Below are 208,693 nucleotides of genomic sequence, written 5' to 3'. Positions count from 1 at the left end.
TGCAATTGGTTTAAATCTAGTCTAGTAAAGAAATACAGAAATGTTCGATAGCATTATGATATTATGTAATTCCTCTTCTTGAACAATACAGTGTATGTTGTGTGCAATACAGTTTTATGAGTTTTGATATTTTATTGCTTACATTTTGACATTATTGCAAAATTTGCCGATTTCCCAAACTTACAGTGTGAAAAGAGTATTCTATTAATTTATTTATTATACAGTATGTCAAAAGACCGATTATTTCACGATTTTGATGTGGTTTTTTTATTCTGCTTAAATGGCAAATGTAGATTGGGAAAATTTCAGGTTTTTTTTTTTATCAATTTCACTGTGTGAACAGTCATTATATTTATTATCACATTAAGACTCTATGATCTCCCATCAAAATTATACCATTTTACAGTGCATTTTCTTTTGATGACAACAAAATTTTCAATGTATAAATGTAATGTTCAATTCGTGTGCATGTATGTGTGATTTGATTATTCATTGTACAGTTTTTCAAGTTAAACTTGCATTATTAACCTTGTGAATTTGCCAATAAATTATTTTCATACTTTCTAGAACAATCAGGCTATTTTTCTGAAAATTTCATTCTTTTTTTTCATATAACTGTCTTCTGTGGAACCAATGAACACATAGATAGGATCGACGAATCTGTTCCAACAAGCACATGAATACCTATACTAAAGTATTGCTTTTTTAAAATGAAAATTGTCTTTCAGAACATTCTTTGCCCCAAATTTATTTCATGGCATTTAATCGTCTATTGACTAAACCACTTTAGGGGAAATTATCTATCCACAAAATCACATGGAGAACATTGAGCATAAATGGTGAAGGACGTACAATGCCCGAGGAATACCTCACACTAGGATATTTAAACGACTTGTGAACATCTCTTATATATAAAGAAACCTTGAAGGTGTGCATCAGTACTTTATGTATTATATGGAATTGCATTACCTGACCATTAACAAACATTCTTACTTTATATGTTTCTCCTTTTCTACGTTTATTTTCTTAACATTACGTCATCTCAAACAACAACCTCCGATTGTGGTAGTGCAATTGTTTTTTTTGTTTTTGTTTTTTTTTACATTATTTGGACTGGACAAGAACAATTTGCATTTTTTGCAGTTATGTAAAGGGTTTTATATAATTTCCCAAATATATTCTTTTGCATAAAAGATTTGAAAAAAAAAGTTTTACCTAAAAGGAAGCAAAAGCGCAGAAATATAAAAGAATACGTCCACTACGATTCGAACACCCTGTCAGCCGAGTCACCCCTGCGAATGTGTTTGGAATGTTTTCTTTATCCTTACTAAGTATATAATAAACCCAGAGGTGCTCGAATGAAGTTCACGAGACTTCACCAAGATTTGTCTAGTTCCTGTCAAATTTCGAGCGGAAGTATACATGTAAGTGTTCGGATAATATTCTCAAAATACGTAAGCGTAAGTATTGGTCGTGTTTCATATCATTTCCTATTCTGATTTATGTTAAAACAACGTGAAAATCTTTTAAGATATATGTTTATCCACCATCTAGCAGTTATTTAAATTAAACGATGATATTCAGAACAGAGTTATCGTTCGTGTTCAACCACGCGTAGAGTGGTTGAACATTGGGTTGCTTAATAAAACCATAACCATGGTTGATACTTGTTGTGTGCAATATCATGTTTTTAAAAAAAATAATGGGTTCCTGTACATGTTTTGCATAAAAACTTAGGATATCGAGCCATTTTCGAGGAACACTCTGCATAAAATAATGTAGTGTGTTTCACTATTGATACTATTACTAGGTCAGGCGCGGATCGAAAATAAACCCTTAGGAGGGTCTCTACCAAGCATGTTAATTATTGCAACAGCAGGAGAGAAATTTTTTTGTATTGTCACACATTAATTTTTGGAACACATTTTATCTACCAATTGATGAAGATAAAGTTTAAAACCAATAAACCTCTAGATTTTATATTTCACTACAAGTACCTATAGATTCTATGAAACAGACTATTAATACGAGGCAAAATTTTTACTGCGAAAGTGAAAAGGTCAAATTAAACCACGTGGTTTAAAATTTAAGTGTGCGAGAGGTACCGTCTACAATCCTCCGACTATCATACTGTGCTACTATGACACATATATCACAATAAAAAGCTTTTATAGTTTGACAGTTAAAATAACGTATAAATAAAGTTTTAAGTCATCTGTGAAAACCACGAATTTTGACCCATAATGGTTCAAGACTACACTTTAATAAATCAATAATAAAAAAGAACGCAAACTTATCCTTTAATCAAAAACACGTTTAGGATGGAGTCTATACCAATTCATACAAAACATTCGCAATTTAGCACAGAAAATGGTTAAGACTTTTTTCTGGCTTGAAAAACGTGCGTAAAATTGATAATTGCATCGCGACCGATAAACCAGCGAGGCAATATGTAGGTCCACACAGGTGGGACTCTTCAGCGAAGTATTTTAACTTTTTAGAGGTCAGCGCCTGGTGGACATTCCCTATTTACGAGCGGTGTTTAGCCTTAACTTATAAACCTATCCCTCTTGCGTTTACCGAGGAAAAGCAGGTTATTGACATGCATTGCGAAATTTTTCATATAAATAATGAATACAAGCCAAAAATAAAATTTTTCGCAACATCTGATCAAGTTCTTTTATATTCCTCCAACTGGGGGGAATTCACGTCTTGTTCATCCCTGTCCTTTATTTGATGGCAGTTCATTGTCTAGTGACTAAATCACTTGGGGGAAATTATCTATCCAAAAACTTACATGAAGGCTTTAACTTGAGAATTTAATAACGCCCTCTTGGGAAAATAAAGTCCTGTTCATTGCTTCCATTAAAAAAATAAAAGAAAGAATAATTTAAAATCTTAGTTCTTTATTTGAGTATGAAGAACTAATGCTATAACAAGAAAAAATATTTTGGTAAATAGCAATATCATAATATACAAATATCTGATGTATATGTATATACATACATGTATATAAAGGGAAAAATATAAGTCTAGACAGAATGATATGTTTATTAGACTAAGGAATGGTTATAAAGGTCACAACCTTTGTTGGTATGGAAAACAGGACGTATTCTTATCTGTGTTGAAGCCTCTTCCTTGTGTTTTTTCTCAAGGCGAGAGTCCTTGAGACTGATATGTGATCGCAACACATTACATGAGAAAAGGAAAAATTCACAACTACCTTATTAAAAAAGGAAACAATACAAAGAAAGGCTGAATAAGCATAATAATGGCTTTGATTTTTTTCTCTCCAGTATACTTATACACAACTTACAATAGCTTGCATCAGTATGATTCAGTCAGTTCAACTGTTGTATAAAGAATCCACTTATTAAACAAAAAGTCTAAATAATATTCATCACATACATGATTTTAATAGTTACTAAACTTAGGTTCTACTCACAGCCTATCAATTCATCTATTCAATATCTCTTGTAATCTCAACATCTCAATATTATGCTGCGTGAAGTAAAGTTATTGCGGTCAATTTATTAAAGTCAACATTTGATTTTATTTCATTTCATCCTCTCTCCTCGAGATCCACTTTTTATTCCACCTTCCAAGTTCCACAAAATTCGGTCTAGATATCCTCTCTCCACTGACTGAACGATCTGTGGGTGACGGAGCTTTGAGCAAACGATGCATCATGCAACACCTGCTCTAGCTCTTGTTGTGTGTCTACGATGTTGATCTGGAACGGAGATCCGGGTACATCCACCCCCGACCATCTGACGCTGACCACGTACAGACCCGTCTCTGTCGGGTCGTAGCGACACAGGATGGTGCGGTCACGCTGACTGTCCCTGTACATCTCCACTTGGAATCCACCTGATTTTTTAGAGGGGGTGGAAAAAAAAGGAAGTTGATTATCTTGTTACTAGACAAAACTACCGCAATGCCAGATATATGCTTTTATATTTCTTCTTACATAATACAAATGTATGCATATTTCTTTCATCTTTACTACCTGGTTTTTCAATGACACCTATATTGAATTTCAATGCTTTACAAATCTATTCTATCTTCAAAGTTAACTGATTTAATATTTCCTATTTAATGTCATAAGTATCTCTGAATACTTCCTAAATTAACAGTGACACATCTTGTAAACCATCTATTAACATTTGGCTGTGTCACTAATCTCCTCAGAATGTTCCAGTGGTGCCTACCTTTGGGTCCTCTGATCCTGACCGTTAGCTGACCTGCCCCAGCCCCACGGGTCTCCACGATGAATCTACTCTGGTAGGTTGCTAAGATACCATGCTCAACACCAGGACCTGTCACACGGACTTTACTGGCGTCAGGCTGAGCGCCAACTTTCAGCTGGAAGGGACTTCCTGCGAAAGAGAATTGATTGGTTCTTTAGAGGAAGTATTGGAATATTATGTAATGATTAAAGGTCGTGGTAATGGTCATCATATTTGAATAACATGACAATTTTATGGCTTATTTATGGTTGTCAAATACTAAGGAAAAAGATCCAAGGTGAAAAGGGAGAAAACAAAAAAAAACATTGATAAAATCTCGTAGAATTTAGAAAGTTTTGAAAAAGGACTCCCACATTGGATTGGTGTTTTAGATAATTAAATAAACTATTCATACAAGCTGAATCTGACATTTTGAATAGAAAAGCTCTTTTTGACATTATGTATACTTGTATATCCATTAATTATTTTTGCTCTTTAAAATATAATTTTTTCATTTATGTAGAAAATAGTGTAGAATCTGTGAAACTTTAAGCAAGTTGCTAAGACTTTACTGGACCGAAAGCTGGAGCCTTTAACACTCACCATTAACATGTTCTCCTCCATATTTGATTTGTAGGACATGTCTCCCAGGCTCCTGAGCTTTGACCTTTAACACAAAGGTTCCATCATGGTTGTCCTTAAGCTCACAATAGGAGGCTTTGGATGGACCCATGCAGAATGCTGTTAACTCACCTACAAAAACATAGGAACATACTTGAGCAAATTTAAATCTTGTTATACATGTAAATTGTTCTTTAAATCGTATCTTAATTTGAAGATACTTGACACCTTATTCCTTAATCTAAGAAAATTTCCACCTACCTGGACCAGCTCTTCTTGTGTCAATGGCCACATCCATGGGTCGACCCAGGATTCCTCCTCGGAGACCCTCCCCAGAAACACTGACCTTCTGGGGGTAGAAAGTTCCTATGACATTGACCTTGTAGGGTGACCCCCGAAGCTGGCGTCCATTCCAAGTGATGTTAAGGAGATAGGCTCCTGGCACCACTGGTATGTACGTACATCTGTGTTTGCCACCTCCTAGGGAAACGACCTTCACATTGATTTCAGCTCGTACTCCTGTCAAGGACACTTCAGGTGCACCTAAAAACACCAAAGAGGTCATGAGCACTATACTGCATTAAAATATACATGTGTATTCAGATATATATATTTTTAACTGTATGATCACATTCTTATATAAATATACCTGTATTTGCAAAGGCATAGTTAATGGAAAGCAATTTTCAAATTATGTGTATCAGCAATCTTCACTAATTCTCCATGTCAACAACAATGTAATTTAATGTATATTCTATATTGCATAAGTACAGAAATAAAAAGTCGATTTCTCTCGATACTTCATTTAAGAATATATGGTACATGGGTTTGGATTTTCTGGTTGTTTTCATTTTTTTAAGTGCAAAGCTCCTATAGTTAGTGGGCATGTACTTAAGCAGACAGTATATACACTATATTGTGTTCAAAGTTACAGATAAATAAAACACAGAAAGTCTCTTTTTAATATACAAAGTTCTATGCAAACTGCTATTGGATAATCAAACACCAATTTCAGTTTATTCTTTACTTGCATTGGACACATACTTTAGTCAAGCTACAAATTATTTCTTTTCATGCAATCATGGTCAGATGGAAATGGATTAAAACTATGGGCCATGGTTTGCAATATGATGATTTTTGACTTCATGGTAATAAAACTACAACAAAAGCTTGATCAAAAAACAAATAATTAATCTACATTAAAAAAAATTCTACAAGTGCTTGTGTCATAACTAAATAACCCATAATATTGTTAAATCTACAAGTTTATAATGTTGTTTCATATTACACTTATTTTCAACGATCAATTTATCACCCGCAGTTATCTTTCATGGGTGGGTTTTTTTCCATGCAAATGTCAATAGCAAAATGGTGTAAAAAAAGGAAATTTACAACACAAAATACACCTTCTGATAAAGTAATACAGTGAAAGGAAAGGGTGTTGTGACATATTGAGACTTTTCCTAGCTTGCATTTGGAAAGGTTTGCATACTACACACCAAAAAAGCAATGGAGAAAAATAGCCATCATCTACAACTTGATGAAAAAACCCAGCAGTTCTTGCTATTACTTACTGTTTTGATGATATTCTACATAATGGACAACATTTATAGTACAGTCACTAACCACATGCAGGGATATATATCGGCTAGGATATAATGCCAAAAACCTAAATATTATTTGAATCTCTCTCTCTCTCTCTCTCCCATACATCAGCCACTGATAAGAAACAGAATTCTATGACAAATCTTTGGACCATGATACCAAGTGTAACATGCATATGGGTTAAAAGAATAAAAGTGTAACTAATATGGTTAACATGAATTGAAGTCGTACAAATCTACCAGGATTTCAATATTTGACATGCTCAGAGTTTAATTAAGTTTACATAGTCTACTTCACAGAATCATATGGAGAGATGATTAATGAAGATGCTTTTTTGTGTGTGTAAACTGCAATAACAAAAGATTCCTTACCAGGTCCAGCCTGCGATCCATCAATGATAAACTCCGCCTCCTCGCGAACTATTGCCTCTTTCAGGCCCCGCCCAGTCAGGATCACTTTGTTTGCGTCAGAGAATGTTGGGACTGCGTAGCCCAGGAATGGGGAATTTGGAAGAGCTACTTCCGACCAGTACAAATGGATATAATGGTTGCCTGAAAACAGTTAAAACTTTTTAATTTTATTCTTTTAGTTTTGATTTTCTACTCTGTAAGGGTCATATTGATTGCTTTTCACAATCCTTTTTTAAATTCTCCTTTACAGGGGGGGGGGGGGGGGTAAAGTGATTAAAAATTGTGATATTTTTTTTTTATAAAGAGAGGGAAATGTCCTTTAAACTCCCACAAAGGGAGATTTTGTAATTAACACAATTTTGTTATTTATGAAAAAGTGGAAGACTTTACACCACACTTGACTTGCAGGGAATGAGTCAAGTATAAAAACAAAAACTACCGCTTATTTTTTATGTACCTTCCTCCCTGGGGATAAATCCAACCATCATCTGTCCATAATTGTCTGAGAGGGACACAGGTAGGGATGATCCTGGTCCAACAACTTCAGCCTTCAGCGTACCTATTACAAGTGAGGAAGAGGACATTTTATTTTTAAAGATGGAATTTTGGCAACTATGTTCAAATGCAAAAAACACATGTGCATTTAAGCAGAACTGTTTCAAAAATAAAAGATAAGGATATGTTATTCGTTTTCTAAATTAAAATGTTTGGAAATAAACTTAAAATTTCTCAAAATGGTACATTAAAAAACTCCTCACAATAATAAATTTTTCACAAAAAATATAAGTATTTCAATATTGTTTTTAACTAAAGCAATAAAATATTCCAGAAAAAGTGATATGAACATTAATTGCATGAGAGAGCGAGAGAGAGAGATGGATGGTAAATATCAACAGGTAAAAGCGTTGTCTTACCTGGACCTGCCTGGGAGACATCAAAGACCAGTCGTTTCTCCTCCCCAACAACCAGCCCCACCCGTTCATTGCCGTCCATGTACTGGGCCCAGCCCCCAGAGATCCTCACCTTCCTGGGGTCAATCACCTTGGGGTGGAAAGGACTGCCTGAAAAATAATCCCCCATAGTCAATATCAAAAAGTGTGCTGTCCAAAGATAGGATAAAGAATTCCTCTTCTATTATCCAATGTAAAATCTGTGTCTGATAAAAATGGTATCAGATCAGATCAGATATAACATCTCTTATAATTTCAAATTTTACTGTTGTCAAGAAAATGCAGTTTAAAAATGTTTGTTATGCAATACTAATCTCCAAGGTAAACATATCATGTAGTTTTAAGATGTTTACATATTTTTCTGAGTACCAGATCCTGAAATGGCTTTTATCCATTGTTTCCTATAAATCACTTGCAATAGTATTGCAGAAATTCCTTCTTCTAACTTGTATAACTCAAATACATGTAACTTGAATAATCTGACAGAACAAATGATACTGTAAATCCAAAGAACATAAAACAAAGCATTTAAAGCCTTTAGCCGGTACCTGGTATGTGCTGTCCGTTCCACATAATGCTGATGTTGAAAATCCCCACCTCCACGGGTATATACTGGACCACTGACTTGTCTCCAGCCCGCTCCACTGTGGTCTTCGCTATCGAATTTGGTCCTGAAAATATCAAAAGCATTGTGTTAATTTGCTATTTCTATTTTTACATGTCATTTTTGGGTTATTATATATCTACCTAATACTTTTTTCTATCAAAACTCTCATTTTCTCTCTTTCTAACCTTACAATCCTCTTTCACATAAAACATTAAATACCTCTCTCCATCTATTGTATATGTAACAGAGACAAATGTTGCCTTTGCTGGAGTTTGAACTGGGGTCCTCTGGCATCCAACACTCTACCGATCAAGTGAAAGGGTTAACCTACGAGCCAGAGCTAGTAGGAATGCCATATACCTGACTCTACCACATACACATAAAGACTACATAGTGTTTCTTTTTCTCTCTCTCTTAAAATTCAAGAAAATCTTTCTCTCTTATCTTTCTTTTCCTCTCTCAATTTTTAATAAACATTTTGCTTCCTCTTATATACTCTCTCTCTCTCTCTCTCTCCCTCTCTCTCTCTCTCTTACCTTCCACTTTGATGTCCAGTCCCCCACTCCTCTTGCCCATCTCCACATAGAACACCGTCTCCTTGTCCTCCAGCCCCTTGTACAGACCGGGTCCTGAGGCTGAGGGCATACCCCCCTCATCAATGGTGTGGATGACAGGGCAGCCTAAAAAACAGATGCATAACAGTAAAAACACATTGGAGAAGATACTCTACTGGCAAGATAAAACCATAATCTCAAACAACAGAGAACTCTGCAAAAACCATCTGTAGTGTTACTTTAAAGAAATAATTATAACAATTACATGTAAATACAATGAACTTGATTGACCAATAGCCTACAGCAAGAATGGCGAGAATTACAAGACATTGCTTAATAGGGAAAATAAATATATTTGTAAAATATCTAATAACATAAATAACATAAATTCTAATAAATATGAAATATTTGTTCTAGTTGCTAAAGAGAGCTGAGTGATACATCAATATCTGAGCATCACCTTAATAAAGGCCTACAACACATGTTATAAATTGGTATTCTGAATTTGTGAAATTACAATGGGAGAGTTGAGATGATGCAGATGTGTTTAAGTTTGAACAATAGAATGAAATCTGTTCCAGTCCTTATACATGTACCACAATCTAACAAAGTTAATACAACTGATTGAAGTTTATTAAGAATTTCTTGCTGTATTGAACATTTTCTGCCAAAAAGCAATACATTCTTTTAAAAAGCTTTAAGATTCTTTTTATATCTTCTCACCAACTATATAATTACACAGAGTCAATAGCTTGATGAAAGTGGATAGAAACATAAATGGATAAGTACACAGACAGCCCATGTCAAAGTCAAAACTAATGTTTTAAAAAACATCTTTAAAACTTTTCCTAAAATCTACAAAATTCAGAGCACACATACGTAATACCTCTATGTTCAAAATGGTTAAATATCCGTTGTTGATTACCTCTGTACCCATAGTCAAACATTCGGCTCATGGTGAAATGATCAAGAACAAATCCAACAATGTACAACCAAAAAGACCAAACTGGAGAATGAAGCAAACTTAAAGACCACTGAAAACTACTCACTAGGGGCCCCTCCCCCCTTCACTGTGGCCTACCATAATTGATTCAATGACATCTCTTAAACTCAGAATATTTTCAAACAATACAGTAAGTGGACCATGATTGGAACCTTAAAACAACTCACTTGGTCAAATTCATTTTTCATTTCTAAACTTTATCAGCTTTAAAATTTTATTACTGCAGTGAGTGTATTATTTTTGAAAAAGGATTGAACAGAAAAATGTACATTATGAATATCCTTGCAGTGGAAATAGATATCTTTAACTAAAAGTGAGTGAAAGGAAGAAGGAGATTAAAAATGATTAAAACATCTGTAATCCCCAGCAAATAATACATACTGACTGCACCAGAGATGTTTATTTGAGTCAGGTGCCGTCCTTCTTTCTTCAGAGTTGATACATGGAAGACATTGTCATCTGTCTTAACACAGGTGTGTTTAGAGACCTTGTTGTCATGAAGTTTTAACAGTTCTACACTGGGTGCTTTAGTGGTATTATTAATGGTAACATTCCTTTCCCTGTACAAGGATACAGTAGGAACAATAGTATTTTTGTCTGTTTTGACAGTCAAAGATTTTGATGGTTGCTGCACCTTGGTTCCACTAAGGGATGCTTTGGCTTGGAGCAAAATGTCTGACTGACTAGATTCTTGATGTAATTGAGGGGATGAAGTTGAAGATCCTGCACTGATGACTGGGTTTTCTGCTTTTTGGACTCTTTTTTGCGTGGGCCTTAATTTGACCCCAAACTGAGCAGCACCAGAGATGGAAGATTCCATAATGTCTGGAAGATCATTAGGCTTGTTTTCAAAGCTTGAGTCATTTACACTACTCCTTGGTTTCCCAGCAACTGTTGTCTTGTGCAAAGATTTCTGCAGATGATTCTCCAAATGTGCCAGAAGCGCTTTGTTTGCAAACACACTATTAGCTTTCAGTGGTCCAGGTTTTTTGTTATTGCTATCATCCTTGACCTTTTTCTCTTCTTCCTTCACAGGGTCAAGGTCACCATTTTGTTGACTCCTCTTCTTCAACACTGAGCCAAGCTCCTTCACTAGCTGGTCATGCAGTTTGGAGCCTGGGTCTTTTTTGATAGAACTCTTGAAAAATATTGGTCTTTCCACATAGCTACTAGGGCTTACTGGTGATCCAGAAGAATTCTCCACTATTTTTTCCTCATCTGTTTTATTGCCTTGCTCTTGAGCATCTTCTGTGGAGAGACCATTCTTGATGGGATCCTCCTCCTCATCTGAATCACTTGAGGAGTCAGATTCAGTGATTTTTCCTTTGAGGACACTCTGAAGCTCCCCAAGTACACTGTCCACACTAATTTCCACCACCTCCTTGTCCTCAGCTTCCACTTCCATCCTCAAGATTCCTCACTTCTCAACTATTGAAATCTTCCTTATATGCATGCATAAAGAATCACAAAAGAGAAATCCTTTTAACAAATGCCAGCAACAAATATAACAAAGAGGGGGAGAGAAGTTTTGAAATTATCCAGTTTGACCTATAAATCCATATAATCTAAGGCTTATCTTGTCATATCCCTTGTTACTTGATAAGGCCCTTTTGATACCATATCTCAGCAATGTCCTTGGTTAAACGTTTCTCTGATCACCAATTGTGATTTGTGCATGGATGATTGCACAAGGTTAAAAACAATCTCTGGGCTTTATTTGCCCTTTTTGAATCTAATAATCCATTGATCAGTGCTATACATGTAGTAGCTATTTTATTTCACTTCATATAACAACAAAGTCCTGCTAGACCTTAGGTTTAAATATCCACAAGTAATTGATCCAATTGCTTAGTTGTTTTAACACAGATTACAATTTCTCCCTCCATTTTGCTTTAACTCTTCCCCTTTTTTCTTCTCCAATCTAATCATGCTTCCTATTTTTATTTCAGAAAAATCCAAAAATTTCTGAATTATGCAATTTTGCCGGCATACACATGCAGACATGCATTCATTTCACGATATTATGTTTCTAAATCAACAAAGATCCAAGTCTCTTCAAATTCAAATCCAATCTGTCCAAGAATCTCTGATCCGTCAGCCAGATTTTTGCTAAGGTCTGAGGTTATATTAGTTGCACAAACTTGGAGCACTTTTCTCACTTAATCCTTTGCTGTCTAAATCATATTCATGCATGCAATGAAGTCAAGCCGATTATCCAAATCTCTAACTAGACTTTCACATAGAGAGCTTTCATTCAATGCAAGGTCCTCAGGGGGTTAAGTCAAATAGCAAAATCATCCCAACTCACAAAAGCAGATCTACAGCTTTTGAAGTTTTCTTCCTCTGATGAAATTGAAATAAGAAAAGGTGTATAGAAGTTGTCCATTGTCCGAATTTAACCCGTGAACAACTGTATTGTGTGCTTCGCCTTGTATATTCTCGGAGAATCAATATTTTGCTCAAACATTTAACAAGCTACTGTTAATGCAGTCAGCAACTGAAGGTATAAACTCTAATCCACAAGGTATAACAGATATGATGCCTGCAAACTTTGATTTGCAGTGAGCTGTTTAAAAAACGTCACTTCAAATAATCACTGATTAAAATCAAGTGCTGCATACAATATTGGAAGGCTAAGGCTTGATCCAGAAAACCTTATGATACCTGTACGGCTATTTCCATTGAGACTCAAATTGCATGTAATCCAGAGTCCGACACTGACAAGATGTCCTAAAGGTCCTGTAGACTTAAAGTTCAGAGATTAATATTCTCTTCGTCATTCCTATTGAGAATGTCAGACTATCCCTCTGTGGAGTCAAATTAATTTGGAGAGTGAAGTAAATGGTTCCCAGCTATACAATCATATCCTGTACACAATGTGTCTCCGATGGAGAAGATCAATTAATATTCAACATAAACAAACGTCAACGATTTCAGTATAATTCCAAACACTATTTCCAATCAATTATTGATTCCAATCAATTATTGATGGTTTTAGTCAACTTAAATCTCAATTATTGATGGTTTTAGCCAACTTAAATTTGTATCAAACCATGCATGCACAATTCAAAAGTTCATACTCCAGCACTTGCTTGATCAAGGTCACTCATTGAGCACTTCTGGAAATACTCTTGCAATAGGTACTAGTAAACACTGCTTATATTCAGATGTTTGGAGATCATAAAACTAATTGACTTTCAAACAGAATACAAACGGTTCCAGTGTAGTGACATTGATTTCATCTGCATTCTTATGCATTAGGAGTTAATAATTCATATGAAAATAAATAAATCTATTGAAAAAGTCCAGAAGAATTCCTGAGTGTGTAGGTGAGGGGTTCATTTCTCCTCCACCTACATTCAATATTTGTCAATGAGCTCAGAGACTGTTTGATATTCAAGGGAAAAGAAAACCAGTTTGTGTGGGCTCCGTAATGTTTAAACTTTAGAAATGCAAACATGTACATAAAAGGCTTGATCACTATTGAGCAGCAGAAATCTGAAAGGAAATACTAGGTTGAAGAATTTCTTGTGGCCATGAAAAAAAAGACAAGATTACCGATGTGTAATTTGAACATCTATCATTTTGTGAATAAGAAATAAAATCACACTTGCTTATTAAAATCTAATGCACTGCATTTTGAATGCAATTAAATCATGGGTGACTGGAAATCAGTTTTAAATATATGTCAATTTCTTGTCTTGATTGGTTGCCAGCAATTCATTGGAATGTATCATCATGCACCACTACTTTCTTGCAATGACCTAGCTATCATGTTCTAATGAAAATATCACTGCAGTGACAAAACTCTCATAGTTACTGGAAACGTAAAGTATGATGAATCATTGAACTTAATACACTCCTCTTTCATATTTGGATCTAAAGAGGAATTCCTTTTTAATTTTTAGATTGTACAGCCCCAACCCACTTGATTTCTAATTAGTGATCTCTCTAAATGCTCTTTCTGCATTTATTAAGTACACCAAAGAAATTTTACTATGTATAACATATTATTGCCTTGCTGCATTAATGTTATGAAAAAGGTACAAAGTTTTCATGAGACACAGAATGATCGAAGGATAAAACCTAGGATCTTCTAACATGAAGGAATGATGTCCACATGCAATTTTAACATTGAGACGATCTTTAAAAGTCACGAAAAAGAATCTCCTCTTTGTTCCATGGTCAATCTCAAATAAAAACCCAAAAGAACACAGCTTACCCTTTCCTAACAATGTCCTATCTGAATATCATTCAACCTTTCCTGTCCACCAGCTACCACATCCATTTAATTATTATCAGCTGCTACCATAAAAAGTATGAATATATTCCTTTGAATGATTTGTCCATAAAAGGGCAGCCTCCAGATAGTCAGGTACTTTTGAACTCTTTGATATTTGCCTAGTTTGATAGCTATCCTGGATACTTATTTTCACTTTCATCTTTCATCCTCAATCATCCATGTCTGGTTCAATGAGTACATGAGCATTAAGATGTTTTACTACATCAAGTGTCCATTAAAACTGGTTTAACATCCACCCTGGGGGTAAATACACAAGATGGGGAATCCGCCCTTCTTTTTTTTTTATAGTTATATATTTTATGGACCAATATTCAATATATACACTTTCAGATGAAAGTCTCTTTCAGCCATGCATGGGAAATCAAACCCCCTCTTGCATTGTCTATTTAATAATATCTGCATTTCAGTGCAATCTTTTCCATGTCTACGGCATAATATAACTCAAATCTTAAAAAAGGAATTAAAATTAACAGTTAATGCAGCAATATCTGCAACTTACAACATTCTATAAAGGCTGGTGCATATTTTAGTAAAAAAGAATTAATTACAACTACACAACTCTGGCCAACAGACAGACAGATGGTCAGTGAGCAATGACCTCTCATTTGGAGTTGCAAACACTGAATCAATTATATTAATCCAATATATCAGAGAATGTATGAAGTTCAAGAAATACATTTAAGTTCAAGAAGAGTTTCAGAAGCTGGAAAAGAAAGCAATGAGCAATAGATATGACCTACCCTCTGCCATGTTAGCCTATAGTCTTAGTAAGGTGTCCAGTGTGAGTGTAAAGGGAAGGTAACAATGTGTGAAGGGGGGACTGATGGAGCATGTAATGGATGGGACAGATAGAGATCAGGACAGACAGCAATCAATTTAACATCCCCTCCATATACTTAACATTTCCTCCATACCGCTCATTATCTATCTATAATGGTGACACATTGCCTCCAACAGCCCAGAGCATATAATCACTGGTCAATAGATTCTGTCATATTTGGTTAATTGAATGGCTCAGTTATAAAGCCCAGCTGGTTCATTGCAATATACATAAATGTACATGTACTAGTAAATGAAGAGAACAAAATCATTTTTTTGTTTTGTTTATACTGTGTGTGAAACGGCGATGGGCACAGAGAGTATCATTGAAGGGAGAGAAAAAAATTTGTGACTGCAACAAAATGGAAAAAAAAATCATCAAAATCAATAAAACAGATCATGGATCATTATTGCGGTTGACCATTTCTCTCCTTTGTACACAAAACAGGTGTCACATGTCACTGGCAATATAACTATATTTATCTAAATCAGATGACAAATCACTTAGGTAATCACAATGCTCTGTAATAAGTATACGCCTTAGATTTCAGAAACTTAACCAAGACAACAGCAAAAATCCTCTACCACTATTAGATGTAGAGCAAAGAAGAGAACTTTCAAATATCGAAGTACTATTTGACCTCACTTGGCCTTTTTACCAAAAATGTGAAGATTTTAAAAAAACTAAATCAGGAAACAATAATAGCAGGGAAAATTTTGATATTGGTAATTTTTTTTACAATTTATTAAAAAAAATGCTTGGCGTTTTCTGCCTTATAGCAATTTTGCTACAAATAGTGTCTAAAAGTGTAAATGCCAGAAAGATATGATTTGAATCTCACAATCGTTCCCTTTTAATTGTCGTACTGCAATAGTGGTTAATCAAAGCACTCTTACATTAGTCTCATTATAAATGAATCCAGCTAGGTAACCTTGTTATTTCAATCATTAAATAATCCAAAGAGATCAAATATTATAACTTATATATCATTAACCTACCTGGAAGTTCAAATCCACAGTAGTTGATATAGATCTCATGTTGTCCTGCTTCCATTGGCACATACATGATTTCCTTCCTTAAATCGGAGTAGGAGCTTGTGGAGCTAAAATCTACGATGTTTCCAGAGGGGCTCCTAATGACCACATTGTAGTCCTGCAAACCCACTTGACTGAAGTCAACTGTAAAGTAAGGTTGAAATATATCATCAATTTTTACAGTCTAGTTTATAAAAAATAAAACTTTGAATGACTTAAGCTTTCTGAAAGATGCAACTATCTAGTTAAGTGTCAAAACAAGCTGAAAATAAAGCTTGCTTCCAATTCATCAAGAATTAGACAGTGAATATGTAGACTTAAAATTGGGCGAACGTTAATGTTTATTCCTACAGCCGATTGGCTAAACGGTCAATGATCAATAGACAGGCCTGCCTTATATCATATTATTTTTTGACAAAAACTATCCGAAAGTCCCTGAAATTATTAAATATAGCTACATTTTATATGATCACTAGGAACCCATCTGAGATAAAAGCGCTCTCTCTCTCTCTCTCTCTCTCTCTCTCTCTCTCTCTCTCTCTCTCTCTCTCAAAATTTCCCCTTTTTATGCATGAATAACGATATTGTCACACAACTTTAAATATGATAATGGTAGGTATCCATCCCTACCCCTATTATTGATACTTACTATCAAATGAAGCTGTTTCTCCAATCCCGCCCTGCTTGAAGTGATCCACTCTGATCATGGCCAGGTCAAACACATCCACATAGAATGGACTTCCTTCGATCATCCGCCCCGCATACTGAACCTCCACAGTGTGGCGTCCTACAGCAATTTAAGAGAGATTCAAGTATAATTCAAGCTTCCTTAAAAAATATGTGATTATTGTATAATTCAAGTGTGATTGCTCATATTACACAAATCCATGTCAGAATTCAATCAGAAACAATATCCATGAGATTATTTCCAAAATGCTGAAATCCTTTTTTGAAATGCCAGACTCATTAGCAAAAATTTTAACAAAGTGTTTATCTTCCTTGTAATTCAGTGCAAAATTACTCCCATGCAAAGCAATTTCATAAATCGGCAAACATTACGGCACTCATGGTAAATAATGATAATATTTACTGATTGACAATTTGTTGTATTGTATGTCGATATATATGCCTCACATCTTCATTATAACTGGGAAAAGGAATACCGGTAAGTATTCACAATCAATGAAAGTCTCAACTCTTTTAACCTTCCTTGTCACTTATTAGCATACAAAGTAGCAAAGTTACATATTTTCCCCCAAGTTAAAAAAAAACAATCAGATTTTAAAATGAACATCACAAACATTCTAACCTGATGTAACTCCATTTAAAACCTGATGTAAATATTTACAACAGTATATATTTACAATAAAGTTCCTGGTAAAAATCCTACCTGTTGATGTTGGTGTCCATTCCACTTTAAAGCTTCCGTCCGACTGAGACATGATTCGAGCTGGAATTCTGTTTCCATTGGGAGCTATATAACAAGGCACAAACAGAGAAAATGAAGAAAACTCCCAGAAAATTTCAACAAAAGGACAAAGACAAAAAGCACAAACATCTCTAGATTAATACATCTACCAGTACATAAAGGAAAGAGTAGAAGCTTACAATAAATAGAAAACGCTTGGGTAATGCCACGTACAAGTTACATAAAAAATAAATCTGACTCACGACCTCCCCCATTCTCACAAATCAACACAGACAGATGGAAGAGTTGGAAAAACTTTTACTAAATATCTTTTTATTCATGCATTATCTATCAATATCTACATGTATATACATGTCCACATCCCAGATTCTTCATGCTACACATGACACAGAAAAAGGAAAACCTATGATGCTGATTTGAAAATGACTGAAGTCTTCCAGGTTGGAACCGAACGCCTGCAGGAGAATCCATTGCTGTTGGTTGATGCGGAAGTTACGAGTCTGCAGTTTCATTTCGTGGACTTCTGATTTTGCCATGATGGCTCTTTCTTTGACAATATGTTCTTCCACATATACCATAAATGGTGACCCTGTGAATATCAAAAGCAATTAAAATATCAGTTCAAATCGAAGACCGATATATTGAATTTACTGAGTCATAAATCTTGACGGGGATGAAAGAAAAAAGCAGAAGTTGTTTAAGTTTCATTCTTCATTCCTCTATTATAGAAGCAAGAAACATCAAAGCAATTTGTACAGGTAGAGCTATCGACATACTGTGGAATCATTAGAATTCGAGGTGGCTCAATTTTCGTGGTAATCGTGGGTAGCCCTCACCCACGAATTTACATCCTCCACAAAAACTTATTATTAAAGATTTAGTTTTCCTACTGAAACTGAAAACCGACGCATCCACTAAATAACATCCCCATGAATAAGCAAAAATCCCGCAATCCACGAAAATTGGCCCCCACGAAATTAAATGATTCCACAGTACTCTTTTACAAAATCCACTAATATTAATGAAACCATATTTTCTGCTTGCATATAAATGTACCTGAAACTTTTTCTTTATTAAACATCATATTAATTTTGTGGACTCCTGCATTCCTTGGGATAAAGAATGCTTCGATCCAGCCTCTCTCCGTCTCTTTCATTTCACTGGGTATCGTCTCCCCATCACACTCAACTATCATCTCCAACTCTCCTTCTCCGGACTGACTGACGTCAACTGAAAATAATTCAAACATTTACATCATGCTTTCTGTGTTCTGTGTTGTTACTCTTATTCTGGTATCATATATGGCTTGAATTTTGTTCAGAATGAAATTTTCTATTCCTTTTATGGTCTCAGTTAACATCTGAACTTTTCAAAGAACAGTTTATCCAGTTTTTTCATGATGATCTATCTTTTGAAACTTATCATCACAAAAAATAAAGCATGCAGAAAAATTTTCACTTGTTGTATATATGCTACAATGAAAAACAGCACACGCAAATTTTAATAAAACTAAAAGTTCTTTTCGCAAAATTTGCAATACACAAAAAAACTCGGATACAATATGTGTTTTATACTTTCTTCACTACTTACTCTGAAGTTTAATGCTCTCATCCATCATGGCCCTGTCTGGCCTGTCCACCTTAATCTTGCTTGTATCATAGACCTTAATCACATAGGGGAAGTTTTTCAACATCACTCCATTGAAGTACACTTCCACAAGATGGCTGCCCACCTCCACTGGTTCAAACTCAATGCAGTAAGTCTCAGAGGTTGTTTCTCGCATCTTGGCATCAATTTTCTTACCAGAAGGACCTTTAAATATTTGAACATTTCAGGATTGTAATTTGAAATTTTGATCTGCTCAGCAATTGTTTTTTCAGCACTATAAATCTTACATTAGTTTTACATTGGAAGCTGACATGCAGTTTTTCTCTCTGATCCATGCAATAATGATTATAAAGGTAAATTTACTTCAATTTAAGGAAGGAGTCTTTTCTGGTTTTCGACTTGTCAAATGTAAATTTGATTAATTGTTCATTAAATCAAGATGAAAGGAAATTAAAATAGTATATTTTTCTTTCTTTTTTACTATCATACAACTTGGCATAGAAAAATGTAATCAATGTTTAGAATGGAACAAGGACTATATTTTTGGCGTAATATTGGCGTAGGAAAATATCACATGTTGCGCAATTCAGAATTGCTGCAGATTATATATATATAATGAGTCTGTTTTAGCATTTTAAAAACAATAACAATAATGTTGGATTTTTTTTACTAATGTGAACTAATAATATGATACTTGGGTTTCAGAATATGTTTTTAAAATATGATTTGCCTATCAAATAACATTTTTATAAGCTTTTTAAAGCGCCCATTCTATACATTGATTTTTGTGAAAAAAGCATTAAAATCAGTTTTTCTCTCTTATGAAACGGTCAATATATTAGCTTTTCTGCCAATTTATATCTTTATATAAAGTCTTCATAATACATAAAAATTAGAAATATTTTATTATTGGAAGCATAAAAAAAATAATCAAAATTTCTTCAAAATTTAAGAAAATTAGAGGAAATGCGGGCTAAGCAATATCAATTTTAGTATAAATATTTATTCCAATTTAGTAGTATAAGCTGATAGACACTTTCATGGTCTATGATTTCATTGAAGATTTGAATCTTTAAATCTTAAACCAATGTCTACAGAACTATAAAGAGCTACACTAATTTTTATCACTCTTTACGTTGAGGAAAAAGGTAGTGACCTTGACCTGACCTTTATCCGAAAACAAAAAGGTCAAATTTAATTAAACTGATAGAATCATTAAGTAATATGATCCGTTTGACTGTGTCAAAATTTCATGCATTTCTTATTATAAGAAGTATGTTTGATAATGAAAAGACTCCTTCCTTAATGTAATTGAATGTTAAGGTATATGTGAATACAAGAATACTTACCCTTTCACATTTTCTTCTATACGATAGTTGCTTAACATGCTCATGAAACAATGAAGCCCATTCCACAAAGCACTACCACCACTGTGCTGTATATATCCCATGTTCTACATGCATAGATACCTATAACTATTGTTACAATTTTAGCAAACAATTCAAAGCTTATCTATCATAATATGCAACATGCAATGTCTGATTCAGTCTACTGTTGAACCATATTCTCTGAGTAAATGCAACTACAGGGTCCTATTTGGCCTCACATCTCCAAAGAATTCGCACGGGATCATGCATACATTCAAAGTTTCAATTTTTCATTGTTTAGGAATTTTGACTAATGCACAACATCTTGTTTGCAGTTTTTAATAGCAAATTCTACAGTTCAACCTTCACAGCAAGGATAAAAGTAGGCTATAAGTAAGCTTTTGGCCTGCGTAAGTAGATTATTGCAGTATCCGTCCTCCTCAAAAACGTTGCATCTGTGGTCATTTCATGCATCCTGTCTTGTGACATGCTCTAAGAATTAAAGTTCATCCCTCCAGCTCCTGAGAAATGGATCATGCTTGCTTTGGAGATGGGTGGGTTGCAGCAGAAAACAAATACTGGTACCTTCGATGGAGACAGTGAATTTGTCACTCAGACCACTAGGCCCATTGAAAGTAAATCCGGCGGATTGGTAAATGGCAAAAAACTGCTGGCGGCTGAATTCATCCATGACAAACTCAATCTCATCCATAACCTCAATCCAGAAGGGGCTTCCTGGATATACATCAAAATCAAAACATTTAATTACAATATTAGTGTTTTGTTTTTTTCCAATACACTATTTTTCTTTGTTACCATTTTAATCATTTGCTGGTCTTTGTTATCTTTAGACAAAGTGCTTAACTCATGCTTTTCCCATACTTTATTGAAACAGAATAAAAAAAAAAGTTTTAAAACAATTACAGTACATTTATCGTACCGTCAGTTTAAAATTTTTACCTGGAATGTACTCTTCATTGAATGTCAGATGGACCCTGTGTCTCACTGCTTCCTGTCCGACAAAACTGACCTCATAAATCCCCTTCCCTAGGTCCTCCAGGGTGTGAGGAACATGATTCTTATTGGCCAAAATGGCAACCTCAAGTATTCCCCCGCCAGCCTTTGAAGCATCAACTGCAAAAAGACGTAACAAAATGCAAGAGTAAAAATCTTCTCAATGTTATTCTTTGTGCCGCTCTGTCTCTCTCTCTCTCTCTCTCTTTCCCTATCTCTGTCCCTGTGATTTCATCTCTCAATGTAAAAGATTGTATTAAAAATTAAAATAAACCCTTTTTATTTAGGCTCATTTTTAAGAATACCGGTACTCATACCAGTACATGATTTTGTATTTAAAAACAAAATTTCAATTACAATTGAAAGGCATGCAATTTCTGGACAATGATTAGTCAATTATCATTCTATAACTTAAAAATTTCACTAATGAGTATTACTAAAACTAATTCATCTAAAAAGATTTACTAGTATCTCTCTTTTTCAGAAAATCATAGTACAGTAAGATAATCAAATAATTATTCAAACCTAAGAAAGTGCACTTCTCTCCAACAAAGCAATGGAAGGGCATGTTGTTGATGATGACACTCTTTGGGTTGTAGACATTTACATAGTAAGGTCCTTCCCCTACCTCATCTTTACCACAGAGGATCCGAATAGTATACTCCCCTAGGAAAATAAAATTGTTTGCTATAATTAGTACTGTACTTTGAATAGGTTGGGAAGATCATCAATTTGACAGGTACTGTGAAGGTACTATGAACCAGGATTTAAGTAATTATGGTGACATTATTTTGTGATTAACCAGTGATGAACTAGTTCACAGCAACTATATTTCACAACCTTAGACAATAATGATATTCAGGTTCATTTCAGAAGCTGGTTTAAGGCGGGAAATAATTTTCACAAATCTAGCGAAACTTTCTCAAAAGGAAATTGGTTGACAGTATTCCCGAAAGAATTTCTACTATATATGTTTTATTTGCTGTAAAAATTGGTTTTTATATAGAATCAATTTGTCATATATTTCCTATTTTTTTTAAACAAAAGATTCAATTATTGAAATTTTGTGTTAGATGAAATCAGAATCAAAGTTGAAAAGTTTGTACCACACACATTATCTTACGGTGGGGGAGGGGACTATATTCCTATATTATTAATAGTTATCCTGCAGAAATCCTGTTAAAACTTTTCTGTGAACAACATGTGAAAGGTGGAACTTGTTTATATAACAGAAATTACCAATTTTCAATTTACATTGTATGTCTAAAATACAATACAGTAAAACACGGTTATAACGAACATGCTTATAATGAATTGACGCTTGCAGTAAAGTGGTTTTCATACCCCTTGACTCTCTAACAAGTTGTAAACTTAACAGATATAGTGATTTACGTTTATAACTGAGTAAAATTGCCAATCCCTAATATTTTGTTATAAGCTTGTTTTACTGTATTTACATTACAGGAAAGTTTGATCCTGTCTTACCCGCTTCCCTGGGGGTGAACTCTACATGTTGACCATCTACAGGTGTCCTGGTCACTTTGGCTGGGATTTTCTCACCTGATGGACCTACATTTGACACAGAACGCCTCCATGAAATACCACTTGTATTAATTGTCTTATATATATTGTGCAAGTGTACCAATACCATTGAGTTATCATAATTTTCAAGCTATGACACCACTAAAAATTCCAAGTTTTTGATAAGAACTCCACTAGGTAATATAGTTGTATTATTCATCACAATTATGAATATGCCAGCTGATATTTAGGTGTTCACAAATGATATATGATTCTGCCATACACAATGCAATTCATGTACATGTTGAATAATGATTTAACAATAAGCTGGTTCCATTCCAATCTTATATATCATTTATATTTTATTAAATACACATGTATATACAAATATTCATAGATTTTTGGCAAATAATGTGGACATGCACTCACCTGGTTTTGCTTGCCATGCAATACGCGACTTGTTTCTTCATGCAAAAAATCCGAACCTGTCCAACACTTCTAAAACCGCTAAACCGAGTGCAAGGAAATATTTCAGTTTATACACCATTTTGTTAGTCAATAAGAATTGTTAATACAGTCTGTTGAATGACTTTGGTGTGTCAGCTAATTTACAGGGTAGGAAAATATAAAGGAACTTTACCGAGAAAAATTACAGGTAAGCAAACTATGAATATTTCTAATTTTTGGCAATTTTTGCTTATTCATAAAAGGAGGACAACTCCTACAAGTTGCCTCTAGCTTTCTCTAATCTTCTACATGGCCAGTATAATCTCCCTGGGCCTCCATGCATGATATATGGTTCAATCACAATGCATCCAGGCATAAGTTAGTCAAGATTGTTAGTACATGTACCTTCTCATACATATAAAATCATGCTTTAATCATGGTTATCTTTTTCTCATTATGATCATTTTCAATATATAGATACACAAATAATTCACAATCATGGACAAATAAGAAAATATGCGTTATTTATTCTATATCCTTGATACACATTGCAAAGATAATAAAACACTATTCTTGAAAATTGTTTTGCTTGAAAATAATTCATTTCATGTACTGATGTATATGGCATGCTGTCTTACTTGTAATATCCACCACTGCACTGAACTCCGAGGAGCCAAGGGAAGGCGTTTCTATGGTGAAAGTTGTCAATTTATTGGCAGGAAGTGTCGACTTTAAACCAGAAACTGAGACACCACCCACAGCAACACAGGTGAATGGAGACCCTGAAATCAGGATTTTCAAGTTTTTTAATGCCACTGTTGAAGTACTTTTTGATGTGCAAAAAAATTAACATTTACCAAGGACATGTTCTTTCAGGTAAATGTCTTCATTTTTATAACTTTCCTGCATTCATTATTATCATTTTTTTTTTTTTTACAAAATCTCAGAAATTTTAAAAAGCATTAAAATAGTAAGCACTATATTTTCATGGTTTTACCTGGGAGTGCCTCTTCGTTGAAACTGATGTCAACATACTGTCGCCCAGCCTCCTCAGGTGTGAAGGAGATTCTGTACACACCTGTGCGCTCCATGTCCACAGAGTTACGTATGTTTCCCTTGTTGACCATGATTTCTAACTGACCTTCTCCAGCTCTGGTCACGTCAACTGATTAAGATAAGTAAAATTCAACACTTGAATCATGAAAACATTGGAATTAAAAATAGATACATGTATTTTGATGATCATTGAACTACCGGTAATCATTCTTTGAAATTTATTAAACTTCTTTCCACTTTTTATGCCAAATATACAATATTATTACTGTAAACCAAGAATTACAATAATGTAAACCAATAATTACATATATCATTTTTTTATTTTGCATATGGCCAGTTGAGACATTAATTAATCCAAATGACTGAATTTTGCAACCAGGTAGTAATCTCATTTATTTCCAGAGGAGCATCTTGTATCAAAGTGCAATCAATACTGTATACAGGGTTATTTTCCCTTCATGTTAATTTCACCCTACTTTACTTGAAAACGCCTTGGGCCTGTCTTGAATTCACCCAGATGCAGTTGTGTTAAAAGAGATCATATTTGTGACGATGGAATTTGCCCAGTTGCTGGCTGACAATGGGGGTAAAATGAGGGAAAATAAAACGGGGGCAATTATTTTCATATATACAGTATGCATGAGCATAAGAAGGGTTTGTGAATCTTGTGGCTATTTATCACAAGTGTTATGTATAATTCTTAATTTACAGTATGGAACATCAGTTTACAATTAAGACTATTTTCTCTGGATGCATGGTGATGAAGTAGCTTATATCAACAAAAAACTGACTTGTGAACTCTACTGGTGATCCAACCATTCCATCTTGGAGAGGAGTAACAACAATGGCGGAGGTGTCATACGCCTTGGCTGTAAACGGACTTCCCTCGATTTCTGTGTCTCTGTACTTGATGGCGATCTTGTGGTCACCTGTAAAAACAAATTACAGTAAAACATGGTTACATGCCTATAATGAATTGATGCTTACAGCAAAGTGATTTCTATTCCCTGTGACTTTATTACATGTTGTAAACTTGACGGATATAACAAATTATGCTAATAACGAAGCAGAATCGCCTGTCCCTGACACTTCGTTATAAGCATGTTTTACTGTATTTATATACGCTATAATCTGTGAAGGATTCAAGATGCTATTGCAAACCACGACTGGATAGATATCAACGTACCGACTTCTTTTGGGACATATTCAACATTCTGGCCATTAACTCCATTGGAAACATTGCAGAAAACCTCTCCCCCACTCGGTCCTAAGAAAACAGAAGAATTTGATCTGATTGGTTAATGGTTAAAACTACTTAATAAATTTTGTGTAAGCTAAAAAGCAGAGTGACTTAAATTAAATATGCATTTTGATAAGTATAATTATGAACAGGTATATATATTAATATATATATACAGTCAAGTAAAATAGAGGATGGGTTATTACATTGAAAAACTAAGCTGCCTAAATAGATACAATACATGTTAACTAAAGGGAATTTTGACTACTGGGTAAAAGGGGGAAACCTAAACCAAGTAATAAAGCCATCAAAAACTAGCAGGGTAAGTTCTATATAAAAACATAGCAGTTAATAATCAAAGCAATTAAATTCTTAGAGGGTCTACAAAGCAAGGAAAAATAACAGTCAATTCTGAGTATGTACACTCATATGAAAAAAAATTTAAAAATCAGAAAGGTGAGATCTAGAAGGGACTTTGCAGTGTGTTGTGTCTGCGGAGACTACTGCATGCCTTGCTGAGTGACTTGTGCAGAGAACAACATAGAAAAATCTCGTAACTTACATTGACAATAAGTGTATTCTCTAGCTCACATACACTTTTCTCTTTGCATTGCATTCTGGGTATATGTATAATGTAATATCCAATTCACATTGACATGAGTTAAATTATTCAAAATCTCTTTCATACACTTCACATGCAAAATTTGTATATCTTTTATTTATATAACTTTTTTCAATAATATAATATTCCAGTTAACATATGTAGATTAAATAAATTAATATTTCTGATTTTGACATTGAAATTATAGGATAATAGCATAATTCACAGTGTATGTGGTACGTTGTACAATTAGTGGTGAAAAATAAAACAAAACGAATACAGAAAAGACAAATGAACTGTATACACAGCTGGCTCTACAGAAACTGAAACAAGAGAGAATTAGGTACGTGTGTACTGGGTGTGCTATCCGGTCGTCATGGTTACCTGTGATTGACACATTAATATTTTTGGACATATTTTCTCCACAATTCACTACAAAGTTCTCTATTCTATTCACTAGAACGAAGTCTAATCCTCTGCCGGAGACAGAGATGGACTTGGGGTCTGTGACTTCTACATGCCAAGGGGAGCCTGCAAAGAGAATGTTTCAGGATCAGTAACAACCATATTGTATAAACGTAATATACAGAAGCACAGAACATAAGCTTACATTTTCAAAAAGGCTAGGCTAAAGAATATTCTACAATGATCAACCATCATTAAACTTAATTGATATCATAATTAAATTCTAATACATTAATAAATAATGCAAGCAATAGATTTAATTAGTTGGAAATTGTTTTGTAAAACTTTACATCACTGTTAAAAAATCAGTCCCAACCACTTATTTTTTTAAAAGTATTTTACCGTCGATATCTTGAATACTTGGATATCTCTTAGTTTTTAAATGGTCCCATCTATTTCGAGATAATGAAGTTTCACTGTATTTCCCTGATTTTAGGGCTACTTATAGACAGAATACAGCTAATATTAACTATCAGTTAGGATGACACTGACACTGCAGGTATCTTACCTACAACAGGGAGATTGTTAAACTTCATTTCGATTGTGTGCTTCTCAGCTTTCGTTGGGATAAAAGAGGCAAGGAACTTGTAGCTGCCCAAATTCTGAACACTGCAGGCGATGCGGCCCTTGTTGACCAAGATTTCGATGTTTCCAGAACCTGCCTCGGATGCATCAACTGTGAGGAAATTACTACCACATTTAAAGTAAAGTAAGATTTATGTTTCATATTTCATTGTCACAGTTTTTTTTTTTTTATCTATCTATATCGTACATTACAATAAATCTAGTACCGGTACATATTCCATGAAAATCAAAATTGTTTTGATTTTTAAAAAAGTTGGTACATTTTACAAGGGAGGTAAATATGTATTTCACAGTTTCATTGTTTCAATAAAAACTATTTTAACAATACTTCAAAATTTTTACAAGATTTCTTGAATATGACCATGTAAGCCAGTTTAAAGCCAAATACATGGACTTACTGTTAAAAGAGACTGGCTGGTTGACACTGGCAAGAGACGGCATATGTTTGACAATGACCTGGCCTGCATCATAGGCCTTACAGGAGAAGGGGCCACCCTTCACCGGCTGGTCGCAGTACGACACCATGATCTGGTGATCCCCTACAACATTGAATGGAATAAATAAGGCGGTGCCATTATCAGAATGGAGATGAGTTAACTGTTCAATAAATTTCCTAAAGACTTATAGATCTACCTAATACATTAATTATCATACTGTAAACTGACTTTTATTCGCAAAAACTTCACTTCAAAATTTACAAAAGATAAACTGGTTTACTGTGACTTTTTTTGCAATCAAGATTTGGATTATCTGGAAAATAATATGCCGAAGATATTTGAGGACTTGTTCGCAGCTGGAATTTTTTTGTGATGATGCTCTCGCAAACTTTGTAAGTGTCTTGCATGCAAATAAAAGTTGGTTGGTTTACAGTATTCAAAATGCTACATGTGATTATATGGACTGGTTCAACATGAATACATGTATTGCAACTAAGAATAATTGCAAACCCTAATAAATGCGCAAAAGAATTTATTCACTGTTGCATAGAGAATGCATGTGTATAGTTCCAAACTACATGTACATACAGAAATGTACACCTCTGTAAAATAATCCATAAAACCATCATTATCATTTTATACATATAAAACTATCAAATTCACTTACCTGGCTCAAAGGGGGTATATTCCACTTGATATTTCCCTTTCCCAATGGACTCTATCTTCTTCAAAACATTTTTTCCCGATGGGGCTACAAATCAGAAAACAGTGTCTTTACCAAAAACTCTTGCTGTTATATGATTGTATCGGTGATTGTTTAAGGGGAGGGTGAAAATAATTTTCTAAAAAAAAAATAAACAAATTAATTAATAGTTTAACCCAAATAAGACAAAATACATTCAACAAAGGAAAAAAAGGAAGACATTTCACAGATTTCCCCATACCAAAACAAGAAATACATTTTGACCCATAACCATATCTCCCTCCAAATTCCCCATCCTTAAATAGGTATTTCCAATTAACAAATGATCTATATACAGTGGTGTTACAAATAATAAATAATTGTATATTTCTTACCTGCTTTTCTAAATAATCGACCAATCAAAAAGTGAGAATGGTATAGAGTTGTGAGTGCATAACTGAAGAGGTCAGGCGGGTCATGCTCATCGAGTTAAAAGCGCGAGTTACCGAGATATATATTTCCTGCGACCCCAAGATCTCTATAATGGTAACTGTAATAACATGGTCTAATTTCGGCATTCGGTTACTGATTAAACTGAAGCATCTCTCTGATAATTACGATACATGCAGTGTTAATTATAGATCCGTAAAATCATAATCACTGCATTCATAATTCTTCTTCTAACATAACATGTTTGTTATATTCTATTACATTTTTTTTTTCTTGCTCCACTTGCATTGAGAAGAAACATGCAAAATTCCTTTGCATTTTCAGTGTTCATCTTCCCTCAATGAAGGATTTGTTTTTGAACATTCAATCAGACACAATTCACCCTGCATAATCATCACTCGCATCCATCATAATATATAAACATAATGCAAGAGAGAAAAAGACAGAAATCAAATAGAAACATGCATATATATACATATACATACATTTAAAAATAATTCATAAATACTCATAACATTTTCTATTAAGTCATACACCAGGACAAAACAATTTAATAAAATGCAGCATGAGCAAAGCCAATTAACAAAAATCTGCATTAAATTTTTTTTTTTGGCAGATGTGAAATTATGGCCAAAATTTTAATTCAAATAACAAATTATTAACTGTTAGCCCTTAAGCATTAATTCAATATTAAAGATAATTTGGATAGTCTTTTATAGGGTAGCCAAAGCTCAAATTGACTTTGAACATATACTGTAAGCGGAAGCAGTAGGCATGCAGCAGATCTTTTGTATTAAATATTATACTAGTCAAAAATGGGGAACCATAAAGGGAAAATCGTAACAAAACAGATTGTTAATTCAAAAAATAAACTTGATAAAATGGAATTAATATTTGATCAAACCATACTCTGAATGCAAAAAAAGCAAACTATAGAAAAAATTTCAAAATAAAATTAATCTAAACCAAAAGTAATTTTCATACAAACAAGATGGATTTTTCAAAACTTTTTAAAAGAACAACACAAGCAAGATTCAGTAGAATTTCACAACATTAGGAGACAGGTTCTGCAATCTTACCTGTGATTTCTACTTTGACACTGCCAGAAGAAGACCCCTGGGTGTCGACGATGAATTTGGCAGGTCTGTTGACGGGAACCAGACTCAGTCCATCTCCACTGACGGTCACACGCCCAGAGTCCACAATGTCCAGGGTGTAAGGGGAGCCTACAATATCATCATCATCATCATCAACATTACATCATCACTGATATTTCTTTTATCATTTATTAATTAATAATTCTAAATATCATTATCACCGCAGACATTGGATCAATCATCGACATCATCATCTTTATAATCCTTGTCACCAACTTCTGATTCATCACAATAGTCTTCAAATTACCAACTATTTACATTTGATAATAAATTCATAATGATAAATAACATCTTTTCACAAGACAAACGGCTTACCAGTTCATCACATATTTCACTATCAATATACCGGTACAATTAAAATCCCATATCCATGTGAAAAAACATGAGTTTGAACATTTGGAAAGAAAGAAAAACTCCTACCCCTGACTTCGATATCGCTGTAGAAAACGTTCACTTTGTAGGTTCCGGCGCCCTCTGGTGTAAAGTCGACGCGGTACAGCCCCGCCCTCTGGTGAGTGATGTAGGCAGGGACCTGCTGGTAGTCATGGGTCACTGACACTCTCAATTCTCCCTCTCCCGCCTCTGATGTGTCCACTGAAAATTAATGTTCACTTAAGCTGTACTGTAATTGTGCAAATAAATCACTGTACTCACCTAAGAAATAAAAAATACTACTTCCTCTTTCCTTTAAAGAAGTGATCAGCTTTGTCCTCTTAATCAAATGAAATGTATTTGCCATAGAATTTATATAATAATAACATAGAATTCCATACATAAAAATGAGTATGAAATTATTTTGGTAATTTTACACAACATTCCTTCTACTTTTAGAAAACAATAATATAAAAAAAAAAAAAAAAAAACTCTCAGTTTCTGCTTGTTCTTCAGTAGACTATCATGGGATCACAGATTTATAATAACATGCACGATACATAACACCAAAGAATATAACTCTCTCTCTCTCTCTCTCTCTCTCTCTCTCTCTCTCTCTCTTACAAAGCCTAATTTTTTTATTATCTAAATTTTGAGGCAATTAATACACCTCATATTTTCTGAATGTTCATTACACAATAAAAGAGTTACAAATGAATGTTTAATTACAAAGGGAACTTTATAGGGCACCTTATATGCATTTTCAGTATGCCCAAGCAGACAAGTAATTTAATTCTAATTATATCCTTCAGGGGGCAAAGGAATGAGAGAGATTAACACGTACATTAAATAAAATAAAGGTAAGTAGCATCAAAGGCCCTTTCATTCTATAAACACCTGTACATAAGGATGCCATTAGAATGATAATCTCCCTCTTCATCTACTGTAAATAAGTCAACCATAAATAAATTAATGTTTATCCTTACTTATTGGAATGTTTATGGTTAATAATTCCATACCTGTGAAATTGAGTCCCATTCCAACAGTTCCACCTTCCAGTCCAAAGACCCGGACAGCATTGGGATCAAAGACTTTGATGTTGAATGGACTCCCACTGATGTGGTCCCCCTCATACTGTACAGACACCTGCCAAACACCTGTCAAAGGTCAAAGTTAAAGGTTACTTATACATAAATGTATCTTAATTTCTTATTAAATAAGAGCTCTCTGTGAATTTGATTAAGACAATAAATGTTCAAATATACATTCTTTTTTATAAAAAAAGGTCAAAATATATATACTGTCTATACTGCAACCAAATAAATAATGATACATGAAAAAAAACACAGATGCAGTATGGTCAGAAGCTATATCTGTATATGACTATGATTATACATCATGTGCATACACACAGTCTACAAAACTACTCCACTCTGTAGCAATTAATTAAGTGAAACAGAACTGAAGACTAAGCTTTACAGCTTGCACATTTTATACTACATGAGGACAGGAAGCTTAGCTAATGTACCATTGTAACAGAGACTAGACAGATTTGAACTGCTCCAAAGCAAACATTGAAAAAAAAACAACAACCAAGCCAAGACAGAACAGTACAAATATTAAATGAAACAGTACTTGTAGAGGGTTTGGCCACTGAGAAATGTGAACCAAACAAAAACCATAGTATACCACTTCAAAGCTAGTGAAACAGAAATTAAGCAAAACAAGCTATAACTTGTGATAGGGACTTGTCTGATTAAGATAGTATTCCAAAATGGTAAAATAAAATAGAAGCTAAGACAGCTTGAACCTGACTCTGCACTTCATCAGTTCTGAAATATACCTGGTTTACACCACTTTTAAAAGCAAGCGAAACAACTGAGATAAGCTTGAGCTTTGAAACTAAAGGTAGCTTGTACCACTCCTTGTTGAAACTCAAAAGCTCCTCTAGTTTCACTGTTTAACTCTGTGTCCATTGATTTGTAAATGGTACAAAACTGGCTTAGTACACTGACCATGACAAGTGAAACATCCATTGACTTGCTGAGCCAATTAAGGTTACAGATTCACTCCTTTAAGTGAGAACCTTAGGCACCAATAAATCTACTGTATAATAATGCATAATGTATCAAAATACACCAAGGCTAGGTAGCTACACAAAATTAAGTCATACACATGTATAAATCACAGTAACTTAATTTGTACATCTAGAGTTATAAATGCCTCAACCAGCCCCCCCCCCCCCCCCCCCCGCCCCCCCCCCCCCCCCCCCCATTTCAAGTGTGTAGGGAAAAAACATTTTTGTCATCTGTGAAACTGATGATAGAAATAATTTTCAGGCATGGAATGATCGAAGACCAATGTTTATAGTGTGAAAGTCTTCATATGGTAAAATGGTGTAGATCATTACAGTATGTTTATACATTACATGTACTTATAAATATATATATCTTACAATCAACATCCTTGAAAGTTGTAATTAATGGACTTCATCCCTTTTTATTGCATGCATGACTGAGATATAGGTATTTGCAAGCAAAGAATTAAGTAAAACTACATATACTTTAAAATTCTGAGGAGACATTTAAATTTATAAAATATTTCAAAGGAATGTGGATTCAAACAGTCCAATAAGAAATACCCTGAAGAAAACCTCTAGCTTTTGAAGCATGCAGCAAACAGAAAGTTAGTAGAATGGACATTTTAGTGATTAAGAGTATCAGAATTATCTCATGCAGCTTTTTTCTCACTTACCCATTTCCAAAAATAATTAAACTTAAGCCTTTTAACAGCCTACAATATGCTTGAAGTTCATTCAAATGAAATAGGCGAAAAGTCATTCAAATGGTGAAAGCAAAAAAAAAAAAAAAACAATTCTGTGCATTTGCTGTTATGGTAACATGATTTGAAAAAAAAAACCTGCCTATCCCATTGTTGAGCTGAACTGTTCAGACATTCATACGTTTCCCTCCCCCTAATCCCATTAGAAAGGGGGGACAAGCAATCAGCAGGAGGATTAAGGGAGGATAAAGGGTATATAGGATAAGAAGTGCAGTGCTATGAATTAAATTAGGACATCTTTTTCATGACTAATTCTCCACGATGGAACAATATGAACTCCTATACAGATATTTCCCCTAAAAATTCCAATTTTTAAAAAAATTGAGTTCACTTTAAAGAAAAATGTTGTGTGATGTTTAATTATCATTATATCAAATATATGTATTACAGTTATTTCTTATTTTTAATTTATCTGATCCACCAACACTTTCAGATTTACTACAGGCAACACCCCCCCCCCCCAATCTTATAACTCCTGCCTTACTCTGTATGAGAGTAAAAACATACTAAGATACAACAGAATAGTCCATTTACCTGTGTGATATTCTAAATTCTATAGTTCTAATCACATTGTAAAGTCACAAAAAAAGAAATCTGTGAAGTATGATTAGTGAAAAAACAACCTAATCTGTAATTTGTCATTTTTCCACCAACCAATTGCCACAAAGTTCTTCCTTGATGAAAGCCCATACATACCAACTTCAGATGGGGTGAAGTTGATGATGTAGTCCCCATTCCGATACACAGTGCGTAGATTGTGGACTCTCCCGCCCGGAGCCCGGGCTTCTACTTGGACATCACCTTGCCCAGCAAACTGGGAATTTACCTGATCAGAAAAAGGGAATTAAACATTCTGCACTGAAGGTATCCAGAATACTAAATCAAACACTCTGATACTAAAAATAGAAATTGAATGCCTAAGGAAACAAATCAAGTAATCTCTTACAAGCTTTTCAATCCAACATACTTTTCTATGTTTAGACTTACATATTTAGATGACAATACATGTATACTCTTTAATACAAATCTAGAAAAGGTCAGTGAAGAGGTAAGGAGAGACTTTTAGGCTTACTTTGAGCTCTGTAATCATTCCGACTGCACAATGATCAATGCTAGAAAATGTCACTTTTGATCTGTCTGCCAAAACTTTGAATGAAATTGGACAGCCCACGATTAGCTGGTTATCACAGTACACGTTCAGCTGAAAAGCAAAGAAGTAAATAAATTGCCTCATTTAAGTTGTTATTTATAAGCTATTGTGGAAACTGTTTTACTAGTTAGACTTGATTATTTTCCTCAAAAACGTAAAAAAAAAAATGGTGTTACATGTATATACATTTAAAATTTTATTTTGTCTTCTACATATTGTTTAAACTAATGGTGTTTTTTGGGGGATCAAGCTGATCAAGCTCTGTATCATTTTTGCAAAATGCATTTCCTAATACTGAAAGGTAAAAAGATTTAAAAGTCCTGTAGAACGTTGATTAGGATCATCATATTTATCAACTCTGTGTACATGAAGTTGCTCTATCATAGACCTTGAATCTGAACCCCAGTGCCATTCATTTCAAGTTTCTTAAACAGTGTTGTTGATGTTGTTATAAGGGACAGTATATGTTTACACATCTACTCATTTGGAAAATGTAGGTCACATCCGTACATCCCAAAACATTTCATCTTGATACATTAAAATACCCAGATACCCTTAGGCATGGTCAGACTCTAACATATACAAACTTTTGAAACAAATGGAAACTTTACAGACTTGTCGTCTAAAATAAACTTTTCTTCACCCTATATGTCAGTGTAATTCATAAAGAGACCAATGCTCTTCTTGACCATCCTAAACCCTTTTCCTCATCAAAAATAACAACTTTTTAACAATTATTGGGGGAAAATGGATGCTTATGTACATCTATTCATTAATAAGAATTTCTATTTTGAAGATTAAAAACTTATAAATGTCATACAAATAAACTTCTCTACTCCATATTTTTATTTTAAAAGCTATCGTGCAGAACTCCACCCGATTTTGCAATCCACTATCCTACATTTACATAATAATATCTGCAGCCTAGATCCTGCGTAAATAGCTTTACCCTGTGAATGCCTGTTTCCAATGGTGTAAAGGAAGCGGTGCCGACTCTACCACTCCAGGAGAATGTTACTGGGGGGTTGGAGTCAGGACCCTTCAGATCGGCTCTCACAGCACTGGTGTAAAGATCATCATCCTCGATCCTCACAGAAAATGTAGACTGGAAAATAAATAGTAACAAATAAATCTAAAAACTTCTGCACCTTTTTTTTTGCATATTTTTTTTTGGGGGGGGGTGGACCAGAGGGAAAAAGTATTTCGTGTTTGCAAGAAGAGGTTTTTAAAAAGCTTGTTACATAGCATTCTTTCAATTATTTATCAACAGATTTATTTTTCAACCTTCAAAATATAATTCATACAATAAAATTACCTTTTCTTGTTATCTTAAGTTCTTAAAAACGAATACAATAAATCCCACCAAAGTTCACACAAACACATGCAATTCTCTGTATAAATTTATGTTTAAAACTCCTATAAACACAAAAATATTAACATTCAAAACCTTCAACCTTAAAGAGTTCCAACTACTATGCTGATGATCACCACACAAATTAAAGTCAACAAAAGTCCACCAGACCCATTTTCTCCCTTTATCCATTGCTTCAGTAGGTACTGGGTTATACCTGTACCACAGAATACACATCGCCACTACTCTCAGCCTTGGGGATGTTTAGCTAACTCGGGGGACGTAACAATAGAGAGCGCTAGGCCTGACTGACTGATTCTTTCGTGGTCAGTCAACAGGACCACAGGACATATTGATGGTGACCGAGATGTTTGTTTTGTGTGGAGATAAATCCAGGTGATGATTTCTTAATTCATTAACGTGACAGCTATAGCTAAAGGACAAGATGTATACTTGCCATACAAATTGTTTTATATATTTTATATATCTATCAATTGGCTTTAATGGGTTTTCAAATGATTTATTTCTGAATGTATAATTGATAAAATTTTCACCTGAAAAATCCACTCCAATTATGATAGATTGCTAATTTTGTTGTTTTCAAAATGTGGAAATTCAATTTTCAAGACCCCACAACTTTTTTTTTCAACAACAAAATTCATCAACACAGATAACTATTTTAAAAAATTAAACAAATAGAATTCAATGTTATGAAATTGTGATCGATACATGTATGTGATTCACAATGCAGCATGACAACATCAAGGAAACATAATATAACATGCACAATACATTTTCCAATGAGAAATTATTATTTAATATTGACAAAAAAAAAAAAGAAAAGAAAAGAGGAAATAGCAATAGTATTTCACTATATTCAGCCAATATAATACATGAGGCCCTGCTAGTACTCACAGTAATCCCAATGTAACAGTTTTTGGGCTGAACATCCATCACAACTTTTTCGGCAGATGACCGAACTGGCTTGAATCGCGAGAAATATGCAGCGTAGGCCATGATGCCAATGTGGTCCACTTCTGGATCACACATCTCTTTAGCTGTCAAGATGGGTTCCACTCCAAGTTTCTTTCCAGCTTGAATTCCTATGAAATGGTTTTACAATACTGATTGACGTTTCATAAATGAATATGTAACAATATATATATATATAATTCATTCACTTTGGTTTATTCCTAATTCATGGTTTTAAATGAATTTGCACATCTCCTGGTTTCTGGTTGGAAACCAACATAGTAATTTCTGTAATTGCTGGTTATCAAGTGGGACCCTAGTACCCAATTTACTCAGTTCTTGCAGTTGAGTTGATATATCTCATCCCCAGCATATTGTGCAAATTAAGGAACAAAAAGAGACAACTTTATCACCAAAAATTCTGCTTAATGCAGTTGAAATCGTATATGGTAGTTGATTAACTTACCAAATAGTGGTTTCTTGAATTGTAACATGAGGTTCACATAACATAACGCTCATAATTCTTGGTTTTTATAAGGATTCATAGAGTTTTAAATCAACTCACCTAATTCCTGGTTTTCAATAGCATTCCCAGTTAGTGCAGGATACCCAGCAATGGAGGCACCAAGTGACACACACAGATTACAGAGCATTCGTCCATCAGACCAGTCCGTCTAGAATGTGAATCAACATCAGATTACAAATGTTTAACTTCCTTATCAAGAAAATGCAATTACCTGTTATTCATTGAAATTTCATAAATGTTTTGAAATAAGGGAGAGAACTTTCCAATCTTTGCTCATTTCCATCATTCGAGAAAAAGGGAGTGTCCCTTTCTCCCTTTTGTCTCTTATCTCTCTTTTTCCAATCTGTTAATCTCTCTCTCTCTCTCTCTCTCTCTCTCTCTCTCTCTCTCTCTCTCTCTCTCTCTCTCTCTCCCCCACACACACACACAAATTATGTATGTATAAAAGAATGAATAAATATTTTTTAAAAATTAACACAAAAATCCCACCAAGTGGAGTATGCCTTTACAACGGCAATTTTTTTTTAATACCTATTTTAGAAGTTGTAAATCAAATTAACATTTGTTAAATGGGCTCTTTTAACAACTCATTCTTGAAATTTGAGTTGTATACCTCAATTTGTTGGAAATTGTAAGAATAAACTCGCCAATAATTACAACGGAAATGAATAGAATGTTACTTATCTTCCACAAGATTTTGACACAAGCACACTAACACACAGACATACTAATTAACACACCCACATACACACAGTTAGTGATTCTTAATCTTATCCCCCCTAAGTTTTGAAAGGAATAAAAAGGAGACAACTTTGTTACTCATATGACATATCTCCGCTCAATTCATATCTGAAGAGATGAAGCTGGGGTCTCTTAATTTTTGTTCATTTCTTACTGTAAAATTGTTCACGGTTCCCTTTTTGAGAAGCCTGCGGACCATATTCAAGGTGGCATGGTAACCGGGAGAGTCCACTTTCATGAAGTAGGAGAGATAGGTCATGCCAGACAGCTCGTCAAGGTCGGGGCTTGACAGATCCTCGGGGCGAACCACCAGAGGGATGTCAAACTCCCTTTTGGCCAGCTCCATAGCACTCTTACAATTGTTTAACCTAATAAAACAGTAATATTAAAAAAATACACCCATAATAGCATAAAAAGTATTAAGAATGATGTTATGCAATAAAATTAGATGCATATGACAGAGGTAGATATGTCCATTCCAAAACCACTTGTTGTAAGCAATAGAAAACTACACTGTATCTTATATGCCTCTGAAAGTTTTGAAGGCCCACTCCTTAATCTCCCTAACATTTATACTGGTATACTTTCTCCTTACCTGACCCTTTTACTTTGACCTACCCATCACTCCTACTCATCTGCCTCCAGTTGGGGGACAGCCCAGGTCTGCAGAAGTCTATCAGGGCACTGTCAACAAACAACTCGAAAACTCACTAAGTGTCATAATGATTCAAAGTTTTTGAAAAAAAAAATTCCAATATTTTATTTCAATAAGTTCTATATGCATGCATGTATTTAAAAGTATGATTTTGTTACTGAAACATTAATTATATAGTTACCTATAATGGTTATAATGCTTAATATAATCATAGTTATAATTTTATTATGTTACAAATATTTGAGAAAATAATTACCTACATACATGTACCTTCCAATGCAAAGTTACAACAACGAGTCGTAAAAGAACAAAAGAAGCAATTTTTAAAGGCGGCCTGACACTTTTAATATTGACTCTAAAGGGGAATAACTTGCTTAAATTGTAAAGGGAGATAACTCTTTCTGAATCTTAACATACTGTAGGGCAATTCCACTGTTCCAGTCCGTGGTAAAGTTTGTGACTGCACATTCTGGAATAACGGCCTGCAGCCAGGCCAGCATCAGCTTCTTTGTGGGGAACTTGGTCTTCCCAATCTGGTATCGCAGAATCAGGTGCCATATCAGACCCAGAATCAGCTTCAGGTTTGCATTCACAATGTCCTCTGGGCCTGGAAAAAAGGAATTTAAATTTTGGTACAGTGGTGTGGTGTGTTTTACACTAATTTTAGATTTATACCCTAGTTTTTAATTTGTGAGGTATTCAACCTATAACCACCTTTTTAATGTAAGTCTGCAGTTATGGCAGTGTTTGCACAATATTTTAATCAATCACACTTTTAGTTTTCAGTAAAATATTCTTTGTTTCCAGTAAATAACAAAATAACAGAACATTTCACCTGCAAGCAAGGTCAGGTGACTGCAGTAAATCGGCATTTCAAAATGCAAATATAAGTTTAAATTGTGTTTGCTTAAGGTCCCTTTTCTTCCAAAAAACGTACTCTGGAGGAGGACTAAGTCAAACACTCAACATATACATGTACTTAACTCTTGCAGAGAATGTTTTATGACTGATAAATCAAACATTACAATATACTGACAATCCTTGCATGAATTCTAACACATTCTCTTCAGCACTGAGAATTAAAATAAATGTTCTAATTTTAAAAATATATATATTGCACAATGCATAAGAATGGACAATGCTCTCTCTCTCTCTCTCTCTCTCTCTCTCTCTCTCTCTCTCTCTCTCTCTCTCTCATGTCCAGAGCTTATCTAAACAAATCATTTTTGAGCCAATATTTCAAAAAGCTCTACAGGTATATCTTTTCCCAAGGTCATCTCAATCAAAGCTTACAGGGAAGGTATTTAAATGCTCTGTTAAATTCACAAGAATAACTGTTGAAAGAACAACATCCCAACAGAGATCCTTTCAAATTACTGATGTTAAACCCCCCTTGAAAAATCTTAAATCCACCCAGATTGCTCTTGGCCATAGCACACCAAAACTACTTATATCATAGATGAAACTGGTTTACCAAGTTTTCTAAAGCGAAACCAGTACCGTACCTTTGTGATTTCTCCATCCATGAAAATTTCAGTTTTCAAGAGGGTTTTTTAAACATGCATTACAAATATTGCTTTTGAGTTTTTTGTAACAGCTTATTGCATAATCTGAAAGCTTAAATATGTACGGCAAGCAGAGTTATAAGTTCACTTTTCAGTTATTGAATTCAATTGTCTTCCGTACTTTTTGCAGATTTCCTATCTGTTCTATCCAAAAATAATCGCTATGCACAGGAACATGTATTTTTAAAATACACATGGAGAAAATGCATCAAGTAACATGCAGTCCTATTGTCTGTGCATTCAAACGGCTCATCTATTTTTATAAAGGAGAAGAAATCGACGAATATATTACTTTTATAAGATCATCTTTAACAAACGACTTTTTGTTATATTGAAGAAGCAACAAACGGTGCATGAACATTCCATACATAACTGCTGTGCAGATGTTTGTGCATTTAACTTAACAAATCAACAGTTAGCCGTGATCATGCATTTTAAACTTCATTTAACTTAAAATGTAAACACTTGTATTTACTATTGCAGGGTTTTTTTTCTAGCAATAAGGCCTGCTGGAACTTATTTTTTAATTCGTCATTTCACAGTGGGCATTGCAAACTAGATCTCTTAAGGAAGAACATAAAAATGGAGAATCTGATCTTGATTACTTTTGCAGACCAGGCTGAACACTTTACCTGTGTACCTGTGGTTCAATCAATACTGATCAATAATTCATCATTACACCTTGAATTTATTGCAACAGTTCGCAGTCCAACACACCTTATTTATTGCCAATCATTTCTTTGTTTGCTCGATATATAGACATAACTTACCAATGCAATCAAGGAGGATGCTTAAACTACTGCTTATATATTGTACATATACCCTTCTTACTCTGACCTCTTATCAAGCCACAACCCCAACCTAACCCACACCCCCCGAAAAATAAATTATAGTATCTAAACTAAAATTTAAAAAAAAATCCTTGTTGAATAAAATGATATTTCTGTAACTTTTTAAAAAACCTTAAAATTCATTGTCTCTTCATTTGTTTAGGACATATTCTATTGCAACTTAGGTTTGAACACAAGTTCTTACAACTTACAAGGCTTCCTTCATTTATAGATGTTTCACATGCTATATTTTGGCCAATAATCTTTTTCTTAATTTCAGTTTTTTCAACCAAGTAGAATTTGACACTATATGAAAGGAGAAATTTAAACCTTATTACAGGATATTTGAAACTTTTTAAATTAATGCATTTTTTTAAATATTTTGCTGCTTTGATCAAATTTCTTTTACTACAGTCGATCTGTATTATTCTTTCCTATTAGGGTTTCTCGATCTTCACAAAATTTTGATACTACAGAAACAATCTCAAACAAATGATAAGCTTCACTAGGAAATTACGCTACACCTGAAGATTGACTAAAATGTACAAGGGCCATGCCGACAGGTGATTAGTCTATTGTGTTACACAGGTATTGACAAAATTTACCTGTCAGTAAATAAATTGTATCACTTTACATATATTTATAAACAGCTTAGCCTTCCTGCTCATTAGTAGAGCACAGTATATATTATAAAACAACATCATGCAGACACAAAGCCTGAAATATGATATACATGTATTTCTGCCTAACCTATCTATCATGGCAAAATGACCCACCATATAGACTGGCTAGTACATACAATGACTTAACAACCCACAATCCTTGCTAAAATCTACGACCAGTACAACTCTACAGTGATAAATGTTGCCTTGGGGGGTCAGGGAATTGGGCAGGGCTAGTTCACAAGAAGAGTGCACATTTTTCATCCCAGCTTATGGCTGACCTACTGCTTCTGGGGATAGTAAGCCAAGTGTCAAGGATACAAAACTGTTGTTTGTCAACATTGATGAATTCTTCAAATTTTGGTTCTGTTTTTTTTTTAAGGGAAAAAGACTATACTAATGCCTATTGTTTAACAAATTGAGTCATGGGATAAAGCATAAATGTGTATCCAAGCATGCATGAATATGCATGAGAATGATATAAAAATCAAATGAAGCAAATTTTTGAAGTAAGATTTGTAATTGTAAATTAACACAGGTTTAATGGCATAATATAATTGATATATATCACTTTAGATATAACTTTATATATATATAACTTTAGATAAATCCATACTGGTATGTGAAGAATATAACGTGTATATACTTCTAAAGTAATACAGTATCAAAATACTGCTTGAAGAAAATGTATGTGGGAAAAGCCAGGAATGTTAAGGTTGAATGCTAGTCTAATGGAAAGAAGTTTTAATAATTTAATTAATCTACAAGTCTGTATGCAACCACCCGTCCTATCTGTCTCTCAAATCAGGTTACCCCCCCCCCCCCCCCCACCTTTCCCAAGTGTATGCACCCACACACATTCTTGATAAAAACCGTCCTTTTAATTTTTTATATTGCAATTCTGAAATATTGTTAATTAAAAGTAAGGCATCTATTGAAGTAAACAAATGACATACCAATGTTCACCAATCGGACGTTGTCGTTAGAAATGGCGTTGAGAGCGATGGTCACATTTTCCAGTTCCTGATGGTGGTTCAGGGGCTTTTTGATGATCCGCCCGACCTTCTTGCCCTGTAAGCTTTCCACAAGTTGACAAAGCCTGACACCTGTTTGAAAATCATGCTCCAAGTCTTTGACGAATTCGGTGGTTTCTATTCCCGAAACCCTTAGCTGTTCGTTCACCCAATTGGTGAACGTATTCTGCTGAATCAAAATCCAGCGGGCCGAACTGTCTTTCATACTCATAGCTGCATGGCCCTCCCGAGACAGGGCTCGAAATGAAGCCATTTTGGAAGGCTTTTGATGTTACTGATGCAGAGAGCCTTTACTTGCCTCCAGATAATGAACGGCCCGACCTGTGTTAAACTCGTCCGACAGGTCTATGTATCAATTCTTCATCAACTGCGTTCACCTGCAGTATCCCCACCTTTCCCGTGCACGAAATACCTTTGCCTGGGTGTGGATTGTTGACCTTTTTCACGAATGAGTTAGTTTTCTTCTCGTTTGGCTTTACATATTTAAATGAATTAATAACAAAACCGGTTTACCTGAGCCGTGAAGTTTTTTTTCTTTAAATTCTATAGCCCGTCAAACAGGACCGCGAGATTCCTAGCGCTAAAAATAACTTTGATGCTGTGCCATCTAGCGGACAGGTAAGGTGCAGTCATTGAAGAATCGTCACGCTGGAGTAGATCGATTACGCTCAAATAATTAATTGAGAGAGAGAGAGAGAGAGAGAGAGAGAGAGCGTGTGTTACTATCCATTTTTACAATTATTTTATATGAAGGTAACATATGATATCGATGTAATGTGTAATCATAAATTACTATTTTTGTGCGTGAATAGTGAAAATACAAATTACCACGAACCAAATCTTAATTGCAAAATACTATTAAACTTTCTGCTGTTCAGAAAATGTTAACTTTTCCAACTAAGTTTTTTTCTTTCAAATACTGAACATACTGAGCACTTATATTCAGACGTATTACTATACAGGTAAAAAAATCCTAAATTTTCTTTACAAACATGCACCATAGAGTTTAAAAAAAAACCCAAAAAACAAGCTAGTATCTAGCATCTGAAATCAAATGTTTATCCCCTTTATCGATTAATCAATTTTGTAGCATTGAGAAGAAATTGTCTTATAGCAATAAATTGTGTACAAAATTTGAAAATGCGGATTTAGGCTACACGTTTTTAGGCATAGGTCATTATCATTTCTGTCAGTAAAAAAGTTTAAACAACTTATTTTTCATTTAGCGGATCAGTTTTAGAACGCTAAAATTATTTCCAAATATACATACACCGTATTCCATATTGTTTTATTTTTTCCAAATGAAAAAAATATATTTGTTTTCACAAAGATTAAAAATTAATAAAACAAAAAACAAAAAACGATTTCATATAACGACCGCAAAACTTTGTGGCGGCTGCCAGATGAAATGAATTTTTTTCAACTGGCACCAAACGCTTTGTTAATCATTATGAGATTATATATATTTATTTATTCACCAATCAAGGGCCCTCAGGGGGCATATACATTAAAAAAAAAAAATAATAATAATAATATCATGATTATAACAAATACTGAATGAAATACTGCTCACAATGTCCAGGCAACAATATGCAAAATGTTTCATTAATACAATGAAATATATGTATGGGATTTACACATCAGTGAATACAACAGCTATACAGAAACAAAGTGGCCTGAAAACAGAGAGTACCAAGGGACGGTGCCTGCACAGTCGATTAGACTGGTCTACTTGTACTCAAAGTGTTCAAGCCAGTATGCTTATACATAATATAACCCCCCCCCCCCCCCAACCAAAGTAAATACACTGCATAATATATCTTTATATATAACTATAACCATTATATTCCATCTTTAAGAATCATTTCACTGAGTTGTACAAGTACTTGTAGATCTTCAGTTGTCATAAGCCAGTAAAATTTTTGGTTATTGTCCATATATTGAAAATTTGTACAGAGTATCTCTTAATGCCTTATTATGATCACATGAGAATAAAAAATGTTTTTCATCATCCACTGATTTGACATTACATCTATTACAGTATCTTTCTTGTTGTGGAATGTCTTGATATCGTCCTCTTTCAATATTAAGTCTATGAGCGGAAATGCGAAAACGAGTTAAACTTCTCCTCTGCTCAAAATTTTTAAGTAATCTTAGGTAGTTCTCTTGGCCAAAATTTTGCTTAAAAGTGCTGTAGCAACTTAGTTTTTTGTCAGCGTGTATAGTGAATTTAAAATTCCATTCTTTAATAAAATATTTAAATAGATAGTCTCTAAGTGCTCTTTTGAATTTTTGTTTTGTTACTGACTGTAAATTGTATGTGCCATCAATGCTGTTAGTTAAAAAATGAATTGAGCCATACCAGGAGGGAGTATTTTGTTGAAACAACTGTTTTGATTCACAATAAGCATTATACAAAAGTGGAAATGATTGACTTTGATTCTCAAGTCTGTACCAATAACTTAACATAGATCTAATGATATCAAAATGTAAGGGAAATCTTCCCAATTCAGATAGAACAGCAAAGTTTGTTGCAGATTTATGTATTTATTTAAATAAATGAACATGCACAAAATGTACATATTACAATAAAAAAATTATTAGAAAGGTTTGTCGTACCTATTTATCAGGAAAGATAAAGTTATGTAGGTACATTTTTTCGCGTTCGCCGGGGGGGGGGGGGGGGGGGGGGGTGCAATCCGGAAAACATTTTCCGCGTGCACTACAAGATCCTTCTTTTTATATTCATCATCTAAGTCAATAAAACGCTTTACTGTTTTTGTTTACAAGGAGGGGAACGATAGTCGACAAAAGATATTCACGATGTCAGCTAAAAGCTGAGGGAAATTATGTGAACATGAGTTGGTATGTACTTTAACGAACAAGATAACTACGTTTTCGTTGAGTTTATCTGGTATAGTTCATTAAAACTATTCAAAAATTATTTAAATTGTACCTCTCTGTCCATGGTACAATGTACATGTATAGAGGATCTGAGGAATGAAGAAGCTAATACCTATCCACCCTTTCATCTTAACCATGTTTACAATTTCACGAACACTAAACACTTATTGTAGGAATATATTCAACAGATATTCGGCACCAAAGAAGAGTGTTGTTTCTCGAACGGTAAGTTTTGGTAGCTTAATAAATCAGATTCAGAATGAGAGGATGCTAAAATCATGCTTTGCACTTATCTGAGAATGTTAAATATAAGACCAATCAATATTTATACATATTTTATGTTTATCTGACACAGGTAATTTATCTTTCTTTTTTTTTTTTTAGACTGAAAGGGAGTTTGGAAGAGAAGTTAAAAGAGTAGAAAGGTATTCATGTACAAGTGCAACAAATTCGGGGATGCATGAATGCATTGCATAAACTCACAACGTTTTGGTTTCAAATCCTTCCCTCTACTGAGAGAGCTAAAAGATCAGCCCAATAGCTTACTATAGTGCTTGTAGGAACCACAGGCACCTGAATTTTTATCAGTCGCTTAATAAGTCATATATCGAAAAATTCTACCTACTACATGTATATATAAATACACCTTATGTATATATGGTAGGGGTATGATTTTTCGATATATGACTTATTAAGCGACTGATTGATAAAAATCCAGGTGCCTGTGGTAGGAACACAACAAAAATTGAGCATATATTTATCCTCTATTACACCATGATACGTCATTAAATTACACTCCTGAACGGTCAAGTTAAATGACAACAAAACAAGCAGTTACAGATAACATATTCATTATTGGTCTATAGTATAAATATATTTTAATTTGTTTTACCAGTAATTGTAATAAAGATGATGTTTAAAATATCCATAAGACTTTTTGATAGCACGATAATGATAAAATTAGGTATTGAAGTCTAAGAGATAAATTAGATTGTCATATTACCGGTATTAGTGAAAGAAAACCCTCCAAATCTACTTCGTCCAGTACCCATGATTTTACGAACTCGCCTTCAAATTGGTTGAGCAATGAACACTATCCAACTTTCCCTTTATGAATACAAGTGCATATACTCTAGATCTTGTAAGAAACTAAGTATCTTCATTTAATTCTTTTGAATGAATAGAAAATTTCTTACTGGTTGACTCTCTGATTTTCAGCTTAGATGAAACTAGTAAAAAGCTATACAAGGACACAAAGAGATGGATGGAATCAAATGCTGGTAGGATATATAAAATGACTTAATCATCATCATCATCATTTTGATAACATTTGCTCACTGTTATTATTCACAAACTATGAAATATTTTAACTTCAACACCCCTTTTAAAATTTAAATATACATACATATATATATATATATCATAATACATATTAGATGTATATGGATTGACTTATTCAACTTGTTTTCATCAAAACTCTTAAGAAAAAATAACACTTTGCTATGGAATTTCAAAGATTTTTATAACACAAAACACAATGTACATATCTTTATGATTTCAGCCTTGTCACAAAGTGAACAAAAGATTATCCAGGATCTCCTGTTGAACCCAGTATGTCAGAGCGAGGCCCAGCTGAATGAGATGGTCACTGAGTGGGAGAAAGCCACTGAAAAACAAAACTCACATTCCAAAGAACTGGTACATTGTCCTTTTTTTCCCTGCTTGTTGGAACCCACGAGATAATTTTCCTTGTACGCTACAGTACCATATTAGAGATACATGTATTACATATTTGCAGCCATTAAAAAGCTATCCCCCTGCAAGAAATTTTACAGTTCATATATGTAAGGAAAACACAATTTATTGGTAATTTTGTTCTTTGTTTCAGAACATTGTTGTTCAGAAAACAATGGCAGATCCAGTTAAGAGGTAAGAAATTTAACATATACCCACCTGTTTAACAGAGTGGGCCAAGGACATGCAAACATTTGTGATTTAGGAATAGCCATGTTTGCATTTTTCTTGGAGGGATATTGAAATATGGTGAACAATCATGAGTAAATTCTTTGCTGAACAGACATTAGTTGTTTCAGTAATAAAAATACGATTAGACTTCAGGAAAGAACCTCATTGTGTTGTTCCTTTGGTATCTAAAAACATTGAAAAAGTAGGAGTGAGTTCGAAATTCCATTTCTTGTTTTCTCAAGTCCTAAGTAGTGCTTAAAATACTTGATCTGGTCAAATTTTTGAGACAAGGTTGGCTGAACAAGTGTATGTATATAATAGAATAGTGAAAGTGCATACATGTACCAGTATTCAATTCAAGTGCTCTGAGTTGGTTATTGTTAGGAAATTTTGTTTTGATTATAAGTGTTCATTCATTGAGAAATCAAATTGAGTGTTTACAGTCATTTAACTAACATCAGAGACATGAATTAATTTGTCTCAATGGATGAGTCCAAATAGAGTTTGCAATGTTTCAGTTCAAGGAGTCATAATCTTTTGATGATTTAATCAAATATGATTTTTCTCTAAGTGAAAGCTGTTTCTGTGAATTGAGTGACATACCGGTACATGTAGTGACAAAAACATATTCAAATCTTTGCTTTAAACAATCAGGTGCACAATTTCTTATCTTCATCTTTTGCTTTTATATTGTAACGGGATGGGAGAAATAATGACGGACCAGACCGGGTTTCGAACCCGGGCCCCCTGAATCTCTAGTCAGGTGCTCTACCGACTGAGCTATCTGACGCCGGTATTCGAACCGGTCTGACCGTCACATTCCTCCCCCCTTAAATGATCTTCGTCCCCGAAGATCACCCCAGGCTCCTCCCCTGGCAGGAGTTAACCTGTCAGTTCCAGGGGTTAGTCACGGCACCAAATGTAACGGGATGGGAGAAATAATGACGGACCAGACCGGGTTTCGAACCCGGGCCCCCTGAATCTCTAGTCAGGTGCTCTACCGACTGAGCTATCTGACGCCGGTATTCGAACCGGTCTGACGTCACAATATGTACAGGTTTCCTGTTCAATAATTCCCAATATCTGGTAATGGTTTATTGATTTGCAAGTCCTTTTCTGTATTTTAGACTTAATACAATATTTCCAAGTATACAAGCTGCTTTGAAGAAAAGAGAGCAGAGTTTGCAGGTGAGATTTTTCATTGGTTAGCTCTGACACAACCGATTACTCTAAAACCCTGCTTCTACCACTCTAAGTATACTCATACACTCATTATCCTTCTTTTGCAGGAGTACGAAAAATCTCAAGCCAAGGTGGAGAAGCAGAAAAACAGAGAAAGAACGGGACAAAATGTGGTTAAGCTTGATTTGGTGAGTCAGGGTAGGAGTGGGGTAAGATGTGGGGGGAGGGGTAAGATGTGGGGGATGGGTTCAGAGTAGTGGATGGGAGTGGGGTCATAGTAAAGCTTATTTAAGGCAAGCAAATAATTATGTATACATGTAGTACAGTTATTATTTCGTCTTCTTCGTCACAAAATGGAGTGAACTCAACTTGAGTGTTAATACTCCAGTACATATTCTGTAAATTGCAAGTACAAATAAGTAGGTTTTTGTACTTCATTGAAACATTTTACATGTAAATATTTGCATCAATGTGCTAAGGTCTAAAGCTTAAGCAAGCAAATATAATTTATACACTGAATTACAAACATGATGTGTGAATATTAGTGTAAAGCCAGGTCTTAATTTATAGAGCAAAAAAGCCGTTGAAAGAACAAAGGCAGAATTCGACAGTCAGAACCAAGCCCTCTCAGAAGATCTGCCAAAGTTTGTAGAAGGCCGAATAGAATACATTCAGCCTTGTTTAGAGTCCCTCATCAAATCCCAGGTACTGAAAAACCTTGAACTTCCAATTTGGCACCAAATATTAATCCTCCATCAACTTACCATGCATTTCTATAAATACAATATAGGTAGACATACGTGTTGGTTTTTGTTGGCTTTGTGATATTTTGTAACCTGTTACCGTATGCATGTGAATTCTTCTGTTTGCAGGTTTCATACAATTCTGAGGCTTTAAAGATTTACACAGACCTTGAAGATCACTGGAAAACTTCCAAAGATTTGTCCGAGATGAAATCTCAACATCAACAAACATTATCAGACATCAAAGCTTTATCTATAACTGTAGACTAATCCATTTCAATTTTCTAATGCAATACGATGTAGTTATACACAGGGTAATATTAACAGGAAAAAAGTTTTTTCCAAGCATATATCTTGAAGTTTGTATATCCATATATAATGTGCATTTCATTCCAAGAGGAGCCTGAAGAGTATTCAAATGGAGGGTGATACAGAAACTGATAAACTATTGAAACAGCAGCAAGTTTTCATTGTGATGATGCATGCAGTACCAAAATGAACTAAAAACTGCCTTTTGATATAGAAATGATTATAGTATCGCACCAAAGTCCACACACAATCTTGTTGAAAATGACCATTAATATATACGTACGAAAATTACAGGTAATACGGATAATTGGGGGTGGAGGACGAGAAGAAAGTCTGCATGTTTTCATAGTTATGTGTATATTTTACTGACTATGAATTTTAAATATATCCCAAAACTTGAATAAATATTAATGTATGAATTATTGACTGTTGTGGTCCTTTCATCATCTTCGTTAGCCAAGGGTCTACGATCCACTCCCTCTCTGGTCTATGATCGGTAGACCCTTGGCTAACAAAGATGGCATTTCATATACAGTACCTTTAAAATAAATTTTTTTAATCAAGTCTGATCAGTGTGTTTATAAATTAATAACAAAATGACCAATTTTGATTCTGATTCAATATTTTATATATTACCCATTTACTGGTTATGAAACATATGCACATTTTAGCACATTCCCAGCAGGATCTGATATCGTGACTTACAGGTCTGTAGTGAACTCTCCAAACCACTGTGCTTTGCTGTTGGATAACAATTTTATGAAAGAAACTATTTTTAAAACTATACTTGATTTTACTGTTTTTCGATAAATTATACGTCACAACATGGAGGTGTTTCATACCACGTAAGGTAACGGCATATCTTTAACTCAAAGACACTCTGGCTGAAGTATTGGCCATGAGAATTATGGTCCAAATAAGGATTTACTCGTACATGTATGCTTCATCTGTAACAGTTGCCTAGATACTTGTTTTTAAGTTACTGCACACTCAATGCTCAAAGGGTGAAGGATGAGCCAAATTGGGCTTGAGGGAGTGGGGGGGGGGGGATAAAATATGTTAGTGGCATCACCTTCTCTGTTGGACCTACATAAGAATTCAATTTTCCCTATTCTTTGTTGATTGATGCTGTATGCTAAAATAGTCTTTGTTTGAAAGAGAGTTATACCCAATAAACTAGACTACATTGAGATGGTGACCATCTCAAAGGGCTCCGCTTGAATAATGGACAATAGGATGAAATTTTGCTTTGACCTTGACCTATAACTTAAAGATTTTCCAGCCGGCATAAAACTTTTAATTCAATCTCATTACCCCTTACATATATCCATTTTTGTTCAACTGGAGTGAGATTAAGCAAATGGGAAATAATCTACTGTCTAAAACTGATAACAAAGAGATCTTCTATGACTTCACTTCTATGACCTTCACATTGACTTGGTTCAAATTAAAGACTCAATGCACAACATTAACCCAAAAGATCTGTTAATGTGCAGTAGAAGCCAAATAGGGCCAAGTGGAGAATATATATAGCCTCTGGATTTTTTTTTAATGTGATCCAATATGACCTTCACACAACCTACAAACATCATACAAGGTCACTGCATATTGTAGGCACTCTGTGAGTGAAGTATGAGCCAGATTTGACCAAAGGGAGGAATGATATACTTCAGACATATTTGGCCTTGAAACTTGGTTCAAGATCACTGCATACCCTCTACTCGAAATCTCTCTTTATGTGATGTATGAGCCAAAGAGGGCCAAGCAGAGAGTATATATGCTCTGAAAAAAGAATTTTTGCTTGATTCAATATGACCTTGACCCTTGAACTTTATTCAAGGTCATTGTACACCAATTGACCATAGGCACTCCATGAGTGAAATCTGAGCCAGATTGGACTAAGAGGAGAGAAGATATGCTCCAGACAAGAATTTTTCATAAAATCAGCTTTGACCTAGAAACATGGTTCAAGGTCACTGCACACCCTTTACCCAAAGGCACTCTGTGGGTGAAGTATTAGGAAGATTGGGCCAAGGGCATGGGGAGAGAAGATATTTTCTGGACAAGAGATCTCGGATGGCAAACAGACTGATCACTATAGGCGCCAGCAGAGCACGGCCCTAAAAAATCTAAACAGTTTATGGGGTAACATCATTTAATTGCAGTATATTCACAACAAATTCATACATCCTGTATGTAATTACAAAAGAATAGCAAATAGTAGTTCAAAGGAAAACACTTCTTACTGCTTGAACAAAACAAAATATGTAAGGAATAGTTTCTATCTTTTACACTATATACAACAGCACAGTGACTAGCTGCTGGTGTTGACTCCAAGCACAAACTTGTTATTATCACAGATTGATTTTTTTCTCTCTCTCTCTCTCTCAATACACATAAGTTCCATAAAAAAACTGCAAAGCATTCAAATATACTTAAAGTCTTGTAGATAATTATGGAAATCGACTGTTCCCAAAAAACATTTGACAAATCTACATGGTTAACATAAAAATAATAATGCCCTTTTATCAATTTACACACAAGTATCATGATTAAATTTGATAACAATCGTTGCAGCTGAACACTTACATGTAGTCTTGAAATTTAGCACCAAATATGAACAGTTTTCAAATATCACATTGTAGAATAGTTTTCAGAAAGAATGTTAAACAAAGTTGTAACTTTTACTTCTAACAACTTTCCTGAACACATTAAACCCAGTGAATAGAGGCCCATAGGCCACATCTTTTGCCAACACAAATTTATCCATTGTAAAAAAAATATTTAGGTATACCGGTACTTTTGTCTGTCGTAATTTTTGGTTTCTAAGCAGACAATCAGATACTGTTAAAGTGGTTATTTACACATGGGTGAAATTTATATTAGTTAAGCAGTAAGCTTAATATTGCTTAAAATAGCCCCGCAAATATGGTAAAAATAAAACTTTTAGAGTGGTAACATATCTAATAGCCACACGTATTGTTCGACTATAGAAAACATAAACTTATACGCCACTATAAATAACCACTTTTACAGTAAAAGATATACACAGTAGAACAAACATATCAGAACCAAACTTTCCTTTCTTAAAATCAATTTTCCTCTCTTTCAAAGAGTTTGTCACCATAATTATACAATTTCAGTTTTGGAGTTCTTTAATCAATGAGAAATAGGTAGTAAAAAAAACTCTTCAAAAATTTTACAAATAGTGACAGAACAATGTATCCTAACATCCCTTACACTCTTCAAGCTACAAATGGCAAATAACAATGTCAGGCAAAAAAAGCTTTTTTCAGAAATCAGTTTCATTCTTCATTAGCTTGAAACATGGCAGATATGCAAGAATGGCACAAAAACACTGTATGGGCTTGATTTTCACCCATTAAATAAGCAGACACAGAAATTGTCATAGAACACATTAATAGTTTCACATTTGTCATAACATCCAGTTTGTGAACACATAACATAGGTACAAAAATACCAAAGCAGTTAATGCCAACTTCAAGGAAGTGTTGAAACAAAGTAGTAGGCCAATGGTGATTTGTGGGAGAAAGCATTTTTTCCATTACATACAAACACAGGAACAGCAAAATCATAGTAGTATATGGGACTACAGCGAAGTGTTTCAATCACAGTACACAAATGATCAAATATAGGCCTCGGATGATCATTTTGACTGGTTGGGATCATCTGAAATTTGACCTTTAAGATAATGCAACAGATGTTTTATGGTCTTCATAGTTGACAAAAGATTGTAGAAATTAGTTTTCAATACACTGACTTCCAATAACTCCATAATTGTTTTCACTTCATAGTTCCTTAATCTCACAAATTTTCTTTCAACATTCTAAAAACCAGGAAAATGCTATTTCTGATCAACAGCGACTACTCCAGGGCACATCTTGCCGCATTCTATTCCCTTTCTTCTGACTTTCATCCGTCCATCTCTTGAATCCTTGGCGCTTTCCTAAAGAAAAAATATTATTGAAAAGAACTACATCTTAAATCATCAATCCAAAATAATTTCCATTCATAAGTCATAAATCAAAGGTCTGAAGGCCTGAGCGGCGCATCGCATTGAAGGTAGCACAAACATCAATACAAGTTGTTAAATATCGCCATTCTACATGGGGAAGGTGGCGCGCTTTTCCTCATTCAGTTGGACATTGTCTTATTCATTTTATCAAGTGATAAAATACTAAATCTGTTCCTAGCTATAGGAAGACAGCCACTTACTCTCATTTTAATATAAATATTTTATATACGAAATTAATATTTTTTTTTACCTCCGATATTCGAAAAATTAACGTCACCGCTTTTAAATTGCAGTACAAACTGTTGTTATGCAAATTATCTCATTGGTTGACTAGTCCTCTGTCCCTATCGTATGCATTGCAGACATTGCCAGTCTATCTCATCTGCGTATTAATATTTGTTTTGTTCTTTCATTGATGTTGATGTTTTTTCAATGTGTAAAGGAGATACCTTTAAAACGAATACTGAATATATGTTCCTGGTTGAAAATACGTAACAATCAGAACGGCACTATATATTTATTGGGGCATTGATACTTGAGTTCTATGACGCCGCTTGTATATAAGCCGAGAGAAGTGAGCTGACAGCAATGAGGCTACATAACTGATAGCGATGCGCCTCAAAAATCAAAATCCTAGTAATATGCACACCTCTAATATATGTACAATTGATTTGCCAAACATCCACTACCTGTCTTGAAAACTGTAGGACTTATCCATACAATAGGGGCACCCTATATATATATATATATATTCTTATTCTTAACTTGATCCCCCCCCCCCCCCCCCCCCCCCCCATCCTGGCCTACCCTACCCCCCCAAGTTTGAACAAACATGAATCTACACTACCTGAAGATGCTTCCATACAAATTTGAGCTTTTCTGGCCAAGTAGTTTTCCAGAAAAAGATTTTTTAAAGATTTTCTCTCTATATTTCTTTGTAAAACTTGACCCCCACCCCATAGTGGGCCATTCTATCTCCGGGAACCATGATTTGAAAAAGCTTGAATGTACACTACCTGAGGATGCTTCCTTTCAAATTTGAGCTTTTCTGGCTAAATTGTTTTTGAGGTTTTTGAAAAATACCAAAATTTTTTCAATGATTCTAAATTATTTCCCCTTTAAAGAGGATATGGTCCTTCATTTGAACAAATTTGAATCCCCTTCACCCAGTGTTGCTTTGTGGTAAGTTTTGTTGAAATTGGCCCAGTGGTTTTAGAGACAATGAAAACATGGTAAGGTTTACAACGATAACAACAACAGCGACAGACAAAGGACAAATTTTGATCAGAAAAGCTCACTTGAGCCTTTGGTTCAGGTGAGCTAAAAATAGTTTTTTTTACATTGAAATTTTGGGTCCCTTTAAAATAAGACTTGGGGTTTAACAACTATCGAAAACCTGAACAAAGCACCCTTCTGAGTACAAAATAAATCAATCTAAACAATTGTCTTACCTCCCTCCCTTACATCTAATGCCAACAGATATTGAAACAGAGATGGAATAGTGACTTGAATCCTCCTATCCATTCTTTGAGATGAGATAAATACAGAGAGAGCTGGTGTTAAGCTGGTCTCCATCAAGTGCTTCAGGGCCTTCAGTTTCCTGTCCAACGCTCTCATCTGAGGGTCAGGACCCCCTGTGCTGGGCATTCTGACACTGAGTGTCAGATATTGTTCTGGAACAACACAAGTCCGATTCTGAACACACCAATCACACAGAAACTTGTAGAGCCACTGCAAGAAGTCCTCAATCAGAATGATGCACTCTGTTAAGGACATCTGCACCAACAGGTTGATACACAGAGGCCTCAGTTCATGGGGAATTTCTTGGGGTGGGTACACATTTAACTCTTGTAGGTGGTTAAAGACATTACGGACACCAGTCAAATACCGAGCCTCTCCGCAGGCTACTACTAAACGCTGGAGCAAACCAAGGTCAGAGGTCACAGCCACACATGCATTTCTACAGACCTCGTAGGCATCATGTGCAGTTCTTGGGTCACCAATGTCCAAAAGCTGGGTGATGATGACATGAAAATTCTCTTCAAAACCTGAAAATGATTATCAAATATCACATACTATATAAAAACAGAATATTTTAATACTTGTCCAAATATTGCACCAGGAATCATATAACAAGGGTGTAGATGATGTCTCTTACCCATCAATTATACCTTGACAAACAGTTCATTAGAGAAATTGACTATCAACATTTTGGATAAAAAATGTTCCTCTCATATTTAATAATTCCACAATAATAATTCTTACTATTCAGACAGTAAAAGGTTTACCTATAAGCGAGTTGTAGAGATCAAATTGCTGATCTGTAATGAAAAGGGAAAACCTGTTAATACATAGTAGCATTCATCTATGGCTAAAATATTGACATAATAAAGTTTCAGTTTTACTCTAAATGATGGGTTATGGAATTTTTGAGTGAATTTTCTTGATACAGCAAATGCTGTGCTATGTCAAACATTAAGAAAACTTGATAAACACAGATTGCCTCACCTATCTGAGCTTTCATCAGAACCCTACGGAGCACAGCAAAGGCCACAGACGGTCTCTTCATGTTGGTGAACTGTTTAACCAGGGTATTCAGCTGTACCACTCGCTCCTTGAAGTCAGGCTTGTCCATCTTTAATCCACTGACACAGGACCACCTGCACTCTGAAACCAAAGAGCAATGAATTTACAACCTCAATGGATCTGACTACAGTTGCAAGACATCTCCAATTGAAAATAATGTCAAAATCTTTTTAATTAAAATTTATCTTATGGTTACTCAGTAAGTATCAACCAAAGTAAAATTTTGAACAAATTATTAAGCCAAAAAAAAAGAATACTAAAGGATTTATCTCTTCCTCCCAAGAACTGAATATGGACCCTACAGCACAAAACAGGTGCCCTACTCATCAGGACATATAACCCATACTCCCTAAGTTTTATGAATTTATAAAAATACACTACCTGACAACAGCTGTAGTGCTTGGTAAGGCTTTTTACACCTAAGACACACATCCAGAGCGATGGTGGACATTAGGGCGCCCCCGGGGGACTTTCTGGTCAGGTACTGGATGCTGCTGTTGTGCAGGGTCTGGACCACACTCAGGCCCTCCCTCCACCACTGGGACAGGGCACAAAAGTTGACCAGCTCTGCCCCAATGATACCAAGGGATTGCCTGTCCATACGAGACATATCATCCTCTGCTTTCTCTGAAATCATAATTGAGACCTCTTTTACATATCATCACATTTGTTTGATTTGTCAATTCCTTCTCATCAAAGAACAGAAAACATGCATTCTGATTGATGTGATGAATGCCTAAAACAATCATCTCCTTAATCATTATCTGTATAAGAGAGCACACATAGGGATACAATTAACGTAAAATTTTATCAAATTCAACATTTTGTCTACTGTAAATTCCTAATAATATGCAGGTACTTACTTACGCAATCCCACTGTTTTATATCAAATCGCAAACGCGGAACTTTTATCCTTATTTCTCATAGTTCTCAACTCTCAAAAAATAATGGCGAGATTTTAAAATTTGCGAAGGGTGCTCCTCGCGATTTTACGTGGATAACAATTCCTCGCGTTTAATTAGGAATCTACAGTATTTCTTTACCCCCCTTAAAAAAAACACCAACTTCCAGGTCTTGTATATATGTACCTTTCAAAAATAGAGAGTTGACTTTTTCCATGAATTCTTTAAAGGCCTCCACAAGTACATTTGGTTGCTTGTTGTCAAATTTGAAAACTCCTACGAATGCCCCAATATAGCGGGGATCTCGTGCTCTCTCAATGTTACTCAGTTCCAGGAATATCTGAGCCAGGTACTCCCAGTTTTTGGAGAACTTAACCCCCTGCGAATTTGTTTAGAAGAAAGTCATTAAATGTCAATATTTTTGTTTCTCAATGTGTACACTAAAAACACATGAAAAATAAGTAGGCTTACAGTCCAAGACTATAAAGCAGTCTAAAAGTCAGAATCAGCCTTATATAACTTATATCATAAAAAACACTCAGGTTTGTCAAATGTATTTGCAAATTGTTTACATTTGATATTATGTTGTGAAGTTTGAATTTCAATTGTACATGTAAGTCTTCAAAGAACAGAGCATTTTATCAAAGATTGAAATTTATAAACTGCGAGCTCATAAAGCCTTAACATTAAGGCCATCCTTAAAAAAAATTTTGTTTGGAATTGCCGCCTTTAGGTTTCCAGACCCAGGAGTAAGGGAGAGAGGGAAATTTATAATTCAAACTTGAAGTTAATCTAATTAAGAATTGGGGGAAAAATTCATTTTTTGTTAATAAAATTTTATCAGCGGGGGCATTTCAATGAGGCGGGAGGCAATTCCAAACAAACAATAATTCTATTTTGGCCTAATGGTGTACCATGATTCTGTTGATGAAGAATTTGTGGTTATCAGAGTTAGCATCTTCTAGATTAGTATTCCTGTCCTCGGAGTTAACACTGGATGTGTCCGAGTCACGGTCCCCGCTAGTACTCTGTCAAAACAAGTCAAACTTACTACTCAGCATTTATAAAAACACTGATGTGTTACGTAATCATTACGATAAAAGTACATAAAGTTTAAAAATGTAATAGTTGATAATATACATGCACCTTTGTTCAGTGAACTACAAGTATATATATATATATATATATATATATATATATATATATATATTACTTTTAATTTTTGTACAAGCAATCTGTTAAAGATTTAGATACTAACCTCTGTGACACTGGGTTGCACTTTGTTTGCTATGGATTTGAGAATTCCTGCTGCATTTAGATGATCATGTTTAAGGCAAATGTCAGCCACTGCACCAAGAAGCTTAAAATATACACATTCAGTTTTAATATGAAAAAAAAATACTTGAATTTGGTGGCTTATATGTAAAAACCTGCAAAGCTTTATTATTGGTATATCAAAACCAGGTTTATACAAATATTTGGAATTTTCATATAAAGAAAAAATCCCCCAAATTTCTTATGCTATGTTTTACAAATGAATTTATGATTTATGATTAAATTTTTAAATGCTGATTATTTATCAAATAAAGAATAATGCAACATAATGCAAGTAAAATATTCGAATGGCAAGTGAATATGTCCGGAAAGAATGGATTTGTTAAAATTTTGGACATAAGGAAGTTCTTTCCTTGAGTTGTACAAGATTTAAGAATTTTTTGTACTTTCTTTTGTAAAATGCAACCCTGATATTCAATGATGACATAAATTCCTGACCTTATCCTCCTGATTGTACAGCTGTTCTTGGTCACAGCTCTCTATCCACTGGACAGCCTCTGTGACACACCCCTCAGTGTCCCCCACAATAGCCTGCAGAGCTGACCGAGTGATGTACACAGGGGGTAGGAAACCAGTGCATCGCAGACTGTAGATCATTGAGCTCCATAATCTTTGCCACTGCTGCTTCTCTTCAAATGCTCTATGAAGAACACACTTGATAAATCCACAGTATGAAAGGGTCACTATTTTTCATTGTATCAATAAAATTCTTACTTTTTTCCCTCATTTGAGATTCACCAATTTTTATAATTTCATTTTTGTTTTACTTTCACATTTGCATAAATGAATGGTCACAAGAAACTTTTACATAAATATAATTCCACCCCCCCCCCCCCCCCAAAAAAAAAATAAGCTTTCCTTAGTTCATTTCTACAATCATAAATATTTTATACCTGTGGAGGACAACTATATCTTTATTGGTCAAACATTTGTTTAGTTTTTGCAGACAGATAAACAATGTCCACAAGCTTTCCACATAATATCCTGGTGTGAGACTACTCATGGAAATCAAGGTTGAATGAAACCTACAAATTTAAAGCAAAAATATGAGTACCAAATCCATGAAATTTATAACAGATTTTAACAATTAAAACAAGAAAATTTAAATTTTAGAAAAATTGAATAAATACTTTCACTTATAAAAAGGATAATAATGTCTATACTCAATGGATCTGATTTTCTCTACATGGCTGATAAGGCTAAAGGCCAAGGTCACATCGTAGTCTTCTTCTGTCAATCTCACCAACTTCATGATGCACTTGGTGGGAATCGAGTCGTGGAAATTCAGCTCTAACAGCTTATAGTATATGTCAAAGGCACTGTCAAAAAGTAAAGCAGGATAGTACAACATTTTGCCTCGCAATATATACACTTCACATTACACTCTTTTTCTAATTCATTGGAATTTAACTTACGTTTTTTTGTCACTCTGGTTGTACAGACGAGAAATCTCATGAATCCCCTTTTTGAAAATTTCTTCCTATAAATACATGTCAAAGAAGAAACAATTGGTGAATGTTACTCTGAAAACAACCCCCTTAAAAAGCCCCCAAAGAGAGAGGAGTAGAAGCCATACCTTGGAGGGCACATCGTGCCTGTATTTACACATGGGTTTGTTGCACTTATTGTAACTGATGTACTGGAAGCAGAATCCATTAGGAATCAAAGACTTCATTATGGAGTTGGATTGGAAGTCCACATCATCATATTCCTGAAAAAATATTTCTTCTAGCTTATGAAATGAATCAGCACATAATGAGGTAATTTTTTCAATAATGAAAAACATTCACAGCAACAATATGCATATATATTTAAAAAAATGCTGCATATTTTTTAATACATGTAATACAAAAACATGAATTATAAACGAATAAATTATCTGTACCATTGTGCTCTCTGTGACGGTCACATTCTCATTTTCATTCACTTGGCTTTTAGAAGTTCTACAAAAGACAAATAATCAGCTTAGTTTCCCTGTAACAAATTAAATTAAAATACCATCAAATGGAATCAATTTAATTTATAATTGCCAATACTGTAAGCCAACTTTTATCTGAAACAACTTTAATTTCATAATTTCCTCCAATTATTCAATAGTTTTTGGTCTCTGATTTACATCAATTTAATTTCATAATCAAAGTCATTATACAGTATCATAAATGCTATCTTTAGTATTGATTGATTTTTTCCCCTCAGAAAGTAATTTAGACCTTTAGACTTATCAACAATACTCACTGTGTCACTTCAATCCTATTCTCTCCATCAGAGGCTTCATCTATTTCCATATCAACTTCTTCCATAACCTCCTCCTCCCTGTCTGCCACATCCTTTGTATTTCCACTGTCTTCCATCTCAGGCTCATCTTCCTCTCTAAAGTCCTTCTGACTCCTCCCATCTTCCTCCTCATTCAGCCATGACTCCTCATCAGATGCACACACATCAAGCACATCCATATCTGTCTCTATCACAGAGTTTCTTGTTTGCTGCTCTTTTTCCTCTACGAGACAACAAACTTTAATAAACTTTGGGAAACAGTTACCTACCATTTCATATGCAGACATCTATCAATGATGTTCACAAACAAAATTTTAAATCTAAACAATAAGCACTCTGGCTTTCATCAGACAATCACTTAATGAAAGGGAGATATTATCACACATTCTCTAATTATTCCTAACTTTACAAAGTGAGAAATCAATATCAAGATTTATCCAGTTGCCTTATTTTTTTTATGACAAAAACTACAAACCTTCACTGTCTGAATCTTCATCCGAATTCTCTGTCTCCCTTTCACTTTCAGAATCATCAGAGCTTTTTTCAGACTTGTCCCCATCTCCAATCTCTCCCTCCTCCTCTTCACTCTCTTCGCTACTTTCTTCTTTGTTTTTTATCCTTGTGTCCCCATTATCACAAATTTCTAGGTCTTTGACATCAACATCATCACCACCACCATCATTCTTCTCCTCATCATCATCATCATCCTTTATATTCTCCTCCTCTTTCATCTTTACATCTAACTCTACATCCATTTTATCATTTTCACACTCAATTTCTTTCTGTTTTTCATTTGTATCCCTTTCTTCCTTCACTTCTGCATTGCTCAGTGTGGGATTTTTGTCCTCTTTATTAAGGGTTGTTTCAGAACATAAAGCCTTCATAGAAGAAGATGCATCAATGATCTCTTGTCTTTTGCTTGAACTGGGAATGTTATGCTTCAATGGAGTGCTTGTACTTTTTGGAATGCCTGGTTTCCTTACATCTTCTCCCTGGCAGGATTCATTTTCTTCATTCCATTCCCCTGAATCATAAAAAGAAGAATTTCAAATGATCTTCATGAAAAATAGAATTCTACTCAACAAGTTTTAAATGCTGTTAAACCAAACAGCATTTCAAAATACTAATCACTCTTGAACATGCTATAGTCTTTTGGAAAGGATTTTACAACATACCTAATTTCCCTGTACTGCTCACATTAGATGATAAAGTGGACGGCCCTGGAGGGTTAGCTTCAGCACTTTTGGCTTCCTTGACAGGTGCCATCTCAGTCTCAGCATTCTCCATCTCAAGATATCTGTCTGGAGTGGTGCTATCTGGAGTCATAATATCTTCATCCTTCCAGCTGATAGTCTCAATGCGAGGTTTCTTGACAGGAGAAACTTCTAGGTCCACAGCTTGCTTGTTACCACTGGATGTGGAGGGTTCTTCTGATTTTCTGAGCTCTAGCGGCAGGACAACAGAATGTTTTATCACCCCCTCTGGTTTTTCAACATCTGATAAGATAGCATCATAGTTCACACTCACAGAGCTTATAACACTGGTCTTGCTGAGCATGCTTGGTCCAACACCTTGCTTTCCTCCAAATCTAAACTTCTCTATTTGACCAATGTCCTGAAGTGGCGATTTCCATTCCACTAAAGTCTCAATCTCTGAGGATACAGTCTTTGGAATTCTGAAAGGTTTTGTCTTGGGTTTGCCAGTTATTGCTGCTAGAACCTCTTCCCTTTCCTGGTTATCCCTTGCCACCTTAGAAAGTTTCACAGACATGAGGGTAGAGATTTTATTCCCTGAACTGCCACTAGATGAGGTTGAACTAAAATCGTTTGGTGATTCAACTCCAGTTTCAGGACTCTCGTCTCCTTCCTCACCTTTATCTTGGACAACATTTTCACCTTCTTTATCATTCTTTTCTGTAAATTTACGGTCAATAGGTTTTGACTTCTGTTGCAGAATTTCTTCAAAGGAAGGAAGCGGTTCACCCGATACAGGGACAAACTTCATGTTTTCCATTTCCTCCTCCTTGGCTTTCTCACGGAGAATTTTCTGGACAATTTTAGATTTTGGCACAATTGTTTCCTGGTCATTCCTCACCTTTCCTTTCTTATCTTTCAGATCTTTTTCACTTTTATGAATTGATTTACTTTTGTCCTCACAATCATATGTATTTGTCTCTTTTCCGCTTTCTACTACACTTGTCTTGCGCTTATGTTTCTTGTGCTTTTTTTTTGGCTCAAGTATTGCTCTCTCAAAGTCTGTCAAAGGGACTGGATCTGATTTTTTCTTTGCTTTTTCTTCACTGTTTGAATCCTTGCTTGATTTTAAAGAGTGTGTTTTCTTTTTGTGTGACCTCTTTGGCACAGATTCCTTCAATAAACTTGAGTTCTGACTCTCAGCAACAAGTTCAGTATCTGCTACACTCGATGTGGCAGGAATTAAACTTGATGTAGAAGCAGGTACACTAGATGTAGGAGCAATAACACTAGATGTAGAAGCAATTACACTAGATGTAGCAGCTATTACACTTGATGCAGCAGCATTGTTCTGCTGTTCTACACTCAAATGATTGTCAATGATTGGATTCTGTTCTTCTAGTTCTACAAATTTTCTGGGTTTTTTGTCTTTCACTTCGGTTTTCTTCACCAATTCCACTTTCTTGCAGCAAGAACTTTTATCAGTATTTGCAGAAAGTAATAATGGGTCAGAAAGATGTTCATCATTCATTATTTTCCAGGTGTTCTTGTGTTTTCTCAGTAAAATCAAACCATCAATGTGAATAGTGTCCTGTAACTGTAATTTCTTGACTTTCAGTTCAACATCTAAAGCCCCTCCATACATTTCTCTCAAACCTTCTCTGATTTCTTCTTCATAATCAGATAAGCTGATATTTTCTGGTGCTACTGAGTCAGACAGTATGCCGTGTGCTTGTACATTGTCTTGCTCTTCTAGTTCCACATTTACAGGAATGTTGGACTTCTTGCCAATATCAAAACTCCTAAACTCATCTTCTGGATGGCATGTAGATTTGTGGCGCTTCAAATTGGACTTCATGTTGAAGGTGATATCACACTTGTGACAAGAGAATTTTGTTTGCACATCCTTTTTTATCACGAAACTGGGTTCTGTGACTTGTTTGACTGGAGCCACCACCTCTGGGTCTTCTGCAAATTCCATCAAGGCTACAATCCGAGAGGCTAGGTCTTGTTTTGCAAAACTTCCCTCTACAATGGTGGATGAGACGATTTCATCGTCTGACACTACTCTGATCTCCAATGCCTTTACAGGCTTTAATGGAGCATGTTTTGGTTCTATTTCATATAAGACATTTCTAATACTAGGTGAAAATACATCTTTTTTAACTAAAGGTTCTGTCTGAACATTTCCATCTGTCTCATCAACAAAAGGAGGATCTTCTCCGGCTTTTCTTTTCCTTGAAAAAACTTTCTTGGAGCGCTTCTTGCTTACTTGATCTTTCAAATTGTTTATTTCTTCCTTGTCCACTTGGATAACACTGTCTTCATCAGCATATATGACTTCATCTTTGTGAACAAACAGAACCTGAGGCTGATTTTTTATGATACCATCAATCACAGTTCTGTTCACCTTCACATTATCAACTTCATTTGTAATTTGAAGTTCTTCTTGAGTTAGAGTGGATTCCATGATGTCTTCATTATTTTCACCTGTCACTGCATCATCTACCATCTGTATAATTTCTACATTATTACCATCTCCTGAATTGGGTACATCTGTTTGGTGATTAAAATTTTCCTCTGCATCTCCTTTGTTTGTAATTGTTGGCTGCAATGGTCTTTTTTTGCATTGCTGATTTTCTTTCTTTGTCTGGAGAGCTGATTTTTCAATTTCCTCATCGTCATTCCCATTTAAATGCAAACCAAGACTTTTCAATAGCCCTACTCCATCTCCTGAATTTCCAGATTTTGTAATCATTTCACTTCCTTCACCCACATCCAAAGAAGAATCTGCTGAGTAGGATCTCCTCCTAAAATTTCTAGATTTTGATTTATCTGATCTCTCCATTCTGTGTTCATTCAATTGTGGAGAAGACTTGGAGGACTTATCAACATTACTTAGAAACTTCAAATATTGTCCACTCCACTGTTCCTCAAGTTTACTCAACTTTACAACAGGCATCTTCGCAGCGGACAAACCATGTTCAGCCTGTTGTTTCCCTCCTGCTGCTGCATTAGACACCACTAAGGACTCACTGACATACGGTTTACTTGGAGTTCTCCTCTGCTTCATAGGACTGCAACTCCTTGTACCTCTGCTAGAGGTATTTGTTTCAACTGCTTCAGTAGTCCTATGTTTTGGAATGTTATCATCTTCATATTGTTCTTCTGAAATCAAATCAGCTGCAGATTTTTGAACAGATTCAAAATTACAATTTGATTTTAAAACTTTTTTCATATCTGCAACCCCCGACTGCTGTGGAAAATGAATGGAATCTTCTATGTTTTTTTCAGGAGTGATCGGGACCTCTTCACTGGTCATGGACATTGCAGTTCTTTTACTTCTTCTCACTGACTTGCTTTTCGACGCCTTTAATTTTGACACTTTCCTCTTTGCATTTGTTGAGAAAGGTTCTGGTCCAGTCATTGTAATTCTCCCTTCATCAACTTCAGCCTCTTGAGGTAGATCATTCATTTCATTTATCCGATGTAAAAGAACTTCTGTTTGGAGTTTAAGCTTCTCAATTCGCTGTATACGATTTTCTCCAAACTCTGCAGCTCCCAAAGTTATGCTTTCAGGTTCATTTGGATCAGGTGCTACATCTTCCTCTTGGGTAGTTGGTTGTTTTTTTAATCTCGGACTAACTCTCTTTGGTTCTGAGCTCAAGATCTTTGTTCCCTTCAGAAGTTTCTTTTTAACTGCCTGGATTTTAAAAGCTGATGTGTTTCTCTTCAGGTAAGGCTGAGAAGTTTTAGTGTTTCTCCTTCTGGAGATGCCTCCTGGTGCTGGAACTCTAAGCTTAGTTTTGCCTGATCTTAAACCTTGAGCTGATGAGACCTCAGAAACAGAATGAATGAAACTTGCCGAAGCATTTTTATTGATATTTCTAGATGTGTTTTCAGTTTCCATTTTTCCTGAAAACAATGCACGCTTCCCAGTTGATTTTTTGCTAGGACTACATTTCTTTGATTTTTGCGGTGATTTCTTTTTCTGCTTTTTTTCTGCAGCAGACGATTTTTGAGCCTCTCCATTATCCACTGATGGTTGATCGGATATTAGACCATAAGTAGATGCTGAAGACTGCTGACCTACTGCATTATCCCATTCATCTACTTCAGACATGTCCTCAATATCATCATTTTCCTCTGTGGGGCTACTGTCGCCTTGATCTTCCACATTAACCACCTCAACATTTGAAGTCTCACAGGAATCCTCTTGATCAGAAAAAGCTAATGCTGCCTGATCATATTTTTGTAAATAATTTTCCGAGTCATTCCCACTTGTCGGTGTTTGCTCTGCTTGGAAATACGTAATTTCTGCACCATTTTCATCCCGAAACTTAACTTTCTTCGATTCAAGGGACTTTCTTCTGCTGACCACTCCCAACAACTGATTTCCAGAAGACATAGTCTTTGTTACGGGTTTTGCTGGAGCATATTTGTTCCATGGCTTTTTGGGATCAAACTTTTTTTGTCCTTCGCAAATATTAGTCAGCTTCACAAAAGGGGAGAATCTGGTTGGCGACCTGGTCAAGTACTGCTGGACATTGACAGTCAGGGGATCAGAACTAGAAGCCTGGTCCGGAGATTTGTCACCCTCGCTACTGGTATCTTCATCAACTCCTACATTCACAGCTTTAACTTTGTCTTTATCGAACAACACAGAGGATGTCCTTGTGATATTATGCTCTTCTGCCATTTCCTGGTCTCCAAATTTCTGTCTTTTATTCTCATTTGCTCTATTAAAACCTGGTGATTTGCTTTCTCCCAAGCTGTGTTTCTTGACCTTGTCCTCAGAATTCCTGGACACAATTCTTACATAGTCATTCTTTTCTTCTGTAAATGTGATGAAAAAATTTTGAAATTTCTGGTTAGACTTCTTGGGACTTTCGGCATCCAACAAACGAATGGGTCCAGTTTTGTTAGATGCATTTGTTAAGACTTCTTTAACAATGCCTTCATCTGATATACATCGATTCATCTTTGAATTAGCAGCTTGTTCAAGAGGGTCTCTTTTTGGATAATTTTCCTGACTGCTGGATGGAGATTTCTCAGTGTAACTTGTAGTTGTGTTCTTCGGGGACTTGTTAAATCTGAGAAAATTGCTTGCATCAACATTAATGTCCAACTCTTTCTCAGCTTCCCTCCTGTCGAAATGAAAATCATTCAAGTGTCTCCGCAATGCATCGTTTGATCTGAATCTGGACCCACAAAACCCACATTGAAGCGTTCCCATTTCAATCATTTGTTGAGTACCTACGATTTGATAAGAATGATTAGTATGATATTTTCCAAGGGTTAGCATATGCAAATGTCTGTTTCGTTCAGTTCTGAATACAAGCCCACAACCACATATTATGTACATGCTGGTGCTACAATCTACAATGACAGGCATGTTTACTAGTTTCTCTTGTGTGCCAGACTTACCAGGTTCTGTAGTATCCTCCTCCTCCGTACTTCTAAAAGTACCGACAACTACATCTTTACCAATATGGTCTTGTATGCAATGAGCCCTCAAACTTTTCTTGTGTTTGTATGATTTTGGGCAGAGAGGACAATAAATTCTTTCCTTTTTTCTCTCCAGCTCCGCTTTTGTTTGATTTTCACCTTCCATATTCACGAGATCTGGGTTGAAACTTCGTCCACCGAAATGACCCGTTTTAAAATGTGTAGTCATAGTCTCGCTGTTTTCAAATAACTTTGAACACAAGGGACATGGTACACCAGTTGCGCGATTAACTGTCTCTTCAGTTTCAGATGAATATTGATTTGACACAAGTATTTCATTCCTATGTTTGTTCCTGCAGTGGGCTTTCATATATTTTTTTGCTTTGTATGTGTTCGAACAAAATGGACAAGGCACCCTGCCTACACTGGATTCAACTTCACTATCACCTTCAAACGCAGAACACTCACTGTCCTCATTTGTAGTATGACCAGTGTCATCTTCAGAATCAACAAACTCAGAAAAAATCACTTTGTTACTATGATCATTACTGCCTTGCATATTTTCAGAATGCTTTGATTTGTATGGCATAGAATTGTTAGAACAAGGAATCTCTTCCATGCTCATATCTTCCTCACTGGAAAATGACATCATAGAATTCTCGTGTTCCTCACTGGATTTTATTTGTTTGGTCATTCCTCTGTCCAGTTTTAAAGTCCTCAAATTTGGCATCATATCTCTGTGTTCCTTTCTACGATGAGCCCTCATAGTTTTCCTGGTCTTGTACATTTTTGAGCAAAAGGTACATGGAACTCGTCTCAAATCTTTAACGTCCTTCTTGTCCATTTGAGAGTTTTCTGATTCTTCCTCAGTGGTGGTGCCGTTTGGTTTACCTTTGTCAGAAATCCATTCCTTTCCATGATTATGTGAAATGTGCCTCGACAAATGACAGGGTCGCTGGTAACCTACTATACAGTAGGGACACATGTGCATACCCTCACCATCTACAGCAGAACTGTTTCCACCTTTAATCTTCCTTTCTCTGCTACTCCCTTTACTAGAATCTCTCTTTGCTGTAGAAGTAGTTCCTTTCAAATGACCGGTGGTGGGAGTTTCTTCCTCTGTATTCCCATCAATCCCCTGGATATTGAAATTTCCAGACCCTCTAACGGCGTCACTTTCTCCCCTGGTGGGTTTAGATTCCTTGGTCGACCTTCTCACCACATATTCTTCAGGTAACGTTCCTTTGTGTTTCAATCTATAGTGGTGTCTGTAGCTCTTCACATTTTTGTACCCCTTCTGACATACCATACAAACGACTTCAGAATCAGAACCAGTTCCACTCTCATCTGCACTCAGTTCCATTGTCTGATTTTTGTGGTATCCTCTAACATGTTGCTTTAAGGAATGTTCATTTTTGTAGTGTTTGTTGCACATTCCACAAATCACTTGTTCTTTGCCCTCGTCCAGAGAGGTGTTCCCAAGCTTTCTTTTCCGTGGTCTTCCTCTATTTGCTGTGGAGCAAGATGATGCACCAGTTGTTATTTTTGATTGTTCATTAGCTCCAACAGAATCTTTTTCTTCAACATTTGCTTTAGATGAGCTCTTTCTGCGTTCATGTTTTTTGTGTTTGGTCTTTTTCCTTCTCGTTTCTTCGGCTGCTTCTTCTCTCTCATCATCTGAGCTGTAATCTGGAACACAATAAAACAAAATTGAGCCAATTCACAGTAACATAATACTTCTCAAAAAAAGAAAGATGGCTGATATCATAATATAATCTGTCTCAATGTATCAATTATTACTCTGTATGGATATAATTCAAAAATAGTGCATTTCAAGGTATCTGAAAATAATATACCACTTTATATATATTAGCTTATCGCTGTAGATACTTTCTATGGAGGGCTTTCTGCACAGTTATTTAAATTAAGGTCAAAGTACACCCTACCTGGACAGTGGTTAATGACATAACTAGTCAAGGTATGATTCAGTCAAAGAGTGTCATAGCTGTGTACAATAAAGGCAAAGCCTTTATTTACATTTAGAAAGGCCTTCAGTGATAAAGTTTTGCTCAGTTATAAACACAAGCCAAGCACTGACAGAACTACTATCTTGATTAAGAGTAATTAAGTTTCAACTAACGCATCCCCCTGCATTAGCAAAATATTCTGAATGGTGCTTCAATAGACTAAATTCATTCAGTTAGGGTTTGGGGTGTGCAAATTGTACACAAGATTTTACAATTTTATTGGCAAGTTTAATGCTGCCTTTTAAGCAAAAAGTTATGTTTATAATGCCATGTTATAAATACCTAATAATAAATAGGGAAACTTGGACTTGCAAAAAGATTGATGATACAATACAGGGCTCACACTGGCTCAAAATATTGTGTCGCAACCATTCGCGTAATAAATCATTTTTTTTCTATCATAGTGTTTATCACCATACTAGAATACTAGTTTTAGATCCTACACGTACATATTATATGCATACCAAAAACTACCATTTTATTATTAAATTATTATAAATATTTAAATGTGATTAATTATGGATCTATATGGTTGTGAATATTCACATCTTGTGACAAGTATAAAGCTTTTTAGAAAATTAATTTTATACAGATTTTATCTTTCAATTTGTTTTCCTTTAATTAAATTTATTTTTAAAAAATAGAGCAGTAGAAGAGGTTAAATTTGGTGTATTTTAATATTATTCAATTCAAAAACATAAATGTTATTGCATCTACTTGGCTTGTTGATTGGCGTATGAACATCATAATTATCTAAGTAGATATATGTAGTTTGTGTTGATTTCGGGAACAGAGGAAATTCTGACTGAAGATGGCGAAAGGTATAAAATGTAAAGATTGTGATTTACAGTCAAGATTATCATTCCAAATCATACTTCTTTTGTTTCAAATAACTAGTGATTGAACTGTGTTATTTTAGCTAAATTGAAATGTAAAAATTCCAAGTTTGCTACATAATTCTATTTATAGACTACCCTTACGATGTCAGAATTTTAAGTCTAAACACCTTGTCAAAAAACTTACATAACAATTTAGATTAAGTAATTTTGATCAACCATATATCATATCTTAAACCAGTTACACTTTTTCAAAATATTTATTTTATTTTATGCAGTTTTTTGTTGTCCGTATCCACATGCTTTGTGAAATGACGATCACATTGTAAGCTAGCTCAGTTGATGAAAGCATTAGATAATACAAATCCATTCAGCTGTAATAAGGTGTGAAAATCACCTGTTATTATTTAAAGACAGTTGTGTATACCCCGCTTACAGATGGCTTCCACCGTTTACCTGTGTCATTGTCTTAAGTCAGTCAAGCGTAAAGTCCACCTACAGACTGTCGCTTGGAAGAGATTATGCAATCAAAACAAAAGGCTTGGTGATTTTCAATGAAATCTGGGTGTCGCATTTTACAAACAAGAGGCCCATGGGCCACATCGCTCACCTGAGGAACAATGGGTATGATAAAATCAGCTTAATGAAGTCATAATACAAACAATCTGGACAATGTACAATAATACATGTAGATCCTGTAAAAATAAAATCCATTTTCCCCCCTGGATATTCTTATGTTTATAATCATTAGTCCCTTTTCTAACAGGATGATTTTATAGTCATATCACATGTTGGGTATTGAAGTCCTCAAAAAGATCCTTTACAATTGTTTATATATGGGATATTAAGCTACATCAAACTCTGAACCTTCTTGTGAGGCTGAAGAATTGTCCTGGAGCCAAAGTCTTAACAATTATAAAGAATCATCTGGCTGATTAGTTTCTGAGAAGAAGATTTTTAAAGATTTACTCTATATATTCCTATGTAAAACTTTAACAACACCCCCCCCCCCCCCCCAATGTGGCCTCACCCTACCCCAAGGGATCATGTTTTCACAACTTTGAATCTACACTACCTGAGGATACTTCAACACAAGTTTCAGCTTTCCTGGCTGTTTAGTTTCTGAGAAGAAGATTTTTAAAGATTTACTCTATATATTCCTATGTACAACTTCGACCCCCATTGTGCCTCACCCTACCCCCAGGGATCATGAATTTCACAACTTTGAATCTACACTGCCTGAGGATGCTTCCACACGAGTTTCAGCTTTCCTGGCTGATTAGTTTCTGAGAAGAAGATTTTCAAAGATTTACTCTATATATTCCTATGTAAAACTTCGACCCCCCATTGTGGCCCCACCCTACCCCTGGGGGTCATGATTTTCACAACTTTGAATCTACACTGCCTGAGGATGCTTCCACATAAGTTTCAGCTTTCCTGGCTGATTATTTTCTGAGAAGAAGAATTTTAAAGATTTACTCTATATATTCCTATGTAAAACTTCGATCCTCCATTGTGCCCCACCCTACCCCCAGGGATCATGATTTTCACAACTTTGAATCTGCACTACCTGAGGATGCTTCAACATAAGTTTCAGCTTTCCTGGCTGATTAGTTTCTGAGAAGAAGATTTTCAAAGATTTACTCTATATATTCCTATGTACAACTTCGACCCCCCATTGTGGCCCCACCCTACCCCTGGGGGTCATGATTTTCACAACTTTGAATCTACACTACCTCAGGATGCTTCCACACAAGTTTCAGCTTTCCTGGCTGATTAGTTTCTGAGAAGAAGATTTTTAAAGATTTACTCTATATATTCCTATGTAAAACTTCGACCCCCCCATTGTGGCCCCACCCTACATCCAGGGGTCATGAATTTCACAACTTTGAATCTACACTACCTCAGGATGCCTCCACACAAGTTTCAGCTTTCCTGGCTGATTAGTTTCTGAGAAGAAGAATTTTAAAGATTTACTCTATATATTCCTATGTAAAACTTCGACCCCCCATTGTGCCCAGCCCTACCCCTGGGGGTCATGAGTTTCACAACTTTGAATCTACACTACCTGAGGATGCTTCCACATGAGTTTCAGCTTTCCTGGCTGATTAGTTTCTGAGAAGATTTTTAAAGATTTACTCTATATATTCCTATGTAAAACTTCGACCCCCCATTGTGGCCCCATCCTACCCCCGGGGGTCATGAATTTCACAACTTTGAATCTACACTACCTGAGGATGCTTCCACACAAGTTTCAGCTTTACTGGCTTTCTGGTTCTTGAGAAGAAGATTTTTGAAAATATCTCGAAATTTTTCATTAATTTCTAATTATCTCCCCTTGAAAACGAGTGTGGCCCTTAATTTTCACAACTTTGAATCCCCTTTGCCTAAGGATGATTTGTGCCAAGTTTGGTTGAAATTGGCCCAGTAGTTCTTGAGAAGATGTTGAAAATGTGAAAAGTTTACGGACAGACGGACAGACAGACAGACGGACGGACAGACAGACAGACGGACGACAGACAAAATGTGATCAGAATAGCTCACTTGAGCTTTCAGCTCAGGTGAGCTAAAAACTGTCACATTTAATTCTGAAAAATCGCAAAAAGCGACAAATGCGATGGGCAGAGTGAGCCCTGCAATAATGCTAATTTGCTTAATTATCATGCTGATTAAGGTGTTGCGATACACAAGGTGTTTTCTGTTTGTAAACAGTAACACCTATGGTAATTTGCATGTAATTTGCATTTTTCAGCAAACAAAATCACACATAGATTAGCAATAATTGTTAGTACATTCAACATGTACTTCTAACATGGTTTTTTTTTATTCAGACACAATTTACTTTATCAGTCAAGACAGTACTTCTGAACAGATCTATATGCTAATCTTACTTAAACCCTAGCTGTGTAAAAAAAACAGTGGGACAGAGAGAGCACTTGGAAATCAACAGGATATTACAAGAGCCAACAGTGTTTGTTTGAACCAACCTACTGCATACAGAGAAATATTCAGCCCCATTTTATTTTTGCCCCTTTTGCCCTTGTTGACAGCAGGCGAATTTAAGGCTGGGAGACTTCCAATGTTCCAAGTTATCTCTTGATTACACAATTGTGTCTCCGCGACAGGATGAAACCGTTTGCAAGTGTAGAAGGGCAAAAATAACCCTGTATACAGTATTAGATCAACCCATTCAAAAAGCTTCCACCCATCCATCTCCTTATTTCCTTCGAAACTTTTTCCTCCCAAAAAAAACTGGCATTTCACCACAATCAAACAGCTAGTATGTTGTCAAATATAATACAATTTCCTCATCATTATAAGAAGTTAAAGGATTATTTCATAGATTTTTAAGATCAAAATTCTCAAATTATATTGCTATTTCTTGTATCAACATGTTTTACGTAATTTTTAACGATTAAACATTACATGAATTCAAAACTGTCTTCCTATTTTCAGATCTTAAATAAGGCCTACATGTCTGTCTGAGTTGGGTTTTGCGAGGCAAATGTCATCTCATGATTTCATTAGAATTCCAAACATGGAACATTAGAAAATTGTAGAATAGTACAGAGGCGGATCCAGCAATTTTGAAAAGGGGGGGTTCCAATTGATGAAAATCAATACGTGCAAAATACATTATTTGTCAATAAACAAGGCCTTTTGAACATTTTCCGGGCGTACATTTAATGAACATTTATCTCATCAATATCTATATCACCTTTATTTTAATATCAATATCAGAGTGCACTGCATTATTGAGCGTTTTGGTTTAGGTAGGAAAGATTTGCATAATTTCCAGCCTTTTAAAAAAAACCAAGTCTCCAGCAATGAGAACGTGCGTCTATGCTATGCTTAATAGAAAGAAACACTAAGAAACCAAAAATAATTCAGACTTATTACGACAAGCTATTATATTATTGATGAATTTTTGGTAAAAAAAAAAATTATGTCTTTGATGTTTAAATTCTTAACTATTTATTGACTTTGATTTCTACCGGTTGCCTTCTTAAATAAAGGTCTAAATGATAGGATATGACAAAAATGGGGATAGTTTATCTGCTGAATAGATGGAACATGTGAAATACAATTGTACAAGCAGTAGTCGTCCCAGGGAACTTGATGTGACCTCTGTATAATGGGTGCGCCACATCACCCGGCACTAGTACAGATGCGATCTTATTCAGGAAAGTTTTGAAAAGTTGTGCATTTTCATAATGGTTTATATATAAACCCCTTACATGGTATTTTGTAACATAATTTCCGATTCTTGGAAATAAAACAAAAAAAGGCTCTCTTTTGTGTTTCATGTGGGTATGAAGGTACGGTATAGCTAGCATTCCAGAAAAATAGCATAACTTGCATAAAATGAACTATAATCGATTTGTGAAAGAAATAGAGTAGACAATACATTATAGATGTTATTATAAATCTGTGTTTTTAGCGACACTGCTTAGTTATTTTTTTTTAAATTTTCCACGTTTACTCACAGATGTGAGCACCGGGTGCTGATGGGGAGTACCTTTTTCGATAAAAAAAATCGTTAGGGTTTTTCATATAAGAAATACAAGTACATGTAAATTACGGTGCGTTGTAAAAAATTCTTTAAATTAGCAATTTTAAAAGTATTTATTTGAAATAATTACAGTATTTATACCATAAATGGGGACAATTGCCTTTAAATAGGCATTACAAGCACAGGGGCTTGGTTGTTGGATAGTGAATTTCCTAATTATTTGTTCCCGAAGAAAAAATTGATTAAAAGTGGTAATCTTTTGTGTATTTCTGTGTATTGCAATAAATAAATTCACTGAAACCCCCCATTTCAGTCATGTTAAAAAAATTGTATTCAATGTACATTAAAAAGTAAAGGGACGACACTCGCCATCTTGGATTAATAGGGGGTCCTCGTTTCAAGCTATGTTTTAAACAAGTTCTTCCGTTTCTCCAACGATTTCTGACGAGATCTAGGTTGTAAAATGCTAAAATGACTTACCGGTATTCCTATCGTCTGACTACATCTGTACGCTGCATAATAATTACATCGTTCCGAAATGTACTAGATACTCGCCAAACTTATCGAAAGCAAATTTAAAGTGAATTTATTTATTGCAATACACAGAAATACACAAAAGATTACCTATTTTAATCATTTTTTTCTTCGGGAACAAATAATTAAGAACTTCACTATCCAACAACCAAGCCCCTGTGATTACAAGTTTTAAAAAAAATTAATATGTCCCAGAGAAAGGGGGGGTTCCGACCCCCGGAACCCCCCCTCTGGATCCGCCAATGTAGTAAAAGGTTTTGAAATAGTTTCTTACTTGTCTCAATAGCAAAGCTTGGCAGGTCTACATTTGGTGTCCTTGCTCTCTCCATCTTGAAACCTAAAAAATGCATAGTTAAAAACATGATGATAAAGCATCAATATTTATCAATATATGCATCAAGTAGAATTTATGTATCCGTAAACAACAAAATGGGTGTTAATAAGATCAGCTCAGCACATCTTAATATCTCTCAAACACAAATTCAAAATATCTTATCTGCATCAAACAATGGAAATGCAAGCAAACAAATTGTGGAGCATTGCAGAATTTCTTTCGAAAGGTATGAAACCAAGCACCCAAATAGATTATATAGTTCCACACTTGTTTATCATATACCAAGTTATATGTCAATTCAACAAATGCAAATGATTGGTGTTATAAAAAACTTTACTCCTAATGTGAACTCTGAAATCATCTACTGTGGACTTTGATAACTCACTGTTGCTACAGAAATAGGTCAATAAATTTTAAATAATACAAAAAATACTGTACTTATTGTGTATATATAAAAGACATGTGGTTTAAACAATTATCAAAGGACAGAGGGAAGTACAGCAAACAAAGAGATTTGTGTTTTGAGGCTTTTTTTTACGGTTGGGGGGGGGGGGGGGGGGGGCTGAGGACTGAGGGCCCCCACTAATTCTTTTTGATAAAGGTTATTTTTATGCATATTAGACAGCAGCTCTTGTTTGTTTCATCTTTTAGCCTTGACAATACATTGTCTACAGTCTACACATTCATTAACCTGCAATTATTTATAGGGAATTTTTAAAACATACATGTTATTCCTATATAAGGCCTAACAAAAAAATAGGTTTGTTTCCCCTTTCCCGACCAACCCTTACTGAAACCCGCTGACCCAAAAACAATTTCCAAGTTTTTTTTGTAAATTTCCGTTTTTATCCAATTTTTGTTTAAATTTTGTTTTTATCCGATTTAAAAATTTATTCTGTCCTCTGAATTTAAGGCATAAAAACGCTTATAGAACTTATTAAGATGTCATCAGTGTTGTGTAGATGTTTGTTATTTACAAATGGCAGCACATGTTGTGCCAGTTGAGCTCGAGAAATGTTCCCACCAGCCGGGGAAAAAGTTTATCAGATCATTTTCCTCTGGGCTTTTTTTTTTATCTTACCCAGTTTAATAGATAAATGGTTTAATATGCACAATTGAACAGATGGAGAGGGGGAAAAAAAAAAAAAAACCGCTTACCTACCAACCCTAATTTTTTTCAGCCTGAAAGCGTAAACAAACCTATTTTTTTGTTAGGCCTAAATCATCCGTGCATTGCCAAAAGACAAATAAACTTATCAACTGGTCTCTAATGTAAGGAAAAGCTGTTTTGTATTTGCTGTTACTGCGTAGAAACCTACATAAATACATATATTAATAACATACCTATTGACTTGTCAACAACTCTCTGACATAACTACATATACGTTGCACTATTTGTTTTTCCCAAATTTTTAAGTCATATTTTGGGAGAAAAAATCATAAGGGCCACAGCTGCCACATATTGCCACACATGTTCAACACACTTGGATCAAACTTAAAAAAGTTACTAAATGTCATCCAAGTTTTATATGCCTTAATGATTATTAATTCGGAAAATATATTTTTAAAAAATCATATTTTGCACTGCTAAATTTTATACCATAATTCCAAATGTGCTATTAAAACTCATTATGGGGCAATTAGTCCAAACCCATTAAAAAAAATCTTATCACCATGCAACAAAGCTTGCCAACGATTAATATGTAACCTTATTCATACATTGAACTTTAATATTGCAATAAATGGCTATAGTCTGTCCCAAGTTATTGCTTCCATCACTTTTTGATGATTTTTAATAAAAATACACATACCTGTGAAAGAAATACAATTGAAATCGATGAAAGGGAATATATCCAAGATATCTTAATTGAACAATTATCCCTTTTCACTCATAATATTTCACAGGAACGAAAACAATTTTCTTATGGAGATTTGTAATGGGAAATGTTTACATCTTTTCTCCATTCGGAATACACTCGGAATACATCGCGCAATTTTTTAACATTATCATCCGGGCTTAATACCGAGCGCAGCGAGAGGCGGGCGAAGCCCGCCTCGCGAAGCAAGGATTAATGGTAACACGTATATGTGAGAAGATCAGTGAAAAATGAAAGTTGAATCAGGGGTACTAAGGCCAAAAAAAATTTCTTCCTGCCCTGGGCGCCGCCATATTGTCAGCCATTTTGTTTTTAAAAAGTTAGTTCGATCATTGATTGACTGGTTCTTATCGATGTTTATTGCCCCTGAACTCGATTAAATAAGTTCCAGTGTTTCAATAGAAGGTAATTTGAATTAAAAGTAATTAAAAAGGAAACCAGATAAGTTTCAGTAGTGCTTCAATCAAGAAACACGACTTGTTCTATGTATGTGTTATCAAATTATCAGATGGAAAATAAAAACATTAACGTCAAGGAACTGATCTTTTCGATACTTAATAAAATATTTAATTTTACTACAGCGGCATTCATATGAATTAAATTGATGAACAATGAAAGAAGAAATAAAAAAAGTTCGGAATCACGTAACTCTCTTCGGCTATTTCCGAAGACAAAACTTGAACGTTTTTCGTCTGAAATATGACGTCATAATGTAGACTGAGCACGCAACGTTTAGTTAAACTTTGGCTAATGATGTGTAGGCAACCTGGCGGATCCTACTGTGTGCGTTTTAAATAGTCTTTATCATACAAAAATCAAACTGCAGTGTTAAAGCTGCGCTCGGTCCAACGGTTACGCCGTTTACATATTAATGGCTGATGCAATGCAAAATCTCTGTAGACTTTCAATTTTTGGATGTGTATTGAAACCTGAAGCGGTAGAGGGGGCGTTTCAAAACAGATAATCTGGACATTTTTCATATTAGTGGATGAACGTAGTTTGAGCACAAAGGTATTTACTATTATTGAAATATCAAGCAAAAAGTGGTGGAAGCAAAAACTCGGGACAGCTAGAGTATAGATAAATTTATAATATCTATCAATATATTAAGGTAAAGGTCAATAACCTATCACCATTGAAAAAACCCCACACCGGAACATGTAAACAAGCACCTGTGACAATTCTAATATACACTATAAAACGGTTGGTGACCAGCCTCACAATGAATGAGCAATATTATAATAATCATTCAAGTAAGCAACAAAACTCGAACAACAAGCAAAATTGAATACATTCTTTCTCTTAGCTCATGCATATTTCCAAAAATGAACTCTAATAATCAATTTTTGACCATCACTCCATCTTGTCGGTATCTGCTTACCATCATGCAACTATCATGACTGTATAGGCTATCACTTTACATGTACACCATCAGACAATCCCGAAAAAAATGTTTAGTGAAAACGCACAGAGAAGCATTTTTGCATAATTGCAATCAATACTTACTAAACAGTTATTTTCGTTGAATTCGAATTTCTGTCAACTTATTCATGCCGTATTTTTTATTGAAAGATTTGCATGTGCAGAACATAAACATTAGCACCGTAAACACGTTTCCGGAAGTCAGACTCATTGTGGGAATTATTTCGCGCGCTTTTTTATTATTAACCCGTTCCACGGAATCGCTCTAGACCATCTAGAAGAAGAGAGTAAACTGGCGATCCAGGAAATTGCAACTACTACATAGGATTAATTGTGGCAGATATCCGAGTTTAAGCAGATAACAAAGATCCTCTTTGTATGGTGGCATATCTCTGCCCCTTGTGTGCAAGTTATTTTTCTATTAATTATGTCGACATGCAAGATAAAGATGTTGACATGCGAAATAGTTATGTCAACATGCAACATGTTGACATGCAAGAAAACTGCAATCAAATAAGAGTTATAAAAAATCTCAAATATCGCCAACAAGTGACATCTGGTGTTTACTACACTGAGTAAACATGTGAAAAATTAAAGAAAAAATACATAAAATTCAGCAGTATCGCTAAAAACACAGATTTATCTACAATGTATTTCCTTCTCTATTTCTTTAAAAAAAACTAATAATGGTCCATACAGTTTTGAACTGACAAGCTATTAAGTAAAACGACGTTCAAGTACAAGTCCATGCGTTCATTTTACTTTAAAAAGCCTATTTCAAATGCATTGTTTAGTTATTTAACTAAACTAATTATGATAAATGAGTTTTACTTCGTTTCATATGAAAAATACAAAGAAAATTACATGACCCGCTTATGCGGGTTATGCTATTTTTCTGGAATGCTAGCTACCTTCATACCCACATGAAACATAAAAGAAAGCCTTTTTTTGTTGTGTTTCCAAGAATCGGAAACTCTGCTACAAAAATATCGTGTAAAGAGTTTATACATGTACGTAAACCATTATGAAAATGCATAACTTTTCAAAACTTTTCTTAATATGATCGCATCTGTACTAGTGCCGGATGATTTAGCGCACCCATTACAGAGGTCACATCAAGTTCCCTGGGACGAAAATTGCTTTTACCATTGGATTACACACGTACATGTACCATCTATTCAGCAGATAAATTTATCCCCATTCTTTTGTCATATCCTATCATTTAGACCTTTATTTAAGAAGGCAATTGATAAAAATCAAAATCGATAAATAGTTCAGAATTTGAAAACATCAAAGACATAAAAAAATTACGAAAATATCCATTTTTATAATAGTTTGTCGTAATTAGTCTGAGTTATTTTTTGTTTCTTAGTGTTTCTTTTATATCTAGCATAGACGCACTTTCTCGTTGCTGGAGACTTGGGTTTCTTGAGGCTAGATATTATGCAAATTTCCCTTACCTAATTTAACCAAAACGGCAAAACGCTCAATAATGCAGGCAGTGCACTCTGCTTTTGAAATAGATGTGAAATAGATAGTGATGAGATAAATTTTTATTAAATACAGTCGTATACGCACGGAAAACGTTAAAAAAAAGTCCTTGTTTATTGATAAATGATGAATTTTGCACATATTGGTTTTCATCAAATGGACCCCCCCCCCCTTTTCAAAATTGCTGGATCCGCCTCTGTTAGTTATGTTAACATGCAAGATAAATATGTTGACATGCAACATATTTATGTCGACATACAATTTAGTTATGTTGACATACAACTTCTAAGTTGCATGTCAACATATTTATCTCGCATGTAAACATAACTAAGTTGCATGTCAACATATTTATCTCGCATGTCAACATACGTAAGTTGCATGTTGACATAAATAAGTTGCATGTCGACATAAATAAGTTGGATGTTGACATAAAAAAGTTGCATGTCAGCATATTTATCTTGCATGTTAACATAAATAAGTTGCATGTCTACATAGAAAGGTATAATTTAGTATCTTGGATGTTACAGGTGGGCAATATTTGAGATTTTGTGTAATTCTTATCTGATTGCAATTTTCTTGCATGTCAACATAGTTATGTTGCATGTTGACATAATCATCTTGCATGTCAACATAATTATCTTGCATGTCGACATATTTGATAGAAAAATAACTTGCACACAAGGGGCAGAGATATGCCACCATATTATGGCATTGAACCTGTTTATAAATAAATGTACCGATCTTGTCACATTCAGGCTTTTTAGATCGAAAATTTAACCGTGATCATCTTAATTAGCAACCATATAAAAACCAAATGATGAACAAATAATACTCTGTAAGAAAGAGGAAACTATTATTAAATTAAATCAATTATACAAGCTTAATAAATTATCGTATTGAAACGGGGTGTTTTGAATAAAATTTTAAAATTTGATTCGATCTTTCTACATGCACATTGCAGTCGTTAACTTGCGGAATGTTCCGATATAACCTTCGTACTTGTATATTTAAAATTGATGTACTCGTGTTTGTCACTATATATAGATCATTTTCAAATTACACGTAATATAAGCTATGTTCATACCCTGACGGGAGCCCCCCGGCTATATGATTTGCAGTTTCGACAGATCTGTTTTTTAACCACTATACGGTCACACTGAAATAAATCGCTTTTGAAAACTAATTTGGACATGGTCGATTCCTGGACCAGATCACAACAGGGATCGATACGACGAACGATAGCTTCTTCTGTTTTTTTAATTCAGTAGCAAAATTAATTTCAAAATTTAAATGACGGGATTGGGGCAATTTTGCATAAACATAGACATTTATTTTTTTTGAAAGAAGTGTCATAGACATTTAAACTTTAAAATTCAATCATTTTCCCATATCTTTAACGAATATATCCTTGTAAAAAAGATTAATATGCGAGGCAAAAAATAAAACAAACCACATACACATGTGCTTTAATGGACTTAATGCGCTTGATGAGAGCATTCAGAAAATAATAAAAGACTGCTCATTTTGTGAATATATTGGGCAACCAATAGCTGTGCAGCTCTCAGCATCCCGAGGTTGAATGAAGAACAGCTACATGGTTTACTTGAATATGGGCATCATGTCCACAAAACTTGATTTTCCTGCAAAGGAGCAATAAACAAAAGATCAATTAGGTTAATTTCTACATTTGCTTTGATTGCTTGTTTTGTTTGGGGTTTTTTTTCACATTCTAGTAATACAAGAAATTTCAATATATTTTACCCGCTCTGTCTTTCTGTGAACTCAAAGGTGACATATTTAACTTTCACTTCATGTTGAGAAGCAATGGCTACTAACAGTCCATCTCCTCTGACAAATCTGACCTTGACCCCCGTGAGGTCACCTACATCTGTGTGGGTCACGAGGACATGTTTCTCAGTAGTATCCGTAGTATAAAATTCCGCTTTGCTGAAAAAATGTTAAATAGAGAAATAGGAAAACAATAAACCAAAAATATAAATGCAGCCTACCATTTGGGAAAAAAAAAAAGATTTTTACTGTGAAAACTTCAATTCTTCGGATTGACCTTTCGTCCCGACCAAGGTCACAAAAAATTCTCCATAGCTGTATCCATGCATAGAGTGAGAAATCACCACCTCCATGGACACCTCATGTCCTAATTTATACAAAGTTTTTATGAGAAAACAGTCTGATTAAAATCAAACCTTCCACTAGCTCCTTTATTTTGATGGTCGCGTGGTCATCAAAATAAAGGAGCTAGTGGAAGGTTTGATTTTAATCAGATTGATGAGAAAAGTACATGGCCATGTCCTTATTTTTACAACAACAAAACACCCCACAAGAATCACAACAAATTATTAAGGAAACAAAAACACGTTCCTATTTTGCTGACTTCATTAAGAACGCACGCCACATTCTTACCACAATACGGGGAGTGATAGGAAGTGCTCAGGTAGAGGGCGCCGCGGGCAGTGGTGGCGTCTGCGTCATACCCCATCACGCCACAGCCCCCGGCGGGACAACTCAGGCATTTCCCATTGTCAAAGTCGGACTTTGACGAACACTGATGGGCAAAGAATTTGCAGGGAGAGTTGATAGACTCGATAAAATAATCATGGGCTCTGCTGTGACTGCAAGATAGTGATGTGGACACAGATCCTGCAATTTGTTGCGGGATTAAACTTTGAATACACGTTCCATATGGCAACAGATCAAATTAAAAGATAATTTACATTTCCGATTTTTGAAAAGAGAGAGAGAGAGAGAGAGAGAGAGAGAGAGAGAGAGAGAGAGAGGGAGAGAGAGAGAGAGAGAGAGAGAGATTGTATTTCTTCCTACCAAATGCCCCTTGAAGCAGATTGCCCAACACACTCTCCACGGGTCTATCTGGACAACCTGGTTGATGTTCGCCGCCATTGGGGAAGAAATCAACGTCACCAACCATCTCTCTTGTGCCATAACCTATTAATATAAGAAATATATTCATCCAAAAACGAATTTATGTAGTACTACATGTATTAAGCTTCATGCAATAGTTAGCTTGCCTTTCGTTACAGCAAATTCCGTTGCATCTGTGTGGATTACGTCAACAAACGTAGCGTCATCACGGTTCAGGCGCCTGTTTATTGGTTTTCCCGTAAACAGGGGGTCTGCGGGGTCCAGTCCTGAAACACATATAGGGGTGAATGGTTTCCTAAAGCTTTGAACGATACTAATGCCAGGATACGTTAGTCTTATATTAATCTTCTCAATCCAGGGGTTTTTGCTCCTCACAAACTGTACCTAAAATCTTGGCTTGCGAAAATGTGTTTTATAGGGTGTATATCGTCCATGTACCTGTGTCAGCTATTAATTAATTAATGAGAATATACCTGTAATTCGCCCGATGCTAGTAAGCGGGTGTCCAGCTAACCCAGCAATATGGGCGCCAAGGCTATGCCCTATGATGTGGACATCTGCATAATTCACACCGCCGTGGTCATGCAAATGTTTCAGCAAGTGGGACAATTCCGCCCCAACGAGAAAAACATTGCCCGCTGCCTGTTCGTAGGGCCATTGGGCCCCTGTGCCCCAGTCAACAATGATAATGTTGAAATCACCCTAAAATCAAGTAAAAGAAATCAATTGAGTGCAAAGACGCTATTACGTTGCTGAAAAGCACCGAAAACGAAAAAAATTGTAAGTGCATTTTTTGACCTTGACCAACAGTTCGTCCTTGGCATACGTGACCCAGTTATCGTGACCGTTGTCAAGAAACCCGTGGACGATGACCTTGGTTTTCTTCGTGGCATTCACGAATCCTGTAAAAGCGTCTAGATCCGAGGCTAGAGGGGTTCCTTGAGAGATGAACAGGGAAAAATGAAAACACTTATTATTATACTTTCATGTTAAATACTGAAATCTGATTGTTTTAGACGCAGTTGATAATCTGTTCTATTACCCTCAACGTGAGCATCACACTTTGCAGCGGGTAACACAACGAATTGTTACATGCGCGTAAATTATGCGCGTACGGTTCGCCATAGAATAAGTGTCATTTCTGTATACAGCAGTAAAAAATTCTCTAAAATTAAGACATTCGGTATAATAAAATAAATAGTGCCTGTTTGGGAGGATAACAGTTGAAATTGCCACCCCTCGCCGGAAAACCATTTGTCAACCTCCGCTTCGCGTCGGTTGACAATGGTTTCCTCGGGATGTCAATTTCAACTGTTACCCTCCCAAATAGGCACTACATGTATTAATATACTAACAATTGTGCGATTATATATTAAAATAGTCATTGACGAAATTTATTGGACTATATATGTATATTACAAAATCAATTCGTAGTTTTATCTCAGACAAAGACCCTGGAAAAAGTAAATATTTTCATTTTACCTCCGGTTTCGGCGACCTGGGACACTTGAATTCTTTGGAACAACCGGAACCGAGTATTGATGAGTGATGGGCTCTGTGGGGTTTTGATGTGTCCATCGGAATAGAAACAGCCATACGGGACGTAGCAGGCGAGGCTCCGCCTCTCCACAGAGGCAAAAGTTGGTGCGAAAATCAGAAGTAGGAGACGGCAGAAGAGAAAGAAAAAAGATTCCACTGCAGTCCGCATGGTGGCAAATTAACTGCTAAAAGTGTGTATGTATTATCAATATCAATGTACTTTTATCAAAAACAATATTTACGGTCACCTTTTGATATTTCTAAAATACTACACTATTGTGTTTTCAAATTAAAAGATTTTATTACCACGCTCGCCAAAATACGCCCGTTTCTGACAGGAGAATGTCTCTCGCTGATAACCTTAATGGTTGGGGTCAAGAACTAGTTACTGAGACTAAGTGGAACCCATATTGCAAAGGAGTGACAACACAAAATATGCTGTTTTCATTCAGATTTCATCGTTAAAGATTAATGTAAGCTTAAGAGCTTCCTATTCTTCTACTTCAGTAAAATGAACATGTGTCTGTGTATATATTATATAACAAATAAGGAATCATTCTTTGAGTATTATGAGGTGATAATTTTGGTTGGGGCGTGATCAAATCTTAAATCTATCATAAAGCCCTTCGGGCTTTATTGGATTTGATCACGCCCCGACCGCAATTATCACCTCATAATATTCAAAAAATGATTCCTTATTACTTATATTTATATAATTTTAAGCCATCGTACGATTAAATATTTAAATATAAATAAGCAAACCCCGCTGGCGCCTCAATTTGGCGTCATTTGTATTATGGGTTGTATAGTACAAAATCGATTCGTAGTGTTATCACAGACAAAGACACTTGAGAATGTAAATATATAAATATAATTATATGTACTTTCATTGTTGCCACGATGGATTGAGATTTACGTGTCATTTCAGCCTGTATATGATTTTTGTTTGTGATAAGGGTAGGGTCACGATTTTGGTCGAAAATTATTTTTCCAATTTTAATGTTTATAATGCTTGAGTAAGGCATTTTTAATATAAACCCAAAATTTGAGTGTCATTCGTTGAGTTTTAAGCGAATATCAGGTCTCACAATTCTTTACTAAGTAAACAATGCTTTTGCTTACATTTTGAATTGAGAAGTCATGAACATGAACTGAACATGAACTGTTTATTTATGTTTAAGACTATTAAGAAGATAGAAAAATAGGCTTGAAAAAGATTTGTTAGTGGTATAATGAACCAATGTAAACAAAAACAGGGCACGAGCCATGTTTACATAACAAAGAATTGTGGGCTCTGTATCTTGCTTATAAACTAATGACTGGCTCTCAAATTTCATTTGATCATTAGAAATGCATATCTACAGCATTGTAAATAATAAAAACAGAAAAATAGAATTTGACCAAAATCGTGACCATGCCCCTTTAACCCAAATCACTACAGAGCTGTTAGCATATGGTTATTGTCTGACCCTGCAAACTATACCCGGTAAAATTTTGTTTTCTTCTAATGGCGTCATCAAGTTGTACTTACGAGTATAGTATTTAATTAAATTACACCAGTTCTCTACCGTATAATAGATTCGGGGCAGCTTAGACTAATGGTTCAAAAGTAAGACATTAGTCATAGATAAGATGTCAACAGGTACACATTTAGTGGATACCTTATACTCAGTAATCCTTTATACACTCATCAGAGAACAAGAAGTTTTACATCTTAAGAATTTCTTGCAATTCATGCCAATATGGTCTGTTTTAAACATTGATTTTCAAATTATGATTTAAAAGTTTAGAGCGCCAAAGGATTATTCAAGAACACGAATAAGAAATTTTGGCAAATTGTTTTTAGAATGTTTTTACACTTCAACTTCACATGATAACGCTGGAGATTGGCGTCTACAAACATGTTCATGCTTCGAGTCTTTTTGGAAGTATAAACCTTTGTCAATGTAATAAATGTACCAGAGATCTCTCTATATTAGTTTACTAGACTCTTGTTGTGGCAAGACGGCGACCCACAACCCTTCAAAACAGTTTTGTTCATTTGATAGTTTTCTGACTAGAGTTTTTTTCTCTTTAATACCAAAATTCAGAAAAACACGTTTCAGGGATTATACAATTTACATAGTAAATGAATCGCCCGGCATCCAAGACAAATGGGCCTCAGCAACCGGAAGTTGAGTGCAATGTTGCCACGTGGTTTTCGTGTATATGCGCATCATGGCCGCAAAACTTAACTTTCCTATAAATTAAGTTCAAAGAAATTGTTTAGTAAAAATTCATAAAAATAAAGTGATCATAAATCGATACCTTCTCTTTTCTGACAATGTATATTTAAAAAGTTTTTTAGAAATACGTCTAGGTTTTTAACCTACCCTTGAGTGTTTTCGGTGGATTCCACGGTAACATATCGAACCCGCACTTCATGTTCTGACCCTGTGGCCTTGACACCGTCTCCACGTACAAATTTGACCTTGACCCCTGTAAGGTCACCAATATCTGTATGAGTGACAATCACGTGTCTTTCTGCGGAGTCGGGAATGTAGAACGTCATGTGCCTGTTAGGAAAGAAATTATCCTTAAAGCGCAGATCACTGACTGATGTTCAATTCTAAAACAATATACCACATTTTCGGTGTTATATGCGGGTATATGAAGGTGGTAAGCATTACCTTGAAAATTTCAACTCTTCGCTTTGTCCCTTCGTGCCGAGCAACTGAACGTAAAACTCTCCGTAGGAATGACCATGCAAAGAATGGGAAATAACTATTTCCATGTAGTATTCATGCCCTTAAAAAACCAAAGTAATTATTTAAATTCAATGAAATCACATTACATGTATCATTATTAATTGAAAATACAAGTAGATTTTTTCTCTCTAAATCCATTGTACCAATGATACTTCTTGGTCATTGCCTTCAAATTGTTTTTCCGTGAATATTTCTAGAAATAAAGACCATGCATTCACAACCACCAAACTAAATGAACACGTGTTCCGGTCAAAGAAATTTTAAAGCACTGAAATTCAAGAATTTTTTGTACTCAATATTACTCAGAGGTACATGCACATTATATACCGCAAAATGGGGCATGAGTTGAGGTACTGAGGTAGAAGGTGCCGCGAAGTGATGTAGCATCAGCATCATATCCCATCGCTGCGCAGCCGCCGTCCGGACACCCCATACAGCGACCTTCGTCAAAGTCAGTAATGCTTGAACATTTGTGGGCGTAGAATTTACATGGAGAGTTGATAGACTCGATGAAGAACTCGGTCGCTCGACTGTGACTGCAGGTCAGTGAGTGAGCAACAACCCCTGCAATTATAAGCCCCTGTTAGTTAATACTGAGGTGAGAAGTTGCAAATACCCACACCGGTGACACACTTCGGTAATGTTCAAGCACATGCAGGCACCTGATGTTATATATTTTTCTCATAATAAAAAGATATACCCTTTACTTTATGAAACATTAGGTCAGGGCCATATATTTTTATTTTGAAAAAAAAACACGTTTGTAGGTGCCTGTGTATGCAAGGTGCTAAATTGTCTGTAGTGGATGTTTGGTTTTTAATTTTAATGATTGCATATTACCAAAACCGCCATGGAGCAGATTATACAGAGCACTACTGCCAGGGTCCTCAGTACAACCAGGCTGATGCTCTCCGCCATTGGGGAAAAAGTCAACATCACCTTCGTTATCGTGAGTTCCAAATCCTGTCAAGATCGCACAACGTAGACGGTGACACAAAAGAATAGTATGAAGACTTAGAACCCCGCATAATGTTCGAACAATCGTATCTTTTACCTTGGGAAAATGTGAAGTTGGAGCCATCAGTATGGATGACGTCCACAAAAGTTGCGTCATTGGGGTCGAGACGGCGATTGAGGGGTTTGCCGGAAAAGAAAGGATCAGCGGGATCAAGGCCTATAAAATACGAAATAAAAAGAATTGATACTAAAATTACTCGTGAAGTAAAACAATTTAAGAGCAAGCAAGAAAGGAGAAATATACAAACATTAAAAAAGCAAAAGAGTGTGAGCAATGAGATATATCTTCACGCATACCTGTGATTCTACCAATGTTCGTTAAGGAGTGTCCTGCTAGACCAGCCACCTGTGCACCGAGGCTGTGTCCGATGATATGGACGTCCGAGAGCTTCACGTGGGCGTGGTCTCGTATATACGTCAGCAATGCAGCCAGTTCGGCGCCAACCAAGAATCCGTTACCTGCGGCCTGTTCATAGGGCCATTTAGCCCCGGACCCCCAGTCCACGACTATAACATTAAAGTCACCCTGGAAGTTGAAGACTATTACATTTTAAAATTGCATTTGCACGACAGATGCCACGTCCCGTGCTTTCAACGCTTTGTAATTCTCAATGAGAAACCATACCATTCTACAAAATATACTAGTGCATGTATACGATATCGTTTAAACCAGCATGAACAATGCAAAACAGAACTTTTTTATTCTTAAACTTGCCTTTTTCAAGAGCTCGTTCTTTGCCTGAATCACCCATGGCGACCTTCCATTGTTTATAAAACCGTGGATGAGGACCTTGGTTTTTTTGGTTGCGCTGACATGGTTGGTAAAAGTCGTCACTTCTCGCTCCCAACCTGCTCCTGCAAAATCCGATTTAAAGGATTGATATAGAAGGTTTTCGTTCACCTTCTTAATTGCATGATACAGCAACTATGCTTTTCTTTGCTTGTTCTACATTTTGGTGCGAATTAGTGTTTGGTAGCCAATCCAAATTTAAGTCAAACTATATGAGGTCTTTCATCGTCTCAAGCCACGGGTTTTGTTTCCATTCTATTTTCACAAAAATAGTTTGTGGAAAAAAATGGACACAAAACCCGTGGCTTCAGACGATGGAGTTCTTTCTATTATGATGTAAATTGTGTATCTTGATTGAAATAGACGGATACCCGGTATTTGATGGATACCGTATAAAATTGAACAACTATTGAAGTCGGACATCACTCGACCTGCCTTACCTCCAATTTCATTGATATGAGACGAATGTCCCCTAACGTACAACCTGAAGTATGTGTCGATAATATCCGGAGACTGGGGCGCCTTCAGTAATCCATCAGAGGAGAAGCAACCAAACGGATTGTAGCAGACGGTATTACGTCTCTCAACTGACGCGAAAGCAGACGACAGGAGCAGAAGACAGCCGAAGAAGACTGCCATGATGGATCTGATAAATAAATGTTTATGGTCGTGCCTGATATTGGCATGACAATTCGGTTTTCTAGCTTATATCAAGATAACAGAGGACACTAAGATATGATTCAGCCACAAGTATATGGTATAGAATCACGTTCAGAAGACATTTCTGTCATAGTACTCTTGCACTATTAGCGAGGTAGTTTACGTCGCCATGTATCTAAATATATCGGAATTACCGTCCAAATAAATTCTAAATTTGGAAATGTCGCGAAAAGGTGTCATCAGGAACACAAAGTCTGCAGTTTTGTATGATAGTATGGTCTGTAGTAAAAGTTGTTGGTACATGCATTTTGTGATGACGTGAGTAACACTGCGTAAAGGTCTAGTTGATCGATGACATCTGAAGAAATGTAACATGCACAAACGAATCGTTGTTCAAAAATTGAACCAAGGAAACATCAGATAGAAATAAGAATTTTGACAAGAGACTAATTCCAAACAGTTTCACAAGCTTTTCTTTTTATTTTGTCTTGGCCTAGAATGACGTAACGTCATTGGATAAAAGGCGGCATATGCTTGCCTTATTTTTTACAGACAAAAAGTCCAAATCAGCAAATTATTGACGGCAACATAGATCTGACCACATTTCCAACCAACTTCATGTGAAGAGAATCAAAGAGGCCATATTGCAATCAAAAATAAAACCAGAGACATAAAAATGTTATTCATTCTTCTGGGATTCGTGCAATGTATGATGGTAGCGTCATTGCAGATAACGTTTTTTTTTCTACAATGATCGCTGCCTTCATCGGGTTTGTTCCCGTTTTGCACACATTTGAAAATTAGGTATCGAAAAAATGTGTGCGAAACGGGAATTTGACCAGGTGAGATAATTGGGTTTTCAGGTTTGTTCCCGTTTTGCACACATTTGAAAATTAGGTATCGAAAAAATGTGTGCGAAACGGGAATTTGACCAGGTGAGATAATTGCTTAATTGCTATAGTCTATATCACAATTCCTGCGAGGGCAATTGACAATAAAATAAATAAAACATATCTACTCGCAATTGAAATTAACATGTATTCTTTTATTTGAATCAGCTTCCAATTGGCTTTGGACCAGCAATTTTTCATAATTCATTTGGTTTTATACATGTATTTAAGGTAAATGGACAAAAATGTAAAAGTCAATTCATCGAATCTAATCATTAATTTTTTATCATACTTTTTAAATATATCATTATTGTGTCAAACGAAAAAAAATAAATGGTGATAGTTATTAGACCTAAAACACAACAAAATATCTGTATTCCTCTTGTTTTATCGTTAAGGCACTAATAAAACACAGGTAAAAATCCAGGTAAAATCTTTGACCGAAAGCAGACTATAATTGCTATCAAAACACAATTCACACCTATTGTTCTATACCCAATTATCAAATGTGTGCAAAACGGGAACACACCCTTCATCGCATGAATCATTATATAGTTATTATACTTTAATGTTAAATACTGAAATCTGATTGGTTTAGACGCAGTTGGTAATCCGTTCTATTACCCTTTGCATTAGCAACACACTTGGCAACGGGTAATACTATATAAATAGTGCCTGTTTGGGAGGGTAACAGTTGAAATTGACACCCCGAGAAAACCATTGTCAACCGACGCGAAGCGGAGGTTGACAATGGTTTTCGAGGGGTGTCAATTTCAACTGTTATCCTCCCAAACAGGCACTATTTATTTTGTTATACTGAATGTCTTAATTTTTAAGAAAATTTTACTGCTTTTATATAGGAATAACGTGAATTATACAGCGAACCGTACGCGCATAATTTTCGCGCATGTTACATTTTTTAATGTTACCCGTTGCTTAGTGCGTTACTAACGCTGAGGGTAATAGAAAATATTATTAACTGCGTCTTAACCAATCAGATTTCAGTATTTAACATGAAAGTATAACAAAACGAATTGTTACATGCGCGTAAATTATGTGTGTACGGTTCACCGTAGAATTCACTTTATTTCTATAAAAAAGCAGTAAAATTTTCTTTAAAAATATAAGACATTCAGTATAATAAAAAAAATAGTACCTGTTAGGGAGGGTAACCGTTGAAATTGACTATTTATATATTATTATACTTTCATGTTAAATACTGACATCTGATTGGTTAAGATACAGTTGCCAATCCGATCTATTACCCTCAGTGTTAGCAACACACTTAGCAACGGGTAACACTATATAAATAGTGCCTGTTTGGGGGGGGGGGGGTAACAGTTGAAATTGACACCCCGTGGAAACCATTGTCAACCGACGCCACACCCCGTGGAAACCATTGTCAACCGACGCTTCGACAATGGTTTCCACGGGGTGTCAATTTCAACTGTTACCCTCCCAAACAGGCACTATTTATATAGTGTTACCCGTTGCCAAGTGTGTTCAGATTTCAGTATTTAACATGAAAGTATAATAAAACATTTTATTGTTTATATTTACATATACCGAGTATGATTCCCTCTATTTCTTACCGAAACTTTTAGATAATTCATAGCTTTATAGAAACAGCTACATGCCCCGTTTATCGATTGGTCGAAACGTACATGTATGTAAATATATGTATATGAAACTAATGATATTGAAATATTTACACATAAATGAATAATCTACGATCTCTTCTCAATAGCAAAAGTAACAGCCGGATACTCGTAGCATTTGCATAAGATGTATACCGGTGGGTTAAAGCCTGGCTACGGTCTACCCTAATATTCTTCGAGCATATCGTAACATTTTTTTTTTCTTCATATATTTTTCAAATCAGGATTAACAGTTTATTATATTGGAAAACGGACTAGTTGTGTAAACTTTTTTAAACTCCTTCGCGCTTGACAAATTTAGGGTTTTACAGAATGAACTTTACAAGTATGGCATAGGTTTCCTTGCTCGTCTTGAACAATCACTAGTTTGTCTGCTCGGTATATACATATACAAATTTAGGGTTTTACAGAATGAACTTTACAAGTATGGCATAGGTTTCCTTGCTCGTCCTGAACAATCACTAGTTTGTCTGCTCGGTATATACATTTGATATACTTGACCCCCCCCCCCCCCGCGCCTGGATAGATTGCTTTAAATCAGTCAACTACCAATATTTTTCATATAAAAAAATTAAAAAGTTGAGGTATTGCTAATGTTTACTATAGTATCACAGATAACAATATAAATAACAAATTATTACACATTTTACTAATTGTACAGCTTTTCTTTGCTACTCAGAAATAAGTAAACACAAAGTGAAAAAAAACTGAGGTAAGATCAAACAAAGAGATGTACATACAGTGTAATGTTTGGTGAATATCAATGTTTCGCATTAGAGGCAAAGAGAGCAAAAAACAATATACACATGTAGAGATCTACTGTCAATGATTTAATACTAGTTGAATATAATTATGACAGAGTTCACAGAGTTAACTAAACATTTAGAACCATTTTAACAAGTCCTTGGACTTTCAGTAGGATGTAACTATCTATTTCTTGTGTCAAAACAAGTTAAAATGACGCTGGTTTCAAGCGAAATATACACCGATTGCGTAGCCTTAGCTCAAAAGCCTGACAAATCTTGTTGATTTCAAAGAGCCATGACTGAGTGGCCTACAATAAAATAGACAGTCACAGTGCTGTTTGACACAACTACCCAAAGTCCAAGCTCCTGTTAAAATGGTTCTATCTAACTGTTGATAACTACTGATGTTCTGATTTTTGAGACCTGTTAAGCAGGGGCAGCCCTTGCAGGCATTTACAACTGACATAATTCCACATATATATTGTACAAGGACCTATAACACCAGGTTTTTTTTTATTACGGGAGCACCTGAGAAAACTTGCTTTCTTGAACAGGTTTCTGTTGAGAATAATTTCTAAGGACACCAAACATAGAATTAAAGATATGCATTGTAATTTTCTTTCTTTAACAAAAGTATGTTTTTCACAGTTGTTGAAATAATCATATGTGCTTTTGTGAAAGATTATATTCATTGAATAACTATTGCAAAAAATCTCCCACAAACAGAATGAATAAAAAGGACCCTAGTTACTGGAAACCTTCCCTAAACATCCACAAGGTTTGGGCCTCTTTGGGGCTGTTTTTTGAGTGAAATGTTTTGCACTTTCAACTTTACAAATATATTTCATAATAACTCTTCATCAATTTTATGTTAATTTTATGTCAGTTGTCAATTTCACATAAAAAGTGGTTGTACATAAGTTTCCTGTAAATAAACAATGTTGCCAACAAAAAGAATTCATACATATGCATGCACAAAAACAGAACATGCAATTTTCAAAATTTATCAATTATGTTAATTTCACAGAAATAGTATTTGCACACAAGTTTCCTGTAAATAAACAAATGAAGCTATGATGACATCAATGTAACAACAAAGAAATTTCTCTAAAAATGATTTGGCACAAACAGTTGAGAAAATAATGAAAAAAAAACAAGTTTTAAGATGACATTTGCAGTGTAAATATTCACTTCACTAACCTTCGAGTACTACCATCAACTACTACGATTTGAGCTTATATGTGCAAAGCTTGGATTTAATGTAAATTCATGTATACAACATTGCATACAAAACAACTGTTTGGCAAAACATCTCTTGGAAGCTTTACAGTACATAAACAGGAAGACCTATTTGGTTATAAATGTATTGAAGAAGCACTTGGAAGCCATACTATAAACATTTGATACAATACATGACAGAGCACGCATGTAATATCTACAAAAATATATCTCAATGCCACATAAAAAATAAAAATATCCATTGGTTTTACCCATGAGTTCATATTCACAGATGTTCAGTCACAAGTATTTCATTTCTCACACACATACATCATGAATAATGTCAATCATAAAAATGAACTTTTATTGTTTTAAAAAATAAGTGCTGAAATGAATGGCACTATATCTACAATGCAACAATGATCTAATCTGAAGCCAAAAATATCAAAGAGAAGTTGTGTCAAGTAGCTTTTAAGATTTGGGTTGAACACAATTAATTCATCATGAACAATTCCAAGACTGCATGGAGCAGCAGAGAACCTCAGAAATCCACAGATCCAGCTGTGTGAAAAATAATCCAAATGTAAATACATGTAAAAGAATCCATGGATCTTGATGTAAACATATGGATCTTGGTGTATGAATACAGGATTACTGGTGTTCCAATCTAGCTGTAAATGCAAGAATATCCAGATCCAGCTGTAAACAAATGGATTGAGTGGATATATACATTGTTTATGAGATTTCCATTTCAAAGTTTAAATATATGGCTCTAGCACCCATAGGAATAGATATCAACTCAGAATGTTATTGTAAGTCAAATGGAAGTCCACTACTGGAAGGTTTTCCAATTAAGTCAAATTCTCTAGTTGAGTCCATCTGGAAGAAGTTTTGGATAATGGTCCAGAGTACAGCAGTAGTACCAGCTAATACTGGTATTTAGATGACCAGGTATGTAGAGCATTGAACAGGTTATGTGTCAATTTTTAAGATCTTTTTCTGTTGTAGACACTCAAGGTCCAGTCAGGATGTTCCCGCTATTTATCTGTAAATATTGTAAAACTGATTAATTCTTTACTACATTGACTAATTTGTTTTAAATGCAAAAATCTAAATACCCGGTACATGTAAAATATATTCTACTATGGAATTATGCTTGATAAGTTCAGCCAAAGAAAGTTTTTCAGTTCTATTTAATGAAAACTAAATCTGATGCTTACGCTAATATTTCCTCTTTGAACCAAAAAATGTAATACAGCTTACTCCACTTATATTGAAATCGCTTATTTTGAAATTCCCCTTATTTTGAAATAGAAATAAATCCCCAGTTTTTGCCTCTCATTTTCTTTGCATTGAATCAACGGATATAATGAAATCTGCTATTTTGAAATGTTGCTTATATTGAAGCCACTGATCGGTCCCCATAGGTGATGATTAGTTGTTTTTATAATGGTTATGTTGAAGTACTCCCAAGCGGCTGTCATCACAGTTGGTGAAAGTAATTATGCCAGACTGACCGTTTGATATACAAAGGTGTGAATTTATAAGTTCTATTCATGTGTATTTTTATACTTCTTTTAAAAAGTAAAATTTATTCACTGTTTAATTTTTTGTTTTTATGTGTACGGATGTATTGAGGCTAGTCGTAATATGGAAACCCACGGAAACGAAAAACCTTATCTTCGGACACTAAATACGAACTAGTTATGGCTGTTGATAGAAGGACAAAGCCTAAATTCGAAGTAGCTAAGGATTTTTAGATTATCGCGAGTACACTTCAGATGATCCACAAGCAGCGTTCAGCAGTATTTGAAGCGTTTGAGTCTGGTGATTTTTCTCTAAACGTAAAAGAATGCAATTGGAAATTATGATGAGGTTTAAGATAGTAACAAAATGAAACTCACAAAACTTACGGATGTAATTTTAATCAAACTTTCAAAGACTAATATTCCATGTAATCTGTTCACTGTAATAGATAAATGATTACCAAATAATTTGTTCGGGTTTAGTTTTCAATGCTTACATCAGGATTGAACTTTCAAAAATGGCGGGCTTAACGTCAGTCAATATCGCTTATATTGAAATACGGATATATTGAAATAATTTGCATGGTCCCCTGAATTTCAATATATCCAGAGTAGGCTGTATGTGAATTCTATGTATGAACAGGCATTCTGAATAACTGCTGAATGGGTTAATAAATAAACTTAAATGGAAAAGTAATCATTGACTTATAATCCCTCATTCAGAAAAACTGATGTTCTGCTTTCATGATGTTCTGCTTTCATAATTTGCTCAAATCCATTTTTTCATTTGCCTTCATGCTACCAGTTGTTACAGTGGTCTGTAGTTGTTGACTGTTCCAAACCATGATTTTCTATTTTTATATTTACATTTTCAACTGCCTTTGCTGTGATAACATTACGAATCAATTTTGAACCCTAAAACCCAATAACTTCATAAAACTTGAGCGACACAAAATGAGCATGTCTTATAGCATAACCAAAAATGGTATTGGCTGCACAGTGTAGTACAAAATGTAATACATAGCATGTGCTACATAAAAAAAATAGTAGTTTTAAAATAACGCTGTTTTAAAGTGTACAAATTGGAAATAATGTACCGGTAAATATAAGTAATGGTCAAATCTTGGTCAAATCTATCATAAAGCCCTTCAGGCTTTATTGGATTTGACCACGCCCGACTGAAATTATCATCTCATAATACATGTACTCAAAGAATGATTCCTTATTCCTTAAATAATTTGCTCACTCAACACCATTTTTTATTTGACCTTAGACCTTTGACCTACCGGTTGTTCAAGGGGCTTGTAATTGTTGACCCTGTCCCACAGCATGAAGTCATCCTTCTGTTCATTGGTGTATTTAGCCTTGTGGGACAGCTGGATGGCTTTGTCCATCATCTCCAGGACGATGGAGCGCATGGCAACAGAGGGGTGCTGTTTGTCACCGAGATCACTGGTCAGAGTGTCCACTCTCAGCTCGGCCGGCATTAACCGCTTCTTCTCAGGCTCACTGTCATCGAAACAGATACATGTATGGTTCAAGCACAAAACTACAGGCAGTATATTGGGGAAGAGGATAAATAATTCTGTGGGTTTTTTTTTTTTTAGTTTTATTGGATAATAAAGAAACTAACAAGCTTGTGGGAAAAATGTTTTTGTAAATAATCAATTGTAGATTTCTTTAATGGGAATGCATTTCAACTACAATTTCTGATTAATTTGATGATTCCAAAGCCTTCATAAATACCGGTAGAAAAAAAAATTATGTTAATCATTATGACACAAATATTCAGAATACAATGTACTTTAAATGAGAGAGAGAGAGAGAGAGAGAGAGAGAGAGAGAGAGAGAGAGAGAGAGAGAGAGAGAGAGAGAGAATCTTACAGTCTATCATACAGCTTCCACATTTGTCGTCTGGTAGCTTTCACATTCTCATCTTCAAACTCCACATACATTACAGTACCAGAATTCTAAAAGGTATTGCGAAAATAAAAATTCTACTGAAAGTAAAGTTTCTGAAAACTCTTTTTCCATCAATAAATGAACTTGCTGTCAACGCATAAATATTCACTTTAAAAAATTTTATGTACAGTAATATTCTCAAAATATGGTGATTTGAAGAAGTCTTCAAAGTTCCTGCATAAGAGTAAGAATCTTTTCCAATAATACACAAACAAATGTATTCATTTTCTCAATTTCTCTGATACAATTCTCAAAATAGACTCTTTCTGCTTAATGACCAACAATGGAATTAAAACTCATAATATCATGAGTTCTATATACCGGTACATAAAACATGTGTGATAATAATACAGACTTACTGGAGAATGAAATATAGCGTGCATTTTCCCATTGGTTGACAACACCGACACTTGTGAGTTTTCCTCCAATGGCAATTCATCCGTCCTGATGGTGCATCCTCTATAGCCTAATAGATATACGTATACTGTATCATTATATGTTAAACTTGTACTGTCCAGATTTGACTATGCACAAGATTGATACATAAGATGAAAAGACTCATTTTGGACAATGATTTTTTTACAGCCAAAAGTATGACATATTCTCTGCTGACAATCTCTTGGCATAGTTTAACAGTGATAGCACAGGGCTTTCTACAATTGCAATATTAATAAACATCCTATCTTATTACCCATTACATGTACCTGTAATTGCCTGTGCTAATTAAGTTAACCACCTATTATTGCAAATTCTCCAAGAAAATGGTTCATATTCAACCCATATCATAAATTGTGTTTTTGCCATGTCACTCTTAATCTAATTCAAACTACCAGTAAGCCCCCCCCCCCCAACCATTTTTGTTTTGCTTTGTTTTTTAATGGAATTTGAATGATGATGAACTGTAAGTAAAGTAAATGTGTATTATTGAAATGAATATGGGATATGGAGGGAGTTGATATACAGTAAAACATTGATGAAAAAAGGTATATTGTACATGGAAAGATAAACATGAGCTGTAAATAAGACATACACAATTGCATGACAAGTCTCACACAAAGTAACAGAGGAAATATATACATATATCACTGGAATGTGAGAGGATTATTCAAACTGTTAAAAAGGGAATTGGGAGTTCACTGATACAGTTATAAAGGATCAAGATGGATTAGAAATCAGGATTGTACGATTACACAATGGACTTATAGTTTTTACCTTCATCTTCGTCATCATCATCGTCTGAAATTTTATACAGATTAACAACACCATAAACAATAATATGTATATATGTTTACGGTTATATTCGTCAGAATATTTAGATATAGGAGATGTGTAAAAGGTCATACCAGATCTAATTGAAGGGTCCTCCATTCTGACCACTTGTCGTCCTGTTGTCAAGGAGATGACCTTGAAATCCCCAAGGAGACATATAAACAGGTACTCTGATCCAGTGGGCCCAAAAACTCTACTGATCTAAATATAAAATAAGCAGGTTTACTTAAACAGTTCAATGTTGTGTTTAAATTCAACTTTGTCATTAGGAAATATATTTTCATAGTGTCTGTCACCTATACATGTATAACAGTAGTTTCAAGAAATATATCCACAACAAAGAAACGTACGTACCGGTACTATATATATGAAAACAGTTATAAGAACTTGGCTGCAAATGCTTTGTAAGTGATAATAATCTGTGACTTAGTCAAGTTGAACCCTGTAACTTTCTCTAATTTTGTCCTTGTACTTAAAGAATCTTTAACGTATAACTAAACATACATCTGCAAATGTGGTATCATTTCTTGACATCTCTGTGAATTCTGCCTCAGACAAATAAATATCTCGTCTGAAATCTCGCAACTCAAAGGTCTTCAAATCAAAAACTGTTATAGTCACATGGGGCTCTGTAAATAGAAAATATTTCATGGATAACAAATATGGTAACAACTTACAATGCATTATATAATGCATTCGTATTACGGCTGAATTTAATACAGACAAAGCTTGTTATTGCAGTATTGGCAGTGATATTTCCAAATTTTGATGCTGTATCAAGATTAACATCAACAGTGTTTTGAAAAAAAAATCAAATAAAATCTGAATAATCATCACAAAAAGGCATTTAAATAGACTGGAGTTTTACAGAAAAAATAAAATTGATTAAGTTTTTCTTTTGGCATCTTATTTGTTCTTTTTCAGAATTTCTGTGAATACTGGTAATCCTAGCATGAAGTATATTCTGTAAGTAGAATTTTTCATTCATTGTAAAAGAGTTTACTAAAACAACTGAAGATAAACCTTACCTTTTGGAGGAAAAGAGGGAAAGAGTAACATAAATATGAGTGCATCTCCCTTGGCAGTTGATATCACAGACATCTTGGAATATTTAATCTGTCAAAAACACAAATTATTTGACATTCTCAAAAGAAAAAAAAATTATAAAGTGAAAATTTTTAAAAGCGCATAGTTGTGAATTGAAAAGCAAATTCTATTTTTTCTTATAGTACTTTAATTTATTTCAAAATTCCAAAAAGGAAATGTCAAATTAGTAAAATTCACCAAGAATAAAAAACTTAATATCTTAACATAGATCTCTTCTACTTGATATCATAAAATGATAATACAGTAGTATAAAAAACATACATGGGGATAGAATTTTCAATGGAAATGGGGAAAAGAGAGGGGGATTACTTATGAGAAAGCCTCTTCAAAAATTGCCTACCTTTACAGGTTTGTAAACTCTGGTGGCGTACGATGACAACTGGTCAGTAGCGATGTGTTTGATGACGATGTGGAAGACTGCTCCTGTGTCCTTCACCACGCCTCGCGGCGCGTACACCTCTATCTGTAGAAAAGGAATTACAACTTGAGCACTGGCGCTTCTTTCAAACAGTGGGCTTACCGGTATTTACTATAAACAGTAACATGTGTCTAGATTGTGAGAAATGGACATCTTAATATTTCATATGTTACAAGAATGTCTGCTAATTGAAATATGTGGTATACTGTGGTTTCATAAATATTTGTGAAGGTAATTTTTTTTATAGATTTCATAAAATTTAACAGCATCAAGGATATATGTACATGTATGTAGATAATTGTTTTACAAATGAAAATTTTGTCAAGTTTTTTATTTCCATGATTATCTAATTTTGTATATAATGCAACAACAAAAATCAACCAAAACTGGGGTTCAATAAATAATGCTGAAACCACAAATTGGTGTTCAATACATATATAATGATAAACCAAACAATGGGGTCCAATAGTTCATGATAAAATCACAGTATGTAATAAATAGTGTAGAATGTAGATACCAATTTGTTTCCATCAAATTGTACATGCCAAGGGTCACCAAGGTTCATGTTCAAGATCAGGTTCATATCTAAAAGCACAACAAAACATAACCATTAATAAAACAATAGATCTATGTATAGTATGAAACACAAATGACTTTTCTGAGAAAATCTGAAAATCAATTAAAAAGAAGTGTGCATGGCTTCTGAAAAGAGGGATAGGTTTGATAATTAGAAGAAAGTATGAAGACTTGAGTGGCAAAAAATGTACATAAATGTAGCTGCATATGAAAGTGGGATTACATCTATCATGATCTAGAAGAATCATGTACCGGTAGAATATCCTGCTCCTGTAGACAACAAGTTTTAACATCTTAATAAAATTCAGGATAGTGTGCCTAATATTTCTTACTTTGTTTCCTTTCCTGTGCTATTTCCTGTCGCGTTCTCTGGCGCTTCTTGTTAGGCATGGCAGCTGCACCATCAGTAAAAACCAGCTTTTATGAAGAACAAAACACGGTGTTAAAATTATGTCAAGTGCCACACTTTAATCAAACTAATTCTAAGGATGTTCATAACCACTTTAAATGATGTATAGTAATCACCACCTGCAGATTCTGTGTATACTTATGGCTTATCAGTAAATAATGGGCACAGTATAACCATTGCACAGACACATAAAACGTAGATTCCTAATTACCCGGTAATTCGACTTGAGGAATTTTATCAACATGTGAAACTTGGCTTAAACAAAATTTGTATTTTAAATGAAATTAAGATAGTTGCAATTTCACTTCATCTTGAGTGTCAAATATTGGAAGAAGCTAAAATATTTGTTAATACATGAAGTCTCTATAATCATAGCTGGAGTTATCTCTCTGTTTAGAAGGTCTGTACACCTTAAGAATATAGAATTGTTTCTCACTTTAAGCTGAAAAAGAACAAATTAATTTCCCAAATCCACCATTCACCAATAGGACAAAGAAAATGAAATAAATGGCATAAGAAAAATGGGTTTTCAAGAACCAATGACCAGAATAGGAAAAGGGGTTAATTTCAAGGTCATTTCATCCTTCCCAACAATTAATTACAGTTGATGGAATAAGTGCATGCAGGGATACAAATTTGGGGAGAAATTCAGAGGATCAGGCAGTATTATTCCAAACAGCAATGGAAGGGAAACATAATTTTTAGAGTTTTTGTATTAAACATCCTCTCCCATTTCCAAGAAAAAGTTTCATGGTATGTATCAATTTAAAGGAAGAATCATCATGATATATTTTTCATAATTGTTTGTTTTAGAATATAATTCTGCAATCACCATAAAAGAAAATATAAATCTGGGTAATCTGGGTAATAAATCAGGTACATATATCTGAGGGAAATAATAATTGACACATTAACCTAGGGAAGGTTCTTGTAGGGGTTAATAAATAGCGAGAGCTGCAAACCTTCAATGTTCTATCCTGAAATAAAGACAATTCAATGACAAATCAAAATGATATCCATAAGCTAAAGCAACATCCATTTTATGTTTACAAAATTCATTTTTCATAAACTTTTCACATTATATCAAGTTTAATGCAGACTACTAGGTAATAGGCATTTACTTCCTGTGCAATTTATAGAAGAAGAGTTTTTTCCTAATCCCAATTTGAATTGACTTGCTTCCACTCGTTATCTCTTTCCCATTCATATGTGTACTATTTTTACCCCAACTTTTACCTTGGGTTTACCCTCAGCTGGTTGGTACATGTCCTTGGTTTTTGACAGTCGGAATTTCCTCACTGGTTTAAACCATCCAACACTGGCTTTCCATTCTCTGAAATCATAATTCCAAACATAAGTTAAAGAACAAAGGAACACCTATCAAAACTGAACACAAACCAGAACCAATTTTTCATTAGCTATATTCAGATATTTTCACCATACACATATATTTTGACAATCTGAACATTGATATATATAAAAACATGGATAAGTAAAAGTCATATCCATCAACCCTTGAATCTTTATTTACTCTAACTTGGGGGACTCAAATCCTTGGATATTTAGAGGTTTTCCCCTGATTTCATTGAATTTAAGACGGAAGTTTTTATTGTGATGAATGAAAATAAAATCTACATTTTTTGACTGAATTGAGCCTACAGTAAAACACGGTTATAACAAAATGCTAGGGACGAGTGATTTTCGTTATAAGCGTAATTCGTCATATCCGTCAAGTTCACAAGGCGTCTTGTACTCACGGGGAATGAAAATCACTTCCCTGTAAGCGTCGATTCATTATTAGCGAGTTTGCTATAATTGTGTTTTACTGTATACTGATTTGACAGATATTCACCTTGTATACTTCCAGATGAAGATGAAGCCCTCCTCATCCACTGACACAAGTTCATTGATGTTGTCGATGAAACTAAAATGGATGATCCGCGCCTTGTGTTGCTTGAAGAGATCTCCTTCCACTCCTCGCCCTATTATGTTCAAGGTCTTTGACTGCAAGATAGATGATGAGAGCATAATTTGTTGAAACCTGATTGTGAAAATGTTTCTTACCGGAATAGACTCATGGTGATTGTGCACAAGAAATCAGAACAGAAACAACCTCCATAGGACCTCTTTTTGACAAATGATATGTTAATAATATGACCTTGACCTTGGTTGAACAACCTTCGGTTAGATTAATGTCACACCCTGAGGTCATGAAGCAACCTTTACAGTCAATAATTGTAAACTTTGTGTAAATGGATTTTGTCTCTTAAACCATGTGAACATGACTTACTGATAACATGGGGTTGTAGACTCTCTTGGATTCCACAAATTTATGGGTGTCGCCTTCCCCTGGAGCATTCAACACAAACTCCAAGTCGCACTTCAAGATGTCTCCAGACTCCAAACCAACACAGAAACTGTCCTGGAAACATCAAGGCATCCTATCAATCATTGGTAACTCCGAGTTTTAAGTGTAAACCTTAAGCTTGAATATAAACGTTTGAATTTTCTGCCTAAGAGTAGTCATCCATTCATGTAAGCATCTGACTAATAACTCTAGAGGTCCTAGTTAAAGAAAGTGTATCTATGAATGTGCTTTAACTGTTTAAGACGCAAGTAGCTTAACAAACAATATACTCGCCTGTACACCTAGAAATGAGAATGATGGAAAGAAAGATGCAGAGGTGGGTAGATGAACTTCTGTCAAGACTCCATCATCAGCTAGAGGGCCTGTGGATCAATCAAAATAGATAATTTTAAAATTTCATCACATCAACATGTAACCCGTCCCCTCTCCAAAACAGAAATCAAATGAATAGTTTCACGCAAAAAAATTGTTTGATAAATCAAAACTTTATTTCTTTCAAATAGATGTACAACTTTCAATCGCACAGTCTTTTGTGCTTTAATGTACGGTAGTTAAAGTATATTTAAAGCTGCATTGGATGAGAACTAGATTTACTACACACTGTTGAAAGCGAAAAATGTCATCAGACTTTACACCAGGTACCAGTTACTGTGCCTACCTTCTTGAAATGTGAAATCTTTGAATGAGGCATCCATGTCTAGCACAAGGCCCATTTGCTGGGGAAAAACTCCCAGATCATCCGCTCCTAGCCCCATCCTACTGGTGTTGGATTTCTTTAATCCACCCAGCATGGAGTAAACAAAAACACTTCCCTGCAATAATTTGATTATTTTTTTTTACACAGGTACATAAGAATAATAAAGGCCCTATTTGAAAGTTCATATGCTACTTTTTTTTACACGATACATATATATAACATATGTGCTGGTATATGCAAGATCATCAGGAATATGTACATGAACCCACATTCAAATATTTTTACCCTTAAATATCATTAAAATGTCACAAACATCTGTACTCAAATATCCAGTAAAAAAAACAAAACAATACAATGCGATAAGGAAAAATGAACCTTTACCTAGTATTCCACAAATCAACATCAATTGGCATGCCTTGCTACATCCCCCACCCCCACAAAACCCCCCTCCCCCTTCACAAGCTGAATGCATGAGACAGATAGGAAGTACATAAGACAAATACATACAGAGTGAGTGATGGTGATGACTCTCTGACAGTCCATGGTCCAGGACAGGTTTACTATGGGATCATCTCCTTTGTTCTCATTGACCATGACCTTGATAAGTCGCCAAGGGTCGTAGGCTGTGTCAAAGATCATGGCATCACCTGGAACACCATTTATTGTTTACATCATTCTATTATAATTGTAATGGTTCGAACTGATTCAATTGCTGGCAACAGATAATTTTGTTTAAGGCATATGATCAAGAATCTGACTAGAGAATGGAATACTGCATTGATAAATACAATCAATTTAATCAAGCTTACCTCGTAGAGATCCAAATGCCACATATTTACTGTTGGGGGAGCAGGACACTATGCTGATACCTTTGACTCTTTTTGGCATTTTTAGCTCAGATATATAGGGAATGATTTGCTACAATAAAAACACTAATTGAATAGTTTGCCACAAAAATTGTCCATTAATTGAGGTTTGTTTGGGAATATATTATCAGTAAACTTTGATAAATATCTTACACATATTTTGACACCACTGATTTACTTAGTTTGAAACACAATTCATATACAAGTTGCAGTATCTATATGCAAGTTACAGTAAATTAATGTATATAAATATAATATATGAAGTGAGGCATACATGGACCAGCTCTGTACATACCTTCCAGTAGTGGATTTCCTTCTGGGAATACAAGTTGTACCTCTCTTTGACAGCTTTGGTTTCGGGTAAATCGTTGGGGAGGGGGTCATACTTTCTGATATCTACAGGGATGATGGGGTGATATTCTAATACTACGGTGTCCGGATCCTCTCTCTCACTGAGAAACAGACGAGCATAAATCAGATACTAAGTACTGGTTATGATTTAAAAAAACATAGCTTTTATATCTAGTTAAAAGAATATGAAAAAATCATGAATATGATTGTACTTTCTTACAAAATTCAACAACAAAATCTATCCATATGTATGCTACACATTTATGGATTATTTATGATTATGTATTACTCAAAATTTCTGAAGTACTAGCGATTCTCCACAATATTCTCCATGTCATGACTAGCCATAAAACACTTGAATCAATTCTATCAAAGTCAAAAATAAAATTTTTAATTCTAATAACATGGGCTCTATCAAAGCATTAAAAAGTGGATAATATCTAATCAAAGGTAAGAAAAAAAAATTCAAGGATAAATTCTTTAAGTCTAAGTCATGGGTTAATTAATTCTACAAATTACAAAAAATTCTTTCAAAAGCTAAAAAAAAAAAGAGAAATAATCTTTATCTAAACTTAGTAGTTAGGCAACAATAAAAGCAATGTTATCTTTATAATTTTAAAAGCTGTATTTAAAACAAGCAGACAATAATAATTTTAAAACAAACAACATTATTCTGCAAACCACTTGATATGTAAAGCAAATCCACTACCCCAAAAATTCAAAATGGATAATTCATAGAGGTAAACAATCTTGCTGCATTATATATAGACTAAATGTATAAGGTGATGCTTCCATCAATAAATTAATCACATCTATAATCTGCTACCAAAACTTGCGGCTAGGTGGAAAATAAAAAGAAATCAAAAATAATTTCACAAATCTGTGATTTTTCTACAGTTTTACCTGTCACCTTGTCCCACTGTGTATGAAACAGAGAATTCATAAAATATATATCATGTTTATCCCTTTATAATTCATTGATTTTCACTAGATGTGTTGGTCGCATTATAATCCTATGAATGCAGCCACTTTTAAAGGAAGGAATACACTATCTCTTAATATTTCAATATGCAAATGTGCAGTTACTGTAATATTTGAAGATTGACACACATGAACATATCCATACTTAAATACTATAAAACAAGAAAATGATGCTTCATAAGTACTTCTTAATAGATTTACCTGTTAATTAGGAAGGTGCTAAGAATAACCTTTGTGCAACATACATTGTGTCTATTGATAAACCCTTGTTTTTCAAACATGCCATAGTTGTATGAGAGACAGGGAGAAAGAGAAAGAGAGATATCTTCTACCCGATTCCCACTGTTATCTGCACTGCTATCATATCTAACACCCCTATTGATATTTATTTCTCTTGCTTTGTTTTAGACTTCACATATATACAATATGTTACAGTAACATGCTTTCTTGGTTAACATGCATATATACAATTAATAGTTCCAAAACCTTACAGGAAAATACATTTAAACACTAAACATCGACAAGTCATCGTATTTTTTTAAACCTTAACACACAATTAATAATTATTAAAAACATGAAACAAAATAATCAAAACTGCATGTAGAAATATTTGTCACAGCCAAATTATACTCAAACATTAAGCAATAAAGAATATTCAATAAAAAATTAACATTGTAGCACTTTGTAAGTAACAAACAACTGATCAGCCAACACTATAAATGTCTAAACTTGGTTAGAAATCTTCCCGTTAAAACCAGTCAGTATATGATACCTCAATCTGGACATCTTAACTTACAGAACTACAGTTATTTCCTCTGGAATTTTCGCAGGGGTCGGTAACCTTTGTAAAACAAGGCAGCAAAATTCTTGTTACATTCAAGTTTCTACCCCGAAAATCAGAACTCCTTTTATCCCTCATTGAAATATTACATGCATCACAAAGAATGATTTTTACGTTTTCTTTCATTAAAATTTGAGAATTTTGTTAAAAATTTGTAATAAATGGAATCATGAATCACTTTTGTTTTATCAAAGTTTGACTCGAAATAAGAAAATGAAATTTTCTTCAATACCGGTAAGTATTTATGGTCCCTGCAAGACAACTGCTAAGAACACATAAATGTTATTCATAAAGTGTTGTCATTTTGAAAATAGAAATCATCAAAGTCTGAAAAGGATCGTTTTATTACATGTACTAACATACAACCATGGTGAGCTCTGCCAACTTTACTTCATCCATAAGTTACATCAAAACAGAAAGTATAAAGAAAAGATGCTAATGGGGAAAAACCATAAGAAGCTAAAAATCATTTAATCTATAAATAAAAAGATTTATATCAAAAATTCATTTGCATGAGTATCAAAAATTGAATTTTAAATAAGTATACAAAGTTAAAGTTCAATTGGATATTCCATCCCTCCCCACCCCAAATCAAAGTGAATCAGTCTAATCCTTACCTGACAGGTTGAGAGGGAGGAGGCTGTCCTGGGACTACTTTCTTGTCCTTTTTACCCTTGATGTCCGTTTTGGCGGGCGGTAATTTCTTGCCCTTGCCATCGACTGTAGGGGGTGGTGCCACACCTGGTGGGAGCTTTATTCTCCTCTGGGGGTCTGCCTCAGGCTTGAGGGATAAGTTTGCCGTGTGGTAAAACAGATCCGGCCGCCTGGAGAAAGGGGAGAATTGATTCTATTTACAGTGAATGAAATTTTCTAGTTTTTTGTGCCATGTAAAAGTTTGAATAAGTGTGTTTTGTAATTTGTATAAAAAAATTCCCTTCAGAAATGTTTTGTTCAAAAGAACAAGAATCTCCAGGCCTTCTTTAACATTGAAACCAATTTCTAAATGACTTGGATTTAGTACTAAGTGAAATAAAACTATCAGCTCTTGTATTTTTCAATTCCCTACAATTAAAAAAAAAAAAAATAAAAAACTTTGAATTGTTATGTTTTACATACCTTGAATCTCTAGTTTCCTGACTTGTGTAATACTGTTTTGTGACTACATTGTATGCTTTATCATTGGATAGCCTCCCCTCTTCATTCTGTGTTGCCACAGCCTATAAAAAAGGAAAAACATCAAAAGTTGAGTCTACATGTATTAACTCCCTTAAAAGGCAGCTACTGTAGAATTTTACAAATAAATATCGAAGCTAATTTATTCAATGTTTCAAATTTGAATTGTTCATGCTTGCATACTTATGATGAAATAATGTGTAAAAGCGTTATGCCTCATTCTTTGCATTGTTTATACAAGTTAAAACTGAATTGAAAATGGCATTTATAAAACAAGTATACATCAACATAACACCCCATACACAAAAGTTGTGTTTCATTTTAATTCAAATAGCTTTCAATATTCCATCAAAAATGGAACTAGTCTTTTCAGTAACCAAACTGTCTAACGGTAAATATAAGCAACAAAATATTGACTAATTTCTCTTGAATTTATTGTTATTACTGTATGCAGCGTTATTTTCGCCCTGTGTAATTTTCACCCTTCTCCACTTGCAAACAGTTTCACTCTGTCTTGAAAGCACGCAGACACAGTTGTGTTTTAAGAGAAATAATTTGAGACATTGAAATTCGCCCAGTCTTAAATTTGCCCACTGACAACAAGGGTGAAAATAAAATAGGGGCGAATATTTCCCTGTAAACAGCAATTGATCAATTGACTGGTTGGTCATTTAATTGATTGTTTTTTAGCCAACAACAAACCTCTGCTCTGTTCATAATAATCAGGTCCACCATGTTCTGTATGGTTCCTGTTGAATGTCGGTCCTCCTGGGCGACCTCCAAACACATCTCCCCCGTCACCTAGACGACAGAAGCAAAACCCCACAGATCATATCCATTGAACAAGTTCATTTCATTGTGTATAGACCCTTTCAAGATAACTGCGGTACTGTTAACAATTTTCTTGCAGGGCAAATTGATATACTTTGCAGAAGTTTTAGTAGGTAGATAATTTACATGATGTATTTGAAACAATTGAAGTTACTTCATATTTCACAAAACTATGTCATTTTGCCCATCTACAGAGCAGTACAGCAGTTACCATGAAGGGGTCTATAGATTAAGAGGGTAATGAAAATGTAAATTCAGTTGGTGTTAAAATCCACAACTGATATCAAAAACAATACATGTATCTTCTATCAGAGTTAAATTAAAACATGACTTACATCAAGAATGATATCTTCCATCAACAGCTGCACAGCCTTCCTCTCTGACATAGACTCCAATGTCTGCTGTCTCACTCTTTTTCTCTGCTCAATAGTGGCACTAAAAACAATAACTTTAATATCAGTTTATTGTACTTTTCAATCCCTGTTATCACTCAAACAAGATCAATGGCAAATGGCTGATATTGAACTACGTGAAATTATGCATGAAATAAATCATTCCTGTTTGAAATGTGACAAATAGGTAAATCAATTTCCTTTGATTAATATGAAAAAATTTCCAGTAAAACTGAAATTAAGTTCCTTATTTGAAATTCATCTAAAGCACAGTTGACTGTGAGAATGGTTACAACAATGGTGACTAGTTGTAGCAAATCTAAGGTAAAATATGCTTATAACAAAGTGCTAGGGATGGGCGATTTTGCTTCGTTATAAGCGTAATTTGTTATATCCGTCAAGTTTACAACATGTAATAAAGTCACAGGTAATGAAAATCACTTTGCTATAAGCTTCAATTAATTAAAAGCGTGTTCACTAAAACCTTGTTTTACTGTATATGTACATGTACCCGGTACTACATACTAGTATGCATCTTTCTCCATCATGGGCACAGCCTCAGGAAATTGGAGATTCAGGAAGTCATTAACTAGGTCATCCACAATGCCCCTTACCTGTAGAGAAAAAGCAATCATTACGTACTCTATGGGTACATGTCAATAGTAATGCCATCATTACGTACTCTATGGGTACATGTCAATAGTAATGCCAGAGAAAAGAAAATATCACATAGTGGATACAGGATACAGTAAATCACACTTAAAACGAAGTGCCTGCAGGGACGGGAGACTTTGCATCGTTATAATTATTTGTTTTGCTCTATCTTTAAGCTTCAAAGTATGTTTAAAACCAAAGGGGAATGAAAATCAAATTCACTATAAGCATCAATACAGTAAATCACACTTAAAACGAAGTGCCTGCAGGGACGGGAGACTTTTCATCGTTATATTTGTTTTGTTCTACCCTTAAGCTTCATAGTATGTTTAAAACCAAAGGGGAATGAAAATCAATTCACTATAAGCATCAATTCATTATAAAAGGGTTTGCTATAAACATGAAATACTGTAATTTCTTTCAGTGTAATTTTTGCAAACTCATGCCTGCAAAAATTTCTGCTCCCAGCAATTTTAATCCTGCAATAACAGTTTAACCTCTACAGAATGATCAAAACTAGAACTGTCCAAGAAAGACTATAACTGGCCATTCAACTTCTTTTGGATAAATGCCATTTCGATGATAATGTAACCTTTATCGAATGATATATAAGGGTCATGAGACACACTTAGATCAAAAACAGCCTTTATGATAAGTAAGAGCCTCTAATGTTTCTTGAAAAAGTTAAGGACCTAACATGAAAGTGGGGAAATGAGAGGCAAAAAGATAAACCGACAGGGTATATAACAAAACATGTTTCACAAAGTGTTCACTTAATTAGGGTAAATAATAAACAAAAAAGTCCCCTATTGATCATTTTGTCTTGCCTACCATAAAATAGCCCTTCATTTGATGAGGTAGGTAGGTCTGGATACCCATTTCCCCACGGTAAGGCTTCTCATAAGACACATAATGTTTCTGAACATCTTGACTAAAAAAAAAAAAAAATTTAATTCATATAGATGTAAACGTAAATTCAAAGACTGTATTGTCACATAAATGTATATACACACATACAGTTGAACTTCAATATCTTGAACAACAATGTCTCGAATACAATTGAACTACAGAGGGATTTTGGAGCACCTGTGTATACCACTTATATTTTTAATAAGTATTTTTCTCTTATATCTCGAATCCTCCTATTTATCTTGAAGTTTTTTTCTCAGTAGTTACATGTAGTTCAAGATAACCAGGTTTGACTGTATTTATACAAATCCAATAGACATATCTATCAGGTATTTCATGTTGTAGGCAAAATTGTTAAGCCACAATACACCACAATTTCTGGAGCATCACTTCTGCTAAAAATGTGGACATTATAATTCCACATAAGAACATCTACTTACCGGAGCTGTGCTATCCTGTCCATGGTTTCCGGGAGCGTGTTAATCGTGTTCTGGACATAGGAGTCCACGCTGTATTCCTTGCCGTCGTTGTACCGCGGGGTCCGAACACTCATTCTGCTGTGAGGATCGGCCATCTTGTTTGACCTGTAGTGGTAGTCTGGCTCACTCATGGAACTATCTGCAAAATTAAAACAAAGCTTTCAAAGTTAGGAAATACATTCATATTTAGCTTAGTATATTACAAAAGTAAAACCACAAAAAACTTCAACAAACACTTTGGTATATATATCAGAAGTAATCTTAAAACGGAGAATAAAATCCAAATTAATTCATTTTCGAGTTAGTAGAAGTTCCAAAAAAAAAAAATCAGCTAGTACATAAACTAACTTTATTCATTTAAAGCATTAATTATCTAAAGTTAAAGACCAGTATAAATAGAATATATTAAGTAAATATGTTACTCATGAAGTACTAGTATATACCGGGGGTTAGTACATGTACTATGTCCAATATCTATTTTCCTTAAATGATATATGTTTGCATGTTTGCAAAGAGACACTAAGCGGTATTGATCTTCAATTAACAATCAATAAATGGAGAGATATTCTTGTAAAGCCAGTATTGGATAGTTTTGGGGAATTCGACTTAAGGTGTCACTTGACAAGATAAATTCTCTTTCTGGCTGACCAAGGGCATTAATACATGCTTGTAGTTACTGATGTTTTCAGGGGGGGGGGGGGCACAGGTAAATTAAAAAGGTTGATTGATTCTACCATGTAGTGTGCATGAGTAGAGCTCGGAATAACTTTGATAAATACAACACTCTTTATTTAACACAAGAATGTTTGTTTGATTGTTTTATATCTGCAATGATCATTAAACTTTGAATCATGATGAATTAAAATTTGATTCAAATTTATAAATAGTTCCCCATTTCCTACAGTACTTGCTTGTTTTATAAAAAAAGAACCGACTAGAATGCTGAATGACAAGAAAATGACAAGATGAAAGAGAGTAAAAAAAAATGTGACTCTTTGCCTCCCTCCTCCAGCCCCCTGAAATGAAAAAACTATTAAACAACAATGGAATAAAACTAGGGACAGTTGTTGTTATTTGGTTCATCACACAAGGAGAATTCTATATCAAAAAGTTTCTAAAGAAAATAAATTGATTTCTAGTTCTACGCTTATCTGTAACCTCTTTTCTAATAACTTGGATTTAAATCCTATAGAAATTTTATAAATAAAATTTTGATTTACTCAATGGGGCCTATATAACCATCAAAAGAGTCTCCGTAGATCTATATATGTAAATTTTGTATCTACTCAACGGTATGAATTTAATTACAACCACAGCAATAGGGTTTTTACCCTTAACATTTAATGAAAAATGAGTCCTTTGTCAAAAGACATAAAACTTGGTATTCAGTAGTAAAACGAGGAGATTTAAATTAAATTCAATAGAGATATATTTGGATAACAAGAAATATTCATTTCTTGGCCTCACGTCATGATATGATAATTTTTAAGTAGACATCTTGAAATCTTCCTTCAGTAGTTAGCAACACCTCACGAAAAATAACCATGACAAATATTCCCCAATAACCATCAATTCGCCAAACTTGAGTACTCAGGCCTCCAATATATTTGACAGGTCTTTAAAACATGTCTGTGTTGGGACCATCAATATCAAATTGAATTCTTTAAGTAAGAGGGATGTTACCATTAGATATCACAGCTAGCTGTCATGGAGAATAAATCCATTTTAATCTTGAATACACAATGCTGTAAAATTCATATAAAAGGAGATTACAAGCTCTTGTCATCTCTCCCCCAAAATTAACCCAATATATATCTTCATTCTTTCATTTCAACTTTTTATAAAATTGAAGTTAATCCAATCTACATTATTTAATAAAGTGAATATCATCTGATTGCCCTTTTCCCTCTCTACCTTTTACCGTAATATTCTTCTCTTTAAATTGTTTTAAAATACTTATACAGTCTTTATTCTTATTTTAACAACTTTCACATATACTGAAGAAAAATATAACACCAGAGACCCTTTCTTGTCTAATTGCTTTATTTTGTATAAAATAACAAGAAATCAATGAATAAATAGAGATGATTTATGAATGAAGATGTGTGAACACAGAGTGATATTGAAAACATCATCTAGCTATTACGAACCAACGGCCTGTGAATAAATGCGGTGACAGAAAAAATGGTAGAAAGGATCTACTGTAATTATAAACCAACTTTTATTTGCAACGATTTCATTTTGCTATTTACCAGTGATCAGCTAATTTGAAGCTTCTCATCTCTGCTAGAAACCTTATATAAGTAATCTTAAATAAATACAAAAGATATTTAAGGGATAGTATGTCATATTGGCTAGAAATGTATATTTGCGACAATGGGATTCTCAAGAACCTTGTGAATTGTTCTCACACACAAATAAATGTTGGCTTACGGTGTAGTTGTGGGCCTAATATCTAAATTAACAGTAACAGCAAATTATGAATGACCAGATTTATCATTAAAATGACAAATTAATTTCATTGTCATACTTTCAAATCAAAAACTGCTTGAAAACATTGAAGTCCTTGAAATATCATTGATGATTTCATAAATCTTCAAAACAAATGCTTATAAATTCTATTTTGTATTTGAGATCACTTCCATCCCCCCCCCCCCCAAAAAAAATAAAATTTATATCCAGCAATCTTTATGTCTTACCAGCTAGCACTCATGATGAACTAATATACTTTGTATTTCCTTGGTAATAAATATTGTAATCTAGGAAGTTTTGAATAAAATAAAAATTGATGAAAAATTGTTTAAGATGACTGAAAGAGTTCATATTTGCTAGATATCAATTATGGCTTCTAAAACATCAAAAAAACATTGTTCAGTTTTCCTCTCATTGATAAATACCCTGAAAAAGCATCATAAAATCTTATCAAAGCTTGCAGTTCTCCCTTGATATTTGTAAAAGCTTTTACTAATCAATTTTCCCTCTAGCCAATCAGTCTCAAAACTAAACATGCAAAAAATCTATCAATACAAATACATTATCAGGTTAAAAATGGCAAGAAATATTTTTCAAGGAAAAATAGTGAGTTGACATGCAATGCGTAACTGTGCAAATATGAAGCATACATTAGATCCTCAATATTTTGAGGGTCCAACACGAATTGAGAACACAGCACTCAACATGCAACATGAAACAGACAGATTAGCACCAAGCACAAAGTGTATTTCATACACCTACTACCAGTTCTTGAACAACGGACATGCAACATATCTGACCCTTTTCCCATTTTTGTAGCGGGGCCGTTCCCATGGTAATGGTGTTAGTATAGGTGACTCGTATCGACGATACAGTCCCATACCCTTCAAAAACGAAATAACATCGAGTTCATTTTTATTTTCACCCTTACCCGCGGGAGAGAGGAGAGCACGCCTTTGCTCCCGAATTCTGTCTCGAGCCATCTGTAACCTTTCTCTCTCTTTCAGCAAGTATCTAAAAGAAACAACATCAATTGAAATTATATAATGCCAAGTTTAATAGGTTTTTTTCCCCTCCACCCCTTTAAAATGCAATTTGGGGTTCTATTTAAGGCAATAGATACACACTGTATCTAGATTTTAATTAAAGCATGAAAAAATCAGGACTACAGGCAAAATTGTACCACCACCTCTTTATCCCCTGGATGTTTTAACATAAACCTCATGTTGAGTTTATGTTAACTTAAAATCTAACACAAAAATATCAAATGCTATAAATATCAAATAAAGATTTAATAACTAAAACTTTTTTATGATTGACTCTACTTTCATCTCTTCATTGTCATGATTAAGATTCCTTACTTTGTTTCCAGTTCCTTTTCTTGCTGTTTCATAGAGAATTCTTTTGTTCGTTTAGCCATCACTGTTTCTAAAACTCTGGGGCTGGCTGGGGATTTTACTGTAAAGATGATAGAAGAGGATAAATACATGCATTATTAAAACAATAAGATTTCCATTCACTGTCATTTAATCTGGTTTGGCCAGTTTTCAAAATGATATGCAACAAATAACATGAACAAAATTTGCTGGAGGCAGTACATTTATTCCCAGTTCCCATTTAAAAGAAAATGTCCTTTCTATCAGTAAAGAATGATTTTAAGAAGCTGACAAGTCATAATATTTAAATTTTCAAGGTAATATCATAAGTTTGTATCACCAAATTGGTACTTGCTCAAAGACATACACATGTATAGGGGCTAATAAATTTATGTAAAACAATTTTTCTCAAGAGTTTTTATGACAATAAACAGTTTTAAGAATCAAAATGCATAAATTTAATTACCAAAATTTCTTCCTTTATCATCGCCATAAATACGCTCTATTTCATCTGTCAGTATGTTTTTCTTGTTGTACTTTTCCTAAAAAAAAATGAATTATAAAAGTAAGACAAAAAAAAGATGTCATTACCTAAGTCACATATATACCCATGAACAAGACAATTGGGTTTTCAAGTCTCAAAATTCACACTAAAAAATTTGTTTTAATGAGATGAAAAAAAGAAAAAATAGTTGTTCACATGTTGTTGTTATCTTTATTATACATGCAAATGAAAAGTAACTTTGTAAATTAAAAAAAGAGCAGAAAAAAATATTCATATAAGGCACTGACTTTTAGTCTATTACAATGCATTATAGTGTCACAACTAACCAGCAGCTTTTCTTGATGTTTTCTCTGGTTTTTATCCTGATTTTTGGATAACTTTTCTATCAGTTCTTTCCTCTTCATCTGGTCATTTTCCAGTCTCTCTATCTGCCGCTGTAATGCCTCCACTTTCTTTTCTCCCAGCACCCCTCGGTCCACCGGCATGGGGACAAACACCGCACTCGGTGATCTTGAGTCCTGATAATAGCGGCGAGACATTTCTTTGTCGTCTTTATTGCTTATTGTTTTGAGGCATTTTGATTCTGTAAAATAAATTGCCATAATTGTAATATTCTAAAAATAGTGAAATTAAAGTTTCCAACATTAACAAATGTCCCTTTGCACTTTGCAGTAAAGACTTCGAAAATTTGTATTGAACTGCATTCATAAATTTTATTTAGATCCATCAATTAACATGGTGTTGGTTTATACGCTGTGTTAACTCAAATTTCCTTTAATTAACATCTGACATCTAACTAATAAATAATAAATCTGAAACATTATTTCAGTTTCTAATAAAACAGCTCTTAATATTAATAATGAGATCCCACACTATATGTACAAAAAAGTATTAATTAGTCTATTATATATGCTGTTGGGAAGATATATAAGTATTTCTCAGAGAGAGAGAGAGAGAGAGAGAGAGAGAGAGAGAGAGAGAGAGAGAGAGAGAGGGGGTCCTCCTAAATCAGTAAAATGTAAAAATGGACTTTTATCATATTTATTCCAAATTGGTTTTTTTAAATATCTATTTCTAATTTTATAAATTTTATGGCAATATTCCTGAAAAATATAATTCATCTTTTATTGAGAGAATCGTCTTCATCAATTTCAATTAATATTGAGTTTGTTCCTTTCAAATTCATTGTGAATGGAAAGTAGGCCACTTTACCATGTTTACGCACAATTGTCAAAATTTAGAACTAATCCCACTCACCGTTAAACTTATTAGCATGAAACGTATTTCACATTTAATAATCCATAGTATCACACTTCATTCAAAATCCATTTGTTCAATGTCTTTCCAAGTAATCAGTTTATTTATCAAACTATCCAAATGAAAGCACTTGGTCCGCCATATTTATACAAATCTTGCTCCTTGGCAAAATGACCAAACGTTCTCTTAAGGAACGCAAGAGTTAGCAAAGGGGGGTAATTCAGAATTAAAAAAAAAAAACCCAACTTTCTATAGTCACTTTCACAAATCATCCCATTACATACGAATTTTTGCTTTTTCGGTTTATTCTTTTATTTGTATTAATAATTTTACAATTTAAACTATATATTTATCTGCCATTTGCACAAATATTAACAAAAGATATCAGTATGTGAGATACACTTCAAAGTTTTCCCCATTGAAAAATAAATTAATTATACACTTGCATGTATTATGAAAAATTCCTATGTTCTAACTCTTTATTAGCAGACAGTATCTTGAAAGGGAATCATTAAAATAATAAACTAGCAAGGTATGAGGTGTTAAGTACTGTCAACACTCCGACATTCTTAAAGTATGATCCTCTCCCATTTAAGAAGCTGCAGGGATCTATGTACAGTGCTGATAGTGTCTTGAAATAATGAGTTATTAACCTAGAAGGTAGTCTATATATGACTAGTAAAATATCTTTCTTTCTGGCCTATTTTCAGTTTTTAGGTACAACGAAGCCCATATAAACAATGTTTGAAACATTGTTTATTGGGCTACATTGTTGCTGAAAACTGTTTCTTTAAACATCTATTTCAACTTTCACATTTATATCACTAATATATCAAAACTGGTTTGCAATATATGAAGAGTAAAAACAACACAGTTTTTTTTCTTCAAACAATGTATTCTATGATTATAATACAGTCACATTACAATGTTTGAACCATTAAGTTAGATCACTGATCAGTACTTTTAATTTTTCAGTATTATCATAATACATGGTATTAATGAATACACTTAATTCATAAACATTGTCTGTAATCTACAAATAAAAGAGCTTTCAGTTACAAGCACATTCTAATACTTTTCAATACATCCATTTGATTTGACAGCTGTGTCATACATTTGACATACATGTCACTATGTCATACAAGTCACTATGTCATATGCATAGAAAATATGTAATAGAATCACAACCACATGGATACCAAATGAAACGACTTGACTTTTTTTTCACAAAATTTTCAGTCAATTACAATTTATAAATGGCAGCTGTGTTTAAATAGCATGATGATCATTCTATGAACAAAGATTTCTAATATCAGCTTTTAGCTATATAGCTGTCTACAGACTTGAATGTTTTTAGTTTTCCTCTTGATCATAATCACTATCAAACTATGACATGCAACATATTCATTCAAAAGATTTACTTCAAATCTTTTTGAGATTGTGTCTCTACAAAATGAATATCAGTACATTTAGTTCAATAACATAATTTTTCATGAAAAAGATGATAATTTAAAAATAATGTAAAGAAAAATGTATGATAAATTATCAAACCAATAACAAAACGAAAAATAAACATTAAAGCTACTAATGAATAATGATAAAAATTATTGCTATGACTTGTTTTATGTTTCTTACACACATATAAATGTTGTTAAAAATTGAGAGCTTTAGGTCACCAATATCACAATGTAGCCGAGAAGAATGAAGGAGGGCCGTAGGGGGTCTGTCCAGTACTGTTAACTAGCAGGCTTGAAGACAAGTAAAGCTATAACACATTCATCACTCAGGCAGTCAGAAGCAGTGTTACTGAAAGACTTCATGTAATCAGGTCCCTTATATTACGATTCTGAGAAAAAAGAAAGAAGAGCCAGTTCCCTCTCATTGTAGTTTCTCCATTCACGCACTGTTCTTCCAACAGATCAGTTATACAACCTGTGTAAAAGAAAATAAGACACATTGTATAAAACAACTCAAATCAAAAGTCTCAAGAAATCAAACAAAAGGTTTACATAAACTTCACAAAAAACTTCCAAGAAATTATCAATCTACACCTAAAAAGTCTGAAGCATTTCAGTTTAATGTGCATTTCACCTTATCTTGTACAGTAGGAAACACTTATATGCAGTGCCATGGAAAGGGCTATTTTACTTTGCTTTAAGCGTAATTTTTTATTTTCCTCAAGTTTATAACATGTTATAAAGTCACTGTAACTGACAGCAAAGTGATTTTCATTACAGTCTGTAAGCATCAATTTATTATTAGCATGTTTGCTATAACTGTGTTTTACTGTATTAAGATTTTCTCAGTGTTTTAAAACTTGAAATTCAGATCAAAAGAATATTTCTAAAAGGGTTTTTTACCTTATAAACACAGAGATATTGCATAATATGAATTTGTTCAGTGTCCTTTTTGAGCTTCTTTGGCAGCTAGTATGAGTGGCTGTAAATTGGCCAGTGGCTTTGCTAACCGAAGGAAGGGATGCTGAAAAAAAAGATGGAAAACAACCAGTCAAACTTTTATAATGTACCGGTACTAATATTTTTGTGCACTCCAAATACATGTAAATCCACAAAAATACGTGATTTTTCTTGATAAACTAAATTGACTGTTCTTCAATATCACTAGTAAATTTCTTTTCATTTCACAGTGTATTTTAAAACTCATAAAAGAGCAGATTTTTTTTTTACTATTTTCTGGCATTACCTTTAAAAGTTCTGAAGCTGAAGCTCTTTTTTCTACGTCCACCTCCAGGCATTTATCAAGGAGATCTTGGAAGACAGGGGAGAGTTTGTGTTTTTCTTTGATTTCTGGTTTACCATTGGTTGCTATGAGATACAGTGCCTGTAAGGAAAATTGAAAAACTATAAACTGTTTCATCGAAAAATTACATCATACACAAGCATTTGATGTATTTCATGCCCTAGGTGCTAAGGATATCAAGGAAAAGAAGGCTGTGTAAGGATTGTGTGGAACTCAGTTTATGGTGAAAATAGGGGAATAAACTCAGAGGCATTATCAAATCTCTTTCCATCTATAAAAAGCTTTTTAGCATTGAATCAAATTTGAAATGTTTTATACATGTACCTGTAATAAGTATCGTTTTAATAAGAGCCTTACAAAGTCATTCATTTTCCCAGACTAAGGTCCCTAAATCTCTGACAAACTTAACATGACAAATACCAGTATGGTATTTTACAGTAATCATAACAGAAATATTAGAGGATGCTCAGCACTATGCTACCAAGCCCGACCACCACATTTAACCCCTTCTTTATGATGTTTCCAACATTTAGGAACAAAATTATAAAGTTTTCATCTCAAATGTTTGCAACAGAATGAGGGAAAGAACTGCTTACTGCCTTTAATTTCAGGGGAATGAAAATGGAAGCAGTGACCTACCCTTAAGGGATTTTCATTAAGATATGGTGGTTCTCCCTCAATCATTTCTATGGCCATAACACCTAAACTCCAGATATCAACTTTTGGACCGTACTGTTTCCTGCAATGAAATAAATTGTCTGTGCTTACAAGTACATTTTAGACTTGCACTATAAAATAACAGAGTATTCAAACAGCAGAGGACATATCCATTTATGAATTTCACTTTTTTTTTTATAATACTTGCCTTTTCAGTTATTCATGCTCAATAAGAAGGAACATTAACAAAATTTCACAGCAGGAAAATTTCATCCTTATTGGAGACTGCATATGCTTAAAAACATCACACTATCTACAAACTGTTGGATAAACAATCTTTGATTCTCACCTTGTGACGACCTCTGGAGCCATCCAATATGGTGTTCCAACCATTGTGGACCTTTTGCTTTGTTCAGGAGATAACTGAGCACAAAAACCAAAGTCGGCTGTAAAGAAAAATGAACATGCTCAGAAAAAAATCATAATGGGTTTCCAAGTAAAAATTCAACAGTTTGACTGGTAACAAGGTAAAAATTCAACTTTTTGATTACATACAAAGTAAATTTTCAACTCTCTGAATGGTTCTACTTTTGATTGGGTACAAAGTAAATTTTCAACTATTTAACCTGGTTCAAAGTAATTTAACTCTCTGCCTTTGTACAAAGTAAAATTAAACTCTCTGACTGGGTACAAAGTAAGAATTCAACTCTTTGACAAGGTACAAAGTAAGAATTCAACTTTTTGACTGGGTATAAGTTAAGAATTCAACTCTTTGACTGGGTACAAAGTAAGAATTCAACTCTTTGACAGGGCTTATACATTCACATACTGAGTTTGACACTGCCATCCATTCCCAGCAGGATATTGTCACTTTTGATGTCTCGATGGATGACTTGATTCTCATGTAAAAATTCTAAAGCTTGCAAACACTGGAAGAGATAAGAAATCAATGTACATGTACAAAATAGCCTGCTTCTATTCATTACAAATATATTCAGATAATTGATATCAGATTCACATTTTCAGATTTCGTAATCTGTGTAAAAAACATGCCAAATTTATCTCATTAATTTTTCCATTGTGTAGTATAGTATACAATACACATGATCAAATTATTTAAACAATAAAATGCTTTCTTTGGTGATTCATTCGGGATATGAAGGTAGCGACATTGCAAGAAAAATACATAACCCGCGTTAGCGGGTTATGTTAATTTTTCCTGCATTGATCGCTACCTTCATAACCCGCATGAATCATCAAAGAAAGCATTTTATTGTTTATATTAACATCTTTCTTTAACTAATTAATAAATTGATTATGAAAAGTTAGTAAAATTTACTTAATTACTGTTAATGTGCATAAGTACGTTAGCTAAAAGAAACAGCCAAATCGTCTCTTGTGAGACTTTGAGTCTGGCATCATCATGATTATTTCGTGCAGTCCGTGAGTTTACTTAGGTCGCTGTAGATTCAGACCAATCGATAAACAGGGCGTGTCAATTTCAGTCCTGTCACTTTCAGCTGCTGTAGATTTCGACCAATCGATAAATGGGGCGTGTAAATTTCAGTTTGGCTGTTTCTATAGAGCTATGAATTGACTATATTTTTCCGTAAGAAAAAGAGGAAATTATACATGGGAGATGTAAATATATGTACATAAATGTAAATGTCATACATATACTATGCATTCTACGTCCACCAGGTGTAACAAAATATGAATTTTATCCCAAAATGAAAAATCCAATTTGAAATCCCTTCATTCCTTTATAAGAAAATCAAATTTTTGTAAAAAATTTATACTGTGTTTTTTTTTTTAGGAAATTACCTCTCTACAAACAGCTGCAATCTGTCCTTCGTCCATACATGTTTCGGTGACAACATCTGTTAGAGATCCTCCCGCTAAGTATTCCATGACAACCTGTGTAAACAAACAAAAGGGTCATAACTCATGTTCAGCTTGTTGAGATGTATTAACTTAAAGGTTATACATTGTCTGACTAAGAGGGTTACAACACATCGTTTCCCCCTTTGCTCCATTGCTTAGCTATTATTCATGTTGCTTAGTTTATACAGTAAGTATGCATTTTCACTTATTTTGTATAGCCTAGTTTGCAGCTTGTCTTGGGAATTCCAAACACTTTAATCAAGAAAAACAAAAGCATCATAAAACAAATCCTCGCATTGCTTTGCTGTATCTATTCTAATCATGTTGACTTGCGATTAGAACGTCACAGAGCCCAAGGAAAGTATTTTAGAAATCTTAGCTTGTAAATCCTTCCATATACAAAAGAATAATAATAATTATAGTGATTTAAAACACATTTTCCAACTAAACAGTCAAAGTTAAAGTAAGAATGGGTAACTTCTATGTTGTGGCGTACTTATTATAAAAAAACCCTAATAAATTAAAGCAAAATTTGATATATTTTTTCTTTCCCAAATCTGTTACTTAACAGCATAGCAGAATGGTTTAGAGCACTAACTACGAATCTGCAAGTCATGAATTTGAATCATGCTGGAGCTTTTTATAATTTCTTAACTTTCAAAAAATTTTAAAACATATTTTTTGCTCAAGAACAGTGTAAAATTTGAAAATTCTAAACCATTTAAATTATTTTGATTAAATTGTACTTTTATTTCACATTGACAGACGTCTCATACCACCTTAAAAGCATTAGGGGATCAATTTACAAACTGTAATATAGATTATTAAATATACAAGGAAAAAATGTGATAATCAATTTACATGTATTTTAAGTATTACATCATATCAATTAGCTAAATAACCAAAACAGGCATAAAACAAGAGCTCACATGACTAATTTGACCCAGAAAGACTCATATGGAGCAATTATCTCATAGAAATAGAAAGTGTGCCATAAATATACAGAGATATTAATTGGAAAAATAATCTCATCCTGTTGTATCTGGTTCCTGGTACTGAACAACTCTGATGTCATATAAAACTCTGACTGGTCTCAGAAAAACATACCCACCTGGCTCCACCGTCACCAACAATTTAACATCCCTCAACTCATTCCTCAGCTCAAATCCTTTAGAGGAAAGTGCATAAACTTGAGGTCAATACTCAGACTTGAGGCCGAGAATTGACTTAAGGAAACTTGGTAAACGGCGGGACCCAAGCAAATAAAACCATTTTCTCCACTCTCAGTAAACTTATGAGACCTCTGTGCGCAAAATGTTCTATTACTTATTTAAATGCTGAAAAAAAGTTTCCTTTACAATAATGACTCAACAAACATAAAACTGTCACAGACAAAATTTCTATCGATCATTACATCTGTTGATTTTAATCTAATGAGTAATGACCCCAGTATCTTGTTTCCTGGACTCATTAAAAAATTAATTTTGTCGCATTCAAAACTCAGATTATCAAGGCCTAGGGTTGACAAGAATGTCCTGAAATCTTTGCTGTTTCATGAGTACCAGATACATGTACAAACAGGGACGAAAATTATGCACCTGATAGAAAACACTAGCAGTATATTGGACGAATTTTTTCCTCTTATTAATAAATTTCACACTAAAGTACCAGTACTTGACATATACCTTTTTCCACTGATTTTTAACATGAGAGAATCATGTTCTCTCATCACATAGAACAAAACATGGACATGTTCTTACCCGAGACTTACTGTGAACATTTTTAATATTGTTCATAAATTAACAAGATATGGTCAACATTCCTATTAATTTTACACAAAGTCTTTGTACTGTTGATACACTGGTAAATCTTTTACCACTTTCCACTATAATTTTCTGAAAAATTCTTTTGCCTTAATTTTACGCAGTTTTCACATATTATTTTGCAGTGCAATTTGTGCATTGAATATCGTGCATCAGAAATTTATTCACAACATTTTCACAGTACCTTAACATGCATTCAATAAAAAATGCAAGTTTTAAGTACATGTACTACACACTACTGCACCTACCCATAATTCCTCTCCCACCAAATAACTGTCCAGATAATTCACAATATTAGGATTCTGGTTTTCCCGCATCACTAGAATTTCATTGATAATCAGTTCTTTCTTTGGTTGCTGAGATAAGTTCATTGTTTTAATGGCTACCTCCCTCCCAGTAGCTACTTCTATTGCAATATACACAGTTCCTGATGCACTGCAAAAGACAAAAACAAAATTTCAGAGATACAAAAGTACTGAGGTAAGTCAACATAGGATTTGAAGGAATCTGAAGATGGATCGTACGTGTTTCCGAAAATTTTAAATTCATGGATGCAAAATATTGCTTTATAAAATCAGAATGTTTTCATTGAAAGAAAACACAACAGAAGATTTTTGTCTCAAATCTAACATTGATCTTGTCCTTTTGATTCCCATGTTTCTAAAGCATTCAAGAAAGACAATAATGACCTTTCAAACAAAGCATTTTTTCCTCCAAATAACCATATGAAGTAACATAACTCTTTCATATATATTGACACCTACCCTTGTCCAATTTTCTCCATCTTTGTATATTTCCTATTTGGATCACCAATGGTAACAATTGTTCGTAATTTTTCCAGAATTTCTTCATCTGTCATTTTGCGTTTCTTGGGTTTATCATTTTTATTTGTAGCAATAGCACCATTTGTCTTCTCTTCTATCTCAATTGGCTTTGTATACTGAAAAATAAGAAGAGTTCTATTAAAATGTCTTAAACCTTAATTATCAGCTTAATACTTATCCAGAATACCGGTTACATGTAACAATACCCAAGAACTTCCCTAAATTGTTTTGACAGTACAAAATCATGTATGAACACAGTACATACAAGTATTTTGCTTGATAAGTTTAACTGGCTTACTGCAGGGCTTCTTAAACTGACAGTTAGTATTTTTTGTCTTGTATTCTCTCTCTCAATCGATCAAGATGGAGAGGGTGAGGTGGTGTTAGAACATGTAGGAAGGGGACTTACAATTGACTTTGTTTTGTCGGGCCGGGTGGCCACTGGAGGGGGTGCCTCCTCTTCCTCTTCTTCAGAAGCGTGGGTGGCTTGTTCCACCTTCTGCTGTCGAAAGCAAAAAATGAACATCAGTTAAGGAGGCTGGGAGGTCAACAAATTGCCAAGATCTAGCAACCATTAAGTTTAAAAGAGCTGGCTTCTTTTGTCATAAAAAAAAGAAAAAATCCCAATATTTTGCTTTAAAATTTGTTTATTTTTCTGTATCTTTATACACATTTACCGTAGAAGCATATATATTTGTTGGGTTAAAATTTCGTTGATTTTAAACCAAATACAATTTCACTGGAATTTAATTACCTCCTATTGTAATCTCTAAATGTATTACGTATCAACTCTGTATTTATGAATACTCGGGTTAAAAATTTGTCATGGATTTAATTTTGCTGATAAATTCTGCCAACGAAAATAACAAAATTGAATCCTCATCGAAAATATTTCTTCTCCTGCAGTATTCTTCTCACAGGGATATATGTGGTATAAAAATGGCCACGATAATTTTCCATCATCGAAAGTCAAATGATACAAGCAAAATCTATCAGACAATGCCATAACTATATTTCACTTACAGGTGAGATGACCACATTGTTAGAGAACTTGTCAGAGAGGGTGGGACGCATGGAATCAGCACCTAGAAAAAGACAGAAAGGCTGGTTTTTAAACTTCAGTTTCCTTATTTCCTTAAATATTTCACTAAACCATAACATTACATAACTAGAAAGCAATGACTCATTTATATACCTGGGTGTATCTGTTCTTTTTTTTATATCATTTATATAAAGATTAACCAAAGCAAGCTAGATTCATTTTTAATCATTTTATCATTAAATATGATACCACTGTAATTTTCAATGATAATAACACCATTTTTCACATATTATTTTGCATTTTATCAGCAAGCTTTCATGCCTAAAGAATTAACCCTCAATGTGGAATAAAAAAATTGGATTTCTTTTTCTCCTTTATAAACCGTGTAAAATTTCACTATCACTGAAAATAAGATAAAATTTCCTTTTTTTAGTGAACTTTTATCAATTAAAGAAATAAAACACTGAATATTTGAACACCCCTTTTCCACGACCCCCTCTTTGACCGATCCCTCCGAGAGTCTGTGATCACTTACTGGGCGGTTTAATGTTGGTCATATATTTCATCTTCGGTTCCTGTTGTTCTTTATTTGTAGCATCGTAGTAATTCAGCACGTCCAGCACGGCCTGTGGATTCTTCTTCTGCTCCATCTTGGAGATGTTGGACTGAGACAGAAGTTTGGCCCATGACTCGGGCATCCCCTGTAGAAAGAAAAGATGGTGGAGGATTAGTGATGGCAAAGGAGTGTAAACAGCTTCCCATTCATTTTATCTACAACAAAGGGAAAGATGAGGCACAAATATTGATGAATATGGTATTTTCATACAGTCAAATATGGTTACATGTGAACTGAAGTGCCAATGATGAGTAAATTTTGATTCATCATATATCCAAATGTGTTTATTAAGAATATGGGAATGTGGCTTTGCTGTTAGCATGAATTTGTTGTCATCTTGATTGCCCAACTTGGTTTTACTGTGCCAATTAATACTGTCTGAGTGAGTTAACATACTTGCAAATTCCATGCCGTACATGTAACAACTAATGTTTTCATTTTTTATGCTTTGTTAATACTTCCATTTTGTTCTTACAGTTAAAAATAGGGAAGAAAAGAAATCAAATTAAGTTGGTTCAAACTCTCATTAAAATGAAAATGATTTGAATTCCCACAAAGAGGAAAAAAAAACAATTTAGCTGGTACCTTTTACACGTTTTTAACTAAATTAATTCACAAATTTTGTTCAGTAAACATTCAACCCTAAGTTGTGTACATACACACACACAAATACAAGCTTCAATGTGTTTTAGTAGGTTAGCACTTCTGTTCAAGATTTTATTCCCTCCTAGTCCTGCCAATTATGACATTTTTCTTGTCTAATCCAGCACTTGACATCTCCAGTACTGGTAATTAAGGCCTCCCTCTATCAGAACAAAGACATTGCTTCCCCACCCTTGTTTTCAGACTCTTGACACACAAACTGCCCCACTTGGCTTTTCGTGCCTTGAAAAATATTTCTTGAGATACATTCACTTTCACTCTTTGACAGTGCCGTTACACTCTTAAAGGCATTAACGAGAGGACTTTCATCTTTCTCTTCTAACTAAATTAGAGACATTAATTAAACACACATTATAACATTTTCCATCTGGTCTAGTTATGCTAACAACTCTCTATATATAAATATCAACCATTAAAAAAAAACCAGACTCTTAATTTGCAAAAGAAAAACAACCTGAAATTATGTCAATTTACGCATTTTACAAATCCATGTAATTTTACGCATTTTGACAACTTTCATGCCATACTTACTGTGAATTCTCCAGTGTGGGGATCAAAGCCCACATGTACTGTGTGCTCAAAGTTGGAGGGATTGGAAATGATTGGCTTCTCATTTTCTTTTAATTTTTTAGAATTTGAACCTGCAAGTAAAACCGAACATTAATTATCCAAATAGCTACTGGTAAATTGAGAAGTCCATGCTACAATGAGAGGTCCAAAAGCATCTCTGTCCTGAAGTTTAATACCAGTTCATACACCCCTCGAAAAAACCCACATTGATTGTGCAATTCTATATCTTTTACAAGAGATTTTTTACATAACTTAGTCATAGCTACAAGATTTTTGCATATGCAATACGCTGGTTCAGCATCTGTGTGATATGGATTTGCAGCAGTATATATGATACACCAATAGATGGTCGATGCTGCTATGGACTCCGTATCACTTTTGAGAAGCTTTTTGGTCTTTTATTTTTCTCTTGAACAAAATTGCATGATCCAAACTGTCAGATTTTAGAGGATGAAAAATGACAACAGTAAGAAACCTAGGGCTAATAATAGCCTCCTGACCTAATTATATGGAAACACGATACACATTTACATCTCTGTAAAAGTCATACATAGATCAATGTCAAAGTCATTTGATTCTCATGCATCCATTCCAAAAGTCCAAACCTGAGAGTCTGTTAGATCCTCCACTCATTCTCCTCTGAAGAGTGTTAAAAGCCTGGGACAAACTGGATCTCTTCTTCTCACTCATGATTATCAATAAAATTGAGTTATTCCAAGCTCATGAAATGTTTTTCGAAATTCCAACAATACCCACAACTAAGCATTGCAATTGAACACATCCACATTCTGTTATTATCAAAAATCTAGGTAAATCCAAATGCTTCCAATATATTCTCTCTCTCTTTCTCTCTCTCTCTTTCACACTAGTAGTGCAGTTGAACTTCTCTAAATTGTATTAACAAGAACAGGAAGGGGACAACTTGATTATTGCACAGCCGAGATAGAGAGGGAGAGAGAGGGGGAGCAATTGACAGAGGCAGATGAACTACTGTGATATAATAATTATCCCAATCAGAGCAGTTTGTGAACAAGTTGACAGGAACCCACATATGCTAAGGACTAAAAGGGGGGAAAAAATCACAACTCCATCAAGCATTCTGTGAAATGTCTTGGAATTTTTAGACAATGTCGCCCACTCGAATTCTACAGAAACAGAAAGAGACAGAAGAGGAAAAAGAAGAAAATAAAAACCTGAACTACTTCTTAAGCCATTAATATAAAAACCTGTGTGGCTACCCCCAGCCATTGGGATATATAAACAATATATTGGATGGAGACAGCATATCAAGGCTTTGGCATGCCTGGTATTTCTTGTTTCTAGCTTTTCTGGAGCACAAACATATGTCACCCCATTGGTGTTATCTGAAGTGTGTACATGGTGCCAATCAGCCCAATGAGAAAGCCGGCACTGCTAATAGCAAAGCTAGAGGCAATGAATGTAAAATAAACAGGAAAGACTTTAAACATTCTACAACCCTCTCAGAAGAAAGCATCTGTGATCCAAACCCACACATCAAAATGAGCTCCCTACCACTCATATCAAAATGTAACTGTATTAATGCAGTCTCTAAGTACACAGGTTTGATGAAAGAATGGTACATGGTATAGCCATAAAATGTACAGAAGAATTGCATGAATAAAATGCACTTGAGTTTGTTTGGAGGCAATCAACCCTACCCCCCAAAAAACACCTTCATTTCTCCATCAATGTCAGCATCGCTTCAGCTGTTGATGTGCAAAGGTTAAAGATCTGTGTTTTGATTGCCATCTCTGCATCAGAAAAAACCATAAAGTTCATTCACATGCAGTTAAAAAACCTTTATCCTGATTATTAGAGAAAAACCTCCAACTCTGCATGTTCCAGGCATGGTTTTCTGCCATTTCCCTGGTGTGTATAAATGTTATGTTTCTTTACACATTTATAACAGGGGATCTGCTGTGTGTCCTACAACAGATGGCTCCCCTCCCCCCATTAAAAAAAGGAAAAAATTCCCCTAAATCTGGAAATATATCTAATATATGCTTCACAATTTTCCCCCTTTTTTCAGCTTAATTTCATTTTTATTACAAAATGTTTTGAGTATTAACATAGATAATAAAATTTCAAGGAATGATAGCATTTTACATCCATTCTCAGAGTACAATAAACTACAGAAACTCAAATTTTCAATACTATTGTACCTACTTATAATATTTCAGAGACAAAACACCGACTGATGTCACGGAGAGACAGAACCTTACTTTTGGGAGTTTTTGTCTTTTTTCTTTCATCAGGTTCCTTTGGCAGTGGTTTATTTTCTTGTGGCAAATTTCCATCCCTGAAAAACAAACGAAACCACACCATTAACACCCTGTGTTTATAAATAATCCCCAATAACCACTTCAAATCCACTCAAAAGTTGCAGAGGGTATACATATATTTCACAAGTCACACTTTCTCTCTTTCTTAACTCTCGTAATAGCTTGTGCACCATTTATATATGATTTAATGGACTTTAAGACAAGATCTGCAGAGTCTTCATCAATTAATAACAAAGCAAAAGAAATGTGTTTTTATCGTGGGAGCTATATTTATCATGCCCTTTAGAAACAACAAACATATTTCACATTTCACTGGGGGGGGGGGGGGGGGGATGTGTGCAGGAATTATACTGAACTAAATTTTTTGAAAACTGCTATACAATTTACTGCATGTCTGTGAAACATAAAATTCAAATGTTTGGGCCTGCAGTGAAAATGACTTCCCATAATTCAAGACAGCACTTGATTTTCTGAGCAATTAGGTTTATCAAGATGTCTACAGGGGTTCCTCTGCCACTGGAGTGTGCATCTGTTCTAGACACACCGCATTCCTGGCATAGCTGCATTGAAAAAATTATCTACGATAGAGAGGTATCTATTATCCAATTGTAAACGCTTTTCATATTCATCCTGACGTTGGAGATAAAAGTCTGCTCCCAATCGCACACAGCACTCACAAGGGTGTACAATGTTTCCTTTGTAAACAACAAGAGAGTGGAACTTTACGAGAGTAAATGAATGTTTTGTTTATGTGTTTTTACATGTCCTGGTAATGCATATAAATTTTACCTCCCTTGCATTCATTTAACCAAGTGACCTGAAAAAACCAGAGGAATGACAACAGTAGCAAATGAATAATAAACAAGAACTTCCTGGATCTTAAAGAACAGCTGTTTTGCAATGCGAAAAAGCTGACATCCAAAATAATACATTACCAACCCCCTCCCTCTTCCCAAATTTACTCAAACTTTAAGTATCCATGTTCTGGTATAACGAAACAAATTTAACCCCTTTTTTCCACGTCCTACCCCCCAAACCCTTGCCTCATTTTTAAAACAATTTAACCTCACTCAAATCTTATTCAAGGCTACATACATATTTAAAGAATACATTTACAGATTTTATTGCATGGAGTCAGACACATTTCCACCCACATCAGAAACCACAGTCATGCATCAAGAAGATGATTTATTCACCCCCAAACAATGTCTACAACAGTACTTCTAAGTAGACACTGGAGGGTTACCAAGTGTACTAATAAACAACCTATACAACACACACAAACAGGTCCGATTGATTGTTTTTTCCCACAGAATCGGTACTTTGGCACCAACTCTGGCTCTATATACCGGTGATCCTTTCCTCTGGCATCATCAATTATTAGTGTTCCTGATATAGGTACTCTAGTTATTTTGTCATGTTAACGATTCATTTTATATACTTGCAAATAGCCTAGTCGTGAAAGAACCATGAATAGCAACAATTAAAACTGGATTTCCTCTATTGTACAGTCAACCAATCCCTCAAAATTCACATCAAATTTCCTTCTTTACTAGATCACCACCCTCCCATCCCCCTTTCCTTTAAAACAATTAAGTGTCACCTCATAAAATTCCCAGTTAAAAATATTAAACTTACATTAATCAAATTAATTTTAATAAATAAATAAATAATAAATGCTTAAACATTATACAGAAAAAGATGTAAAACAATATAGTCTACATACAATGTAAACAATTTACCATCTGTTATAGGAATAAAAACCAGAACTTTGGCAGATCCTTTACTGTATAGCATCACCAATTATTAGTTTTCCAAATTCATGTATAAATAAGAATGAACGATGGCAAAAATGTGTGAAAGTTTCTGGATATTCTGACTTTGAACTCTATATGAAACTATTCCGTGTTTTTTTTTTAATTATTTAAACATTGACCAAATTGATGACATCATGATCTACACACATTATATACCTAAATACGGACTCTGTTGCTGTATAAATGTAGCTACTGACCTCATGGTGCTTGTGTGCCTGACGGGAGGGGCGGGGGGCTTCTCCCCCTCATCGAAGCTGTCCGACATGGTCAGGGTAAGCTCTCACTCTCCACTCATCAACACCCCACAGGCATCAATGGCCTCCACAGCAAAGACTTCTGTAAAAATACACAGATAATATGACTCAGTTTAATAATAATAATAATCCATTATGACGAATCATTCAGACATTGTGTCATATCTCCAATACTCTCCTGCCTGAGGAAATCAAAACTCCTTAATTGTTTATACCCCCATTCCTCCACCCAACCAATCTTAAATATTGATTTCATATATTCCATAATTTTTCCTAAAATTAATGATAACACAAGAGAACCTTTAGTGTGCTTAATGAAGCTCTCGATAACTTTACGACATGGAATCAATACAATGAATCATGTCTCTCTAGACTTCTATCACTCACAGAGGCTGATTATGTTGTTTTTATTGGGTTCTACTTCTTTTTTTTTACCTCAATCATTAAAGAAATACAAACTTTGTCATAGTCTTAGATGACCAAAAAATTACATTCTTATTGCTTTACAACACAACTTCCTCTTTACCTTGTGAAAAAAAAGAAAAATACTACCAAGAATTCTTGTATTCAAACAGAAAAAATCCAATCAATGCCAATTGGATTATGTAAAAACAAACCTGAAACTTGTGCACTTTTTCTGTTACTTGTAGTAAAGTCTGAGGAATGTTAATGTTGATTGCTGCAATGAGACCTTTTTCTCTTGACAAGTTTATAACGCTATGACACGATCAAACACAATTAAAACTGCCCATCCTCTTGTCATCCTAAATGCATTAAAGAACACCGCTCAAAAACCAACCACCGTGTTAAATTCCCACAATAATTGAAATTCATATAAAGAAAGTTAAAAAAAAAAAAAATAACCACACACACACGCACTGTAAGAAATTTATAATGCACTTGTACCGGTAACTGTATAAATCCTTATGAACAACAAACAGGAACAGGTTCGTCTGTATACCTGGTAAACCGTAAAAGGTAGCAATTTTTTTTTTAGTGAAAAAAGTCAAACGACCCCTGCGTTTGTGGTCAAACCTCTTGACCCAGCCTGCATTCCTACCATCACTTTTGTGTAGTAGTTTGAGCTCTCTGCCAATGTAAATAAGATCAGCAATATAAAAAAAAAAAAGCTGAGAGAGAATGAGTCATCCTCCTGGAGCAGTGCACATTATTGATGAGTTGTTATCATTGATCTTGAGCTGCTAGTGTAGTAGTGTTCCAAGATTTTTGTGAAATCTTGACTTTATGTACCAATAAGCCCCCTGAGTTACGGATAACACTAGTGATTAGTCTACAGAATACTGGGCGGTGTTTGGTTTTTATTTTCATTTTTCCACAAAATAATCTGATATGCTAATCCTCATATTTTTTTATTGTGTTAAAATTTTTTTCTTCAGAAAATAGATTATCAATCCTTTCAAAAAAATAATCATAACAAGCAATATGGTTGTTAGTATATTTCATGAAAAACTTAGGCCATACTTTTGCCTTCCAAAAAATGAGTTTTTTTCCAAATCACAAAAAAAACATGATTTTTTTTTCAAGACTAAATCACACATGTTCAATAAAGCCCATAAAACTTAACCATTGTCGCCCAAATGGACTGTATGGCAGTTTAAGTAAAGGTCCCTCCCATTATGCAATTAGCTACAGCAGAACTTATCCTTTGTCTAGTGGCACAGTTTCCAATCGCAGGGAACCTGATCAATAGGTATGACTCATCTCTCTATTCTGCAGACCATCTAGCCTACAGATGATATGCCGCATTAACTGAAAGTTTTGCTTGTAGTTTAAAAGAGGGCATTAAGATATACAGATTTTTTTTTTGGAAACTCATTTTCTTTTACCCAGTAAAATAGATTATACTTTAAAGAATGTGATAAGCCTAAATTTATTTAATAGTTTAAACATAAACTGCTTACCTGAGAAACTGGGTAAAATGTGGGTCAATTACAAAGGTCAACATTATGATTTCATACCCCTTCCCCCCTCCAACCCCATTCCCAAAGCAATCCACCTTACTAAAAAAAGAACACGTTCAGCTGAAAGATTTGATATGACCAATGGGTCATTTCCTTATTCTCTGTTTTATTAACTTTATTTTCATTTTAACATTATGATAATGCACCTGTTCTTCATAAGATTTTTTAACTTGGCTCCATCTTACTGCACACACAATAATCTCTGAATTCTATAGGCCAGCCATATTGACCCCTTTAAAGGACAACCAGAGTAATTTCAACCATCAAATAGAAATAAAAAGTTCTATAATAAAAAGTTAATGAAACCAAAACTTCAATAACTTACCTCATTCCTGAACATTATTAACGTTTTTTTTTTACAAAATCTAGCAATACTTACATGCAATATTTTTAATTTTGTCTATCATATTTATTCAGTTTATTTCCAACTGAAGTTATAACTTTTAGTTGTAACAACATTCGAGGGTCATATAGGAAGAAAACATAGACAGCTTAATATAATTAATAATATCGCTGAACACTTGCAAATCATATTGTGCAATATCGTACGTCCATCAAATTTCCGTGATATTTAACACATGAATAATTCTGTTAATGTTTTGAAGACATAGACACACACACAACAAAATCATGCGATGAATTAATGAGTACTTCCTGGTAAAGATGTTTTTTTTATGTATATTCACACAAATTCCAAGTAATATTATGCTGAAGGATAATGCTTTAGATATACCAAATGATAAGAAATCACTAGACACTGAGTGGCGAAATGAGAACATTTCAAAATATGGAAATATTTCTTTTACTAGATCGTATAGTTATATAAGCTTACATGTACATTTGAATAACTATAAAAGTATCAATCTTCTATAAAAGGAGGTTCTACAAAAACAACACTTAATATCGGTAATGATTACCACAGGCAAGGTTCACTTTATAAACACTTTTAAGGAAGTTTTGCACAACCCATAAAAACACAACACCTTTGATACCTTGTTATCACACTGCTCAATTTTTAGCTTAGTGTGTGTCAAACTATGCATAAATAGTGGAAGGCTTGACTCTTATAGCTTCATTGATATCATGATGAATCAAGTTCCCCATCTTGTTATCACCCCTACCTTCAAAATGGCAGATTCTGATACCACAATAAGAAAATGGGAAGTACTGTGACATTGGAACCCATCATTGTACAAGTGTCAAATTATTCATTCCAAAACATTAGAAATTTGTTTATTTAATTAATAAAGTCTTGATACTGTCTTCAGTTATTGTTTCCATTATGACTGTCAGACTGGTTCAAATACTGGCGCTATAGATAGCTCAGTTGGTAGAGCACCTGACTATAGATTCAGGGGGCCCAGTCTGGTTGGTCATTATTTCACCCACCCTGTTACATTGGTGCCGTGAACAACACAGCTTAACTCCTGCCAGGGAAAAGACTTTAAGAGCCTGGGGTGATCTTTGATGACGAAGTTCACTTACAGGGGAAGAAAAGTGATGGTCAGTCTCAGACCAGTTTGAATAGCACCGTTTAGAGATAACTCAGTTGGTAGAGCACCTCAGTACTGACTTAAGATTCAAGGGGACTGAAATTAGAATTCCAGTCAGGTCTGTCATTATTCTCCCATCCAGTTACACCATCAGTTTTTGATGATATTTAACCAGATTTAACATACCTTTCAATCAATTACAAACGAAATCAATGAAAGGAAAAAAATCCAAGATTTCTTCTTTGACCTGTCATTTTGTTTTACCCAACGAAATGACTTTTTCCTATTGTAATGAAAAACAAATTTCTTACGTAGATTTAAAATGGGAAATGTTGACATCGATTTTCCATGTATACTGAAATACTCAAGAAACTTTGCACAATTATTTAATGTTATCATCTGGGGTACTTTCATGATATCTTCATAGACTTCATTTTTTGCCCTGTATTAAAACCTGACAAGATAGAGGGGTCATTTCAAAACAGAAATCTTTGGATTTTTTAAAAAAACTATTGAATGAACATTGTTTGAACCCTGAAGTATTTATGAATATCAAATGATTTAAGAGAATGTGCTCACTGCTGCATAAATATCTTGGGTCAGAGTATAGTGATTTTGATATAACTTTCATTAAATATGTACAAATGTAATATTTTATTAAATGAACCAATTCATTCCAAAGAATGCCCATCCCCTAAATCTCCTTCATCTTTGAGGATCTAACTTTGTATTATAGCTTCTGGTAAATCTGACGTACTTGGACACTTTTTTAAACTTTTGAGTGTCGGCTTTTGCGCAAGTTTCAGTAAACTATAGAGATTTTTTACTATCAAACCACCAAGAGTTTTAGAAGACAATTTCAGTAATCAAAGTTCTTTATCAATAGTACCATGTCACTAAGCGTATACACCGCATCATTCTAAGCTCTGTGTGTACTGTATTACTATATACACAAAGCCAGTTACGAAGTATCTACTTCATTAACTTCTTCCGAGTTAGTTTTTTCTATAAATAGAAAAATACAAGTCCCAATCTTACTGACTAAACAAACTGTAATATTGTCTAGCAATTGAATTAAGATCGTACTTACTTATAACTGAAGTGTATGACTAATTATTGGAAGTTGAGCGAGTTCGCCGACATTTCCTCTGCCTCTTTTCTCTAAATAAACCAAGATGGCGCCAAATCTCGTTTTGACGAGATTGCCAGGTGGGGGACTATGTCAAAACTTGTTTTTATTTATTAAAGCGAACGAGGCAGGGAATTTGTCATCGTTGCAAGCCACGGTTTTTGTGAACATAAAACGAATCCTCGTTTGCTGTGTGATATTATAATAAAAGGAAAAATAAGGAAAAAATAATGGGGAGGCCGAGGAGGAATGGATTGACATAATTAAGATGATGAATCAATTAATTTATATACGTATGAATATGCTGTTTGCGTCTCTTTTACCACCTGAAATGTTTAAATTTGTAAATACCAGGCATGTAACATCGTTTTTGAAAATGAGTGGGGAGGGGGAGGGCAGGTCCATCCAAGAATTCTTGACAAGCAAAATTAAAAAAAAAAAGGAAAAAAGAACATATCCCAATATTCAAGAAAATCCAAATCTGTGGGGTGGGGATGGATAGTATAACTTTAATTTCACTTAATTGTTCATTTTCTTGTTTTCAATTCAATTTTTAGCATGTTTAACAAGGTTTCCAAACGGGGGGGGGGGGGGGGCTCCATGGTAATTCATTTTTTTTGTACCTAAACTTCAGAAAAATCTTTGCAGTGTTAAAGAGTTTTTTTTTGGGGGGGGGGGCAGCCCCCACCTGGCCCCCTGGTGCTATGTACCTGAATGATAACCAATTAAACTGATGCTAACTATAAATATAAGCAAGAGACTGATTTTCCAGTCAGAGTTATTCCTCTTATCAAAGGGATATCGTATTTTATTCTCTGTTTTAATAGTTAACTCACTTTCACAGGACGGTATCACTAAATATATGAAAACGACCACTTTTTACAAAACGAATTGTGTAGAAAATCTACTAGTATGTTTTTGATAACTTTAAAACAAGAGGGAATGGTATATATGGCACATCCTAGTTAGTGTTGATAGCTTTGGTCGTTTTTTATTGCAATGAGTGACGCATTATTGATGATTTTGTACACTATAACAACAGTGACAGTAAAAATGAATTTCGTTCTGGTTTGTGACGCTACCCTTCCCATGCTTCCAAATTGTCAAATTCTCACCAGTTAAGGAGAAATTAGCAATCAGAAATGAAATCCTTTGATACAACTTACAAATAATGTATTCTCGTAAATGATGGTAAATAGCATATAAAGTCACGTCGAACACGCTTATCGAAATATATGTCACGTGACACGAGTGTCACGAACGAGTAACATTGACATAAAAGGTCCAGCGAGTTCACATCAGGTAAACAATTATTATAACCAATTAATTAAAAATGTAATTCTGGAAATTTTGTTGTTGTCTATTCATGGGGCTGTATATTCACTACATCCTTTTACAAAAACCGTGAGCATAGTAAAAGAAGAGACAGCTTCTGTTTATATGTAAATGAAGAATTAAAATTATGGCAATGGTGGTGATGTTTTATTTTGTGTGCTTTTATTTTTCATGTGTAAATTTATTTACACATATACATTATTCTTATCTTGCACAATTCAATAATTTTTTTTTACAGATGTATACTACAAAGTACCTTAGTGTAAAATATTTTTTCTCACAATTCAAAATTTATAAGTTGACATATCAGGACTTTTGTATTTTTACCGAACCATTAAGCATGACCCATGCATAAGAATAATCAAATAAATCAATACGATTTAATTATTGGATTGGTAATTCAATTTTTTAAAACAAAATTGATAAACTTTGCATATTATTATCTGGAAGGCACGTTTCATGCCAGGTCTTTATACATTTTTAGTTTGTTCCAGAAAAAATCCATTCTGTTGAATAAACAAAGAAATGCCCATTATAGATCTGATTTGGAATGTCTCATATATATGATCTAAAATGCTTCATTTCAAATCAGGGCATGAATGTGTGGTTAATGAATACTGTAATTCGATGAGTAGTTAGATATTGTGGTTTATCTATGTAATAAATATCAACGCCCTTATATGTGTTTCATCTTATAATGATATAAGCGAGAACAAATTTGGACTAATTTGAAGCTAAATAGTCATTTCTCCTGTGTCGATTAAATTTTGATCCTTAGTTTTAGTAAATGAAGATTTGTGCCCTCACCCATATGAAAATTGTGTATCCCTTGTGGAAATAACACACAGTTTAACAGCCATATCATATCAGCTGACAAATTAGATCTATGGTATGATCTAAACACGTTATAAACATTGCTCCCTTGTGTTGTTTGATTGGATATTTACAGTAGTAAGTAACCTACTCCAATGGACGAACTACTTCTATAATGCAATTCTTGGTTGTTATAATACATTTATTCTATTTCTCAATATTCTGACATAAGAATATATTTCATAGAAACATTTTATCAATATCTAATATCAGATTTTAGCTATACATGTACATAAATATAGTCACAGTGTCTAACGATTAGGGACATTGTATTCTGTGGCCGTTCATGTTACAATGCATCTGTAGTTCTAAACATAGCACATAAACAGACAAATCGTTTTTATGGAGTTTTCACAAATCCTAGCATTTTATGGTGTGAAAACCGTTCCGTTCCAAAACTCGCCAAAGCTTAAAGGACATTCAAATAATCTTCTCTTTTCATTGCCCACTGTTCAATTCAGCTAGATACATTCTTTGAAGTAAACTTCGCTCGCACCTTGGATATGTCACAAATCTTTCTGAAATACACTGTACATATACCAAAACTCCTAAAAGGCAGAACATTTCCCTTTTCATATCTGTTTGTGTAAAATTCGGAGAGACAACATGGAGCCAGAATTATCCCGACTGTCAACAGTCATCCAACATGAAAAACAAAGGATGTCGCAAGGTGCCCGCCAGTCGGTCATTCTACAGCAGCCCCTGGGTTTAGGCTCTTCCCTCGTGGGGTCGTCCTCCACCGACGCCCTGACCGACATGCAGAAGAGGAGACAGTCCGTCCGCTCCCTGAGAAGGAAGTCCATTAACCCACGACTAGACCCACCCCCCGGGCTGGAGGGACTGACCGGCAAAGGATTCGTTTATGTCCGACAGCAGATGGAGACTGATTTAAGAGGTGGGTCCCTTACTTTATGATGCAAAATACATATATCAATGTATTTTTAAAAGTTGTCTTAAAGTTATCTAAATGCTACTATTGTTAAGTGAAACAAAATCAGTTTTCGTGGATTCATTTTTTATGAATATAAAATTAAAAGTATATTATTTCAACGAGATCAGATGAAATGGATACCGATTAGTGAGTGTTTTCTGTCTTCTTGTCGTGCTTGATAACTCAAATAAAGACGATAGGGGGAAAATGAGGAAGATCAGGATTATATGTAATTACCAATGAGTTTTTGGCTCTCGTTGTCCAAATTAAAGTGGTTCTCGTCCAAATTAAATGTTATGACATTGATTTACTAATTTATCCATCTATTGATATCATCAATTGTGTTGGCATACAATAACAAAAGCAGAATATACATGTTAATTAATGTTAACCCAAATAAATGTATACTATGTAGTATTTAGACTATTCAAATAAGTAAATGTATTGTGCACCGAGATAATGTTTCTTACTCTAGGAGGATGCGGGTCAGCAAATACGTACAAGATCTGGAACGAGAAAGAGGAGGAATTGTTCTATGTTCTAGAGGGTAAGATATGTCATATATTCCTCTTTAAAAATATTATCATGTATTGCATACATGTGAATCGGTAATATTTTCAAAGCAAATTTCGACATGATTAAAGAAGATCACCATATTAAATAGAAAATGCACAAAAATCAGAAAAAAGATTTCAAAATATAAATTGGATGTTAACATGTGCAAAACATACTAGGGTTTGTATATATATGATTACCGTATAGCAGGTTTAATTTAAAAATGCACAGAAAATCAGAAAATGATTTCAAAATATGCATTGGATGTTAACCTGTACAATACATATTAGTGTTTGTATATGTAATGACTAGTATATGGTGAACATCATATCAGGATCCATCATAAAAAAATCTGAATTCTCTACATTTAATAAATAAAAAGAATACGAGAACTATAAAGCGAGTAATGATAATATTGCTTTTAATGATTTTTTGGTTGAATTAGAGTGATCTGCCCTTTCACGAAAAATTAAAGAATACAGTATGAAACACTTTGTAGTACATTCCGGGGAATATTAATCTTAATATAATAATCTTTTGACAATTCTTAAAAAGAAATATATATACAAAAAATAAAAACATTTTTATTATGTTGATAATTATTATTTGATTACTTTAGTGAAAAATAATTTATTATTATATATTTATTATAAATGATTAAACAAGCAGTTAGATTTTTAATTGCCGAAAGGTTGTTTCTGTCGACGAATTTCTATAATTATTCTTATATAGCATTACATATGTTTAGAGAGATACAAGAGCTTGCATGTTAAAGAATTTAAAATAATAAGAAAATATTTTAATATAGAGATCTGGAAACCACGTTGTACAGACTTTTCCATTGCAAAAGCACATTTGTATCATGAGACTTTTTTTTCTTTTTTAACATGTATCGATATTCAAACAAATTTCTCTTGAAAATATTTAAAATTAAAAAAGGGAAATTCAAAATGAACCCACTTTTTTCATATGCATATGGGATTTTGATTTTGATATCTTATTATAACAAGGAAAACGGACCTCAAACCTTCGAGTTTGTTTTTCAGATAAATAAATGTAAGCATCATTAGATACTTTTTATCATAATCAAAAGTTCGACAGAAAAAACCCAAACATACACATTTTCCTCTAAGACTTTTTAGCATATTGCAAATTTCAACTTTTCGTTTAGAAAATCCCTCAATATAACTGGTTTACTTCAAGGTTCTCCATCAATGTAGCTCTGAACCGATATGTTAATATTTTGCGCCAAAAAAGCATCCTACTACAGTACGATAAATCAGACGCAATCTAAGACTTTGAAACAGGAATAAGTTTATTTTTAGAAGTTCAAGGCTACAGCTGAAGGTCAATCATGGTTTCCCCTTAACTTTCTATGATCACATTGTTCGATGTGTTGAACCATGCTAGCTAGAGTACGTGCATATAAAAGTCATGTATCAAAACTGCATGCATGATGAAGGCTTAGATCCGTTCTCAGGTTCACTGCCATTTTGACCTTCACACAAATGAAGGTCAAGGTTAAAAAGATAAGTGGTCGATGTAATTTTTCAAGGTTTTTAACTTTGTGGTGTTTGGGAAGCCATTACTATTCTCAATTGCAAGTGATTGTTTAGGCTGGGTTTAATAAGGTTCAAAGAGTCATCTGCAAAGACAAATAACTTCTGATCATTTGTTCTCCGTAGATACCAGTTGTATTTGTCGATGGTTCTGTGGTCCACACCGCCAGTTTCAGCTGGAATTCTTCACACCCCAGGACGACCTCGTTTTCACTCTGTTCCGGAAGTCCTGCCGCTGTGATTGGTGTTGCTGCCTGGATTGTGTTTTGTGTAACCACAAAGTTTACGTTGTTGACTGTCTTAACCGGACTCTGGGGTCTATTAAACAGAAGTAAAAATACATACGTATACCGTACAAAAAGCAGAATTAATTTCTGATAACGAAGTTGTAACCACGACTTTACAATTTATACATGTAACTTCCTTTCAACGTCAGGGGTCTTGAGTCCACTCGTGCCTCACGGCCTCGAGTGGACTCAGGACTCCTGTTATTGAAAAAATGGATTTATAATTGATATTACAGTGTATTTGTACCATCTGACTTATTATTTTGATGTTACCACTTGTTCAACAATAAAATATGAATTATGTTAAATATTTGGGTGTTTTTTCATAATTGCAACTATGATCAGTTGTACTAGAGAACCTGGCCTGGCCCTTGCATTGTGACAATCTCACAAACACTGACAAATATAGCATATAAACTTTATTTTATACAGATTTGGAGTATGTCAAGGAAATTTTGAAGTTTTGGACAACGATGGTGAAATCGTGGCCAAGATCTTTGGACCATGCTGTATCTTCAGATGCTGCACAGAGATAACCTTCGAGGTTTGTACGATTTAAGTATTACATATACATGTATTACTAGTATGTTATACATGTAGTAGTATATTATCATGATTATATCATGTCTTGTTTAATATACTATTGAGTAATATATTTCAGCAACGAAGGATGTAGAATCTCTTAAAATTATCTAAGCTTTGACAGTACTTTGAATTATTAAGCAAAGTTTAAGAGCGTTAAGAAAATAAAAGATGAATGCATTTCTTTACGGCTCATTCTTGCTATGAAGGAATAGCGATCAGCTATAGTTGACAAAAATTACAAATTCCGCTAGTGCAGGCTACCAGTACGTAACTTTTCTTCAATGCCAACTACCTTCATACTTGTATAAACTACCAAAGGAAAATATCGAGAACGTTTCTGTGAATTTTCCTTTAGGGTTTTCTTCGTTCTTTTGAAAGGTTAAACCATTGCATTTATGCGTACCCAGATTTGCTTTTAGATAAGGAATAAGGAATCATTCTTTGAGTATTATGAGGTGATAATTTTGGTCGGGGCGTGATCAAATCCAATAAAGCCCGAAGGGCTTTATGATAGATTTGATCATGCCCCGACCGAAATTATCACCTCATAATATTCAAAGAATGATTCTTTATTACTTATATTTATATAATTTTTAGCCATCGTACGATTAGATATTCAAATATAAATAAGCAAACCCCGCTGGCGCCTCAATTTGGCGTCATATGTATTATGGGTTATATAGTACAAAATCGATACGTAGTGTTATCACAGGCAAAGACACTGGAAAATGTAAATATATTAATTTCTTTGCGTTTAGATCTGGGACAAAATTGGGGAGGAAAAACTGGGCTCCGTCAACAAGAAATGGGAAGGTGAACAGGACACCGGAATCAATGTGGACCACGAGTACTTCGATATCAACTGTAAGTGTTTCTTTTGTACTTCATTTGGCCTCTTCAGAGTCCTACATGCATAGTGTGACATCACTTGATGAAGGACTTTCTTCAAACCACAAGATCAATCAGTCACTAAAAAGCCAAATATAAAAAAAAATTTACCTTCTCTATACATAATTATTTATCGTAAAATTTTTACGATATTTGGCTTATTAGCGCCTAATTGATAAAAATTCAGGTGCCTGTGGTCAAAACATTGCAATTTTATTTGTTTAAATTGTCCAAAAACATATGTAACCGTATTCAATTGTATTGTCAAGTTCCAGAAAAAATGGATCCCATTGAGAAAATGCTGATAATTGGCGGTGCTTTCCTTATAGTGAGTAAATCTATTATTTTTTTTTCAACCAACGAAGCATTTTTGTGATTTGCCTTTATACTTTATACCTTACGTATACAATGTAACTTTGAATAGATTATCATGATGTTGATTTTAATTTTAATATTGGTCTACTATAGTGACATATGTACCGTTTTCCAAAGGTTATACTTAAACCCATTTTGAATTATAGTTTCTGGTAAATCGTGTTGAAGTTTGACTCATCCTCCAAGAAGAATTAAAACAACACCCGCTAAAATTTATTGAAACCAACATTAAAATTGTTTAAAAAAGAAATAAGATAATTTTCAATAACCCCCCCCCTTCAAAATTCTAACCAGGGACACAAAAATCGATCAATTTAAAGTGACATGGTCACAATTTTGGTCAAAAATTCATTTTTCTGTTTTCAATTATTGCAATGCTTCAGTAAAGCATTTCTAATTATCAACCAAAATTTAAGGGTCAGTCGTCGAGTTATAAGCAAGATACAGGGCTCACAAATATTTGTTTGGTAAATAATGCTTGTGCCTTTTTTGTTTACGTTGTTTAATATAACTGTAACAGTACTTTTTACAGTCGATTTTTCTATCTCCTAATGTGTTTTCAACATGAAAATAAACTTTCTATAGCGTTTGTCACATTCATTTAAGTCTAACGTAAAAATGTTATAGTTTCTTTTCTTCTTTCAAAATGTAAACAAAACATGACCTGAGCTTTATTTAGATAAAAAATTGTGAGCTCTGTATCTCGCTCATTGTGCAATGTGTATTAGATAATTATCTTTTTCTGACGTCAGTCCGTGGAGTCCGTGTAAGTCCGTGGAGTCAGTGCAGCAACAGGTTTCGATCGATGACGAAATAATCCACGCATAGTAATAGTATAAGATAAGACACCATGGAATCTTTTGTAAAAAAGATCAAAACTTTTTCTGCTTTGACACCACGGACTTGCACGGACTGACATCAGACGGAAGAATAAGATTGTCTTCCATAATTCGGGTACGATGGTAGCGAGCATTACAAATGTTATCCGTCCTGTAGAGAATTAAATGCGACCCTGATTGTGTTTTTCTGCAATGTTTACTATACCCTTATATATATGTACATGTATTAAGGAATCATTTTTCAAATCAAATACGGTCGGGGTGATCAATTGAATCCAACAAGGCCCGAAGGGCTTTATGGTAGATTTGATCACCCCGACTGTATTTGAGCATGTCCTGATATTCCAAAAATAATTCTTTAATACTTGTATTTTTATTAAATAAAATTTACATTTTTCAGTGTCTTTGCCTTTGATAACACCACGTTTTGATTTTATGCTATACAGTCGGAGTCCAGTAAATTCAAATGACCTGGCGAAAGTGGGGTTTGTCTATCTATATTCAAATGTTTTATCGTAGTATTGCTAAAAACTATATAAAAATAAGTAATAAGGATTCATTTTAAAAATATTATGAGGTAATAACTTTGGTTGGGGCGTGTTCAAATCTATCATAAAGCCCATCGAGTTTTATTGGATTTGATGACGCCCCAACCAAAATTATCACCTCTAATACTCAAAAAATTATTCCTTATTCCTTTATAGGGACTTGGCCATGATTGAGTTTAAAAAAATTATTTATGTATATATTTTATGTATAACATGGTTTACTGGTGCATTTTAAATGATTGACCAAAATATTGAATGTTAAAGTCAAGTTTCAAGCGAGATACAGAGGTAAAAATTGGTTGTTATGTAAACAAAGCTCGAGTCTTATAGTTGTTTACAAAAAATGTAATGTAGAGAATTACTTTTTGTTAGACAAAATGACACGGAAAACAATTTAAACTATAATTCAATATCTTCATAAATACTCTTATCAACAAAAGAAAGATTTTGATTGAAACTTTCACCAATACTATACATATGTAAAAAATGACAACATTCGATCTTTGTTTACAAAACAAAGAATAATGAACTCCGTATCTTGCTTATAAATTGATATTTGACATGGCATTATAAACTTCTATTTTTATCATTAATAACATTGAAAATGGAAAAATAAAAATTAAAAATTTTAAGTCAAATCGTGTCTAAGTCCCTTTAAGCTGAATAATTTATGAAATTTTTATGACTATACATTAATTAAAAACGATTCGTGATTTGATTTGATTAGAACATATTTAATTATGCAAATATATATTTACATAAATGGATTAAGCAGCAGACAATGCCTATGGAACCCATCTCCATAAAATGATTTGTAGTATCACCACAGACAAAGACACTTGAAAATGTAAATACTGAGTATATCCGCATGGAATTCCAAAGAAAGCATTTAATTGTTTTCCATGTTCTCTACTTTCAGGATTACATGTACTTTGAAATGTCATGAACGGATTCCTCTTTGGATTTCTATATTCTAGTGATATTTCGTGTTTAATGAGAGAGAGAGAGAGATTTCGTGCTGCATGTTTAGTGTTAATGTGAGAGAGAGAGAGAGAGAGAGAGAGATAAGAGAGAGAGATATAAGAGAGAGAGAGATGAGAGAGAGAGAGATTTCGTGCTGCATGTTTAGTGTTTAATGTGAGAGAGAGAGAGAGAGAGAGAGAGAGAGAGATTTACATAAGTTAAACAAAAACAGCTGCTATAGACAATTGAGCAAGTGTACATATAAGTCTGTGGAAACTCAATAAAGAAAGGGAAAAACAATTCTTTGTTTCTTTTATCTAAAATAAACACGAAATGAACACGTGTAGATGGCATATATCAATGAAAATTTTATTACGATAATTTAAAGTTTACAAAAGTAAATAAAAAAATAAATATAAAACCACTTATTATGCAAGCACGCTTGTTCACTGAGGTATTGAAAAAAATATTAAACAAAAAAGAAACTCGTTTTAAAGCCAGACTAAAAACAGTGCTCTTTTTACAACTTAAATACCATTAAAATTACCTTTTAATCTGATTTTAGAAATGCTAGAAACGTGAAAAAACTATGTACACTGTAATAGATAGGCAAATTACAACAAAAATAAATGTCCTTTATCGGTACATTTGACAATCTGTGTTTTTGTTCCTACATCACTTAAGATGGCTTGGTGGTATTGGCCATTTTTAGACTGTAATGATCTTCTTCAGAAGAAGAGCTTTGTATAAAGACATAGGAAAATACCAAATTTTAAACATAAAATACAGGAATTTTTTCTTTACTAAATACAGTTTATAGCTTAACAAATAATATCTTAAAAGGTAAATGATGGTTAATTTGTCAACCATCAAGCGTCCCTATGACACTGAGGGCAGGTTATTAAATTAATCGTTGCACCAACTACATGCATGCTAGTTATGTAAATGACACCTTAATATGAAAATCCATGTTTCTTCTGCTATCAAGGGCATTTGTAATACTCACCCCCTACACCAATATACTATACTCAGTATACTTTTTAGCCAATTTTATCAAAAACTCTTCGTTGATGGTCTTAAAGATTTTTAATAATATATTTGGCAATTTAACTTATTTAATTTTTGTAAGCACTGCATTAGGTCAGCGTTAATATATTCACAACTGTTTTTGAAAATGCAAAAGTATTTTTATTACTCTATTCGTTCCGTAGGGATTAAAGAGAAGCATGTTTAACTTGTAGCAAAACAATCCAGTACACATATACACAAACGCACCAGAGATTACCGTTATTATGCGGGCGACTGAAACACACCTCACAGCCTACTCAATATTCAGGGTCATGAACCCTGGGGAGCATTCATTATTGTCCCCAAGAGAGACAACTCTTGAAAACGTGCATTGACTATAGTCCGTTTCTTAATCTTTTTAAAATAAATAAATTGAGAAAAGTTTTCAAAGTATTTTAATTATATATAATACATATAACAATGAGTAAAACGCATGAAAAATGCATGAAAGAAGTACATTATCAAATATAGTAGGCTGGTACATGTACCTGGTGAATATTAAATGTATATTGCTTGTAGGTACATGTATAAATCTACACAACTACATTCAATTAATACACTCTATTATGTAAATTGAAAAAAAATACACAGGTTGTAAGAGATCTTTTTAAGTCAATTTTCTTACAATGAAAAATAAATTAATGAAATTGCAAATATCATTTTCAAATAATCATAATTATAATACTAATAGACATGAAGTTCAACATAAATAAAGTGATACATTAGATGGATAGGATATACTGTACAGTAATTTTAGATTTAGATGTAATTTTTCATATGAAAGATAATTAATGGTATGGAGTTTTAATTTCATTAAGGTTGCAGAAGGCCTATTTGTTTCTAGTTGAATATAATGAAAATAAATTAATGACCCTGTATACATCATTCTAAGAAAACAAAGTAATAAACATGATGTTTAAGAAACTAAAATGATATATTACAGGGATCAATAGGATATACTGTACAGCAATTTTAGATATATTGGATTTGTTTCCAAACATTTAAATAAAGGGAAAAAACTTTTATTTCTTATTTAGATTAAATAATATTCTTAAAAGATATTAATGTTTATATTTGATGGCTAAAACTGAAAATTTCTCTGTCAATTTCTTCTGTTCATGAACAAGACCTATACATTTATCAGATACTTTTATATATATATAAACAAGTGAAAAGCTGTCAATGTGACAGCAAACCGGGTTTTCTTTTATGTGAACTTTATCCATAATCCATGTCAACCCATATCCAGTGAAATGGTGTACCCCTATATGCAATATTTTGCCAAAAAGTGACTAAGTTCAAAAGCTGGTATTTTTTTCATAAATTATCGGAAATCAAAATCCTAGCAATATGCACACCTCTGATATATGTACAATTGATCTGCAAAACAATTACTTCTTATCTTGAAAACTTTCGGAGGAGTTATCCGTACAATGAGGGTACCCTATATGCAATATTTTGCCAAAAGTGACTAAGTTCAAATGCTAGTATTTTTTTCATAAATTATCGGAAATCAAAATCCTAGCAATATGCACACCTCTGATATATGTATAATTGATCTGCAAAAAAACAACATCCTATCTTGAAAACTTTCGGAGGAGTTATCCGTACAATGAGGGTACCCTATATGCAATATTTTGCCAAAAAATGACTAAGTTCAAAAGCTGGTAATTTTTTCATAAATTATCAGAAATCAAAATCCTAGCAATATGCACACCTCTGATATATGTACAATTGATCTGCAAAACAACAACATCCTATCTTGAAAACTGTAGGAGGAGTTATCCGTACAATGAGGGTACCCTATATGCAATATTTTGCCAAAAAATAACTAAGTTCAAAAGCTGGTAATTTTTTCATAAATTATCAGAAATCAAAATCCTAGCAATATGCACACCTCTGATATATGTACAATTCATCTGCAAAACAACAACATCCTATCTTGAAAACTTTCGGAGGAGTTATCCGTACAATGAGGGTACCCTATATGCAATATTTTGCCAAAAAATAACTAAGTTCAAAAGCTGGTAATTTTTTCATAAATTATCAGAAATCAAAATCCTAGCAATATGCACACCTCTGATATATGTACAATTGATCTGCAAAACAACAACATCCTATCTTGAAAACTGTAGGAGGAGTTATCCGTACAATGAGGGTACCCTATATGCAATATTTTGCCAAAAAGTGACTAAGTTCAAAAGCTGGTATTTTTTTCATAAATTATCGGAAATCAAAATCCTAGCAATATGCACACCTCTGATATATGTACAATTCATCTGCAAAACAACAACATCCTATCTTGAAAACTTTAGGAGGAGTTATCCGTACAATGAGGGTACACTATATGCAATATTTTGCCAAAAAGTGACTAAGTTCAAAAGCTGGTATTTTTTTCATAAATTATCGGAAATCAAAATCCTAGCAATATGCACACCTCTGATATATGTACAATTGATCTGCAAAACAACAACATCCTATCTTGAAAACTTTAGGAGGAGTTATCCGTACAATGAGGGTACCCTATATGCAATATTTTGCCAAAAGTGACTAAGTTCAAATGCTAGTATTTTTTTCATAAATTATCGGAAATCAAAATCCTAGCAATATGCACACCTCTGATATATGTACAATTTATCTGCAAAACAACAACATCCTATCTTGAAAACTTTCGGAGGAGTTATCCGTACAATGAGGGTACCCTATATGCAATATTTTGCCAAAAAGTGACTAAGTTCAAAAGCTGGTAATTTTTTCATATATTATCAGAAATCAAAATCCTAGCAATATGCACACCTCTGATATATGTACAATCGATCTGCAAAACAACAACATCCTATCTTGAAAACTTTAGGAGGAGTTATCCGTACAATGAGGGTACCCTATATGCAATATTTTGCCAAAAGTGACTAAGTTCAAATGCTAGTATTTTTTTCATAAATTATCGGAAATCAAAATCCTAGCAATATGCACACCTCTGATATATGTACAATTTATCTGCAAAACAACAACATCCTATCTTGAAAACATTCGGAGGAGTTATCCGTACAATGAGGGTACCCTATATGCAATATTTTGCCAAAAAGTGACTAAGTTCAAAAGCTGGTAATTTTTTCATATATTATCAGAAATCAAAATCCTAGCAATATGCACACCTCTGATATATGTACAATTGATCTGCAAAACAACAACATCCTATCTTGAAAACTTTCGGAGGAGTTATCCGTACAATGAGGGTACCCTATATGCAATATTTTGCCAAAAAATGACTAAGTTCAAAAGCTGGTAATTTTTTCATAAATTATCAGAAATCAAAATCCTAGCAATATGCACACCTCTGATATATGTACAATTGATCTGCAAAACAACAACATCCTATCTTGAAAACTGTAAGTTATCCGTACAATGAGGGTACCCTTTTGGCAGCCGCCCGCCCGCCCGCCCGCCCGCCCGCCATTTTCACCATTTTAATAACCGGATTTATCCTTCGGAAAACCCGGTTAAAAAATGAACTTTATTTATTTTACAACGATTGATAAACAAGTTCTACAACTTATATTAATATCTCTCGTTGGCACGGATGGGGGTCATTGGTGTAGGAAGAAGCCAGAGTACCCGGAGAGAACCCACGTGTCCAAGCGGGCGACCGCCATACCCTATCACATACAACCACTGTCGATCACAGTGATCAAACTCGGGTCGCAGCGGTGAGAAGCGAGTGCATTGACCACTACGCTACTTGGACACCTTTTATATATATTATGTCCATTTTCCATTATAACTAAGTATTTTTGTTCTGTTTACAAAAGAGTATATTAGAAAACTTGTATAAAATAGCAAGGCTAAATTTCAATTAAAGATAGCTGTTTCCAAAAATGTTACATGTTTATGAATATGTTATATAAAAACATATGTTAGATGGATGGGTAGGAAAAATACAAAATAAGTGCACTCGATAAAAAGTTTGCTGGTATTCATTATGTGAACACTTATTGTTGAAACAATTCATCCAGTAACATTTAAAGTTATGTAACATAAATAAGAATGTTTTGAATGATGTGTATAGAACAAATTCTTCTGTGGTTGGCTCCATAAATCTTGAAAAGATGGTGTGGGTTGGTAAAGAGGCAGAATAAGGTTCCATCCTATTCCTCATGCATTCCGTTCAAGAACTATTCATTAATGTCATGGTCTGGAAACTAAAATAGAATTAACATAAAGTGTTAAGAGAAATACATGTAATTTTTGCAAACATTGTGCACTCATCAAATACTTATATATAATTCAATGCAGTTATTTCAAGACTGTGCTATAAAGTGATACTAAAAATGTAATCTTTTCTAATATTGTAAATACATGTATTACATCATTTCGCCACTAATTTTTAACCCAGCTTACAGTTTCTTTTTGTTATATATAGAACGTCAAAATATAGTTGCATCATGTACATGTACTTTCAGTAATTTTAAAAGCCATAAAAAACAATTCAGTACTACAAAACACTTTAAATTTGTCAAATGATTTTACAAATGAAATATGTACTAATATACTAGTAAGTCACAAGTGATATATACTTTTTAAAGCAGTACAATGTATCACTTATACGAACGACAAAATCAGGAAACCTGGCTCAATCAATTCTGCACGCATATGATAAATGTTATGAATCAAATAGTTTAAATAGAATCACTAGAAACCATCTGCCCCTGTTACCAACTGGTGTAACTTCAAAGATATTTAGATTTCCAGTGGACAGAAAGATATTAAATATATTGAACAAAGATCAAAGTCATAAACACTTATGAAACATATGAATGTCTGTATGAGTTGCAACTACAAATGTATCAACATTCTATGTACACCAAAATAAGATTGCGTCAATAACAAAAACTAAACTGAATAACTAACCAGCATGAGAAATTCGTTGTATTTCTGCAAATCCCATTTTCTCAGAGAGTGTTAAAGACATTTTGTTAAGTTTATAATATTTTCAAACACCTAGTATTCCTTTCAGAGGTTCCCACCACTTCAAATACAGATAATCATGCAGAGTTGCAACAAGATACCCATACAAATCTTTCCCTTTTACGCAAGACATTGTACATGTAGCTATTAAGATGACCTTGCTTGGCTTTCAATCAGCTTAAACCAAATACTAATATATCTACATGTGGAGGACAAGTTGTAAGTTTATTACATGAGAAAGAAGTACCTTCCGGGCTTCAGCAGACTTGACTGGGTCATTAGCAATATCAAATTGACAATATTTTCTATATTCCTAATCTTCAGATCATCTGGAGGCCGCAGGTAAACCTGTAGATTAGAAGAAAAAAGATAAACTAGCTATCATTACAAAGCTAAATGCTGTCATTATCAAAACAAAAGGGTGTATCCCAGATTACACTTTTTAATGGGCACATGAAGTATCTGAGACATGGCTCAAAACATTACCATGATAACAGCTGTAACAACTCATTAAGTGGAAAATGACATATAACTATAAAATTTGTAATGGCTTTTCATACTCCCTCTCTTTCTCTCTCTCTCTCTGCACTACAAACATAATCAAATCTACTTTCAAAGTCGTATAATGTTATATGCAGACCCTTGATTCATAAACACTCTCATCGTTACATGATTGACACAAACTCAATATTCTAGGAAAAACATACAATATTTTTTAAACGTATGCTAGGTACCAATATGTGTAAAAATAAACTATAATACACCTGCATTTTGGTAACACATGCAGTGAAATTATTGCATTGCAGGTTTTTAAAATGGTATTTATCTAGTTTAACATTGTAAGTGAGCATGTTCTTACCGATTCATGGCTACCCCCTAGCACGTTTCAGACTTTTGACAAAATCGAAAACTGCTGTTCAGACGGTTTCTATGGTTGCATATCTCTGCCCCTTGTGTGCAAGTTATTTTTCTATCAAATATGTCGACATGCAATATAAATATGTTGACATGCAAGATAATTATGTCGACATGCAACATAGCTATGTTGACATGCAAGAAAATTGCAATCAGATGAGAATTATACAAAATCTCAAAAAATCTCAAATATCGCCCACCTGTGAATCCAAGTTGCTAGGTGCCACCTTTTTATGTCGACATGCAACTTATTTATGTCGACATGCAACTTATTTATGTCGACATGCAACTTAGTTATGTTAACATGCAAGTTACTTATGTTGACATGCGAGATAAATATGTTGACATGCAACTTAGTTATGTTTACATGCAAGATAAATAACTTATAAGTTATATGTCAACATAACTTAGTTGCATGTCGACATAAATATGTTGCATGTCAACATATTTATCTTGCATGTTAACATAACTAACTTGCATGTTGACATAAATAAGTTGCATGTCGACATAAATAAGTTGCATGCTAACATAAAGAAGTTGCATGTTAACATAAATAAGTTGCATTTTGATATCAATAGGTAGCGTATCTAGCATCTTGGATGTCACATGTTGGCGATATTTGAGATAATTATTTATATTTTTTATAACTCTTATTTGATTGCAGTTTTCTTGCATGTCAACATAGTTATGTTGCATGTTGACATAACTATCTTGCATGTCAACATATTTATCTTGCATGTCGACATAATTAGTCGAAAAATAACTTGCACACAAGTGGCAGAGATATGCCACCATAGGTTTCATGCTCATGATGCTGAACAATATTCAACGAGATAAGGCTAATCACCCAAAACTTCGAACTGACATTAATAAACAATTGTTCTGCAACTTTGAATGATTTAAAAAGCTTGCCGATAGAATAAACATAAACTTTTACTTACTTTTTCGATCTAATCTCCTCTCTCGATTTGCAAGAGTCTTGAACTGGTCTCGTTAAAATCCCGTCAATGACGTATTTTATAGGAGTTCTCGGGGTTTTTTAGCTTTTCGTAAATATAAAAATCAGAAATGCTCCGATTATGCTAATAAGGTTGTGATGTGTGTCTTTATTACGTGTATTTTTATTAAATAATACTAGACTTTGACTTTAATTACATTGAATATCAAATGTCGGGCATTTACGAAATAGATACATCAAATTTGCACACCATGTTGATATTCAGAACTCTCGAATTTTTCATTATAACGCACTGAGAGTTGCCTCCCGTATTTTCTTTCATAAACAGAATATATGGCAAATTTTTAATGAAAATTTACTCGTATTTGTATCATCGTTTTTTAGTTTATCCATACAAGTGTAATACTGTGGAAACAAACTAAAGAGCATTTAGCGTGAATGTAATGCGCATGCGCCAGATTGTAAAATCCGAAAAATTCAGACGATTTCAGGATTTTTAAAAGGAATTTTCGTTGATTATTAATTAGCGAAGCCTGGTTGAGAAAAAATAAAAACAAATTGGTAATCTCCAAGTATCAATAATGTTAAAAACATATCAAACAAAAGACAGTACTCTTCCGATTTCTCGGTATTAAAGCCCAAAATATTCGAGTCTATTATTTTAATATAGTAGACTAAAGTATAGATTTACATTATTCAGTGTCTTTGACTGTGATAACACAACGTTTTGATTTTATGCTATACAGTCCAATAAATTCAAATGACCTGGTGCAAGTGGGGTTTGTCTATTTATATTTAAATATTTTATCGTATAATTGCTAAAAAATTATATAAAATTAAGTAATAAGAAATCATTTTAAAAATATTATAAGGTGATAAGTTCGGTCGGGGGCGTGATCAAATCAATCATAAAGCCCTTCGGGTTTTATTGGATTTGATCACGCCCCAACCAAAATTATCACCTCATAATACTCAAAAAATGATTCCTTATATCTGCATTAAGTTAAATGATTTATGAAATGTTTATGACTATGCATTAATTAAAAAACGATTTCTGATTTGATTTGATTTGAACATATTTAATTATGCAAATATATATTTACATAAATAGATTAAGCAGCAGACAATGCCTATGTAACCCATCTCCATAAAATGATTTGTAGTATAACCACAGACAAAGACACTTGAAAATGTAAATACTGAGTATATCCGCATGGAATTCCAAAGAAAGCATTTAATTGTTTTTCATGTTCTCTACTTTCAGGATTACATGTACTTTGAAATGTCATGAACGGGTTCCTCTTTGGATTTCTATATTCTAGTGATATTTCGTGTTTCGTGTTTCGTGTGAGAGAGAGAGAGAGAGAGAGAGAGAGAGAGAGAGAGAGAGAGAGAGAGAGAGAGAGTTACAAACACAGCTGCTATAGACAATTGAGCAAGTGTACATATAAGTCTGTGGAAACTCAATAAAGAAAGGGAAAAACAATTCTTTGATTCTTTTATCTAAAATAAACACGAAATGAACACATGTATATGGCATAATATCAATGAAAATTTTATTACGATAATTTAAAGTTTACGAAAGTAAATAAAAAAATAAATATAAAACCACTTAAAATGCAAGCACGCATGTTCACTGAGGTATTGAAAAAAATATTAATCAAACAAAAAAGAAACTCGTTTTAAAGCCAGACTAAAAACAGTGCTCTTTTTAAAACTTACCATTAAAATTATCTTTTAATCTTATTTTAGAAATGCTAGAAACGTGAAAAAACTGTATACACTGTAATAGATAGGCAAATTACAACAAAAATAAATGTCCTTTATCGGTACATTTGACAATCTGTGTTTTTGTTCCTACATCACTTAAGATGGCTCGGTGGTACTGGCCATTTTTAGACTGTATTGGTCTTCTCAGAAGAAGAGCTTTGTATAAAGACATAGGAAAATACTAAATTTTAAACATAAAATACAGGAATTTGTTTCTTTCCTAAATATAGTTTAATGCTTAACAAATAATATCTTAAAAGGTAAATGATAGTTAATTTGTCAACCATCAAGCGTCCTTATGACACTGAGGGCAGGTTATTAAATTAATCGTTGCACCAACTACATGCATGCTAGTTATGTAAATGACACCTTAATATGAAAATCCATGTTTCTTCTGCTATCAAGGGCATTTGTAATACTCACCCCCTACACAAATATACTATATACTTTTTAGCCAATTTTATCAGAAACTCTTCGTTGATGGTCTTAAAGATTTTTAATAATATATTTGGCAATTTAACTTACTTTAATTTTTGTAAGCACTGCATTAGGTCAGCGTTAATATATTCACAACTGTTTTTGAAAATGCAAAAGTATTTTTATTACTCTACTCGTTCCATAGGGATTAAAGAGAAGCATGTTTAACTTGTAGCAAAACAATCCAATACACATATACACAAACGCACCAGAGATTACCGTCATGCGCGGATCTAGAGGGGAAAATGAAAATTTATTAAATTTACATAGTAAAATTATCGCGAAAATATGCCTCGGACCCCCCCTGGCAAACACAATTATCCTTCGGACCCCCCCTGGAAAAATTTTCTGGATCCGCGCATGACCGTTATTATGCGGGCGACTGAAACACTATAACTGATTCCACTACATACAACACACAATACTTTATTTTGAGATCTATTAAAAAATTCAACTGAAAAAAGCTTGCTGTATAAACATTTTGTAAATTCTCTTTTATATACAAAACTTGTTCTGAAATATAAATATGAAATAAAAAAAATCATAGGTCTACAATATATTTGAAAAAAAGTTAACCAATTTGTAAATATTGAAAGAAACAATAACTAACTTTATCTAAAGATTTAAAAAAAATCTTCATTTTGTAAACATGGAAGAAAAAACCCAAAATACTGAAAATATTAAAATGTTATCCTATCCATTGAACAATGGTCATTTACAATAACAATACTGTCGAAGATGGGGTGCATCATTGTACACACAGTTAGCAGCATTTCCGTATCTGTTTATTCTACTAATCTCTCGTTCACTTATAACAAATTTGTCGACAGAGGCGAAGTGTTTTACAGTGGTTTCAAAGACACCGTCACCAGGCGTCGTTTGTAGCGTGATTTGATACAGAGCGCTCTTGTCAACTGCGCCTTTGGACTCTTTAGGCACCCGACCATCGACGTCAGCGCTGCCAAGGAAACGAGCTATATATGGATTTGACTGCATAACCATGGCACTTTTGATTGATTTTAAAGAGAGGGAATGGCATTTAGATCTGAATTTTTCTGTCAAACTGTTCATAAAGTCAACAATGGAAGCTGCTGCTTTTTTAGTGATGGGATCAGTAGCGGAAACGACGTTCCATCCCAAGCATGCACACCAATGAGGAGAAATATCTGCGTCAGTACAAGAACGATGCTTGGGAATAGGTTTGAACAAACTCATTCCTCTAGAGAGTTTTTCATTCTCAGAAGGTTTATTTTCGAATTTCATCATATCTCGGAATGTTTCGTGAATATCAAAAGGGGTAGTTAAACGATTTGCATTATTTTTGAAAGCTTTAAATTCAGAAGGATATTTCTTTTGAAACCATGTTGGAAAACGGAAAGAAAAGTATGGCATCCTCTCTTCATATTTCCCTTGCATGCTTTCTCTTACAGCATGAAATCGTGCACCATGGTCACTCATTAGTATCAACATAGTATTGTTTAAGTAATTATTTTCTTCTAAATATTTCAACATTCCCAACAAGTCATCATCAGCCCAGCTTAATGTGCTGGAATCTTCGTGACTATATTCCGAATGAAATGCAAATATAAATTTAAGGCGGTTCTGGTACATTTGAAACCCGTCCTTTACCCATTCCATCATGACCTTGTGTCTTCGCTCTGAACCGAGACAGAAAGGTTTATTATACTTGTGTAGCCCTTCTGACGCCTGACAATATGGCCGCCAAAAATGATCCACCGGTTGTTTGTCAAAACCCAGCATTCTTAAATTGAAGGTCCCGATCCAGCACATGTCTTCACCCCATTGCGTCATATATCCGGACTTTTTAAAATCGTTCCAAATCCATGGATGACCATCTACCACTTTAGCATCGGGTTTCCCGCGTCTAGCTTCCGGTAGTTCAATTTCCGTTTGTCCCGTAAGAATGGGAAGCAACGCCTGCGGGGTCCCGTCCCCAACAATATTGTACCCTTTTAAAACAATGCCTTTGAGATGTTCGGTGAAATATTTATGTGTTTTGGGCAAAGTTCTTAACCAAGTGTTTCTTGACACGGAGTCAAACCCAAACATCAAGACGTTTAAAGGCATGTAAAGTTGGTCGTACGAAGCTTTATTCACTCTCTCGTGTACCTCTCGGTTGTAAGCTACCGTCGTGTGTACATTTGAGTATTTGGCCCCAAACAAACCCGATTGACAAGAAACTTGTATCACATCTGCCGGGGCTGAGATAACCTTATTATCGAACGATTTTTTATCACCGACTCGAAAGTGATCTTCGTCTTTCCGATAAATTGGGGCATATTGACAGGAAATCTTTCCGTGTCTCAGCCTGGCTTCTTTATCTATCCAGAAAGTACCGTTGTTAACTTTAATCCAGTTACCATCCTCACTACATCGCAACGAACCAACGTCACGATAAAATTTCATTATCGATGGTTCAAAGGGGTCTAAGTAAGGGTGGTTACAGACTTGATCGCGACTGAAGGTTTGGTTCCTAAGCAGACTGTTAATCACCTCGTTGGCATACATGGAATCGGTTCCGCCATAATCCTGGTTTTGAGATCGCCGTTTCACCGTCAGCCAGAGGTACATGTAAACACTCAACACAAGCAGCAAGACGAGCGAGAGACATCGAAACCTTCTCCATCCGCGGCTAAAGCATCTTAACCACGCTGCCCCCATAGCATTGCTGAAATACAAAGCACGTCAAAAACATTACAATCGATTCTAGGCACACACTGGTGCCTGATAATGATGGCCACACATATGCACTAAATGTAATTAGAACTGAGATCTAAATTACTCTAGAGGAAGACGTTGTTATATCACACTTAACTAGCTAATTACGCGTAAATTCCTCTCAAACGAGCGCATTCGCCCTCCCAACGGTGAACCCCATTACTTAAACCACGCTTCCCACAACGTTATCCCCAAAACACCGTTAAAAATATGAACCCCTACCCCCGCCTTCAAAAAATAACCCCACAACGGATAAGCATTACATAGCATTTGACGGTACCTTAAAGCGTTGGTAGTATCCCTCTCATCACTGAAGCGTATGTGCTATCATAATAATGTCTGTGTGCACTGTTCAAGGTGCAATCCGATTACAAGCTCAATCAATAAGTAGCTGTCGAGGAAGGGGGGGGGGGGGTAGTTACAACAAAAGGCACATGGGGTCAAATTCTCCTTCAATGCCATTGCGACATCTTAGTTATCATTAAGTTGTTTATTATTTTTTTTAAAGTCTAATTTAAGTTTATAAATTTTTGGCATAAATTTTTCATTTTGAAAGACTGACACAAAATTACGTTTGACATATTTTTTTTTTGATGGAAGAAATAAGGATCTTAGTGACTTAATCTGGCATTCCTAACACAAAGAATGTTTATAAATTTTATAAACTCACAGAAAATTTCCGCAAAGAGGAGGAAAATAACAAAAAAATTTATTTGATTTTCGATACGTCCCAACTTGAAGGAGAGAGGGAAACAAGAACACTATCACATTTCCATGTTTCCCCCAGGCGATGTAAGATAGATGACATCAACTGTAGCTATTCTGTCTGTCAACATCATTTTACATGCATGTGTTTGATACATGTACGTACCGGTACTCTCATTGCATCTACAGATACCGTCTTGTTTTTACAAATTAACTGCTTCAATTTATTGTTTCACTGGTTTTGGATCATAATTCGAAACATACTTTAAAATGTTCATCAACATGAAATATTCTGTAATTCTGCAAATCCTAACTTCAAATATTTCAGCCATCTTTGTTGTTGTTGTAAAACTGTTGTAATCGTGTTTACGGCCGTGCCACTCGATCCTACCTGTTGCTGACTTACAAATGTCGGGTCTAAAGTCTAAATTCGCTAACATACTGGGGCTATGAATTAATTAATTTATACACATGTAAAAGTTAGAGACAGAAGATAATCAAATATGTATGCGCACGTGTGGTTTAAGGTATTCTGTAGTTTTTCTCTCTCTCTAGTTTTTGCACCAAATATTTGCTTGGTCCAGAATACATTTCTTTTTATCTTATCTTATATTTACCCATAACTATAGAAATTGAGCGGGAAACTAATGCTTGTGTTTCCATGGTTTATCTTGGAAGAGTCTTTCACCTTTGGTATGGCTCACATTATTCATGTATACAAGTGCGCACGTGGCGCATGCACACACACATTTGAACTAAGAATTCATTAAATTTTCACCAGAGAAAATTTCCGCATATGATAGTATGTTCTTCCCTTTTTAATTTGATTATGTACAATGCATATGTTAAATAAACTAGAATATATTATCTCAATACATACTTCAATATTCTTTATGACACTGATCCAATATACAGTCGCTCCAATATTAACTCCAAGACACAAATTGAGATTATTCCATCATTGACATCACATGCTTTCAAAATGAACACGTGTGTCACCTTGTTCTGTTCAAGTGTAATTTCATTGCACTCCCTCTGCGCTTATTCGCACAACTAGAAATGCTTCCCCAAGCGTTTTAATGCATTCACTTTAACGTGTGTTCTAGCTGACTGCTCTGTATACTTGACAACTGTGGATTTTGTTTCCCTGGTGCAGCTGTCAAACTGGGGACATTGTAAATAGCTTAACGCAGTCAAAATTGAAAAAAAAGAACAAAGAGATACAAGTATATTTCACAGTGATATATATAAATTAGTGGACTTTCACGTGCCCATGATTTAATTGTACTGTAATTTATATATGAGGTCATGTGAACAGTGTATATGTGTAAAATGAATGAATAACAGGTGTCAACGCAGTTTTATCTAATGCAATTTCATTACCATACCCATCTTCGCTAGCCAAGGGTGACGATCCACGGTGAATAGTGAAACACCGTGGATCGTCATCCTTGGCTAGCGAAGATGCGTCCATGAAAACCCCCTTTTAATAAAACTTGTTTTAAATACAACGCGTTTTACTATCTGTTGAGATGTGAGCTAGACTTCATTAAAGTCAATGATGTACCCTAAAATATACAACAGAAGCGACATACAATGCTCCCTGGCTGATACTTAATTTATTGGGAAGCGACTCCATTTTGTATAAAATTCTTACATTCGTTATTTAATGTTGTTATACTTTCATGTTAAATACTGAAATCTGATTGGTTAAGACGCAGTTAATAATATTTTCTATTACCCTCAGCGTTAGCAACGCACTTAGCAATGGGTAACATTAAAAAATGTTACATGTGCGAAAATTATGCGCGTACGGTTCGCTGTAGAATTCACGTTATTCCTGTATAAAAACAGTAAAATTTTCCTAAAAATTAAGACATTCAGTATAACAAAATAAATAGTGCCTGTTTGGTAGGATAACAGTTGAAATTGACACCCCTCGAAAACCATTGTCAACCTCCGCTTCGCGTCGGTTGACAATGGTTTTCTCGGGGTGTCAATTTTAACTGTTACCCTCCCAAACAGGCACTATTTATATATTATCAACTGCGTCCAAACCAATAAGATTTCAGTTTTTAACATGAAAGTATAACAATAGATGATAATCCGCGCAAGCGCGGGAATTAACACCAAATGCTTAATATGTTGAACCATATTTTTTTGTTCATTTTTGTATATACTTTGTCCGATTTTTTCCTTATCTTATTTTTTAAAATTGAAATAAAAGACAAACTTGCTTTTTTATTATTGGTTTTTATCGTAAAATGTTTCATTTATATGAGTAGGAACCATTGCATGTACATTTATTGTATTTGTATCCCCAAAAAGACCATAGAATTAGTGTAGTTTAAAAAAAGGAAATATCTAGAAAAACATATTTGTAATTAAGTTTTATCCGACGATTTAAAAAAAAATGTGTCAAACGTCTCCTTGAAATAGAACCATTTTAAAAAGAACGTGGACTTTGGGTAGTTGTGTCAAACATAACTATGACATAGGCTTGTCTATTTCATTGCTGCCCACTCAGCCACGGCTCTTTGAAATTAGCAAGATTTGTCTGGCATTTGAGCTAAGATACGCAATCGGTGCACATTTCGCTTGAAACTGCGTCATTTTTAACTTGTTTTGACGCAAGAAATGGACAGCTACGTCCAACTGAAAGTCAAAGGTCAGACGGTTTTGATTTTAATCACTAAATGACTTTCTTATCTTTTTGACTGGGGAGGGGGCAAAAAATGCATGCAATGATATTTGTGAAGAAAAAACAATAATGATACACGTATATGTGGGTGTAGAAAACGGGAATCTTGAAGAAATTTTTTTTACAGGGAATTGGTTCAACTTTTGCCTTTTTTCACAGAAATGTTTTCTTTTAAAGGAAAAGAATATACCCTTCAATTCTAGATGCAAAATTCTAAAAGGCCGAAAGAAAAGGGCTCTTTACTAATCTTCTTATTTTACATATATCTGATTTCTTATATATAAACTACCTTCTTTGATTATAACCAATACAAATGTCCGATCAAAAAATAAATTTAAAAAAAAGAAGAATCGAAGAAATGAACTATTTTAAATAATTAGCATAAGTTATATACACTCTGTATATGCTATGTACATGTGTGCCTTAGGGCGAATCGAATTGTGCAATAACACTGCTTAGAGCTAGCATCTTTATAATTACATTGTAATGAATAATTTATTTTAAAATGGTTAAAGTTTTTAATTTTTTAAATGTGTATCATATTAGAAAGACCTGTGAGCTATGACAGATGATGATATATTCTTTCTTCCTTCTAGGTCGTATATATTTCACATGCATGGTTGCCAGAAAAAGATCTACGTGCACTCTGTATATTTAATATTATATATAAAAAAAGCACCATCTTCATATAATAAAGCACCATCTTCACCTGAAATAACCACAGCATAATATAATAAAGCACGTACCATTTTCTTATGAAACAGCCACATAAGGCAGCTATGGCGTTCCATATGCTTTCCTTCCGTTTTGTATCCTTACTTGTAATCTATTTCTTCTTCAACTTTTTTTGTGATGGAACTAGTATCTACGTATGTGTTTTACCGACTATTCATCTGCATAACATGCATATTAAACCCAGTCAACTTGTTTGTCTATTTTAATGGCCGTTAATTTAAAAAAGACGGATATATATTGAGGAAACGAACAGTCAAGGAAAAAATAAAATGTTACGTAATTCCCCCTCGGCATTTGAGATATTTAAGAAAATAAATCAAACAAAAACTAAACGAATAAACCAAAACCAAGCCTATCGTTTCATTTTGCGTACTATAGTATAAATAGTATACTGAGTTTCAAAGTTGCAGTCATAAGTAATTCCTCGATTTATATTGGACCAAGAATAAGAGGAAAAAGCTCAGTATGAAGTACAATATGTACTTTGAATACAAGCACTGCTGTTGGTGTTATTTTGTCTCCGAAACTTCTAGATTCAAATGAGGACCATTATTGCAATGAGCAATAGTATAGACATGTAGTTCCATATCAAACTGCTTGTATTACCACATTCACTTTAATTTGGAATGATTTTAAGGGGGGGGTGGCTGCTGAAGTTTTACTAATAATTACAATTTAATTCTTTAAAAGGGGGGGGGGGGGGGGGCTGCACAATTTAGTAAACACGAACCACATCGTTTAGCTGTGTGTGTGTGCAGTACTCCCCCCCCCCCTCTAGGATTTTTGCAATTTATCAAAATGCCAGCAAAAAGGAAAAGATTCTAGGACCCCCCTCCCCCCCCCCCCAAAAAAAAAAAACAACAAACAAACAAACACACAAACAAACAAACAAAAACAAAACACACACGCACGAAAAAAAATTACAAAGGCAAAAACAAAACAAATGAAATAAAAACAACACCCCCCCCCCAAAAAAAAAACCCCAACAAAACTGCATAGTCTTTTTTACAAACAGGAAGAGATGAGGTAGTAAAAAGATATTAAAGAAGACTCAGATGCTCCAAGCACTTATACGATACTCCAACTCATCCCTCAAAAGGAAAAAAAAACTTTGCTCAAAGTTTTTATTAATAAAACGATAATTTTCGTTTGAAAACAGACTCTTATGGTGATGAGTATTTTCTCCCTTTGGAAAACATTTATCATCTTCCCTTTTGGCAATTACTTTAAAAATTAATCTCATAAAGACATAATTCAAGGTACCAGAAAACAATATTTTCGACTTGAATGAATATAAATTTTTATGAAATGTTAAAGATGTCACTGTTTTGAATACAAATAAAATTGTTATATCAAAGAATTTTAATGTGATTCTTTACTTTTAATTGGACGTTTCTTCTGGAAACCGTGGTGATTGGTGTGCTTGTCCAACAGCAACCGTTAGTGCATACAGGAAGCATACGTCCTTCCAAAATCGTAGGACGCACTTGCGTGTCTCGCAAGATTTTCAATAAAATCTGCCCATAGACCACCCGTAGAAGCACGTACTACCACTTGAAACTGAGGCTTTACCTCACTCTCTATGTAATGTTACCTTTAAACTTTAAAGGTACGTGTAATTATTACCCGGTATTTTGCATTTAAATTTTCATATCGGAATTAAACTAGGTGTTTATTTTTTTGGTATGTTCACTCGGGTTTTGCATCTGACATTGCTTTTTTTTCCACCCCGTATATGGAAAAGGCTTCATACAAGTAACAATACTTATGGAAAGCCTGATCAGGTCTGCTCGCATAGATAACCTTACAAAAAGTTAGATTCACGTGTTTTTAAAAAAATATATCGTAAATTCACTACTCAACAACCAGCCAGCCACGTAGATTGATGCTACTGTGATTTCAGAAATAAAAGAAATAAGATAGGACCAGTTTGATTTATTTTTGGAATAACAACAGATTTATTCATTAATCAATATACTTTTATTAAGTCAATGTACACATAATTTATGATATATGATGTATTTCATATGATAAAAATAACTGCTAATGCATTGTCCGCTCAAATACAGTATGATAAAACTATGAATTGTAAAATGATGTTCAATGAAAGACATGGGATTTGAAATCACTCCATCGCCATTATACAGCTTCTTTGCTTCTTTTAAGTTTGTCAGATGGAGAAAGATCAGGAACAAATATCTCACTCTGTGATTCCATTTCACTGAATTCCTTGGACTTTCCTGGTGAGAAAGTGGGAACGTCTGGTAGCTTAAGACCTGAAAATGTACATATAAATGAAAAATATATCTACAATATTTGTCAGTGCCTTTTGATTTCACAGTTTAAACAAAAAAAACCCACTATACATGCATTCAGATACATAAGGTTAATCTCAATCTTGAAAAATTGGTAAAAATGGTCACAAACTATATCATTCTGATTAAAATCATCCCCTTTGTGATGAGTGTAAGGAGAAGGGGGAGGATTTTAATCAGACTGAAACTTTATGTTCATAGAAATACTAAAAGGGATTTGCAAATATGGTATTTGCATATAAATGGGGGTTGGCAGTAATAACATGTACATGAATAAATATTTTGGATATGATTAAAGGATCCACAGAAAAGAAATAATTTTACTAAAAACATAAGGCACCAGGAATGTTTTTAAAAAAATGTATCATTTATCCAAGTACAATTCAATGACTATAGTTAATAATATCGGTGTTATTTATAATAATTAGTACATACAATCAATTTTTTACACTTAAAATTTTGAGATGAAACAATGAATAAAATGACAGTAATTGAGATACTTTGAAATCTGAGTTGGGACCCAAAGAAAACTATAAAGTTTGATTTTATTTTTGTTTCACATGAATACAAATACAGTAAAACACTGTTATAACGAAGCGTCAGGGATGGGCCATTTTGCTTCGTTAAAAGCGTAATTCGTTATATCCGTCAAGTTTACAACATGTAATATAGTCACTGGGAATGAAAATCACTTCGCTGTAAGCATCAATTCTTTATAAGCGTGTTCGCTATAACCATGTTTTACTGTAATTAACTGCATGATCGGATCCAGAAATTTTTTTTCCAAGGAGGGTCTGAGCTTCAATTTTGTTTGCCAGGGGTGTGGGGTGTCTAAGGCCTTTCTTTAAAATTTTGCATTGTGAATTTAATAAGTGTGAATTTTCCAAGGAGGTTTGGGGGTGGAGGGGGAGGGGGGTTGGACGCCTCCTTCCCCCCTCCACAAATAAGATTTACTATACATGTAACAACTCACCAGCAAGGAGGTCTGAGAGTTCATCCTCACTGGAGGCTTGTTTTCTTCCATCCACTTGCTGATCACCCACTGCTGATTTACCATCTTCCAGTAAGAGACTCTCAAGACTAGCTTCCAGTGACTCCTCTTCCTCATGGTCAATTCTGCTTATTTCAGACTGAATTTCCTCTTGATCTTGCATTGCCTATAAAAAAGACCATTCGTAATTAGCCAGTACGATTTTAAAACCAATTTTAAGATAAAAATGATAAATTGTACCATAAATGGCCCTTGAAATTTACAGGGTGGGAAAATAACAACTGATCATGCATATTAACTACTTCAAAAAATACAGTCTTTAACGATGACCATTGCTAATTCTTTGGCCATTGAAACAGTAATTCTTTTACGTAACCAGCTTATATATTTAGTAGGTTTAGATAAAATTGCTGTTTTGAAAGGAAAAAAACAACAACAAAAACAACAAAACCTTAATTTTCAAATTGTATCCTAAGGCTTCTTAATTTTACTTTCAGCAACTATAACATTGCATTTTGTATGAATTAATGTATTAAATTAATAGTTTTCAAAGGTCTGTTTATTTACATTTCATAGTTATGTAGTGTGATTAATACCGGTATAAAACTATTGGTTAATTTGGACAGTCTTCGAAAGTATTACACAAGTCAATCATATAAATTTCTCAAGCATCATAAGTGCTGACCAGAATTTTTTTCATATTAATACGGTACCTAAAAATGAATTAGATACTGTACATGTACTCATTAAAAATACATGTATCAGATAATTGATACATTTGATAAGTTAAACTTCTGTCAAAATCAAACATCATATACAATTACTCTGTATGAAATTAAAGCATGCCATGGGAGAGAACACTGTTTTTGCTACAATATTGTCCACTACATGTATTACCATGGTTACTGTGTATATACCTGATTGAGGTCATCCATGACATCACTAACTTTGTCCAAGTCATTTTTCTCGTTGATGCCTTTCAGTGCCTGGGCCCCACTTTCAATTGCCTTAACAACCTTCAAACAAAACAGAAATTGAATTAAAAAAAATCATCAGAAGACCATTTTCAAATATTTTTTTCTTCTGCAAAATGGCTTTCTCATGGCTCTGTTCATAACCTTTAACGATTGACAATGTATCACGGATCTAGTGTGATATTTTTTCTGGGTTACTTTACCATTTCTTCAGATGCAGCATGGCCTATTCTGTGTAAGATATCATCAAGGAGATCAATGGAATTCGACAACTTTGAAATCCTGTCCTGGACTCTCTTGTACTGCTTGAATGTTCTCAAAGACTGTTGAAAATAAAATTAGCAGATGAAACATGCCTGCTGTATTGTACATTTGTAATACATAAGCTGTGATGAAAAATCAAGTTGGTCTGGCATTGGACAACTTACATGTTGCTTCATGCTTTTGTTTCTGTATTGAATGGCTTCTTTTTTCAATCTAAACATCAGAAAAAAAACCCAGGGTAATATGTTTCATAGAAAGAGTTTACTACCGGTATATATGAGTTGATCCATTACTAAAATAATAAGACTTCTCATTTTATCTGTAGTATCTTATATCAGTGTTTATAAGGTACACATTGGGAAAAGTTTTTAAATAACTCCAATTCCTCCTTAAAAAATCATTCAAATTAAAAGTGAATTTTTTAATAATGCATGTATATTAATTTTGATTTTACTTTTATCATAAAAATGTAATGGTTCATATAGTACATTTACAAATAAAATATTACAGTGTACTGGTATTAAAAAATATACCTGTATGTATCTTACTAACACTATTCACAGACTTTTTTAATATATACTGTGTTACCTTTCTCCAACAAATGACAGTGTTTCCATTTTACTCATTAGTGCACTTGAAGTCTTTTTAATTCTGAAAATAATTTAAAAAAAAGTTATCTTGATAAATAACCATAAATTTAAAACACAACCTAGTAATATCACATATATTGGGCCTCTGACTTTAAAAAAAGGTAGTAATGTATTACGACAAGTCTCGGACCACTAACTACTGATTTGCACACATGGTAAATACCTGAGTTAAGATTTGAATATTTGAAGAACCTCACCTTCCTATTTTTCTCAAAACACCTCAATGATTAATTACAGCTAGGATAAATGTTAATTATTAACATACTTAGTCTTAGCTTATACCTGAAAATTTTCAAGTCCTCTCCTGTGATATTCTTTACTTTATCATCATTTTGTGAGCAGAATTTGATAATCTGTTTTGAAAATATAGAAGGCATTATTAAAAAATATTGTTATAGTAACTAAAAGATCAGAAAATCAAAATACATTTGCAAAAATCCAAGTTACAAAATACAGTACCAGCTAAAATAATATCTAAATACATAATAATTAATACAAATTTTATACTTATTACCAGAATGTCAATCAATAAAAACATCAATAAAAAAAAAACGGTTTGGTAAGAAATTAAAACATGAAGAATCTTTAAAAAATAATTATAACTAGAGCAAAGCTCGTTGCAAAGCAACGAGTGGGTCTTCCGTTAATGTCGGAAGTAAAGCTGGAAGTTCCTGTTAAAAGCAGAGCTCTTGAACCAATAACAAGAGTAACTAAAATAAAAAGATGAGAAAATCGAATTATTCCTGGTACGACTTAACATAATACGAATGATTTTAAGTACGACTTAACAAAAATATTTCCGATTTCAAGAACGACTTAACAAAAAAAGTCCGAATGTGTTCAAGTACGACTTAACAATTATTTTTGGTACGAGTTAATTTTACTTTGAACATTACGCTATTTTTTAAACCAAGGACGCGGAAACAAAATTTCCGGAAAAATAAATTTTTAAACCCCGATATCTCTGTAATGCATCGTCTGATTTTAAAACGGATTTCAGTTTTAAATTAAGCTTAATAAAAGCTGCTTTGTTGCTTTATAATAAATATCAAATTTTGGTCAGAAAAGAGTTATCATAAAAAGACTTAGTAGCCCTTGTACCCCCTAATTTGTGGAGCCAGCCCCTTTTTCTTGATATCAAATAAAAGGTCTCGCTAATATAAACATATTTTGTTCTACAAGTGTTCATGAATTGTAAACCGTTCTCGAGATATATGTACAAATGTGTTTTAAGGGCCGACCCTTTAACCCCTTACCGGGGCCACTAACAACAAAATTTTTGGTTTAATATTGTTCAGAACATTATTTTGAACAACTTATGTTCTACACTGCTTTTTAAAATATTTCTCCTTTTTCAGATATTAATGATCATAGTTTTGAGTTCTGGCCCCTTGAAACCCCTAATTACGTAATATATAACTTAGGTATGGTACTGTATAGTTGAACAGCTGTACAATGAACATTTTTGCTTCTATAATTAATAACAAAATATTGTTCAGTAAAGAGTTATTGTAAAAAGACATTAGAGCCCTTTTGGCCCCTAATTTGAGAGGCCAGCCCCTTTTTCTTGATATCAAATTTAAGGTCTTGCAAATTTAAACATATTTTGTTCAACAAGTGTTCATGAAATGTTAGCCGTTCTTGAGATATCTGTACGAATGTGTTTTAGGGGCCGACCCTTTAACTCCTAAATGGGGTCATAAACAAAAACATTTAAGGTAGCATATTGACAAGAACACCATTTTAAGCAACTTTTGTTCTACATTGCTTTTAAAAATATTTCTCCTTTTTCAGATATTAATGATCAAAGTTTTGAACTTCTGGCCCCTTGAAACCCCTAATTACGTAACATATGACTTAAGTATGATACTGTATAGATAAACAGCTGTACAATGAACATTTTTGCTTCTATAATTAATAACAAATTATTGTTCAGTAAAGAGTTATTGTAAGAGGACTTTAGAGCCCCCTTGGCCCCTTATTTGAGGGGTCAGCCCCTTTTTCTTGATATCAAAGGAAAGCTCGTGAAAATTGAAACAACTTTTGCATTACATGTTTAAACAAATTATGTGCAAATCGAAAGGTATTACAGAAAATGTGCGAAAATTTCTTGGAAAAATTTGGTGCTAATTTTCAGGTTCAGGCGAGCTTCGAGGCCTTGAGCAATTTTCATAATTGGAAGCATGGGGGTACATCTACAGACATTCATCTACAACCCCTGAAAATTTTAAGCTTCTATCTTGATTAGTTTCGGAGGAGATGCGTGGACAAAATGACCCTTAAAAATTTACAAAATCGTCTATATCTTAAACCGGAAGTGACGTCATCATGCAAAAATTTATTAATATGTAGCGACGATGATGTTCTATCACTCCTGAAAATTTCGTGCAAATCGGTTGGGTAGTTTTTGAGAAATAACGCTCAAAAAAAGTCAGAAAAAGAAAAAAAAGAATAATAAGAATAAAGAAAAAGAAACCGTAGAATAACAAGAGGGTCTTCCGTTGGAAACGGAAGACCCTAATTTCTAGCAGAGCTCTTTTAAAGAAATATGAATTGCATTTTTATGTAATAAAATTGCAATTTTCTTTTGAAATACCAGTAAAAAATATGATTATTGTTAATAAAACATTGTTTAGTCATATCTTTGTGAAAAAAAAGTATTTAGAGGCTCAGATGAAAGCAAAATTACATGTTGTGATTCAGTACAAATTCTGGTTTAATTGTGATAGATTCCAGATATAGTACACAAATCCCTGAGCAATTTGTTTTACTCTTACTTAGCTTACAAAATAAAATTCCAGAAATACATTTAACTCAAAATTTAAAACATTAACATTCTGTTAGTATCGGTACATTTCCATTTGGCTAATAATGTACATACTAAGGGTCATTTCAATTGTACCAAGAGAGGATCATTGTAAGTTATCTACCTTAAACTTACCACACTGTCTTCTTCTGTGCTAATCACAGCTTTTCTTTCTTTAACAAGCTGTTGTATCACCACCTTAAATTCCAGTTCTGAGGAACAGAGGTCTCCACATTGACTGTACACTTCCGAGTACTCCATGATGCTGTTTACAATGTCACAATACATCTGGCACTGCAGCCTTTCCAATACTTTGGAGCACTGATCCTGAATTTCAAAGACCAATAACATGATAATTTAAATTGTTATATCAATTAACAAAGCTGTGTGTCTAATTATTTCTATTCTAAATATTTTGATGAAAGTTTTAGCATGAACTATATTATAATATATATATATATGTGTATTTCTACATTGAAAACAAAAATCAATTATTTGAAGATATAAAAACTAGACATTAACCATCCAAAGAGTCCCTAGGTGTAATCTTAAAAGAGATAAATTGATTGAAACTGTGAAATTTTTTCCTTTACATTTTTTCCATATTTTTGAATTTTTGTCTAAGGGACTTCTTTTTCTCTTAAATACCTGTTTCTTCCAAAACATTTCACTGAGATTTAGCAAGATAACAAAAAAATCAATTGATTTGTGTAAGTAGATAAACATGATAAAATTATTAATTTGTCTTTAATAAATATTTTCTCAAATATATTCATTGTAATCAATTAATGTTTAAATGAAACAAATATTATATGTTTGATTTAAATGTTTACATTCAAGCAGCTCTCAAGGATGTATCTAGGATTATCCTCCTCTGAACTTTCTTTTGTCAGCGTTTTCCAACCCCATGAAATCGGAGACTTCACAAGAGTGTCATATCCCCAGGTCAACCAGCCTTTCCGACCAGAACCAGATGGAGGTTGAAGAATGTCACAGTTTTGTAGTTTTCGAATCTTTCCGAGACTGCAATCAAATACATATATATTCTTACTCTTTATCCAAGTCCGTTCTGCAGCACATATTATTTTTTATGAACAAAAAATGATAAAAATTTCTATTTTATCGAAGAACAATTGATAAAAAGATTATGTTTGTCATGCAGATACAATTCATATAAGAAGACTCCAAGATCTTTTTCATTGAAATTTTACCCTTGACGTCATATGTATACTTAGATAGAATGTTCTATCGTTAAAATGACAGATGTCCTACAAACTGGTTTAACGATAGAATTCGTCCCATACACTCGCCTCATAGCAAATAAAAAAATTATATCGCGCTGTATCTTGCCTAAATTTTCATATGATCGGTCTTAAATACCTACAATGTTGCTCTTTTATAATCCCATATTTCCACAATAACTGTTTTTGCAACGAAATCACTGCCACTTTTAACATCACGTTTGAAAATTTGCTGTTTATGATCGCCATGTTGATGATAAATCTGAGACATGGAATGTCGGAAATCGCACTCGGAATGTCTGACATTCCGAGTGTGATTTCCGACAAAATGACAGGCAAATTCAAACGTATATTTTAACAAAATGCCTTAGTATGACTCATTAAATGGATATTTTGTGGACTTAACTACATATGCATGTTCAAAAAGGTTTGTTATGTATAAAAATGTGTTTCTCCCCTGCAGATTATTTTTTACAGACTTAAAATCGATGCGAAGCTGATCCGCTTTGCAGTTGCTATATTGCAAGTACATGGGACGAATTCTTACTGTGACCACAGGTGCTTGTGGACTGGACCGTGCACTACCCCCCCCCCCCCTTTTTTTCTATTTTTTTTTTAATTTCTTTTATTAATTATCATTAACAACCCCTTATATATGTCTCCAGCCGAAAAATAAAAGAAATATCACGACTTGGTAGCATTTTATAATCACACTCGTTTCTCCTATATATATAAAGTCGTGATATTTCTTTTATTTTTCGGCTGGAGACATATATAAGGGGTTGTTAATGATAATTAATAAAAGAAATTAAAAAAAAAAATTTGAAAAAAAAATATAAAAAAAGGGGGGGGGGGGGGTAGTGCACGGTCCAGTCCACAAGCACCTGTGACTGTGACCTGAGCGTAGCCTGGTCACTGTGAGATTATTCTTTCTAATGTATACTGGACACGCAATGTTTAATTTGTGATTTGAGTAGGCAGGCGGATCCTACTGTCTACATTTCAACCCATAAAAAAAATGCACTCAGCCCAACAGTCAAACCGTTTACATATTAAATATGGAAATATTAATAACCACAGGGGGTTCAAAAGAAACATTGCACAGACTTATGGGCTAAAATTATTGTATTATACACTCTACATTTTAATTAGCTATACCTTAGCATTTCCGAAAGTACAGTTTCTATACAAGTAGGTATTTTCCCTTTTCTTTTAAACATTTGTGGTAAATATTTTCCTTCAATGATGCATTTGTTGGTGAGTTTGTGTTCGTCCTCAATGATTTGGATCCAAAACTTCATTTTCTGATTCCACGAAGAAGGATTCAAATCTTTTTCACGAAAAGGTGAAAACAAAACATTCATCCGTGTATCATCATCCCACACATCTGGCTTGAGGCGATCCATTTCATCCAAACAAATAAAATATGAAACACAAAATCGAAACGAAAAGTGTTTTTTTTTCAAAATGATCAATGTAAAATTTGCTGTTTCTTTCAAATGGTACGTCTACATTATTTCAAACATTCGATCGATTATGATTTAAACATTCTAAAGACCAAAAATGGTGCGGTAAACCGATTTTCTCCGAAATCGTCAAAAGAGAGAGAGAGAGAGAGAGAGAGAGAGAGAGAGAGAGAGAGAGAGAGAGAGAGAGAGAGAGAGGAGAGAGAGAGAGAGAGAGAGAGAGAGAGAGAGAGAGAGAGAGAATTGTTTGTCTACGTGAGAATGAACATATGGTAACCCAGCCCCCCTCCCGAGAAAAAATCCTGTATCCGCTATTACAACTGACTATCAAGTTGAATTCGTGCAATATTTTCCCGCGCTATTATCAGATTATTGGAGGGGGGGGGGGGTGCAGTGTTGTTTTTATATCAGCATAACAGGTGCACGATGATACATAAATGTCAATTTCTCCGTCAAATTTATATTATTTCAGCATATTCATTTTTCTCGGGCACATAGCTACATACAGGACGGGGGGGGGGGGGGGGGGGGGGGGTAGGGAAGCCCTCTAGCTCGTTGGAAACAGACCGTTTTGTTTTCTTATAATCTCATATCCTTTTGATCAAAATTAATAACACTGTCACAAAGGACCCCCCTGTAAAAAAAGTAATTAAAAACATAATTTATGAGGTAATTTTTATTTCAAATATTTAAATATTTTGAAAGAGATTATTCATTCTTCCTTAAATTTTTTAACAAAAAAACCCCCAACGAAATATCTGAAATCAAACCATATTTAAACACATTGCTGTATGCACACACTAATCTTTTTTTTTTTCTTTGTTTAATGAATATTCTAAAAAATAAAACTTGTATAACAAGCTAAAAAAGCTTCTCCAACTCTTAATTTCCTACGCGGGAAGGGGGGGGGTCTATTCATCAATTAATACATCTACTTCCAATATTCACTTCCTCAAAAATATGATTCATCAATTAATACATCTACTTCCAATATTCACTTCCTCAAAAATATGTGGGTGGGGGGTGTCAATAAGAAAAAAAGTCCCGGTTCCCAAGTGTCTCGTGTCTGACTTATGAAACAGTGGAAAGGAATAAGAGAAAAGTAGATATTTTCCTTACTATCGTTGAGGGCATGTTACGTATTACAGTCATAATACTTATTTATCTCTATAGATGGGACTGTTTAAAAACTTTGTGATATCCGAGTATTCGAGAAATCGAGGGTAAAATACATCAAAATTAAGTAGTTGAGACTTACACATAACTTCAACAGCTGTTCAACATATCTATTGCATTGTATACTTTTGCTGCAGTCGATATTTTCATTATTATTGATATGATATGTATACAAATATATAAGCATAATTTCAATGTATAAGAAGGTCCAACATTGTTTAAAAAACAAGTGTTAAGTTTAGACAATAACTATTGTTTTATAGCACAATGGTACGATACACGTGCGTGTATTTCAGAAAAATCAATATGAAATAGTTTTTATTTTCAAAAGTAAGATATTTGAATGATTTCAGTGTTATAAAAACATTCATATTAAAAATAATATTAAACTCTGCTTCAGTTTAATGCAATTAAAGATTACTGTATTTTTAAAGATTTTTTTTTTGTATACAGATGTTCGTTACCACAATCCGGATATTGACAGTCTCATCAAGTTGGTTTCATCTTTATAATTACTTCGAGATGATCGCGAGAATGGGAAGGTAGAGAATATTTAGAAGAAAGAACGACAGTTAATTATGACTAATGTACCTTCAGGTGGCAAATGTTTGTGATAATCTGAAACTGATTATGTTATCTAACCAGTCTAGCGATGAATTCTCTTCGAAAATGGTTCAACAGACCGAAGGTAAAGTGTATATACATCTGTGTTTATCAGAACAGGTTATAGGAAATCCCTTGTTACGTATTATCATATTGTGAATCCTCATGTGGTGTCATCGGCTGTCACGATCTATCGTCACTCAAAAGGGTTTGACTTTGTTATCATATTCTGATAAAAATTAAAAGAGAAAAAAAAAGTTTTTAGAAAAGGGACTCATTTTACACAAACTGACAAAGGCTTGGATAAAATATATATTTTATTCACCCCTTTAATATGTACTGGCGTGCCAGTAGAGTTGTGACAGAGATATCTTAACTATATGACTTGACTGTATTTATATTGAAAAAGTGTAAAAAATAAATTTCCTATGTATGAATTGATGTATGAATTATATTGAAAAAGTGTAAAAAATAAATTTCCTATGTATGAATTGGAGGTTGGATGATGTCAACACATGTTTTTAAAGTTTTAGAATCCTGAAATATTGAGATGCAAATGATTAACTCACTTGTTAATATTTTATGTTCTTCAAATAGTTATTAATACAGTGATATATCTCTGAAATCTAATAATAAAATAGAATTGAGGGAGGATGTAAGATAACAAGAAATTTATTGTATTTTGAAATAACATCGTAAAATTAAGTAAGCAGTAACGGTATTAAAAGAATTATAAATGAGTGACTCATGGATATTTGATACTTTTGATGATAAATTTAGGTTTTATGTTCCCTAAGGTAATTTATAGTTGGATAATAATTTCGAGTAATGTCCTGGTCATGTTACTCATGAAATTATTGGTTACTTTGGCATTTTTAAGAATGTTGTATTATATGATAGACTGTCATATATGTCTATCTAGTATCTACAGTGCAATAGTTAAATATAAACCATGTACCACGTACGTGCACTGTTTAACTACACCTACTGTAAGGTTTTTGTACAGTGAGATTTGTACATAACTGTAGTACAAAGTAAAGAATTTATTTACTGGTATAAATTGAGATTTTTAGCATCACCCTAGGTCACATGTCAATTGTTATATGTACATATGCCTCGCAGTTTTCTACTAGACAGTATATTCAGTAAACACATATTATCTGAAATCTAATTCTGAACATTTTAAATTTTTCTGAAAGTTGATTTTCATGTTCGTTGTGACATACCTCAAATATACCAGGTACTCTTGCCGTACTTTCTTCTGTCAAAGTTACCCATGCATTGATCAAATTCAAAGTAAGCAGGAAAGGCTCCCAATGTCATATATTATCTGATATAATTATGACAAATATGTGCTAGCTTTTTAAAAAGATTTTCAAAATATGTATATCAATATATGAAACCTAGTCCTTTTAAAATATTCATAAATGTTTTTTTATGTACTAAAAGGTAAACATGATGGAAATAGGGCAGTGATACACATGAACAGTTTGTGATATTCGAAAAATAAAGTTCACTTGACAACATCAATGCAGCATAAGAACTTCTAGTCGGTCTAATCTCCTGATCAATCACATTAGTTTGCACTGTAGACCATAAATTTTGAAAAACTAGCAAAACAACACTGCAGTTACTGCTGGAATTGTTCAAGCTGTTTATCTACGGTAATTTATTCTTACATTACATTTACTTGAAATTTACTCTATTAGTTGTGAAGGTGACAAACAAAACCAGTTAAAGCAATATCTCTCCCCCCCCCCCCCCAAAAAAAAAATGTAAATTAAAAAAGGAAAGAAAAAGTTTAATAGCAACCGAGAAATAAGAAAATAGTAAAAAAAAAAAAAAAATGACAGCAGTTATTTGAAATGAATAGTTATTTTTGTTAATAAAAATATTTTTATGAATAATCACCCCTGTCCTATATACATGTATGATGTATATGAGATCCTGGGGTTAATTTGTTTAAACCCATACCCTGACCTTTCATTACCTTTAGCACAAACAACATATTACATAAGTGTTAGATTTTGTGCTAAAATTAGAAAATATATGGTTAAATATAACCCTTTAGACAACAAGAAAAAACTGATAGGAATATAGAGTGCTTGTCACAGTATTTGTAAATATGTCACCTTTGACACAACATGAATTGCTGATCATTGTTTAAACAATGCAGATAAAAGGGTAATGAAAACTAGTGTGTACTGGTAGATGAAATTTCGTTTGAATTTGAATTCAGAGTCTTTTGTGATTCTTGAAGAAATTTACCGGTAGTTTAGAATCTTTGCATATTGGATTTTTATTTTTTTTTTGTTATTTACGGTAGTTGTTATTCTTTATCATTATCTGTGTCATGAAAATACTGTCTAATGGTTTTGCTGTAAAAGATGGGCAAGAAAATAAATCACAATATTATGCTCTGATCGTGTAAACATTAACAAAGTAGGTTAATTGATGGATCTTCAGGTAACGAAGCTGGATGTCTACCAAGAGTGCGTCTATTACAGAATTAATTTTATTTTACAAACTAGGTTGCAAATTAATCATGGTCTGCTAAATCATTATAATAGATACAGAGGAGAAATAAATTATAATGGATGATGAAGATGATGACATCATTCATTCTTTGTTTTTCTTCATGCGTAAATAATAAAGTCATGCCATTGATAAATTTTTGTACAGTACTGGTAGTTTAAAAATCTTACCTCTATGAGATAAGCATTTTGTATAAATTTATATGTCATTGTGGAATAAGTTCAGTGAAGGATGCTAGTTTTATGTGATCTGGACTTCATTACTAAGAGTTCTGGTTTTTTAAAGAAGTATATATTATATAGAATACACTAGGATTACTTAATTAAGAAGCTTAAGCCATGGTAAGTGTGTGAAAGAAATAGTAGTTAAGGCTGGGATCAGAAGTACGTAATGGAAAAAATAGGATATCAGGCAGAAATTATTTTGATTTAGAGAAAAGAAGTTATATGTATTAAATGTTGAATATGGCATAGACTTATTTAAGTTTTCAATAATTATGATATATAGATATTTGTGTAGAAATATTGGTGGTGGTCACCGGTATATTTTTTTTTGATAGAAAAATTATGATGATTATTTATAACATTTAATTCACGTATTATAAAATATACAAGGTAGATATAGGGATGAGATTTTTTTTCAAAATACCAACAAAAAGGTGCATGTGTAATATCTCATTTTACCTTGATAACACTGGATAAGATATAAATATGTGGATTTTATTTTAATACCACTCACGTGAGTATATCTTTTTTACATTGCAGAAAACTGACAGCTCTATATTGGCTCAGTTTTTCTTTGCGGACGAAGAGCTCAATGAGGTGGCAGCGGAGCTCGACAGCTTTGATGGCAGGAAGGACCCTGAGCGGTGCACAGCCCTGGTCAACAAGCTGAGGGCGTGTCAGGACAAAGTGCTGGGCGTCGTACAAAAGATCATCGATGAGGCCATCGGGAATCAGAAGGCTAATCGTGACTTCCGGGTCAAGTTCCCTGATGACGTCCTTCAGGAAAACCTGGCTGGACAGCTATGGTTTGGGGCAGAGGTAATTTTTTTTTTTAAGAAATTAATTATTATAATTTACTGGATTAAAATTTGGGTTTGTTGTTGTAAATTTATAATTACTATTTATTTATGTTTTCTTGAATTAAAGGAGTTAGATTCCCACAGAAATGATTTTATAAAAAAAATTGTATCACCAGAGCTACTTACACAGTAATTCAAAGAGACATGTTTAGGAATCCCAGGGAAAAGTTTGACGTGTTCATAGTTTACTGCCAAAATGCAATATAAGGATTTTATATTAATATTTTGGGGATCAATTTTCTTAAATTATGTGTTGATCTGTGAAATAAACTGGTGTTAAATTCAAAAGAATTAGGTGGCTGGGTCAATGGCATAGCTTCTTTTGTTTAGTGCCAGGAACAGCAAAAACCCAGATGAATAAATCAACCTTTAACTTGTCTGTTGCATGACTTCCATCTCTTATGATGCCTAGATCTGTTGGATCTTGGTGACTTCCCTTGTGTTACATACTTCAAAAAAGGAAATTCTAATGGACATTTTGTATTGTTTATTAATCAAGATACCTGCTTCAAAGAGTCTGATTGTGTGATTTAATTTTTAAACTAAAAAAAACACCTCCTACCTGTAATTGACATTAACTGCTGGTACATGCATGTGTGGTTTAGGATTTATAGATGAAAGAAAAATAGGTATTTTAAGTACAAAATTTAGTAATCAAAAGCCAAAAACATGGACAGTAATTAAAGGTTCATCACTGGTAAATGCCAACAGCTAATGCTGTAAAATATCTTAGTACAACTAATTACATAGGATGAGCATTCCATTTCTTTTATCATGACTACAATCTATATGCTATATATAACGTTTTGTTTATAACTTCCACTTGAATTTATGAAAATAAGGGAATGCGATATTAATGTCTGTGGTAGTGAACTAACAGTTTGAGCAGGATGTTTAGTAAGTTTTTGAATAAAAGGATGGGTTCTTTTTTAATAGTTATTTTTTTCTTGGCACAAATTTTTAACCAGAGGCCAATTAGACAGAAATGTAATAAATTTTACAAGACAGTATCACTGTATGATAAATTGTGAAAAGGTTAATGTAAATAGAGAAATGTGTTATGAAAAAGAGGTGGCGTGAGATCATCCTTTGACACGTCATGTCACGAAGCATCGGTCCAACACCAGGTGACAAATGTACTTGTATTCTGTGAAAAGTGGAAGTCGAAGAGGAATATAATTTTTATTCCTGTTTTTTTTGTTTTTTTTTAAACATTGGAACTTGTTTTGTTAAGCTGAACTTGAAGTATTTATGAAGTTTAACGGGTACTGAGATGACTTAGGTAAATGAAGGTGAAACTGATGTTTTTAAAAAGGACAAAGAGGTGCTGAGAAGAAGACACTTAGAAAATGTAATTTTTATGTTTTTTTTTTTTTATAAATGTCAGAACATGTTTGTCACACAAAAGGTGAAATGGATGTCTTTACGAAGTTCAAACAGGTACTCAATGTTTATTCGGCTTTTTAAATTTTTTAACAAAAAAAATAATACATGTATAAAAAAGAAAATATGGAATTATATTTTTCTTGATTGTTTCTCCATTTGGGTTTCTATGGTATCTTTTTCTACAGCTTGTGTTTGGATGATTTCAAGGACATAAAGATATAGTGCAAAAGTTCTAAATAGAAAAAGAAAAAATGTAAAGACACACTGTAATTTTACCTTGCACAAATAATACATAGAACCATTTTTGAAAAGACCTAGGACCTTTGGAAAGTCGTAACTATTTCTTGCATTAAAACAAGTTAAAAAAGGGATGCTAGTTTTCAGTGAAATATGCATAGATTGCTGTAGTTTTAGCTCAAAAGCCATACAAATCTATTTGATTTTAAAGGGCCATATGGCTGAGTGACCAGATATTAAATAGACAAGCCCAATTTAAGTCACATTGCTGTTTGACACAACTATCCAAAGTCCAAAATGGCTCTGAAATGATATGATCAACAGACCAATCAAGCATAAAAAACAAGGTCCCTGGGTCAAAGAAAGATAAGTTTATTCTCTGTGAAAGTTTTTAATGTGTGTCTCAAAAAGTAATATATTATAAAAGATGTAATAGACTTGGTTTATGCTAATTACCAAAAAAGTGCACCTATGAAATAAATTACTGGTACCAACATGTACATTTTACCATTTCTAAAAGACACCAATAACTACATGAAGAATGTACTATACTGTAGTTCAACTGTATTAAGAACATATATACAAGCACATGTATTAAGTTTATCATTGATTTGTGTAATTACAGGGAGGTAGAAATATTCACATTTTCAGTAGTATGATGTACATGTTTGATTAGTATCATAAAACGTAACAGTTTCATTTACCCTAAGTCTTGTCCAGATACCCAAGCTTGCCTTTTTCCCATTAATTAACACCCGATGTCTGTAGTACAGATTAAAAGATGAGTAGGAGCTACAGGAAAGTTACATGCATGATACATATACATGGTTGCAAACCTTTCTTTCATGACTATGGCACAGAGGGTTTGTTCATTTTTGAATGTTGGAAAATGAAACAAAACCAAAATATTCTTGTATTTCATTTAATGTCCTTGCCACATGCATGCACGCATAACTATTTTTTCTTTGGGTGCAGATTAGTACCAGTGCATGCATTTTGCACAATTTCATTTACTATTTCCTCATTGATGGCTCTAATTTCAAATTAAAACTTAAAATATCAACATATCTCATGAGATCATGTACTCTATGGAAATTACAGGTAATATATTCAGTATGTTGTAACACAGTACAGTTTAAGTTTTATAAGATATTTTTTTTCTGTGTGTAATTTCAGTGCCTTGCTGCTGGCTCCAGCATAATGAACAGAGAGATAGAAAGTGCCTCTATGAGACCGCTGGCCCGGGCTCTGACCAAGAATCTAGACAGTCTGAGGACACTGCTGAGGGAACAATGCCTCAGGAACCAGTCCATCGACTCAGACAGGGTACGTATCTACTGATGATGATGATGATGATGATGTTATGATATGATGTTGATAACGATGATGAAGATGATGATTAAAACATGTTTATTGTTAAAATGATAATGAAATGATAACAATGATGAACTTATTGATGAAACATGACAATGATGATGATACTGATGATGATGATGAAAGGATGAGGGTTAGTTTATACCATATGAGATTTTCGTTGATCTAAGAAAAGATATATGCCAGACTAACACAGCTCCAAAATTACAGTTCCAGTTCCTTAGTTCTTGTTCATGTATGCAAAATCTATAAAACTATTGATTTGCTCGGTGTTGTAAATTATTTAACACCCTAGCAGAAGTACGAGTTTTAAGCTTTCAACCTGAGTGGATGTTTTTTGTTGCAGATAAGAGAATCATTAACCATTTTTGACAAGTTGTTTGCTGAATTTGAGTTAAGGTAGGTTGTTTCCACTACACTACTTAATGACTTGCAAAACAAATTTATGGCCGGGTTACTTTCATGGCCAGTAAAAACGAAAGGCACACTTGGATTTTATAATTTACTACATTTCTTGGATAGTTTTTAACTCTCAACTCCCTAGTAAAGTGAAATGGTTTCAGTTTAAAGTTTTCTCTGTGATTTTCGTATAAAAAAAAGAAAAGAATTATTTTGTTGAAAGCGCCAGACTTATGATGCCATTTTGTGCTATTTCATAAAAAAATATTTTCTCTAAGGAACTCTGGAAACTCCTTTTTAATTGTGTATAATACATAATCCCAGGATAGAGCTTTCTCGGTATGTTGATGAATTGTTCTGGTTTTAAACATTAATGTGTTTTTTTTCTCAACAGTTATGTAAGCACCATGGTCCCCGTGAAGACAATGAAGGAGTATGATCTGACTCAGGAGATTACGATTCTCTTCTCAGAAACTGTTCAAAGGTATCAGACTGTTCCTAGCCACTATAGACTGTCTAATTCATCAAATCTTTAACAGATTATTAGTCCACTAATGGCAAACTTGAAAGAACTTAAAGGTTCCTTATTTGTCTGGGTTTTTTCTCTATTAGACTTTGCCACTTTACAATGCAGTGCAATGTTTATCGTTCTATTCTATAACATTTTATAGGGCATTGAAGAAAGGTCTCATCGAGCAGGAAACCATTGATGATTATGATCCAGCACTTATGTTCACCATTCCAAGATTGGCCATTGTTTGGTAAAAGATCTTGAAAATTCTGTTAATTAATAATGACTTAATGACTAATGACTAAAAAAGTTGCAGATAAAATCTGATTAAATTCATCCCTTAAACAAAGTGGTGCTCTATTTGTGAAAATTTTAAAAATAGGTTTGTGAATAATCAGTCTTTGTAATTGCAGTGGTTTGCTTGTGTACCCTGAGGGTCCCTTGAATCCAGATTTAGAACCTTCCAACATATCAGAAATGTTTAGACCATTTCAAACATTGTTACATAAAATTAGGTAATCCATAATTCTGATATTAAGATATGAAATATTTTTTTTGATTTACAGCTTATAAGTGTAACATGATAAGAAGGATTTTTATCACACAAATGTCTTAATTCAATTTTAGGGAGCTTCTTTTCACTCTAAGTGATAAAGAACTTAGTGCTCTGGAGGGTGCATTGTGTAGTGCTGAGGTACCAGATAAGATCCTGTCTGAACCGGAGCAGAAGGATGAATCCTCACAGGTGGATCCAGGATTTGATGAGGAGGCCGAGCCAAGTACATCCAGCACCCTGACGGATATCGCTCGATGTCTGGAACAAGAAGTGATCCAGATCTCGGATAATTCAGATGACCTTGTGACCCCTGATCAGGAGAGGCTCGGAGTGTTGAATCTTCCCCTGGAGGACTATTCCCCCACCAATACCCTAGTAGACTCCTTAGAGGAGCCGGAATCTCTCAACTCGAGTCTCAACAAGTCCGAGAGTCGAGACTCGGGACTGCAGAGTGAAAACGTCAGCACTTCGGACACAGTGATGTGCGACGTGAGTGCGGTAAGCATGTCCTCCGACTCCACGGTGGTGTGCACAGACACTCACAGCTCCGAGTCATGCTTCACCGACCATGACACACAGGCATTTTGTAGAGACATTGTGGAGGATATTGTGTGTCAAGCTGTTGAGAGACCTCCACCCTACCACAGACAGGGTAGCCAGCAATATAACTTAAATCTGGAGATTCCTCGGATTTCCTCTGTCAGCAGTTCACCCTCCTCTTCCCCTTCTTCTCATTCATCTGTCAGTTACCTTTCTTGTGATAAAACACCCCCAACCTGCCTAGACCAATCAGATTCTAGCTCTGATATCCACCAATCACAATGTGTGTTAGAAAACAAAGATATCTGTGATATTGCCAGTAATACAAATCATGTGATAGATGCCAGTTTGTGTGACAAATCTAATGACTCCACAGAGCCCAGTACTTCAAAGAGTGACTCTCTGCCAAGAGCACCAAGTGAAAACAGTGAAAAAGATACAACCAAAGGAGATAACAGTAAGGAACATGATTCAGGAGAACCAAGCTCAAGTGAGAATACTCGAGTTCGTGAGCACCCACGTATACAGAGACTCCGATACACAACAGACAGTGTGAGTTCCAGCTTCTCTAGTTGCCATAGCAATACATATGATGCTGAATGGGACAAAGAAAGGTGAGAAAATTTAATTGTGAGCAATTATATGGTTGATACAGTGAAGCTATGCTGGACAACAACATTTTTATTTTGTTTTTAAATTTTGTCTTTCCAGCGATGAGAGTTGTGAAACTAGTTCCTACAATTCTGAAAGCAATGATGATGAAGAAATATCTCTGGCTGTTCAAGCAGCAGAACTTGCGTCACGGAAAGAGGCCAGAGCCAGGTTCAGAAGTAGCAGTGACCTGATACATAGGTTGTTTGTTTGCATTTCTGGTGAGTTGACAGAAAGATTGTGACCTTGACAAATGTCATCATATTAAGTTACGATGGAATATTTTTTAAAGCGAAGTGTTTAAAGAATGATTACTCTGTCTGATTACCAAAGTGAATAGAGCCTTAGAAAGTCTATATTGACTATTGTATTTAATTATTTGCAAAATTTCTAAACATTGAACATTTTTAAAGGAAAGGGTCTACACACCCAACTGTTCCTCACATGAAATCAGTCATGATTGGAAATTTTTATGGAAATCATTGAGAAAATTTTTTGTGCATACAGAAATACAAAGTTATATCCCATGCATTCAACATCAAATTCACTTCAAGTCAATTGCCTATGTACAGGTACTATAGTATATTTGAAAAATATGTTGATTTGCACATGATTGCTAATTGAGAGATTGATTTTGGTTTGTTTTCAGGAGTGGCTGATCAGCTACAGACGAATTATGCAGGGGATCTTAGAAACATCTTGAAGTGTGTGTTTGACATGAACTGTTCAGACCCTGTCATTGTACTGGATGAAAGCCCCAAGAAGAAGTTTGACCGCCACCCTAACTTTATGGCACGAAGAACAAACAGATATGGACACCGATCTATATCTAACAGACCTAGAGGTAAAAGTGGCTGATGGTTTTTTACAATGTTTAGTCATATGTGTGTTTTAAATTTGGATATACAACTTTGTTTCAAATATTTAGCAGGATGCAGAAACGTTGGGAAGCAAGCATTAACTTTAATTGCTATCGCCACATGAGTATTTCAAATTCAGCAATCTTTGTTTGAAATTTTTAACATATCAGATTTAAATACATGTAGTAAAAATGTTGTAAAGTTTGCAGTGCAGTGTGTTTTTTATTTGCGAAGACATACCTTTGCATTTTATAAGATAAAAATATTCAGAAATTGGTGCAAGATATATAGGACTGATGACTAGGAAATGTAATTAAGCTGTAACGAGTGTGTGAAATATTTACAGAACCTCCCCAATGGGTGCCCGACGATCAGATGGAGAAATGCATGTCTTGTGAAATTCCATTCAACTTTGTGAGGCGACGTCACCACTGTAGGAACTGTGGAAAGGTTAGCTAAATGACCAACAATTATCTTATTGTTAAAAATTTGTTGTACATTATTTTAAACATGTTCCACAAATCATATATGACCATTGAGTTGATCTTTGTTACAGATATATTGTGGACGGTGCTCGGCTAACTTTGTCCCCCTGCCTCACTTCAACTACATGACCCCTGTGCGCGTGTGTAACCACTGCTTCCTGTTCCAGGTCACGCCCTTTACCGTCAACGAATGAAAAGACACCTTACAGATGGAGTTGAAATGTTACCAGTTTTCTGTCAAGTTATCGTATCATGTCACATGTTCAGATGTGTAAGCTGTTTTGTTTTTTATTTTTGTTTTTGGTTACATTTTTGTTCATTTTATTGAAAAGTTTTGCTTAAATGTAAGCTGTTTCTGTGTGTGTGTATTCTTGATACTTTATTGTGATCACTCATAAATTTTCAAGAACATTTGATGTTGTGGAAATGAAAAATAATCAGTGAAATTCAACAAAAGATCCTTGTAACCAGCTAATTAGAATATTTTTTTTGTTAGATGCAATGTAGCAATGGTATGGAATGGGATGTAATAGTTTTGTATTGTAAGCTGATTGTTAGCATAGTATCTCCTCCTACTTTTTGATGATTTTTTCCTGCAGTGAGAAGGGAACAAGATAATCCTGCTAAGTTTCGCTACAGCATTGCCTTCACACGTACATTATGTGACCAGAGCTCCTCAATATCAAGCAGTACAATCGTATTATATGCCGATGATTGCCCACCTGACTTGGTTCCTTTTTTACCCATTTTTTTTTTACTCTTTGAATTGTAAGAACATAGTTCGAACATTTATGGGTACATCATGTGTAAATGGATTTGTACTGTCAATCAATTATTTCAAACATTTCATTGAGATATCCTGTATTTTAGCATGATTAAAATTATTCAAGATATGTTAATTTTAAAGTGTTATTGAGGTCACTGAAATTGCTAGTTCTCATGAGTTTAAAATAGTGACTAACATTCCCCCATCCGACAAAGTTTATCTTCATTTTAAATTTTTGAAAAATATATACATGTACCTACTAGGGTATTTATTTGACATGTAATGGCAATGATTCAGTATAGTTTACATGTGTTTATGTTAAATAATATTCATTATAGAGAAGAAACAGATTTGTTTTTTTTTTTAATTATTTTTCTGGCTTCTTTAACTTAATGATTGACTTTTTGTCTACCTCAAGTATGGCAATCATGGGCTTTTCAAGAAAGCTTTTGCTAGAATGTACAGTATTGGTAGATATATTATGATTATTATTATTATGAAAGGCATTTACCCAACTCCACCCTTTTAAAAGGTCATGTCATCTGTCCAGTGAAACACAATTTCAGTTGAATATATTCTCGGAGGGATATAGCTTAGGGGAATTAACTAACACATTATAAGTGCAATTACTTTGTATAAACGTATCTGTACATTAAAAAAACTGTGGGTTAAATTTATTTGTAAAATTTGATGATTGTTTTTTTTCTTTTTGTTTGTTTTTTTATTGTTAGTATCACAATTGCTTATTACTTATGTATATGACAATGCACAAACTAATTTGCCAGAATTAGTATGATATGACATGACATGACTAGTAATGGAGTTGTACTATTTATTATTCCAGAGGTTGTATTTCTGTTCCATTATGAAGGAAAAATATTTTTCTAATTCAATGTATGGTTTTATTTAATGATACATGGCACTACAAATGTAGCAAGAGTTTATGAATTACTTTGTTCCTGAAATCTGTTTTGCATTGAGCTCCAATTATTTGCAGAATGATATGTAATTGATATGCATTAATATTTTCATTGTTTTCATACTTGTGTTATGATTGCAAATATGCAATGGTGGCAAATGAAATTTGACAACTGAAATTAGGAAAACGCATCTCAAAGATATCTTTAAAAAGAAAACTATTTAATGTATCTATAAACACAATGTAGAAGAAGTACTTATAAACAGTGTAACAGTACCATTACAGTAAAACTCGTTTAGTACGAACACTAAAATAGCGAATTCTCGGATATACCGAAGTTTTATTAAGTCCCTGGTAAATTATTATCAAATCTTTTATTATTGAATTATATGATTATAACGAATTCGGATATAATGAATTTACGGATATAGCGAACTGATTTTGAGTCCCGTAGAGGTGAATGATAATGAAATTTAACACTTTTGTAACGAATTTCTTTACAAATAAAAAATGTGCACTGTCATTTCACATAATACTTTGAATGAATTTACTTTCATATAATTTTTTCAATTCACAATCTGATCCGAGGTTACCAATTATTATATTTTTACGTTAAGCCTCAATTAGCAAAAATTATAGTCTGGTTAAAAAACCTATGTATATTGTGAATTTGCTTTAGTTATTATTACGAATTCGTTATACGGATATAACGAATTACAGATATAACGAAGTAAATCCATTGGTCCCTAGGACTTCGCTATAACCGAGTTTTACTGTATAAGTTTATACAGATTTGTATCATGCTTTAAACTTTGGTACTCTTCAGATAAAATATAAAAACTGTACATCATTACAATACTAGTACATTTAAACCTTGCATTGTTGCTTGTGTGTACCCAAGTAAAATTTGTCAATGTAGTCGTGTTCACTTTGAAAGGAATTTAATGATCATGAATCTTTCCTCACTTTTGAATCAGTTCATGATCACAATCTAGTGCCTTTTAAACCAAATGATCATGTATCATATTATCGATAAGTATAACAAAATATTGTGCAGACCCCAAATTCTACCTATTTTGCAGAATTAATGTGTAAATTACCGAATTCAAATAAATTTGTTTGTGTTGACCGTCGCATTGAATTTTATTTCTTTGTAGACACAAAATTTAACAAAGACTTATAGTCACCAGTTTGATTTATAAAAAAAATTATATAGGAGATAAAATATCTTAAGTATGTATGAATTTAGCCAATAATAATGTTTTAATAAACCTGTATCTGATATTGAAATATTCTCTGTTAAACTGAATATAAAAAACCCTGTCATTTCTGGTAACTGAAATATTACACTTTCTAGCATACTGGAATTTGAAATAAAATGCAAAAAACTTCTCCTTTAAACATTGCCAAATTTTGAAGGCTTTTGGTTAAAATTTTTTGAAATAGCATTCACAGTGTTTGTTTAAATGTATCTCTGATAGCTTTTAAAGATCTGCAGCTATAAATATTATTTACCATTATGTTCCATTAAAATTTATTATCAAATGTATAGCTGTCTTGTTTTGTATTTTCATCAAAAGGGCATTTTACGTTTAGAAATTCAGTGCAGATTGTTGGATCGCATTATTTTTTTTACAGTCACCTTAAAATAGAATTTTGAATATAACAGTCAACACATATCTGCATACTGCTCTTGGTGCTTTAATTATGACCTAGTTTTCATCTCTGCATATGTGCGAGAAAGGCTACAATTTCTTCATTCATAAAAAAACAGATCTCGCTTATAAACCGAGTTTTTAGCTCACCAGAGCTAAATGCTAAGTGAGATTTTCTGATCATATTTTGTCCGTCGTCCGTCTGTCCGTCCGTTTGCAAACTCTCACATTTTAACCCTTTTCTCTAAAACCACTTGGCCAATTTCAACCAAATTTTGCATAAAGAATCCTTATGGTAAAATGATTATAAACTGCAGAAATGAAAGACCTATCTATATTCAAAGCGTAGAAAACCTCGAAACTATAGAAAAAGGGGGTGCATTTTTAAAAATCTTCTCAAGAACTACCAAGTCAAATTCAACGTAATTTAGCATAAATAATCCTTATGGAAAGGAAAAGATAAATTGCAAAAGTTATGGGCCAAATCTAATTTTAATTTGATAAATTTACGAAAACAATTTAAAAATTATCACTGCACCAAAATGCGACTTTTTTTATACATACTGAAAAAAAAACATTGAAGAAAAATGTATGACAAAATAGTTAAATGAAGCTACTCTGAATAGCTTGATAAAGCTATTTAGCTTATTCAAGCTATATTACTATATAGCTAAATATGGAAATTGTACTGGACCTGTTGGACGCATGATAAACGGGTCAAACTGACAAAGATGTATTTGCTTTTTCTGCACAGGTTACGTGCAAAGGGAATATTTGAAACATTCAAAATATATTTGTGCCGTTTTAGTGAAGTAAATTGAGGTTCAATATTTCAAAGCATTGACATTTTCACTTGTGACAGTGCTTTTATTCATAGCATGTTTTGATTTTTGCTTGGTTTTTTTAACTTGAGGGTAAATATCGCCTGTTTTTTCGAATTTTTACATACCGAATCAAATATAGACTTCGGTAAATCAGACAGCTGATTGATTACATGTACCTGCGCACAATGTCGGATGCACTAACAACACATTATAAAATACTATTCATTCTACTGGTACATGTAATTCGGTACAATCTCTACCCAAAGGTTGATTAATGTGACATGTTCTGTTAAGATGCTCCTTAACAATATCATAATTGCTAGTCTTGTTTATAATTATTTAATCATTATAGCAATTTAAAGCAAAATACAATTTTCTCGATTAACACCATGACACTGATTGCTTTTAAAGTTCAGAATGAGTCTTGTCCATGCAGCAAAGTATACTTCTTTCTTTGAACACCACGACAGTGATTGCTTAATTTTAATCTGAAAAAAATTGAAAAAAGGGTCACAAAAGCAAATCTTTAACAATATCACAATTGTTAGTTTTGTTCAAAATTATTTAAGAGTACTTAGTAAATGTACCCACATTTCCACATTGTCCGATTTTCTTCATCCATTTTGTTATCACGATGTTTTATCAGCTCCCTGCATCCTCAAGACTCTGCTGATAAACAAGTCTCATTCTGAATTTCTTTCGTAACATGTGGCTCAGATCAGTTTTTTAATCCGTTGGGTTGGCCCACAGTTTGGACAAAACCAGGGATGTTAGCAACTGGTACCACAATTCAATAATGTTTCAGAATGAGAGTCTTGTTCATGCAGCAAAGTACACTTTTCTCTCTTTGATCACCATGACACTGATGGCTAATTCTAATCTGAAATAAATTGAACAGAGGATCACAAAGCAAATCTTTAACAGTATCACAATAACTGTTTGCTTGTCGATCACAATTTTTTAAAAGTATTCAGTAAATGTACTCATATTTCAACTTTGTTCAATTTTCTTGATCCATTTTGTTATCATGATGCTATATCAGCTTCATGCATCAACAAGACTCTGCTGATGAACAAGTCTCATTCTGAATTTCTTTCGTAACATGTGGCTCAAATCAGTTTTTTAATCCGTTGGGTTGGCCCACAGTTTGGACAAAACCAGGTATGTTAGCAACTGGTACCACAATTCAATAATGTTTCAGAATGAGAGTCTTGTTCATGCAGCAAAGTACACTTTTCTTTTTGAATATCATGACACTGATTGCTAATTTTAATCTGAAATAAATTGAACAGAGGGTCACAAAAGCAAATCTTTAACAAGATCACAATAACTATATGCTGTTTAATCACAATTATTTAAAAGTACTCAGTAAATGTACTCACATTTCGACTTTGTCCAATTTTCTTGATCCACTTGTTATCATGATTGTATATCAGCTCCATGCATCATCAAAACCCTGCTGATGAACAAGTCTCATTCTGAATTTCTTTCTTAACATGTGGCTCAAATCAGTTTTTTAATCCGTTGGGTTGGCCCAGAGTTTGGACTAAACCGGGGATGTTAGCAACTGGTACCACAATTCATTAATGTTTCAGAATGAGAGTTTTGTTCATGCAGCACATTACACTTTTTTCTCTGAACACCATGACACTGATTGCTAATTTTAATCTGAAATATATTAAACAGAGGTTCACAAAGCAAATCTTTAACAATATCACAATTACTATTTGCTGGTCGATCACAGTTATTTTAAAGTACTCAGTAAATGTACTCACATTTCAACTTTGTCCAATTTTCTTGATCCATTTTGTTATCACGATGTTATATCAGTTCCCTACATCATCAAGACTCTGCTGATGAACAAGTCTCATTCTGAATTTCTTTCGTAACATGTGGCTCAAATCAGTTTTTTAATCCGTTGGGTTGGCCCACAGTTTGGACAAAACCAGGGATGTTAGCAACTGGTACCACAATTCAATAATGTTTCAGAATGAGGATCTTGTTCATGCAGCAAAGTACACTTTTCTCTTTGAATATCATGACACTGATGGCTAATTTTAATCTGAAATAAATTGAACAGAGGACCACAAAGCAAATCTTTAACAAAATCACAATTGTTTGTCTTATTCATAATTGTTGAAGAGTACTTAGTAAATGTACTCACATTTCAACTTTGTCCAATTTTCTTGATCCATTTTGTTATCACGATGTTATATCAGCTCCCTGCATCCTCAAGACTCTGCTGATGAACAAGTCTCATTCTGAATTTCTTTCTTAACATGTGGCTCAAATCAGTTTTTTAATCCGTTGGGTTGGCCCACAGTTTGGACAAAACCAGGGATGTTAGCAACTGGTACCACAATTCAAAAATGTTTCAGAATGAGGATCTTCTTCATGCAGCAAAGTACACTTTTCTTTGAACACCATGACACTGATTGCCAAATCTGAAATAAATTGAACAGAGGATCACAAAGCAAATCTTTAACAAAATCAAAATTGCTAGTCTTGTTCATAATTGTTTAAGAGTACTAAGTAAATGTACTCACATTTCAACTTTGTCCAATTTTCTTGATTCATTTTGTTATCACGATGTTCTATGTGAAATCATAGAAGCATCATCAAGACTCTGCTGATGAACAAGTCTCATTCTGAATTTCTTTCTTTACACGTGGCTCAAATCAGTTTTTTAATCCGTTGAGTTGACCCCCAGTTTGGACAAAACCAGGGATGTTAGCAACTGGTACCACAATTCAATAATGTTTCAGAATGAGAGTCTTGTTCATGCAGCAAAGTACACTTTTCTCTTTGAACACCATGACAATGATTGCCAAATCTGAAATAAATTGAACAAAGGATCACAAAGCAAATCTTTAACAAAATCAAAATTGCTAGTCTTGTTCATAATTGTTTAAGAGTACTTAGTAAATGTACTCACATTTCAACTTTGTCCAATTTTCTTGATCCATTTTGTTATCACCATGTTCTATGTGAAATCATAGAAGCATCATCAAGACTCTGCTGATGAACAAGTCTCATTCTGAATTTCTTTCTTAACATGTGGCTCAAATCAGTTTTTTAATCCGTTGAGTTGGCCCCCAGTTTGGACAAAACCAGGGATGTTAGCAACTGGTACCACAATTCAATAATGTTTCAGAATGAGAGTCTTGTTCATGCAGCAAAGTACACTTTTCTCTTTGAACACCATGACACTGATTGCTAATTTTAATCTGAAATAAATTGAACAGAGGATCACAAAGCTAATCTTTAACAATATCACAATTACTTTATGCTGGTCGATCAGAATTATTTAAAAGTACTCAGTAAATGTACTCACATTTCGACCTTGTCCAAATCTCTTGATCCACTTGTTATCATGATGTTATATCAGTTCCCTGCATCATCAAGACTCTGCTGATGAACAAGTCTCATTCTGAATTTCTTTCTTAACATGTGGCTCAAATCAGTTTTTTAATCCGTTGGGTTGCCCACAGTTTGGACAAAACCAGGGATGTTAGCAACTGGTACCATAGCTGCAATAATGTAGCCCTCTCCCGATTTTTTTTTTCTTTAGTAAACATCACATATAAAAAATCGGAGAGGGCTACATTATTGCAGCTACTGGTACCACAATTCAATAATGTTTCAGAATGAGTCTTGTTCATGCAGAAAAGTACACTTTTCTCTCTTTGAACACCAAGACATTGATTGCTAATTTTAATCTGAAATAAATTTGACAGAGGGTCACAAAGGAAATCTTTAAAAATCTCACAATAACTATTTGCTGGTCGATCACAATTTTTTAAAAGTACTCAGTAAATGTACTCACATTTTAACTTTGTTCAAATTTCTTGATCCAATTTGTTATCATGATGTTCTATCACCTCCCTGCATCATCAAGACTCTGCTGATGAACAAGTCTCATTCTGAATTTCTTTCTTAACATGTGGCTCAAATCAGTTTTTTAATCCGTTGGGTTGGCCCACAGTTTGGACAAAACCAGGGATGTTAGCAACTGGTACCACAATTCAATAATGTTTCAGAATGAGAGTCTTGTTCATGCAGCAAAATACACTTTTCTCTCTTTGAACACCATGACACTGATTGCTAATTTTTATCTGAAATATATTGAAAAAAGGGTCACAAAAGCAAATCCTTAACAATATCTCAATTGCTATTTGCTGGTCAATCAAAATTATTAAAGAGTACTGAGTAAATATACTCACATTTCACAAAACGGATTAAAATCAGTTTTTTAATCCGTTGAGTTGGCCCACAGTTTGGACAAAACCAGGGATGTTAGCAACTGGTACCACAATTCAATAATGTTTCAGAATGAGAGTCTTGTTCATGCAGCAAAGTACTTTTTTTCCTTTGAACACCATGACACTGATTGCTAATTTTAATCTGAAATATATTGAACAGAGGGTCACAAAGCAAATCTTTAACAATATCACAATTACTTTATGCTGGTCGATCAGAATTATTTAAAAGTACTCAGTAAATGTACTCACATTTCGACCTTGTCCAATTCTCTTGATCCACTTGTTATCATGATGTTATATCAGCTCCCTGCATCATCAAGACTCTGCTGATGATCAAGTCTCATTCTGAATTTCTTTCTTAACATGTGGCTCAAATCAGTTTTTTAATCCGTTGGGTTGGCCCACAGTTTGGACAAAACCAGGTATGTTAGCAACTGGTACCACAATTCAATAATGTTTCAGAATGAGAGTCTTGTTCATGCAGCAAAGTACACTTTTCTTTTTGAATATCATGACACTGATTGCTAATTTTAATCTGAAATAAATTGAACAGAGGGTCACAAAAGCAAATCTTTAACAAGATCACAATAACTATATGCTGTTTAATCACAATTATTTAAAAGTACTCAGTAAATGTACTCACATTTCGACTTTGTCCAATTTTCTTGATCCACTTGTTATCATGATTGTATATCAGCTCCATGCATCATCAAAACCCTGCTGATGAACAAGTCTCATTCTGAATTTCTTTCTTAACATGTGGCTCAAATCAGTTTTTTAATCCGTTGGGTTGGCCCAGAGTTTGGACTAAACCGGGGATGTTAGCAACTGGTACCACAATTCATTAATGTTTCAGAATGAGAGTTTTGTTCATGCAGCACATTACACTTTTTTCTCTGAACACCATGACACTGATTGCTAATTTTAATCTGAAATATATTAAACAGAGGTTCACAAAGCAAATCTTTAACAATATCACAATTACTATTTGCTGGTCGATCACAGTTATTTTAAAGTACTCAGTAAATGTACTCACATTTCAACTTTGTCCAATTTTCTTGATCCATTTTGTTATCACGATGTTATATCAGTTCCCTACATCATCAAGACTCTGCTGATGAACAAGTCTCATTCTGAATTTCTTTCGTAACATGTGGCTCAAATCAGTTTTTTAATCCGTTGGGTTGGCCCACAGTTTGGACAAAACCAGGGATGTTAGCAACTGGTACCACAATTCAATAATGTTTCAGAATGAGGATCTTGTTCATGCAGCAAAGTACACTTTTCTCTTTGAATATCATGACACTGATGGCTAATTTTAATCTGAAATAAATTGAACAGAGGACCACAAAGCAAATCTTTAACAAAATCACAATTGTTTGTCTTATTCATAATTGTTGAAGAGTACTTAGTAAATGTACTCACATTTCAACTTTGTCCAATTTTCTTGATCCATTTTGTTATCACGATGTTATATCAGCTCCCTGCATCCTCAAGACTCTGCTGATGAACAAGTCTCATTCTGAATTTCTTTCTTAACATGTGGCTCAAATCAGTTTTTTAATCCGTTGGGTTGGCCCACAGTTTGGACAAAACCAGGGATGTTAGCAACTGGTACCACAATTCAAAAATGTTTCAGAATGAGGATCTTCTTCATGCAGCAAAGTACACTTTTCTTTGAACACCATGACGCTGATGGCTAATTTTAATCTGAAATAAATTGAACAGAGGAACACAAAGCAAATCTTTAACAAGATCACAATTACTATTTGCTGGTCGATCACAATTATTTAAAAGTACTCAGTAAATGTACTCACATTTCGACTTCGTCCAATTTTCTTGATCCACTTGTTATCATGATGGTATATCAGCTCCCTGCATCATCAAGACTCTGCTGATGAACAAGTCTCATTCTGAATTTCTTTCTTACAATGTGGCTCAAATTAGTTTTTTAATCTGTTGGGTTGGCCCACAGTTTGGAAAAGACCAGGGATGTTAGCAACTGGTACCACAATTCAAAAATGTTTCAGAATGAGAGTCTTGTTCGTGCAGCAAAGTACACTTTTCTCTTTGAACACCATAACACTGGTGGCTAATTTTAATTTGAAATAAATTGAAAAAAGGGTCACAAAAGCAAATCTTTAAAAATCTCACAATTACTATTTGCTGGTCTATTACAATTATTTAAGAATTCTGAGCAAATGTACTCCCATTTCAACTTTGTCCAATTTACTTGATCCATTTTGTTATCACGATGTTCTATCACCTCCCTGCATCATCAAGACTCTGCTGATGAACAAGTCTCATTCTGAATTTCTTTCTTAACATGTGGCTCAAATCAGTTTTTTAATCCGTTGGGTTGGCCCACAGTTTGGACAAAACCAGGGATGTTAGCAACTGGTACCACAATTCAATAATGTTTCAGAATGAGAGTCTTGTTCATGCAGCAAAGTACACTTTTCTCTCTTTTAACACCATGACACTGATTGCTAAATTTAATCTGAAATATATTGAACATATGGTCACAAAGCAAATCTTTATCAATATCACAATTGCTAGTCTTGTTGATAATTATTTAAGAGTATTTAGTAAATGTACTCACATTTCAACTTTGTCCAATTTTCTTGATCCATTTTGTTATCACGATGTTATATCAGTTCCCTGCATCATCAAGTCTCTGCTGATGAACAAGTCTCATTCTGAATTTCTTTCTTAACATGTGGCTCAAAATCAGTTTTTTAATCCGTTGGGTTGGCCCACAGTTTGGACAAAACCAGAGATGTTAGCAACTGGTACCACAATTCAAAAATGTTTCAGAATGAGAGTCCTGTTCATGCAGCAAAGTACATTTTCTCTTTGAACACCATGACACTGATTGCTTAATTTGATATGAAATAAATTGGACAAAGGGTGACAAAGCAAATCTTTAACAATATCACAATTACTTTATGCTGGTCGATCACAATTATTTAAAAGTACTCAGTAAATGTACTCACATTTCAACTCTGTCCAATTTTCTTGATCCATTTTGTTATTACGATGTTATATCAGTTCCCTGCATCATCAAGACTCTGCTGATGAACAAGTCTCATTCTGAATTTCTTTCTTACAATGTGGCTCAAATCAGTTTTTTAATCGGTTGGGTTGGCCCACAGTTTGGACAAAACCAGGGATGTTGGCAACTGGTACCACAATTCAATAATGTTTCAGAATGAGAGTCTTGTTCATGCAGCAAAGTACACTTTTCTCTTTGAACACCATGACACTGATTGATAATTTTAATTTGAAATAAATTGAAAAAAGGGTCACAAAAGCAAATCTTTAAAAAACTCACAATTACTATTTGCTGGTCTATTACAATTATTTAAGAATTCTGAGCAAATGTACTCCCATTTCAACTTTGTCCAATTTACTTGATCCATTTTGTAATCACGATGTTCTATCACCTCCCTGCATCCTCAAGACTCTGCTGATGAACAAGTCTCATTCTGAATTTCTTTCTTAACATGTGGCTCAAATCAGTTTTTTAATCCGTTAGGTTGGCCCACAGTTTGGACAAAACCAGGGATGTTAGCAACTGGTACCACAATTCAAAAATGTTTCAGAATGAGGATCTTCTTCATGCAGCAAAGTACACTTTTCTTTGAACACCATGACGCTGATGGCTAATTTTAATCTGAAATAAATTGAACAGAGGAACACAAAGCAAATCTTTAACAAGATCACAATTACTATTTGCTGGTCGATCACAATTATTTAAAAGTACTCAGTAAATGTACTCACATTTCGACTTCGTCCAATTTTCTTGATCCATTTTGTTATCACGATGTTCTATCACCTCACTGCATCATCAAGACTCTGCTGATGAACAAGTCTCATTCTGAATTTCTTTCGTAACATGTGGCTCAAATCAGTTTTTTAATCCGTTGGGTTGGCCCACAGTTTGGACAAAACCAGGGATGTTAGCAACTGTTACCACAATTCAAAAATGTTTCAGAATGAGAGTTTTGTTCGTGCAGCAAAGTACACTTTTCACTCTTTGTCACCATGACACTGATTGCTAAATTTAATCTGAGATTTGACAAAGGGTCACAAAGCAAATCCTTAAAAATCTCACAATAACTATTTGCTGGTCGATCACAATTTTTTAAAAGTACTCAGTAAATGTACTCATATTTCAACTTTGTCAAATTTTCTTGATCCATATTGTTGTCACAATGTTCTATCAGCTCCCTGCATCATCAAGCCTCTGCTGATGAACAAGTCTCAATCTAAATTTCTTTCTTATCATGTGGCTCAAATCAGTTTTTTAATCCGTTGGGTTGGCCCACAGTTTGGATAAAACCAGGGATGTTAGCAACTGTTACCACAATTCAATAATGTTTCAGAATGAGAGTCTTGTTCATGCAGCAAAGTACACTTTTCTCTTTGAACACCATGACACTGATTGCCAAATCTGAAATAAATTGAACAGAGGATCACAAAGCAAATCTTTAACAAAATCAAAATTGCTAGTCTTGTTCATAATTGTTTAAGAGTACTAAGTAAATGTACTCACATTTCAACTTTGTCCAATTTTCTTGATTCATTTTGTTATCACGATGTTCTATGTGAAATCATAGAAGCATCATCAAGACTCTGCTGATGAACAAGTCTCATTCTGAATTTCTTTCTTTACACGTGGCTCAAATCAGTTTTTTAATCCGTTGAGTTGACCCCCAGTTTGGACAAAACCAGGGATGTTAGCAACTGGTACCACAATTCAATAATGTTTCAGAATGAGAGTCTTGTTCATGCAGCAAAGTACACTTTTCTCTTTGAACACCATGACACTGATTGCCAAATCTGAAATAAATTGAACAAAGGATCACAAAGCAAATCTTTAACAAAATCAAAATTGCTAGTCTTGTTCATAATTGTTTAAGAGTACTTAGTAAATGTACTCACATTTCAACTTTGTCCAATTTTCTTGATCCATTTTGTTATCACCATGTTCTATGTGAAATCATAGAAGCATCATCAAGACTCTGCTGATGAACAAGTCTCATTCTGAATTTCTTTCTTAACATGTGGCTCAAATCAGTTTTTTAATCCGTTGAGTTGGCCCCCAGTTTGGACAAAACCAGGGATGTTAGCAACTGGTACCACAATTCAATAATGTTTCAGAATGAGAGTCTTGTTCATGCAGCAAAGTACACTTTTCTCTTTGAACACCATGACACTGATTGCTAATTTTAATCTGAAATAAATTGAACAGAGGATCACAAAGCTAATCTTTAACAATATCACAATTACTTTATGCTGGTCGATCAGAATTATTTAAAAGTACTCAGTAAATGTACTCACATTTCGACCTTGTCCAAATCTCTTGATCCACTTGTTATCATGATGTTATATCAGTTCCCTGCATCATCAAGACTCTGCTGATGAACAAGTCTCATTCTGAATTTCTTTCTTAACATGTGGCTCAAATCAGTTTTTTAATCCGTTGGGTTGCCCACAGTTTGGACAAAACCAGGGATGTTAGCAACTGGTACCATAGCTGCAATAATGTAGCCCTCTCCCGATTTTTTTTTTCTTTAGTAAACATCACATATAAAAAATCGGAGAGGGCTACATTATTGCAGCTACTGGTACCACAATTCAATAATGTTTCAGAATGAGTCTTGTTCATGCAGAAAAGTACACTTTTCTCTCTTTGAACACCAAGACATTGATTGCTAATTTTAATCTGAAATAAATTTGACAGAGGGTCACAAAGGAAATCTTTAAAAATCTCACAATAACTATTTGCTGGTCGATCACAATTTTTTAAAAGTACTCAGTAAATGTACTCACATTTTAACTTTGTTCAAATTTCTTGATCCAATTTGTTATCATGATGTTCTATCACCTCCCTGCATCATCAAGACTCTGCTGATGAACAAGTCTCATTCTGAATTTCTTTCTTAACATGTGGCTCAAATCAGTTTTTTAATCCGTTGGGTTGGCCCACAGTTTGGACAAAACCAGGGATGTTAGCAACTGGTACCACAATTCAATAATGTTTCAGAATGAGAGTCTTGTTCATGCAGCAAAATACACTTTTCTCTCTTTGAACACCATGACACTGATTGCTAATTTTTATCTGAAATATATTGAAAAAAGGGTCACAAAAGCAAATCCTTAACAATATCTCAATTGCTATTTGCTGGTCAATCAAAATTATTAAAGAGTACTGAGTAAATATACTCACATTTCACAAAACGGATTAAAATCAGTTTTTTAATCCGTTGAGTTGGCCCACAGTTTGGACAAAACCAGGGATGTTAGCAACTGGTACCACAATTCAATAATGTTTCAGAATGAGAGTCTTGTTCATGCAGCAAAGTACTTTTTTTCTTTGAACACCATGACACTGATTGCTAATTTTAATCTGAAATATATTGAACAGAGGGTCACAAAGCAAATCTTTAACAATATCACAATTACTTTATGCTGGTCGATCAGAATTATTTAAAAGTACTCAGTAAATGTACTCACATTTCGACCTTGTCCAATTCTCTTGATCCACTTGTTATCATGATGTTATATCAGCTCCCTGCATCATCAAGACTCTGCTGATGATCAAGTCTCATTCTGAATTTTTTCTTAACATGTGGCTCAAATCAGTTTTTTAATCCGTTGGGTTGGCCCACAGTTTGGACAAAACCAGGGATGTTAGCAACTGGTACCACAATTCAATAATGTTTCAGAATGAGAGTCTTGTTCATGCAGCAAAGTACACTTTTCTCTTTGAATATCAAGACACTGATTTAAAAATTTAATCTGAAATAAATTGAACAAAGGATCACAAAGCAAATCTTTAACAAAATCACAATTGTTTGTCTTATTCATAATAGTTGAAGAGTACTTAGTAAATGTACTCACATTTCAACTTTATTCAATTTTCTTGATCCATTTTATTATCATGATGTTATATCAGCTCCCTGCATCATCAAGACTCTTCTGAAGAACAAGTCTCATTCTGAATTTCTTTCTTAACATGTGGCTCAAATCAGTTTTTTAATCCGTTGGGTTGGCCCACAGTTTGGACAAAACCAGGGATGTTAGCAACTGGTACCACAATTCAATAATGTTTCAGAATGAGTCTTGTTCATGCAGAAAAGTACGCTTTTCTCTCTTTGAACACCATGACACTGATTGCTAAATTTAATCTGAAATAAATTTGACAGAGGGTCACAAAGCAAATCTTTAAAAATCTCACAATAACTATTTGCTGGTCGATCACAATTTTTTAAAAGTACTCAGTAAATGTACTCACATTTCAACTTTGTCCAATTTTCTTGATCCATTTTGTTATCATGATGTTATATCAGTTCCCTGCATCATCAAGGCTCTTCTGATGAACAAGTCTCATTCTGAATTTCTTTCTTAACATGTGGCTCAAATCAGTTTTTTAATCCGTTGGGTTGGCCTCCAGTTTGGACAAAACCAGGGATGTTAGCAACTGGTACTACAATCCAATAATGTTTCAGAATGAGAGTCTTGCTCATGCAGCAAAGTACACTTTTCTCTTTGAACACCATGACACTGATTGCTAAATTAAATCTGAAATCAATTTGACAAATGGTCGCGAAACAGATCTTTAACAATATCACAATTACTATTTGCTGGTCGATCACAATTATTTAAAAGTACTCAGTAAATGTACTCACATTTCGACTTTGTCCAATTTTCTTCATCCACTTGTTATCATGCTGGTATATCAGCTCCCTGCATCATCAAAACCCTGCTGATGAACAAGTCTTATTCTGAATTTCTTTCTTAACATGTGGCTCAAATCAGTTTTTTAATCCGTTGGGTTGGCCCACTGTTTGGACAAAACCAGGGATGTTAGCAACTGGTACCACAATCCAATAATGTTTCAGAATGAGAGTCTTGTGCGTGCAGCAAAGTACACTTTTCTCTTTGAACACCATGATGCTGATGGCTAATTTTAATTTGAAATATATTGAAAAAAGGGTCACAAAAGCAAATCTTTAAAAATCTCACAATTACTATTTGCTGGTCGATTACAATTATTTAAGAATTCTGAGTAAATGTACTCACATTTCAACTTTGTCCAATTTTCTTGATCCATTTTGTTATCATGATGTTATATTAGCTCCTTGCATCCTCAAGACGCTGCTGATGAACAAGTCTCATTCTGAATTTCTTTCTTAACATGTGGCTCAAATCAGTTTTTTAATCCGTTGGGTTGGCCCACAGTTTGGAAAAAACCAGGGATGTTAGCAACTGGTACCACAATTCAATAATGTTTCAGAATGAGAGTCTTGTTCATGCAGCAAAGTACACTTTTTCTTTGAACACCATGACACTGATTGCTAATTTTAATCTGAAATATATTGAACAGAGGGTCACAAAGCAAATCTTTAATAATATCACAATTACTTTATACTGGTCGATCAGAATTATTTAAAAGTACTCAGTAAATGTACTCACATTTCGACCATGTCCAATTCTCTTGATCCACTTGTTATCATGATGTTATATCAGCTCCCTGCATCATCAAGACTCTGCTGATGAACAAGTCTCATTCTGAATTTCTTTCTTAACATGTGGCTCAAATCAGTTTTTTAATCCGTTGGGTTGGCCCACAGTTCGGACAAAACCAGGGATGTTAGCAACTGGTACCACAATTCAATAATGTTTCAGAATGAGAGTCTTGTTCATGCAGCAAAGTACACTTTTCTCTTTGAATATCAAGACACTGATTTAATCATTTAATCTGAAATAAATTGTACAGAGTATCACATAGCAAATCTTTAACAAAATCACAATTGTTTGTCTTATTCATAATTGTTGAAGAGTACTTAGTAAATGTACTCACATTTCAACTTTATTCAATTTTCTTGATCCATTTTATTATCAGGATGTTATATCAGCTCCCTGCATCATCAAGACTCTTCTGAAGAACAAGTCTCATTCTGAATTTCTTTTTTAACATGTGGCTCAAATCAGTTTTTTAATCCGTTGGGTTGGCCCACAGTTTGGACAAAACCAGGGATGTTAGCAACTGGTACCACAATTCAATAATGTTTCAGAATGAGAGTCTTGTTCATGCAGCAAAGTACATTTTCTCTTTGAACACCATGACACTGATTGCCAAATCTGAAATAAATTGAACAGAGGATCACAAAGCAAATCTTTAACAAAATCAAAATTGCTAGTCTTGTTCATAATTGTTTAAGAGTACTAAGTAAATGTACTCACATTTCAACTTTGTCCAATTTTCTTGTTCCATTTTGTTATCACGATGTTCTATGTGAAATCATAGAAGCATCATCAAGACTCTGCTGATGAACAAGTCTCATTCTGAATTTCTTTCTTAACACGTGGCTCAAATCAGTTTTTTAATCCGTTGAGTTGGCCCCCAGTTTGGACAAAACCAGGGATGTTAGCAACTGGTACCACAATTCAATAATGTTTCAGAATGAGAGTCTTGTTCATGCAGCAAAGTACACTTTTCTCTTTGAACACCATGACACTGATTGCTAATTTTAATCTGAAATATATTGAACAGAGGATCACAAAGCAAATCTTTAACAATATCACAATTACTTTATGCTGGTCGATCAGAATTATTTAAAAGTACTCAGTAAATGTACTCACATTTCGACCTTGTCCAATTCTCTTGATCCACTTGTTATCATGATGTTATATCAGTTCCCTGCATCATCAAGACTCTGCTGATGAACAAGTCTCATTCTGAATTTCTTTCTTAACATGTGGCTCAAATCAGTTTTTTAATCCGTTGGGTTGGCCCACAGTTTGGACAAAACCAGGGATGTTAGCAACTGGTACCATAGCTGCAATAATGTAGCCCTCTCCCGATTTTTTTTTTCTTTAGTAAACATCACATATAAAAAATCGGAGAGGGCTACATTATTGCAGCTACTGGTACCACAATTCAATAATGTTTCAGAATGAGTCTTGTTCATGCAGAAAAGTACACTTTTCTCTCTTTGAACACCAAGACATTGATTGCTAATTTTAATCTGAAATAAATTTGACAGAGGGTCACAAAGGAAATCTTTAAAAATCTCACAATAACTATTTGCTGGTCGATCACAATTTTTTAAAAGTACTCAGTAAATGTACTCACATTTTAACTTTGTCCAATTTTCTTTATCCAATTTGTTATCATGATGTTCTATCACCTCCCTGCATCATCAAGACTCTGCTGATGAACAAGTCTCATTCTGAATTTCTTTCTTAACATGTGGCTCAAATCAGTTTTTTAATCCGTTGGGTTGGCCCACAGTTTGGACAAAACCAGGGATGTTAGCAACTGGTACCACAATTCAATAATGTTTCAGAATGAGAGTCTTGTTCATGCAGCAAAGTACACTTTTCTCTCTTTGAACACCATGACACTGATTGCTAATTTTTATCTGAAATAAATTGAAAAAAGGGTCACAAATGCAAATCTTTAACAATATCTCAATTGCTATTTGCTGGTCAATCACAATTATTAAAGAGTACTGAGTAAATATAATCACATTTCACAAAACGGATTAAAATCAGTTTTTAATCCGTTGGGTTGGCCCACAGTTTGTACAAAACCATGGATGTTAGCAACTGGTACCACAATTCAATAATGTTTCAGAATGAGAGTCTTGTTCATGCAGCAAAGTACACTTTTCTCTTTGAATATCAAGACACTGATTTAAAAATTTAATCTGAAATAAATTGAACAGAGGATCACAAAGCAAATCTTTAACAAAATCAAAATTGCTAGTCTTGTTCATAATTGTTTAAGAGTACCACTTGTTGTCATGATGTTATATCAGTTCCCTGCATCATCAAAACCCTGCTGATGAACAAGTCTCATTCTGAATTTTTTTCTTAACATGTGGCTCAAATCAGTTTTTTAATCCGTTGAGTTGGCCCCCAGTTTGGACAAAACCAGGGATGTTAGCAACTGGTACCACAATTCAATAATGTTTCAGAATGAGAGTCTTGTTCATGCAGCAAAGTACACTTTTCTCTTTGAACACCATGACACTGATTGCCAAATCTGAAATAAATTGAACAAAGGATCACAAAGCAAATCTTTAACAAAATCAAAATTGCTAGTCTTGTTCATAATTGTTTAAGAGTACTTAGTAAATGTACTCACATTTCAACTTTGTCCAATTTTCTTGATCCATTTTGTTATCACGATGTTCTATGTGAAATCATAGAAGCATCATCAAGACTCTGCTGATGAACAAGTCTCATTCTGAATTTCTTTCTTAACATGTGGCTCAAATCAGTTTTTTAATCCGTTGAGTTGGCCCACAGTTTGGACAAAACCAGGGATGTTAGCAACTGGTACCACAATTCAATAATGTTTCAGAATGAGAGTCTTGTTTATGCAGCAAAGTACACTTTTCTCTTTGAACACCATGACACTGATTGCTAAATTTAATCTGAAATAAATTGAACAGAGGATCACAAAGCAAATCTTTAACAATATCACAATAACTTTATGCTGGTCGATCAGAATTATTTAAAAGTACTCAGTAAATGTACTCACATTTCGACCTTGTCCAATTCTCTTGATCCACTTGTTATCATGATGTTATATCAGTTCCCTGCATCATCAAAACCCTGCTGATGAACAAGTCTCATTCTGAATTTCTTTCTTAACATGTGGCTCAAATCAGTTTTTTAATCCGTTGGGTTGGCCCACAGTTTGGAAAAAACCAGGGATGTTAGCAACTGGTACCACAATTCAATAATGTTTCAGAATGAGAGTCTTGTTCATGCAGCAAAGTACACTTTTCTCTCTTTGAACACCATGACACTGATTGCTAATTTTTATCTGAAATAAATTGAACAGAGGGTCACAAAAGCAAATCCTTAACAATATCTCAATTGCTATTTGCTGGTCAATCACAATTATTAAATAGTACTGAGTAAATATACTCACATTTCACAAAACGGATTAAAATCAGTTTTTAATCCGTTGGGTTGGCCCACAGTTTGTACAAAACCAGGGATGTTAGCAACTGGTACCACAATTCAATAATGTTTCAGAATGAGAGTCTTGTTCATACAGCACACACACTGACCGCTAAATTCTGAAATCAGTTGAACAAAGGGTCAGTCACAGAGCAAATCTTTTACAATGTCAGAATTGCTAGTTTTGTTCATATTTT

At 34.1% G+C, this 208,693-nt stretch overlaps 11 protein-coding genes across 24 annotated transcripts; 3 read left to right on the top strand and 8 right to left on the bottom strand.

Annotated features, from left to right (window-relative positions):
- Window positions 1-2,889: 2,889 nt before the first annotated feature.
- LOC128182358 (filamin-C-like) lies at window positions 2,890-43,441 on the bottom strand. 4 transcript variants are annotated; one of them, XM_052850954.1, is made up of 40 exons: window positions 42,817-43,441; window positions 39,221-39,410; window positions 38,767-38,832; window positions 38,303-38,516; window positions 37,447-37,555; window positions 36,825-37,012; window positions 35,508-35,663; window positions 34,481-34,609; window positions 34,105-34,234; window positions 31,587-31,724; window positions 30,616-30,789; window positions 30,118-30,264; window positions 28,574-28,657; window positions 27,868-28,008; window positions 27,393-27,560; window positions 26,804-26,950; window positions 25,765-25,845; window positions 25,370-25,507; window positions 24,520-24,687; window positions 24,161-24,304; window positions 23,040-23,123; window positions 22,080-22,220; window positions 21,501-21,674; window positions 21,126-21,275; window positions 19,156-19,377; window positions 18,622-18,795; window positions 17,969-18,154; window positions 17,527-17,610; window positions 16,786-16,923; window positions 16,101-16,280; window positions 8,959-9,102; window positions 8,364-8,486; window positions 7,780-7,926; window positions 7,323-7,424; window positions 6,827-7,006; window positions 6,425-6,439; window positions 5,112-5,393; window positions 4,833-4,982; window positions 4,212-4,379; window positions 2,890-3,870 (listed from the first exon to the last, which is right to left on the bottom strand). In XM_052850954.1, exons 1-40 carry the CDS (start codon window positions 43,145-43,147, stop codon window positions 3,623-3,625), a joined length of 6,135 nt encoding a protein of 2,044 aa, XP_052706914.1. In that variant the 5' UTR covers window positions 43,148-43,441; the 3' UTR covers window positions 2,890-3,622. The 4 variants fall into 4 exon arrangements, with proteins under 4 accessions (XP_052706914.1, XP_052706915.1, XP_052706916.1 ...); XM_052850955.1 differs by lacking the exon at window positions 6,425-6,439 and having other exon boundaries at window positions 42,817-43,438; XM_052850956.1 differs by lacking the exons at window positions 26,804-26,950; window positions 27,393-27,560; window positions 27,868-28,008; window positions 28,574-28,657 and having other exon boundaries at window positions 42,817-43,436.
- Window positions 43,442-45,644: 2,203 nt separating this feature from the next.
- LOC128182357 (bridging integrator 3-like) lies at window positions 45,645-50,416 on the top strand. Its single transcript, XM_052850953.1, has 10 exons — window positions 45,645-45,759; window positions 45,972-46,023; window positions 46,183-46,223; window positions 47,017-47,078; window positions 47,360-47,496; window positions 47,687-47,727; window positions 48,891-48,951; window positions 49,053-49,133; window positions 49,516-49,650; window positions 49,818-50,416. Exons 1-10 carry the CDS (start codon window positions 45,752-45,754, stop codon window positions 49,956-49,958), a joined length of 759 nt encoding a protein of 252 aa, XP_052706913.1. The 5' UTR covers window positions 45,645-45,751; the 3' UTR covers window positions 49,959-50,416.
- A 2,862-nt stretch (window positions 50,417-53,278) lies between these two features.
- On the bottom strand, window positions 53,279-79,515 carry LOC128180212 (uncharacterized). The gene is made up of 19 exons (XM_052848134.1): window positions 79,399-79,515; window positions 75,956-76,018; window positions 62,306-69,460; window positions 61,606-62,154; window positions 61,092-61,353; window positions 60,742-60,799; window positions 60,433-60,567; window positions 60,272-60,336; window positions 60,020-60,175; window positions 59,750-59,881; window positions 59,295-59,496; window positions 58,780-58,881; window positions 58,436-58,549; window positions 57,708-57,900; window positions 57,001-57,246; window positions 56,542-56,700; window positions 56,322-56,354; window positions 55,485-56,081; window positions 53,279-53,964 (listed from the first exon to the last, which is right to left on the bottom strand). Exons 2-19 carry the CDS (start codon window positions 76,008-76,010, stop codon window positions 53,873-53,875), a joined length of 10,305 nt encoding a protein of 3,434 aa, XP_052704094.1. The 5' UTR covers window positions 76,011-76,018; window positions 79,399-79,515; the 3' UTR covers window positions 53,279-53,872.
- A 2,740-nt stretch (window positions 79,516-82,255) lies between these two features.
- Window positions 82,256-85,640, bottom strand: LOC128180996 (pancreatic triacylglycerol lipase-like). Of its 2 annotated transcripts, none has more exons than XM_052849229.1 (10): window positions 85,549-85,640; window positions 85,186-85,427; window positions 84,502-84,641; window positions 84,177-84,405; window positions 83,850-83,969; window positions 83,644-83,766; window positions 83,227-83,463; window positions 82,843-82,960; window positions 82,567-82,752; window positions 82,256-82,445 (listed from the first exon to the last, which is right to left on the bottom strand). In XM_052849229.1, exons 2-10 carry the CDS (start codon window positions 85,409-85,411, stop codon window positions 82,367-82,369), a joined length of 1,458 nt encoding a protein of 485 aa, XP_052705189.1. In that variant the 5' UTR covers window positions 85,412-85,427; window positions 85,549-85,640; the 3' UTR covers window positions 82,256-82,366. The 2 variants fall into 2 exon arrangements, with proteins under 2 accessions (XP_052705189.1, XP_052705190.1); XM_052849230.1 differs by having other exon boundaries at window positions 85,186-85,424; window positions 85,549-85,611.
- Window positions 85,641-87,299: 1,659 nt separating this feature from the next.
- LOC128180955 (pancreatic lipase-related protein 2-like) lies at window positions 87,300-90,466 on the bottom strand. The gene is made up of 9 exons (XM_052849167.1): window positions 90,237-90,466; window positions 89,722-89,861; window positions 89,304-89,532; window positions 89,044-89,163; window positions 88,830-88,952; window positions 88,317-88,553; window positions 87,912-88,029; window positions 87,615-87,797; window positions 87,300-87,481 (listed from the first exon to the last, which is right to left on the bottom strand). Exons 1-9 carry the CDS (start codon window positions 90,433-90,435, stop codon window positions 87,403-87,405), a joined length of 1,428 nt encoding a protein of 475 aa, XP_052705127.1. The 5' UTR covers window positions 90,436-90,466; the 3' UTR covers window positions 87,300-87,402.
- A 3,123-nt stretch (window positions 90,467-93,589) lies between these two features.
- On the bottom strand, window positions 93,590-118,562 carry LOC128179715 (uncharacterized). Of its 4 annotated transcripts, XM_052847253.1 has the most exons (33): window positions 118,388-118,562; window positions 117,457-117,713; window positions 117,092-117,167; window positions 116,611-116,707; window positions 116,181-116,263; window positions 112,739-112,916; window positions 112,221-112,320; window positions 111,261-111,349; window positions 110,679-110,778; window positions 110,215-110,313; window positions 109,456-109,556; window positions 108,957-109,163; window positions 108,295-108,339; window positions 106,462-106,618; window positions 106,110-106,218; window positions 105,808-105,947; window positions 105,262-105,415; window positions 104,877-104,965; window positions 104,526-104,657; window positions 104,088-104,239; window positions 103,472-103,568; window positions 103,198-103,212; window positions 102,159-102,243; window positions 101,768-101,835; window positions 101,173-101,295; window positions 100,754-100,841; window positions 100,230-100,354; window positions 99,800-99,926; window positions 99,669-99,692; window positions 98,816-98,922; window positions 98,379-98,464; window positions 97,781-98,003; window positions 93,590-96,013 (listed from the first exon to the last, which is right to left on the bottom strand). In XM_052847253.1, exons 2-33 carry the CDS (start codon window positions 117,667-117,669, stop codon window positions 95,981-95,983), a joined length of 3,522 nt encoding a protein of 1,173 aa, XP_052703213.1. In that variant the 5' UTR covers window positions 117,670-117,713; window positions 118,388-118,562; the 3' UTR covers window positions 93,590-95,980. The 4 variants fall into 4 exon arrangements, with proteins under 4 accessions (XP_052703213.1, XP_052703215.1, XP_052703214.1 ...); XM_052847255.1 differs by lacking the exon at window positions 99,669-99,692; XM_052847254.1 differs by lacking the exon at window positions 103,198-103,212.
- A 693-nt stretch (window positions 118,563-119,255) lies between these two features.
- LOC128179714 (serine/threonine-protein kinase PAK 3-like) lies at window positions 119,256-138,268 on the bottom strand. 4 transcript variants are annotated; one of them, XM_052847249.1, is made up of 16 exons: window positions 138,166-138,268; window positions 133,544-133,682; window positions 131,470-131,546; window positions 129,188-129,297; window positions 127,913-128,078; window positions 127,359-127,420; window positions 126,745-126,837; window positions 126,276-126,451; window positions 125,760-125,946; window positions 123,629-123,721; window positions 122,634-122,733; window positions 122,154-122,250; window positions 121,787-121,886; window positions 121,091-121,228; window positions 120,748-120,868; window positions 119,256-120,319 (listed from the first exon to the last, which is right to left on the bottom strand). In XM_052847249.1, exons 2-15 carry the CDS (start codon window positions 133,609-133,611, stop codon window positions 120,785-120,787), a joined length of 1,551 nt encoding a protein of 516 aa, XP_052703209.1. In that variant the 5' UTR covers window positions 133,612-133,682; window positions 138,166-138,268; the 3' UTR covers window positions 119,256-120,319; window positions 120,748-120,784. The 4 variants fall into 4 exon arrangements, with proteins under 4 accessions (XP_052703209.1, XP_052703210.1, XP_052703208.1 ...); XM_052847250.1 differs by lacking the exon at window positions 138,166-138,268 and adding an exon at window positions 134,218-134,701 and having other exon boundaries at window positions 126,745-126,834; XM_052847248.1 differs by lacking the exon at window positions 138,166-138,268 and adding an exon at window positions 134,218-134,699.
- A 2,393-nt stretch (window positions 138,269-140,661) lies between these two features.
- LOC128179302 (phospholipid scramblase 1-like) lies at window positions 140,662-157,190 on the top strand. 2 transcript variants are annotated; one of them, XM_052846697.1, is made up of 8 exons: window positions 140,662-141,307; window positions 141,819-141,890; window positions 143,584-143,788; window positions 144,177-144,288; window positions 145,088-145,193; window positions 145,487-145,545; window positions 147,899-147,968; window positions 148,097-148,153. In XM_052846697.1, the coding sequence occupies exons 1-7, from the start codon at window positions 141,019-141,021 to the stop codon at window positions 147,923-147,925; spliced, it is 870 nt and encodes a 289-aa protein (XP_052702657.1). In that variant the 5' UTR covers window positions 140,662-141,018; the 3' UTR covers window positions 147,926-147,968; window positions 148,097-148,153. The 2 variants fall into 2 exon arrangements, with proteins under 2 accessions (XP_052702657.1, XP_052702658.1); XM_052846698.1 differs by lacking the exons at window positions 147,899-147,968; window positions 148,097-148,153 and adding an exon at window positions 157,113-157,190.
- Window positions 157,191-158,353: 1,163 nt separating this feature from the next.
- On the bottom strand, window positions 158,354-165,163 carry LOC128181671 (uncharacterized). 3 transcript variants are annotated; one of them, XM_052850152.1, is made up of 2 exons: window positions 164,987-165,163; window positions 158,354-160,784 (listed from the first exon to the last, which is right to left on the bottom strand). In XM_052850152.1, the coding sequence occupies exon 2, from the start codon at window positions 160,775-160,777 to the stop codon at window positions 158,807-158,809; it is 1,971 nt and encodes a 656-aa protein (XP_052706112.1). In that variant the 5' UTR covers window positions 160,778-160,784; window positions 164,987-165,163; the 3' UTR covers window positions 158,354-158,806. The 3 variants fall into 3 exon arrangements, with proteins under 3 accessions (XP_052706112.1, XP_052706110.1, XP_052706113.1); XM_052850150.1 differs by lacking the exon at window positions 164,987-165,163 and adding an exon at window positions 162,420-162,684; XM_052850153.1 differs by lacking the exon at window positions 164,987-165,163 and adding an exon at window positions 161,115-161,228.
- Window positions 165,164-166,903: 1,740 nt separating this feature from the next.
- LOC128182553 (charged multivesicular body protein 7-like) lies at window positions 166,904-175,725 on the bottom strand. The gene is made up of 10 exons (XM_052851269.1): window positions 175,375-175,725; window positions 173,809-173,998; window positions 173,111-173,302; window positions 170,452-170,522; window positions 170,108-170,170; window positions 169,684-169,732; window positions 169,459-169,578; window positions 169,199-169,297; window positions 168,264-168,447; window positions 166,904-167,251 (listed from the first exon to the last, which is right to left on the bottom strand). The coding sequence occupies exons 1-10, from the start codon at window positions 175,620-175,622 to the stop codon at window positions 167,115-167,117; spliced, it is 1,353 nt and encodes a 450-aa protein (XP_052707229.1). The 5' UTR covers window positions 175,623-175,725; the 3' UTR covers window positions 166,904-167,114.
- Window positions 175,726-177,389: 1,664 nt separating this feature from the next.
- Window positions 177,390-191,313, top strand: LOC128180621 (lateral signaling target protein 2 homolog). The gene is made up of 12 exons (XM_052848755.1): window positions 177,390-177,546; window positions 180,761-181,039; window positions 183,880-184,029; window positions 184,424-184,476; window positions 184,871-184,960; window positions 185,148-185,237; window positions 185,401-185,502; window positions 185,615-186,697; window positions 186,795-186,955; window positions 187,384-187,578; window positions 187,941-188,044; window positions 188,151-191,313. Exons 1-12 carry the CDS (start codon window positions 177,511-177,513, stop codon window positions 188,271-188,273), a joined length of 2,466 nt encoding a protein of 821 aa, XP_052704715.1. The 5' UTR covers window positions 177,390-177,510; the 3' UTR covers window positions 188,274-191,313.
- Window positions 191,314-208,693: the final 17,380 nt, after the last annotated feature.

Source organism: Crassostrea angulata, chromosome 4 (assembly GCF_025612915.1).
Source record: "Crassostrea angulata isolate pt1a10 chromosome 4, ASM2561291v2, whole genome shotgun sequence".
NCBI classification, from domain to species: Eukaryota; Metazoa; Mollusca; class Bivalvia; order Ostreida; family Ostreidae; genus Magallana; species Magallana angulata.
The sequence above is the reverse complement of the archived record's forward strand: the minus strand, read 5'-3'. Positions and strand labels throughout refer to the sequence as shown.

What these genes read in the sequence shown, in the direction of transcription:
- LOC128180955 (XM_052849167.1), bottom strand. Translation starts at nt 90,435, where the DNA reads ATGGCAGTCTTCTTCGGCTGTCTTCTGCTCCTGTCGTCTGCTTTCGCG. An exon ending in GAACATTGGTAGAATCACAG is followed by an intron (nt 89,164 to 89,303) that starts GTATGCGTGAAG and finishes CGTATTTTATAG; the next exon opens with GCCTTGATCCCGCTGATCCT. An exon ending in AACTCATGCCCCATTTTGCG is followed by an intron (nt 88,030 to 88,316) that starts GTATATAATGTG and finishes TGGTTTTTTAAG; the next exon opens with GGCATGAATACTACATGGAA.
- LOC128179715 (XM_052847253.1), bottom strand. Translation starts at nt 117,669, where the DNA reads ATGTCTCGCCGCTATTATCAGGACTCAAGATCACCGAGTGCGGTGTTT. An exon ending in ATGGAGAAAGATGCATACTA is followed by an intron (nt 110,779 to 111,260) that starts GTATGTAGTACC and finishes TATTGTTTTTAG; the next exon opens with TGCCACTATTGAGCAGAGAA. An exon ending in AGCACAGGAAAGGAAACAAA is followed by an intron (nt 101,836 to 102,158) that starts GTAAGAAATATT and finishes TTGTGCTTTTAG; the next exon opens with ATATGAACCTGATCTTGAAC.
- LOC128181671 (XM_052850152.1), bottom strand. Translation starts at nt 160,777, where the DNA reads ATGGGGGCAGCGTGGTTAAGATGCTTTAGCCGCGGATGGAGAAGGTTT.
- LOC128182553 (XM_052851269.1), bottom strand. Translation starts at nt 175,622, where the DNA reads ATGGATCGCCTCAAGCCAGATGTGTGGGATGATGATACACGGATGAAT. An exon ending in GTACTTTCGGAAATGCTAAG is followed by an intron (nt 173,999 to 175,374) that starts GTATAGCTAATT and finishes ATTTGATTGCAG; the next exon opens with TCTCGGAAAGATTCGAAAAC. An exon ending in TCCTTGAGAGCTGCTTGAAT is followed by an intron (nt 173,303 to 173,808) that starts GTAAACATTTAA and finishes TTTGAAATTCAG; the next exon opens with GATCAGTGCTCCAAAGTATT.
- LOC128179714 (XM_052847249.1), bottom strand. Translation starts at nt 133,611, where the DNA reads ATGTCGGACAGCTTCGATGAGGGGGAGAAGCCCCCCGCCCCTCCCGTC. An exon ending in GACCAACATTAAACCGCCCA is followed by an intron (nt 127,421 to 127,912) that starts GTAAGTGATCAC and finishes GTCTTTTTCTAG; the next exon opens with GTGCTGATTCCATGCGTCCC. An exon ending in CAGCTTCAGAACTTTTAAAG is followed by an intron (nt 120,869 to 121,090) that starts GTAATGCCAGAA and finishes CTTTTTTTTCAG; the next exon opens with CATCCCTTCCTTCGGTTAGC.
- LOC128180212 (XM_052848134.1), bottom strand. Translation starts at nt 76,010, where the DNA reads ATGGAGAGAGCAAGGACACCAAATGTAGACCTGCCAAGCTTTGCTATT. An exon ending in CCGTCACAGAGAGCACAATG is followed by an intron (nt 60,568 to 60,741) that starts GTACAGATAATT and finishes ATATTTTTTCAG; the next exon opens with GAATATGATGATGTGGACTT. An exon ending in GAGAAAATCAGATCCATTGA is followed by an intron (nt 59,882 to 60,019) that starts GTATAGACATTA and finishes TTAAATTTGTAG; the next exon opens with GTTTCATTCAACCTTGATTT.
- LOC128179302 (XM_052846698.1), top strand. Translation starts at nt 141,019, where the DNA reads ATGGAGCCAGAATTATCCCGACTGTCAACAGTCATCCAACATGAAAAA. An exon ending in ATTGTTCTATGTTCTAGAGG is followed by an intron (nt 141,891 to 143,583) that starts GTAAGATATGTC and finishes TGTTCTCCGTAG; the next exon opens with ATACCAGTTGTATTTGTCGA. An exon ending in TTGGCGGTGCTTTCCTTATA is followed by an intron (nt 145,546 to 157,112) that starts GTGAGTAAATCT and finishes CTCTACTTTCAG; the next exon opens with GATTACATGTACTTTGAAAT.
- LOC128182357 (XM_052850953.1), top strand. An exon ending in ATGTGGTTAAGCTTGATTTG is followed by an intron (nt 49,134 to 49,515) that starts GTGAGTCAGGGT and finishes CTTAATTTATAG; the next exon opens with AGCAAAAAAGCCGTTGAAAG. An exon ending in AGTCCCTCATCAAATCCCAG is followed by an intron (nt 49,651 to 49,817) that starts GTACTGAAAAAC and finishes TTCTGTTTGCAG; the next exon opens with GTTTCATACAATTCTGAGGC.
- LOC128180621 (XM_052848755.1), top strand. Translation starts at nt 177,511, where the DNA reads ATGAATTCTCTTCGAAAATGGTTCAACAGACCGAAG. An exon ending in AATGGTTCAACAGACCGAAG is followed by an intron (nt 177,547 to 180,760) that starts GTAAAGTGTATA and finishes TTTACATTGCAG; the next exon opens with AAAACTGACAGCTCTATATT. An exon ending in TATATCTAACAGACCTAGAG is followed by an intron (nt 187,579 to 187,940) that starts GTAAAAGTGGCT and finishes AAATATTTACAG; the next exon opens with AACCTCCCCAATGGGTGCCC.
- LOC128180996 (XM_052849229.1), bottom strand. Translation starts at nt 85,411, where the DNA reads ATGCGGACTGCAGTGGAATCTTTTTTCTTTCTCTTCTGCCGTCTCCTA. An exon ending in CCAGGTCGCCGAAACCGGAG is followed by an intron (nt 84,642 to 85,185) that starts GTAAAATGAAAA and finishes TCATCTCTCAAG; the next exon opens with GAACCCCTCTAGCCTCGGAT. An exon ending in CTATCACTCCCCGTATTGTG is followed by an intron (nt 82,961 to 83,226) that starts GTAAGAATGTGG and finishes TGTATAAATTAG; the next exon opens with GACATGAGGTGTCCATGGAG.
- LOC128182358 (XM_052850954.1), bottom strand. Translation starts at nt 43,147, where the DNA reads ATGGCTTCATTTCGAGCCCTGTCTCGGGAGGGCCATGCAGCTATGAGT. An exon ending in CGTCCGATTGGTGAACATTG is followed by an intron (nt 39,411 to 42,816) that starts GTATGTCATTTG and finishes CCTTTTTTCCAG; the next exon opens with GCCCAGAGGACATTGTGAAT. An exon ending in GAACCGTGAACAATTTTACA is followed by an intron (nt 37,556 to 38,302) that starts GTAAGAAATGAA and finishes TTCACATTCTAG; the next exon opens with ACGGACTGGTCTGATGGACG.